Source organism: Schistocerca gregaria, chromosome 2 (genome assembly GCF_023897955.1).
Source record: "Schistocerca gregaria isolate iqSchGreg1 chromosome 2, iqSchGreg1.2, whole genome shotgun sequence".
NCBI classification, from domain to species: domain Eukaryota; kingdom Metazoa; phylum Arthropoda; class Insecta; order Orthoptera; family Acrididae; genus Schistocerca; species Schistocerca gregaria.
Window position 1 is genome coordinate 191,091,236 of NC_064921.1, and position 269,881 is coordinate 191,361,116.

Below are 269,881 nucleotides of genomic sequence, written 5' to 3' on the forward strand. Positions count from 1 at the left end.
CTGAGTTCGAGTATCGGTCCGGCACGCAGTTTTAATCTGCCACGAAGTTTCACATCAGCTCACACACCGCTATAGAGCAAAAATTTCGTACTGGTATTTATACATTATATCACGGTACTGATGTTTGACCTGCTGTCTAGGTACCGCAACACGTCATTTTTTAGTTTCTAACTCTTCGTTCATGCACGCTTGACTCAAACAAGTGGAGGATACTATCCACTTGTACTATAACGTTTGTGTTTTATATCGAAGGCACAATTTATAGCCTATGTAAGTATATTACCAATTGTCTGTTGTTGTTATTGTGGTCTTCAATCTGTAGTCTGAAGATTTACACGCTACTCTATCCCGTGTAAGCCTCTTCATCTCCTAATAAATACTATAGCCTATATATGGTTGAAGCTGCTTACTGTATTCATCCCTTGGTCTCCCTTTACAGTTTTCACCCCCCACACTTTCCTCCATTATGAAACTGATGATTTCTTCATGTCTCTGGATGTTTCCTACGATCCCTTTTCTAGTTGAGGTGTGTCATAAATAACACTTTCCCCAATCTGATTCAGTACCTCCTCATTATTCACTCGATCTCTACATCTTTTCTTCCTTATTCTTCTGTAGTTCAGTTTCAAAAGCTTCTATTCTCTTCTTGTCTGAACTGATTATGATCCACGTTCTACATCAGTACGAGGCTACACGATAGGCAAATATCTCCAAAAGAGACTTCCTGACATTTAAATTTGTAATACATGTTAACAAAGTCCTCTTCTTCGCAAACTAGTGAACCCCTGATACTGTATGCAATCGGGTTACCGTGTATAAAACAGTTATTTTAGAAGTGAGATAGTGTGTGAAAAGCCGGTCATAGTGGCCGAGCGGTTCTGGGCGATGCAGTCTGGAGCCGCGCGACCGCTACGGTCGCAGGTTCGAATCCTGCCTCGGGCATGGATGTGAGTGATGTCCTTAGGTTAGTTAGGTTTAAGTAGTTCTAAAATCTAGGGGACTGATGACCACAGCAGTTAAGTCCCATAGTGGTCACAGCCAAGTGTGTGAAATATTTGACGTTAGCCATGTAAGCGAGAAGTAGTGTAGAAAAGTTTTGAAACTATGTGTAGAGGTTTTTCGAAGAGGCTAGTGTGGTCTCATTACTAAGCAATGGCTGAGTACTGCGTAAGAAATTTGCGCGTTTTAAGCATAAGCTAGTTTTTCACGGATGTGAGTTTACGATGTCGTATCTCCTGCACTATGTATCGTCCAATGATAAAATTTTGAAGGTAGATTTAGTGGTATAAGTGAACAGTGTCTGCAAAATGTGTTGCGAGTAGAGGTAGTAGTAAAAAAAAGTAGTAAACTAAACGTTTAAATGGCTCTGAGCACTATGGGACTTAACATCCTTGGTCATCAGTCCCCTAGAACTTAGAACTACTTAAACCTAACTAACCTAAGGACATCACACAACACCCAGTCATCACGAGGCAGAGAAATCCGTGACCCGCCGGGAATCGAACCCGGGAACAACTTAAACGTCCTGACCGGTGCAGCTGTTTTACTGCACCAACAGCGAAAATGTCGTAAGCGATAAATAGTTTTCTTTCATCATTTTGTGGATGATATCAGTGAGAAAAAGTTGTAATAGGCTTTGAAATTATGTATAAAAATCATTGGAAATCGGTAAGCGCTCTTATTCTCAAATACTGGATGAATATAATCTGGATGCCTTGAATTCTGCTGTCTCAAGTCACGTACACAGTTTCAAACTGTAATATTTTGTCCTGCTTTGTTAAACCTTTAACATAAGATTATACCTCTTAATGAGTGTATTATGACACAAGTTTAAATTTTGAATTTTGGCAAAGTAAATATTTGAAATTATATGGAAGCTGAAGGTGGAGTGGTGGAGTAAGGAATGGAAAGGGAAGAGATTACTGGTGTCAGCTGAATAGGGACACTAAGCCGAATCAGCAGAAACGAGTGAAACTATGTACGGGACCGGGATTCTAGCCCGGGATCCCCTGCATACTAGTCAGGTGCGTCAACCTTCGCCATCCTGGACATAGTGTGACCGCAACTGCACGGATTATCATGGCACGCCTCACGACCGACCCACATGCCCACCGAAAGCCAACTATCCGCAGTGCTGTCCATTTCCTCCATGCTCACTAGTCAGAGATTCCCGCATTAGGTAGAACTTACTTGTGCATACTCACTGAAGAAGGTAGATCCATCACCCATATAGGCTAATCAGTTATATAAAAGACTGAAAATCATATTTTTGTTACGCCTTGAAGCCTTGAGGAAACCTCCAACTGTAATCAGATAAGCATGCCCCGGGTTAGTCGTTTAGCAATATAAAAGTTTTCGTACTACAGCTAGTCTGTATTTTACAGCATCGTATACTATGTGCCCGTAGAGGAGTAGTTCAGAGACGATGACTGCTTGTATCGCCATCACAATTCACCCAGACATGAAGCGATGTTTTCGAGGCAACTGTTGGTGTACAATAACATTCCTGAAACGGACTGGCCTGCCCGAAGTCTGGATCTGTACCCAATGAAACACCTTTGGGATTAGTCGTTTTTGTTTAGACACCAGGGTCGGTCCAACACGAGAGATTCCGGCTACTGAGGAAGAGTGGACTGCCATTTCTCCACGGAAATTCAGGCACCTGAACGAGATTACCCCCAACAGAGTTCCAGCCGTCGTAACGGTGAAGGATAGACACAATCCATATTAATATCCACTAATAGGTGTCCGGATACTTCAGACCAGGTAGTGTATACGTCATTCCAAATAATAATACAACGGACTTGAAATTTCAGTGGCAATGGTTTCACTGGGTAGCATTTATCGTCAGAATTATGACAAGTGCTTTCTTTCGTTTTGCTCAAAGAACTTCATGCAGCCGAAAAGAAAGTTCTTTGACCGTCTCTACACATCAAGTTCAGTCTGGTGTAACAGTTTATGAAAGCCAGAGATGGAGAACATGTCAAGTACCTCTGTGAGTGAAAGTCAAACAAGGTGTGTTTACTGGACATGACATTCAAAAAATGAAATGATAATTAAATCAAGACCCTAAGCTGTCGACAGGTGTTGATATACATCAACGGCGGAATTCCAATCTTGGATATCCTGCTCACATGGCAGGCGCTCTATCCATCTTCTTTTTTTTATTTTTATTTTTATTTTGTTCGGTAATGTTCGTTACCTTTGGTCTGGGTGTACGTCATGGGACATACGTACAAGTTGATCATTGATTCCTTTACTCAGGTGTTTTTTATTACAGAGGAACCATCAGAGCCACCGAGGACACAGAGCATAGCGCGACTACAGGGATTTATCCCTTGCATGCGACCCGTGAGACTCACATTCCCAACTTGATGTCCACACACTACATTCGTAATGCCCCTGCCCATTACACTCATTACTCGTGGCAGACAATCTACTCTTACGGGACTCAGAAAGTTGGGAATGTGGGTCTCACGGGGAGCGTGCAAGGGATTAATTCCTGCAATCGCACTATCCTATGTGCCCTCAGTGGCTCAGATGGTTGCCAGCACGGTAGCTCACCGTGTTCGGTCAGAGGGTTAACTGCCCTCTGTAACAAAAAACTGAGTCAACGGCTCAACACTGCACTTGAACCGGTATCATGGGAAATCCGCACCAAACAAAAGCAATGAACAGTATCGAACAAAACGAGAACAAAAAAAATGGGTAGAGCGTCTGTCATGTAAGCAGGAGATCCCCCGTTCGAGTCGCGGTCAGGGGACACATTTTCAACTGTCGCCATTGATGTATATCAACGCCCGCCGACAACGTAGGGTCTTCATTTAATTATCATTTCATTCTAAGAGACCTGCATGGTCACCGATGGTATCTGTTCTTCCGGACGAGTGCTCAGGCAGCAAATACGACCCACATTAATTGTGTATTGTAGCCAATATACTGGAAGTGTTCAAAAAGTTAGACTCTTTTGATGAGCCTGAAGCTTCAATTTAAAAGAACAGTCGCCTTGATTTTTTTTTTGCGTGAAAATTTGCGTAATGTCAATGAGGAGCAATATTAGAGTTTGGATAAAGCCAAAAAAGTTATTTAAAAAATGGAATCACGAGTACTGAACAATATCACGTTACTGTTCGTCACTTCACCAAGACGGATAAGAGGCAATTTGTCGGAGAAACAGCTATATAAAATGCACAAGTGGGACAGGGGTGGGCAAAGAGACTGACTTGTGAGCAATCAGGCAGCAGCCCAGAGTCTATTGTACAGTTCTGCACTGAGCGCTCGGAGGTAGGGTTGGTTTTGTGGCTGGGGCACGCGCAGAAAGAGAGTAATAGGTCGCCTGATGGGTAGCATGTACTATGCCTGACCGCCAGAGAGCTGCGGAGTGTCTGGCAGTGCGCACATCCTACGGGGCAGCTCTGGAACAGCCTACTGCACGTCACAGGAAAAAATTGAAATCAGATGTGGATTCAGTGCCTAAACAATCGTCGGATTACCTATTACCCAACAGAAACATTTTTTCGTTGTGTTATGGAATAACAACACTCCAGTCCCTTTGCATTTTACGTACGCCGCATCAATAGTTATTTTTTCTTCCTGTATGGTGTTTTGTTAAAACTTGTGTGAAAGTAGCCACAGACGTTTGTAAGGATTGTCAGCAGTAAGGACGTTCCAATAGCAAATTCGATACCATACCTGGTATCGATACCAACAGTTACAATTGTATCAACTCCTCGATAACATCAGAAAAAAATTGTCAATAAAGAAAGTATCGCAAAGTGTCGATTGCTTCTCTTTATAGGTTCACACTCTTCTTTAACGTGGAATTTCTTATTTAGAATACAGGGTAAAATATGGAAGACATCCAATGGTAGCATGAACCAGCTTGACTATAAAATCAAATACAAACACAAGCAATAAATTGTATCCAATAGTTGTGTAAACCAATTTGACTATAAAATCAAATACAAACGTAAGCAGTAAATTGTAATATTCCAAATACAAACAAATAACAAGCCTTCATATACATTTCATGCTCCACACACTTGCCATTAGCGCAAATAAAACTATTTTCTTAGTGAAAAGTTATGTTCAACTGAATTATTCAATTTTGATACGCTTCTTAAGAACATCTCTTCTCTACTTATTTACTAGAAACCCAATTTCCTTGTATGCTGCTATTCCTACCATTTTTCTAGGTGATTAGATTTCAGAGTGCTTAATAGGTAGGCTATGTACAAAGTTATCCCTGACTAACTGGACTAGCCCCTCTCTTAACCACGGTATACCGTAGGACTCTGGAACATAAACATGTGCCCAGTAGCAGCACGAAAACACAAGCCACACCCTTCTAAGATAAGCCTAGCAGCGCCCTCCAGGAACAGTGTACCAGTATCCTCTCCGCGCCAGCAGCTGGAATGACTGACCTGAGGAAGTTTCCACCCTGAAGCACAGGTTTCAGACTCTTGAGACAATGATGTAACAAAAATCATCTCTAATTACAAAACGTTATCGAGCAGAGTGCACGCACGAATTTGGATTCCTCCTAGTCGTTATAGTGTCACCAAAAATCGAAGTGGTGGGCTGTGCTGTACCTTGGCGTGCAGTGCCCCCTGCGACTTTTACTCTAGTGTACGTGTGTACCGATGCACGCATATTATCTCGCCCCCCCCCCCCTCCCCTCTCCCGCCCCTCCCCATAGCACTGCGCATCTGTCTCGAATCATCACAGGGTCTGCGGCTGGCTGCGCTAGGGCCAGCCACAGCCCACCAGTCTTAGCGCGAGCGCACGCACGCACGCACACACACGCACACACACGCACAATTTTTGTTTAATAGAACTTGTGTCTTAGTTGTTGACGACAGTTCGAGGAAACAGACGTTATTAATATTCCATCACCCTGATACAGGTTCTCTATGACAAGAAATGTACAGTTAGCTTTTGTCCGTCTTCTGACCTACATTTTAAACGAGTAACGGTGGCCAGCCAGAGGCATTACGGTAGTGTGCTTCACGCAGCCACGGTCACATGTCTCTGCAAGGAGCGCTAATTGGGTTTCCCCCTAGTTGATTAAACGCATCTTTTATTACCCGCCAAGCACATAAAAAAGTTAGTTTATAAACAAGCGCCTTACCTTCATTCCGTATCATCCTAGAATCTCTCATTAAGGTCTTCACCCACTCATACTGTAGCGAAATCCTGTCCAGTGTTATGTTTATGAATTATTTAATCACTTGACCCTCAGGACTGACGCACGACTTGCAGGAAATATTTTTTCATTACAGCTTAGAGTTGGTTAACATTTTATTTTAGTTAGCGTTACACCACTGTAATGTAAGCTACAACAGTAATATGACTATTTCTTCCACTTACGAAGAAACGAGACTATGTAATGTGATCACCGCGACGTTTACATCAAGTGGAAGGGTGAGGCAAAGACGCCGTTTTACCGCCACAGCACTTCGGAGATGGAGGCCTCCAATTAGCCTAGTGCGACATTTTTTTTTATCGATATGCATTAACACAGGGATTATAACACGAATAATTCCGTCAACAGTACCTCCAGCGTAAAAAACAGCTACTTTCGTGGAAAATATCCCCTTCAACATGGCATCTGCTACTTTTCCTGATGATTTGTAATCAATAGCGTAATACTGCTCATCACGTTTTTGATATCGTTTATCTTCGTTGATGAGTGGGAAGAACGATTGTAGATAAAAATTTCCGTATTACTCTAATTCATCGGATTTTTTCGCAATTAGCTTATTACCAGTAACGTCCAACATATCTCGTCCTCTGTCTACATGTAATAAAAACAATTGAACATATGAACTTTAGAGGATTCTTTTTCGCACACACCTGCCATTCTTCACACCATATAAAAATTGTCAGCCTATATTCTTCTACAGTCATGCAACGACGACACTTTACCACACACAACAGTGCCATCAGCAAATCAATCGCAGACTGTTGCTCTCTATTTATCAGACAAATCATAGAGAAAAAGTGCACTCCTATGACATTTACCTCGGACACTCCTGGTGATACCACTGTCTTTGAGGTAGTGAAGATATTTTGGACGACACAAATGTCTTTGAAGGCAACTGCAGTGAAATATTTTCAGACACACAACTGTAAAATAGTGATGGAAACAGTTTTTCATTTGCTCTTAGAGGGAGTATCGAATGCGTTTTGGTTACACAGTTCATTTCAGACCAATAAAATGACAATAATGATTTCATTACCAATGTTGCCAACTGCTTCAAATAATCATAACAGACCTGTAGGCTGACTGACACAGAGACATTCCCCGCAACATTTAACTTCCAAAAGCAAAAAATCTGCCTCCCGTGTTTGTTATGTTTGTTCTTCAAAATCAAAGAAAGAGACGTGTTATGAGTGCGAAAGTGCTGTGTGGTGTTGTGTATGGTACCCCGTTTTAATATATTTCATACGAAAATGCAGTATAAATCTACGTAGAAAGTTATATTCTATTTAAATACGATATTCAGCACTGATCATAACTCTACCTACGTAAATGTATGACTTTTTTAATTTCACGAAAACAATTTATGTATAGTAGTATAATTTGTCCATGTTCTACCAGACAGGATTTTGTTGACAGTTGCATATTAAAGAAGACAAAACGGGCTTAAAATGGTTTTAACGTTGTATTTATATGTTCGATATTACTCCAGGATACAAATTTTTGAACAAGGCTAAAATTACCTGGTTTTTGCGGACATGCGTAGGTACTGGACCGTTACCGAGAGCGTTAAAGAAAGATGGTGACATTAACTTTTTCAAAACAAATCATACATTTACCAATGCGATGTACTCTCCATACGACATACTCTGACGCAGCTGTAATGTGCAAGGGCTGTACAACATGCCCTTAAGATTTGCGATACATTAGTTACTCTCATCGATCACTGAATCAGTTACATGTAGCATTAGCTCGTTGTCCATCACATCTCATGACCTCCCGAGTTGTTCCGACAAACGTTGGCAGTTATTGGAAATTTCGTTTTTCCACTGTGTATGTAGCGTCATCCTAAAAAAATACTGCTCATAGTGTCTCTGATGCAACATGCAGTGTCAACAGAAACCGTCGGCGTGTTTCCTCATTACGAACAAAATGCTTTTTTAAGCTTTAAGATGTCCACTCGGTATTCATTTAATCGATGTGTTTCAACAGGAGTGCTGTACGTTAGGTCAGTGGAACGTATGGAACGTATGGAATCACCTGATTCCATGATCTGCAGATGCAGCAGGAGCAATAAGAAAGCGATAATCTGGACAGGAATCTGGAAAATTTGTCTTCTTAAGTTGTGCCTTGTATCTGACTGACTATCTATAGAACCCTACTCCGTTACCATTTGTGGTTCTGGTTTTTCCCTATTTGTGCGACGCCTAACGTTTATTAAACCAATAGCTGATAGCCAGTGGTATCAGGAAACTAGTTGTCAGGTTGAGACATAGGAACTGAGTGATATGAGTCCTGTGTGTGCGGTCTGTTATCCACCATTATATTCTCATTAAACTTGACGTGTGTGTAGATGAACCATATAAGAAACTATTCCCTGCAGAGTCAAACACACAGGAATGGCTTGTTTGTTCATCTCACACGCTGTATTAATAATATGGATTTATATTTACTAAATATTGCGTCGGTTCTTACAGGAACACAGACAAATTAAAAACGTAAATACAAAGTATTTATGTTCCACAATAATATTTATTTAATAGTCCGTTATGAACCAGCTTTTGGCTCCCTAGGCCATCGTCAGATAACATAATACCAAACAGATAGTCCATACAATGTCAGCGAGAGTTCACGGCTGTTCAAAGATTGTTTTTCAACAGTATGTGGCATTTTACGACAATATCAGTATAAAAACACCAGTTTAATGTAACACCCAAGGAGATTCTGAAGAAACAAGTCTTATGTTACAGTACATTGAAATGTTAAAAATATATGAATATATACCTATACAGTTTGATAAAATTGAAATTTAGCCCCCCTCTCCTATTGAAAGGAAAAAAATCAGTCAAAAGTAAAAGCTTGCATGAAATTCATGGCACTTCCAACAGAGTACTAAAAGCTTATTCCCAACTGAAAGGAAGGATTCTCAGCCACATATGTAGCAGCTCACTGAAACAGGGCATTTTTCTCGATAGACTGAAGTACGCTGTTGTTAAACCATTGGCCAAATACGGGGTAGAACTAATGCCAGTAATTACCGCCCAATCTCATTGCTGACAGCTTTATCCAATATTCTCGGAAAATTAATATATTGAAGAGTAGATTCACATATTTCTAAAAATGGTGTTCTAACAAAATGTCAGTTTGGATTTCAGAAACGCTTTTCAACAGAAAACTATATATTGTGGTATGAGTGGGACAGTGCACAAATCGTTTCAATCGTATTTAACTGGAAGGATGCAGGAGATTGAAATCTGCAAAAATTAGACGAGTCCTCTGCTTGGGGAGGTATCAAGAATGATGTTCCACAGGGTCCAGTCTTGGGTCCTTTATTGTATATATTAATCACTTGCCACTCTGTATTCATGAATATGCATAGCTAGAATTTTTCCTGAGGATACAAGTATAGTAATCACACCCAATAAACAAAAATCAGCTGAGGAAATTGTAAATATGGTCTTTCAGAAAATTATTAAGTGGTTTTCTGCAAACAGACTCTAACTAAATTTTGAGAAAACAGTACATACAGTTCTGCTCAGTAAATGGCATAACACTATTGATAAATATATACTTTCAACAGAAGTCTGTAGCTAAGGCAGAATATTCCAAATTTTATTATGTACTCGTTGATGAGAAATTGAATTGGAAGAAACATATAGAAGATTTGCTGAAATGTTTAGGTTCAGATACTTATGCTATTAAGGTTGTTGCAAATTTTGGTAATAAATATATCAGTAAATTGGCCTACTACGCCTATTTTCATTCACTGCTTTCATATGGAATCTTTCATTGGGTAATTCCTCATTAAGAGAAAAAGTATTCATTGCACAAAAGTGTGTAATCAGAATAACAGCTGGAGCCCAACCAAGATCATCTTGCTGACATTTATTTAAGAAATGCAGTATATTCACAGTACCTTCACAATACATACATTCACTTATGAAATTTGTTATTAATGATTCATCCCAATTCAAAAATAATAGCAAAGCACATAACTATAATACTAGAAGAAAAAATGATCTTCACTATCGCGGTTAAATATGATTTTGGCACAGAAAGTAGCTAATTATTGCTGCCACAAAATTCTTTAATCATCTACAAATAGCATTAAAATTCTGACAGACAGCCAACCTGGACCGAAATGAAAATAATTTCTGAATGACAACTGAGTAGATTAATTTTTAGATATGAAGTAGTAATTGTAAAAAAATACGATATAAAGAAAACTTATGTTAAACTGACACATTCCACATCATTATGAAATGTCGTGTTCGTGAGCTAAATATAAGTGTAATGTAATGTAACCCAAATATATTGTACAAGTGAGTAATGGTTCAGACCAATTACTTACGTGGACAGACTGGTAAATGTGACGAACACGTCGAAAAAGTGGGGCAAAGGAGAGAAAGGAGTCTGGGGAATGTGGATGTGGAACAGTAATTACAAGTCTATTATTTAGAGATGAGAGATGCATTAACTGCCTGCTGGTACTTTAGTAAGGATGTGTAATAGCACTCCGTTTAGTCATAAAGGACCAGATCAAGATTCCTTCATTGGTGTTTATTAATGACTAGAATTTTGAGCAATGTTACTTTTCTGCCTTTTAATAGCATATAAATCACATTTATTCATAGCATGTTCAGCAAAGATGGAATCTTTCCTTTTCAGTCTCCAACTCGTTTTATACTCAGTCAGTCTAGTAGTTACAGCCCTACCTGATTGACCTACATGTAAATTCCCACACAGATTACAGGAAATCCTATAAATTCCACTCGTTTCTAAAGGTTGGCTCTTCTCATTACTACTGAACAGAATGTGTGCGATAATATTCCTAGTGTAAAAAGACTGGAGCATATTTCCTGGAGTTTAGTTCCCTAGTAAGTATCTGTGAAGTCCTGTCTACATATAACATGGAGATCCATTTGTTATCAGTGTGATTTAGTGCCATCTGAGAAGAACAAATGATTACTGATGTCCACTGTTTTTTCTTCTTACTGAGCGTGTTGTTAGTAAGGTTGAGACTATAACCATTGCTGTATGCCGTTTGTTTAATATTTTCCAATCACTTCCCAAATATGGTTTGCTTTGTGGTGTAGATAGTAGGTGGTGCACCGTGGAGCTGCATATTTGAGTGGGATGTTGGGAACTGGCAGGTATTACTGTGCCTGTAAAAGATACTCTCCTGCACTTCTGAAATAAATGCTGTTGCTTACTAATGTCAATGGTGAGGTCCACAAAGTCGATAAAGTTTCCTCCCAACTCCACTGTTAACTTAATTTTACTGTTGTGTGAATTCAGATTTTGAAAAACAGTTGTATAATTTTCTACAGTACTTGTCCACAAGCACTATACACCATCCACATAGCTAGTCCACTATTGTACTTAAGAACTTTAGTTTTTATCTAAAAATTTTTGTTCAAAATTATCCACAAACATTTCAACTTACAAGGACCTAAAAGTGACCCACTGCTAACCTATCTTACTGACTGAAAAGGGTATGTTTAAATTGAAAATAGTTTTGGTTTTATCATGCCTCAGTTGGTATCCTGTGTGTCTACTGAATTTGTTCTGATTTTATGTAACAATTCTGTTAAATTTTTCATTGCCTCTTCAGCAGGAATATAGAGAACTAACATCAGATCACTCTAGCTTTGCACTAGGTTAAATGAGTACAACTTTTTCACTAATCCAAGTCATGTACACAGTTTTTCACTAATCCAAGTGAATTAGGTACTCCAGATTCTCATTAAAATTTAGTTTTTGTTTTAATTAGTGAATCTAACCCTTTGGCTGTTTACAGAGAGTTGCTGAAACCGATGGCACAACAGGTCTTATTGAAATATCTTGTTTGTGAACCTTAGGTAACTTGCACAATCTGGGAGCTATTGTATTCATGATTGTGAGGTATTTGGTATCAAATATGGATTTGCAGTTTTGAATAATCTTCTTCACTTCTACGGCATATTACATTTTTGGATCGTTGGGTAAGTGAGGGAATTCTACAGGATTGAGGAATGTAAACACTATTTCAACATATTCTGACTTGTTAAGCAACAGTAAACTAATTCCCTTATCACTCTTGGTTGCAATCTCATCTTGAGAAGACAGTTTTTTGTTTAATTGTGGACAACACGTTTTGCTTCCTACAACCAATGTTGAATGTATTTGTACTTACAGCATTTAGTTCATGAGCTACCACAAGTTCTGTTGATACATCATCCAACACAGAACATTTGAGATCTACTTTCAATATATCTAGCTGTTTTTTTTAATAATGGATTTTGAAATATATTTAATTATCTGGTTTTAAATTTGTTTTTCTCCAGTAGACAAATTCACATTTGATAAGTTAATGACACATTCTGCAAACTGTTGACATTTAGTGGATGTTGGTTTTCGTTTCAGTTGAGATAACTGTTCGACTCTGGCTCTCTGGCGGAAGTACATCAAGTATAATATGGCAAGTAAAGCTTCTTGGACTGCTTTATCAAATACATCGAATTTACAATGGTGCAGGACTGATGTAATTGCCATGTGAACAACTTTCAAATGTTAACTCAAATTATCATGTACCACAAAAATATTCTGCTGGAAATTGAGAACAGGCATCTGAATTTGCTGTCGCTGCTGCTGTTGGTCATCAACCAAGATACAGAGAATGAATGCCAAGCCCTATCTCAGAATTCTGGATACTCAGAGTGTGGGGATGGGCATTTTGTTTACATAGGGTGATTACATTTGGCTAATGCAAGTGGCCAGTTTGATTACGTGTAAGAACAATGGGCCCATTGAGGTAAAACTCTCCTAGCCCCGCTACTATGGTCAAACAGCTCCAAATAAGCCACATATTTCTGTAGTCAGTGCTAAGCGACACTTGAGATGGTGTAAAGAGCGACGCTACTGAGCAGTGCATGACTGAAAATAAGTGATGAGTTACATTATATCCTACAACAATCTGATGGAAGGATTTGGGTTTGACTAATGCCTGGAGAATGTTACCTGAAAATGTAGTACCAACAGTGAATTACATTATAGGGGTGTTTTTCGTGATTAAGATGCACAGATGCACTCCCTTTAATGTACTTAAAGAAAAATTATACAAACACATTTTACAGGAATGAGAACTGAGTGCAGTAGAGAAACAGTTCAGAGATGGTGATTGTATTAGCATTAAAATGAACCATTTGATAAAGCAGTGTCTGTGAGGGAATGGTTTGTGGACAACATATCTGAAATGGACTAGCCTCCCACCTGACTTCAGTGAAACACCTTTGGGATGAGTTAGAACGTCAACGTCTCTCCAGTGGCCAGTGACCTACTTCACTTCCTTCTCTGGTTTCGGCTCTTGGCGAAGAATGGATTACCATTCCTCCCCAGACATTAATACCTTGTTAAATGTGACCCCAACACAGTTCAAGTCGTCATAAAGACGAAAAATGATCACATACGATATCCGTGTCCAAAAATAGACATCTATGTACTTTTGATCATACAGTGTATAGCTGAATGTGTAAGAAGTGTTATTCTGTAAACTGAGTATATATAAGGTACTTCATTTCTCCCTGTATACCAGTATCTGATAACAACTTAAGTTCTATAATAACCCATACTACACATTCAACCATAGTTCCATGCCAAATCAGTTAGATGGGATGCTTCATTATGTCTTAGATTAATGTGTTCATTCTTTTGTCAGTTTTTTTCTTGCTGTACTCTGTTCAGCACAATAACTCATCATTCCATATTCTGACCATCTTCCTTACACTCACCACACCATACCATGCCATAGTTCTCATTTCTATATTATAGATATAGTTGAATAATTTAAGGAATTCATAAAACTCAAGTGGGAGTAATAAAGTGGAAAACCAAGAAAGACCTGTTCGTGTTAAGAAGGGTATAAGAGAAGGTTGCAGTAAGTGGCCATTGTTGTTCAACTTATACTTCCAAGAAGTGATTACGAAGTCCAAAGAAACACATCTCACTGGATAGGTCAGAAAACGGTATAGCCCTTGCAATCGCATATGAGATAGTGAGGAAGAGCTGTTGGAAGGAATGGTAAGTATACTTGGCATGGAATGGGGTTTAAGAGTAACAGAGTGAAGACAGATGCGACTGTGAGGAGTAGAAAGGGGAATATCGATGTGTTTAATATTAAAATTGGAAACGACACACTAGTGGAAGAAGTGAAAGAATTCTCCTATCTAGAAAGCGAGATCAGGCAGAATAGTTAAAGCAAGGAAAATATCAGGAATATGTTGACATGGATGAAGAAAACTTTTTTGATTAAAAGTGGTTTATTGGTATCAGATACTCATGTGGAAATGAAGAAGCTTCTGAAAGTGTACATGAGGAGCTCAGCATAGTTTGAATGTGAAACATGGACCAATGGAAAACTGGAGACTTAGAAAATGGAAGTAATCGCAATTGGGTACTTTCAAAGAGTGCTCTAAATTAAATAGACAGATAAATCATGAAATGAAGGAATACTAACAAGAACAGAAGAGGAAAATGCTCTACAGAATATCCTTCCTACAAGAAGGGAAGGAACAGTGGGACATTGTCAGGTAGGCTGTTCCAGTGCTTCGCCAAAGGGTGTGGGCACTGCTGGGTGCTCCTCAATTCGTGTAAGAGTAGGCACAGCTACTATATACTATCCTCCCAAGACGCCCTATTGCACGCATACTGCGCATGCGCTGGCCACGTGGCCAACGCTGCCTGTGTGTGCTAGGACGGTAGAGAACTGTAACATAGTCTCTGGACCGGCTGTCTGACTGCCCGTGTGTCAGACTTTTGTCCATCCCTGACCTCCTGGCAGCCAGGCAATCAATGGTAGATTGCACGAGCTCGAACAGCCTGTTGTAAGACATGCAAGTACAATGAACTCGGTACTGCAAGGAGAAGTAGGAGGGTAAATAGTAGGAGCAGACATAGTTTGGAATACGCAAAACAGACTATGGATGTTAAGGGAGATAATGATGTGTATATCGAATTCTCACCTCAAGATAAGAAAAAAGTAGAGGACAGCATCAAAACAGTCGAAAGAGCACTGACTTTAGAAGTAATCTTGTTTTTCTAATCACTTATTTTCTTATTTCCGGTCACTCATAATACGCTTCCAATCCTGTGCACTCTAAACGCACAGTTACAGACATTTATTTCTTCCTGGTAATATGGTTAGCGATTTTGACACTGAATTCGAATACGGAAGGAACATAAATGAAACGGTGGCCCAGATATCCTGGTTTTGGTGTGCATAATTTCCTTAAATCAAATCAGGCAAATGATGGGAAGAGCAACTGTAATCTTCGTTCTTACCCAGTCTGTGCTTGCGTTCGACTTCTAACAATTTCAAAACTGACTGGCTCTCACTTAATTCTTTCTTAATCTCAAGTAAATGTCAAAACGAAATTTCCATAATAATTTCTTTCTCTTGTCAGTGAAATTGTGCCTTTAGTGTCTTCTTACTAATGTGAAAAAAATTCCATTATTTTTCTTTTAATAAACGATTCTTTTAAAATTCAAATGTCATACATTTCCATCAACACATTTTCTTTGCTCTTCTCGTTTCATTCTTAACTAATTGTTTCGCTAATTAGTCCCTCGATCACAGCAAACAGGGAGTTATATACTCTTACAATTCAGTAAAATTACCCAGTCGTTAAATTTTACGTTAGGAATATCTTATTGAGCTTTTACTCTATTTTGAATTTTTGTCTCATTGAAGGTCAAAACCATTATTCGACTGCTAGCTTCAAACAGTTGGCATGTCAAACTGCATTCTCCACATGTTCTGTTATCGTTTTTTTACATTACAAATTATTCGTACTTTATAACTGAATTCTACTTCGCTCATACCTTAAGATTCCTTCTACCATTCTAGCCAGTCATCAGTTCTCACTAAATCGAAAACAAAGGAAAACGTAATAGACTTTTCTCAATATTGCGTCCTATCGTTTACTGCAACCCTCGAATTCTATCTCGTGGTTATAATCGTCCATAATCTTTTCACTTGCTCATTTTTTTCTTATTTCAATCGGCCTGTCACACTGATAGTGATTTCTTTGTGTGTAGTGAAAATCTGATGCTAACATTATCCAGTATTTTTAACAGCTGTTAAATGAAGTTCTTCCGTCTTTCTCAGTTATTACTCTAATTCTACGGGTATTTTGCCAGTTTCTAATGTCTTGTATTTGAGCTTCAACCTTTCATCTTGCTATTGCAGAAACATTAGATCTATATAGCAACGTTCTCATGCTCTTCTAGAAAATTCAAAACCACAACATACATTTTACACGCCAGCATCTCTCTGTTTTTACAGCTTACCATAAAGACAAGAAGAGAACAGAATTTTTTGAAATTTAGTGTTAAAGAAGTGTGCTGAATACTGCATCAGTAGATAGGATAACTAACAGAAATGTGCTGGATCGCATAGGAGAGAAAAGTGACTTATTGCAAGAAATGATGTAAAAAGAGACAGACTTGTAGGGTACATCCTAAGACATCACACAACAGTTTATTTCGTAATAAAGGGATATTTGGGCAATAAAACTTGTGTACAGAAACTATGATTTGGACGTAGTCATGAGATTCAAACTGATCTAGGTTGTATCTATGCAGCTATGAATAGTATTTCACAGGATAACATGGAGAGCTGTATAAAAATAGTCTTTGGCTTGAAGACTACAGTATCACGTAATTGCACAATTTCTCCTAATTGTGTGCAATTCCACCATCTCTCTCGTGTCTAAACGTAACTACTTGTGTAAATGTAGTAATAGAAGTGGGCTTTGTTCAATATTTTGACGTAAAATGTAATTTATGATAACTTTTTCATGTTTGATATAAAAGGTTGTCATTTGCATGGTTGTCGTATATCTACAATTTTATTCTGTCACTTTTGTTTATTTGTATGCAAACTATTCATCTAACACTACATTACATGAAAATAACAGTTCAAATAAATATTTTTGTAATAATTTCTCTATGTACAAAGCTTCCATATTAGGCCGATACAACTTTTTCTACTTATCTGATGAGTGAAATAACATTTTCAACAAGTTTGTAGGTTTTTGAAGCACAGTGTGATAACAATTATTACCCCATCTATGTACATTTTATTTAACATTTCTTATAAAACATTTGTGTTATTTAAAATTAAGGTTTCATTTTCTTACATTTGGCAAAACGTCATATTTTTCATCATTTGACGAAAAATAACGTTATTATTATTATTTTTATAATATTGGTAACTGCTATAACTAGGTATGTTCCCTAAAATAAATTGAAACTTAGTAAATTATATAAGTTTCTCGCAAGACGTTTGATATCTGTACACTGAAGCCAAAATAACAGAATTGACTTGCGATTAAATTACCATTAAAATTACCGGAATAAGAATACATAAATATCATCCTGGAAAGATATTTCCTATTGTAAGAAATTTAGTTTCAGAATCAAACGAGTATCCCACTCAAATTTTAGAATGTGCCACATGCTGCCTCACAAGTTAATTAGTTCTTGGTCTCAGTGTAAGAAAGATATGGTTGTCTGGTATCAACCGTAATTATCATTTTTGTGAACCAACCAAAGTTGTCAATAGTGTTAAATCATACCTTGTTGGGAGATAAGTATATAGAAAATAAAATGTTGAGTGAATCAAGATAATGGGAACAGTGGTTTATTTATGAAGGAGGTTAAACAAGAAAATCTGCACCGTTTACAAAAAGCAGTCATCCTCTTAGACAACACCATAAGACAATTCCGAGAAGGTAAGTATGTTTGGATACTATTTTATCCTTTGGATACATCTATTTGTTTCTGCAGGCAATGTGCATTCATTTGCAAGAAACTACAAATACCACAACTCTGTTATGTGAGAGAGCACTTGAAAGCTACCAAAATTCGAAATTAATCGTCAACTTCACAGTAACTACCATTTTATACAAAGGCAGTTAGCAAAATGACTGATAGAAGATGTAGTACCATTTCTCCCTAATCCTAAACAATTATTTTAATCTGTACACCATGGTTTTATTTTTCTCCTTTTGTCATACCCCGTCTTTCTGTTATTGCTTCGATCATATCTTCCTTAAGATGTTTCTTTACGTGTCTAGTGAAACTACATAACATCAATTACCTTAATTCTCTTTTACATTTTCTGCATAAACCTCACTAAAATGCCATATTGATAAATGGGCATTGAGAGGACGCAAGAATGCCACATTATTGTCCTGGCCACAATCTTTCCTTCGGATATGTGTGTGTCTGCATTTTACAGGATAATGTGTAAACCCGATGGTAGCATTTAGCTTGCTCCTATTTGGCAGCGAAATGGATCTGATCTTAAATGTCTATCCAACGGTCCAGTTATCACTACAGCTGACATATTTATCACGAGGGAATTCAGCAACTGTGTTGACATTAAATTTTTTTGTATAGATTATTTTTCCATCTCTGTTGCACATTTTTAAAGGGCATGACTAGTTTCGATCAAATTCGATTATCTTCAGATATATGTACATTCACAAGCAAGCTGTTGTGTCTATATAGGAGCTATATATCAGTATTCTCATGTGTAGTTCTCGTATAGACACCATGAGTAACTCACACAACTACATAGATCTCAAGACGGTAGAGTGTAATCGAAAATAATTGGAGCGTTTGGGTTTTTGGTGAAAGTAGCTATAGCAGATTAGCAATGGAGCTGCGACTGAAAATGATTCCTACCACACCACTCACCTGAGGATCTGTCCCAGGTGACACACTTTGTGTCCTCTGCAGATGTTTTATGATCTAATAAATAATTGGTTTACAAATGAAAGTTGGGGTAATATGGCGAAATATATATACAGAAATGAATATACAGAAACGATACATAAATTTTGAGGTAGCCCTGTCAAAAGTATTCATATATTGTTACACAAGGAATATAGCCACTGTGCGAACATACTTGCTATAGGACAAAGCCATTATGAGTATGAAGACCAGCCCCCAGAGAGAGCACAGAAATGAAATAGCAGTTTCACTATAGCCAGAGGAAGTAACCATGAGTCACGCTAACAGCCACAGGGGTCCGCCAAAGCAGCTTACTGCAATACATGCTGGTCTGAAGCGTTAGTACCTTGCTGTACAGACGTAGCACTAACGCAGTCGCAACCATCACAGTTGCGGAGCGCTTCAGGAACATCTCGAGTAGTTCCCGGATGACTAAACCAATGCATTTCCCAGGCCAATGGGAAGCACTAGCCGTTAAATGGCGGTAATTTCCGTACACTGAACTTCTCGATGTTGACTCCTCTAGAAATTGCAATGGAATGAGGCTGAAGAGCTGCTCTGCAGGTTATTCAAAGGCTCTCTCGATGAGCTAAAGTGCATCTCCGCGGTACGCGAAAAGGTCCTCACAGCCAATCTATCAGGGGTGAGAGGAGGAACCGTCCCTGCTGTTCTGGCCGCCTGGAGTTATAGAGTTCCACCCCTCACTTTGGGTACCCTGAACTGGCAAGAATTCTCAGAAGGCGAGAGAACGATCTGGAATAACAGCCAGAGCAGGAAGCTAGATTTCGCCACCTTGGGCGTTTTCTATATTAATGAAATGGGGAATGCTAAAATTACACTGCCACCTCCAACCAATTGTCTTCTATATAGACAATACGTCGATATTTTATGTGGAGTTGGGAAAATTAATTTAGCGATATTATTTCAACGATCAAGTTTAATGAATTGTTAACTAATTATTCAACTGGTCTTAATACGGTATCAGTTTATTCGGAATTTTATATGGAGTTAGAATCTGTGATCAGAATTAAAGGAATAATTTTATTTCCGTCTCTTTCTTTGTTGAGAGGCCTGGTCTGGACAGAAGCTGTGCCCTTGCCATATGCTTGACAAAGTTACTGCATTACATAATCATACCGAACAAAATGTGCAACTGAGACGGAAAAATAACGATATATATAAAAATTATAATAACCAATTATCATTGGCATGTCGAATGGCTTCTAAGAGGTGGGCATTGTGAAGGAAGTTTGTAATTCATTCCAGGACACTGTCGCACAATCTGGTATCTGCACTTCCTCTCTTCCTCCCTTCGCAGAGTAGATTACAGCACTGAAAACTTTTTACACTGCCATGATTCGAGCTGTATATCTTTGCGCCATGTGGTACACCCGTCGCATTCATATAGCAGGTTAGCAATCCCACCTTCTGAAACAAAAGTATTAAATTCCTGTTGAATTCTGTTTTTTGCAGTGCTAAAATTAGCAGAACTTTTATTCTGAAATGTTTAGACCTGTTATCATTGTCATGTTGTTGTTGCTGTCTTCAGTCCTGAGACTGGTTTGATGCAGCTCTCCATGGTACTCTATCCTGTGCAAGCTTCATCTCCCAGTACCTACTGCAACCTACATCCTTCTGAATCTGCTTAGTGTATTCATCTCTTGGTCTCCCTCTACGATTTTTACCCTCCACGCTGCCCTCCAATGCTAAATTTGTGATCCCTTGATGCCTCAAAACATGTCCTACCAACCGATCCCTTCTTCTAGTCAAGTTGTGCCACAAACTCCTCTTCTCCCCAATTCTATTCCATACCTCCTCATTAGTTATATGATCTACCCATCTAATCTTCAGCATTCTTCTGTAGCACCACATTTCGAAAGCTTCTATTCTCTTTTTGTCCAAACTATTTATCGTCCATGTTTCACTACCATACATGGCTACACTCCATACAAATACTTTCGGAAACGACTTCCTGATACATAAAACTATATTCGATGTTAACAAATTTCTCTTCTTCAGAAACGCTATCCTTGCCATTGCGTCTACATTTTATATCCTCTCTACTTCGACCATCATCAGTTATTTTACTGCCTAAATAGCAAAACTCCTTTACTACTTTAAGTGTCTCATTTCCTAATCTAATTCCCTCAGCGTCACCCGATTTAATTTGACTACATACCATTATCCTCGTTTTGCTTTTGTTGATGTTCATCTTATATCCTCCTTTCAAGACACTGTCCATTCCGTTCAACAGCTCGTCCAAGTCCTTTGCGTCTCTGACAGTATTACAACGTCATCGGCGAACCTCAAAGTTTTTACTTCTTCTCCAAGAATTTTAATACCTACTCCAAATTTTTCTTTTGTTTCCTTTAGTGCTTGCTCAATATACAGATTGAATAACATCGGGGAGAGGCTACAACCCTGTCTCACTCCTTTCCCAACAACTACTTCCCTTTCATGCCCCTCGACTCTTATGACTCCCATCTGCTTTCTGTACAAATTGTAAATAGCCTTTCGCTCCCTGTATTTTACTCCTGCCACCTTTGGAATTTGAAAGAGAGTATTCCAGTCAACATTGTCAAAAGCTTTCTCTAAGTCTACAAATGCTAGGAACGTAGGTTTGCCTTTTCTTAATCTTTCTTCTAAGATAAGTCGTAAGGTCAGTTTTGCCTCACGTGTTCCAACATTTCTACGGAATCCAAGCTGATCCTCCCCGAGGTCCGCATCTACCAGTTTTTCCATTCGTCTGTAAAGAATTCGCGTTAGTATTTTGAAGCTGTGACTTATTAAACTGATAGTTCGGTAATTTTCACATCTGTCAGCACCTGCTTTCTTTGGGATTGGAATTATTATATTCTTCTTGAAGTCTGAGGGTATTTCGCCTGTCTCATACATCTTGCTTACCAGCTGGTAGAGTTTTGTCGTGATTGGCTCTCCCAAGGCCGTCAGGAGTTCTAATGGAATGTTGTCTACTCCGGGGGCCTTGTTTCGACTCAGGTCTTTCAGTGCTCTGTCAAACTCTTCACGCAGTATCGTATCTCCCATTTCGTCTTCATCTACATCCTCTTCCATTTCCATAATATTGTCCTCAAGTACATCGCCCTTGTATAAACTTTCTATATACCTTCCACCTTTCTGCCTTCCCTTCTTTGCTTAGAACTGGGTTGCCATCTGAGCTCTTGATATTAATACACGTGGTTCTCTTCTCTCCAAAGGTCTCTTTAATTTTCCTGTAGGCAGTATCTATCTTACCCCTAGTGAGATAAGCTTCTACATCCTTACATTTGTCCTCTAGCCATCCCTGCTTAACCATTTTGCACTTCCTGTCGATCTCATTTTTGAGACGTTTGTATTCCTTTTTGCCTGCTTCATTTACCGCATTTTTATATTTTCTCCTTTCATCAATTAAATTCAATATTTCTTCTGTTACCCAAGGATTTCTAGCAGCCCTCGTTACCTACTTTATCCTCTGCTGCCTTCACTACTTCATCCCTCAGAGCTACCCATTCGTCTTCTACTGTATTTCTTTCCCCTATTCCTGTCAATTGTTCCCTTACGCTCTCCCTGAAACTCTGTACAACCTTTGGTTCTTTCAGTTTATCCAGGCCCCATCTCCTTAATTTCCCAACTTTTTGCAGTTTCTTCAGTTTTAATCGACAGGTCATAACCAATAGATTGTGGTCAAAGTCCACATCTGCCCCTGGAAATGTCTTACAACTTAAAACCTGGTTCCTAAATCTCTGTCTTACCATTATATAATCTATCTGATACCTTTTAGTATCTCCAGGATTCTTCCATGTATACAACCTTCTTTCATGATCCTTAAACCAAGTGTTAGCTATGATTAAGTTGTACTCTGTGCAAAATTCTAGTAGGCGGCTTTCTCTTTCATTTCTTAGCCGCACTCCATATTCGCCTACTATGTTTCCTTGTCTCCCTTTTCCTACACTCGAATTCCAGTCACCAATGACTATTAAATTTTCGTCTCCCTTCACTATCTGAATAATTTCTTTTATTTCATCATACATTTCTTCAATTTCTTCGTCATCTGCAGAGCTAGTTGGCATATAAACTTGTACTACTGTAGTAGGCGTGGGCTTCGTATCTATCTTGGCCACAATAATGCGTTCACTATGCTGTTTGTAGTAGCTTACCCGCATTCCTATTTTCCTATTCATTATTAAACCTACTCCTGCATTACCCCTATTTGATTTTGTGTTTATAACCCTGTAGTCACCTGACCAAAAGTCTTGTTCCTCCTGCCACCGAACTTCACTAATTTCCACTATATCTAACATTAACCTATCGATATCCCTTTTTAAATTTCCTAACCTATCTGCCCGATTAAGGGATCTGACATTCCACGCTCCGATCCGTAGAACGCCAGTTTTCTTTCTCCTGTTAACGATGTCCCCTTGAGTAGTCCCCGCTCGGAGATCCGAATGGGGGACTATTTTACCTCCGGAATATTTTACCCAAGAGGACGCCATCATCATTTAATCATACAGTAAAGCTGCATGTCCTCGGGAAAAATTCCGGCTGTAGTTTCCCCTTGCTTTCAGCCGTTCGCAGTACCAGCACAGCAAGGCCGTTTTGTTTAATGTTGCAAGGCCAGATCAGTCAATCATCCAGACTGTTGCCCTTGCAGCTACTGAAAAGGCTGCTGCCCCTCTTCAGGAACCACACGTTTGTCTGGCCTCTCAACAGATACCCCTCCGTTGTGGTTGCACCTACGGTACGGCCATCTGTATCGCTGAGGCACGCAAGCCTCCCCACCAACGGCAAGGTCCATGGTTCATGGGGGGAGGGGGGGGATCATTTTCATGTCACCCTGTAATTCAGAAAATATGCGCTGTTTATTGTGTACTTCTCATATCTTATCAGAAACTACATTCACAATACACAGTCTCACTGTAAAACACCGCTAAAAACTGGAGATACTTAATGTGACTGACGTAATAAAATTTCCACCCTTTTTTCGGATGTAGAGAAAGAAGGAGGAATTGCATGCTCCTCTGTTAATAGCTATCTGCTCTCTGCAGAATGATAAAAGACCAAAGTTAGGTTTAAGCATTAAAGCAGAACTCATTACTGGATCATATATGTGCCTCTCGGAACACTACAGCAATTCATACAAAAAATGTTAAAAGAAGTCTTGCATAGCATCACCCTCCCCCCTCCACACAACATGGGGCAGTAGTACGCAGACAATTAATTATTTTCTGACCTACATATCATACATTGAAATCATACCTTATATGTAATCCAGAAATAATCAAATTAAAAAAATCCATATCAACGATACAAAGACATATTTATTTCGAACTTACGATTATATAAAATGTGATTTCGGAAATGAGATGTAATGCTAATTAAAATCCTGAATACATCCTGTTAAGTTTAATTATTAATAAAGCAGTAGTCATTTTTGAAGTTTGCTGCAGAAATGGCTGTACTGCAGTCTGCATGAATCCACCCAGAACATAGGATCCATCGATACCACAGTTCATCACAACGAAATTCTCACATCTCCAGTGAGATGTGTCTGGAACAAACTGGAGACTGGTTCATGAGAATCAGCATCATCTAATTCATCATCCTGACACAGATCAGCTTCGTTATCAGTTTCACCTGACAAACTGCTATGTTTCTTCTTATTTTGATGTTTACATTTTGAAAAGTTCCTTTTCTGCTGCTGGTTTATCAGAACATTCCTTATTGTCCTTCCTCACTTTCGCTTCTTCCAAGTCCTTTTCCTTGGACTGGACGTTAGATTTTTTAAATGTTGTTTAGACCTTGATTTGCTTAACTCTAATCGTTCGTTGTCATGTCAGGTGTTAGAGAAATGTCTAGACATTTGTCTCCGCTGCAACAAGGTTCATTGCCTGCGTATCTTCTTTCAACCGCCTGAATCTCCGTAGGTGATTCATTCATTGAAATAAAGACCTCCACTGGAAACACATACGGATTGATCCTCTTTTTAAAGCCAGAAATAGTTTTATTAATTCCAGCGATCTTGATGTACGCAGCATCAAACAAAACATGGACGTCTGCTTTGCAGACCTTTTGACATGTATGAATTCTCATAAACAGAGAAAATTCAATATTTTTTAAAACAGTCTTTATTTGTCTCTAGAAGGAAGCATGAAATGGCTGCAATCGATGGGGAGCATGCGATGGCAAGGGGACCACCATAATGCTAATTTCTTTGCAGAAATTGTAGCTCATAAGGGACCTGTGGCAGAAATGAGAATTCATAGTCAGACGGGTTGGATTTGCAAGTGAAGGTTGGGTCTGTTCTGCGAAATCTCAGCAATCTTAGACACGATACATCAGAGATCCGCCCGAACTCTGAACAACAATAAATGCTTCCGTCAGGTCCTCCACGTATTAATGCGATCGACATTCCCACGTCGGGAAAAATAAATATGGGGGTATAAACATGCATATAGCAATTAGACAGTTGTGTTTCGCCATTTTCCAAATTTGTAGCAGTTTGTAATTGTTTCTGTCATTTCGAATTGGTGACTGATGGAGGTTTCTGCACTGTCGACATTGTAAATCTCCAATGGTGTAAACATATACTTCCCCGTATCTGTCATAATGTGATCACAATACAGTTTTATCACTTGTTTATTAAATGCAATAATTCTGTTCAAATTTCTTGGCTCAGGTTTCCGCACGCTTAGATTTAGAAACCTTCTAAAAATTTAGTTTCAGAGTTGAAACCACGTTTCAAATAGTTTCCTTCAGTAAATTTGTAAGAAAATCACCTTACTTAAACTCACATCATAAAACAGGTTCGTCAGTATCAGCAAATGAGCAACAAGTACTTTTTCCTGTTGTTCACTAAACACTTTTTGTACACATCTTTACACTACCTGTAACGCGCACTTTCAACCTTTTCCGAACTTTAGCTCCATGAATAGCAAACTGTTGTCCAGCTTCTCTAATTATGTTCCTGTTCCTAACGGCATCCATAACTGCAGCAAATGTTCTTTCTGTGCAGTAAACTCCACAAGTTTTTCGGGTGTAATTCTGAACCATCCGCAAATAAATTGTTTCCCTTACCAAAAAGATCGTAAATTTCAGATATTGGTTATCTTAAAAACTACCGTGAAAATCAAACAGTTGTCAATTACGTGAGGGATAATGGTACACCGCACGAAGCAGCAGTCGCGACTTCCGTGTCATTACCCCGTGTTGTGCCATTTTCTTTTATTCAGTTTCACACTGAATGGAAACGTACACTTGTCAGTCTGGAACCGCGCGACCGCTACGGTCACAGGTTCGAGTCCTGCCTCGTGCGTGGATGTGTGTGATGTCCTTACATTTGTTAGGTTTAAGTAGTTCTAAGTTCTAGGGGACTGAAGAGCTCAGACGTAAAGTCCTACAGAGTCCCATAGTACACTGATCAGCCAGAACATTACGGCCACTGACCTACTATTGGTATAAACATGTCCAGGCGATAGCAGGACAACATGGCGAGGAATGACTGCTAGTCAGATACACGCATGGTGCATGTAGTATCAGCGAGCGTGTTGTCTGTGTGTAGAATGGGGAAGACTTGCGGTCCATTAGAGTTTGACCGAGGGTAGACTAAGATGGCCCGTAGGTTCGGCGTGATCATTTCGGAAACTTCACGGCTTGTCTGGTGTTCGAGGAGTGATGTGGTGAGTGCCTTCAACACATAGCGAAACCAAGGTGAAACCACTTCCGGATGTGGGATTAAGTGGCCACCTCTCAGTACGGATGTCGGATGTCGTAGGCTGCGTAGACTGGTAAAACAGGACGGTGGCAGAACTAACATCACACTTAAATGCAGGGCAGAGAACAAGTGTGTCTGAACACATAGTGCACCGAACGATCCTAACGATGGGCCTCCGCAGCCGACGCCCCACGCATGCGCCAATGTTAACACCACGACATTGGCAAGTACGACTGAAATGAGCACGTGACCATCGGCACAGTGGCAGAGCGTTGCATGGTCTGATGAATCCCGGTACATTCATCATCATTCCGATGGGAGGGCGCGAACCCGTTGTCTCGCTACCTGTACTGCGGGATGGAGACAAGCTGGCTGCGGCTCCTTTATACTCTGGGGAATATTCACGTGGGCATCCTTGGATCCAGTGGAGCTCGTGCGAGACAACAGGACGGCCAAGGAGTATCATACACTGGTTGCAGACCATGTACATCCCTTCACGAGGATCATGTTTCCTTACAGTTTTCAACTTGATAATGCGCCATGTCACAAGGCTAAGAGTGTGATGGAGTGGTTCGAAAAACACAGCAGTGAGTTCCAGTTGACGTGCTCTCACTGAAACACGCCAGATCTGAACCAGATTGAACGCTTCTGGACCGTGATTGGACGTGGCATCAGAGCTCCTCGACCCCCTCCCCGGGATTTACGGGAATTAGGTGACTTGTGTGTGCAGATGTGACGTCAACTCCCTCCAGCAACCTACAAAGGCCTCTTTGTTTCCATCCCTCATGTCACGACGCTTTGCCGCTGTTTTCAGTGCCAAAAGGTGGACATACCGGCTATTAGGTAGGTGCTCATAATGTTCTGGCGACCAGTGTACAACCAAGCAAAGGAAGCATTTTGTAGCCCACAGTTCATAGAATATTATTAGGTACTTTGGCTGCGCAAGGGTAATACGTACTAAGAAAGGCCCATGCTTCAATATTTATTTTTCATATTTACACTACCGGCCATTAAAATTGCTACACCAAGAAGAAATGCAGATAATAAACGGGTATTCATTGGACAAATATAATATACTAGAACTGACATGTGATTACATTTTCACGCAACTTGGGTGCATACAACTTGAGAAATCAGTACCCAGAACAACCATCTCTGGCCCTCATAACGGCCTTGATGCGCCTGGGCATGAGTCAAACAGAGCTTGGATGGCGCGTACAGGTACAGCTGCCCATGCAGTTTCAAAACAAAACTACAGTTCATCAAGAGTAGTGACTGGCGTATTGTGACGAGCCAGTTGCTCGGCCACCATTACCCAGATGTTTACAATTGGTGAGAGGTGTGGAGAATGCGCAGGCCAGGGCAGCAGTAGAACATTTTCTGTATCCAGAAAGGCCCGTACAGGAGCTGCAACATGCGGTCTTGCATTATTGTACATTATTCTGCTGAAATGTAGGGTTTCGCAGGGATCGAATGAACGGTAGAGCGACGAGTCGTAACACATCTGAAATGTAACGTCCACTGTTCGAAGTGTCGTCAATGCGAACAAGAGGTGAACGAGAAGTGTAACCAATGGCACCTCATACCATCACGCCGGGTGATACGCCAGTATGGCAATGACGAATACACGCTACCATTGTGCGTTCACCGCGATGTCACCAAACACGGATGCGACCATCATGATGCTGTAAACAGAACCTGGATTCATCCGAAAAAATGACGTTTTGCCATTCGTGCACCCAGGTTCGTCGTTGAGTACACCATCGCAGGCGCTCCTGTCTGTGATGCAGCGTCAAGGGTAACCGCAGCCATGGTCTCCAAGCTGAAAGTCCATGCTGCTGCAAACGTCGTCGAACTGTTCGTGCAGATGGTTGTTGTCTTGCAAACGTCTCCGTCTGTTGACTCAGGGATCGAGACGTGGCTGCACGATCCGTTACAGCCATGCCGATAAGATGACTGTCATCTCGACTGCTAGAGACACGAGGCCGTTGGGAACCTGCACGGCGTTCAGTATTACCCTCCTGAACCTACTGGTTCCATATTCTGCTAACAGTCATTGGACCTCGACCAACGCGAGCAGCAATGTCGCGATACGATAAACCACAATCGCGATAGGCTACGATACGACCTTTATCACAGTCGGAAACGTGATGGCACGCATTTCTCCTCCTTACACGAGGCATCACAACAACGTTTCACCAGGCAACGCCGGTCAACTGCTGTTTGTGTATGAGAAATCGGTTGAAAACTTTCCTCATGTCAGCACATTGTAGGTGTCGCCACCGGCGCAACCTTGTGTGAATGCTCTGAAAAGCTAATTATTTTCATATTACAGCATCTTCTTTCTGTCGGTCAGTAGCACGCCCGACATATTTGTAGCAGTGCTATAGAAAATTTGTAACCTAATGAATACACACGGGAAATTATGGCCGTGCGATCGTATTGGCTCAGCCATTCGCGACAGCAAATGTTGTGTTCTCTGATGGTTTTTTTTTCGAAATGATTTTATAAATTTACAGTAGAAGACAGCACCAGTTAAGAGACAGGTAGCGAGACGTCCGTACATTGTTGTCATGCGAAATGGGTCCAGTTTCCGAGTGACAGTGGCTCGCATGTCGAGAAATTCGTAGCCCGACCTATACTCGGTCGCGTTTTTTTACCACGTAGTTATGGTCTCCAAAGTGTTAACGCCTGTATCCAGTGTTACAGTTCGCTGTTCCTGTAGGGTGGGCTATTCTCGTCCAGACGACTGCGATCCATCAGACGTGTACGCAACGCCTGCTCGCATTACAAAGTGCTCTCAGCTTACCTGTTAGCGGTCAAGGCGCCGCTTCTTTCGGCCGTATCCGGTGTCTGCCGCAGGAGCCATCACACCATACTGCCGTGTTCCGTCACACTCACAAGGGATCGCTAACAAAGGCAGAGCGGCCGTCTTCTTCTCCTGTTTCCTTCCACTGGAGGAAGCCGACACGTAAGAGGCACTGGTCGCATTAATAACACGAACGATACCCCAGAAAAGGAAAGTCAGCCTCTAAGCCACGGATTACACACAAATACGTACACTGAAACATGCTCTGTACAATTTCCCACTTCTGCAGAAATTTTCGACCCTAGGAATCATTTGTAACGCTATCTGAGCCCAATTTTAAAAGTATAGGAACATAATGAGGGATATGTAAACTTATTTTTTGCAACGAAAAAGTAGAGAACATAACTGAACGTCTGAGTTAATTCTGTGACCCTACTTGTAATAAATTCATAATCTGACTTCTGGGATGTATAGATATCCCACCTAGTAAGCAAACTACGTGCAATATGGATACGTGGGTGATCTGAAATCCTAAGGCACAGTAGTCACGTGGTATATAAGGTGGGGGGGGGGGGATGGCGGGAGGGGGTACTGGCAGCACTGAATCTCATGAATTGCCTCTAATCTTAAAAGCATACAACGAAATTTCAGAAGTGTTCCGCCGACTGAAGTTTTGAAAAATATGTATACCGATTATAATAGTGGCTCACTTTGACTGACATTCCTGCTCAAGGCAGTGTACAAAGTGTTGCAGCTCGATACAGGTTGCAAAGTGCGCATATAATCGTGAAAATACGAGAGGCGTTCAATAAGTAATACGACACTTTGTTCTGCCAGTTTCGGTTGAAAATATGCGGTTGTTGGAGGACATGGTGGAATATTGGCGCTTCAACTCCTATGGTTACCTAAAGTTCCGACAGGTGGCGGCGCTGTACGTGGCCTTGAAAATGACATCTGCAACGGAGGTGCACACCAAGCAGAGAGCTGGCGTTGAGTTTCTTTTGGTGGAGAAGCAGAACATTGCCGATATTAACAGGCCCTTATAGAGTGTCTACGGAGACGTAGCAGTGAAAAAAAGGACGGTGATTCGTCGGGTGAGGCATCGATCATCATCGCACGACGTCGTACAGACCGGTTCGACCTCCCGCGATTCCGGCCAACTGCACACAGCTGTGACTCCTGCAATGTTGGAGCGTGCGGACACTCTCAATCGAGGTGATCGGCGGATCACAATCAAACACTTCGCTGTACAACTGAACGTCTCGGTTGGTAGTGCTTACACACTGGTCCAACGGTTGGTGAAGGCCCTACTCAAAGGTACGTGACCGCTGCGTTCCTCGCCGCCTAACAGAAGATGGGGCCTCACACAAGTGCGCGGTACAGAGAAGAGCCTCAGAAAATTTCATTCGATTATCCATCCTACAGCCAGGATCTCGCGCCTTCCGACTTCCATCTACACTAGTGGCCATTAAAATTGCTACACGAAGAAGAAATGGAGATGAGAAACGGGTATTCATCGGACAGATATATTATACATGTGATTACATTTTCACGCAATTTGGGTGCATAGATCCTGAGAAATCAGTACCCAGAAAAACAATCTCTGGCCGTAATAACGGTCTTAATACGCTTCGGCATTGAGTCAAACAGAGCTTGGATGGCGTGTAAGGGTACAGCTGCCCATGCAGCTTCAGAGCGATAACACGGTTTATCACGAGTAGTGACTGGCGTATTGTAACGAGCCATTTGCTCGGCAACCTTTGACCAGACTTTTCAATTGCTGAGAGATCTGGAGAATGTGCTGCCCAGGGCAGCAGTCGAACACTTTCTGTATCCAGAAAGGCCCGTACAAGACCTGCGTCCGCAGCTCGAGGTCGTGCGGTAGCGTTCTCGCTTGCCGCGCCCGGGTTCCCGGGTTCGATTCCCGGCGGGGCCAGGGATTTTCTCTGCCTCGTGATGATTGTGTGTTGTGTGATGTCCATAGGTTAGTTATGTTTAAGTAGTTCTACGTTATAGGGGACTGATGACCATATATGTTAAGTCCCATAGCGCTCAGAGCCATTTGAACCATTTTGAACAGGACCTGCAACATGCGGTCGCGCATTAGCCTGCTGAAATGTAGGGTTTCGCAGGGATCGAATGAAGGGTAGAGCCACGGGTCGTAACACATCTGAAATGTAAAGACCACTGTTCAAAATGCCGTCAATGCGAACAAGAGGTGACCGAGACGTGTAACCAATGGAACCCCATACCATCACGCCGGGTGATACGCCAGTATGGCGATGACGAATACACGCTTCCAATGTGCGTTCACCGCGATGTCGCCAAATGCGGATGCGACCATCATGATGCTGTAAACAGAACCTGGATTCATCCGAAAAAATGACGTTTTGCCATTCGTGCACCCAGGTTCGTCATTGAGTGCACCATCACAGGCGCTCCTGTCTGTGATGCAGCGTCAAGGGTAACCGCAGCCATGGGCTCCGAGCTGATAGTCCATGCTGCTACAAACGTCGTCGAACTGTTCGTGCAGATGGTTGTTTCACTAGGCAACGCCGGTGAACTGCTGTTCGTGTATGAGAAATCGGTTGGAAACTTTCCTCATGTCAGCACGTTGTAGGTGTCGCCACCGGCGCCAACCTTGTGTGAATGCTCTGAAAAGCTAATCATTTGCATATCACAGCATCTTCTTCCTGTCGATTAAATTTCGCGTCTGTAGCACGTCATCTTCGTGGTGTAGCAATTTTAATGGCCAGTAGTGTATTTGGAACAATGTAGGATGCACTCTGCGGGAAGCACTACATGTGTGATGGGGAGGTTGTTGATACGGCAAGACTTCGGCTCCTACGTCGGCCAGTAGAGTGGTGCTGTACTTGCATACAAGCCCTCCCAGTAAGGTGGTGTAACCCCGTCGCAGTGAAGAGAGATCATGTTGATAAATAGGGGTTTGTAGCCAAAGGAGTGAGGAATAACCTGATGTATTGGAGTTCTGAATAAAACCAACCTGATTTCAGAAAAAAATTGTAGTAGTAGTAATTGAACGCCCCTCGTAAGAGGATCTTTAAGCCTGATGTTAGCTGTGGCACAGGGATAGGAATAAGCCTCATAAACTTTGATTCAAGGGATAATTATTTCATATAAAAAACAGTTATTGCTACATAAAGCAACAGTCGTCCGTGTGTGAAACGTGTGGTATAATGGATCACCACAAAAGAAAGAATTCAGCAAACAAGAATTCCATATGCATTAGAAACTGCCAGAGACGTAAGAGGTCCCATACTGCGAGTAGCGTAGCCGTACTAGGCAAGGTCCTGGTAGAGGTGGTTTGCCATTGCCTTTCTCCAGCCGTAATGGGGATGAATGATGATGATGATGATGCTGGCGACACAACAACACCCAGTCATCTCGAGGCAGGAAATCGAACCCGGGACCCCGTGCGCGGGAAACGAGAGCGCTACCGCAAGACCACGAGCTGCGGACGTACTACTAGACGATATGTGTTGAACTTAGCTGCCCTAGTATTCGGATGGACTAATAGAGTCTCAATTCTGCAACAGATGCCTCGAAAATTGGCCTCTTACCAAACAAAGTACGTCAATATAGAACATAGGTAAATCCTCATTAAAAACCTAGAACTGCTGCAGATAATGTTACTCCGAGTTGCGCGCTTTGAGCCAGAATCTCACCGTAGACTTGTAACACGTTAGTCTGAGAATGATGAACTGAAAACTACTTCAAAGCAACTTAAAAAATTTCTCATCCGTAGCAGTGCCACTACAACAGGAAGGCGACGACGCGAGAACCCACTCAAGACCAGACTGCCTTTGTGCCGTTTAAACGGCCAGTTGATCGCGAAACATGAAGTCGCGCTCGCTTCTCGTTGGCTAGCACAACAACTCGTCAAGATGTTTCACTTGAGATATCCTTTCAAAGATTGCCAAAGACTTATACTTTTAGCCGTCTATTGCTTGCTACAGAAACATCTGCGATTTAGAACACGTGGAAGAAAGAACAGATCTGGAACTTGCCATTGTGGCAGACAGCATTCACGTGGTATGAGTGTAAATAGGAATATATCCTGCACATTCAACACACGCTTCTGACAAAAGGGAAATACATCTACGGCTAACATTTCATTGATTTTGCACTTCGTAAATGCATGAGCACGATGTCACGAAAATAAATAAAAAATCAAATTACAAAATTAAATAACAAAATGTAATGGTGAGGAGAAACGAAAGGACCACATGGAATAGGAGTGAAATATAGGAGAAAAAGACTGAAGATATACACTTTGACATTCGCAGACAAGATGTCGGAATCGTCAAAGGAGGCTACCAATAAAACCACTCAGCCCCAGACACGCAACTAAAGCAGTATTGAAGATCTCCACAGAGAACAAACAGTATGAAGAACAACAGTACACCTCCTAGATACAAGACATCATAACGAGGAGAAATTCAGAAGAAAGAGAGCTTTAAACGCCTAGGACAATGGAAAGAAACTGATTTCTCAGCAAAAGAATCTATGGGAACACTAAACAGTAAGATGAAATTAGCATATAAACTCACCTACAACAGTTACAAGAAAAAGAATCTTTCGACCAATGACAGATCAAAATATTAATAATGATCCCACCTAAAGCCTTCAAGTCATAACAAAGTCGGAATGTATAAGAACGGGTTTACTTAAGAGGCTAGAATCCGCGGAATGAAAGAGTCTCAGGAGGAAGATATTGCGAATTCAAAAAAAAAAAAAAAAAAAAAAAAACAGGAGATGATTATACAGATTTATAGATATGATCTGATCTCAGGAAAAGAAGAACTATATTTTTTTTCTAAACATTCATCGAAATTACCGTGGGAGATTAACACATCAGATACTGCCGTTTATTGTGAGCAAGAGAACCAAACGTTGGCGAAAGAAACAGATACAAAGGGGTTTGTAAGAAATGTGGATTCAATATGAAAACAACTTTTCTCATTTGGTGAAATGAAATAATAATCTGAATAAGTTTTATAATGTGAAAAATTAGGCTATAGATTTTTAAAGAACGTAATACCTACTAATGACAGGCACATAACAAAGAAAGTATTTCATTGCTTTTAATGTTAGAATAAACTACTTCATAACTAAATATCTGCGGCAATATAAAAGTTTGTGCTAACGCTGACAGAAAATTTGTTTTGTTTTTTTAACATAGGACGAAGTTTCATTCAATCAGGACCTTCTGGAAGAGAAAGAAAGAATAAAGATCTTCTCCCTAATTGGTGACCTTTTGATCCAAATAATGCCAAAATGAGTTGTTTTGGATGTAATGTATACAAAAACCAGCATATGAAGCAGATCTGTTGGGATGACGTTGCCCTCCTATAGTCTCTCCTAAAGCTACAGTGCCCAAAAAACTCTGAAATTGCAAACAGATATTGAATCTTCCAGTCTTATTGTTCCATCTTGGTACTTGTACATATTGTACATTACCCGCCCTCCCCTAAACCTTACCCATATTTTTCTCAGAATTCCGAACATCTTGCACCGTTTGACATTATCGAACGCTTTTTTGAGGTCGACAAATCCTATGAACAAGGATCATCCCTGTCAACTCACCTAGGCCTCCCTGATCAGCCATCACGGATTTGGACAAAATTTTATTTGAACATTCGCACACGTCCTCCATGAACACTGGTAAAGTTTGACGTTCGTCGAAGCAACACTGGCCGAGGTGCAGTCACTTCTTTCACTCTATACGTGATTTGGCGCAGAGCGAGCGTGAATTTCTGTCGACTTTGAGCTGTTATATCTAGGGCAATATTTTGTTGAAACAAATGAAATTGTATGCGTTGTCTTAACAATAATAATGGATAGAACTTTACGAGCCGTATTCAGCAAGAAAAATGTAGACAAGTTGGGCACCACTCCATAAGCAGTCGTGTGTGGTATGGTGCTAACGGCTACCTGTGCGTGGGAGGGTAATTCCCTAGTCCAGCGGCTGCCAGTCCCCGACAAGTAGTACGGGAAAACAGAGTGTTGCAGGGAGTCCATCACGCGATTTTCCCTTGTCGACTGCAATGTTGAAGAGAGTGGGCCTATCCTCACGTTCCCATGCAGCCCATCATCAAACCAAGTGACATTCGAATGCCCCACATATCTGGGTGTTGCATGATTCGATCAGACAGCCAAAAGAACACCCACAATTACGCCCCTTTCAATCTCTGCCAAGTACTGATAACGCTGTCTCGCGCAGTGTGTTCTTCACAGTGATCTCTCAACATCTGACGCTGTTCACGATCCTCATACGCCCTCTCAGATACGGCAACAGTAATAAACACGAACAACATTACTTCATCCTGGTCGCCGCTCAGCCTGTCACAGATAATTGCAACTCCAACCAGCTACGTAGGATACATTTACAACGTTATGCTGTCATCGCACCATGTCTTCTGAGTGATTCATCTTTTTGTCAGACAATGTATAAAAGCAAACATTTGACTTCGGAACCAAAGACAACACACTCTTAGATTAAACAAAACGAAAGGAAAAGCAGTGCCGTCGAAGACTTAAGGCCTTTTTAATCATTTTGACTGTAGCCCGTTGCATTGCTCCGATTGTTCCAGCCAAATTCCTGCGATCTGGGAGTGGAATAGAAGGGCTTCTGTGAATATTAGGAAGAGGGTTATCGTTTCCTGCATTTGCCTTACCAACTGAAATTTCCAGAAACCTTTTTCCGAACGTGGGGTCTGGAGCTATTTTAATTTATTTTTGGGACAATATCTCCCATACAAAATATTAAGCTTTGGTACGTGTTCAAGAGTGTCCGTTTGAAGAATAAAGTCAATGAGTTGCTCGACTAGTACGAGGAGGAGACATAGTTTTAAATATCACCTCTAAGAAGTCAAGGTGTGACAATGAAACTTCGGAATGATATTAGTCCTCCTCTACATGCCCTTGAATGCGCTTTGTTCAGTGATCACTAATCTACTTGTTTCAACTGCTTACTTTGGTTCTTCGTCTCAATGTCTGTTGGGAACATGACAGCTGTTTGATGTCATCCCCCACAGTGATGGCGTCTTCTAGTAGGACAGCTGGCCATTTCGCAAAGACAGAATCGCGCTACAGTTATTTGAAGAGCTTGATAGTGAACTCACGTTCATGTCTAGGCCAACAAATTCTCTTGATCTGAACCTAATGAAACACATTTGACATGCTACAGGTGACAGATTCCCCTCCCCCCCCCCCCTCTCTCTCCCGCAAACCAGCGGTGTGTACTTTACCGGAACTGCGTGATGTGGGTGGGGACATGTGGTACCACATACCTCCAGAAACCTACCAAGAATCTGTCGAATCTCTACCAAGCAGAATCGCTGTTGTACTGATTTCTAATGATGAACCAATACGCTATTATTTAGGTAGTCATAATTTTTTGGTTCATCAGTGTAGGACACAAACCGGAATTTCCATTGTTTGATTATACTTTATAGTTTGCTGATTAAATGAGTTCAAATGTCAGAAGAAGATAAGAGCATATTTAGGTTGCAATGCCAATTCCAGGTAAAATTTGACTGTGAACTTCCTTCCCTTTTCCATCCTACACCCTGCCCAACCCCATATCTCCCCTACACCCTCCCCTCCCTCTCTCCTCTCATCCTGCTTCCCTACCCTATCTCTTCCTCCTACCGCTCCACCATTCCTAATTTGTGTCCCTTCCTCACCCCTCCTCCCTTTCCCCATCATGTCCCTATTCTTGGAAACAGGCAAGTCAGAGAATTTCTAAGCCAATCGTGTTACTCATATTTAGCTCTCTCAATAAAAGCATAAAAATGAAACAGACAAACAGACAACTTCGCAAGCTAAGAGCGGGTGGGGAGTAACATGATTCTCGTCCACTGGTGTAGGCAGTGTCGCAATGTCTGTATGTAATTGAATACTTTTACGGTAATTGTCCGCTATGAAAGCTAGAAAACGCATATACTTTATTGTCTGCACAGACCCATGCATTCACACATGCACACTCATACAAAGTAAGCCGTTTCTCAAAAGCTATCACAAAAAAATGGTTCAAATGGCTCTGAGCACTATGGGACTTAACAGCTGAGGTCAGCAGTCCCCTAGAACTTAGAACTACTTAAACCTAACTATCCTAAGGACGTCACACACATCCATGCCCGAGGCAGGATTCGAACCTGCGACCGTAGCGGTCGCGCGGTTCCAGACTGAAGCGCCTAGAACCGCTCGGCCACCATGGCCGGCAGCTATCACATGATATAATCTAGGCTAATGTGCTCATGCATGAAGAAGGTGAAATATTCTGCCTCCTACACAGATTCAGACGGGCATACTATACATAGATAAAACGAAAAACGATGATATATGAAGGTCAATATATTATGGAATCTAAAATTGTAGAATTATCACAAGTCGCGTGTAACTTTGTCTTTATTTAACATTTTTACATTTTATATATTTACAATTTTAACTCCTTAAGGTCACTTTCCCCCGCACGCAAATGATTGTGCTTGCTATATTATACAAATTTTTCTTTCATTTTCATAACCCATTTTCTACATCTGAAACCAGTATGTAGCAGTTACATTTTCGTGATCATAATATGTTAATAACATATACGTTGCATATTGGGTTACTACTACCGTTACATCTTTTCTATATGCAAAACGTAAAGGTTACAATTTCATTACATTATACTGTATTATCATCACATCTAGCTAATAATTTTAGTAACCATCTCTTCCACATGTACAATATGTGGATTAGAATTTCAGTACATTACATTCACAACCAGTATGTTGCAGTTTCATTTTCGTCCACAACCACATCTACAATCAGTATTGTATTACTAAATCAAATTTAAATCGCCTCCTGTTGCGCATACTGTTGCCAGCTATCCATGTCTTGTCAAAAACAAGCTCATTCTATAGTGCTCACTTCATCATCGAATATGAAACTCTAGTAACAACGAGTCTTTACTATCGTCTACTAATTTCATGAAATATTTAATTTTCCGCAAATTCTCATACTGCAGTGCGGGTATGGAAATATAACTAAACAGAAAAAGTATAGACCAACACACACTCTGATGTATTACTCAGGGTTATGTAATACTTATAACACTTACAAATGAGAGAAAATCTCAGAAACCACTGAAAAAATTAAATGGTTCAGTAAGTTCATTATCTGAATCAACATTGATAAAGGCGCAGATTTTCAACGTCTTCTATGACAGATGTGATTAAATCAAATAGAACAGAGAATAAAAACAATAGTATCAGCTATACCAGACAGTGATCACTGTTATAGATGTCACTGTTTCGGTAACACACCAATGAGAACATTAGGTTCTAACACCGCCATCATCGGAGGTGCCACCCACGAGCTGCAAGAGTTTCGTTTAATGGCATTTAGTCGTCCTCCTTGGGCTCTTCAACTCCAACAAACTACTGCACCCCCTCCTTTGGGCTCCTATTGTAGCCGGCTGGACAGCAAATTGCTGCATCAAACAGAGGAAAGCCGCTGATCAGCTTCAATGCATGAAACAGTCTCGATGTTGCGACTAGTTTAGAATATGAAGAATGGAATTGTACACGTTTTCAGTGGAGGACATTACGTTCTTTTTTCCCCAAAATGCATCAAACACTTAACTAAATACACAATTACAATAAAAAATGATCTGTACATTAACGTTATAATTTTGTATTTCTGCCTTTAAAAGTTCATGTAGGATCATAGATCAGCTTTCTCACTGATGTAGTGTTCCCCTTATTTTCTGGAGATTGTATACTATTCCACATATAACAGGTGTCTGCTCATCGTGTGAGGTATCACATGCAGTTATGTGCCAGGATGAGGTAGGGTAGTTGAGTCCAATAACAGTCTGCTCGTTTGGCCGAAGTGCCACCTTCTTGTTGTGCAGTGCCTCCAATTGCTGTTTTTTGTGTCTGCATGCTTTTCCCATAGAGGTGATCCCAGATTTCCTCTGTCTCGCACAAACTCCTTGAGCAGATATAACGCTCATGAATCTATTATCTGCATGTGAGTAAGAGATTGCACCAGCAAAAATTAACCCTTTGTATTAAAGATCAGCAGGTTCATAGTCTGAGTGTCCTCTCAGAGTAAGTTTTCTCCTCTCTGACGTTGTTACCATTAGCAGCAAGCCTACTGACTCAGTAAGTAACATATCGACAATGACACTAAACCCAAGGCGTCGGAATGCTGCAGATGTCGCAGCACTCATGTGTGGTCTAGCATTATCACACTGAAGAAGAGGGTTCCCATGTGTGGAAGAACTGTTCGAATCCGTTTTTCGATTACAGCACGTTGTTTCTCGCACACCAAAATAGTTACGTTACAAATTACACTGCTACACACTACAATCCGGAGCCGTCTACCGGCAGACGGTTGCAACTTGCGTCAGCGAAGCAGGGAAGTCGACCAAGTAATATGCATGACGTGAAATATCTCAACCAATATTTAGAACAGAATAAAAAATCAATTCAGAGGCATTTCTTCTCAGCATGCCCTCATAGTTCTGTTGTTTTGCCTTCCTTGAACATAGGCAACAACTTGGATAAAATTCACTGTCGTGATGTAGAGGTAGCTGAAAGTTTTTATCTTTTGACATTCTCTCAGACAGGCCTCAGATCTTTGATTATTCACTGGAGACATATAATGCCAAAGTGTTGATATAGTGGTTCTAAGAGGCACTGTAGTGCAGCTGTAAATTAATTTACTTGGTATGGACAAAAGATCGACTGTAATGGAGCAAAGAACTATACAACAGATAAAGTTAATTCATTGGACAATCATTTGAATATATCTAATAAACTTGTTCACGTTGTTCTCCAGAGTTGTCACCGCAAGTTGCTGCTATTTCTAGTAGATTTTCATGGTATTTTGTGTTGAGAGACCACAAAAAAGAGTCACCTCTGTTACATCGAAAAGTACCCGCCCAAGCTTTTGTGCATAGTGACCAAACCGTTTTATTTGTTTTGAAGATCGGGATCTTCTTTGAGGTAATAAAGCATTTCATTACGTCGACAATGCTACACTATGCATGAGTTGTAACGTCAGGAATTATGGGGAAAAACTGGACATGATTCATTTTATACCTAGAAAACTGGGAAAGAAGTTTGTTCTTCCATGTCAACAAAGATTTGAATCTGAGTGGGATGATGGAAAGTGCATGGAATGCCACATGGTTCCGGTCTGGACTCATTGCTTTTCTGAAAGATTTAGAAAATAGGTTAGTCAACGACTTTTGCATGTGGCTTACAAAAATAAGCTTGGCGCTTAACTATAACAAAGCAAAGTGCATACAATTTTTGGCATGAGGTTCTTCCAGAAGCAGACATTAACTGTCACATGTCATGAAATAATCAACGATGTCAACCATACGGAATTGTTAAGAGTGGCAATAGATGAAAGCTCACATGGAAGTAAAGGATTCAGGATCATGTGCAGAAACAATACCCTATTGTCTTTACTCCAAAAAGCCTGTTATCCGTTGTACTGAAAAGCGAAAGCTGATTTACTTTGCTCTTCCTTCTAACAATTTCAATCGATGTCTACGTAATTACCTTCAGTTTTTGATGATAGCTTGTCAGTATTTTAAGACTAAAACTGTAGTAAGACTTCGTATTGGTTTTGAAATTTGAATAAAAGATTGGAAATTGTGAAATCAACGTCTACTTGTGAACCCTACTTCCTACCACTTCTCCCATGACTAGGTGACCATTCTTTAACAATTTGCTCACGAATACACAAAGTAGTTGTTGGTAGTATTGTGTGTAGTGGACAAACTGTGAGGGAAATGATACGTTGTATGCAAATGTGTTGATTGTGGCGTTGAGTAGGTAGTACTCAATGTTTATTTCAGAGCTCAAATTAGTTACAAATGCACATTAGTTTCATGTTGGTTTGAAATCTGAATAAAAGTTTGTTAATTGTCAAATCAACTCCCATTCATGAATCCTGTTTCCAACAACTTTTCCCATGAACAGGCGATCCTTATTTAACAAATATAATCGCTAATACCCTGAGTTATTCCTTCACTGTGTTGGTGTTTCCGTTTGCTCTGTGGCCAAATTATGAGTAGAATGGTACATAGCATGCAAATGTGGTAATTATGAAGTCGAGTGGGTAGGATTAACACGTTGATTCCAATGCTCACATCAGTTATTAAAAAAGATTAATTTCAGTTATAAAGGTTTTAATGTCTCGTAGACAAAAAGGTCATCATAGGTGCAAAGCTAACTCAAATGAATGTGATCATAGTCTTGATAAAGTAACAATCAGGGCATTTGTCCATAGAGATTTAGGAACCCATGTAATTGGTAAGACTGCGTTGGGATTTGCTGTTTTTAAATGCCAGGCTAGAGTTTAAATCATTGTACTGCCTATCTTGTGGTCCCGTGAATTTCTTTACTTCTCTATACCCTAAAATCACTATCTACAACAAAAAAATAAATAAAACAACACAGGAATTCTACAATTTTGCTGAAGAAACTTTCTGACAAGACACTAACGGAAGTATCTATCCCTTACTAGTGTAACAATTTTTTTGGAGATGAATTTTCTAGGAAGCACAGTTTCTCATCACAACTCTAGAAGTTTTGTTCCCCTTCGAGCTATTGACCAATATCAAGTAAAGCTCAAGCCAGGCTGAGAACAATGGACTATTAGACAATAAAGCCTGAATGGCACGATTGAATGGAGTGCATGAGGCCCTGTGGCACTCCTTCAAAGAAACGTTCGAGCCCCCGTAGGAATCTGAACATCCTCAAAGAGATCGATACCAGATGGAAATTCCATTGTTCAATGGTCTGGCTGTCTGGTAACAATGAGGACAGCAGCTGAGACCACATAAATAGTGAATATTCGTATTTTACGTATATAATGTCCTTCTTGTCTACAAGACATTAAAGCCTTTTCAATTTAAACTAATCTGGATTTGCAATTGATTTGAGCTCTGGAAAACAGGTGCTCGCTACCCACTCGCTACCACAATTAGCATACTATGCAGGTATCATTTCACTTATAAAAACCGACAACGTTTACTATGTTGGTTGGGAAGACAGACTGAGTGGTTCCCAAGAACTAATCCATTTCTGGAAAAACACGGCTTTGGGCGCTAGAGAGCGTCGAAGTCTGAGATGGGTGCGCGCTCCACATTACGTCAGTAAACGCAACAAGGGTAGCACATCTTGCTGCTTACATTACAGAGATGCTTTGGACTGCGTAAATTCTACGTCAATGCAGAGCCTACATCAGCGGTGCTGAGCCATATGCACATGAGCCAGTATATGCAGTTAGTTCGGGTTCCCGGATTCGATTCCCGGCGGGGTCAGGGATTTTCTCTGCCTCGTGATGGCTAGGTGTTGTATGACGTCCTTAGGTTACCTAGGTTTAAGTAGTTCTAAGTTCTAGGGGACTGATGACCATAGATGTTAAGTCCCATAGTGCTCAGAGCCATTTTTTGAACCATGCAGTTAGTTGTCTTTGAATGTTACATATGTGCCATACACCATACCCTTCAAACTACCTCACAGAAAATAATCGAGAGGTATCAGATCCGGTGACGGTGGTCCACCGGTACAAATTTATGGACTCGGATATGCGTTGCAGCCACATGTCCATCTGAAAAATATATCTACGAAACGTGAGGTAGATTGGTCCTGTTAATCTGAAAGTAGATATAGTCCAATGATATGGTCATCAATTATCCCAACCCAGATGTCAATACTCACACTGTGTTGGTGATTTTGAATTACCTGCGTACACGGTGTTCGGTCCGCCCAAACATGCATGTTGTGCAAGTTTTACGTGCCGCCTCTAGTAAACGTACAGTCATCCATGTATTGCACCAAGCTCCGGAATAGTGGCTGGAGAATGCACTGTCATAAATACCACTGTGCAGATTGTACCTATTGTGGGATCCGCAGCTCGTGGTCAAGTGGCTAGCGTTGCTGCCTCTGGATCACGGAGTCCCCCCGGCTGGGTCGGGGATTTTCTCCGCCCGGGCACTGGGTGTTGGTGTTGTCCTCATCATCTCATCATCATTTGGGAAGTGCCGTGATTGGAAATGGAGAGATTTGGAACGTGTACGGGCGCTGATGACCACGATGTTGAGCGTCCCACAACCCAAAATCATAGTCACCACCACCACCCATCGTGATTAGCCTTCCTCCAGCAATGTCTGTACTTTCTGCAGTTGATATGGATGGAGGCACTTTTAATCGTGTGCAGCGCCTATGCCACGTGTCGAGTGCTGGTGGCTGGGTCCTCTTCGAACAGTGTCAGCACGACCTCCGTAACTTATTGGAGAGTACTGGACCACGGGGATCAAAAGGGAGGAGTGATTGATTGAGCCTGGGTCACACATTACTGAAACTTTTATTAAATTTTATATCAGCCTACTTCAGCATGTTACAGCTGACTTAGAAGCACTCACAACTCAAAGAAATATGACTTTAAAAACAAGCCAAAATTACTTAAGTCTTCACCTACATGAATCACTTAAGAAACAGTTCAGCAAATTACCTCTTATCAAGACAGCTCCAGCCAAAATTTCTTTCAGTTGTTTAAACAGGCTTACTAGTAACAGTGAATTCCGAAACCACAACAGCAGAGAAACTGAAGGCTGACACGTAACGTAACAGTGAAAAATTCTTATCTCAACAAAGAATTTAAGTCGTTGAGGAAAATAAACTTTTGTCAAGGGAGGCCGGCAAATGTGGTTTACTTGTAAAAGATTAAACCAGGCAATACACACATACAACGATAACTACCAAAGGAAATTCTTGATAATATAGTTCTCTTTGGCATGTAATTACGCAAACATAACGAACAAAACCGCCTAGAAACTGTTTCAGCTATCATAAGGAGAACTATCTTTCAACAAGTCCAACGAACGTTAGAAAATGCTATTCTAATAGATACAGATATTATACGGCATAGAAAACGTTAACTTCCCTTGTCCATTGCGTGCAGCACAGGACTCCCTCCCCTTCCCTCATGTAGCAGGTACACTATTGGCCATTAAAATTGCCACACCAAGAAAAAATTCAGATGATAAACGGGTATTCATTGGACAAATATATTATACTACAACTGACATGTGATTACATGTTCACGTAATTTGGTTGCATAGACCCTGAGAAATCAGTACCCAGAATAACCACCTCTGGTGGTAATAACGGCCTTGATACGCTTGGGCATTGAGTCAAACAGAGCTTGGATGGCGTGTACAGGTACAGCTTCCCATGCAGCTTCAACATGGTACCACAGTTCATCAAGAATAGTGACTGGTGTATTGTGACGAGCCAGTTGCTCCGCCACAATTGACCAGTCGTTTTCAATCGGTGGGAGATCTGGAGAATGTGCTGGCCATGGCAGCAGTCGAACATTTGCTGTATCCAGAAAGGCCCGTACAGCACCTGCAACATGCGGTCGTGCATTATCCTGCTGAAATGTAGGGTTTCACAGGGATCGAATGAAGGAAAGAGCCACGGGTCGTAACACATCTGAAATGTAACGTGCACTGCTCAAAGTGCCGTCAATGCGAACAAGAGGTGACCGAGACGCGTAACCAATGGCACCCCATACCATCACGCCGGGTGATACGCCAGTATGGCGATGACGAATACACGCTTCCAATGTGCGTTCACTGTGATGTCGCCAAACACGGATGCGACCATCACGATGCTGTAAACAGAACCTGGATTCATCCGAAAAAATGACATTTTGCCATTCGTGCACCCAGGTTCGTCGTTGAGTACACCACCGCACGCGCTCCTGTCTGTGATGCAGCGTCAAGGGTAACCGCAGTCATGGTCTCCGAGCTGATAGTCCATGCTGCTGCAAACATCGTCGAACTGTTCGTGTAGATGGTTATTGACTTGTAATGTCCCCATCTGTTGACTCAGTGATCGAGACGTGGCTGCACGATCCGTTACACTCATGCGGATAAGATGCCTGTCATCTCGACTGTTAGTGATACGAGGCCGTTGGGATGCAGCACGGCGTTCCGCATTACCCTCCTGAACCCACCGATTCCATATTCTGCTAACAGTCATTGGATCTCGACCAACGCGAGCAGCAATCTCGCGATACGATAAACCGCAATCGTGATATGCTACAATCCGACCTTTAACAAAGTCGGAAACGTGATGGTACGCATTTCATATCCTTACACGAGGTATCACAACAACGTTTCACCAGGCAACGCCGGTCAACTGCTGTTTGTGTATGAGAAACCGGTTGGAAACTTTCCTCATGTCAGCGCGTTGTAGGTGTCGCCACCGGCGCCAACCTTGTGTGAATGCTCTGAAAAGCTAATCATTTGCATATCACAGCATCTTCTTCCTGTCGGTTAAATTTCGCGCCTGTAGCATGTTATCTTCGAGGTGTAGCAATTTTAATGACCAGTAGTGTATATAACAGATCGATTCTTGCAAACGATACATGTAAAGGGACTCGAACCTGCAACTGACTGTAATTAATAGCTGGAATCACTGTTCTTAACATCACGGCAATTCACACTTCTTCCTTTCACTACAACTGCTGGCCAATGTAAATGAACACTGCGGATTCAGAAAACAGCAAGCAGCGGAGCCAGCGCCCAAATAAATCCTCTTTGTGCTTTAATATTGGAAGACAGACTGTCAGTGGACTCAATAAAGCTCACTGCATCCAAGAAACGGAACTCAGAAAATATGACATTATCTTTTAGCACGAAGATCAAGTGGAGTACAGGCTCGCTACGCACACCACAAACGCACACTCTTCCATCGTACAGGCCAAGCTGGAATACAGGTGACCCATATACAATCTTTTAGAGCATAAATTTAAGGGCTCACGCCACGCCTGCTGTGGACATCTGCTTACGAGGAAAGTCGTCAGAACTGTCCTCTTCCTCGTCCCGTTCCGTGCCAGCCCTACCAATTCCCTCCTTGCTGGCCCATAGGTAAACACACTTCCTGACAGCGATCTCGTAAATCGCAGACTCCGGAAAGTATTGCCATCTTAGGTCGTACGTTGGAACAGTGCTAACAATGGCACTTATTCCCCGACCTTATGTCGGCGATCAGCCGAAGCAACCCACTTAAGCTTTAGCACCCAGCTTAATCCGAGTCAAGTGAGCTTCTAGCTTCTTACTCGTTTCTACAGGGTGTTTCAAAAATGACCGGTATATTTGAAACGGCAATAAAAACTGAACGAGCAGCGATAGAAATACACCGTTTGTTGCAATATGCTTGGGAGAACAGTACATTTTCAGGCGGACAAACTTTCGAAATTATAGTAGTTACAATTTTCAACAACAGATGGCGCTGCAAGTGATGTGAAAGATATAGAAGACAACGCAGTCTGTGGGTGCGCCATTCTGTACGTCGTCTTTCTGCTGTAAGCGTGTGCTGTTCACAACGTGCAACTGTGCTGTGGACAACATGGTTTATTCCTTAGAACAGAGGATTTTTCTGGTGTTGGAATTCCACCACCTAGAACACAGTGTTGTTGCATCAAGACGAAGTTTTCAACGGAGGTTTAATGTAACCAAAGGACCGAAAAGCGATACAATAAAGGATCTGTTTGAAAAATTTCAACGGACTGGGAACGTGACGGATGAACGTGCTGGAAAGGTAGGGCGACCGCGTACGGCAACCACAGAAGGCAACGCGCAGCTAGTGCAGCAGGTGATCCAACAGCGGCCTCGGGTTTCCGTTCGCCGTATTGCAGCTGCGGTCCAAATTTCGCCAACGTCCACGTATCGTCTCATGCGCCAGAGTTTACACCTCTATCCATACAAAATTCAAACGCGGCAACCCCTCATCGCCGCTACCATTCCTGCACGAGAGACATTCGCTAACGATATAGTGCACAGGATTGATGACGGCGATATGCATGTGGGCAGCATTTGGTTTACTGACGAAGCTTATTTTTACCTGGACGGCTTCGTCAATAAACAGAACTGGCGCATATGGGGAACCGAAAAGCCCCATGTTGCAGTCCGATCGTCCCTGCATCCTCAAAAAGTACTGGTCTGGGCCGCCATTTCTTCCAAAGGAGTCATTGGCCCATTTTTCAGATCCGAAACGATTACTGCATCACGCTATCTGGACATTCTTCGTGAATTTGTGGCGGTACAAACTGCCTTAGACGACACTGCGAACACCTCGTGGTTTATGCAAGATGGTGCCCGGCCACATCGCACGGCCGACGTCTTTAATTTCCTGAATGAATATTTCGATGATCGTGTGATTGCTTTGGGCTATCCGAAACATACAGGAGGTGGCGTGGATTGGCCTCCCTATTCGCCAGACATGAACCCCTGTGACTTCTTTCTGTAGGGATACTTGAAAGACCAGGTGTACCGCCAGAATCCAGAAACATTTGAACAGCTGAAGCAGTACATCTCATCTGCATGTGAAGCCATTCCGCCAGACACGTTGTCAAAGGTTTCGGGTAATTTCATTCAGAGACTACGCCATATTATTGCTACGCACGGTGGATATGTGGAAAATATCGTACTATAGAGTTTCCCAGACCGCAGCGCCATCTGTTGTTGACAATTGTAACTACTGTAATTTCGAAAGTTTGTCTGCCTGAAAATGTACTGTTGTCCTAAGCATATAGCAACAAACGGTGGATTTCTATCGCTGCTCGTTTAGTTTTTATTGCCGTTTCAAATATACCGGTCATTTTTGAAACACCCTGTAAGTCACTTAACAGCACTCAAATGGAAATAAGGAATTTCCTTATTTGAAAGGGACCTCTTTACATCTGGGTAATAATTTTCTGCTAACCCCCTCAAAGCTTTAGTGACGCCTTGAAAGTTCTCAATGTAGACTTCGTCCTCATGTCGGTAGGAACTTAGCTGGCGTTCTTCATTACATCCCTCCTGTGAACCTCTCGAATGTTTTTCGTGCTTAATCTCCAGTGCGCAAGCACCTGATGCGTTATCAGCCTCTTAAATGTTGGTCTTGGCTAATCTCCACTAAGCATTCACCTGATGTGTATCCTTGCCTTCAGGCAAAAAATCCTCTTTTGACCATAAATTGCCAGCTGATACCCGAGAACTGACTCAGCCGATATCTGTTTATGAATCTCGTGGCGAGCAGTGTTAAAAGTCATGGTCAACCAGAGAAGCGAACGGTCCCAGCCACCCTGGTCCTTATTGTGATAAACGATAAGGGCTGACTTTAGATTCTGATTAATGGGTTCGGCATAGGCGGGATTCGCATAATACGGTAATAATGAGCATATGGCCTTAGTGGCCGGGAGACCCGTCGCGGGGCGGTTCGGTCGCTGCTCCACAAGTTCTTTAACGCCACTACGGCGACTTGCGAGTGAATGAGGATGAAATGATGATGAAAGACACACAAAAACCAGTCATCTCGAGCAGAGAAAATCCCTGACCCCGCCGGAAATCGAATCCGGGACCCCGTACGCGGGAAGCGAGAACCCTACCGCAAGACCACGAGCCGCGTGACGGCATAATACGGTGTTATTTGTTGCATTCTCATCCCTAAGCAAAACTGCTTGAAGTTATTTGCAGTGAATGTGCTTGCATCATCGGCCACTACCGACCATGGTGGTCCAGAGGTTTCCGATAATTCTACTCAACTTCTGGACTACTACTTGCTCTGTTGCTCTCCTGGTGCGCGGCAACCATACGAACGTAGCGAACGCATCGACACAAACTAATATGTATTTCTTGCCTGCCTTTAATCTTAGAAATTGGCCCACAAAATCTACATACCTACGATGGCAGGGCCTGTCGACAGGTTTAGAAGCTGAGTACCCTGTCTTCCTGCTCTGAGCAGGTTTGCTAGTCGCACAAACTTCACAATTTGCCAGCTTCTTGCGAATTTCGCTATCCATTTTGGGCTACACAAAAAGTTGTCGGATTTTTTCAAGTCTCTTGTAAACACCAAAATGGCCTCCCAGAGGAGACTCGTGGAAATACCGAAATAACTCTGGGATAGGTCCATCGGGTACGACTATCTTACGCTCTCCATGCCCACAATGCTTCTCCAACTCTCCAGCTGATCTTTTAAATATATATAGCTGTATCACATGACCTTTCTGAAGCGTTTGCTTAATGTCGTAAATGCATTGGCCACGGACTTGAAACTTCCTAAAATCCCAGAAATAAAAACATGGTCATGATGGAAGCAACACACATCCTGTGATCACCTCCTCCCGTTAGTAGGTTCTCAGTTCGAGTACCGTCATTCTGTTATCCCCTAGTATTACGTGTGTGAAACTTCAATGTCAGGTTCCTTGTTGTCCATCCAGCAATGCGCCCTGTTTTGCAGGGTCTGGGCAACATCCAGTTGAAGGCTTGATTATCAGTTTCTAAAATAAACGTTCTATGTTCAAGATAATATCTGAACGTTTCCAGTCCAAACAATACAGCAACAGCTTCTAATTGATAAGTGGAATATTTCTTCTCCAACTCACTTAAGCCTCTAGAGGCATAGGTAACTGCGTCTATCGCCTCCTTTCACTTGCAATAGAACCGCTCCTTTCCCTTGGCTGACATGTCGGTTTGTAGAATAAACTCATCATTGAAATATGAAATTAGGCATGGCTAGCACTTGAAATGACTGCAATATTTGTTTTAGTAGCTAAAATGCAGCTTCCTGAGATGGTTCCCAGCTGTTTTTACATTCCAGAATGAGATTTTCACTCTGCAGCGGAGTGTGCGCTGATATGAAACTTCGTGGCAGATTAAAACTGTGTGCTGGACCGAGACTTGAACTGCTCTCCTGCTTCTGTAGAATTTGGAAGGTAGGAGACGAGATACTGGTATAAGTAAGGCTGTGAGGATAGGCGGTGAGTCGTGCTTGGGTAGCTCAATGGTAGATCACTTGCCCGCGGAAGGCAAAGGTCCCGAGTTCGAGTCTCGGTCCGGCACACAGTTTTAGTATGCCAGGAAGTTTCAATTTGCATTGTTTATGGTGTAACTACATGAACAGTGCCGCCTTTTCAACAAACCGTTCGATAAATGTTCTATAAAAAAAAATCGCAATGAAAACTAATTTGGCAACTTCTTTAACATTATGTGGTTTTCGGAATTGGTTAATAATGTCTATTCTATCAGGATAGAAGCAGTTTCCGTCCCCATAGACTATATGTCCTGAAAATTTCATTAAGGTGCAGATAAAGACAACTTTTTCTGGGTTTACTGAGAGACGTGCCTTTCATAACCGTTCAGATCTTTCCTTTAGGTGCAACAGATGTTCCTGAATAGAACCACTGTACATTATTAAGTCACATAAATCGTGCTAAACAAATGTAAACTTTATATTGGAAAATATTGTATCCACTTACTGGGACAAAACTGGAGCAGCTTTTGCTAGCCCGAAAGGAACTCAGTTAAATTCAAATAAATTCCAATCCGCAGAAAATATGGTGACTGACTTCGAACACTCCTATAAAGGTATTTGGTTATGAGCCTGACTAAAGTCTAAGGTAGTAAACACACACCCTCTTTTACACCAACTGAAACGAGTGTGTAAGTACGGCAGTGGCACTGATCTGAATACAACTGTCTTATTCATACTCACAATAGTGCACTACTGCGCGAAACTCGCCACTGAAATAGAGTACCAGGAATATCGGTGCCGCATATGGTGATTTAGATGGTCGAAGAACACTTAACATTCTCCTTACCTTTTCCCATACCTTCAATCTGAGTGGAGATAACCTGTATGGGGCCTTCTTAATCGGAACTTGATCTGTCAATTTAGTACCATATTTAAAAGTAAGATAAACCCCCACTTTCTTAGAGAGGAAATCAGGAAATTCAGCCCAAAGGGACTCAATCTTACTTCTCATAAATGTATCAAAGTGAGCTATTTGATTATCTAATACATCTGATACCCCTTCACTGTCTACCCTTTACTGAGGTTTCACTACACCCACCGTCATCAAGTTTTCTTGCCAGTGATGAGAAAGCCTGAACAACGGTTGTGTCTGGAACCACGCGACCGCTACGGTCGCAGGTTCGAATCCTCCCTCAGGCATGGGTGTGTGTGATCTCCCCAGGTTAGTTAGGTTTGAGTAGTTCTAAGTTCTAGGGGATTGATGACCTCAGAAGTTAAGTCCATAGTGCTCAGAGACTGAACAACGGTTGTGGCTTGCTTTTGAAATAAAAGCTTTGTACCGCCCAAGCGGGAATAAAACACATCTTGCCAATGAAATCCGCTCCCAGAATACAACTAGTGGCCCAATTCCCCACAACGTTGATATTAATCTTCCAAGAAAAGTCGCACAGCGTCAGCTTAACTCACATACTCCCTAGTTTTGTCTACAGTCATATACTGCACCTTTTCCATCACCAACTCTCCCCGTTTACAAATTCCCTGATGTTTCAAAAATCAGTTAGATCAACAGCCGAAATGGTACCATCTAAATCTAATAACGATCAAACAGGTTCGCTATTCGATGCAGCGCAGACAAAAGGTAATTGCGTATTTCATCCACCCTTAACAGCGCTAATCGGTCTGTCCTGTCCTTCACGTAATAATTGCTATTGCATAGATTCCTTCTTTATGTGACCTGTCTTTTGGTATACCAATACCTGAGTTTCGAGACATCCTTTTTCGGCTGCCCTCGCTTCCCATTACTTCCTGGTTGTATCCCTCCGTGGAACCTTTTCCCTTCCATCTGTTTATTATTTTCCCCCGCTAAATTACTCATCGCGTGGCTCTCTTTGCGTTAAGCGAAAGCTCCCTTGACTGAAATTGTCTTATTACTTCATCCAACTGCGCGAATGTCCTTGATACCTGACAAAATGTTGCTCTTTGCCTACTTTCAGAATTAAATCCTTCCAGTAAGTGGGTTATTACTTGTACTTCCGTATAATGCAATACTAACGCCGCTACACTGATTTTAATTCGTCCAACATACTCCACTGGCGGTTACCTGCGGCCTTGCTCCCTTTCATATTGATAATAAACTATTTACTGTAATGCTCGACCTGGAATGAGCCCAGATACCCTGACCCAACATAACTGCCACATATCCTTTTGCTGAATAGCTTGCAAAATTACATCCTGGAGCTTGCGTTTCACCCTCATCACGGTTAACTTCAACCCTTTAAATCAGACATTTTCATAGTGCGAGCTCATCTTGAAACTCTAAAGTAAAACACAAAAAGTCCATTATAAGATCCACTGGATCTAATGACGTGTTAGCAGACTGACTCGAAGTTTCATGTAACGGGTTCAGTAACTTAGTAAACGTGGTACACAGAATCTTTCGCCTCTTATCATCATTGCCGGCCGCGATGGTCTCGCGGTTAAGGCGCACAGTCCGGAACCGCGTGACTGCTATGGTCGCAGGTTCGAATCCCGCCTCGGGCATGGATATGTGTGATGCCCTTAGGTTAGTTGGGTTTAAGTAGTTCTAAGTTCTAGGGGACTGATGACCACAGATGTTAAGTCCCATAGTGCTCAGAGCCATTTTTTTTTCTTATCATCATTGTGGGCCGTCATATTACTTTCAGTGTCCGACGCCATTAATCTATTATCGGTGTTTTGAAACCACTCCCGAATGATATTATTATAAGCCATTAACTTCTCAGCCAGTTGGTTATCCACACCGACCATGTCATTCATTCTATCAAGATAATGATCAAAGCGCGTCTGCAATCTACGTAAATGACTAGGGGTACAATTACCAGCGTCCTGGCTAATTTCTAGGATCTCTACGAACGAATCACAAATAGCAGCTGACGCCAAGCTTACCTCACTGGGGTCGGTCAGTTTACGTAACACCAGTAGGTGACTATGCTGGCGTTCTTGTTCAGTCAATTGTCAGTTGCTGTATTGTGCCCTTGAGTCAGCGGCGTACAAGACGTTCATTCAGGTCAGTATTACAGAAGTATTGGCAGCTGAACTGTCATAAACTGTTTCAAAGCCCAGGATTGGAACACAAGTTATATCTACTGAACATTCTCATGCAAATGAATGGAAACGAAGGCACTGCAGTAGAAAAATTACGACGCTTATTGAAGTTGACGTAAACAGCTTCGTAAATCGCTAGTACCTAGCTCCTGTAGACTGCATGTTATGCGACAGTCCTTTTCAGATGCTTTATTTCTCAGCACAGTTACCCATATACTGTTCAATATTTCAAATCGGTCAGCATCGCTTAAGATACTTCCGTCAACAATCGAAGAATGTCACTTTTTACAAGTGGAGTCGGAGGTGGAGAAACGCTAACATAATCGTACCAGTCTTGTGAACTGACTACATCAGACTGAGATCAAGAAGTGAAACTAGAACTATTTTCCCGTGTTTTTAACGTATTCACCACTTCCTCTAATTTCCTTATTGGGTGATTCCAGTTTTGCTTTTTTACTTTGAAAAAATGATTTAATTTATGCTTGCGAAGTTTCTTTTTGAGCTCTTGGCTCAATGATAGTTCCTCAAAAGAAGAAATGAACGTGTGAGATGTTCGATGTTGAAAAGTTGTGGTAATTTAAAGCTAAAATAATCATAAATGCTGTGTATTAAGGAAAAAGAATGAAAGTAGACTAAGTAAGGTGACTTTCTAGAATATGTGTTATCTAATGCGTAACCTGAAAAGTGAGAAATTACGTAGAATGAAATGTTTAAAAATTCTACAGACTGACTTTGTTAATCCTCGAGAACAGGGGAGCCTACACTTTTTGTTTTTGCCACTGCGAACCATATGACATTTCTAGAATTTTCGGTATACCGCTAAAGTCCGCTATAGGTCGTTCACTTTACAACGAACCCTGAGGTGGGGGAAATGGGAGGGTGGGTGCGAAAGCTTCTGTGATGATGGACGCAGGGATCGCGACACCTACTAAAGTAATACTTTTTGCCATCTTGCTCTTTGCTGACAACACGAGCAGTTTTTGCATCGTCTCGATCAACCACTATGTGTAGTAGAAATGTAACACACACAAGGTAGAAAGTTTCGTGAAACCACTTTTTTTACAGAGTCGTTCATGCTCACATGTGATACCGACTTGCGTCAAATAATATGAAACTAAATTAAGGCGGTTCTGATACAAATATTCAATGAATAAGAGATGATTAACATTCAAAATATATATTAAACTTTTAGTTCAATAATGGGTCAAGCTGCTGAAAACCATTCTGGGGTGTAATTAGCAGTCTTCGAAAGGGAGGTAAGAAGGAAATGACAAGTATTTTGGACAGGTCAGGATAACTGCTGGTGAATCCTGTGGATGCCTTGGGCAGATGGAGGGAATATTTTGAAGAGTTGCTCAATGTAGGTAAAAATACGATCAGTAATGTTTCAGATTTCGAGGTAGAATGGGATAGGAATGATGATGGAAATAGGATCACATTTGAGGAAGTGGAGAAAATGGTCAATAGATTGCAGTGCAATAAAGCAGCTGGGGAGGATGAAATTAAGTCAGAACACATCAAATACAGTGGAATGGCAGGTCTTAAATGGCTACACAGGATAATTGAAATGGCCTGGGTCTTAAATGGCTACACAGGATAATTGAAATGGCCTGGGAGTCGGGACAGGTTCCATCAGACTGGACAAAAGCAGTAATCACACCAATCTTTAAACATGGAAACAGAAAAGACACCCTCCCACTTCCCCCACCTCAGGGTTCGTTGTAAAGTGAACGACCTATAGCGGACTTCAGCGGTATACCGAAAATTCTAGAAATGTCATATGGTTCGCAGTGGCAAAAACAACTACAGAGGTATCTCTTTAATCAGCGTTGTGGGTAAAATCTTCTCAGGTATTGTTGAAAGGAAAGTGCGAGTATTAGTTGAGGACCAATTGGATGAAAATCAGTGTGGGTTTAGGCCTCTTAGAGGTTGTCAGGACCAGATCTTTAGCTTACGGCAAATAATGGAGAAGTTTTATGAGTGGAACAGGGAATTGTATCTATGCTTTATAGATCTAGAAAAGGCATATGACCGGGTTCCTAGGAGAAAGTTATTGTCTATTCTACGAGATTATGGAATAGGAGGCAAACTTTTGCAAGCAATTAAAGGTCTTTACATGGATAGTCAGGCAGCAGTTAGAGTTGACGGTAAATTGAGTTCATAGTTCAGAGTGGTTTCAGGGGTAAGACAAGGCTGCTACCTGTCTCCACTATTGTTCATATTATTTATGGATCATATGTTGACAACAATAGACTGGCTGGGTGAGATTAAGATATATGAACACAAAATAAGCAGTCTTGCATATGCGGATGACTTAGTTGTGATGGCAGATTCGATTGAAAGTTTGCAAAGTAAAATTTCAGAGCTAGATCAGAAATGTAAGGACTATGGTATGAAGATTAGCATCTCCAAAACGAAAGTAATGTCAGTGGGAAAGAAATATAAACGGATTGAGTGCCAAATAGGAGGAACAAAGTTAGAACAGGTAGACGGTTTCAAGTACTTAGGATGCATATTCTCACAGGATGGCAACATAGTGAAAGAACTGGAAGCAAGGTGTAGTAAAGCCAATGCAGTGAGCGCTCAGCTACGATCTACTCTCTTCTGCAAAAAGGAAGTCAGTACCAAGACTAAGTTATCTGTGCACCGTTCAATCTTTCGACCAACTTTGTTGTATGGGAGCGAAAGCTGGGTGGGTTCAGGTTACCTTATCAACAAGGTTGAGGTTACGGATATGAAAGTAGCTAGGATGATTGCAGGTACTAGTAGATGGGAACAATGGCAGGAGGGTGTCCACAATGAGGAAATCAAAGAAAAACAGGGAATGAACTCTATAGATGTAGCAGTCAGGGCGAACAGGCTTAGATGGTGGGGTCATGTTACACGCATGGGAGAAGCAAGGTTACCCAAGAGACTCATGGGTTCAGCAGTAGAGGGTAGGAGGAGTCGGGGCAGACCAAGGAGAAGGTACCTGGATTCGGTTAAGAATGAGTTTGAAGTAATAGGTTTAACATCAGAAGAGGCACCAATGTTAGCACTGAATAGGGGAACATGGAGGAATTTTATAAGGGGGCTATGCTCCAGACTGAACGCTCAAAGGCATAATCAGTCTTAAATGATGATGATGATGATTAATTCAGAAATAATACAAAGCAGTTGTGCAAAGCGTAATAAACTGAACATCGAGTGTAGTAAATTAGAGTCCAAAAATCAAAAAATTTCGTGAAAATCAAACTCCAACACTAAATCAGGCTTCAGAATCAGCAATTAGACAGGTTTTTGATCTAGATTCTGATGAAAGAGCATCTACACGTTTCAGGTGGAAGCGTGTTGCTGTTAATCTTTAAGAAGAGCTTGAAAGTCTGGCTCAACTGACATCAGCTTCACTCCCAAGTCTTCTTCAACGCTAATTCTGTTTCTGGATTTATTTTAATTTACAACAACTCAGAAAACCCACTTTCACACCTGTAACTAGTAGCATACGGCACCAGAAATCGGATTATTTGTTTCATAAGAAAGGAGTGTTTTCTTTTTGAAAGCATCTTCCACTGAATTATTGCAAGTCACGTAGATGAAAGTGTCTTTCGTGATTACTTCTGGTACATTTTCCTGAAAATCGATTTATATCCACTCATATTTTGTCTAACCTTCGGAAAAACACTTTCCGTAATAATTTTAAGGACCTCTATATATACAGGGTGTTACAAGAAGGTACGGCCAAACTTTCAGGAAACAGTCCTCACACACAAATAAAGAAAAGATGTTATGTGAACATGTGCCCGGAAACGCTTAATTTTACATGTTAGAGCTCATTTTAGCTTCGTCAGTATGTACTGTACTTCCTCGATTCACCGCCAGTTGGCCCAATTGAAGGAAGGTAATGTTGACTTCGGTGCTTGTGTTGACAAGCGACTCATTGCTCTACAGTACTAGCATCAAGCGCATCAGTACGTAGCATCAACAGGTTAGTGTTCATCATGAACGTGGTTTTGCAGTCAGTGCAATGTTTACAAATGCGGAGTTGGCAGATGCCCATTTGATGTATGGATTAGCACGGGGCAATAGCCGTGGAGCGGTACGTGTGTATCGAGACAGATTTCCAGAACGGTGTCCCGACAGGAAGACGTTCGAAGCAATTGATCGGCGTCTTAGGGAGCACGGAGCATTCCAGCCTATGACTTGAGACTGGGCAAGACCTAGAACGACGAGGACACCTGCAATGGACGAGGCAATTCTTCGTGCAGCTGACGATAACCCTAATGTCAGCGTCAGAGCAGTTGCTGCTGTACAAGGTAACGTTGACCACGTCACTGTATGGAGAGTGCTACGGGAGAACCAGCTGTTTCCGTACCATGTACAGCGTGTGCAGACACTATCAGCAGCTGATTGGCCTCCACGGGTACACTTCTGCGAATGGTTCATACAACAATGTGTCAATCCTCATTTCAGTGCAAATGTTCTCTTTACGAATAAGGCTTCATTCCAACGTGATCAAATTGTAAATTTTCACAATCAACATTTGTGGGATGACGAGAATCCTCACGCAATTGTGCAATCGCGTCATTAACACAGATTTTCTGTGAACGTTTGGGCAGGCATTGTTGGTGATGTCTTGATTGGGCCCTATGTTCTTCCACCTACACTCAATGGAGCACATTATCGTGATTTCATACGGGACACTCTAACTGTGCTGCTAGAACATATGCCTTTACAAATACGACACAACATGTGGTTCATGCACGATGGAGCTCCTGCACATTTCAGACGAAGTGTTCGTACGCTTCACAACAACAGATTCGGTGACCGATGGATTGGTAGAGGCGGACCAATTCCATGGCCTCCACGCTCTCCTGACCTCAACCCTCTTGACTTTCATTTATGGGGGCATTTGAAAGCTCTTGTCTACGCAACCCCGGTACCAAATGTAGAGACGCTTCGTGCTCGTATTGTGAACGGCTGTAATACAATACGCCATTCTCCAGGGCTGCATCAGCGCATCAGGAATTCCATGCGACGGAGGGTGGATGCATGTATCCTCGCTAACGGAGGACATTTTGAACATTTCCTGTAACAAAGTGTTTAAAGTCACGCTGGTACGTTCTGTAGCTGTGATTTTCCATTCAACGATTAATGTGATTTGAAGAGAAGTAATAAAATGAGCTCTAACATGGAAAGTAAGCATTTACGGACACATGCCCACATTAAGTATTTTCTTTCTTTGTGTGTGAGGAATGTTTCCTGAAAGTTTGGCCGTACCTTTTTGTAACACCCTGTATAATAATGTCTCGAACTTAAATTTCTATGGGAACTAGTTCTTTGTCTTCCAAAAATGATGTAAGTGTAGGTCTTGCGAAAAAGTTCATTTTCAGTATTTGTGAACTTTCTTTTGAAAGACGATATTTTGCTATCTGCTGAGAAAGCTATTGTGCCTCCTCCTTGTAGACCCATTTTCAAAATATGAAGCCTGTCAAAGGTACCGAGAAACATAAAAACCTCGGACCTCAGTTCAAATATTCCGTTTCAAATCTTTCCGCGAGAGAGAGCCATCTTACTTCGTTATGTAAAAATTTTAAATTTACCTCCCATATCTTCACACAATAGCGTGAACAGCCGTGAGTTTTTAAGAGCACTTGCCTTATGAAGTTTAAGGCCTTTCAGAATCTGTCAAAAAATTTCGAGTAAATACCTCGTAGCCAATCCTTCTCGGCGTATTACACAGTGAATCAGGTGCAACGGTCTTCACTTTTGCAGCAAGTCCTGTTACGTGACCATACATTGCTTTCGCCCCGTCTGTATAAACACCAACACATTTTTGCCGAGGAATACCTACTTTAAACAAATAAAGGTCCATCATAATGAAAACGTTTTCTGATGCAGCATTTGAAGCAAGTGGTTTGAAAATAATAACTCTTCTTTTATATCTATATGATAATCAAAACGTACAAAAACGAGTAATTGCACCATATTTGGGACGTCTGCACTATAGTATATTTGAAGGGCAAAATAAGTGCACTCTTGCAGTTGTTACAACAATGTTTCTTCAGTATTGGAAGATTTGTATTCATTTTACCTTATGGTTGGTTAATGGAACTTTTCGTATCTCTTTGGCAACTTTTTTCACCAAAACTGTTTGTACTACGTCTCTAGCCACGGGCAGTAAGAGAGACACACCAATTGTGGGAGGTTATCCTTCCTTTGCAATTCTAAAACCAGCCAGGTATGATGTTGTTATCAACTTACCTATTACTATCAGTGTTTATAAAATTTGTCATGCATTTGGAGGGTTTTTTTTAAATAAAACCTAGATTTCCTTTTAAAAAAGTCAATAGGTTTACCAACTAACACAGAGTGTCTAGGGCCTTGATAACGTTTTAACAAAGAAGGCTTCACGCTTTGATTTGAAAGCGTCTCTTAGCATATAATGCACTGGGGAATTCGGTTATCACTATTTTCTGTTCCATTGTTTATTGTAATATCAAATCTTAAGTTGCATTCGTCGTACTTGTAATTAGGCATTTTAAGATTTTTAACTGCTTTCTTGGAAGTAGAGGGAGCTTCCTGGCTTAAAAATCGCCTCATGCGTGACTTAAACACAATGACGTGTAAGACACACAATCAAGTTAATATTCACATCACAATTATAATAGTCAAGAATCTTCTCGATGAAAAGTGGCACGAAAACTTTCGTATAGCCACCGACAAAATTTTATCAAAATATCGCCGACGTCAGAGCAAGATGAATCATTCCAGCGCAATCAACGATGAGGGAGGTGTGGGAAGGGTAAATCAGACCTTCTGTATTCTGCCACAGTCTGAAACAAACATTCTGCGGTAACTCCATTTTTTAAACATTTTACAGATGCTACTTTTATCAGTCAGTTTCCTACTGTCAAATAAAGCAACGTAAGCGAGTTACTTTACCTATAGCAGAACGTGTTTTGTTTACTTGTACTCGAACCACCTGAAATGTCCTTGGGCACCACCAGTGGACAAATGTTTACCACTGTCTGGGAACCCCTGTTCCAGAAGATACACCCGTTGAAAGAAAGCACGTCAGTGCAATATTTTATTCATTACAACAAGATAACTCTAAACGTTAAGGGTATTAGTACGGCAGTCAGATTATTTTGTTCACTGATTAGCTACGTCGGTTAAATTGAAGAGTGTGGCTGGGGGTGGCGAGTTAAGTTTCTATGAATGACACTTATATTTTGAAATTTTTTGGCTTTAAATTAAAAAGTCTTTTTGCCGTACCACTGCTCACATGTAACTCGCTGTTTTTTTTTAGTTTTTTTTTTTTTGTATCAAAAGCTTCGCTATCTATGGCAAAATAGTAGACATACAAATATGATCCCCATTTCTTTTCACTCATGCAGCAGTGATCCAAGCAACTGAACCGGTCATATGTAACCTTTCAGCTTCTTACTTGGTACACTAAGGGCAAATGCATTCGCGTAATGTGACTATATCATACAGCTTCTCCAAAAACGTTTCGAGACAAAGCCCCTAGTACAGCTAAGAATTCGTCGATGGAATTCTGAAGTTTTCGTGTCTCTTGACTCGTGCTTTCCAATATACACGATCTGATACTAAATGGCACTGCACTAACCATTAAGCATTAATTGCTTGACCTTGAGCTGTTTGATTAATTCAATTTCATTTCATATTCACAGCTACAGTTAAGTACCAGACATGAACATGAACAAAGCGCTAGCGTGTTTGTTATTTCCTTGCGTAATTTCCATGACTCAAGTGGTCAGATTGCAACGCGAGCTGCAAGTGTCAACACATTTCCCCACGTAACATTCCACTGAACAAGCTATTGATTTTTTGCAGAAAAACAAGTTCGCCACGCTAAGTTTGCGTGATTTTGCCGTATTCAACAGTTTTCAGTTTCCGTCAGCGTGTTGCAAATTGTTGCCGTTTTCCGGATGAACACAGTTTGAAAATTCTCCCAAAATTGCCTATTTTAAAGCATAAATTGTAGGTGTGGAATATCAGGGAAGGATCGGAAGCCCTGTAGGTCTGTTACAGAAATGAAATATGAATCAAAAGTAAAATTATACAGGGTGCTACAAAAAGGTACGGCCAAACATTCAGGAAACATTCCTCATACACAAAGAAAGAAAATATGTTATGTGGACATGTTAGAGCTCATTTTATTACTTCTCTTCAAATCACATTAATCATGGAAAGGAAACACACAGCAACAGAACGTACCAGCGTGACTTCAAACACTTTGTTACAGGAAATGTTCAAAATGTCCTCCATTAGCGAGGATACATGCATCCACCCTCCGTCGCATGGAATCCCTGATGCGCTGATGCAGCCCTGAAGAATGGCGTATTGTATTACAGCCGTCCACAATACGAGCACAAAGAGTCTCTACATTTGGTACCGGGGTTGCGTAGACATGAGCTTTCAAATGCCCCCATAAACGAAAGTCAAGAGGGTTGAGGTCAGGAGAGCGTGGAGGCCATGGAATTGGTCCGCCTCTACCAATCCATCGGTCACCGAATCTGTTGTTGAGAAGCGTACGAACACTTCGTCTGAAATGTGCAGGAGCTCCATCGTGCATGAACCACATGTTGTGTCGTACTTGTAAAGGCACATGTTCTAGCAGCACAGGTAGAGTATCCCGTATGAAATCATGGCGGTGAATCGAGGAAGTACAGTACATACCGACGAAACTAAAATGAGCTCTAACATGGAAATTAAGCGTTTCCGGACACATGTTCACATAACGTCTTTTCTTTATTTGTGTGTGACGAATGTTTCTTGAAAGTTTGGCCATACCTTTTTCTAACACCCTGTATATTTAAGTACTCCTAACTACAAGTTGTCTTCTCTCTGGCTTCCGCCTTCCCCCATACAGCACATCATGGTAATTACATCCCGATAATTGCGTAATGACACGTTTTCCGTTCGTTACAGTATATGTAACGTCGCATATCCAGTCTTAAAGTGTTGTGCCCCATTGAGTTTTCTGAAACATTGCCCTTATTTTTAATGTCGTTAAAAGGCCATGTGAAACTGACTATTTATGGTTTATTTAAGTAGTAACCACCTAATCTTGAAACTGAATGGACAGTACAAAAGTTACATTTATTGTCAGGTAAGGTTAGCATGATTAAGTTAACTCAATTATTTAATAGCTTTTCACTCTTCCAAGATATGCATAAAAAACTTACCGTGAAATATCACGACCGATGAACGGGCCAAACAACATAATCTGTCACGTTAAGTACTGCAACTCCCTTGTTGCTATCAGTGTGACAAAATGTGTTATTTGTCGTCTAACCCTCAAGTAAACGAACTGACGCTCGGTGATTGGTCAGTAACACTAGGACACAGCCACTCTGTATTTTATGTCATTGGATATAGGTGCAACTTAAGTATTAGAAATACTGCGTTCACAGAAATTTTGTTATGAAAGTGAGTCGGACGATTTCGAGACACGTCATCCCATAAGAGCTAAACTGAATAGCTGGACGAAAAACATATCACGGAATTGACGTTTATCTACTCTGTATATCAATAAAAACTCTGTACCCAGTTTCCAGAGATGGAAGAGGGGCACAGATGCCTCCTCTTAGCTCCCCTTACGGACGTCTATGGGTATACTGTTGTTATACCATTACAGATTAAACTCTGAGGTGATCTGAAGTCTACAGTATCAAAGGCGTTCAAGTTTTTGGAAATCACTGTTATATTTAAACCATGTTTTCTTTATTTCAATTGTTAGTGATCTCCGACGCCATAGTTCTTCTCTGTAGATATCGATAGAATACAGAATAAGGTGTCACAATTAAGTTAACCTTCGACCTCAGTGGACAGTCAGGTACGTAGGATGCAGGAGGGAGAATTTTGTCCCCACGGTCACAAGGGACGTAAGAGGGGAATGTTATCTGTCTGCCATAGAATCATGACACTTTTGGGTGCATGTACGTATATAATAAGCGGCCATGGTATAAATTACACACGGGAGCAACAAGGTTATGTGAAAGCATATCAGAGTTGTTCGTTTTCAAACACGTTCAATACGCTATTTATTTTTCAGTTAACACACACTGCACGAGTTCGTCAAGCTACTATAACACTACCAGTGTTAGATAACTGAAGTTGACAATAGTCAAAACACACACACACACACACACACACAGACAGAGAGAGAGAGAGAGAGAGAGAGAGAGAGAGAGAGAGAGAGAGAGAGGGAGGGAGGGAGGGAGAGAGAGAGAGAGTTGCCAGCAATAACAAGTAGAGAACCGCTCAGCTTAGTGTTGCAATTCACGGGCATCATGGTACTTCTCACTGCTGCCAAACTTTGCAGTCTAACACTCACTGCAATCATTGTAAATGTTCAACAGGCAAAATTTAATCTCATGTTCATTACAACTACTAACTGCCATATTTTAAAGTGAATGATTTTAAACATTCATAAAAAGCTTCATGACTCCGACAGGGGGATTTGAAACACCCCTTCCCCCCCCCCCCCCATCTCCACCCCGTCCCCCTCCCGTATCCACGCCCCTGCAGTTCGTTCTAATGCTCTTCTTTGCGACTCAGAAATTAGCGCACTGCTTCTCAGACAAGCCTGATCCTTCACATCCCACACATTCTGAAAAATATTAGTAACATAGTAATATAAATATGGTAAGTAATCAGAACTTGTTTTTCTACCACAGTAATGTACACCGCCATTCAATCACTCGAGATCGCTGTGCTGCCATAGTGGTTCAGAACACTGGGCGATCAAGAATAAAAGGGTGGAGCGATTGATTGAGCTTTGGTCACATTTTACATCAATATTTATTGAAACTTTCATGAAATGTAATATTAACCCAGTTCAACATACCAATGCCAACTTACATGGAATCACAGATCAAGGAAATATGAATTTAAGAAGAAACCAAATTTACTTAAATCTCTTAAGCCTTCACTTATATAAATCATTTAAGAAAACAGTTTAGTAAATATCCTCTCATCCCGATAGCTTTAGCGAAAATACCTTTTAATTATTTAAATAGGTTTGACAGTAATTCAGAAAAAGGAATATTAGAAAAAAGGGTGGAACGTAACAACAGTCAAAAATTCTTATCTGAAGAAAGTATTTATCTTTTAATTCGTAACAAACTGACAACTAATACCGAATCGTGCGGTATAAACCACAAAGTTCTTGAAGAAAATGTACTTTAGTTAAGACAGGCCGGCAATTGCGGCATGTATGTGGAAGATTTAATTGAAAACCAGGCAATATAAATATGCAGCCATAACCACCAAAGGAAACACTTGATCATGTGATTGTCTTCGGCACGCTACTACTAGGGAATGAAGCTGAGTAGAGACTTTACAGCACTTATAAGGAAGAGTATCTTTCAACACGTCCAACTAACATTAGAAAATGCTGTTGTAATAGACACAATACCTGTATGTTAATATAAAACATAAAGAACATTAGCTTCCCTTGTTCACTGCGTGCTGCTCTGACGTCACTCTTCTTTCCACATGTGACAGGCATTTACAACACCGAATTTTTCAGATAATAAAAGTAAAGAGGATAAATCCTGCAACAGACTAATTAAAAGCCAGCAGTCATTGATCTTATCATGAAGGGAATTCAACACTTCTTCCTTTCACTACAACTGCTGGCCAGCATAAATATCAGTACACGTCCCAGTAAATGATAATCACGTGAGTGCAACTTGGATTCAGAAAATAGCAAGCAGAAATTTCAGCGTCCAGAGGAACACTATGTGCGCTTTAACACTGGAACACAGACTGTCGGTGGACTCAATGCAGCTCACTGCCATCCAAGACGGAACTAATCAAACATGACAGTATCATTTAGCACGGAGAGCAAGCACAGCGCAGGCTTAATTATTTATCTATTGTTTATTTAGCCTGACCAAATTAGGACCTTAAGGCCCTCCCTTACATCCGACCAGGCGGTGGTCTCTAGAATGCGTTCATTCCTGTGATTCTAAAGTTGGTCACTAGATGGGAACACTGACCAGGAAATAGCACGTGTTCCCAGTTACATTATCCTCCAAATGCAACACTCTCTCTTACTATATGCTCAACTCAATTTGACACCGCTATAAGTCAAAACTGGTAAAATATGCTGCTTATAAACGTTTCATTTCAGAAATGTCAGAAGATTAGCTTGGAAACCTATTTTATAGTTTACCAAAACACTTCATTTCATAATTACCCTTCTGCGTCTTTCACATTGTGTCCATATTCTGTTACTCTAAACACAAAAACTATTCAACTGGTTATAAGATTTCAACGGAGATTTTGTTTTAAATCTGCTGATTGCACATTATGTCATTCCCACTACGATTAATTTTGAGGCTTTCTTTCAAACTTGCACGGTTCAATACTACCGTTTGTTACTGAAGTTTATGTGCACTAGAGGTAAATTGTATAAAAAATGAAGATTTCCCAGATATGCTCTATAAAAACGTATTCCTTTTCACACTTTCTTTATTTCAGCGCCGGCCGGGGTGGCCGAGCGGTTCTAGGCGCTACAGTCTGGAACCGCGCGATTGCTCCGGTCGCAGGTTCGAATCGTGCCTCGGGCACGGATGTGTGTGATGTCCTTAGGTTAGTTAGGTTTAAGTAGTTCTAAGTTCTAGGGGATTGATGACCTCAGAAGTTAAGTCCCATAGTGCTCAGAGCCATTTGAACCATTTTTTATTTCAGCTGAAAACAGCTTTTACCAACCTCCTCTTTCACCATTACCTTTTTCTAACTATCCTGATGAAGTCAAACAGAAGCTGTAACGTTACGCCACCACCTTTCAAGTTTGTGGCTGTGACCTGTGGCCAAGCAAACAGAACGGCACAAAGTTGTCACCACGTTCTGAGGCAAGAAAATGCAGACAGGCCACGCTGACATAACGGAAGTCTCTGTCCCGGCCAAAGAGCATTACTAGTTACCACGTGTCCAGCCCCATTAATGCTGGCAGATCTGAAACACTGTTCACACACAAAATAGTACAGGGGCCAGGCTGTTGCAGTGGTGACCTGGATCGTATCACGTCCTAGCCTGGCACTGCACCACTTGTGGGGCCCAGCTATGAAGTATTTTGGTATCGTCTGCAGGAAGCTCCGAGAGATGCTCCATGACAGTCGTCCAGCCTACTCCTAGCTGCAAGACTGTGAGATGTGCTGATCCTGATGCTGACAGGAGCTACACTGGTGCCTTCTAGCTGGGTACCATCTGCAGACTGACATCGACTGACTTCTGGGCACACAGCAGCTGTCCTCAGTTCGTATGTCCTCAGTTCGTACCTGCAGTTGAATTGCTCCCGAAAAATCAGCAGTCTGGACTGTACGCATGCACTCTACTACCGCACACTTGCTTCCTCGTGCTGCTGATGCAGTATCCCAAGTTGGGGTCTTTGGTTGGTCGCCACGCTCTGATGCTGTCTGCAGTGGGAGCGCCTCCAGCTTTTAGCTAGCCACCCATTTGCACCAAAAGGTTTGGCCAATGTACTACAAACAGAGCTGCTGTTGCTACGTGCCTGCCACCTGCCTAGGCTGACTCAGCACTATAATCGCTTAGGGGCTCACATTTCATCGTCCGCGATGTCGCATGCTCGGCTTTAAGACTTCATGAGCCAGCCACCTCCTGAAACTGTGTGCTAAATACATTCCACCGTCCATGGTCGTAGCCATGAGTAAGTCACCAGTGCATGAGCGGAGCTTTTAGAAGGGACAGATACGGGGTGTTCAAAAAGTCTCTCCGCAGTGCCGTACGATTGTTAGCCGCGAGTGCCGTATGATTGTTCGCCTGCCTGGGTTACTTCCCTTCAAGTGGACTCTCCCAACATTCGACTGTTTCGTTTATCTCAACCAGAGTCAGGAGTATCATTGGTGTGTATCTTTACGTGTTGACGTGAACGTTTAATTTTAGTTCCTTTGTTCGTTTGTTTCGTTTTTGTCACTGTTAAAATGCTAACCATTGAAGAACGTGTGTTTTTGGTCGAAAGAGTGTTCAAAGCTAGCGGTAAATACACCAGTTGGTCAAACATTTAATTCAGTTTTCCCGGAGACACCACTCTCACATGACACTGTGCGAGATTTGATTAACAAATTTTGAAGTACGGGTTCAGTGACAGATGCACCCAGAAGTGGTCGTCTTAGCGTTTTGTATGAGGATAAACTACTCGATATTTCCGTTAAATGTCCATAAGCCCGAACAAGCCAGTAAGAAAACTCGCCCAGGGAATCGATGTTAGTGTCGTAACGGCCCACACAGCTATAAGGAAAAAATTAGAACTTTTCCCATACAAAGTGACAGTCGTGCAAGAAGTGAAAAATACTGATCTGCATTATTGTCAATGGTTCAGAAATTTCGTTCAACAAAATGGAAGGGATATTCTTAATGAAACGTTTCTCACTGATGATGCGTGGTTTCATTTATACGGGTACATGAACTGGCAAAATTCTCGTATGTGGAGTACTGCAAATCCATTGTGTATTCATGAGAAACCACTTCATTCTGTGAAAATAGAAGTTTGGATTGCAGTTTCTAGACGTCGAATTGTGAGTCCCATATTTTTCAACGAACCAATAAACGCCCAACGATACTGTAGTGGCATTCTGTACCCATTCATAGGAGAACTTGTGTTAAGTGAAATACTGAACGGTTATTTTCAACAAGGTGGTGCAACCACGCATACAGCTCGTGTTTCACTGTCACTAATTGCTGAATTTTTTATTTTTTGATGATCGCAAAATTTCACAAGGACTTTAGCCTCCATGATCGCCTGACCTAACACCTTCTGACTTTTTCTTCTGGGGTGCAGCGAAAGCAACCGATATAAAAACTGTCTAAAATCCATCGATGAGTTAAAAAATGCAATATCCACTTTCACTGCTTCTGTTACAGATGAATTGAATTGTGTATTCAACAACGGGGGGGGGGGGGGGGGGGTTGCACTTACTTTTGTATGTAAAAATGAATGAATATCCAATAAATTAATAACTTGTATTTCACTGAGCTTCGTTTCGGTACAGTCATTGCGGCATATGGCACGTGCGGCTAACAATCATACGGCACTGCGGAGAGTGTTCTTGAACACCCCTTAGAATAGCAGTGGAGAAGTTATTGTTGGAATTCAAGTACCTATTTAGTCCTCGTAGCCAATTACCACCAAGCCCAGTGATGCACCACAGGACCCTAATTGAGAGTCAATCACCCATATACTGTAAGCTGTATAGGATGTCCCATCACCTACAACTGTTAATGGAGGAAATCATTAATCAGCAATTATACAATGGCATTATTAGCCTGTGGAGTGCGCCTTTGACGATTAGAGACCGGATTATGTTGTTGTTGCTATTGTGGTCTTCAGGCCTGTGACTGGTTTGATGCAGCTCTCCATGCTACCCTATCCTGTGCAAGCTACTTCATCTCCCAGTACCTAGTGCAGCCTACATCCTTCTGAATCTGCTTTGTGTATTCATCTTTTGGTCTCCCTCTACGATTTTTACCCTCCACGTTGCCCTCCAGTACTAAATTGGTCATCCCTCGATGCCTCAGAACATGTCCTACCAACCGATCCCTTCTTCTCCCCAATCCTATTCAATACTTCCTCATTAGTTATGTGATCTACACAACTAATCTTCAGCATTCTTCTGTAGCACCACATTTCGAAAGCTTCTATTCTCTTCTTGTCTAAACTATTTATCGTCCATGTTTCACTTCCATACATGGCTACACTCCATAAAAATACTTTCAGAAATGACTTCCTGACACTTAAATCTATACTCGATGTTAACAAATTTCTCTTCTTCATAAATGCTTTTCTTGCCATTGCCAGTCTAGATTTTATACCCTCTCTACCTCGACCATCATCAGTTGTTTTGCTCCCCAAATAGCAAAACTCCTTTACTACTTTAAGTGTCTCATTTCCTAATCTAATTTCCTCAGCATCACCCGACTTAATTCGACTACATTCCATCATCCTCGTTTTGCTTTTGTTGATGTTCATCTTGTACCCTCCTTTCAAGACACTGTCCTCTCCGTTAAACTGCTCTTCCAGGTCCTTTGCTGTCTCGGACAGAGTTATAATGTCATCCGAGAACCTCAAAGTTTTTATTTCTTCTCCATGCATTTTAATACCTACTTTTTCTTTTGTTTCCTTTACTACTTGCTCAATATACAGATTGAATAACATCAGAAAGTGGCTACAACCCTGTCTCACTCCCTTCCCAACCACTACTTCTCTTTCATGTCCCTCGACTCTAATAACTTCCATCTGGTTTCTGTACAAATAGTAAATAGCCTTTCACTCCCTGTATTTTACCCCTGCCACCTTCAGAATTTGAAAGAGAGTATTCCAGTCAACATTGTCAAAAGCTTTCTCTAAGTCTACAAATGCTAGGAACGTAGGTTTGCCTTTCCTTAATCTTTCTTCTCACGTAAGTCGTAGGGTCAGTATTGCCTGACGAGTTCCAACATTTCTACGGAATCCAAACTTATCTCCCCCGAGGTCTGCATCTACCAGTTTTTCCATTCGTCTGTAAAGAATTCGCGTTAGTATTTTGCAGCTGTGACTTATTAAACTGATAGTTCGGTAATTTTCACATCTGTCAACACCTGCTTTCTTTGGGATTGGAATTATTATATTCTTCTTGAAGTCTGGGGGTATTTTGCCTGTCTCATACATCTTGTTCACCAGATGGTAGAGTTTTGTCAGGACTGGCTCTCCCAAGGCTGTCAGTAGTTCTAATGGAATGCTTTCTACTCCCGCGCCCTTGTTTCGACTTAGGTCTTTCAGTGCTCTGTAAAACTCTTCACTCATTATCGTATCTCACATTTCATCTTCATCTACATCCTCTTCCATTTCCATAATGTTGTCCTCAAGAACATCACCCCTGTATAGACCCTCTATATACACCGTCCACCTTTCTGCTTTCACTTCTCTGCTTAGAACTGGGTTATTCATGCAAGTGGTTCTCTTTTCTCAAAAGGTCTCTTTAATTTTCCTGTAGCCAGTATCTATCTTACCCCTAGTGAGATAAACCTCTACATCCTTACATTTGTCCTCTAGCCATCCCTGCTTAGCCATTTTGCACTTCCTGTCGATCTCATTTTTGAGAGTTTGTATTCCTTTTTGCCTGCTTCATTTACTGCATTTTTATATTTTCTCCTTTCATCAATTACATTTAGTATCTCTTCTGTTACCCAAGGATTTCTACTAGCCCTCGTCTTTTTACCTACTTGATCCTCTGATGCCTTCAATATTTCATCCCTCAAAGCTACCCATTCGTCTTCTACTGTATTTCTTTCTCCCATTCCTGTCAATTGTTGCCTTATGCTCTCCCTGAAACTCTGTACAACCTCTGGTTCCTTCAGTTTATCCAGGTCCCATCTCCTTAGATTCCTACCTTTTTGCAGTTTTTTCAGTTTTAATCTACAGTTCATAACCAATAGATTCTGGTCAGAGTCCACATCTGCCCCTGGAAAAGTCTTACAATTTAAAACCTGGTTCCTAAATCTCTGTCTTACCATTACGTAATCTATCTGAAACCTTCTAGTATCTCCAGGGTTCTTCCATGTATACAACCCTCTTTCATGATTCTTGAACCAAGTGTTAGCTATGATTAAGTTATGCTCTGGGCAAAATTCTACCAGGTGGCTTCCTCTTTCATTTCTTAGCCCCAATCCATATTCTCCTACTGCGTTTACTTCTCTCCCTTTTCCTACTGTTGAATTCCAGTCACCCATGACTATTAAATTTTCGTCTCCTTTCACTACCTGAATAATTTCTTTTATCTCATCATACATTTCATCAATTTCTTCATCATCTGCAGAGCTAGTTGGCATATAAACTTGTACTACTGTAGCAGGCGTGGGCTTCGTGTCTATCTTGGCCACAATAATGCTTCACTATGCTGTTTGTAGTATCTTACCTGCACTCCTATTTTTTATTCATTATTAAACCTACTCCTGCATTCCCCCTATTTGATTTTGTGTTTATAACCCTGTATTCACCTGACCAAAAGTCTTGTTCCTCCTGCCACCGAACGTCACTAATTCCCGCCATATCTAACATTAACCTATCGATATCCCTTTTTAAATTTCCTAACCTACCTGCCCGATTGAGGGATCTGACATTCCACGCTCCGATCCGTAGAACGCCAGTTTTCTTTCTCCTGTTAACGACATCCCCTTGAGTAGTCCCCGCTCGGAGATCCGAATGGGGGACTATTTTACCTCCGGAATATTTTACCCAAGAGGCTGCCATCATCATTTAATCATACAGTAAAGCTGCATGCCGTCGGGAAAAATGACGGCTGTAGTTTCCCCTTGCTTTCAGCCGTTCGCAGTACCACAACAGCAAGGCCGTTTTGGTTAGTGTTACATGGCCAGATCAGTCAACCATCCAGACTGTTGCCCCTGCAACTACTGAAAAGGCTGCTGTCCCTCTTCGGGAACCACACGTTTGTCTGGCCTCTCGACAGACACCCCTCCGTTGTGGTTGCACCTACGGCACGGCTATCTGTATCGTTGAGGCACGCAAGCCTCCCCACCCGCGGCAAGGTCCATTGTTCATGGGGGTAGGGGCCGGATTATATGCATCATAAAAACTTTAAAATACGCATGCAAAAATGCATGAAAAATTCTTAAATATGAATGAACAGTGTCTGAATACTCAAGATCAAATAATAAAAAAACATGCAGATACTGCGTGCATTACATCTTAAAGTCGAACCTGCGCATATCAGTTACGAGGAAAAGTTCCGGTCATGCGAAAATACGGTACATTTAGAACACTATCATTTCTGAATACTTCCAGGTGGAGGTTAGGAAGGGGGTCTTCCTGGGATTCTTTCCTAAAAATTTGCATATTGGGGACGTTTACCGTGTTTCAAAAATTGTTCCTTCTTTGCCGTTGTTGATAACAAGCGAATGCGATATGAGTGAGTCGCAGCGAAACAATCGATGTGCACAGTACAACTTCGCGATATATCGCACACACAGGGGCTCGCTCAAAACTCCGTATTATTTAAAAAAACTGCATAAAATCATTAATTTTTTGATCAGCATTAACTTTTAATTAATACTATTGGACTAAATCATCATTTACAATTTATTTACATTATCTATTATTGTAAACATAAACGACCAAGTACTGTTCCAAATGTGCGGTAGTAAGATTGTGTCTTCGATCACTCAAAAAAAATTTATAAGCAGAAAAGGACCAATCCACATCAGCTGAAGTAACTGGGCATTATTTGAATTTTGGTGCTATGTTGGCACTTATTGTTTCTGGTAAAAGCTCACCCATACCATTAATAAAACTATCAATTTGGCACAAGGGTTCAAAGCCTGGGGTATTGCTTAAAATGGTTTCAAACTTTTCTTTAAGTTTTCTAGGGAATACCTCCAGCAATGAGGAGTTCAGTAGGATAATGTTATTCATTAACTGAACAGATTCATTCAACGTCAAACCTTGAGTTTCAATCTTTTTAATACTTGCAGGTATATGGTAAAAATGAGTTCTAATCACAGAAATATCTTTTTTAATACCGGAATCATTAAAAGCTTCCTTGCTGGCAAACTGCCCAAGTCCCTGCACTATCGAAGTCATTTAGTACCCCTCTAATGGCCTCCAAATGTTCATTGTAAAACAAGACAGCTTTGACCCACGTAACCCAACGAGTTACCACTGGTTCAGGAGGTAAATGCACATTGGTAGTTTTTGTTTGTAGGTCTTGATGCGAACAGGATCCTTCAGAAACACTTACTTTGTGGATAAAATCAGTTTATTTGCATTCGCAAAAGAGGGACGAACTTCTTCAGCAAGGCGATGTACTCCATGATCAAAATTAGGGTAAAATACTCGGAGGACTTTTCCTGCTTTGATCAAATAGGGAGCAGCATATGAAATAAACACAAACACGCTTTCATCTGCACAAGATTCTGAAAATATTTTTCTAATACCCTCACTCACAGGTCTGGCGATCGTAGAATGATGTACTTTTTCTTGTTCTTTGCAGGCCGCTAAATAGAAAGAAAAAGGCTCTTTTTTAAAAGCACCAACAATTAAATTTGTAATGTAGCGGCCACAAGTGTCTGCGTATTTCTTTTAGAACATTTGCGTAAATTTTCGGTATTTAATTTTTATGCACTGTTAATTTATCCGGTATATTTTGATTTAAACAATATTTGCGCAGGAAGTCTTTCAGGATAGGGTTTGTAAGTTTGTGAAGAGGAATATTGCTTACAATGAATGCTTCACATAGACCCAAGTTAAACCAAATTTTTTGGTTACTTTTGGACAAGTCCCTGCTGCTGCAGCTTTTTGTTGTCAGAAGTTATTGACGTAAACCTTTCTTCTGCATACCTGCGACGTGAAGACTTGTCTTGACGTGCTGGTCTCATTGAAACTTTTTTTTTTCTTTTTTTTTCACGAAACATTTTTCTCGCAAACTCGACAATATAATATAATTCCGTTATATGTAAATGTTCCAGGATGGTCAGGTATCCACAAAATGACATTTCTTTTTTCGGGCGGCAAGATGCACAACACGTTACACACTACACGTCGTTAAAACGTGCAACTGTGTACAAGTAAAAGCGACTAAGCTTGCGTCATTTAATTGTTGCCGACGCGTACGGTATGCCGGCGGACGGCATTAATCGGGGCCGCGGGCGCAGAAGCATTGACTCTGCCTGTTCCTGTTCCTCTTCTGTAATGATTTCGCTAGGCGGTGGCCTTCCAGTTAAGCGACTGCACGCAGTTCTAGGTCGCGGTTAATCTGTGAGCCATCAATACTAGATCGAGCTAGAGACCGCCCGTCTAAATTTTTAAAATATTGTAAACATAGAGAGAAAATATGCATCGTCACTATGTTTTCGTTAAAATGTGCAATGACTGGTAAAAAGGAGGCAAATATGCAAATGTATATACAACATTCAAATGCATATAATCCGGTCTCTAGCGATAATACTGAAGAAAAGTTCAGATGGTATGAAGAAATTTAGATTCTGTCGTGACTACAGATACCTCAATGCACATATGATTACAAACGAGTATCTCATCGAATGTAATGGAAACTCTCAATAACTTGGGACAATGTAGGTATTTTCCACTATAGATAGAATAAATGGCTGTTGTCAGCTGGAAATAGTACCAGAGGACCGGCCAAAAACTGCATTTACAGTTCCTTGGGGTCCTTACCTGTATCAACAAAAGTTGTTTGGTTTGAAAAATGCTCCAACCTCATTTCAATGTGTGTTGAATGGTGTTTTGAAGGGGTTGAAGTTGAGACAATGTATATTGTATCTAGACAATATTATTGTTTTTATAAAGGATATGAAGGACCATGACATCAGTTGGGGGAAGTTTTTAAGAGAAAGCATTCAGTGCACCTAACTCTTAGCAGAGAGAAGTGTCATTTTGCAAGAAGTGAATTACTTGGGACATGTAAATAGCCAAGATGGAGTAAGGACAGGCTCCAGATTAGTGAATGGTGTATAGAGTTTCCTATCACCGAACACAAACAAGAAAGTACAGTCGTTTTTTGATTTAGCAAATTAACGTAGGAAATTTGTAATGGGATTTGCAGTTAAAGCACGACCTCTTACACACTTGTCAGAGAAAGGTGTGGAGTTCCATTGGACACAAAACTGTCAAGGAGTATTTGAGAAACTGAAAGAATTACCAGTGACTACTTTCATGTTTGTCTTCTCTTATAACAACAAGAATTCCTTTTCTCATATGACGCTATCAGTCATGTGGTAGGATATTTTTAAGTCAAGAAGTGCAAGGTATACAACATCACATCAATTGAACCAAGCAGAATGGAGCTATTCTACCATCAAAAAGAACATATGAAGTTTGACGCAATTATGCTGATATTTATATGGGAAAAAATCAAAGATACTGACAGATCACACTGCGTTGAAGTTGTTACTGGGATTAAACGATCCATCAAATAGACTAACACAATGGTTGTTAACACTGAGCCAGTTTGAAGGAGTTCACATACCCAGTAATAAACACGGTAATGCAGATGGATGTAGCAGAAAAATTAGTGTAGTACTGTTAGTAGATCATAGTACTGTAGAATGGCAAACTGCTCACACTGATTGCAAACTATTTTCAGCACAACCATCCTTTGCCATTCACGATGGTACATTGTGTAGGACAATATGGTTTACACACTGTATCACACTGCGTAAAGAACTATTGAAACAAACACATGATCACATGTTAGATGGCCGTGGAGGGGGTAAAACGACAGATCAAAGAGCAGGCGAATATTACTGGTGAAGAATGCATAGACGTGACATAGAGAAGTATGCCAAAAAGTCATCAGTGTGTGCCACTACAGAGGTTTCAGAAGCTACAGAACATTTTGAAATCATCAGAATGGGTATTGTAGGTCTTTCAGCCTGGCACTCTGACCATTTTAGGACATGTATAATGTTATATTGAGATGCTCACTATTCCAAACTAGCAGACAGACTTGCTAACATCACTACAATGGCAATTGTGACTGAAATGGGCACATGACCATCAGCACTGGACATTGGCGCAGTGGCAGAGCATAGCATGGTCTTATGAATCCGAATACGTTCTTCAACATACCAATGGGAGGGCGCAAATCCGTCGTCTTCCAGGGGAACAGCTCCTTGACACACGTACTGCGAGACGGAGACAAGCTGGCAGCGGCTCCATTATGCTCTGGGGAAAATTCATATGACGACCATGTTTCCTAACAGACATAGCATTTTTCAAAAAGATAATATGCCATGTCACAAGGCCAAGAATGTGAGTAAGATCTGAACCCGATCAAACACACCAGAAAAGTGATTGAACGTGGCATCAGAGCTCATTGCCCACCTCCCCCCACTCCACGGAATTTATAGGGTGTGCAGATGTGGTGCCAACTCCCTTCAACAACCTAACTAAACCCTCGTTGCTTCCACGCCACGTAGCATCGCCGCTGTTATCTGTGCCAAAGGCGTATGTACCGCCTATTAGGTAGAAGGTCATTATGTTCTGGCTGATCACTGTAATTGGATACTGAAGTTTGGAGTTCTCAGAATGATAATCAAGAGTCAGGGCACCAATTTTATGTTGGAACTGATGAAGCAGTTACGCCATTTGTCATGTTTCACAAACTGTGAACAGGTCCATTACATTCACAGGCTAACAAAAGTACAGAGTGTGTACAGCGAACGATAGGGAAGCTGCAAAGCTGCTAAGTCACTACGCGAATAGCGATCATAAAGATTGGGATACTTTCTTGCAGCACGTGGTAGAGGGTAATAGTTCAAAAAGTGGTGAGGCCACAGGCCTATCGCCGTATAAGATAGTACATGGTCGAAAAATATCTATGCTATTTCAAGCAATCAAACCAATGGGGGGGGGGGGGGGGGGGGGGACGGTGAACCAGTACGAAATTTCGCCAAAACACTTAAAGAAGTGTGTAAGTGGACACAAATGGCTAATATCAAAGTGCATGAGCATCAAGAAAGAGTGGGACAATACAATGCTGAACTACTGGAGTGTTGTGTAGGTCAGTGGCGGATGCTGTCACGCCCATATACACACACACAAAAAAGTTCGTTTCCTGGTAACAGTTTCAGGTTATTGAGATGAAATCGCCAATGAATGTGAAACTGCAGCTACCAGCACATATGAGCATCGTATATAACAGGTGTATTCGTCCTTGCGGGGATACAGAAGACTCGTTGCCATCAGTAATGGCGTACTCTCTCAAAAGAAAAGAAAGGGGCAACAGGTTCAAATGGCTATGAGCACTATGAGACTTAACTTCTGAGGTCATCAGTCCCCTATAACTTAGAACTACTTAAACCTAGCTAACCTAAAGACATCACACACATCCATGCCCGAGGCAGGATTCGAACCTGCGGCCGTAGTGATCGCGTGGTTTCAGACTGTGGCGCCTAGAACCGCTCGGCCACCTCGGCCGGCGAAGGGGCAAGAGGTATATGGGGAAATGTGTAATACCTAAACAACTAGACCCCAATATTAATTTAAATTAATGTTTTCTTTTCCTCATTTGTAATAAGAAATTTGCACACTATTGCAGAAGACGGCAAAGTAGGCTTCTAATATTATCTTTGTAGCAATGTCCGGAGAATATTCATTTTTTTTAACAACTTTTGGTTCAGTCTCGTGTGAGAGTTCTTATGTTTTAGATCTCACGCAAAAAGTACGTTTAATATTTACTCGTGTGTCAACAATGCACATGAGCATGTGCATTTAGACACAGAGAAATCTGAAAATTTAAAAGACATAAAAACAATTAAAATAAGTCATTTCTGACGTTAAAGAAAGTATTGATGTTTTTAATGAAGAGATAGGTTCAATAAGCGACAATCAAGAACACCTAGAAAGTGAATTAAAGAAAATCATGGACACATGCTCATGAATCTTCCGCATCTGTGCAAGGACGAATACACCTGACTTACAGGATGGTCAAATGTGTTGGTAGCTGCAGTTTGCCATTCACTGGCGATTTCATCTCGATAGTCAATAGTAAAAGCAACAAATACATACTTTCAGAGTTATCATAGATGCAAGAATATTTTTATTTATTACGCCAATATTCTTTTACAAGCACGACTTTTGCCTGCACTCATAAGAAGAGGTAGTAATTTCTTCCATTCTGCAAGCCATCTTAAAATTTATATATGTTTTAATAATCAAGATTGAATGGATGGACTGTATCCTCGGCAACCACAGAAAATTAAAGGTAATTTAATAATGTCAGCGTAACTTAACACTGACTTATATTAAATATGTTATATATGTGTAATAATTGACCAACTGACATTTTCCTAAGCACCAAGTTTGCTGCAAAATACGGTTTGTGTGACTTCAGTATTGCTACGTTGCATTATATTCTCCTTACATTGCGAGGAAGACCGTTCATGGCACCAATTTAGTTTCAATAAGAATTCATGCTTTCATTCCAGTACTGCAAGTAGTAATTATTTCTCTTTACCTAAATTTTATGCCGATTCTTACTTTTTGTGTTAGCTGTTGGGTTGCCTCCCAGCACGGTTATTCCAAAATCAATGAACTAACACAATTGGCGACCGATTTTCTAGGACAACGTCATAGCTAAACAAGAACAGACCTTTTCTAGCGAATGTTAAATGAACATACGAAAAAATTATTGTCATTATTATGTAAGAGGCAAACTAATTTTTGTCTATTTTCTTATTTCATTGATACGTGTGCAACAACGAGAAGCAGAGAATAAAAAGGATCAATATATCCACCAATGGGAACGTAAGTGAGCTTGACTACGCAGAGAAGGTAGGAAATTTGCGCAATAGCTTGCATGATTACGCTTAGTAGCGCCTCTCTTGTCATAGTTAGCTTTCCTTCCTTTTTCCTCACCGTTTCCCTAGTAGAAAATTTATTAATCGAAAGGACTCAAAAATCCTACCAAACTTTGACTCATCAGTGTATTGTAAATTATTACGAAAATTTCAAGCATTTGTGTCGTAATATTTTCCGACCATTTTACATGAATTTATCGAAAGACGATTTCACAACAGACTGCATGTTTTAGATGCAAGATTTGATTACATCAAAATTTTTCTACTGATTTTTATTAACTTTTTTGGTAATTGCTAGCACGATCAAAATGGCTGACCAAAAATTATCCATTGTTGAACATAATACAGAAGGTGCCATCGGCCAAGATGGCGGTGAAATGAAAACTAAGCGCCAACCGCGCAGCTAGCAGAAAACCGACATGAATCAGTGTCACAGATGTAACAAATGACAGCACAGATACACAGACAAACTATGACGATATCACGATGACTATCGATGAGACTGTTTCATGCATCTCCCGAAGCAATATATCGCTGCTGAATGAAGAAGAGGAACGTGGAACTTACGTTTAAGTAATTCTAAGTTCTGGGAGACTTATGACCTCAGATGTTAAGTCCCATAGTGCTCAGAGCCATTTGAACCATCTGAACGGACACCGATTATCGCCAATCGCTATATAACCCCCCCCCCCCCCCCCACACCCATGAACCATGGAACTTGGCGTTGGTGGGGAGGCTTGCGTGCCTCAGCGATACAGATGGCCGTACCGTAGGCGCAACCACAACGGAGGGGTATCTGTTGAGAGGCCAGACAACCGTGTGGTTCCTGAAGAGGGGCAGCAGCCTTCTAAGTAGTTGCAGGGGCAACAGTCTGGATGATTGACTGATTTGGCCTTGTAACACTAACCAAAACGGCCTTGTTGTACTGGTACTGCGAACGGCAGAAAGCAAGGGGAAACTACAGCCGTCATTTTTCCTGAGGACATGCAGCTTTACTGTATGGTTAAATGATGATGGCGTCCTCTTGGGTAAAATATTCCGAAGGTAAAATAGTCCCCCATTCGGATCTCCGGGTGGGGACTACTCAAGAGGACGTCGTTATCAGGAAAAGAAAACTGGCGCTCTGCGGATCGGAGCGTGAAATGTCAGATCCCTTAATCTGGGAGGTAGGTTAGAAAACTTAAAAAGGGAAATGGATAGGTTAAAGTTAGATATAGTGGGAACTAGTGACGTTCGGTGGCAGGAAGAACAAGACTTTTGGTCAGGTGAATACAGGGTTATAAACACAAAATCAAATAGGGGTAATGCAGGAGTAGGTTTAATAATGAATAAAGGAATAGGAGTGCGCGTAAGCTACTACGAACAGCATAAAGAACGCATTGTTGTGGCCAAGATAGACACGAAGCCCACGCCTACTACTGTAGTACAAGTTTATATGCCAACTAGCTCTGCAGATGATGAAGAAACTGATGAAATGTATGATGAGATAAAAGAAATTATCCAGTTAGTGAAGGGAGACGAAAATTTAAAAGTTATGGCTGACTGGAATTCGGGAGTAGGAAAAGGAAGAGAAGGAAACATAGTAGGAGAATATGGATTGGGGGAAAGAAATGAAAGAGGAAGCCGTCTGGTAGAATTTTGCGCAGAGCATAACTTAATCATAGTTAACACTTGGTTCAAGACTCATAAAAGAAGGTTGTACACGTGGAAGAATCCTGGAAATACTAGAAGGTATCAGATAGATTATATAGTGGTAAGACAGAGATTTAGGAACCAGGTTTTAAATTGTAAGACATTTCCAGGGGCAGGTGTGGACTCTGACCACAATCTATTGGTTATGAGCTGTAGATTAAAACTGAAGAAACTGCAAAAAGGTGGGAATTTAAGGAGATGGGATTTGGACAAACTGATTAAACCAAATGTTGTACCGAGTTTCACGGAGAGGATAAGGGAACAATTGTCACAAATGGGGGAAAGAAATACAGTAGAAGAAGAATGGGTAGCTCTGAGGGATGAAGTAGTGAAGGCAGCAGAGGATCATGTAGGAAAAAAGACGAGGGCTAGTAGAAATCCTTGGGTAACAGAAGAGATACTAAATGTAATTGATGAAAGGAGAAAATATAAAAATGCAGTAAATGAAGCAGGCAAAAAGGAATACAAACTCTCAAAAATGAGATCGACAGGAAATGCAAAATGGCCAAGCAGGAATGGCTAGAGGACAAATGTAAGGATGTAGAGGTTTATCTCACTAGGGGTAAGATAGATACTGCCTACAGGAAAATTAAAGAGACCTTTTGAGAAAAGAGAACCACTCATCACTAGGGGTAAGATAGATACTGCCTACAGGAAAATTAAAGAGACCTTTTGAGAAAAGAGAACCACTCATATGAATATCAAGAGCTCAGATGGAAACCCAGTTCTAAGCAAAGAAGGGAAAGCAGAAAGGTGGGAGGAGTATATAGAGGGTCTATACAAGGGCGACGTACTTGTGGACAATATTCTGGAAACAGAAGAGAATGTAGATGAAGACAAAATGGGAGATACAATACTGCGTGAAGAGTTTGACAGAGCACTGAAAGACCTGAGTCGAAACAAGGCCCCAGGAGTAGACAACATTCCATTAGAACTACTGACGACCTTGGGAGAGCCAGTCCTAACAAAACTCTACCATCTGGTGAGCAACACTTCAAGAAGAATATAATAATTCCAAACCCAAAGAAAACAAGTGTTGACAGATGTGAAAATTACCAAACTAGAAGCCGACTTCGGGTAAGATCAGTTTGGATTCTGTAGAAATATTGGAACACGTGAGACAATACTGATCCTACGACTTATCTTAGAAGCTCGATTACGGAAAAGCAAACCTACGTTTTTAGCATTTGTAGACTTAGAGAAAGCTTTTGACAATGTTGACTGGAATACTCTCTTTCAAATTCTAAAGGTGGCAGGGGTAAAATACAGGGAGCGAAAGGATATTTACAATTTGTACAGAAGCCAAATGGCAGTTATAAGAGTCGAGGGACATGAAAGGGAAGCAGGAGTTGGGAAGGGAGTGAGACATGGTTGTAGCCTCTCCCGGATGTTATTCAATCTGTATATTGAGCAAGCAGTAAAGAAAACTAAAGAAAAATTCGGGGTAGGTATTAAAATCCATGGAGAAGAAATAAAAATTTTGAGGTTCGCCGATGACATTGTCACTCTGTCAGAGACAGTAAAGGACTTGGAAGAGCAGTTTAACGGAATGGACAGTGTCTTGAAAGGAGGATATAAGATGAACATCAACAAAAGCAAAACGAGGATAATGGAATGTTGTCGAATTAAGTCGGGTGGTGCTGGGGAATTAGATTAGGAAATGAGACATTTAAAGTAGTAAAGGAGTTTTGCTATTTGGGGAGCAAAATAACTGATGATGGTCGAAGTAGAGAGGATATAAAATGTGGACTGGCAATGGCAAGAAAAGCGTTTCTGAAGAAGAGAAATTTGTTAACATCGAGTATAGATTTGAGTGTCAGGAACTCGTTTCTGAAAGTATTTGTATGGAGTGCAGCCATGTATGGAAGTGAAACATGGACGATAAATAGTTTGGACAAGAAGAGAATAGAAGCTTTCGGAATGTGGTGCTACAGAAGAATGCTGAAGATTAGATGGATAGATCACATAACTAATGAGGAGGTATTGAATAGAATTGGGGAGGAGTTTGTGACACAACTTGACAAGAAGAAGGGACCGGTTGGTAGGACATGTTCTGAGGCATCAAGGGATAACAAATTTAGCATTGGAGGGCCGTGTGGAGGGTAAAAATCGTAGAGGGAGACCAAGAGATGAATACACTAAGCAGATTCAGAAGGACGTAGGTTGCAGTAAGTACTGGGAGATGAAGAAGCTTCCACAGGATAGAGTAGCATAGAGAGCTGCATCAAACCAGTCTCAGGGCTGAAGACCACAACAACAACAACAACTATATTAACATGCAAAGTACAGCAGAGTCCCGCTAATGCCAACCACGGTAATCCGAACATTCGGTTAATCCGAACGTTTTGTTAATCCGAACATGAAAAAAGACTAAGTACGGAAAACTGTGCGGTAAACTGCTGTACATACACACATTTTTTAAATTTACATTGTACAGTAAACATGTATTAGAAAAATTGGCAAGGAAACATTAGGTTTAAATAACGCAAAACAATGAAAGAAATGCTGCCAAACTTAAAAATACAGCGGACATTTTATCCCTACTTTTTAGATGACAAAAACTCAGTCATTGTTTATTGGCGTAATGAAGACAGTCTGTTATATAACGCATAGTTGCGCCATATTCTCATAAACATCACATCAGCAGGTGTAGCAATGGGCTATTAGTCCTAATAACGTAGCTCGAGGTCAAGGGTTCCTGCTGCGTCACTGTGTAGCACCAGCTCCCCTTTGTCGCTTTCAGGCTCATTCTCACTTTCGTCACAGCAGTCCACTTCTTCCTGATCTTGAGTCACAGTAGCAACTAAATCATGATCATTAAGGTTCTCCAGACATGCCCCATCCATTGCCATCGACTCATTTACGTCTCCTTCGCTAGCTTCTTCTCATCCAGGGACTGTCTCATTTGTAGTAGAGTTTCCTCTTCATTTTCAACAAGGTTGTCCTGAAGTTCAAGAGATTTCCATAGTTTTCTCCACGATTTTCTCAGAGTAATTTCTGAAATATTCTGCCATGCCTCAGCGGCCCAATAAACAACATCCTTCATGTTAGTCTTTTTTATTTTGTCCACTAAAGGAATGCTATCATGTTGGATCAGCATTCTTAAAAATTGTTTTCAGTAAATCAGTTTTAATATTTGCAGTACACCCTGGACCATCGACTGTAGAAGTGTAGTAACATTCTGCGGCAAAAATTTCGCCTAATTTCTCCATCACATAATTCTTTGGTGCTGGGGTGAGATGGCGCGTTATCAGTCAAAAGAATTGCTCGAGGAGACAAATGATTTTCCTTAGGAAACCGTCGAACAGACGGAACAAACTGGCCATGAAACCATTCTTTGAACAGCTTACCATCCATCCATGCTTTTTTCTGCTTGCGATAATATACGGGCTGGGCCTTCATGTTGAATTTTTAAAAGCTCTGGGGCCAGCAGATTTGCCGATCAGCATTAAAGGCAGCTTGTGATTTCCAGCAGCGTTGTTGCACGCTAATAAAGTCACACGATCTTTGTACATTTTAAAACCAGGAGCATGGTCTTCTGCTTTTGATTCCAGGCTTTTTGTTGGCAGAGCCCTAAAACTAAGACCAGTCTGGTCAGCGTTATAAATTTGTTGGGGAGAATACTTATCCCTCTCTTACCATTTTTCAAACACACCCAAGTATTTCTTCGCTGCATCACAGTCAGAAGAAAGCTCCTCTCCAGTAATTGTTAGCTGACGAATTCCATGACTTTTCTGAATCCCTTCAGCCAACCTGTACTCGCACTAAAAAACTCATCACCATTCATTAACTTGTTCAGGTAAACAGATTTCTCCTGAACTAGTGCTCCACTCAAAGGAGTTCCCCTTCCTCTTTCTTGCGTAAACCAAACGAAAAGAGCTTCATCCACTTTATCGTACTGGGACTGTTTCTAAGTCTGCCGAATTTCGAGTGTTTTTCCCGAAGACATTGCACAGGACAATTCACTTGGTTCTTCTCCCAATCACAAATGGTTGCTTTACCAACACCCAGTTCTGTTGCCAGTTTAGATACATTCTCACCATTGTCTATCCGCTTCAGAGCATTCAGTTTTTCTTTGAAAGTTAACGTTGTATGTTTCCGTTTACTAATGACGAAAATACGTACACCAATACGCCTGAACGAATACAATACAACTGTTACTCGTGACAGCGATCGACAAGTAACATAAGCAAGCGCTTTGCGAGCCAATTGGCAGTGCACTGACCTCAGGCACTACAAAGGTCTCAACAATGCACAACAACAAGGGCAGGGAGTGAGAGTGGGCCATTGTTCCCACACTTTTTCCCATTTGTTACCGTGCTGTACCTACCAGGGTTGTGATATGTACGAGAATTCTCGTAAGCATACGAGAATTTCGTCATTTGTACGATGTACGAGGCAAAAGTGAATATCGTACACGAACATACGAGAATTTTGCCTAAAACTTTTTTTTTTTTTAGCGTTTAGTCCGATCGATAACTGGAGTCGTTACAGACGGCTTACTCCATCCTATCCTAACTTAGTCTACAGACATCAAAGAAACATAAATGCCCGCGAGGGAACTCGAACCTTAGTAGTTGCGGGCTCGTGGCTCGTGACACCACACCAAGTCGTGTGGCTATGGAGGCGGGTCCAAATTTTTTACCAAATATACATTATACACATTTGTTTGGAAAATAATCAATTCATGTGTTATATTTTAAAAATGATTAGAAACTGTTACGAATCCATGCAGTCTCTGTTAAGCAACAAATTTCGGGCAGTAGAGAGAGAGCGCCAAACTACCGACATGACAAAACGATTAAAGTTGAGAATGAGGCTTAATTCAAAGCCTGGCCCTGGAAAATAAATTACATAAGCTAACAATAACGAATCACTTTGCTTTGCATGACATATTTAACTCAGTCTGAATTATTAAGTTTCAGAAATAGAGCGGCCGACGAATCTCAAAGCACTAAATGGAACTTTAATTGAATATTATTGGAAAGCAATTAACAGTAGACCTAATTACCCTACAATACCGTGGAACTGTTAAAAGTACAAACTAAAGACATTTCATCAGACGGTATTGTTTCGTCTTCAACAAACGATACTCTTATCAATGCGTATTTCGCGTATAGTCATTACGAGTACGTTTAGCTGAATTCATTTACCGTGTAGTTTCTTTTTGCAAGTGTTTCGGATTACCGTGTGTTACTGTTGAGTGGGGAAATAGGAAGTGACAGTGCATATGACAACACAAGCACGAAACTTCCGTGCACGCCGGAGAAAAAACGTCTAAAAAGAGGTGAAATCTCGAAGACAGAACGGCCTGTCCATCGACAACAAAAATTTCGTGATGAGTGGCTACATATGCACAGGTTTACGTAATTGGCTGGTGAGCGATAGTGATCCGCTCAGGGCGCGATGCACATATTGCAATACCTATATGGTTTCCGAAATCCAGAATATTAAAAACCATTCCAGAAGTAAGAAGCACCTAAACATGGTGCAGTCTGCTACCGTGCGACAGCCTTCAGTTGCTCAATTTGTCACAAACGCACAACCAGTTAAGAGGAAGGTTGCTAAAGCTGAAATCAAATTATCGGCATTCTTAGCAGAACATAATGTGGCATTTTTAGCTGCTGACCATTTATCCGGTTTGTTAAAAGATATTTTTCCAGACTCGGATATTGCAAGGGCAATGACTCTTAAACGGCACAAAGCACGTGCCATTGTTTCTAATGTTATTGGGACGTCACACAAAGAAGTGTTGGCGAAAAAACTAACCAAATTTAGCATGATGACGGACGAGTCCACCGATATCGGAACTGTGAAAAATTCCTACGTGGCGATCTGCTTTTATGACAAAGATTCTGGTGAGTAATAATAAGAGCTAGTTTTGAAATAATAACCAAATTAATTCTAAAATAAATTTTCCTGTTAAGTTACCACTTTATATCACCTCTCCTTTTACAGGTTGTATTGAAAGTAAGTTTTGGGAACTATATAAAGTTTATGAAGATGGAGACTTCAATGTTGAGAAAGCTTCTACTGCAGAAAATCCCTACAATGGTGTAGTAAAAACGTTTCAACAGCATAACATTCCATTTGCCAATATTATTGGCTTTGGAGCAGATGGTTGCAGTACTATGATGGGAGTTCGTAATTCTGTAGCAAGCAAATTCCGAGATAGCTGCCCGGGAATTTTTGTAATGAAGTGTGTTTGTCATTCGGTGCATATATGGGCAAGCGAGACGTGCAAGAGCCTTCCAAGAGCTTGTGAGGACCTCGCGAGGAATATTTATGGTTTTTTCAAACTCAGTACGAAGGGGCAGGCAGAGTTCAAGGAATTTCAGGTATTGTAGCATTTTATATCTCATAGACTTTATTTTACGTCCGATCGTGTGGAAATAGGCTAAACATGATGTTTTATTCCAGGTATTTTTAAACTTGGAACCACACAAATTACTACATCCTTCACAGACACGTTGGCTGTCAATGATCGTGCTTGTTAGGACAGTGCTGGAAAACTGGGATGCTCTAATGCTGCTTTTTAACCAAAAATGGCTTTCTGAGCGAGTGCTAAGTGCTGAACAAGTTTTTAACTAATCAAAATATCCACAGGTGTACTGCCGGTCTACAGTGTCCAACAGGCACAATATTTCGGCGATCAAACATGTCGCCATCATCAGGTGAACTGACGGACTGAGCTCCTGTGAACGCGCCGGCACGGAGATCCGTACGCTATGGCTGCTCAGGGGGAACTGGGTTCGGTCGCGGCGGCGGCCGATTTAAATACCCTCCGCCCGCGGCGCGCTTCCTCCGCCGTCCGCACCCCGCGCCAGGGTAGCGCGGTGGAACAGATTGCGACGGCGTCTGAGATGACGTCGGTGTGATGGCTCTGTCCGCCGTGGTCGTCACAACTATGCGTTTGCTCGATTTACTCTTGATTAACCCAGTCGCTGGTTCCCAAGCCTTGCTAAGATTATAGCCACAGTCACGGTTTATGAGGTCGTCATTGGTGCGAATTTCGATGGCCTCTCTAACAACGCTGTCCCAGTATCTCGACGTCTGTACCAGAACCCTCGTGCGGTCATACTCCATAGCGTGATTTTCCGACAAACAATGTTCAGCGACCGCCGACTTGCTCGGATACATCAGTCGAGTGTGCCTCTGGTGTTCACGGCATCGATCCTCGACGGTACGCATCGTCTGACCAATATACGACTTGCCACATTGACACGGAATCTGGTACACGCCGGCCTTCCTCAAACCGAGGTCATCTTTGGCGCTCCCCACCAGTGCACGAGTTTTATTCGGAGGACAAAACACAGTTCCGACCCGGTGTTTCTTCAGAATACAAGCGATTTTCCCCGAGAGTGCGCCTGTGTATGGAATAAATGCAGTGCCTACCTCCTCCCTCGTGACTTCATCCATCTCAATAGGTTGTGATGCAGTGGTTGGGCGGAGAGCACGTTGGATCTGCCACTCTGAGTACCCATTTTTTCGAAATACAGTTCTCAGATTTTCCAATTCCTGGGGTAGACTCTCTGTGTCAGAGATAGTGCGCGCCCTATGTACTAGAGTTTTAAGTACCCCATTCCTCTGTGAAGGGTGGTGGCAGCTGTCTGTGTGCAAATACAGATCAGTGTGTGTTGTCTTTCGATACACCCCATGACCTAGGGTGCCGTCAGCCCTTCTCCTGATCAAGATGTCAAGGAAAGACGTTCACAGGAGCTCAGTCCGTCAGTTCACCTGATGATGGCGACATATTTGATCTCCGAAATATTGTGCCCGTTGGACACTATAGACCGGCAGTACACCCGTGGATATTTTGATTATCAAATATGCCGGGAGAAACTCAAGAATCACAATTTTTTAACTGTTTACATGACTCCTTTGCAAAAATGTATTATATGTTCTTAGAGTCTATTCTACCAAAATTTACAACTTTCAACGAGTATTTCCAGTCTAGAGCAATAGTAATTGTTGACCTTCATGACAAGATTAGAGCTCTCTATACAGAAATACTTCTGTATTTCATGAAACGCACTTATGTCATGGGAAAAAAAATCTCAGTGATGTTAACCCAAAAAATGCAGCTCATTATCTGGAAGATTCACAATTGTATTTGGGTGTGAAAATTCTGAAGAACGTTGGCACATCAGAGATAAAGAATCACCCACATCTTGTCAAGGATTTTTATCATCGATGCAGGAACTTTCTTGTGGTGAGTACACCTCGTTTGACTGAAATCATATATAATTTGTGTTTTATTGTTTTCTATAAATCTGTGTGTTTATGTGTTGCATACCTAAAGAGAGTTATTAATTCTCAAATATTACAGACAGCTTCGTGCCAGATCAAATTACGGTATGATATGGAAGATAAAGTGCAGTCCAAACTAGCGGCACTCAAACCTACAAATGCCCTGTCACAAAGTTTCCGAGATACACCTTCTGTTGCCACGTATAATTCCTCCCTCAGATCTCGATTTAGCTCAAACTACAGATGACCAGAGGAGGCGTCTCCCTCTGGTTTTGGCTTGTCTCCCTGACTCACAACAAAAGGAACTATCACCGGATAAAATGTGGAATATATTAAATAACGAATCTGAAGAATTTAAGGAAGTGAGCGTTTTCGCTCTCTCAATTTTGAGTTTACCTCATTCAAATGCAGACTGCGAAAGAGTTTTTTTCTAAGGTATGTAAAGCAATGAAGCTAATAACTAGTTAATAATATGATTTCATACTTGTCAGGTTATTGAAGTTTCATGTTCAACTTCAGGTAAACCTCATGAAAACCAAAATTAGGAACAGACTCCAAACCAGTACACTGAATGGAGCACTTCTTGTCTCTGAATGCATTAAAGAACGACCAGGAAACAGCGGAACATGTGTAACTTTTGAGCCAACACACGAAATGTACGAGAAAATGACGTCGGACACTCTTTATAAAACGAAACAGGAAGAAGAAGACGTAGACATCGAATTTGTTTCATAATTAAAAATTCTTGTTCATAGTTTTGTTCATTTGCAAATACGGTTTTTTAAAGCTGTATATATAATAAAAAATTTCAAAACGTACGAGAATTTTTACTAAAATACGAGAATTTCATGAGTTTGGTACGAGAAACGCGCTGTCTGGATATCACAACCCTGGTACCTACTTACCTGCTTGGTATACTTCATTCTAGAAACTCACCACCGTAATTCCGGCTAATCCGAACAAACCGGTAATCCTAACAAGTTCCGGTCCCAGTTACTTCGGATTAACGAGACTCTACTGTACAGCTTACAATAATGTTAATAGTACCAGCAATGCGCTGTTACAGCAATTGCTGAAAACTATGAACTCGAAATTCAATACAGTTACTCAACAGCTTAGTAGCTTGAACACAAAATGTAGCGGTTTGTCAAAGGTCTTTCAGAATTCAAAACAGAACAAAAAGAGGTGTTGGAAGATTTCCAGAACAGTGTCACACAAAAATTGAATGATCTGACAGAAAATTTACACACAGAGATATCTGAAAATTTAAAAGAATTGATTGTTGTTTTTGGGCAAGGAGACCAGACAGCAAGGTCATCGGTCTCATCGGATTAGGGAAGGACGGGGAAGGAAGTCGGCCGTGCCCTTTGAAAAGAACCATCCCGGCATTTGCCTGGAGCGATTTAGGGAAATCACGGAAAACCTAAATCAGGATGGCCGGACGTTGGATTGAACCGTCGTCCTCCCGAATGCCAGTCCAGTGTCTAACCACTGCGTCACTTCGCTCGGTAAAAAGAATTGAACTAAATAATTAAATAGGAGGTAATTTCTGACGTTAACGGAAGTATTGATGTTTCGAACGAAAAGTTGGGTTCAGTTAGTGACAATGAAGAACACGTAGCAAGTGAGTTAAAGAAAATCACGGACACGAATAGTATAAGAGCAAATTGAAACCAAATGTGTAATACAATAAAGAAAGTGAACACAACTGTCAACAAGTGATATAGGTACAATGAAGTAGAGGCAGTAGAGGAGCTAACATTAAAAGTAGAAAGCTTGGAATTAGAGTCTGAATGTGCCAAAAGAGAAAGAACTCAGATAAGGAAAAATTTAGACGGTGTAGCCAAAAGAGCAGAAGCAGATACCTTAGATCATAGTAATACATTAGCGCAGAAGGCAGTATCTAAATGCAAACTGTATGTAGACGTGGTAGAAAAGGTCATGAAGGAAAGGGAAACTGAATCATCAAATGAAGTAGGTCAGGTTGCTAACATTCGGCTACCTGTTCCAAGACGGATGTGCGTAATAGTTACCCACATCTTGTCTCAAGCCCGATAGTGAGCGCAAGTGGAGATCATAAAATTCGTAATTTACACTCCTGGAAATTGAAATAAGAACACCGTGAATTCATTGTCCCAGGAAGGGGAAACTTTATTGACACATTCCTGGGGTCAGATACGTCACATGATCACACTGACAGAACCACAGGCACATAGACACAGGCAACAGAGCATGCATAATGTCGGCACTAGTACAGTGTATATCCACCTTTCGCAGCAATGCAGGCTACTATTCTCCCATGGAGACGATCGTAGAGATGCTGGATGTAGTACTGTGGAACGGCTTGCCATGCCATTTCCACCTGGGGCCTCAGTTGGACCAGCGTTCGTGCTGGACGTGCAGACCGCGTGAGACGACGCTTCATCCAGTCCCAAACATGCTCAATGGGGGACAGATCCGGAGATCTTGCTGGCCAGGGTAGTTGACTTACACCTTCTAGAGCACGTTGGGTGGCACGGGATACATGTGGACGTGCATTGTCCTGTTGGAACAACAAGTTCCCTTGCCGGTCTAGGAATGGTAGAACGGTGGTTTCGATGACGGTTTGGATGTACCGTGCACTATTCAGCGTCCCCTCGACGATCACCAGAGGTGTACGGCCAGTGTAGGAGATCGCTCCCCACACCATGATGCCGGGTGTTGGCCCTGTGTGCCTCGGTCGTATGCAGTCCTGATTGTGGCGCTCACCTGCACGGCGCCAAACACGCATACGACCACCATTGGCACCAAGGCAGAAGCGACTCTCATCGCTGAAGACGACACGTCTCCATTCGTCTCTCCATTCACGCCTGTCGCGACACAACTGGAGGCGGGCTGCACGATGTTGGGGCGTGAGCGGAAGACGGCCTAACGGTGTGCGGGACCGTAGTCCAGCTTCATGGAGACGGTTGCGAATGGTCCTCGCCAATACCCCAGGAGCAACAGTGTCCCTAATTTGCTGGGAAGTGGCGGTGCGGTCCCCTACGGCACTGCGTAGGATCCTACGGTCTTGGCGTGCATCCGTGCGTCGCTGCTGTCCGGTCCCAGGTCGACGGGCACGTGCACCTTCCGCCGACCACTGGCGACATCATCGATGTACTGTGGAGACCTCACGCACCACGTGTTGAGCAATTCGGCGGTACGTCCACCCGGCCTCCCGCATGCCCACTATACGCCCTCGCTCAAAGTCCGTCAACTGCACATACGGTTCACGTCCACGCTGTCGCGGCATGCTACCAGTGTTAAAGACTGCGATGGAGCTCCGTATGCCACGGCAAACTGGCTGACACTGACGGCGGCGGTGCACAAATGCTGCGCAGCTAGCGCCAATCCTGGTGTGTCCGCTGTGCCGTGCGTGTGATCATTGCTTGTACAGCCCTCTCGCAGTGTCCGGAGCAAGTATGGTGGGTCTGACACACCGGTGTCAATGTGTTCTTTTTTCCATTTCCAGGAGTGTACATACAGCAGTACCTATAACACATGCACAATTGCGACACGGCGCTCCGCATACTTGTAACGACACACCGATGTCAGATAATGCCACATGTTTTAACATCCATCTTCGCTGATGAACAGTTGCTTGGATATAGGCTGTTTCCCACGTATTCGAAAGATGGAAAACAGATCAACACGGTAGTTTTTATCAGTGTGTTCCGGAACGTATTTCCGCTTAACTGGAAAAAGGCTCAAAAGATAAGATTTGTTGTTGGTTACACCCTATGTGACGTTTTTCTTTGGGCCACTGAAATGGCAGAACGTTGTCACAGTTATGAGCAATTTGAACGTGCTTTCATAGACAAGTACTGGTCGATGGCCGTTCAAGAAAGATTAAGACGTTAAGTCTTTCACCCGGCTCCATTTAATAGCAAGCATTGAAGCTTGTGGGGCTATTTCGAACAGTATTTAAATAAGACCAGATACTAGACCAATACCATATCACAGGTGGAGGTATTGAAGATATTAAGGGAAAAATTAGTAACCATATCAGAACACGACATTGAGTACTTTTTGTTAGTTTTGGATTCCATTGACCTGATTTATGAAGAGGCGCCATGGCAACATAAGCAGCAGATAAACAAACATCTCGACCCGTCTCTGGAAACCAGCCTGTAAATAATAATGTTGCTATAGGACAAGCATGGCAACCATTTCCGACACAGTACATACAAGGAGGAATTGAATATGCTAATGAAAATGGGAAAAACAAAAGATTTAAGCGAGGTTATCAGAACAACAGGAACAATAAGAACGGACAAGCGAGCTACCATGTCGGTACTTGTACGAAGAGCAGGTACAGGCAGTTACAAAGCCAACGATAATCGATATGGAAGAACACTTAATTCTAAACACAGGTGCAACGACTAACTTAATATCAACTGAATTTTTCCAATAGTTAAAAAAAAAGAGATAAATTTCCAAGTTTCCAGTGCAAAATTGTGGAATACAGACGGCCACTGGAAACAAATCAAAGGTAGTGAAGTTACAAGAACTTATTCCATTGAAAATACGACACCTTACTGTCAAATGTAATTTCATCATCATTGACAAATTAATAGTAAATCTTTTGATTGGGATGGACACATTTAGAACTTATAAGACGCAAATGGACATAGGAAGTAGTCAACGCTACTTCAGTGTAAAGGAACAGGTATTTTCTGTCGACTTAATAAAAACATCAGACAAGACGGTCAAGCAGAAGGAGGAATCTGATGTGACAGTTCAGTTTGTATTTCCTACTGTATTATTTGTAAACACTCATTATAAAAAACAAGTGTCAGAATCAGATGTAAACTGTGAAATTGTAGAGCAAAAGGTGAGTCCAGCACCTTAAATGAACAGGAGCAACAGGAACTTAACAGATCTGTTATTGCAATATGCACATGCATTTAGAAAACAACCCGGAGTTATCAAGAATTATCGGTACAAAATGGATATTTATCCACATGAAACTTTTTGTGTATCATGATATTCCATTCCTGGGACGAAAAAAGTGGCAATTGTTAATGAAAATATGCTTAGTTACACCGCTATGGAGAACATATTCTGTCTGTGCACGGACGCCTTCTCTCAGGGTCTGGGGCACGTCTGTTCCAGATGAGAGAGGAAATTACTGAACGCGGTGAACATAATAGAATACTAGCGTTAAGGAAGCACGTTTAGATATAAGAGATTTTACTTGCCTTTTGATATAGAAAGTAGCAGGTAAGTGAAACTGAGAGGGGTATTAAACGATACAGTGCTTCGCTTGACACGAAGAGCGGCGAAGCAGAGCAGAACTTGCGACACACACTGTGACGTACAGTAATCGCAACGGCGAGCTACGTCAGCAAGCGAGGTGACAGCAACGACTCGCGCGCATGTGTATGTAAACACGGCCGCAGGACGTTTAATTATTAGACAGCTTACATTATAAACGACTCCCAGCTAACGCAGCTCGCCCACACAGATATTTATAAGAATTATATACATATAGGAAGAAAGAAGGAATACTTACTTTACCTTACTTTACATGTGGCAAGGCCTTATCGACCATACGCTTGCTCTGTGAGCCTGTTCCGCTTCTGTCTGTCCAGTGCGCTGTTTGTCCAGTTGCTATTGCTGTGCATCCTAGTTGTGTCCTCCCGAATGTTATCCCGCCATCTGATTCTGGGCCTTCCTCTTCCTCTCGTTCCATCTATTGTTCTGCTGAACGCCATTCCAGGTAGTTACTCTCTGTCATTCTTGCTATATGGCCCGCCCAGTTCAACCTTCTTCTCTTGAGCACTTCGACGATGTTACGGTGTTTGTACAGCCCTCTTATTTCTTAATTTCTTCTTATTCTCCATTCCATGTTAGTTTCATCGTATACAGGTCCAAAAATTTTCCTTAGTAGAATGAAGGAATAACTATATTATAAATATAAACTTAAGGTGGACTGCATGTAATATATATACAGGGTGTACCAAAAAAGGATGACGCAAACTTACACAGTTGAATGTACACAATAATAGAAGCACAAATGTCAAGTAAGCATGGGTTCTGAAACGGATACTTAAAGAGCTATGAGATATTCTTGATCTTCAATATTGTCAAACAAATCTCTTCTACTGCAAGCTCTTTGCTTTCCATATTTTTGGGAGTGGTAGTATGGACCAAAACAAGAAAAAAAGTCCAGTAAACATGTGCTCTAAAACGCATACCTTGAAAGTTATGAGCACTTGTTCATTAGAAGAGTTGTGTTCCAAAGTACCGAAGATAAACAGGTGCTCATAGTTGTTAGGGTATGCATTTTAGAGCACATGCTTACTGGACATTTTTTTCTTGTTTTGGTCCATACTAATTCTTCCCAAAATATGGAAATCACAGAATTGCAGTAGAAGAGATTTGTTTCACAATATTGAAAATCAAGAGTATCTCATAGCTCTTAAGGTATGCGTTTTAGAGCCCATGTTTACTTGACATTTGTGCTTTCAGCCGTGTAAGTTTGCGCCATCCTTTTTGATACACCCTGTATATTCAATGTTGAACTAAGGAAATGTACAAGAGACTACGAGTAACATCTACATAACGTTAACCTACTATATACAAATATGCACAGGCGTTTACAGAAAGGGAACTACAGGACGTATAACATACATTTAAGGATATGTACGATGACAGCTAAGATGGAAGCAGGATACAGAGATGAGGAGCACAAGTATCTCACGCTTTATAGAATTTTGTAGATACTTTTCTTTACAGGGTAAAGGTAAGTGAAGCTGATGATGTACTGGGCCGTACAGGCGAATAAAATGGCTGCATACTGAAGTAAAGAAATGACTGAATCAATGGCCACTGAGCTACTACACATTTAGTTTTAAGTTTTTTCTTTTCGGCGACCAGGCATCGATACGGCGTAAAAGAGGAAATGATAAGCTTCGAGACTACCATACAAGTTTAACGGATGATGATTAGAGGTCCCATACTCCGAGGAGCATAGGGAACGATGCAGGAGACCCATACCGCCGACTAGGCAGTGGCCTAGAGAAGGTGATTTGCCATTGCCTTCCTCCGACCGTAATGGGAATGAATGATGATGAATACGACACAACACCCAGTCATCTCGAGGCAGGGAAAATCCCTGACCCCGCCAGGAATCGAGCCCGGGACCCCGTGCATGGGAAGAGAGAACGCTACCGCAAGATCACGAGATGCGGAATGTTTAACGGGGCGCACCTCAATCAAAAAAAATTTGTTGTAAGAAAACAGCACATGCAGTAGCAGTCCGGTAAGTGGCGTTAATGATACAGGTTTGATGCTACCGAACAAGAAAGGGCCGACCTACACACAGGGTACAGTCCCTGCTTTAGAAACTACCAACACCCATTTTCCTCTTTACAGTACGTGTATATGGATATGTACGTGATCATTATAAACAGGATTATTATTTCTACACGTCGAATGACAACAAAGTTTGTGGCAATTAAACACATGTCATGATTACTTACGTTACACGTCGTCTGAAGTAAACAATGTCTATTTCATGTAGTAGGAACATAACAAGAATCTACCGTGAACAATGCTGATTGAGAGTCTTTTTGTAACACAATATATGAGTTACACGTCCTTTCCTTAGTAATCCGATGGGCCTGAAGTCAAATAGATTCCTTCCTTCATTCCTAGAGGCGATGCTAGATGTAGTTGGATAAGCAGCGCGTAGTGTATTTGAAGTAGATGCCGATGCTTTTCCACCTGCTCCATAAATAAATAACAAGCTCCCGCGAATAATGTGAAAGGAATTATGTACAGGGTGCGTTCCGAAAGTAATGCAATTATTTTTTTTAAGTAATTTATTGAACAGATTTGCACAAACACTTAAAATTCTTCAAAGTACTGTCCTTGGGCCTCTACACATTTTTTTCCAGCGACTCTGCCATGACCGGTACGCGCCCTGGAAGGCGTCTTCTGGGACCTCTCGCAAGGTCTTCGTCACGGCGGATTGGATCTCGTCTATGGACGAAAAACGGGTTCCTTTCAGGGCTGACTTAATCCTAGGAAACAAAAAGAAGTCAGCTGGGGCGAGGTCAGGACTATAGGGGGGGGGGGGGGGGGGGGCAGCGTTGGCACCTGGTGTTTGGCCAGGAACTCGCGGACTCGTAGCGCGTTGTGGCAAGGCGCGTTGTCGTGATGGAGTTGCCAGGTAGCGGAGATGTCCTTTCTCGTCCTGACGACAATTTTGCGGAGTCTTTCCAGCACATCCACGTAGTAGGCAGCGTTAACTGTCTGTCCTTGAGGAACAAACTCCTTATGGACCACTCCTTTGCTGTCGAAAAAGACAATGAGCATTGTTTTCACTTTTGATTTGCTCATTCTTGCCTTTTTGGGCTTGGGGGACTGATCAGTGTGCCACTCAGAGCTTTGGCGTTTTGTTTCTGGGTCGTATTCAAAAACCCAGGTTTCATCACCAGTGATGACGTTGTCCAAATAATCAGGTTCAATTTCAACACGTTGCAAAAGTTCACTTGAAATTTCCGCTCGGTTGGTCTTTCCGTGAAACGGTCGGCGCGCAGAGGTTTACAATAACAGACGTCCTGCCGCTTCCACAGCTCGGAGAGCACTGAAACCGGTTTCGCGGCAAAGCTTAGCGTCCCCCCCACCTACTCCATGTGGCCCGCTCCCACTCCGACTACTAGGAGCGGCGCGGGAAATTCAATTGCATTACTTTCGAAACGTACCCTGTATAATGTTTCTTATTTCCTGATTTGTGATATCCAAACAAACTGATATGAATTTGGCCACCTATGGACCGCTTACAACTTAAAACTTATGGTGTTTCTTTTTCTTCGTTTCTTCGCAGTACTTCTTCATTTTCTCTCCAACTGCTCGTCTCTGTTCATCCGTCCACACCCTCTTTGGTCGAGGTTTTGGCTCATCTTCTTCATAGTTTGCGTTTTTTATCGGTAGCCTGAAGTGATTCCTGTCACGTATTATTTCTTCTGTAACACCTATTTTGTTGGCATCTTTCTTTACTGCTTCTATCCATCCTACCGTTTTTCAGCTTACTAACGTAACTAAAAAATTTTCTTAGTAATCCGTGTTTCTTCCATTCTTTTTAAATGTCCATAAAATTTTAGCCGTCGTTCCTCATTGTATCTTTTCTGTATTTTTGTATAAATCTTCATTTCTCCTTTTAATCCACCTGTTTTACATAGTTTTTCTCAGGACCTAGAATATTTCTTAATATTTTTCTCGCTCTTTTTTCTAGGTCTCTTAATTCGCATTTCTTATTCAGTGTTAGGCACTCTGAGCCATATGTTGCTTGTGTCCTAATAACTGAATTATAAAGTCTAATCTTCGCCCGTATGGATATTGATTTCTTATTGTGATTGTTTTGTGTTAATTTATATGCAAATTATAACTTTTTTATTCTTGCTTTATCTGTTGTATTATCCAGTCCATTGGCTTGGATCCACTCCCCCAGGTATTTGAATTTATCAATTATTTTAATTTTTCCATACTTTGTTTTCATTAATTTTTCTGTATTATGCTTGTGTTCTATATACTCGGTTTTTTCATAGGATATTTTTAGCCCAGTCTTTTCAGCAATCTCGTGTAACAGATCAAGTATAACTATTGCGTGTGTTCGGTTTTCAGTTATCGATGCAGATGTGCAGAGCCTACACATTTCATTTCAAATTTGTTCTTTCCTTGGCCCATGCTTATACCCCTTGTGCCTCTGTTTTTTTACTGTGCTTTTCCATGTTATTAGTATTTTATCTAAAACAAAGTTAAAGAGAATTGGGGACAGGCCATCTTCTTGTAGAACTCCTGTTTATATATGTATATAAGGATGATCGATGTAATTGAGGTTAGGCATATTTATTCTATAACATTAATTTAAGTGAATCTATTACTTACAAACTAAATTGATACGACTGTTCATGAAAATAATCAAAATGAAATTCAATATGAATTATGTGTGAGTGGAATTTCAGTAATAATATGTAACATAATTATGAATATATTAAAATTGCAACTACGTAAATAACAATTTCTTTAAATAGTAACAGCATACGAAAGCAGACGTTGCATTGTATTTTTCTTACGTTTCGAGGAAGACTGTTCATGGCACCAATTTAGTTTCAACAAGAATTCTTGCTTTAATTCTAGTACTGTAAGTAATAATTATCTCTCATTACGTGAATTACTCTTACTCTTTGTGTTAGCTGTTGGGCTTCCTCCCAGCAAAGTTATCGAAAATCAACCACCAGAACTAACACAGATAGCAAACACATTCGTACAAACAGCAGACACAATCTGTAAGCTTTAAGATCATCAAAGAAGTACAAGTATATTAAGATTTTTTAAAAAAATGTCGTGTGACGAGGGCCTGCCGTCGGGTAGACCGTTCGCCCGGTGCAAGTCTTTCGATTTGACGCCACTTTTTTTTTTTTTTTTTAAATCTCATAGTGTTCTGCATTGTACGTTGACTTTGTTCGTGGCGGACGTCCTATGACACTCATTCTGGTTGTTCGTTGATCCGTTCACTCAGTTTTTTTTTTTTATTGCAGTGTATAGCTAAACCCTCTGACCGAACACGCTGAGCTACCGTGCCGGCTCACTTGGGCGACTTGCGCGTCTATGGGGATGAAATGATGACTGGGACAACACAACACCCCGTCCCTGAGCGGAGAAAATCTCCGACCCAGCCGGCAATCGAACCCGGGCCCTGAGGATTGACATTCCGTCGCGCTGACCACTCAGTTACCGGGAGCGGACTATATTAAGATGTTATTGTTGCTTCGCGTTTTTATGGTGTCATTATAATTCAAGAGTTTTTATGACAAAAAACGTCAGATGATGGGAACATAGTTTTCTGTTATTATTTTGTGCAGAATATAGTTATAGGAATTATTTGCAGACGGGCTTGGAGAGGGGAAGAGGGAATGATGATAGAAGAGGGAAAGATTACAGCTTCCTTCCCCCAGCTAACGCTACCAGTAAGACTGACCATGGGGTGCCTAACGCTTCTAGCAGTGCCGCACCACTACAGCATACAGGTGGAGAGTCATTACAGGATTGATCCATTTGAGGGAGGGATATTTTTCTCCAGGCATGAAGAGATCATCCTAGTCACCCATCAGTTGAAGTAAAAATTAATTTATAATGCATGGGAAACGAGAAACGAGATATGGGAATCAGAAGAAGTGTTATCAGAACTTCACCTCGAGGGGAGTATCAGGTAAGCAACAGGGAAAGTACCAAATACTCTACCTGTCCTACGAATGTCTCTGTGCTGAGCCAAGCACACTCCACCATCCAGGACCAACCTGTGCCACTGGGCGCTAGCGCAGCAATATTGCGCTTCTACTGCTGTACTGACTGTAATGGATAAATGGGCTATTGTTTTTACACAGCTTCTATGACTTTCCAACGGCTGTCCACTATGCGTCAAGTATTTGCTGTCGTGGTAACCATCCTGCATCATCATTGCTAACTTCAGTGAGATCACTAAACAAACACTCAGGCTATCCTGAATGTTTTGCAGTAGAACCAGCGTATATATTCATAAGGTTACTAACCTTGGTGCCTTGTTTCTGAAGGATTGTTGTTACAGCTTTTGTTTAAACTGAGTCAACATCTTTTTTAAAACCTATTAATTATGGAGAACATAGTAGTTCATCATTGCTCCATTCCATAATTTCATTAATGGTATTCAAATGCCACCTTGTTCTCAGAGGCGTAGATATTGGGGAGGGGGTGGGGAGAACGAGGGGCTCCAAACATGCCTCCCCCCTTCAACAGCTTGACTGTTTCTTTCTTTAAAAAAGAGTTAAAAGTCTCTCACGTTAAAATATGGTAATTGTTGCTATAAAGAATATGATATTAAATTTTACCTGTTGACCACTTACAAGGACAGCCTGCAAAGTTTGGCTGCAGAGGGACGTGGCAAAATATATATATATATATATATATATCCACACTGGCCGCGCCGCTTAGCAACGAACAACTTCCGCGCTGTGTCGGTACATCAAAGAAAATGGTTCGTCCGCGACTCGGTTTGGACGGCATTCCAACGTTCCTGAAGCGCGCGCGTGCGTACTGGAACATTGCCGCGCAGCTACTAGTACTATGCTCCATTCAGTTCTGCGCTTCTCTACGCCGGCAGCAGTAGTAAAAATAAGTCGACCCGACGTGTACCAATAACAAGTACGGGGCCGAAGATCAACTTATAAATCGACCATTTAAGCCGCGTTCATACCGGACGCGCTGCGCTGCACAGCGGCTTAAATTTTCGATCTTCGGCCCCTACTAGCTATCGATACACTTTGTGTCGACTTCTAATGTTTACGACTGCTGGCAGTTTCAGTGATCTAACAGCTGCGGCTTTATAGTAACGCGGCGCGCCCATGTTGTGTGTCACGTGAAAAATAGGTAGTGTAACGAGTGTGTTTGAACATGAATAACTCTATGTTTTCACACAACCTGGTTACTTCCGTGTGTAATTTATACCACAGCTGCTGATTATCTGCACGCACGCATGCTCGAGGTTGCGTCATTTTTTAGCAAACAAAGTCTCTTGCCAAAGCTGCTGACCGAGCGGGGTGGCGCATAGGTTAGCACACTGGACTCGCAGTTCGGAAGACGACAGTTCAAATCCGAGTCCGACCATCCAGATTTAGGTTTTACGTGATTTCTCTAAATCGCTCCAGGCAAATGCCGGGATGGTTCGTTTCAAAGGGCTTTGGCGATTTGCTTCCTCATCCTTCCCCCAATCTGAGCTTGTGCTCCGTCTCTAACGACCTCGATGTCGACGGGACGTTAAATCCAATCTTCCTTCCTCCCTTCGACGTGGCGACAAAGTTCCCCTTCCTGCTTTCTAGCCCCTCACACTCCACTGAGGTCTAAACTTCGCGGCAGTGAGGAAGAAGTTAATCATCTTTGGCTGGCACACAAGGTATTAAAGAACTACGAAACCGTTACAGCATTTGACGACCTCTGGAAACACTTGACCAACAAATATTCAAACTCTTTTAGCATAAAGACATAAAAGTGTATAGCTCCTAAAAGATTTTATAACAGAGGGTTTTTAAGAATGCGAGAAAAATGAATTTTTGCATTATAATGTACACTACCGGCCATTAAAATTGCTACACCAAGAAGAAATGCAGATAATAAACGGGTATTCATTGGACAAAAATATTATACTAGAACTGACATGTGATTGCATTTCACGCAGTTTGGGTGCATAGATCCTACGAAATCAGTACCCAGAACAACCACCTCTGGCCGTAATAGCGGCCTTGATACGCCTGGGCATTCAGTCAAACAGAGCTTGGATGGCGTGTACAGGTACAGCTGCCCATGCAGCTTCAACACGATACCACAGTTCATCAAGAGTAGTGACTGGCGTATTGTGACGAGCCAGCTGCTCGGCCACCATTGACCAGTTGGTGAGAGATCTGGAGAACGTGCTGGTCAGGGCAGCAGTCGAACATTATTTGTATCAGAAAGGCCGGACAGGACCTGCAACAAGCGGTCGTGCATTATCCTGCTGAAATGCAGGGTTTCGCAGGGGTCAGTGCGAACAAGAGGTGACCGAGACGTGTAACCAATGGCACCCCATACCATCACGCCGGGTGATACGCCAGTATGGTGATGACGAATACACGCTTCCAATGTGCGTTCACCGAGATGTCCCCAAACACAGATGCGACCATCATGTTGCTGTAAACACAACCTGGATTCATTCGAAAAAAAATTACGTTTTGCCATTCGTGCACCCAGATTCGTCGTTGAGTACACCATCGCAGGCGCTCTTGTCTGTGATGCAGCGTCAAGGGTAACCGCAGCCGTGGTGTCCGAGCTGATAGTCCTTGCTGCTGCTAACGTCGCCGAACTGTTCGTGCAGGTGGCTGTTGTCTTTCAAACGTCCGCATCTGTTGACTCAGGGATCGAGACGTGGCTGCACGATCCGTTACAGCCATGCGGATAAGATGCCTGTCATGTCGACTGCTAGTGATACGAGGCCATTGGGATCCAGCACGGCGTCCCGTATTACCCTCCTGAACCCACCGATTCCATATTCTGCTAATACTCATTGGATCTCGACCAACGCGAGCAGCAATGACGTGATACGATAAACCACAATAGGCTACCATACGACCTTCATCAAAGTCGGAAACGTGATGGTACGCATTCCTCCTTCTTACACGAGGCATCACAACAACGTTTCACCAGGCAACGCCGGTCAACTGCTGTTTGTGTATGAGATCTCGGTTGGAAACTTTCGTCATGTCAGCACGTTGTAGGTGTCGCCACCGGCGCCAACCTTGTGTGAATGCTCTGAAAAGCTAATCATATGTATATCACAGTATCTTCTTCCTGTCGGTTACATTTCGCCTCTTCAGCAATTCATCTTCGTGGCGTAGCAATTTCAGTGGCCAGTAGTGTAGTAGCTACACTGTAAGACAAAAGAATGCACCATGAACGAATTGTCTGAATGGGACGCAAATCGGTAAGTGTGTAGTGCGGGTCCAACTGCTTCTTAAATCGTCAAAATCCCGAACCGGTTGGATAGCTCCAAATGTTTTCAGTTAAGGAGAGATTCGGTGACCTTGCTGGCCGAGGTAGGGTTAGTAGGACCCCTTTCGTTGTTATCCGCGGTACGCTTACAGCACAGCGGTATCTCGACAATATTTTACGCCCCGTTTCGTTGCCTTTCATGGCAAGCCATCCTGAGCTTACTCGTACATTTCAGAAAGATAATGTCCGCCCGCACACTGCGAGAGTTTCTCCTGCTTGTCTTCGTGCTTACCAAACCCTTCCTGGTACGTCATTTTTTTTGTGCCGGAGTGTACCTTAATTTATTTAGATCATTGACTTAAGTTCAGTTGAAATGGCTGTAACGGATACTTATTTTTTGTGGGTCTGAGACTGGCTGTATGAGTGGTGACCAAAAGGCGTTTTAAATTTTTTAAAAAAAGCACCAACTTCTATCGATACCTATACAGGCTGTTGTTGTTGTGGTCTTCAGTCCTGAGACTGGTTTGATGCAGCTCTCCATGCTACTCTATCCTGTGCAAGCTTCTTCATCTCCCAGTACCTACTGCAACCTACATCCTTCTGAATCTGCTTCGTGTATTCATCTCTTGGTCTCCCTCTATGAATTTTACCCTCCACACGGCCCTCTAATACTAAATTGGTCATCCCTTGATGCCTCAGAACATGTCCTACCAACCGATCTCTTCTTCTGGCCAAGTTGTGCCACAAACTTCTCTTCTCCCCAATCCTATTCAATTGTGTTACTTTAATTGTGCGAACCTTACATAATAACAAATGAAACTTTTGTATCATCCATCTTATATTAAGATTAGGAGGTTATCATTTAAATTAACCGTAAACAGTTTTTTAGTGGTCTTTTAAATGCTTCAAAAATAAGGGTGATGATCGAGAAGACAGACCCGTTGCAGAAAACAAGCACTTCAAGAGCGTAAATTTGACTTCATAAACCAAAACTGTGTTTGAGAGAAGTTATGGAAGTACATGAAGACACTAGATAAGAGCTGGAAATTCCGATGCTACAAAACTTTCAGGACTGGTTTTGAGAGAGCAACTGAAATTTGTCATCAGCTGGACATCTCAATATTGGCTCCCCGAGTGGTTAAGATACAAAAGAAAGGATCAAATTACTGGATGCCTGACCGTTGTTTGTAGAACATAAGAAAGAGCTGACTGGATTTTCTTCACTGTTTCGACGTCAACCAGTGAAGTAAACTTAAACAGTGAAGAACGAGAAGCTTTGAAGGTCGTAATTGAATTCTACATTGAAGATACGGAATGTGGAGTTGAAGATGTTCTTGTTAAATTACATTTATGGAGAAGGACATCCGTGAAAGAAGATTCCAGATCTTCATATGCTATGGAAGCACTGCAGTTACGCAACAAAGACATGCATCCAAATAGGAATAGTCTTCTGAACATATTGACCACATTTCTCTCCACTTTAAAGAGAACCAGGACAGACCAGCGATGTCCAACAGAACAGGCAAGTTTTGGAGTTTATTACATCACAACACGTCATATAACACTTATTAGATTATCATTTATTAATATTTACAAGCTCTAAAAATAAATCATGTATTGTTCTCTATCATTTGTATTAAGGTGATAATTGTGCTTTATCCTTTCAGAGAAGACTAAATGTACCATATAGCCCTCTTGTCTATTCATCTGCCAATATCTGTTGTACCACTGGAGGCTATAGACAACCTCGCAAAGGAAAAGAAACTAGATGTCATTATAAGGAAAATGCTTATTATTTGTTGGCATCTTTGTTTTATTTTAATTATTTAAAGCCATGATATATTCATTTATTCATCTGATGAATGAATGGACGTCCTCAATGCTTCTCAAAATGCTACTTCTACATATTTAGTCTCAAATCTTTCAGATACACTAATCTTCAAGCTGACTAATGACTTGCCCCTTTACTCTACTGCGTGGCATGTTTTGCGAAGTGCTTTCTTTGCATATCATCTATGCTCAGAAAGAAAGCATTTTAAGTGACTTGGGGATTAATATGCAGTCATAGATGATAAATACTCGTGATTTACTTCAACGCCAGTACTCGACGAAATTTTTCTGGCACAGTGCTTTCATCTCTGTTCATTTGTATATGTTATTGTTGTTGTGGTCCAGTCCTGAGACTGGTTTGATGCAGCTCTCCATGCTACTCTATCCTGTGCAAGCTTCATCTCCCAGTATCTACTGCAGCCTACATCCTTCTGAATCTGCTTAGTGTATTCATCTCTTGGTCTCCCTCTACGATTTTTACCCTCCACCCTGCCCTCCAGTACTAAATTGGTGATCCCTTGATGACTCAGAACATGTCCTACCAACCGATCCCTTCTTCTTGTCAAGTTGTGCCACAAACTCCTCTTCTCCCCAATACTATTCAGTACCTCCTCATTAGTTATGTGATCTACCTGTCTAATCCTCAGCAGTCTTTTGTAGCACCACATTTCGAAAGCTTATATTCGCACCTTGTCCGAACTATTTATCGTCCATGTTTCACTTCCATACATGGCTACACTCCATACAAATACTTTCAGAAACGACTTCCTGAGACTTAAATCTATACTCGATGTTAACAAATTTCTCTTCTTCAGAAACGCTTTCCTTGCCATTGCCAGTCTACATTTTGTATCCTCTCTACTTTGACCATCATCAATTATTTTGCTCACCAAATAGCAAAACTCCTTTCCTACTTTAAGTGTCTCATTTCTTAATCTAATTCCCTCAGCACTACCCGACTTAATTCGACTACATTCCATTATCCTCGTTTTGCTTTTGTTGATGTTCATCTTATATCCTCCTTTCAAGACACTGTCCATTCCATTCAACTGCTCTTCCAAGTCCTTTGCTGTCTCTGACAGAATTACAATGTCATCGGCGAAACTCAAAGTTTTTATTTCTTCTCCATGGATTTTAATACCTACTCCGAACTTTTCTTTTGATTCCTTTACTGCTTGCTCAATTTACAGATTGAATAGCATCGGGGAGAGGCTACAATCTTGTCTCACTTCCTTCCCAACCACTGCTTCCCTTTCATGTCCCTCGACTCTTTTAACTGCCATCTGGTTTCTGTACAAATTGTAAATAGCCTTTCGCTCCCTGTATTTTACCCCTGCCACCTTCAGAATTTGAAAGAGAGTATTCCAGTAAACATTGTCAAAAGCTTTCTCGAAGTCTACAAATGCTAGAAACGTAGGTTTTCCTTTCCTTAATCTTTCTTATAAGATAAGTCGTAGAGTCAGTATTGCCTCACGTGTTCCAACATTTCTACGGAATCCAAACTGATCTTCCTCGAGGTCGACTTCTACCAGTAGAGAATTCGCGTAAGTATTTTGCAGCTGTGACTTATTAAACTGAACACTTGAATTTTGTCACATGGCCGAGCCCTTCTGAACAACCGCCGAACGAAAAGTGCACAACGCTTGTAGCTTATGGAGTGCCACGTGGCCCATTCAGACGGCGCGGGTTTTCGAGCGTGGTCTTCCCTGCCAAGCAATCAGTAACAAAACGTATCCTGTCACCGGCCTTCCGTGGATTGTGTGGGCCACGTGCCTCAACCTGCTGAAAAGTTGAACTTACAAACAAGATTGGTCGCCGCGTATTACCTTTGGTCGATGTCGGCGCCGTTTGGTTGTATGAAATTGAGCTCAAGTGTATTGAACTTTTGGCTCGCCAGGAATTTTTTTCACGTCCGAGTCGTAGGTTACGGACGTTCTATAAACTTCGCTATTGACATGTTTGAAGGAGACTGCGTTCTTTAATTGTACAAATATTTTCTATTCATTACTGACTAGCAGGCATAAGTTCTGTGTTTTTTATGTTGACATTTCAATGACAGTAGTCTTTTTTTTATGTCCTCTCTGTGATTCTTGGTAGCCAACATTATTGTTATTGTTTTGAATATTAAGTATTTTTGGCGGCCCTATTTTGTTTCCTAAAACCTCTGTTGTTCCTTATTTGTGAAAGTCTTTATCTGGATTTAAAATCATAAGCACCATAGAACTGAGATTGATAGGGTATTTCAGTTATGGCATTTACAACTGGCTAGTGTGAGAATTAAGGCCGACATATTTCTAAGTCGTTCTGTTCTGTATTTTCTTTTAATAGCCGTGTTTTGAGACCATTGTATGTTTCATGTTGTACTGTATGGTTAACTGGGATGGGGGCTCTTGATTTTGATCTGTCATTTACGATTTTATGTTATTAATAAAAAAAATTCCCGAATGTTGTTGCACACTTCTCAACCCAGTGCCACCAAGCCTGCCACCATAGTATCAGAATTTTCAGCTGATGTAACTGTGGTCCAGTTCTAAACTTTGAAACAGTTTGTGGTTGTTCAGCTGCTGATCTGTATGAATATCTTGTACTTCAACAGACCTGTACCCCATCCACAGAAGACCAAATTATCTACACCCCTGCTTGTCCCTTTATCTCATTAAAATTCAATGAAATTTTTCTTCAAGGCCATAGGTGATAATTTTTATGAATATCTTGAATGTTGCAGATAGGAAGTCTATAGTTATTTATATGTTAACGTCTGTTTTCTTACTGAGAATGACAACTGTTGTATTTCTCCCTGTTGGAGGAAATGTCTTCTTTCAAAACGAAAATAATTTTACGAATTTCTTTTGTATAACTTTCACCACAGGCCTTTCCTCTGTCATATCTCGAATGGCTTAGGACATCTTATCCAGCATTACTGCCTGAATGCCATTACGTTCATTATCAGCTCTCTGCGCTATTCTACTTATATGTTGAACTATACAAACACTAAAAGATGTCTTGAAATATTTGGACCATCTGTCTTCTTTTATGATAAAATGTCACTTCCTGTTTTGTTTTCTTCATACTGTTTTTGTTTTCAGTTATTTCAGACAACAAATTTTCATGACTACTCAAATATTTTTAAACACTTTTCGAAATGATTTTGCTTTATTTAACAAATAATGTTTTTATTATTGTTTGCTTGAAACTCTCGTCTTCTATTTAACAGCTGCCTCATTCTACTAAAGAATTTTTTTCTTTTGCTGTTTGCATAGCTACCTTTGCCAACTAACTGCCATTTTCGTCTGTATCTGAATGACTTACATTTTCTAAGATGGTAACCTTGTTGCTTGATTTAGTCTTGTTATCTCCCTATTCTTGAATAACTTCTCCCAATCTGCCAACCGAACTTCCCGCCTGATAAGTCAGATTCTTTCTAGTTTTGTGTTATATTTTTACTCTACATATCATAAGTCTACCATAGTCAGTTTCACCTTTAGTTATAAGCGATTTTTGGAGTTTTATGCAGCTTAAGAGAAAAGTGCAAATTCATAGGGTCCTCTTTTCATATGCTCTTCGTCACAGAGATAAAAAAAGAGGTGACTTGCTTGTAAATAATTTATACAGAATACTGCAACAGTCAACTAGCGACAAGTGGGACAGTTCTTACACAGAGACACAAGGAAGTTGAATATTTTGCATTTAGTCGAAACATAAAGCAGTATTTCCGAGATCAGTCTTCGATTATCCTGCCCTGTTTTGTAGAGCATCATAAAACTTCTTAGATCTTCGCTTACGGGCAATCTTCTCTGCTACTGCTGTTCGCTCTTTTAATGTTAAGTCTTAGCAGGTGCAGCAGGTGTTTACGTTAGGTCTTCCGAAAGCAAGTGAAAAGTTTTCGGGAAAAACCATAGTATAGTATTTCAGTGGCCGGTTAAGATGCTTAGTAATAAAACGTCGGTGTATCCTTTTCGCGGGTAGCTTGGAATGTAGGTAGTGTATAGTACGGCTGCCATAATGAGTTTCCTTGATAGGGAGTGATGGAATGTGATTTCTAATTTTGACAGCTTCCTCTGGTGGTATAGCATTAACGCTCCTAGATCTCCCAATTCCATCTTTCGACGTCTGCCTACTACACACCAATATGTGAAGCCTTTTAACGCTCTCGTCAATTACTACATAAACACTTAGAAAAGCTTTTCTACATACTTCAAATATACTGTCTCCAGCCACGGCAAAGTAGCTAAAAGACTTTTTAGCCCTGCACTCCATCTCATTTCTTGGGTAGCGTCTTTCTACATGAATCCTTGCAGGAAAATAGCCTGATCATTCTTGCATTCCATGTTCAGAAAAATGTGTTAAGCAATAGGTCTGTTGTCATTTGCAATAATACTAAAACAGTGATTTCACACTTGTAGTCTTCTCTTGGCACCTTTTTCGGAACTGCTTTGCATCTATTATTTACATGCTCCTCTCCATGAATTTTAGCTTTCTTTTAATTATTTCTTCGTTATTCTGAAGAATGTTTCACTCTTTTCTTCGCATAACTATTGGTACAAGCCTCTTCGTCATTTTCACAAGAATACTAACATCAACAATACCAATTTCTTCTACACAGTTGTCACATTATTGTGGAGCCAGTAGCTGAGAAGAAAAACAGCCAGAGTCTTGGACTTTGGGTGTTTCTGCGCCCAGTTCTAATTCCCCATCTCAGTTTGCGTGTAAGGAAGGATGACTTTGTTTTCGCGCACAGTCTAGAGAAGCTATCAAAAGTGGAGTTAGAGGCTTTAGCAATCAACAGCTCAGTTAGTAGTGAAGAAGTAATAAATTAAAAGCGTCAATCCCTGATGCAAAAATGAACAGTAAAAGTAGGAAGCGACGAACTTTTTTGCCTTTCGTCGTTTTGTAGGACGTGTGAAAGAGAAAAGGTTTCGTCAAGGTTTGAAATTATATGTATTCTCGTTCTCAGATACTGAATGAACAAAATCTGGATATTCGCGCTTCGTGGTCTGTGTTTGTTTTTCACCCCCATCCCTTTGATATTTAGCTGGCTCTCGTCGCCACAGCGATTCTTTCCAGACAGTAAATGATACGTTTACTATGCTTGGTTGAAATTGGTCCAATGATTTCGGAGGAGATGTTAAACATACATACATTTTTATAATGTGTATAACTATCTTTTTTCGTGATCTGATGAAATAAAACCAATATTAGCCTAAAGTGCCCAAAGCTACACTCAAGTTCCCTGCGAAAATCCTCTGAAAATTTGTCAAAAGTTTTCGAGATTAGCGTGTTCACTCAGACAGACAGGCAGACAAGAAAATTTTAGCAAAATTTTAAATTACATTTTTTTCCTAATCCGGATTTGACGATATAAAGCCTGTACGTTGACCCAAGCTACGTTGAAGTTATCAGAGAAAATCTCAAATAAATACGTACAGTAGTTATGGAGATTGACGTGTTCAAAGTCAGACACACACAGACGCGATGGTTTCATGTTTTATCATTAGTATAGATAGCAGCTACGAAAGGTTTGTTTTGGCAATGTTTACTCACAAGCATTCTATTAATTTCTTTCATTTGGAAAACAGAAACTAGCTTACATTTCTCCTTCCTTCCTTTCATACCCAAATTTTCAACTTCAACATCACAAAGAAATGGCTTGGATGCCCTGTTTGTAAAACACAAGCAACAGACTTTGGCATATCACACATCGTATAGCGGATAAACTTAGCCAGGTCTTGGGAAGCCACGAATTTTATTTGTATAAAGGCTGAAGAACTATCGAATGACTGCTGTTTTTACTCGGAAATTATTTAAGAAATCCAAAATGTTTATGAGTGTAACCCGTGATTGAAGGATCCGAGTTTAACGTCTATAGATTCGACGTTCACAATTGCAGAAACAGATGGAGCTATACCTCTATGCAGAAACATGTGGTAATAAAGATTTCAAATTGACAGGTAACTCGTGAAACTGTACGAGCATGAGGATTCTTGGAACGTTCACTCCACAGGAGCTTGCGTTTGTTTGATAAAGACAAACATAATAAGACCAAACTTCACAATCTGACGTCAGCTAAACTAGTTACGGGTATAAAAGTGTCTGTCGTCCAAGAGTATCGAATATGAATACAGACGGATCGTATACAGGGTCAGTGCCGTGAGGAAGATCACTTGTTCGATGCGAATTCAGTTTATCAGGGCGCCGAGCGGTTATCGCAAAGGTATTGCGATCTGTTGCTGCCGACAACCCTTCGGATGTACAGCTATCCGGGCTATAAAAATCGAAGAAAGGTTCGTAAAATAGTGAATAGGTTCATTATATTACGTTTTTCAAGCACGAAATTTGTTTGGGTGAAACATCAACTCACGGTAAAACAGGAGGATTGCTTTTGTGGCTTATCGAATTTAATGGGCACTGGTAAACAATGTATCGTGTAAATCATCCGAGCATATTTAAGCACTATGTCAAATAAGCATTACAAGGGACGTAACTGAGAATGTATGATATATTTTTGGTATCTGCAGCGTATTAGCTATTGTTTGCCGCTATTCCTAATAATTCTTTATATGATAACTAATAAAATGTCATGTTCCTATCAAAAATTCTAAGCCAACGAAGAATGATTTCAATGCTTTCGAAGTTTTCTCGACTTTGAATATGCAAGAATGCAACATTGCAGCAGCATGTGTTATCGATATGGCAACCGTTAATTCGGGATCGAGAGGTCAAGAAAAGTGAAGATCAATGGTGCACTGTGTTTGTAAATAAGCATTGTATTTTATAACAACAGCGGGAAACATGGATACGGCAGGACCGATTACTGCAAGTGAAAATACAAATGAAAAGCAAGGAAGGTATGTGCTATGCGTTTGTTGATAAACAGGTGTTTATTTAAAGACGTAATAAATGCATAATGTATGCTTTGTGTTGCATTGACCTGTTTGGTGATGTCAGTGTCTTACTGCTAGAGATATATTATAAACTATTCCGTGATATTCGTACGTTCTCAAATAAAAGGAGTGTGGTTAGCGTCATGACAAGTAACCTACAAAGAAGCTCCGCTATGTTGCCATCGAGTTTCGATTACTCAAAAGAAGTTTTAAACAGTAAAGCATTTTTGACGCAAATCTGAGTCCTATGATTCAGAACCAAACGTGGAATTTCAGTTGTTTAGCAGTACTTTTCTCGGTATAACAATCTTTCCGTACAAGATACCTATATAGCTTTGCTTGTACTATGTTTTGCAGTCACTTCCTGTTTCGTCTTCACTGTAAGTGCATCAGCCTGTACCTACAGGTAGTGCGGCATGTATGAAACATTGTGTTTTTTGGAACGTAGTCTTCAGTTCACACGACTGCGTGACAGTGTTACAGAGACTATAAGCATCAAAGTAAAGTGTCTTGGACAGCATTTGAAAAAAGTCATGTGAATTCTGATACAATGAGAACAAAGATTTTCCGATTATTTTGAGTTTGAAAGTAAAATATTTTGTTTCATAAATGTTGTTCCCACAGATAATGTGTGCATTTTCAAAGTGTCTCCATTATTGTTGACATGTCCTTGTTAGTAGGGCCTATTTGAGCCTTTTGAAAATGAAATAAGTTTTCAGCTGTCTACTGCTGTTTTTGTACTACGTTTGTAAGCTTTTAGTGTATGACAATTATTTATTTGATGTTTGGTGTTCAGGCACTGCATATTTAACTATTGTGGCAACTTTGTGACTAATTGAAACAAATTTTATGAAGTTCTGTACCTGTTAGAGCATTTGGTTGTGTGTTCATAAGACAGTATCAACTCACAGTAGCTGCAGCTTATGAGGTGTCCTAAATGCAATAAGCATACTTGCAGTGAGTTTTATTTATTTTGTTGGCTCTACAATCCAACAGAGGAACCTTCTTGGTAGTTAAATTATCTCTCTTCTATGCTCATTTGGAGTGTTTGAGCTGACTGTCTCAATTTTCAACTTATTTCCTCCTCTTTCCTCATCTGTTGTTCTTTCCCAGGCTTGAAGCCTCCTATTGTCAAATTATTCCCACACACGATCAGTTGTGAAAGTATAGATAAAATAATCATGAAGAATAAATTACCAAACTTCTTTCACATTTTCTTTTTGTTTGCTAATTAAAAAATAGTTTGAACGAAAGTCAAAGCTTAATCTTTGGAAATACTATTGTAGTGCAAGAACTAATATCTGATAATTAGTGTACTTAAAATAGTAGCATAGCCTACAATACATAAAATTATTTGTTCATTCATTGTATTCAGACAGAAAATAAATACAAAACTAATGGAAAATGGTTGATGGAGTACCATAAAATGAGGTGACTTGAGTCACTTTTTTCCAATTTTTTTTTAATGGACGAAGGGAGTAAAACCTATGTAAAGAAAGTAAAACTAACAAAAAAAAAATCCTTGATGCCTACTGATTGCTTCATGTTACTTGAAAATTTTCAAAACATCATCTCATTATTCCCCTCCCCCCACGCACACACACACAAAATCAAAGAGCCTATAAAACTGTTACATACTTAAGAGGTGAGATTGATACCACTTTTGAAACTGTGGAAAAACATAGGCTGTAAAACACAGTGTATCAATTTCAACCCATTCTGCAATCTGCTTGTTACTTTAGGAGCTACATTGTATTATACATTTCATATTTTATGGAGTGAGATTGATAACATAAAACATTTTCACAGTAAAATGCAGACTATATATTTCTGTACAAATCAAGGTTGTTTAGCACAAAGTTAGACCTATAATGCAGAATATCTCAATAATTGATTTTCAGTTAAGTACAAAATTAAATTAGTCATGTAACAAATTACTCACATTTCAGTTATATAGACAAATCATGGTTTTTTGCATCAACTTTACCTTTGAACCAATACCATATCCTATTTCCTGAACTTTCAGAGCCTTTGGTTGTGGTAAAGCTGCTAATAGGCTATATAAAAAAAGTAAACAAGGAATATCATCATTACCTTTTTAAATACATTCTTAGAAGAGTCTGTAGACTTTAATCCTAACACTTAATAATCATTTCCCTTCTTTTCTTGAATAATTGCTGCATATTGGAAGTTTACAGTCTTCCTCATACCAGACAACACTTTAACGAGTTCTTATTTCCCACATCCAATTCGTTAGCAGTTGCCTGAACATAGTCTTCCTCCGCTTCATCAGCAACTTCATTCTCTACGTCTGAATTCATATCTGCAGGCAGGTCTTCATCATCTGCCGAAACGGTTTGGGGCTGCGACACTTCCTCCAGATACGACATGTAATCTTCAATTTTTCTGTTGCACTTTGTTTATTTGACCCTAACATTGCAGCTTTAAGAAATTGACAAGTGAACCATTCACATTATTTACACCAGGGGAAGTCCAGGCAGCTTTTGTAGAACCTTGTCAGGGTAGATTGGAGATATTCCAGTGGACTTAAGGTCATTGACAGTATCCTTCTTGAGTAATTTTATATCATTGTCCATCATATTCAGTGCAGAAGGTAACAAAGATGGAAGTTCTGGCTTGAGGTCACCACAAAGTTTTTGTTAAAATTTTCCTCCAGATGACCTTCATTGGACAAAAGAATGAAATGTTCACTGGCTGGCACAAATGTGTTGAATTTGGTGGCAAACACACAAAAGCAATATCATTTTCCTCACACTTCATCAGTAAAATGACTGGCTGAATTGTCTCCCATAAGAACTTTCCTGCTATTCAGTCTTCTTGCACGAGGAAGAAAAACCTGCATGAATCAAACCAGTCATGGCTAGTTTTGTTAAATCTCAATCCACCTGAACAGCAAGATGTGTTACAACATGGTTCTCCTTTGAGACCATCCTCTGTCCAAGTGTCCTGTATATGTTCACTCTAGTAGATAATGTAAGGGGGCAGGAGGGTACCAGAAGCATTTCCACACACCTTTATATCAATGGTGATTTAGAGTGATTCATCACAGACTGGGAAATTCCATGGTGACCCATTTTGCATTTTGAAATCAGTGTTTTATTGTGTTAAATGAGTAATTATGTAAATTATGTATTTAACTTATCAGCTGTAGAGCCTTCTTTGATTTTGATAATTTTAGAGCCGTTTCCTTCTATCGTCCAAACATACCATAATAAATTCACAATTTCTAGCTCTTCAGTTTTATAGGCTTTGGTGAAACCTCTACCATTTTGACATGAGTTACATTCATTCTGCAAACAAAGCTCAGTTTGTAACTGGCATATGATGGTTGATGCAAATGTGTTGCTGTCAGCTGGAATATTATCATGCTTCTTATGAAGGCTGCTGATAGAATTTATGAAATTTTCATGATATCTTACAAAATACTTTATGAGACAATTTGCTGCTTAATTGAATATGTGGTGGGCATACTTCTCCAAACTTAAATTTCCCAATTTGAACGTCAGGGTGTTCCTGTTTGAATGCCTCTTATGTTTCCATGATGGACATGACTAAGTGATGAATATGAAGTGCCTTTTTCTCATTATTTTCTCTAATAACTATTGTGTCCTTCCTGCCCGATGACTGTTGTGATGGCAGTGGAAACTAGTTACCGAGTCTCTAGTTTCAGAACAAAGACCTCTGTTTTGTGGATTACTCCCATGACTTGGTCTTTCAGAGTTTCCACCTGACGAATTTCCACTCAAGTCACTGAACAATTTATGAACAACTATGACTTGCAGGAGTGCCGTGACTATGTTGGCCGATGAGGCTTTGTATTGTCGTGGAGCAGAATGACCCCACCGGTGAGATTGCCTGATTTTTTGATTGCTCGGCGAAGGGTGGTCGAGGTTTGTGAGTAGCTCTGGGCCTTCACTGTTGTACATGCGGAACTGGTTAATATTGCAGCCTGGGGAGTTTTATGAGGCAGCCATTCACTGCCTTGTGTCACAGTGGGGCAAGTGGCTCAACAGCCAGGGTCAATACTTCTAACATACAAGTACTGGTTTCTGTAATTTTGCCTTCGGCTGGTTTCTTTTTGAATACCTCATATAGTTACACATTCACATAAAAAATAAATTATTGAGCTAGGTAAAGTTAGCTCTTAACATCTCTCATGATATAAAAAGTGACTCGTATTACATGAAAGTTCATGCTGTTGTATTATATTATTTACCCTAACCTATAATTTCGCTACTTGTCCACTTCCGTAGTGCAGTGGTAGCGTTACCGCCTACCACGCAAGGGGGCCCGGGTTCGGTTCTCAGCAGGGGACTGGGTGTTGTGTGTCCTTCATCAACATTGACACTGAAAAGTCTTGCAACACGGTGGCGGAACCCTGAAGGGGTTGAAATTAGTTGAAATGAAGGAACAAAATCTACCATAATTCACACTGTAATCGTATGAGAAACATATGGCCTCATAAAAAGGCTAAAAATTATGGAGGGAAAGCAATGAAAGCAATAATGGGCACAACCCATTGTTGCCATACAGTAAAAAGTCCAGCCTTTTCAGACAATATATAAAAAGTTCCAAATTTTAAACTTTTAAAAATTGTAAGTGTGTCCTTCTTTACGTGGAACATCCCCTCTGGAGATTTTGTATTTCAACATTACAGTAGTTCCTTTTTTCCAGTCTCATCCAACATGTTAGTCTCATTGTAAATGGAGACATTGCATTGCTGAATACCAACAATTGTGGTTTTTAAATTTGTTTAATATTCCTTCTCTGGCTTTCCAGATAGCTCAGCCCTCTTTTTTGTAATACAGGACCCCACTCTCTGACCCAGTGCACTTTCGTTGCATTCCAGGAAGGAGTAGGCCCTAGCAACATTAAGCATGTTAGTGACAAATTGAACAATATTCCTACCTTCTCTGTCCTGATAACTTTTAACAAATAGACTTATAGCTAAGGGAGTGTTTGCATAACCCCAGTCACTGCAGGTCGTAACTGCTTTGATAATTTCGGTTCCTTGAGCAGAAGTTAAAGCTGCTTGCCCACCAGTAGAGCAGCCGTGCTTCCCATGATATTATGCAGTATTCCAAAAGAAATATTGAATTCTTTAGATGCTTTGTTTAGTGACTTTTATCCTCTACTACTTGTGACAGTGCCTGATTCAATCTATCTTCAGTATAATTTCTGTTTGTTCTTCAGCCAGCCTTTTTCTTATAATCTTATCCCGTCCGGGACTGAACACTGAAACCAAAGTAACACAGTGGAATAGAAATAGGGTAACTTAAAGAGTATCTAACATTACTTTTACCTGTTTTATAAAACTACGATATGAAGGATTGAAAAAATGGAAGAAAAATAGAGTTAAATATCAGTCAAGGGATATCAATCTCACCCCAGGGTAAAGTTATGCAATTCAGATGGCGATTTTCAGTAATACCAACAGTGAAAGATAATTTCCTGGTATTGGCCATGGATTAAAATGTGTTGAAGGATGGTGGTTATCAATCACACCCCTTGAAATCAGTTTCACTCTATTTTTTGGTATTATGGAAAATATTGGACCTACCAATACCACGCATCTCCTTTGACCATTCTATCATCAAAATAGCAGACATAAACCACTAATTGAAACCTGATATGTATAAAATATGCGCCATTATAAGAACTATAGTTAACTTCATGACCACATTTGTTTGCTATGACAGCTCACACCGTACCTGTCACCTTTCACCTTAATATAAACCTCTAGTTATACTACAGATCAGTACAGCATTCAACTAAGATTTCATATTCATGTTCGTTGGCTTCAGCAACTCACAAACATATCCAAAAACTCACATGTTGCTGCAGATCTGTGTGTGACCACAAACTACATACCAAAAAATGACATAGAAGTGAAATACATATTGCTGGTCTTCTATTCTACATCAGTATGTCATCTACCAGTCCATTGCTACATGATTAGACAAGGCAGCATTCAGTATTGATGTTGTCTTGGTCTTCAGTCCGAAAACTGGTTTGTGATCCAACTCTCCATGCTGCTCTGCCATGCGCAAGCCTTTTCGTCTTTGAGTACTGCTCCAACCTACATCCATTTGAACCTGCTTAGTGTATTTGTCTCCTGGTCAACATATCCATTTTTACCTCCCCACTCCCCATACACACTTCCCTCCAATAATGAATTAATAATTAATGGATTTCTCAGAATGAATCCTACACCACTCCCTTCTTTTAATCAAATTATGCCACAAATTTCTTGTCTTCCTGATTCTATTCAGCACTACTTCTTTGGTTATGCAGTCTGCCGATCTAGTCTTCAGCATTCTTCTGTAGCATCACATTTCAAAAGCTTCTATTCCCTTCTTGTCCGAACTGCTTATCATCCTTGTTTCACTTTGGTACAAGGCTAGCTTTCCCTAATTTGCTTAATACTGATTTTCGACTGAGTTCTTGTTAATCATTTTCCTAAGCTGATATGTATCTTTCCTCTAGTTATACAAGCATCTGTAGACTTACATTTGTCCCCAAGCCATTCCAGCTTTAGCCATTTTGCACTTTTTGAGAAACTCTTTTTTAGACCTTTTGTATTTCCTTTCGCCTGCTTCATTTTCTGCAGTTTTACATTTTCTTCTTTTTGATTCCCTACTGTTCTCTCTGTAAAAGCTACCCCTTCATCTTTTAGTGTCTTCCTTTCCTCTGTTTCAGTCATTCGTTGGCTAAAGCTTCCTTTCAGACAGTCAATAACCTCTTGTGTATTTCAACTTATCCAGGTCCCAGTTCGTAAATTTCGTACCTTTTTGCAGTATCTTCAGTTTTAATCTATAGTTCATATGTACTAAAATCCACATCTGCCTCTGGAAATGTTGTACAGTTTAAAATCTGGTTCCAAAATCTCTGTCTTACCATTATATAATCAGTCTGAAATCTTCCAGTGCCTCCAGGTCTCCTTCACATATACGGCCTTCTTTTATGTATCTTAAACCAAGTGTTAATGATGATTAAATGATGCAGGTAGCTTCCTGCATAATTCTGCCAGGCAAGCTCCTCTTTTATTCCTTTCCCACAGCCCTAGTTTTACTATTTTTCCTTCTCTTCCTTTTCCTGCTGACGAATTCCGGTATTTTGTCACAATTAAAATTAACAGTTTTGTAGTGGGAATGGTCATGGTTAGGAGCCATAGGATAGGGAAGTGGGCGCAGAAGGAGCATGGGGTCCGACCAGGATATTGCAGAGATTGGGAGGATGATGAAAAGCTATTGTAGGTTTGGTGGGCAAAATTTCAGACAGAATGGACCTCATTTTTGTGCCTGATTTTAGAAAGACATAGTCTTGTTGAAGTAGAGCAAAATGTACTAAGTAAGGAGGTGTACCCTTAAGTTCTTTTTTGGAGGGTGCAGTGATACCAAGATTGTTTGTAATGGCTTGAGAAATCTGCTTTTGAACTAAGCTGATGGTATAATAATGTCTAGTGATGATTGAAGTAAAAATGGTGCTGTATTACTGTAAAACAGTTTGCTGTTTGCTGAATGCCAGGGCTGTATGGGAGGGAACTTTGGAAAGGATGACAAAGTGTAATTACTGTTAACTTGTAGGTTTAACTTTCAAGTGGGCATCCCTTTGTAGAAAGTGTGCCTACCACCAATAACATTCTCTTGTACCATTGTGTTGTTGCTTTGCAGTTGAGAGCACATACCTATTACTCCATTATTGCTTCAGCTAACCCAGTACTAAGTTGTTCAGTCATACATACAAATGAGCAGCAATAATGTAAAATAAACTGCATCCTAGGTAAGAAAAAAGTACGATGTGTGCAAGAAAATGACCCAGTTATCGAACCAGTGGCACATCCCACAGTCAGATGTTGTATATAAGATAGTTAGCAATCTAATAAGCAGATGGCTCTGATCTGACGCAACTACACTGTTTAATGTTTCTAGTGTGCTATTGCTGTGGGGAAAGGCTTGTACACGGCATCAGAATGATATAATTAAAGTTTGTTATTATTTTTAATCATATAATGATTTGGCTGATTATAATGTAAATAATTCATTGTTGTTTAATTAAAGTAAGATTAAACTGTCATTTTGTTCATTCATGTTTACCTTGATAACATGAAGACAGCTAGTCTTAAAATGTGCCACACACCTGCACGTGTTACAAAAATCAGTGTGCCTGCTTAGGGGTTATTGTGAGTAGCTGAGGTCAAGAAGGAAAGGTTTTGGAATAGGACCATGTGAAATTTAATTGGGAGAATGTACTTAGAGGTTGCAAACATTTCAACAAGTCTACCTCACTGTGGGTCCATATGACGATATCATCAATCTATGTAAACTAAACCAGGGGCTGAAGGCTTATGGATCCCAGGAAATCCCCCTCCAAGCATCCAGTGAAAAGACTGACATAGGAAGGAGCCATTCTGGTTCGCATGGCCATACCCCTGGTCTGTTTATAAGCCTGTATGTCAAAGGGTAAGCAATTTTTCATAAGTATAAAGTTGATTAAAGCGAGCAAGAATAGCATCATAGGTTTGGAATCAGGTGGTTGTCCGTTGAGGTAATATTCAGCAGCAGATAGATCATGTACATGGGGAATGTCGGTATAGAGATAGGTGGCTTCAATGGTGAGAATCAATGTGTGACGTGGTAGTGGGACATGCACGGATTTCAGATTGTCTAGGAAATAGTTTCTGTCTTTAATATAGGATTGGGGGGGGGGATAACTATTCCTTTTCTCTGCTTTTTTAGTTTGTATATCATTTATTTTATGACTTGTTTATTTTTCCCTTCCAGCCTCCCCCCTCCACTCCACCTGTCTACCACAGGCAATGCAGTTAGCTTTCTGTTCTTATTAACACTTGCACAGTGTTTTCTCAGTAACCTCTGTCTTGCTTATCACCGTGTCATCCACCTTTAAGCTCTCAGGTTTTCGAAACTCGTCTGATGCAGTGCCCAACAATCGCTCTTTCATTCTCATCCTGTTTGGCTAGTATTCTGTGATCCAGGGTTTTTGGTGACTCCTTCATAACTTTCCCCATTCCTTAAGCCTTGCTAACCCTGTTCCTTCATTTCTCTTTCTTTCCCTTCGACTTATCTTGCAATCGATGAAAGAGCCACTGACTCCGAAAGCTTTCATATTTCCATAACTTTTAAATGTGTTTTCTCCTGCCATATCTTAAAGAATAGATTCATTATCTGTCCAGTTATATTTTCAAAAACTGATTATTTTTGTTGATAAATTAAGGGTCTTACATTCCATACCCCTACCAGTAGAATGCTGTTTTGTATTTCCTGATGATGACATCCTCCTGAGTAGTCACCGCCTGGAGATCTGAGTGGGAGACTATTTTTACCTCTGGAATAATTTACCCAAGAGCATTCCCTTATTTTTAACCAAATAGCAGAACTGCATACCCATGGGAAAAGTAACTGCTGTAATTTCCTGATGCTTTCAGCCATTCATAGCACCAGCACAGTTGGTGTTACAAGCCCAGATCAGTTAATAATTCAGATTGTTGTCCCTCCTCTCATGATTCATGGGGACCAGCATTGATCAGACCAATAAAACCACATAGATGATTCTGGGTGAAGCATTAAAAGTTGTTGAAACATGTCATTCAAAGAAGAAGATATACTGTGTGTGAAACATTTGGGTCATTAGAGTTGCTCATCTGGAAATTTTATTACATGCACAGAAAATATCTGTTTCTGTTGGAACTGATTTTAATTCTCTCTCTCACTAATTCAGTAACTTTATATAGCTGCCGTGCCTGCCATAACATCACTGCTGCCCAATAAGGCAACTGTTTTATTTTGTTTATTTTATTTTATTATTTTCTTGTTTCATTTTTTTTAGGTACGGACAGTGAAGTACATATTTCAAAATCATTTCCCAGTTCATCTGCTCATTTTTGAAAATCATGTTGAGAATATCTGAATGCACCTCCTGTGAAAACACTTGTGTGAAACGAAAGACTTGTGTATGTAATTAGGAAAGGAAGATATGAATCATCAGGTGATGCATCAGCAAGGGTAATATTATAATATTTATCAGCTCTTCTGATGTTCTTTTTTCTCTTTTCCCCCTGTTGCTTTGCTTTCTTATTGCCTAAAAGAGGAACTGTTCATCACAGATAAAAAGGAAGTTAAGCTGTTGGCAGTTATTAGTTATATTTCATTTACCAGAATTTCAAAACCTTTGAAGAAATCGAAATGAGTTGCGAAGTTCTCTCTCTCTGACACCCTTTCTCAGTTTCTTCAAATGATTAATCTTTTTTGATAACTTTCATTTATACTTATGGATTAAGGACTAATCATTCACATTCTGGTTTATTGTTTTATAGTATGTCTTTCAGTGAATTTTTATTATGTGTTTTATCTTTTCTTCTACATTGCCTATGCAGTTGTTGAGTTTGAATGCAGTTTTCTGAGTCACTGTTAGAAAAAAGAATTGACAGATCTCTTTTCTTCCTTTGATGTGACACTTTGAGAAATGGAAACTCCAGTAGGCATTTACATAGGTCTAATCTATGCAATAACCGTGACATATTGACTAACTTTACAAGTTAATGGATATCTCCTCTTGCAACGAATCAGTATGTTTTTCTCTGGTGTCTTCTTCAAATCTGAAATGGAAAAATGCACACCACGTGTCTGTCGGTTTATTTGGTTAATCATAAGTACCAATTTGTAACTGACATGTTTTAAATAATCATCTTGTTTCACATTTATGATGACTGTTGTCCTTTTTTATGATATGAGAACAGAAATATATAACATTCCAACAGGCTTTCAGAACTCGTAACTTCACTTGTGGTGAGAGGATGGTTCTTCTTATTTTCACTGGGATTTCTTTAATGAACTTTGCCAAGTACTTCTCAGTGTTTTGTAGCATATGAACGTAGATATATAACTTCAGCTGGTTACCTTTCCATGCCGATCTTACTAATGGTCTTTTGTTAAGATGTTGCTAATGTGCCACTAGAATCTCAATTTTTACTGGTGAAACCAATGTTGCTGACCTTTAAAAATACGTAGTATCTGTTTCTGCCTCATAGTATTATGGAGATGGATGAGTATATCTTTTTACTTTAGTTTTTTGTACTGAAGAAACACAGGATTAATGAACAACATGATTCCACCTCATTATATCCTTCTGGAGGTTGGGCATAGAGCATAGGATACTTTTATGAGGGGCTTCCATCCAACTTGTCTAAGAGAGTGCATATGGAAAACCCAAAGGATTTAGCTGGCTGTGGCCATCAGGGTAGCCACACAGTTAGAAGAGGTAGATGTGGCAACAGGAATGCGAGAAAAATTAGGCATATGTTGTATAGATAAATTCAAATTCTAAAGGTGGCAGGGGTAAAATACAGGGAGCGAAAGGCTATTTACAATTTGTACAGAAACCAGATGGCAGTTATAAGAGTCGAGGGGCATGAAAGGGAAGCAGTGGTTGGGAAGGGAGTAAGACAGGGTTGTAGCCTCTCCCTGATGTTATTCAATCTGTATATTGAGCAGGCAATAAAGGAAACAAAAGATAATTTCGGAGTAGGTATTAAAATCCATGGAGAAGAAATAAAAACTTTGAAGTTCGCCGATGACATTGTCATTCTGTCAGAGACAGCAAGGGACTTGGAAGAGCAGTTGAATGGAATCGACAATGTCTTGAGAGGAGTATATAAGATGAACATCAACAAAAGCAAAACGAGGATAATGGAATGTAGTCGAATTAAGTCGGGTGATGCTGAGGGAATTAGATTAGGAAATGAGACACTTAAAGTAGTAAAGGAGTTTTGCTATTTGGGGAGCAAAATAACTGATGATGGTCAAAGTAGAGAGGATATAAAATGTAGACTGTCATGGCATGGAAAGCGTTTCTGAAGAAGAGAAATTTGTTAACATCGAATATAGATTTAAATGTCAGGAAATCTTTTGTGAAAGTATTTGTGTGGAGTGTAGCCATGTATGGAAGTGAAACATGGACGATAAATAGTTTGGACAAGAAGAGAATAGAAGCTTTCGAAATGTGGTGCTACAGAAGAATGCTGAAGATTAGATGGGTAGATCACATAACTAAGAAGTATTGAATAGGATTGGGGAGAAGAGAAGTTTGTGGCACAACTTGACAAGAAAAAGGGATCGGTTGGTAGGACATGTTCTGAGGCATCAAGGGATCACCAATTTAATATTGGAGGGTAAAATTCGCAGTGGGAGACCAAGAGATGAATACACTAAGCAGATTCAAAAGGATGTAGGTTGCAGTAGGTACTGGGAGATGAAGCAACTTGCACAGGATAGAGTAGCATGGAGAGCTGCATCAAACCAGTCCCGGGACTGAAGACCACAACAACAACAACATAAAATGTTTGAGAAATGGGCTCATACGCCACATTTGGAAGGCATATCAGCAGTCTCAGTGCAACAGGTTTGGTGTGGATGTGCACCATGAACAAGACTGTAGAAATAAAAAGCAGAGTGGACAAGTACATAATAAACAGTTATTAAACCCTGAACAGGAGCACCAAATCCTGCAAAAGGCATTCACTGTAAATTTCGCTGTCCCGTTGGCAGAGGCAAAGTGTTGCTTCGTTGGTGTGATAAATGGTAAAGAGCATAAGTTATTGTTTGACACAGGGACCTGCATATCTGCGTCTAGTCTTGACTTCTTGGGTAATAGTAGATGAACTCTCCATGTTATAGGTTATATGGAGTAGGAAATAATGAGGTGGCATCTCTAGGTTTGCCGATGCTCAGTTTTTGTGTTGGTGTGAAATGTTTCAGAGAGAATATGCAAGTTTTTTCCCATGTAGGTGAAGGTTAATGCACAATCTTAGGGTTAGATTTCTTAACTGAACATCAGGCAAAAAATAGTCTTTCACAGCAGACTGTCAAACTCAGTGTAATGTTCCAACTGCAAGAGACTGCTACTGATGACATTCTCTTGCAAGATTCTCCTGTCATGAGGATAGAACCAATTAAACTGCATAGAAAGTCAGAAGACTCAGTTTGTGCCATAAACTGCCACAGGGTGAACATGGATACAGACATAACGACTAATTTTTTGTGTGTGGTAGAGCCATTGGTAGACAGTGTCAGACTGTTTTGTACATAGAAGCATTGTACGTATACAGCAAGTTGAGAAAAACATACGGTTCGTATTGGTATGGATACTTTCGGCACCAATAAAGTGGTTTTGACAAAAGTTAGTTAGTTGCCAATTTGGATGTTGTGGATGAGAATGATTTAGACAGGTCAAGTGTGTACCTCAGCCATAAGAAAACTGCCAGTAGAGCTGCATTATGCCAAGAAGGTCAGGATTTGTAGGAAGAAAGCAGAATAGCCATGGAGAAGCTGTTAACAAAGTTTCCAGATTTAAGTAATCCTTGTAGGCGAATCCTTGATAACAAAGCTTGGACCATGTGTCATGGTGCGGGCTGCACTATTAGAGGAATTTTTAAATGGAAGCTCATGACCACTTGTTATCAGAACATGGAGGACACAGAACAACAGATCATAATGCAGCCAAATAGTATTGGTGATGAATGTGGAGACAGGATGTTGATCAATATGTGAAGAATCATTTGCCATGTGCAAACTTGCATCATTAGTAAGTACCATTTCAAATATTACCACAGACATCCAAGCCATTTGAGATACTTGGGATGGACATCTTGGGTCTTTTTAGGCGGTGGGTAACAGCTACGTTTTGACTATCACAGATCATTTTTCAAATTATGTCACGGTGATTGCCATTCCAGATCAGCAAGTGAGTACAGAAACACAGGCAGTGGTGAACAACTGATTATTGAAGTTTGGTTGCCCAACATGATAATTACAGATCATGGCACCAATTTCATGTCACAGCAAATGAGACAGCAGTGTCACTTGTTACATATATGGAAACAAAGAACTAGTAGTGTTTTGCACACACAAGCTAATGGGAGGACTAAATATGTTCACTGAACCATCGTATAGATGAAACTTCCTGGAAGATTAAACCTGTATGCCGGTCCGAGACTCGAACTCGGGACCTTTGCCTTTTGCGGGCAAATGCTCTACCACCTGAGCTACCAAAGCATGAGTCACGACCCATCCTCATAACTTCAATTCTGCCGGTACCTCGTCTCCTACCTTCCAAACTTCCCAGAAGCTCTTCTGCGAACCTTGCAGAACTAGCACTCCTGAAAGAAAGGATATTGGGGAGACATGGCTTAGCCACAGCCCGGGGGAAGTTTCCAGTATGAGATTTTCACCTTGCAATGGAGTGTGCGCTGATATGAAACTTCCTGGCAGATTAAAGGAAGGTAGGAGACAAGGTGTTGGCAGAATTGAAGCTGTGAGGACAGGTTGTGAGTCGTGCTTGGGTAGCTCAGATGGTAGAGCACTTGCCCACGAAAGGCAAAGGTCCCGAGTTCGAGTATCAGTCTGGTACACAGTTTTAATCTGCCAGGAAGTTTCATATCAGCACACACTCTGCTGCAGGGTGAAAATCTCATTCTGGAAACATACAGATATTGAGCTATTGAATTAGTAATGACCAAAATACTAGATTGTTTACCTGCCCTATCTCTTGGCTGTGTATAATGAAAAATGCATAATAGCTTTGGGCCCTTGCCATACAAGGTGATGCTCAGGGGAAAGACGACACCACTTTTTGATGTTGTTAAATATTAGGTGGGAAAAAATAAGAAACCTATGCAGAATTTTGCTAGAAATTAAATGATGTATGGAAGCGAGTGCAGAAGGCAAACACGTGGGCACTCGTGTCAAGTTAAAATGGGACAGTGTACTAGTAAATTGCCTGAATATAGGGTTGGCAAATTGATGTTGTTAACTAGCCCCTATACATCAAAGGGTAAAACGAAGAAATTTATTATGGGATATCAAGGGCCATATCTGTGGAAATCACATCACTAGTGAACATTAAGTTGCAATTACCAATGCACACAAGCATTGTCCACCTAAAAGGGTGCTCCAAACTATGTACCAAATATAATTGCATGGGCTTCCGTGGCCAGAGTCAGTCGACATAAAAGTTTTCTGGGTTTGGTACTGCATCATAATGTAAGAACTACTGCTGCTGGAGAAAATGTACCAAATGTATCAGCACTACAACCTGGGAAGAAGGTAGGGAGCAAGATGCACAAATTTGAGTACAGGCCATATGTGTGTTACCTTATGCACAGAAGTCACAAAATAAATTGTTAGGCTTTGTGTGAATTGGGTGTGTGATTGATTATGTAGGAAATGTGGAAGCCATTTGGAACGTTGTGGTAGATTATGTTGTGTTAATATAGTTTTCCTTTTTTACTTGGGTTATTATGTTCTGTTAATTAAATATGGAGAGATTCCTGTTTTCACTTTAATGTATTTTGTTGAGATATGCAGGTAGGGAGTGTAATGCGTAGATAGTACATAGGTATTTTAGCTTAATGCTATGAGTTGTGTTGTTGTTGGTGTGTGACAATGGACCCTGGGCATCTGGTCTTTTAAAGAGGGAGGTGATGTGGGTTCCTTTTCCCCAGATGGCGTTACCATTGAGGATGATCATGATACATGCCATAATTCTAGTGGCACTACACCTCTTCAGTGGGGAAGTGGTAGGCATGTTGGAGAATCTGAATGTGAAGGACAAGTGCTGGTCTTCATGTAGGATGATGTCATCGTAACCAAGCACCATTGGCCGCTGAGATTTACCTGCAACATCTGGAAAAGAAGAAACAAAGTATGGAGGCTGGAGGAGACACTCGCCAAATTATATCTTGAGGCTGAAAGAGAGGCAATATTAGAGGGAGTGTGAGGACAGTTCCGGAGATTGTGTCTCCCTTATGAATAGCTTCAGGAACAATTACACCAAGTAATAGATTAGGTGCCACAAACATTACTGTGTCACAAGAGGGGATAATCCAGGCTGATACAAAAGCATGTGAGGTACAATTATTTTTAAGGAAAGCAGATGCAGTAAGATGCCGAAGGGATATCCTGGCATCAGATTCTTGCTTCCAAAAGGGCTGGGGTGCTCTGGATTTACTTGTTGTTCAAACCTGAAGTAGTTATGAATTGTTAAGGACAGGTCAACCTAAGAGATGAAGATGCTACAGTTACGAGGTAGTGAGTTACTGATTAATGATGCAATCTGTGACATAGAAGGAACAGCTTTTTGTCTGCCAGTCACTGCTGTGGGACCAATGTAGTGTTGTAATGGCCAGATAAGCCATTGGAAGTACATCCAACTGAGAGCCTAGTGTACCTAAACATCACCATGAAACCTAACCTTCTACATTCAATGGGCAAACTTATAACTACCCTAAAAAGAGAGTATACCATAATGAGCAACAAATTAGAGACATGACAGTGAGTGTCTCGGATTCTAGTACCACTGTGTTCTGACTACTTTTTGTGTAACCTGTATCTACTTTAAACAGAAAACTGTCTGATCAGTTGGGTTCCCAGTTCATCAGTTATCAGTAGACTGGGTTAGTATTAGAAAATACTATATAAGTTAATAAGCAGCCAACTTATTTAGAGTAGAAAGAGAAGCAGAGAATTTTGTACATACAGGGTGTCCATAATTAAAATTCCAGCTTGTGAACACTGTAGAAAGAGAACCAAAGCTTAGAACTGCATCAAATTTTAACAGTGTATTATTGATATAGGGGGAGAAAAGTCACGCAACAAAAAAAAAAGTATCAGAATTTGACCAGTAGATGGCACTGTAAGCATCAGAAATTGCACACCAATGGACACACAGTTGTTCCTCAGTTTGTGTCTGAGATGCCCAACATGACCGTCTCCACAGAGAATCGCATGTTGCTGATATAGCTCGTTTACAAGAACAGTGACTGTGCACCAGTAGCCCTACAGAAGTTCTGATACTCAACCGTATGAAAAGGCATTGTTCCAAAGTTTGCTAATTATTTGGAGAAAATGATTACAAAATTCGAAAAGAGGTTCGTTTGAAGTGCAGTGTGGTGGAGGGAGGAAAGGAAAATCACCCATGTTCGGATGTTGCTTCCTGCTAATCTGCTAGCCTTGGAATTTCTTACTCGCAAATACGTGGACAACAAATGGCCCTGGAGCATTCTGTGGAAAGACATAGCCCATTTCCATCTCTGAGGACATGTCTGTATGTAGAATTACAGAAAATGGCCATCAGAAAATCTGCATGTACATCAGCTGGTACCACCTCATTCACCAAAGATGACTGTGGCACAGGCTGATGGCATTGTTTATTGAAGGGCTGTGTTTTTCCTAGTAGATGAGTCCTGCGGGTCCTGTTACCTCTACAGTCACTGCTAAATGCTATGGGGGTCTTTCGTACACCTTCATTCAAATCCTCCAGCAGTGTAGATGTGTGGGTAGGATCATCTGTATGCAAGATGGCACTCCTGTACACATTGCACAGCCAGTGAAGTGGCTTCTGTAGAGCCATTTTGGAAATGCTAGGATTATCACCTGTTGTTTCCTTATAGCTTGGCCATTCACATAACCTGTTCGTAATCTGTGGACTTCTGGCTGTGAGGTTATCTGGAAGATGTTGCTTTCAGTAGCTGAATTATGAGCATAGTGGTATTGAAGGCACGCATTTGGCAATACATTCCAATTTGTTGCAGAACATCCTGTTTCTAGATTTCAGCTTGCGGTAAAAAATGGTGGACATCATCTTCAGCATATCTTGTGCCAGTTTCACTACAACTAAAATCAGTGTAATGTTGCTTGGCCTTAGGACAATTATAAGCCAATTTTTCTCATCCGATGTGTTACAACCTTGCTGTGGTGGATGGGCGTATCTAACAGTGCTACAACTGTCGACTGCCAGGTTTGTGCAGTCATAACACTGAACATGGCGCAATGCGCAACTGAAACCAAACTGTCGTATTGTGATTTTTTAATTTGCGGACACCCTGTATGTCATGAAACATTATGTAAGACTATTTTTTTTAGTGATGTAAACGGGGTCACAGTCTGGAGGACCTGATCCCTCAAATTGGAAAGAAGTGTTGCACCACAGCTTTGCCCAGTGTAATGAACAGTCCCTGCATTGATTCATCAAACCAACATCATGAGGAAGGAAATGCAAATCATTCAGTAACTATGTGTCATGGCTTGAGCGCTTATCTACTATGCAAGACAATGTATTCAGTACATTGCCATTGGAGAAGATGTCGGGTAACATCTCGAAAAGGCACATTTGTGACAATTTCAGCACCGACAGGGCTTCTAGAGGAGCTGACAAGACAGGAACGCAAGGGCAAATGATGTCACAATTTTCAAATGACCTGAAAGTTCTAGTTTTTTATGGTAGGGACTGGGAGTACTGTTCTTTCTGAAACATTAGCAAGTACGGCCCACATATACACCTACTAATTTAGACTCTCATCATGTCAGTGGTATTCAGCTGTGCCCAATGTGTTCAGTTACGCAGTCTATGCCAGCCACTAGTTGTGAGAAGTAGTCCACACACAGTCCAAGATGAAGTAGCCATCTGCCACTGTCAGACTTGGCTGTCAGTAGCTGCAGACATGGCTTGGGCAGAGTCAGAATCATCTTGGCACCTCCACACTGTCGAGCCAACTGCTGGGTGACTACCTCCTGCTGATGGGTGTCTCCCTGGCAGGCCACATGCTAAAGTCCGTGCATCTCGCTGCAAAGCCACCACCACATGAGTGGGCACACTGTCGATGTGCATTGCCGTGAGCAGACATACATTGTTGCTGTTCACCTCCCACAGCGGGCACACGCCATGGCCATCAGCCATGCTGGAGGCTGCAGTTTGACCCCATTTGCCCCAGTGTGCTTTCTGCCAAGCTACAGAGGTGCTATAGACTCCAGCTGTATGTAGTCCTAATGTGTCTGTCATTGAGAAAAACATATTGTTGATTTTAGCCGATGAACAGAAAATGGTTTCAATGTTATTTTTCTCCAAAATACTGGTAATCTTGGTCATGGGTGGTCCAGCGTACAGTAGGAACAGCAGACATTGTGTCTTCTTCCAAGTCTTCTTCCTTCTTCGTCTTGTTCAGTTGGAGAGTGCATCTTATCTGTGTCTCCCATTAGCTGGTCCTGGAGAAGATGCTGCAACTCAGTGGTTAGAGTTCCTTGTCGTATATGATTCGTGATCTACACACCAAGGAGGTGAGTACGGATTTCCATCATGCTGGATGATGGTAGCTACTGCTGTTCTAATACCGGCCCATGTGCATCTTTCTTTCTGTAAACAGAATGTCCCAACGTTCCACCAGTTTTCTTATTTATCAGGATGTCGAGGAAAAGTAGGTGCCCGCTTTCTTCTGCCTCCATTGTGGTAGCCGCAGAATGACACCTTGACTTATATAAGAACCTGAGAAAATTTCATCATTGAGTTTTGCCGAGAAAGCTTGCATTCCCATATGTGTTTTTGTATTTGATGATGGTTGTAAGATGAAAGGGAAGTGAAGTATGATACCTGGTATGATGTGCAATGAAAATCTGAGAAAAAAGGGAAATTAAGCTTATCATCAACATTCATTAAGGTGATTAAAATTATCAGGATGTATCTTCTAACTTCATAAGTTAGTGTACAAGGCAGATCCACTCATCCAGCATTGCAGCCCTGCCTTGCCTTCTGAGGCTGTTCACATAGAACACAACTATGTACCTTGTTGGTGTATGCATGTATCTGCAACTAACTCTAGCGTAAATGAATGTAATACCATTTAAATACATGCATTTAAATACACAGAAAGACCTGTTATTGTTTGATTTTCGGATCGACAATCCATCAGGGAAATCAGTCATAACTGTCAAGTATACCTTCTGTGTAACTGTATATGCCTCGTAAGCTTGACAGATAAAATGATAACAAAACAAAAGATATTACTTCATTATTTGTAACATCTCTACCACTTCTGAACAGAGAAATGACCAACGACTCATTCCACATGTATTTGTTTCTGTAATGAGTTGTATAAGCTAATGTTTGACTATTGTACACACAGTTATCAAGATTCATTGTAAGTAACTATGTTGTGAAAACTATTAGTAATAAGAATTTTTGTCAGGTAAATTAAACCAGTGTAGAAGATGAAGAGTTTTTTTCAGATAGCAGGGGACAGCAGGGGCCTCAACTCGCATGTCCTTTTGAGTAGAGAAACAGTAAACCCATGAACCATATAGAGCTGTGAAAGCTGACACACAGTGATATGCTAATTGTGGTTCACTGACAAACTGTTTAATAGGTTGGAATTGTGGAGTGTGAAAAGTCTACAATTACAGTAGAAATTGGAAATGGTGAAATAAGTATAAAACCTTATGGCTGCTGGCTTTTCATATTCATGAAGTTATATACTTACCACAAAACTTATGTAGATGGTATAGCTTATCATGTGAGTGTTTTTTTCCTTACAATTTGCTAATTGTTTTTATCTTCCTGTTTTATTGTTCAGTATCCTCACAATAAATTACTCTAGTTCGTAGTAAATAGAATATAAAAAGAGCTGAACCACTCTATATCCCATCATCTGTATTATGTGGTAGCTTCATTCCATAAATTACTTTAGCTTGTAGTAAATAGCATATAATAAGAGTTGAACAACTCTGTTTCACATCTTAAGTAGCCTATTATATTATGAGAAGGAAAGTTGCCACACACCATATAGCGGAGATGCGCGTGCTCCCCCCCCCCCCCCCCCCACCCCCCATACACACGCGCACAAAACTGCAGTCTCAGGCAACTGTGTGTGTGTGTGTGTGTGTTGTGCCTGTCTGCAACTCAGCATCTTCGCTACATGGTGAGTGGCAACTTTCCTTCTCATAATACTGTTACATTCCATCCTGGATTTTCCTTTGTTTGATTTTTGCCTCAGTATTATTTAATAGCTTCATTCCATTGCCTGCATTCAAGTTCTTAGTTCTTATATGTTTTGTGACTTCATCAATTTTTTTCAGTTGTCTTCTCCTTCGATATGCAAGCCAGAATTCTCTTGATGAAAGCTCTCAAAAACATATACCATACCCAGGAAGCAAGGAGAAGCCACCCTACAGGAACCACAATCACACACAGAGAGCATTTGATGTAATGAACGTTATGAGAAAGTAAGATGAACTATGTTTTCATTTCTACCGTATTAAGTCTACGTGTGTTGTTTTCGTGTGATTTTTAATTATTATAATCTTTAAGAAACATAATAGAAAACTTTTTTTGATGTCATGTTTCACAGGTATCAGGCAATGAAAGGCTGAAATAGTAAAACTTTATCTTGTAAAATTTATTAATATTTCTTCAATTCAGTAACTCTTTTGATATGCTGAAAATCTTTTTGCACTTTGTATTTCACATAACCGTACAGAGTTAAGTAGCTTGTGTGTGTGTGTGTTTGTGTGTGGGCGTGCTCGTGTGGGTGTGCTGTGGGTCAGTCCATGTCAGTTGATAAAAAAGACAATTTCTTACCTGCCACCTCAGTTTTGAATGAAGCTTGACATACTTGTTCTTCCTACAGAGATAAATAATCGCACAACATTTTAGCATTTTTATTGCACTCTAGTTTTCATTTTATGGCATTTCAAAGTTCGAAGATGTTGACATTTTTAACTCTGATGACGATATGAAATTTGTTAAAAATGACAAAACTTCAAGATGCCATAAAATGAAAGTGGAGACAAATAAAATGCTGAAATTGTTAATAGTTAATTGTTTGTGTAGGGAAAACAGGTGAGCTATGTTTCATTCAAATTTGAGATGGTATGTGAGATGTCTTGGTGTGATTACATAATCTTTCCTGGCATTACGACTGATGATATCTTCTCGGGTATGGAGCCTGATAATGTAAACATCTTGACACAATATTTCAATACTGGTGAGAAACTCTATGATGAAACAACTAAGTTATGTCATCATGTGCTGACATTGACATATTTTTTATTTAACAATACATGTTTTGAGCAAACTGATGGAGTGTATCTATGGGGAGTCCCATTTTCCCATAGTCACCAAAGTATTTATGGAAGAATTTGAAGATATGACACTCAGAACTTTGTTTTTAAACCCACCTGTTTTTGGAGATACATTGATGATATTTTTATGGTTTGGCCTCATGGGACTGGTACTTTGAATCATTTTTTTTAGATCATGTTAATTGGCACTATTCTAGTATCATAGTTACAATGTAAATTGGAAAGATTAGCAAACTTCTTTTTCTTGATGTTTCGGTTCACAGAAATAATGATAGGACTTGGGCATAGTGCAAATCAAAAACATATGCGTAATGATTGTTGTCTTCATGCGACCAGCTGTCTTCCACCATACCTATGGTCGAGGGTCTTAGGGAGTTCAGTAAAGAGAGCATATGCCATTTCTGATGCAGAAAGCTTGATACTGGGATTGAACCGTCTTAAAAGTTATTTCTAAGCGAAATGGCCATACTGGCTAACAAATACATCATGCTCTTCAGTTGGGACCACTGGTGAAACCATTAGAGGATACTTGTGAATCTGTTGCTTTTTACCTTCTGCTGGGAGTATATTCTCAATAATTTGAAGCATTTTAAACAGACTTAACATCAAAAGTGTATTTATGCCACCGGCTAAGATTAGAGTCCTTCTTAGATCTGTGAAAGATTATTTGGGACTGAAGGGAATTGGAGTATTTAAAATTCCTTGTCATTGTGGGATGGGATGTATTGCCCAAGCTATTATCCGTACTATTCAGGACCAGTATGTTAACACCATTATCACAATTGTTTGTTTCAGCCAGAGAAATCCACAGTGGCAGGTTACTGTCTTAATGAAGGACATAAGGTGATGTATAATGAGACGCAAATGATCCCTCCTGCTACCTGCTATTGGCAGTGTGTCCTAAAGACACCTATTGAGATTTGATTATTAGATAGTATTATTAATAGAGATAAGGGTTTCCAGTTAATGAAGATAAGGAGTGCAATTTCATTTGATATTAAACCAGAAAAGTCTGCATTTTGACCAGTGGATTCTTTTATTTAGTGTTCTGCTAATGATATCTTTTTGTTTATTTCTTCCACTGTTGCATTCCAAGTTCACTTGCACTTGGAAGCAGCATTGCTCTTGCTCATGCACATGCAGTAGGCTGGCTGTGGTGTATAAAGGAGCTGCCAATTCTGTTGAAAACTCAGTTCCAGCGAGATTATATATCACCAGATGATGGTGGCCAATTGGTCCGTTGAAATATTGTCGAAATGATTACATTATCCTGCTGCATATGTAAGAAAAGTGTCATGAGATGGTTTGGTTCACGCGACATGGAATGGCCCTGGTAAAAAGTGATGGTCATTTACTTGGCCTCTGGTGACTACCACTTTTATCACAAACTAATTAATGTGTTATAAAACATACCTATTTCATGTGTCACTTTACCCATTCTGTACCTCTTCTTCCACCTATGGTCTGCAATGTACTACAACAATTGTAGTTAGGATTGGATACTCATGATAACACTACACAATGGTGATCATAAAATACAGTTCCCTTATGTGACTGAGACATAAAAAGACACACTAATTGGTTCTAAAGCAGTATTTTGACCTTTTCTACTGGTTAAACAATAGATTCCCAAAGGTAAAGTGTAATAAATATGTAGATAGAGCACTGTTGCTTCAGAGGCAGTATATGATATGGTACCTAAACTCTCTGTCAGGATAGACACTGAATTATATGTGTAAGCTACAATCTCTTTAAAGGTGTATCATGATTCCTTACTAATGCACACTAATCCCTGTAGACTCACAGAGTGGAGAATGTGCACCTAGTTTACATTGCCATTTATGTAATTATGTGTGCTCATCAGTTCCTCACCAATGTAGATGCAACAGACAGCTAACAAATGACAAAAAGTGTATAAATATATCTTTCTAATCTACATATGTATCTGATACCAGGCTACACAGTGTTTAGAAACTAACATCGATTTCCTTGTTTTATTTTGTGCCAGACTAGTAATTTGTATCATTTTACAGGCAGAATTTACTTTGTGATGTGACATTGGTAGCTGACAGTGTTGAAATTCATGCACACAAGATGGTTCTTGCGGCTTGTAGCCCATACTTCTATGCAATGTTTAATTCCTTTGAAGAGAGTCGACAAGAACGAATAACACTTCAAGGTGTGGATCCAGCAGCCCTTCAACTACTGGTTGATTATGTATACTGTGCTGAAGTCCATGTCACAGAGGAAAATGTGCAGGTATTATAGCAATTATTTGCTTTGTACTGTACTACATAGGTTTGAAAGATATTTCAGGCCACAGATACTAAGATTAATAATCATCCCTGCATCCCAACAAACCACTATGGCCACACAAATACAGATTTATGATTTTCTGTGGTGAAATTTCTGAACTTTTATAACTCGGTATTTTCATACTGAGTCATAGACGCAATAATGGCTGGTTACACAAAATGAGGCAGCAGTCGATAGGGTGCTCTGACTTGCATAGAAAACTTCATTCTATGGATCAGTTAACCTTCACATTTCTGTGACTGACTATTGAACAGTGTTTTGTTGAGTTTATATTTGTTCTTGGAAATAAGTCCGATAAGAGTTTTTCATATAACCGTAGTCCTAGTGAAGGCTAAGTTTGAAGTAGAAATTGTTGGTATACTTGTAGGTACGTTTTTGAAATAATGGACCTTTATATTCTCCCTTGAAACTCGTAAACCACTTGAATCCCTGAGCTGCACAGATGATTTACCAGTTATCTTCCATATAGGATAAACAGGTCCAGGATTGTTAATTGTAAAAATAACACACTGGCAGTATTTGTATATATCTTCCAGTTTATTCTTTCCTGAGGCAGTGGATAAATTCAGAATTTTTCACAAACATCGATTCCACTTTTACTGATAAATTCAAATCCACATGAAATACATCAATTGTCAGAGCCGTAACTGTACCAAGCTCACAGTCACAACTGTGTTCACTTATATAGCATCTCAACAATACATGCTACTTACAGTATTGTTATAATTACTATTTCATGTAGTGTACAATGGAGAAAAACCATGTACAAAATTACAGTATGTATCCCCTTTTACATTCCCGGAACTAATGTTTTCCTGCCGTTTACGAGATTTTTTTACCATTCCCGTCAAATTTCTTTTGTCCACAATGTTAATTTGCACCTGATTTTGCATCAACATATTTATAATTTTCCCGTGATTTACACATTACGAAAAAATATTCATGGGGGGAAAAAATGTTGTTGGCGTGATATTGGACATCCAGTAGTGTTCACAAATATTACTTGGTTAAGTTTCTTGACATCAGGGCACTCTACTCAGCAGGTTTGAACTGGTAAACATATATAAGTTGGAGCAATTTGTGCTGTATCTCCCACCACTGGCAAGCTCTAGTTCGCGTGGTGGCTGATGGGAGTAACTAGGTTCGTGATTGTTTGATCATCATGACATCTTTGTCGAACCATATTTAGCGTGCTTCAGCGTTTGACCACTTGTAGTGCTAGTTGACACTGTCATTCACTTTGCATTGCTGAAATGTTTAAAGTAAAAACACAGTGCTGGTTATGTATTTTTTTCATGCTGAGCAGAACGTGTTTCGAGAATTTATTCTCATTCTCAAGTGCAGTATTTACATATGTATTTTTTTGTGATGGTACACAAACAAACAATGTGAGTGACAGTTTGCGTGCATTTAGTTTTCCACATAACTGAGAAGGCACAATACCTGATAACCTCAAAAAGACGACTACAGTGCAAAAGACACAGATTAACACATATTCAAATACCACACAAAATACTTATGTACATATCTGCACTTGACAGTGTGAAAAGATTCTCGAAACACATCATGCAAAACATGGAAAAAATGTACGTATCTAGTGCAGTAAAAACATCGATTATGATGTATAAAATTGAGTGATTTTTACTACATAATAACCCTTTATTAGATAATAAACAAGTCCCTGACAAGTCTTCTGATGCCTGTTATGTACACATATCACACATAAAGTGTGAAAATGTAAGGGGGTATCGTATATGTAACTTTTACAGCTTAAAACATTATTTTCCAGATTTTACGTTTTCCTACATTTTTGAAGGATGTAAAAGTGGTGTTTCACTGTATTTATACATGACAATAGTACATTCAGCATAAAGTATATAAACATTTTGCATAAATAGTTTCACAAAAGACAGTGTCTTCTTTGTCTGAATCTTTTGGGACGAATATCTTTAACAACTAGTATTGTATTACGTAAGTTTTCACCAAAAATAAATTAATATACCACATGCCTCCAATAATGGTAACTCCAATCCTAAATGTCCATTGTTTTATACAAAATACACTGTTCCAACTTAGACTGAAGACTAGTAATTAAAACTTGGTTACATTTCAAACAAATGATTTTTGTCAGTTAATAATTTTGTATTGAGTCTGATTATTACTTTTTGTGACATTTTATTTAGAAGTATACTAAAAAGATTAGTTGTACACTACTGTTTGTAAATACATCATACACTTGATGTTGTTGATCTGAATGCACTTGTAAGCTACTTTTTAAGTTGCATAGGCCATTAATTTACTTTCAAATTTTTTTTAAAATTTTTTTTATTAGTATCTGAATGTTGTTCTTGTATTAGAAGGAATGAAGGTAAAAACTTGCCTTATAGTTGAGGCTTTGAGTGGTTTACAGATCCATAGGTAAGATTAAAACCTTGTGAAGTGTTTGTGTGCTCTGTTTCAGGTAGCATACCGGTGGTCATACTGTGTGATTGGAATAAATAGTTTCGTTGTGGTTACTGTTCTTAATGTCAGTTGGGAACATTCTCAGGGTGTGTACACTCGTGACAGCTGGGATATTGATGGAAAATCCATAAATTTTTTAGAATTTTGGGAATTTTTTGTTATGTTAGTTTCATTTAAACTTTTGTAATTTTTACTGACAAGAACTGAGACTCTAACAAAGAACTGATATTCTAACAATGGATATTCTACTTTAGCCTGCTACCACAGAATAATACTGCAGCAATAAAACATAAATAAGATAATAACACCAGAATGAAACTTAAGTTGCAAAGAAAAGTCCCGTTTACAACAACGTAACACAGTGCACACACAAGCATTTGCCGACAGCTAAGTGTGCCAAAGGCTCTAAGACAAAAACTGTGCAATACTTTGTAACAACAGACTGCTTGCAGTGACTGTGACATCACAACTTTTTACATTTCTAACAGATCATGAGAAAATGTTGCAAATGATTGTTTGAGAAGAGTTACTTCCAACGTAAATTTCCTTTTATGCAAGATGTATTATGCTACATGTGAGAAAGTGTGGTGAATTTATTAAATTACTGAGCATTTGACTCTCATTCAAAACTTAAAACATTGAGGACCAGCCGCTCAGAAAAATTTTGTGTCCAGAAAACCAGCCATTAATGCCATTGTTAAAAATTTTATGGACATTTGTGTTTGATGTGTTTCGAAAGGTGACACATGCTAAAAAGGACCAAGCTTCAATGTTAGTTTTTCATGTTTATTTTAGTTCTTTCATAGATTACAAATCATACAATAACAATCTCAAAAAGTATAATTATCTTTAAAAATTAAAATAAAATAAAATAAAAATGTGAAATGAGTTCTTGAGTAATTTCACATGTAATTGGCTATTATGTGGACGAGTTGAAGTGCTCGACAGAACATGTATTCAGCCAGGTAACCCACCAAAAGTTTGGTGCACAGCATTGAAATTTATAATCGTGCTTGTCAGAAATATTCAGCAGCTGCAATTCAATAAAAAAATAAAAACAGCAAAAAAAATTTTAAAGACCATTATTCTATGTGATAGCTCAGCTTTTCTTACAGCTGTACTGTTTGTATATTAATTTAAAACTTTAACTTTTTGTATTTGTGTGTTCATGCTACTTAACAGTGCTGTTGCTATTGGCTGATTATATCATGTGTCCTATGCTCTAAATATCTGCTGTCATTGGCTGTCAAGATCATGTGGTGTGAGCTATGATTGGCTGACAAAGGCACAACGCAATCTCGATTTCAGTACTTCGGAAGCTACCATGATGTATTTGGGGAATTCATTTTTATACTTTCGGAATATGAAAATATACAGTGTACATGTTGCTGCTCATTGAAGATCTTTCCAGGGTCCTGCTTCCTAAAGTGCCAAGAACTTCTACGCTGGTGAATGAAACCTTTACTGTTAAAAGAATTGATAAGTTTTACAGCTCTGATGAGAAGTATATTGTCATTTAACATGGAAAAATGTACTTTCACCTGTGGTATAGTGTATTTTCACATTCGAAAAAGCGTATTTTTAACCAGGAAAAAGCCAGGAATTTGTTTTTCTTGTCTGCATAGACATTCAGTTTTTCCGTATTGTCACTGAAATTTAGCTACATTCAGCACCTGTATCTCTTCACAACTAATAAAGGAACTGATACTAACGTGTGCTCCACTTAGTCACAGCTAGTCAAACATCTTGTTGAACTTTTAATGTGGTCTTTATTTGTGTAGTGCAGATTCTGTTTTGCTATTAGACTGACGTTAAAGCATTAAGCGAAGAAGTGTATCTCCTTGTATCTTCCTTTTATGTATTATTTTAATATTTGTAAGTGTGGTATATTATTTGAATTTTGAAGATCGGTTGTTACTATTAGCAAATGATTACAGGTTTTACTGCCAGCAGCAAATTTACTTCAGCTGACGTATGTGCGAGATGCTTGCTGTGACTTCTTGCAAGCACAACTTCATCCAACCAACTGCTTGGGAATCAGAGCTTTTGCTGACCTCCATGGCTGTCTGGAGTTACTAAGCCATGCTGAAACATATATTGAGCAACACTTTCCGTAAGTTAAAAAAAAAAAATACTTAAAGTTATTTTACATGGTGAGTTAGAAGTGAGTTGGAAGTCATCCAGGGAAAGCCATCTGAGTTGTGTATAGGGGGCTGCAAAATGACAGCCCTCCACACCTCTTAGAGTAAAGGGGAATGCAACATGTGATCCCCCACGCGCGCTCGCGCGCGCCCACACACACACACACACCCTGCCCCTTGAGCAGCATCTGCAAGTGGATTCTGTTCCCCAGATATGAGCGGCTGACAGTAAGCGTAGGAGGCAGTGGGATACCATTGTATAAACCTACCCAAAAGATAGCTATGATGGAGGAAACTCTAAAGGGAGTTATGGTACTGATCAGGAATTTCTGAACCCAGAATTTAACTGGGGAAATGACACAAGATGTATCAAGCAAGATCTTCCTGGTTGCAAGCAAGCCTAGAATAATACCATTCCTAGAATAGCCAGACCTCTTCAAGAGTGAGTAAGCTGAAGAACTAAAGAAGGAAACAAAGAAAAGTTAAATTAGTGTGCTTCAAGTGGGAGTCAATTATAATTTCTGTTCTAGCAGAGGTGAAGCAGCAAGAAGGAATGGAGTTGCAGTACTAATATTGTACATGCTGAATTAGTCTGTAAAGTAATGCACACATGATGATGTCTGTGACAGATTATAATCATTGAATGCCAGTCGTAAATCAGCTGATGTGTTTATTATTCAAACATAATTTCCAGCTTCAAGCCTTGGTGAAGAAGAGGGAACCTAGAATGTTTACATATTAACAGTCTTCTGGAGGTAACTATATATAATGGCAATGTAGTGACTGTGGTTGACTTCAGTGTTGCAACGAAAGAAAATAAACCTGGAGAAGTTTGGTGTGGCAGAACGGGATTTCTCAGGTGCAAGATATCAGTTCTAGTGTGATCAAAATCAGATGTTAATTACCAACACAATCTTCAAAGTTCCAAAAAGTAGACAGTTTCTTTGGACCTTACCATATAGATTCCAGATTGACAAAATATTATCCAAGCAACATTACAGAAAGCAATTCCAGTCATGCCACAGTCAGCCAGGCCAATCTGTGAAGAGTAATCATTTTCTAGCTGCAGATAAGGTGGAATCAAGTGCAAGAAAAGCAGGAAACCAGTTTAGATTCAAGAGAGGACATAGGATTTGGCGAAATCAAAGAAAACTTGTAGGCAGAAGGAAAACCCTTGAGACTGGAATAATGATAATGCCTTAGACCGAAACCATCCAAAGTATGGAATAATGAAGTTTGCAGATCAGATCATAGAGATGAGATAACTGTAGCCTAGAAAACTGCAGATAAGAGAAAGTAGACCTTACTATAACCAGAAAGAAACTTAGAAATGGTAATAATGTAGAAAAATATAAGAGAGAAAAATTTGTAGTACTAGCAACTGTACAGTAGCAAAGGAAAAGTAGTTCAGTTATATAGTGGAGAAAATTGAATTGGTGCAGCATATGTTAAAGTACAATCAAACAAGAGCAGGGCTAAGAACTGAAAAGAACAAAAATGGCAATAAAGGGTGTCCCACGTTACTCTGCCATATCATACATTTCCACAGTGAAACAAAATGTGAAAAATGCAATTGGCGTGGGATCTACCCGTCAGGGGCTTTTTACAATAGGCAGGAATGTACAATCTGTAAATGTAAACAAACATCACTTTCAAAACAAAGTTACATATGTTTTTTTCTACACAAGTGAAAACCAGAGGATTAATTAGTGACAACACACTTGTTTTCATTGTTCTAAACCTCATACCTTTTGAAATATGTAGATTTTAAAGGAGGCAATGCTGCCACAGTTTCTGCCATAATGCACAGAACAAGGATTACTGTGACTAGAAGCAAAGTACTGCCCTTTTTATACCTACTTGTGTCCGGAGACGCAGTTGGAACATATCCAAGCCTGTCCGGCACGTCCTGATCTACTGCCGAGGCAGCTAACTTTGGTGAACGTGGAGCTATGGCATCACTTAGTGGGTATCCTGGAATTTCTGGAGTTGTAATACTAGACTACAGCGAAGAGGAGGAGTGGTGGGGGCCTACCAAGGCCACAGGTTCGTCTAGTGCAATAGAGGATGACTAATGAACTGTTGAAAGACACCCTGGAAATTCGTGCAGGCACATGTCCCGGCTTGCATTTGAGGACAGTGAAAGTCATTTGCTTGTCCTCGTTCTCGTAGCATCACCTTCTGAACCACATTTTTCTTGTTTCTTCTCTCTGGATACGTAGTATGACGCCATCTTGTGAAATACAGTACTTCATACAGCCTATGAATCTTTTCAAATCTCCAGTGAATGCAGTTCTCATTAAAACACTTACACACAGACATTTCAATTTTCTTTTTTGCAATAACTGTAAGCCTAAACATTTAACCTATAAAATTGGATGCCTCCTTAACCACAAGCCAATTTTCTAGGATGGCCTTCGGCTGTGCATCTGAGGTATGACTTTTGAGGTTTTTACTTACAGAGGCTCTAACATGTATACCACAGAGGTTGGTACCGACACTGCCTAAAATAATAATAACTAGTAGCACATCTTACACCATTAGGCATAAACACACATTCTCAGTAGGCATAAATTGTGTTAACAACTGCTCCAAATTAGGTTTGTAATACCACCTCCTCTAGTACAATGACAGCTGCTGATGCATTTATTTTGTTTCCATAAAATGCCCTTGCAAGTTTGTTGATTCAAGCGTCGCTACTCGCATAATGTCACTACATCGGAAACTGTGGAACTGTTTCAATCATTTTAAGTCTAAGTGTTCCAGAAGATATAAGATACAGAGCAGTGAAACTAATTCTGCCATCACTAATTGTACCTGAAGGTTTTATTTCTGTAGAAAAAAATGTGTGTGCCATTTAAAAAATGTAAATTTGTGATTTTCTATGTTATGTTTGTGTACATTTATGAATTGTGCATTTCTGCTCATTGTGTGAGCCCCTGACATAGGTGCATCCCTGGTCAATTGAATTTTTCACAGTTTGATTCATTTTGGAAATATATGAGGTGACAACGTTAGGTGGAACACCCTGTATAATGACAGATAATGAAGAAACATGAGAGTCACTTGAAAGAACAGGTAGAAAATTGGTTTAATGATAAAGAAATCACAAATAAAAATGATACGTGTTGTAGAAAATCTCAGAGGTAAATATTGATGAAGTGGGACTCCACTATCACTGAAAATGAAATTGAATAAGCAGTGTAAGTTATCACACAGCAGTAAAATTCCTAAAAATAATAAGACTAAAAAATTTCATGGAAGGTGAAAACTCCTTGTTAATATAAATGTAGACTGCAAAGAAAAAGCCAAAAATTTTTAGACACTTCTGTACATATGAAAGAAATATCAGTTCTTACATGCATGTCTGAAAGTACACACACTGTTGACAACCCACAGCTGTAAGAAATATTTTCAAAATTAATTCAGTGACTGTGAACTCCTTGTCATTGGCTGTGTTAGGATAGTTCTACTACCCGGTAATGACATAAAATCTATGCCAGACCGGACTGAAACCCAGATTTCTAGCTTTATCATGTGCATTTGCTTGAACCCTTTGGTTATCCATGCGTGCTATCTGGACTGACGCAAACTTTCACACGTCACAGTCTACATACTTATACTGTAATCCACTAAATTTATCACATAATGCTCACAATATTACTTGGATTCCCACAACAGGGAGGAATGGAGATCAGTGTTGTTACCGTCATGTGCCCATCAAGGCTTGTAATGCTTACATGCATATTTCAAAGAATGGAAGGTCGCGACTGCTGACAATAAGTAGGAGATGCAGATTTGAGTCTCGATCCAGCAAAAATTTTCATATGTCACTATTGGATAGTATGTAATACAGCTGATATTGAGGGATTCACAGTCAGCAGATTAATTTCACAAATTATCGGCTCACCTCTCAATCGACAAAAGAACTAATAAAGTACTTTTTGTGACATGGGTGATATTGGAGAGGGAAGTGGAATACCTTTGTAATTTTTATAGATTGTCAAAAGAAAATTGGCAAAGGAAATTGAAAACTAATGTTTTATTCTGTCGAAAAAGTGGTAGTCAGCTGGACAGATTGACAGTGGTATTGCTTTAGTGGCAGAGTTGTGAAAGAATGTGAACAGAATGACAAAAATATTGCTGGTTACATTAAAAACATATAAATTAAATGTAGATTTTATTGAAACCTTTATTTGATTGAGATCAAAATGTAGAAAACAATGATCACTGTTTTCTACATTGCAATCTGGGTCAAATAATGGTGATAACCATTTTCTGCATTGCAATCTTGGCCAAAGAAAGTTTTTTTTTAAATCTACAACCTTTCAAGGTTACAGATCACTGTCTCCATTCTGACTATGTCAGGTAATTTCTATTTAACTTAAAGGTAAACACTAATAAAAACAAAATAGCTGTTAGCAGTAGGCAAGAGTAGTTGGCAAATCACTGCAAACAAAGCACTCGCACATCCAAAATTGCACAGGTAAATATATTTGCTATTTAAGGTGCATCACTTCTAAAGATTACAAAAGCGCTCCAGAAATTAGCCCACTGCAAATATGCATTTCAGGTTACCGAGTCTCATATCAAGCAAATAGATGAACATTAAGACAAGGAACATGTTCGCTAAGCTTTTTGTCTGGAGTGTGCTGGTGTATGGAAGTGAGAACTGGACAGTGAGGTTTATAAAAATATCGGCAGCCAGAAACATTAGAAAAGTAACTATGACGGGTTCACAGGAATGGAGGAAAAAATCAAAAACATCCTAAAAGAAATAAATGAAGAAGGGCAACTTCTCAGGGACATTATTACAAGAAAGACAAATTGTGATAATGAAATTTTAAGCACTGTTCTTGTGCTTGCAAAAAATAATAATGAATATGTCAATATGTTTCTAACTTAGATATAATTTGTATGTATGATGAGTGGGGGTCAGTAAGTATCTACACTCAATTTCTATAATTTATTACAGCAAGAGTCTACAATTTTTATTGATACCATTTTTCAACATAGGCACCCTCCTTTTTAATTGCGCAAGCATTTTGATACCCTCTGGAAAAAAAGTGGACCAAACAGATGGCACAACAGGATTGATATAATATGTTTGGGGATTAAACAAAACAAAGAATTTTGTTCTTACAAGGTGCGGAATGACTTTAATTTCCCCTTCGATTCATCTTGTTTTATTATACAAAAGCTATTCATTCCATTTTATGTGCTATAAAAGTAACATTGTTATATTTTCTAACATTTCTTGATATGGGAAGTACAAATAAATACGTATAGATAAAATTCACAATAGAGTTGTTAATAAATGCCTGAAACAGATGATAAGAAAATGGATTGAGATGGATCATACCGTATGACCAGGATATCACATAGGTGAAAGTTGACAGGACACTATTGTGGATGGTGTGAGGAGTATATTGGATAATGGCAGGTTTCATTTGAGAACTGACTTATTGTTTCTCATCTTATTGAGGCCAGCTAAATTCTTCGTGTTTAGGGTCCTGGGAGATTTTACTGTGCAAGTCCTCATAAATTTATTTCTCATTTTGCCAGTTGAAAGAAACTGTGTTTCCTGATTTTGTTACTTTCTTTTCATGCATGTGTAACTTTACTTTTGGATAGTAGAACATGTTTGTATCTCTTTTCAATGCTAGTTTAATTTTAGTGACCATTTTGCCATGAATGTGTCTAGTATGTGATAATCTGCATCCTCATACGCATTGCTTCAGTAGGGAAGTAAGTGTTACATTAGTAGCAGAATAAATTATCTGTGCATTGGCTGCATGGATATTTGAACTATTTTACTGGCAGTTTTCACATCAGTAGGAATAATGTTACAACAGGAGGGCTTACTCCTATACCTACGGTAAAAATTCCACTGCCTTTTGGTATTGTGTCACTAATAGCGAATGAAATGCACATTGTAAACTGTGTTATGCTTTGAGGTCCTAAATGTACAGACACACCATCTATCACATGGTTGTGTAAAGTTTAATAGTTCAGGTTTGATTGGCCCTGCTTTTCATGGGTCTGAGCCACTGCATTGATTTCCTGCCTATGTTGCAAGGCATGGAGGAGAACTTTTGTGTAATTAAGGTAGGAGAGAGGTTCTGGTGAAAATAGAGCTGTGAGGGAGGGTGAGTCGAGCATGGATAAGTGAAGCAGTAAGAACATTACAAATGAACAGCAGGGTTCTCGATCTGCACTCAGTTTTAATCCAGATTTGTCTGCCATGGTTTTTAAAGCTGAAATACAAACATAAATTATGTATGTTTTCTGTTATTGTGAAAATAATTTGCCTTCATTTTGAAAGAGAGATAGATTGCCTAAGAAACATAATTGTTATATTTGTTTCAGGGAAGTAGTAGAGTGTGAAGAATTTCTAACTCTTTCTCCTCAACAAGTGGCAAAACTGATTTGCAGTGACAGACTTACAGTTCCTTCAGAAGAAAAGGTTTGTCTCAGTTGTATATTCATACTTAATGAACTACTGTTTGCATGCCTAGTCAGCAGTTGTTTCTTGAGTTGTAGTACATTTGTGATTATGAGGTTTATATTAAGTTGAAGTTCAGCATTGAGTACTGTAGTATATGATGTTGTAGATGAGAATAATTTAGTCATGAGAGAATATTTCATAAGATTTAAAGGGTAATAAAGTGCATATTCCCCTAGGATTGCAGTTTTTACTTCTTTAGGTGTTCGTACACGACCTCTGTAAGACCACCTGAGGAAGGCAATTACAGGATGTGGGATCATAGTAGTGTGCTGGGTAATGAATCAAGGTTTCTGGAAATATTTGTTGCATCAATCCCTTAATACACTTCCTGTGCTCATTGAAATACCATGCTGCTGGAACCATGCAACCAACTTGTCACAAGGTGGTAATTCTTCTGGAGAACCTGAAATTCTTAGGGAATTACATTTTACCTGAAAAAACTGGGGAAATCTCAAACTAGTCCCATTAGTAAAATCTGAGGGAATACTGCAGTTTTAACCTAGCATTGAAATTGAATTGCATTGATTTTTATAAATGACAAATTTTAAAATACTTTATATTTCAAAGTGTGTTTTATGAATATCATTTCATAGTTATTGATGTTCAGAAAAACATTTGAAGTATTGCTCGTGCTGCTGCCCCCCCCCCCCCCCCCCATGCTCGCCATTAACTAAGGTTAAACACTAATCCCTCCTCAAATCAGAATGGCCCCGTGACATTAAAATTACCCACAACAGATAGTATGTGCACTGTGATCGTAATTTTCCATAGCAGCATGGCAGCATAATATGTACATACAGTTCTCTGTGGATGTCATTACATGATTTGTTACATTGGACCAGTTTTATGTTGTGTTCACATGGCATCAAAGACTTTTCTTCTAAACGTTTGCACCTGTGACATAATGAAATGCAGTGGAGCAAAATCACTGCAAAATAGCTCTTGTGAAGACAAAATCTTCATTTTCCTAAAATAATATAGCTTAGCCCAAACACACAATGTTTACTGCACTGATGGGAACTAAAAACTGTATAAACCTTGTGTCTAAAACCATTAAAAAGTCGCCTAAGAGCATTACCATGTAAAGAAAAATTTTCCTTCTCTCTAAAAAAAAAAAAAAACAGATATGAAAGGGTTAAGATGATAAACTTATTATATACTTCCATTCTTATTGAACAAAATACAATGTAATTTATGTGATGATGCATTTATACTGTGGTCTAACTTTGACAGCCACATACTGTTACACAAGAATATGAACAGTAGTATTTGAACTAACTCAGATGGGTATGGTCTTCACTGCAAACATTCTCACACCACTTGAGAGTCACCCTCAGCCTGATAGTTTGAACACAGCTATATGTGCAGATAGCCAGATATCAGTTTGCACATCGGAGTTCTGTAAGAAATGGAGGAACAGAGGAAGCCACAAGATGGGAGAGCCACCTACGGAAGAGTAACCCAGGCTAATGGAAGGCGAATGAACTGCAACAGACAGACTGCAGCCAAGACAACAGGCGAGGACAATCAACCTAGATGAACAGGTGCTACGTCTCCACGACAATAAGACAAGGTCAGAGGTAGAGACAAGGTAGAGAGACAATTATGAGACATGAACAAAAAGAATAAGTGGGTACAAGCAAGTGAGTTATCAAGCAGTCCTAGTACAGCAAAGGTGGATCCAAAAGTATCAAGTGCGAGCACTGACCTGATTGGCTGTGTGTTTGGTGCCTGCCTCTATACAGGCAACATGGACCATTACTGGTTGCTGTATTCACGTGGCAAGACTGTGGCACTCTTGCTACGTGGTCACAGTGCACACTAACAGTTATCTAAGTCCATCTCCTCTGGCGGGCATTTGACCTCTGCGGCATCCAATACCAGAAACACCACAGTGTTGTGTTAGGCATTTTCCTGCTGGAGCCTGTATGCGCATGTCTTCCTATGACCTTTGAACAGATGCTGCCACCCTGCAGTTTAAAATAGACTGCAAACCATGATGCAACTTAATATTTTTAGTTTAACAGTTGTTAGAGATGAAAGAAGTGCAAATTAACGGAGAAAAATGTAAGATCAACTGGGAACTGAATTCCTGGGCTTCAGAGCTATAGTCTGATACTTATCCACTTCACAATTAGATCACTCTTATTTGCTATTGGAACTAATAGGAGGACGTGCTGAAAAGTAATACCTCCAAATTTTTCCTGTGAGAACTCTTAGAGCTTTTTAAATAAAACAAACATTAACATTCTACATCTTTATTCTTCTTGTGTACATATTTGCAGCCCTCTGCCACTGGAGGGCTCTGAATTGCATTGTTAACATTGCTGTGTGTGACGTAACTATGTCTGTGTGTCAGAAACAGCGTGCTGTAATCTAGTTTCAAATTGAGAGAGTTCATCCACACGTGGAGCACCCACTCCTTCAGCATGGCAATGCCAGACCACACACGAATGCTGTGACATCTGCAGCAGTTCAACACCTTGGGTTCAGCGTTGTTGATCATCCTCCTTCAGTCCTGACTTTGCTCCATTCGATTTTCATCTGTTCCCAAAACTTAAAGAAAACCTTGCAGGACTTCATTTCTATAGTGATGAAGTGGTGTAAGCAGATGTGAGGTTATGCCTCCATCAACAAAGTCAGCCATTCTACAGCGATGGTCTTAACAAACAGGTCTTTCATTTGGAGAAATGTGTTAGTTGCCAGGATGATTATTTTGAGAAAGAAATATGTAGACATGAAGAATGAAGATGTAAAATGTTAATAACATTTGCTTTATTTGGAAAGCTTTTAAGTTTTTTCACATAAAAAATTTGGATACATTGCTTTTCAGCATGCTCTTGTATTTGTGTTGCAAAAGTTCAGTTTGTAATGAGATTGGAAGAGCTCTAGGACCTGGACCAAAAAAATATGGGATAAGGCAGTTTGAAAAAAGTTACTGGAAGGGATCAAGTTGTGAAGTAAGAGGGAATGGGAGACAACAGGACAGCAATCTTCCTTGAGTATCTTGTTTCATGCTCTGAAATCGGATCCCATTCAAAATCATGTCTACTCTTGCCTGGCCCTATTGATATTCTGTTGTTTAGTGATATCTTCCATTCAATTCTTTCTAATGTGAATGATACCCTATAGTCACATGCAAACTGCCCCCATTCCCTGTCCTGCACGTACTGCTTTTTTGTGACATCTATGTTTTTTAAAAACTGTATTGTTCTGACGTCACATAGAAGCCGTATCAGCTGCCCTACCAAAATCAAAGGCAACTGCCAAAACGTGTCCTTCCATCTACATCGACGTCATTAATTTGAAAATCGCACTTACCTTTGCATGTTAGAGCGTACAAGTCACTACTTTCAAACAATGTCTTTCCTCTTTCACTCTCAAATAGTATGAAGGAAAAAAGAATGCCGAAATCCTTCTGTGGAATCTCTTGATTTCTCTTATGTTGTTGCAATGGTCATTGCCCCCTGTGTGAAAAGGAGGCAACAATATATTTTGACATTCAGAGGAAAAAGTTTGTGACTGAAATTTGACGAAAATATTTAGCTACAGTGCAAAATGCCTATGTTTTAATTATGGTCATCCCAACATTCTTATCACATACATGACATTCTCTCCCCTCTTTTGTAATAAAGTAAAATAAAATTAACTGCCCTTTTTCAAACTTTTTCAGGGTCCTCTGACAACTGTAATAGGTAAGGATCCCTTATTGCACAACTGTGCATAGTATAAGTAATTTCTTACAGGGGAATCTCCACATCGCACCCTCCCTCAGATTTAGTGGTAAGATGGCTCAGTGAATAGCCCATTGAAAACTGAACACAGATCAAGCATGAAAACAGGAATAAGGGGTACTGAACTTTGAAAAAAAGAAGCAAAATAGAAATAGTGTATGGTTTAAGCTCAAGAAGATGTGCAACATTGAGCGAGTTTGAGTATCCATGGCATCCTGGTTATGTGATCATGGTTTTGGACTGTGATGGGGGTGACCTGTGTTCAAATCTCCCTTGTGCCGCCCCCCCCCCCCCCATCTCCCCCTGCCACAGACTTATGAACTTTCCGTCATTGACGTGTCTGTTTGCTGTTTTCATATTTGTGTATGTTGTGATGTAACATCCGTTTGCACTGTGAGGTGTAAGGAACGGACTTCCAGACGTACATACATTCTATTTATTCTCCACAAGAACCACATGTTATTACTCTTGTACTCGGTTTCATAAGTTTTGATTCTTGAATTCCTTAGTTGTTGTTTTCAATTCTGTGGGAGGTCTATGCTGCATCTCACCTGCTTTCACTATTCATCACGTTTACTTGTGACGGTAATATATTCGTATCAAATGACATATTCTATAAGCAATGTATAGTATTACAATTGCCAAGACTACGAGAGAGCATGTCAGAGACTGGATGGAAAGTCCATAATTCTTTTTTTGTGGGAGGGGGGATATGGGACACGAGAGAGATTTGAACACAGTTTGCACTCCAACACTGTTACCACACTACCATGATGGTGTGGTTCTTGCAATTCACTTGATGCTGCACATCTTGAGCTTGGATCGTTCACTGTTTCTCTTTTTCTTTTTCTTCATTGGTACATCTTCTTCCTATTTTCTTCTTTCCTTACTGTGCTACCTACAATTCAACTAACATCTCGAGTGCTGCCCTCCTCATATTTTGTTGCAACTTTCATCTAGTGCTTATTCTTTCTTGGATTCTGACAGTTTATCCCTCCTATGCTCTGCAATCCCTTTTTATTTGCTAAAAACTTTGACACTCTCGTGTACCCCTGGTGGTTCATGCTAGATCTTCCCATTGGGCAGCATGGCTCATACTAGAAGCTCTCCTCATACAAGGTGTACCCCAGGTGGCTCAAGCTCAGCTCTGCCAATAATGCTACCTGCAATACAATAATGTGTGCTGTATTATCTATCAGCCAACTGCAACGGACAACTCTGAATACAATTTTGTGTGACCCTTCAATGCAGAGCTTTTTGAACAAATAAGATATCTCATAATTGTGATCAATTTTGTAATATTATTTTATGTGATCTCTTATTGCTTTAAAAATAAAAGTCCAATATATGAAAATAGTAGCTCAGGGCATTTGAATACAACCCCTCCTCCATTGTGTGAAACAAAATTCACAGTGCCAGCATAAATGTGTTAATGTTGTTTTTCACCCATTTTCTTTATTCACATAGTTTTTATGATTCTGTTTCACCCCTTCTTCCCCTCCCCCTCCCCTCCCCGCCCTTCCCAGCCCCTTTCCCTACGTTTCACCACAATTTTGGTTATTTCATACGCTTCTTTTATCACTTCCTTCCATCCAAAATCAAATAGGGGTAATGCAGGAGTCGGTATAATAATAAATAGGAAAATAGGAATGTGGGTAAGCTACTACAAACAGCATAGTGAACGCATTATTGTGGCCAAGATAGATACGAAGCCCACACCTACTACAGTAGTACAAGTTGATATGCCAACTAGCTCTGCAGATGACAAAGAAATTGAAGAAATGTATGATGAAATAAAAGAAATTATTCAGATAGTGAAGGGAGACGAAAATTTAATAGTCATGGGTGACGGAATTCAAGTGTAGGAAAAGGGAGAGAAGGAAACATAGTAGGTGAATATGGATTGGGGCTAAGAAATGAAAGAGGATGCTGCCTGGTAGAATTTTGCACAGAGCATAACTTAATCATAGCTAACACTTGGTTTAAGAATCATGAAAGAAGGTTGTATACATGGAAGAACCCTGGAAATACTAGAAGGTATCAGATAGATTATATAATGGTAAGGCAAAGATTTAGGAACCAGGTTTTAAACTGTAAGACATTTCTAGGGGCAGATGTGGACTTTGACCACAATCTATTGGTTATGGACTGTAGATTAAAACTGAAGAAACTGCAAAACGGTGGGAATTTAAGGAGATGGGACCTGGATAAACTGAAAGAACCAGAGGTTGTACAGAGTTTCAGGGAGAGCATAAGGGAACAATTGACAGGAATGGGGGAAAGAAATACAGTAGAAGAAGAATGGGTAGCTTTGAGGGATGAAGTAGTGAAGGCAGCACAGGATCAAGCAGGTAAAAAGACAAGGGCTAGTAGAAATCCTTGGGAAACAGAAGAAATATTGAATTTAATTGATGAAAGGAGAAAATATAAAAATGCGGTAAATGAAGCAGGCAAAAAGGAATACAAACGTCTCAAAAATGAGATCGACAGGAAGTGCAAAATGGCTAAGCAGGGATGGCTAGATGACAAATGTAAGGATGTAGACGCTTTTCTTACTAGGGGTAAGATAGGTACTGCCTACAGGAAAATTAAAGAGACCTTTGGAGATAAGAGAACCACTTGTATGAACATCAAGAGCTCAAATGGCAACCCAGTTCTAAGCAAAGAAGGGAAAGCAGAAAGGTGGAAGGAGTATATAGAGGGTCTATACAATGGTGATTTACTTGAGGACAATATTAGGGAAATGGAAGAGGATGTAGATGAAGATGAAGTGGGAGATATGATATTGCGTGAAGAGTTTGACAGAGCACTGAAAGACCTGAGTCGAAACAAGGCCCCCCGGAGTAGACAACATTCCATTGGAACTACTGACGGCCTTGGGAGAGCCAGTCCTGACAAAACTCTACCATCTGGTGAGCAAGATGTATGAAACAGGCAAAATACCCTCACACTTCAAGAAGAATATAATAATTCCAATTCAAGAAAGCAGGTGTTGACAGATGTGAAAATTACCGAACAATCAGTTTAATTAGCCACAGTTGCAAAATACTAACACGAATTCTTTACAGACGAATGGAAAAAGTAGTAGAAGCCGACCTCGGGGAAGATCAGTTTGGATTCCGTAGAAACACTGGAAAACGTGAGGCAATACTGACCCTACGACTTATCTTAGAAGAAAGATTAAGGAAAGGCAAACCTATGTTTCTAGCATTTGTGGACTTAGAGAAAGCTTTTGATAATTTTGACTGGAATACTCTCTTTCAAATTCTAAAGGTGGCAGGGGTAAAATACAGGGACGGAAAGGCTATTTACAATTTATAAAGAAACCAGATGGCAGTTATAAGAGTCGAGGGGTATGAAAGGGAAGCAGTGGTCGGGAAGGGAGTAAGACTGGGTTGTAGCCTCTCCCTGATGTTATTTAATCTGTATATTGAGCAAGCAGTGAAGGAAACAAAAGAAAAATTCGGGGTAGGTATTAAAATCCACGGAGAAGAAATAAAAACTTTGAGATTTGCCGATGACATTGTAATTCTGTCAGAGACAGCAAAGGACTTGGAAGAGCAGTTGAATGGAATGGACAGTGTCTTGAAAGGAGGATATAAGATGAACATCAACAAAAGCAAAACGAGGATAAAGGAATGTAGTCGAATTAAGTCTGGTGATGCTGAGGGAAGTAGATTAGGAAATGAGACACTTAAAGTAGTAAAGGAGTTTTGCTATTTGGGGAGCAAAATAAATGATGATGGTTGAAGTAGAGAGGATATAAAATGTAGACTGGCGATGGCAAGGAAGGCGTTTCTGAAGAAGAGAGATTTGTTAACATCGAGTATAGATTTAAGTGTCAGGAAGTCATTTCTGAAAGTATTTGTATGGAGTGTAGCCATGTATGGAAGTGAAACATGGACGATAAATAGTTTGGACAAGAAGAGAATAAAAGCTTTCGAAATGTGGTGCTACAGTAGAATGCTGAAGATTAGATGGGTAGATCACATAACTAATGAGGAAGTATTGAATAGGATTGGGGAGAAGAGAAGTTTGTGGCACAACTTGACCAGAAGAAGGGATCGGTTGGTAGGACATGTTCTGAGGCTTCAAGGGATCACCAATTTGGTGTTGGAGGGCTGCGTGGAGGGTAAAAATCGTAGAGGGAGACCAAGAGATGAATACACTAAGCAGATTCAGAAGGATGTAGGTTGCAGTAGGTACTGGGAGATGAAGAAGCTAGCTCAGGATAGAGTAGCATGGAGAGCTGCATCAAACCAGTCTCAGGACTGAAGACCGCAACAACACAACAACCATCTTGTATTCTGCCTCTTGTTTCCAATGCCTCAATTTGTTCACTTCTTTTTCTTTCTGCATTGTGTGGTTTATTGAATATGTTATACAATTTAGTTCGTTTTCACTAGTTTAGTATGTAATTTCTTCTCTTGATGATTTACTGAGAGAGTTGGCACAGTCTTCAAGGCACTGATAGTTCAAACCCCATTCCAGCCTCCCACATTTAAGTTTTCTGTGGTTCAGGAGTAAATTAAAACATTTTTTAATAAAAATCCACTGCCAATTTGGGAGCCCAACCTCATCCAAATCTGTTTTCTGTTACATCTTCAATGGCCTTGTGAACCAGGTAGTCAACTCTGATATCCTTGACATGGATGACCCAACTTTTACACCCTAAAAGTATGTTCATTATTATCATCATCTAATATTCTTTGCTTTGCTCTTGCTCCTTTAACTGTGCATATATTTTACCTCATAGGATAACCACCATCTCTTTTCCACAATCCGGCACTTTCTCCTTGTGTGCCTTTTCTTTCCCAGTTTGGCCTGTCTCGTACTAGTTCCCCAAATTACTCGCCGTCGAGGTTTTGTTGTCACACTAACTTGGCCACCTCATTTAAAAAGTTGAGGCTTCATGTAGGTTTAACACCGTTGCTTCTTTATCTGTTGCATCATAAAGTGAATTTCGTGGATAAAAATCCAGTATTTGTATTTGTGTTATTGATGTCTGTTAATTACACATAGTCTTATATTCTCCATTTTTCCATGTGATATTTTATAAAGAGTTCAACATAATACTTCTTTTGCAGGTGTTTGAATGTGTAGTGGCATGGGTACACCATGATCTTGAGTCAAGGCGTGCACATTTGGCAGAATTAATGGAACATGTGCGTCTTCCACTCTTGTCACAGGAGTACCTTGTTCAAAGAGTTGAAGAGGAACCTCTGCTGAAAGCAAATCTTCAGTGTCAGTAAATTCTACATTTCTGTTTCTACTGTAAAAGATGCATTAATTTATAATTTAGCAAGAAAAAAGTTGTTGGTATTTACTGAAATTTACTTTCACATTAATCTGGTCTTCCATAATTTGGTTTCTTACAACATCTAAAGTTTGGAGTATATTTTTGTGATAACTTTGTGGTTGCTTGAAATATTTATTTTGCAGATAATTATCAGCTGAGTAAGCATAAATAACGACCAGGATTTTTTAAATTAATTTCCTGTGTAATATACAGTCAGCTTTAAAGTAGTTAGATTGGTTTGGAGAAAGATTGTTTGATAAAAAAAAAAGAAAAAAGGGGGGGGGGATTACAAGAGCGTTAAACTTTGGACACCTGTGAGAGAACCTTACAGTTTCATTGGCAGCAATGCAACATTAATGTATTTACATTGTGGCTGCCAAAATGCTTGTGGTCCTATTGCCCAGAGAGAAAATTTGAATATACTGGATAAATAATATGACAGAAGATTTGCCATTATGCTTATACTGATGGAGAGAATAATTCAAATACACTAATACAGACTGTGTGTACTTTGTTGGGTAAAATTTTTGAAGACATATTTCAGCCTCAACTCACATTAGTAATATAATTTCCAGTTTTGTCTTATTACCAAGTCATCATCATTCAAACTGCTAAAAAATAAAAAAATAAAACACAAATGTAGTGGCTATCAAAATGCTGAAAAAGCAACTCATAAATCAAACTCATGTCAATTAACAACTGCACATACGTGAAATGATAGCTGTTGCATGACCTGAGTCTGAACTATAAAATAAAAAAATCAGATACACAACTTTCATGGTATTAGGAAAGCGTAATGAATTTCTTAGTAGACTGTTCTGGTTCATCTGTAGCACAGTGCCTATGTTGTTCCTGTGCGGGTATGCCTAATTTCATGTGAGCCATACAACAATAGAAGTTAAAGGATGTATAAACTGTACTACATGAACAGAAGGGACTGAAAGTGAATGTGACATGCACATTAGAATTTTAGAACAGTAAATGTTTAAAAAAAAAAGAAAAAAGAAAGAAAGAGTTCTATTTCCGTGAAGTCTGAAAAAGAGGAGGTAGTTACTGGTGAAAGGAAAGCTGTGACAGTGATTCGTGAGTCATACTTGGGTAGCTCAGTCCATAAGAACAGTGCCTCCCGGAAGTTTGAATGACTTTTTTGTCAGTTTGTATTTTCAATGGAGCTTCATTTGGCTATTTCTGTCAGTTTGATTATGGGATCCACAGATTTAATCAAGCAGAGGTATACAGTCTTTAAAATACAGTATTAATTTCCAGGTGTTGGATTCAAATTTTTACATAAAGATGCCCTTCTGACTCCCACAGGTTCTTGAAACTACCCCCAGGTAAGGTTGCATCTATCAAAAAGGGCATTGTCGCATTTCTGTCCATCCAGCTCGTATCTTTGTCTCCAGTGATGTCTACTGTGACAAGGACATTAATTTAACACTGCAACTGTTAGCCACATAAACCTTGCCATTTTTATGGTTTTCAATTTCTTTTATTAAGAAGACTAGTGATACCAAACTTTTTTGAAATTGTGATACTACTACTACTCCTAATTACGTATTTCCAGCTTCTTTGAATTTTTTCTGCGTATATTTTTAATCAGTTTTAGGTTTTGCAAAAAATTTAAAAGTGTACTTTAAATCAATACAATTACAATCCTAGACCTAACAATACACTCAATAATTAAAAATGTGAATCTTAAAACTGTAATTATAAACTGTCACACCTTTCTCCACGTAGAATAATTTTTCCATGTGCAGCATGTTTTAATATAAGGTTCTTTGCACATGGAAATTTTGCACTTGTATGTCGCATCTTTTCTTGCATTTATTTATTTATTTTTCTCCTGAACGTACTTTTCACATCCTCTGTATTCTGGTTTTTACCTGGAGGTGTAATTTTTTCCTGTAGGTTCTTTGCACATGGAAATTTTGCACTTGTATGTCGCATCTTTTCTTGCATTTATTTATTTATTTTTCTCCTGAACGTACTTTTCACATCCTCTGTATTCTGGTTTTTACCTGGAGGTGTAATTTTTTCCTGTAGATGGCCTGCTGAGTTGTGCCCTGTGGAACTCCGTCTGGCAGAATCTTCACATTTTAGCTCTTTTGCTCACAGTTCCTTGATGAATTTAAGCAGAGGCATCTTTTAGGTCTTTATTTTACTATAGAGATTGCATGCTTTTACCATACATGTAAGGAAACAATGAAATACAATTTGTTCCATCATTTCGCTGTTCTGAACCTATAAAAAATTAAAATAATTTTTCATGGTCCAGAAAATTAAGGAAGATCAGAAAAGAAAGCAAACAATTGCTTCAAAAAACATTGCATGAAATTAAAACAAAAAATACTCACTTGTTGTTTAATACTGTTCTTTTTGAACAGTGTCATCTGCCCCTGGTAGCTGAGTGGTCAGCGCAACAGAATGTCAATCCTAAGGGCCTGGGTTTGATTCCTGGCTGGGTCAGAGATTTTCTCTGCTCAGGGTCTGGTTGTTGTGTTGTCCTAATCATCATCATTTCATCCCCATCAATGCACAAGTCACCAAAATGACGTCAAATCGAAAGACTTGCACCCAGCGAACAGTCTACCTGACGGGAGGCCCTAGTCAATGACATTTATTTATTTATTTTGCACAGTGCCGCGATCATCACTTGAATTGTTAGTATATGTCATTACCACTAACATATTCAACAAAATCTGGATCCATTTCGCACAAAATTTCTTCGTCCTTAAAAAAAAGAAGAGAAGCTATGTGTTTTGTGTCTTTATGTACTGAACAAGCAACTGCCGCTCTCCAAAAGCTTGATTTCATACAAGAAGTGCAATCTATCAGTTGCTTTAGGAACTAGATTTCTACCATCTATCAGCTGTTTTAGAAACTAGATGTTCCTCGCAATACAATGATGACAGATCAAGCCTGTCAATGTACATGATTACGTATTTAAAGGTGGGAGAAGTCTTATACCATCAAATTATCAGATCAGCAGTGCACCAAAATTTTCGGATCCTGTCAGTTGAAAAGATTGACAATTAAAGTGTTAAAGTTTTGTAATTTGTGTATGATAGTCATATGTTTGAATTTTATCAGTGTGATGATTTCAAAAGTGTGCAATGACACTATCATAGAGCTTTACTCGGAGTGGCATTTTTGTGTCAGTTCCTTTTTGAAAGTGCTTCATTTTTTTAGGTATGTTGGTCATATCAACTGCATGAAGCTGTAATGAATAGTATTTGGGTTTTTTGACATTATAGCTGAAATTAGGACTTCAGGAGTTTTATGCCACAGATTGCCCTTACTTTTCATTTGGTTTGTGATGTAGGTAATGTTTTTTCCTCAATATTAAAGCTGTTACTATACGTGCTATCATTCTTTCTGTATGTTGAATGTTCTCTGATAGCCCTATTTTGAACATCGCACACACTTGAGTAGTATTCTAGGCTATATCACATTAACATTTTGTAAGCAGTTTCCTTTGTGACTGATAGAATTTTCCCAATACCCTACCAGTGAATAATAATGTGTCATCTGCTTTACTTATGACTGAGCCTATGTGATCATTCCATGTCATTTCTCTACAGACTGTTACACCGAAGTATTTGTATAAATTGACTGATTCCAGTTGTGACTCATTGGTAATGTATTTGTAGGGTACTATTTGTATGTGTGTGTGAAGTGCACAATTTTATATTTATGAGCAATTAAAGCAGTTTGCCAGTCATTGCAACATTTTGAAATCTCATCAAGATGTGGCTGAATATTTGTGCAGCTTTTTGCAGACAGCACTATGTAGATCACTGCATTATCTGCAAAATGTCTGAAGTGACTTTTATTATTATCTGCCCGAGATCCTTGATAAACAGCCTGAATTGTATGGGTCCCAGCAGACTCCCCAGGGGCACATCTGAAGTTACTTCTGCCAATAACTCTCCATTTGAAATAACCTGCTGTGTCCTCTTAACCAATAAATCCACAACCCAGTCACAAATTTCATTTAATACTCTATATGATCATACTTTCATTAGTAAGTGTTGGTTTGGTACCGAGTAAGAAAATTTTTGGAAATCAAGAAATACTGCATCTACTTCACTGCCTTGATTCATGGCATTCAGGATGTCATCCAAGAAAAGTGTGAACTGGGCTAAACATACATTACATATGTTTTTGGGATTCATGTTGGATGGCATGGAGAAAGTCATTTTGCTCAAGATACCTCATTTTGTGTGAGCTCAGAATATGTTTTATGATTCTGTAACAAATTAATGTCAGTGATAGTAGAAAGCACTTTTGTGATCACTGCTGCTACAGTTCTTGTAGAATGTTGTGACCTATGTGGTTTTCCAACTACTGAGCACAATTTTTTGTTTGAGGAATATACAGTATATTATGGTTAAAAGAGGGGCAAAGTCACTGTGTCACAGTGACACTGACTTTAATATCTTATCTTCTCACTGGTGCAAGAATTACTTTGTGCAGGACTTCTGGATTTACCTTTGTAAAGGAACATTTGGAAATGGAATTCAGCACCTCTGCCTTCATTTTGCTATCCTCAGTTTCAGCTCCTGTGTCCTCCAAGATGATCTGGACACTGACTTTGCTGCGATTGATAGTCATTGCATATGAGCAGAATTTTTGTGGGTTTTCATTGCATTTTTGACAGTCAAATGTGTTTCTCTCTCTACAGCCGTGTGCTTTGTTTTACACCTACTGTCCAACAGTCACAGTTTTCTTTAGAACCTTATTTCCATAGAGGGCCTCTCCCATGAAGAACTACCGTGAGAGGTGGCCAGTGATTAAGCCCTCTGGACTTGCATTCATGAGGATGAAAGTTCAAATCCACATCTGGCCATGCAGATTTATGTTTTCCATGATTTTACTAAATCACTCCAGGCAGATTCGGGTATGGTTTTTTTGAAAGGGCATGGACAATTTCCTTCCCCATACTTTGAAAAACATTCCAAGCTTATGCTTCATCTCTAATGGTTTCAATGTCGAAATGATGTTAAACCCTAATCTTCTGTCTTCCATGGTGGACTGTTCCGTTAGGTACATGTGTATACTGTGCTTGGTACATATGTATACTGTGCTTGGTCAGGTATTCTAGACTTCAACCACATATCCTCTACATGTTCCGGTCCAGAGCTAAATGTTCCAAGTTCCTTGTACAGTCATGCTTCTTTATCTAGTTTACTGAATTTGTAAATCATTCTATTTATTTTAGTATCCCATTGTACTATGGTGAACCTTGTTCCTACAGCTGCCTCATAGTCACTGATTCCAGTTTCAGTGGAGACATCCTCAAAGATGTCATGTCTATTTTCTGTATATTAAATCCAATATATTTCCACCACGAGTTGGCTGCCAGTATTAAATCTGGAGGTGAGCCTTCTGGTTGCTACACAGCTCCAGTTATAAGTTTATGTGTTCCACTGATACTGAGTCTTGTTCAAACAAGGTCATAGACAGCTTCAATTTTTATTTCAGTGAATTTGCTTTTTTTGCCTTTAGTGACAAATACTGTACATCATCTCCATTTCCAATTAGCCTTTCCTTCTGATATACACTTAGATTTATACAAAAAATCTCATTGCTGCTTCATACTCAGCCACTTAGTTGTGAATGCTTCACCAACTGTCACTAGGATTTTAATTTTCTTGCTTGTTAGGGGCATTTATTTGTCTCTTACACTAATACTTCAGGGTCTTCTGCAGCTTACATAACTGGGTGTTTCAAAATGCTTATTGAAGTTTTTAAAGCTTTTAACATTTATTACATTCATCTTGTAATTATAAATAATACGTCAAATGAAAGAGCATCTCAGACAGTTTTATTTTTATACCTTTGTGCATGCTCATGCACTGTTTTCTGTGTCTTCTATTGGAAAGCATTTCTAGCAAAGGTGGTCACTATGCAATGTGTCTCAGACCCATTAGGACTGCTTGTGTGAAGTTGCAAACTGCAATGCTGTCTCATGGTAAATTGTGGCATTATGATCTGTAAAGTTTTATCAAAGCCATGTTAAAGGGTCAGCATACTTCAGCAGGTGAGCTGGCCATGAATATAACTATACATGCCTGTTACTCACCAGAATATGGTGGTGAAGGAGTGAGTCAGCATAAAGTTTTGTGTTTGTAGGTGAGAATTCGTGGAATTCGGCCCAAATACTGAGAGGCAGGTTCCTGGTCACTTCTCCATAACAGCCTAGCTCACAAAGTGAATATGGTTCAAGAGTTTTTGGCCAGCAAATGGATCACAGTTCTTGGGTCACTTGCTTTATTAGCCGGGTTTTGCCCCTACTGACTTCTGGTTCTTCCCTAAATTGAAGTGGACAATGAAAGGACATGATTACAAAACAGTTAAGGACATCCAGGAATATTGTACTGCAGTACTAAATGTAGCCCCAAAAAAAGGACTACAGTAACTGTTTCAAAATATTCTTAAAACAATTTCAGCTATGTATCGATTTAGGGGGAGACTATTTTGAGTAAATATAGTGATTTTACATAATTCATGACTTTCATATTTCATAGCTATAGTCCTAATGGAAATGGGATACACTGTGTGCTGATCTGGAAGCTTTTTGTGTTTGACAGTTTGCAATGACTGGATCTGTTGTTACAGTGCAATATGCATTCCATATTATGTTCCATTGTAATCTTCCAAGTGATGATAACATCCATAGATGGTATCATCAGCTAGGAGACAACCCCTGTGTTTTCAGAGGGAAAAAATACGGGATGACGAAGAGTGACTGAAGAATGTGTTGAACAAGAGAGAGATTCTTTCATGCATAGCCCCAAGAAATCAGTTCTGAAGGCTAGTCATGAATTCCAGTAACATCTTTGTTGAGACTTTTAAGGAGATGCTTATGACTATAGCCTTATCGTTAGCAGTTGTTAGAAACTCTAAAGCCTACAGACTACTTCACAAACAAAATTTTACTCTATGATGAAGATTTTCCAGATCATGTCATCTTCAGTGATGAATTGACTTTTCACCTTAGTGGAAATGTGAACACACACAGTGTGCATGTCTGGGACTCAGAGAATCCCCTTAAGATGGTACAATTGCAATGAAACTCCCCTAAATTGAATATTTTTTGTACCACATCCCAGCAGAAAATTTGGGCCTTTTTTTCCACTTAAGCAACTGTAACTGGTGCTACTATTCTTGATGTGTTACAACTATGGCTCTTTCTTCAACTGGAAGAAGCTGAGCCACAGAACTTTATTTGGCGGCAAGATGGTGCCCTGCCTCAGTGTCATAACCCAGTAAGCGATTGGCTAACGTAACCGACTGCTAGAGTGGCTGCAAGGAGTCAGATGACAGAGCTTGTTTCGCACGGCCTCCATGTTCACCTAATATGATGCCATGTGATATTTGTCTATGGAGGTTCATAAAGGATAATATGTATGTGCCTCTGCCACCATCTGATCTACCCAACTTAACAAACAGGATTGAGGGAGTTGTTGCAGCAATTGCTCCAGACACACTGATCAGTGTTTGTGAAAAACTTGCTTATTGACTTGATGTGGGCCATGTGATAAATGGTGCTCACATTGAAGACCTGTAAGAAAAACTGTTTGAGTTGCTGTTTCAGTTTATGTATTATATGTAATTGTAAGTTGAATGCGGTAAGTGCTACAAGGCCATAAAAATCCTGGTATTAATGATGGATGGAGAGTATGCCTAATCTAAGAATACTTGTGTGCACCCTGGAATTTCAGACCTCCCTCCTCTTCTCGCACCAAATTACTCTGTGGCTGACCTAAGAATAGTTTGAGTTATTCTCAATGTAGTTACTATCTTTTCAATTTTCTTGTCGTATTTGTGTAAGTGCCATTGTGCCAGCAATGATATCTCGGTCTTGCATGAAAAAGCTTCTTCCATGCCTACATGCCATGTATTTTGAATACAAATGGTAGTGATTGCTGGTGACACTAATTGGTCTGTAATGTTCTTCTCTATTAAGTTCATTAATCATCACAAGCTCTGTAATTGAAGTTAATGAGTGAACCTTTTGATATTTCTTTTATCACTGTGTTTGAAATATATACAAAGTATAACATATCCATAAGCCTTATGAGGTACTTTGCTTGCAGGTAAAGATTTTTTAATTGAAGCATTAAAATTCCATCTACTTAAAGGTGAACAGAAGTTGTTGTTCAAAAGTCCAAGAACGAAACCCAGACAGCCAGTTGGTCTTCCAAAGGTAAGATTCCTTGCATAGTACTGAAAGGCTAACATCCTTAATAGTTGTCAGTATTCTTATCTGTCTATCATTGTTGTAATTTGAATATGGCTCCATATGAATCAGACCTTATCTTGAATTACTCATTGCCAATGGATTATCATTTACACGAACCAACACTCAAATGAAGTTGTATACACTGTGTGCAAAATGTAAGGACTAACATATATTTTTGAGTGGCTTCTTAAATGTCATCTGTTATTTAAATTGTATAGTTTGGGCCATTTATCAGCATCATTGTTCTCAGTGGGAACCTGGAAGAATGATTTTCTTTTAAGAATGCTCAATTTGCACAGTTTAATTGGGATCTGGCTGTATATTTTGGAACTTAAATTGAGATTTTATCTGCCCCCCACCCCTCTCTCCTTGGAAGGGTTAGTCTTCATTCACATAAGCTCTTCTTTTGATTGACCTTGTCTGTAGAAAATTAATATGGTATTTGTAGGCCCACTTTGAAACACTTTGTTTTACATTATTACACATTTACAGAGGACAGATCAGCTGCACAGTTATGCATAAAGATTAAGTTTCCAAAACAGTTAACTAGTAAATCGAGGACAACAAGTTTGTTAAAGCTTATGAGAACATCACATTGCTGCCACATTTTTATAAAGGTGGGAGCCCCTCCACGCTCGCACAAGCATGGTGACCAACTCCAAAAAGATCTACTGTCACTTCTGCATTGTTAGTAATTAGAATCGAGGAGATTGCAGGAGCAAGGAACTGCGATGTTATCCATTCATCTGGGTGAGGTTACCCATTAACACAGGTGCATCTGGGTGATAGAAGTGGTGGATAAAGCTTGACAGAATCAAGCTTGAAAGAAGAGCAGTTTTTAAGGCCAGACGGAAAAAAGTGCCTAGGGACAAAAAACCCTGAGACAGTGTCAGGTTGGGTAGTAAGGGCAGTAGTGGTTTCTTGCTATCTGCAACAGATCGTGCAAGGTAAGGTTATGTTAGTGGTTGGGTATCATGCATCAGTACCATAGAAACAACGCCAGATTGTCATAGAATGATCAGTCCTGTTGAGGAGGTGAGCGCTGCTGCTGCTGGCGCCGGCGTCGTCTCCTAGGTCAGGTGCTGTTGCTGCTCCTCCTATGTTGCTGCGTGTTCTGGTTGCTGCAGCTGGGCTCGTATGGATTCTCCTGGTCCTGCTGCAGTGGCTTCATCCCTGCAACAAGAAAATTGGTGCAGCAACACCAACATTGCCATTATGCCCTATGCTGTGCCTTGTCGTCAGTGACAGCACAGCTTCATCAGACTGGTTGCTGAACAGCGGCAGCCCACCGCCAGTCGGCTCCGTCCTCCTCTACGCATGGCGCAGCTCTGCCGTATCTGAGCCTCAAGCAACTCTGCTTGTTCGATGAGCTCACTGCTTGAGCTTCAGAGACGTGCGCGCCGCTTGCTCACGCTTGCGTGATTAGGACTGCATCTTTGGCTTCTCGGCCCCTTGGGGGGGCCGCCCTTGTGGCAGTCGACATCACCGCCGATGGTGCTGAGGCGGCGGTTGTCTTCTTTGTACCCCTCACCTACGGTGCTTCTGGGGCAGCCGCTGGGCAGACATGCGAACGTCTTTCTGCGACGTTGCAGGAGTGTTCACAGGTTTGGCAGCACAGAGGCCTTGGGCGAAGACTGCATGCAGTTGCCTCAAGGCCTCTTCTTTCTCTGCAGCCACCGCGCCTGCAAAGACAGCCCTCTCTACCGCCATGACGGCTTTAAGGGCTGCAGTGGCCTCCTTCACGGTGGTGCTGAGTTTGAGGCCGCAGTTCTTCTCGGGGGCATGAGCTGCATCCTGACTGCCCGTTTCTGGACGGTCGGCCCCACCCCTGGCAGGTGGAGCTGCTACTGCATCATCCCTAAGCTGCGCCGGGCTGGTCTGCGTGCTACGTCATTTCCGACGTCGTCTTCTCTTCTTCCGCTGCGCCGGCGCAGCCATGGCCGCCTCGCCGCCTTTGGCACAATTGCGGCTTGAGAAAGCTGGGGAACTACACCAGCTGGCGATGTGCGGGCTGCCACACCGGAGGCAAGTCGCGCAGAACGTTACTGCCACGGTCGCAGGCACAGCTGTCGTGCTCGCCTGAGCACTTAACGGACCGCGCCGCGTTGTGGTAATACTTTGCGACATGGCCCTCGCCTTGACACCTGAAGCACTGGGGCTGGGGGCCATAGCGGTCGGGAGAGCCTCTGTCGTAACGGGGAAGCCCAGCAACTTCCACAAGTCGAAGATGTTGCCCCCTCCAGCGGCCGTTTACACAACCATGGCATAGAGCGGCGCTCTCTTGTTGGTCCGGTTGTGCAACCTTGCGGTTGCATTACCAAACCCGGCCCACAGCAACCCTTCCCCGATTGCTGCCTCGTCACAGCACCAAGGTAACCCCCTGAGGAGTGCCTTGGTCATCTTCATCCTTCCTACAGAAGGTACTTTCTCACATGCCGGCAGCGCCTCGATAATGTGGTCAGCCACTGCAACCTTGATCACCCTGTGGTCGGCCACGTTTGCAGCTTGAACGCAGATCAGCAAGTCTGTATCGACAGACTCATAGACCACCTCGTTCTACGTGCAATTCGTCATAGTGTTGAACAGTGCTTTCCACCAACGTTTGCACTTGACGTACAAAGGGGGGACAGGTCGCGACTCATTTTCTCGGGAATTCCTTGCTTGGTCGGCAGACTCGGTGAGTTGCACAACCGAAGGACCCTTTGGAGCACCAGGTTTCCTCTGCGCGTACTTCTTTCCCATGCTGCGGGGCGCAGAACACGAAAATCTGCAGGCGTTGTGAAAACAACACACAACAATTTGCTTCCCGTGGCACCCGCAGCACATAGACCTCTTCACAAGCTCTCAACAGCCAAGTAAGCATAGTGCGCAATGCCAGCGTTGCGCTCACCTATCAGGCCGAACTACATTGCTGCCACAAATTCAGACTTTCACAATATTTAGAGTGAAAAGGAAATTTCCGTTGCAACAGGAGCTCTCATTTCAGATGAGACACTGTGAATAGTGCTGTGTAAGGCATAGAAAAATTTTAAAGTGCAGCAATGAACGGAAACATGAAACTATTAAAATCATATTTAAAATGTATGTTACACCCTAGTGTACATTTCATGTGTTTCAGAATGAGAAAGACCATTATTGATTGCAAGATACCACTGGAACTAGTTTAGGGGAACAAAGTGTTTGCATCAAGGCAGACCAACAGTTCCCATACCAAAAGAATAATATCAGGGCTTCACAGCAAACATGCTCTGCGAGCAGGTCTGCAAGCAGTGAGTACTAACCCTTCCTTCCCCTTTCCATTGTCACAGGGGATACAGTGGGGAGACGTGTAGATTTGTGTGAATGAGGAAATTGAGCCTGGCATAAATGTGTGGAGAAATCTATATACTGTCTTTATACTCCTTGTCAATTAAAATATCAATTACCTCAAGTTCCAAATCAGTGCACATTGAGGATTGGTAGCTTTTTCATTTTTCCGTTTGGTTACTCTGTGAATCGTGACATTTTTCCCCAACTGTACACACACAAACTAATAAATTGCATGACAAATATATAGATTTTTTTTCACTTTCTCCAACACTGCTAAGAATGTTGCAGCTGTGAGCCTGTGATATCTACATTTTCATAGATTTCTAAAGAATAGGTGACACACACTGCAAATATATTGCAAGCTGGCCCTGAATGTCATCTGACATAATGAGTGGGACATATGATTGCCATGTTTAATAATAGTATCATGCCAAATCATTCTAATTGGAGAGGACATAAATATTCAGCTGCAGCTACCAAGTATTCTTTTATTAAATCATGATCCATGAAAGGGCACAAGGACTTTCATAAAAGTAGTGCAGTTTTGTAGCTCATCCAAACAGCACATTCACTTGATTTTTCTTCCTCTTCTTCTCCCCCATCAGATGGCTTCCTTTTAAGTTTTAAAACCTCTTGCAAATGCTTGTATCCTTTGTATTTTTCCATTTCCGTATTGTTTGACTTGCCAAGTCATTTAGTACAGTTGTAAATTGAACTTCCTGAAAGTGTTCAACATTGTATGAGACACTAAACATTTTGCAAAGCTATCTTCTACAAGAAGAAATGATAAGATTCCTCCCACTGCAGATTGAAATATGAAGACATTGTTGTTGTTACAGAATGCCGACTAACCATTGCTGCCATTAGGTGGCACCGCTATCAAAACTGACCCTCCCCTGTTTCAAAGTTAACACTGCTCTTGTGTTGTTGGGGCTATATGATGTGTGTTAATTTCCCTCACTCCACACCATTCCACAAATGGTCTATTTCCAAACAGGAGCCTGAGCAGGCACAAGTGTTCATTCTCAAAATCAGCGAGTTGTTAAGCCTTGAATTACATTGTCAAGTTCCATTTCCCATATGCATGCTATGCAACAGAACTGATAGCTTTAGAAGATAGCAATCAAAGCCTGACCACTTAAAGGGCTATTAATGCTTTAGAGACTTTAAAATTCCATGAAGTATAGTTCGATTAAAATTACTTTGTGACTGACGTTTCAGTGAGTTGAGTATGGGAGCCAGCCGTGAGCGAGTAGCACTTTTTCGAGTGCCATATGTTTGCTGTGTTGCCTGTTTTATAGGCAGCACTTTGTGGAGCATAGCTGGTTACATGTTGGGAACACTGTCCCCTGCAACAGCAGTAATTTTAATTGGAGTATAATATCTGTGATTGTGAATGTCCAGTTTGTTGGACATGGGGACTTCATTGTTACCAGTTGTTGATAAAGGCATAAGCTGTGTAATCATGGACCAGGGGAAAATAATGGGTTTAATTGGTCACATTATTCACTACATTTTCTGAATATTGAAAATATCTGCAGAGCTGTGTGGAGAACATTTTTTCACACAATCGGCATAAATTTGGTGCGGCTTCACTACCCCCGCCCCCTGTCTCTCCCTATCTCATACATTAGTTGTCATTTCTTGGGGTTTTGGAAAGATCTTTAAAAATATAGTGAAATCTAGTAAGTGTGGAAATAGGTTGTTTCCACTACTAACTAAGAAACACCAAACATACAGATCCTGGCACCCCTGCCAACTTGGCTCCCCAAGCGAACACTAGTGTCGCTTTGGCCATAAACCAGCTGTCATTATGTTCTATCATGAGTCCAGCTTTTGTGCTGAATGTCTTGTGAAAGCTGAAATGTGATACATGCACTACAGAATGTGTTAAGATGAATACAGCTGAAAGTTAAAAGCGTATTCAGGATCTGTTTCAGATTGAACATATTTGTGCAAACTATATTTCTGTCTCTTGCAATAAAACATGTCACTTCGAACTTACAGTACTAAGGTGTTGAACTCTTATTTTAAATACTGCTTTTTTTCAACCAGGTTTTACTGGTTGTGGGAGGGCAAGCACCCAAAGCTATTCGAAGTGTAGAGTGCTATGATTTTAAAGAAGAACGCTGGTATCAAGTTGCTGAAATGCCTACACGCCGCTGCAGGTAATACACTTCACTAATGACATATATGGCCTCATTTTTCATTCAGATATTGTACACAGTTAGATAAAATTAACTAGTGCTTGGATAAAAGAGAGATAATTTTTTCGTGTTCACTGCATAAACACATTTTAATATATACATATGACAAATTGCTGTGGTTATGCACCTTGACACTTACTGTATTTCTTTCCTCCTTTTAATCATTTTTTAGTGTTCGTTCTTTGAAGATTGGTTTCTCATTACAAAGATTATTACATAAATTGTACTTGTTTTCCAACATGACTTTGTACACTTGTTCTTTAATTTTATCTCAATATTCAGACTTGCTCATTGTCAGCACTACAAATTCTCTCTCTCTCTCTCTCTCTCTCTCTCTCTCTCGCTCTCTCCCCCCCCTTCTACTCCTCCTCCTCCTCCTCCTCCTCCTCCTCCACCTCCAGATTGAAATATGAAGACATTTGTTCAACACCTCCTCCCCCATTTGTACAGTGTGGTGCCATTACTTTTTCCCCTCATATAGATAATTTTACAGTACATTGGTCAGTCAGAATGTTATGACCTACTATTGATATAAAGCCATCCATGCAATAATAGCATCACCTGACAAGGACTGACAGCTAGTCAGACACACACATATGGTGCATATAGTAACAGTGATTGCGCTGTCCGTGTGTAGAATGGGGAAGGTGCGCTATCTATCTGAGTTTGACTGAGGGCAGATCGTGATGTCCCAGAAGCTTGGCACAAGCATTTCAGAAACTGCACAACTTGTTGGATGTTAGAGGAGTGCTATGGTGAGTGTCTTCAACACGTAGCGAAACCAAGGTGAAACGGCGTCCATACGTTGTGGGGTTGGCGGCTTCCCTCATTGCAGATGTTGCGCATCATTGGCTGGTCAGACTGGTAAAATCAGGACAGATGGCGAACTGTGGCAGAACTACCATCAGACTTTAATGCTGGGCAAAATACAAATGTGTCTGAATATGCAGTGCCCCAAAAACTTCTAATGGTGGGCCCCTTCAGCCGACGACTCATGCATGTTCCTATGCCAAAAGCACGACATCAGCAACTGCGACTAAAAAGGGCATGTGACTATTGGCACTGGACATTGGTGCAGTACCAGAGTATTGCATGGTTTGATGAATCCTTCTTCATGCCAATGGTAGGGCGCATATTCGTTGTCTTCCAGGGGAACAGCTCCTTGACACCTGTACTGCGGAGACAAGCTGGTGACTCGTTCAACACCTTAACAGCCAAAGGCCAAGATTATCATATACTGGTTGCAGACTATGTACACTGTGTCATGACAATCATGTTTCCTGATGGCATTTTTCTGCAAGGTAGTATCAAGGTAGTATGTTATGTCAAGAGTGTGATTTCATGGTCCCCCAACTCGCCAGATCTGAACCCGATTGATCACACCTGGGATGTGATTAAATATTGGCTTCAGAGCTCATTGCTAGAGGTGGAACTTAGGGAGGTGGTGGGTGACTGGAGAGGTAAGGTATGCGAGCTGTTTCTGCACGAGATTTGGAGGGTAATTTTTGTCTCTGAAAGCCTTAGTGAGCCCTTAACATATTTCAATAGGGACTGCTTGTCATCACTACAGATGCGACAGCCACTGGTGCTAGGCTGTATGGAATTACTTATTGGTATGGAGTGGGTGGAAGCTGTCAAAGTGGAGATATTGCTGGTTGTTTGTAGGTTTGATGTAGACGGAGGTACTGCTGTACCCATCTTTGAGGTGGATGTCAACATCAAGGAAGGTGACTTGTTGGGTTGGGGAGGATCAGTTGAAGCGAATGGGGGAGAAGATGTTGAGGTTCTGGAGGAATGTGTATAGGGTGTCCACATCCTCGAACCAAATCAGAAGAAGTCTTCAATGAATTTGAACCAAGTGACAGGTTTGGGATACTGGGTGGTTAGGAAGGATTCCTCTAGATGACCAATGAATAGGTTGGCATAGGATGGTGCCGATCTGGTGACCATTGCCATACCGCAGATTTGTTTGTAAGTGATGCCTTCGAGGAGATGTAATTTGGGGTGATGACATGGAGACCAGGAAGATTGTAGGTTTGGAATTGTCTGGCCACTGGGAAAGGTAGTGTTCAGTAAAGACAAAGTCATTTGCATTAGTGATATTAGTGTAAAAGGAGGTGGCATCAGCACCATATGGTAAAGGAAAAGGAACTGTGAGGAGTTGGTGGAGGAAATGTTTGGCATATTTTATATAGGAAGGTAGGTTGCAGGTAATAGGCTGAAGGTGTTGGTCTACAAGAGCAGATATTGCCTCAGTGAGGGCACAGTAACTAGCCACTGTGGGGCATCTTGGGTGTTTGGGCTTATGAAATTTAGGAAGCATGTAGAAGGTAGGAGTGCTGGGAGTGATAGGTGTGATAGAGAGAGAGAGAGAGAGGAGAGAGGAGAGAGAGAGAGAGAGAGAGAGGAGGAGGAGGGAGGGAGGGAGAGGGAGAGACTCTGGGGAGAGGTTGTGGGGTGGGCCTGAGAATTTGAGGAGAGACTGGAGATCCTGCTGGATTTCTGGAATGGGATCACTGTGGGTGGCAGGTTTTGTAGGTGGGTAAATCTGGTAGCTGGCAGAGTCCTTCCACCAGATAATCCTTGTGGTTCTAAACAACAGTGGTGGACCCCTTGTCAGCAGATAGGGCTATAAGCTTTTCTGAATTGTGCAGGAGAGAACTTTCCCTGCAATATATCCTATGTTCCTCTAACCCTCTTGGCCTCAAGCTTCGTTACTCATTGTCTACTCATTATCCTCTTTGCATCTATCCCCCTTCCCTGTTCACATTCCAGCATTGCACAGGTACACAGCCTTCTATTCCACCAAAGCACCCAAAGTCTTTTTACTTCTTTCCTTTTCTGCTCCCCACCTCCCTCTGTCCTCTGTCTAACCTCCCAGCTGCACCTGGCTACCTAACACCATCTGCTCTCATCCCTGTATGTTACCACAAGCAGCACTTTGCCATCCCCAACCCCTACTCTGCTATCTCTCCCCCTCCCAGCCTCCTCTTTACTGCCACAATCCAGATTGTTTCTCCCATCATCCGCAGTTGCTCGCAATCTGTCCCCAGCAGCCCAAGACAGTAGTCGCATGTTTTCCTTTGTTTGATTTTGCCTAATGGCTTTTCTTCCATCCCGTAACCCAGTGCTGTTTTCCTTTGGTACTATTTTTTTATGCATTACTATACTCAGTGTCTGTCCTTTTATTTATCTTCTTTTCTGTGTTTACTTGTCACAATCTGAACCGCACTGCATGCTCTTACTTATGTGCCGCACTCTATCAACCATCTTGTCCGTGCAGAATGCATGGCCACAAGACCATGCTGATTGTTGATGCAGCCTCTCATGTCCCACATTACTCCAACCAATATCTTAATCCTATAACTTCAAATGATCACTCTTTCTGTGTAATTCTCACATATTTTTGCATGTTATTTTCTGTACCTTTCTTGTCCTCCCCTTTCTCCTCTCTTATTCCAGATCGCAATACTAACCTCACCAAATCTAGTCATATCTGCTGTCTGCCTTCTCCATACAATCTGCCCAAAAACCTGTAACCCCTATTGTATCTTTTTATTTATTTTTATCTTTGATCTCATTGTGATTTCATGTTGATTTCAGTTCTTTTTTAAATTTCATTATTGGCCAACTCTGTTTCCTCATACTTCATCAGTTCTGTCATTTTTGTGATTTTTCCCATGTATTTTTGTGCTTTTTTGTGAATTTTTCGCACATATTTCTACGTTTCTTACATTTTTTTATGCATTTTTATCCTCCACCATGGATCCTTGCTCCTTCCGTCTGCGCCAATACAGAAAAGTTTCCTTATCCCTAGCCAGAAGCCAGTCTCTCATACTGTTCCTGTATTGTTTTGTAGCTCATGGAATCCCCTCAAATGACCATCTCTGCCTGCATCCCTCCTTCCATAGTGACCTCCATCTGTTTAGATCCCACCAAGTCCTTAACCCTCACCAACATAGTCCTGCAAAACCATGTGAAACAGACCCAAACTTGAAACTTCCTGGTAGATCAAAACTGTGTGCCGAACCGAGACTCGAACTCGGGACCTTCGCCTTTCGCAGGCAACTGCTCTACCAACTGAACTACCCAAGCACGACTCACGACCCGTCTTCACAGAAGCTCTTCTGTGAACCTTGCAGAACTAGCACTCCTGAAAGAAAGGATATTGCGAAGACATGGCTTAGCCATAGCCGGGGGTTTGTTTCTTGAATGAGATTTTCACTCTGCAGCGGGGTGTGCACTGATATGAAACTTCCTGGCAGATCAAAACAGCGTGCCATACTGAGACTTGAACTCAGGACCTTTGCCTTTCATGGGCAAGTGCTCTACCAACTGAGCTACCCAAGCACAACTCACGACCCTACCTCACAACAAACTCAGATAGATAGCGCACCTTCCCCATTCTACACAAGGACAGCGCACTCACTGTTACTATATGCACCACATGTGTGTGTCTGACTATCTGTCAGTCCTTGTCAGGTGACACCATTATTGCCTGGATGGGTTTATATCAATAGTAGGTCATAACATTCTGACTGACCATGGTACTGTAAAACTTGTGAGGACGGGTCGTGAGCTGTGCTTGGATAGCTCAGTTGGTAGAGCACTTGCCCATGAAAGGCAAAGGTCCCGAGTTCAAGTCTCGGTCCGGCATACAGTTTTGATCTGCCAGGAAGTTTCATATAGGCACATACTCCACTGCAGAGTGAAAATATCATTCTGGAGATCCAAACTTCCTTGTAATAACTCCTACCAATCTGTAAAATTCTCCTGCTGTGCAAGCCCAAATTCGTGGCTCTCATCTCCCACATTGAAACTCTTGCCCTTCAGGAACTAGAGCAGCATGCACAATTTTACCTCAGAAATCTCTCACCTTGGACTGCTATCCACCACTTGTAAAACAGCCTCCAGACCTCCTTCACATCCCCTTATGGCTGACAAACCCTGCCTCGAGACTATTACTTTTACCCCACCCTCAAAATCTTGCTCCTACCACCATACAGAATCCAGAACCAAAACAGACCAGAAACACAGTCATGAACCTTTCCTCCAAAAGCATTAGCTCCACAGAAGCATCAGTCCTTTCCAAAGGCCTTACCTTTTTTGCCCCACCCCCAAATTCAATTGTGAATCATGCTGGACTTGATATAGTCTTTCTCTCCTTCTCCCAGTACTGACAGTAGAAATAAATTTTCATCACCACCCCTACAAATCAGACTCAACCAAAGACCAATGTAGAACCCTGCCTGACTCACTTCATTCCTCCATGTAACTGTGATCCAGCCCCACTACCCCCATATCACTCCTTGTTAACATTCCAGAATTTCTTGACCTTGAACCTTGCCTCACCATCATTCTTCAAATTCATTACCATACAAACTAACCTTACATCCACTCAAAGAACTGCAGTCCACCACCTAAGAAGTGATCCCAACCTTATAATACTACTTGCTGACAAAGGGTCCACCACTGTTGTTTTGAATCACAAGGGTTACCTGGGGGAAGAACTCCACAAGCTGTCAGATTCATCCACCTACAAAACCTGCCACAGTGACCCCATTCCAGAAATCCAGTAGTATCTCCTGTCTCTCCTCTAATCCTTAGGCCCATCTCAGAACCTCTCCCTGGGTCTCTCTCTCTCTCTCTTCTCAGTCCTATCATTCCCCCCACTCTTACCTTCCACATACTTCCTGAAGTCCATAACCCCAACTACCTAAGGTACCCCATAATGGCCAGTTATTGTGCCCTCACTGAGAGAATCTGTGCTCTTCTAGTCCAACTACTTCAGCCTATTACCTGCAACCAACCTTCCTTTATGAAAGATACCAATCATTTCCTCCACCGACTCTCCACAGTTCCTGTTCTTTATCACACTGTTTCCTGCTTGTCATTTTTCATGCCACCTCCCTCTACACTAACATCCATAATGACCATTGCATTGCCACTATTGAACATTACCCTTCCCACCTGCTGACCAACCTTCCTGGTCCTCACCCATAATTACTTACCCTTTGAAGGTATCACCTACAAACAAATCCGTTGTACAGCAATGGTCACCAGCTTGGCACCATCTTATGCCAACCTATTCATTGGTCATTTAGAGGAATCCTTCCCAAACACCCGATACCTCAAACTTGTCGCTTAGTTCAGATTCATTGATGACATCATCTGATCTGGACTGAGATGAGGACACCCTATCCACATTTCTCCAGAACCTCAACATCATCTCCCCCATTTGCTTCATGTGATCCTCCTCAATCCAACAAGCCACCTTCCTCGATGTTGACCTCCACCTCAAAGATGGGTACATCAGTACCTACATCCATATCAAACCTACCAACCACCAGCAATACCTCCAGTTTGACAGCTTCCACCCACTTCATACCAAGAAGCCCCTTCCATACAGTCTAGCTATCCATGGCTATCGCATCTGTAGTGATGATGAATGTTCCCTCTTGAAATATACCAAGGGTCTCATTGAAGCTTTCACAGACCAAAACTACCCTTCCAACCTTGTACAGCAACAGATATAATGTGCTTATCTCTCTAGTCACCCACCATCTACTGAAGTCCCAGTGTCCAACCACAGAGGAGCATTCATGTCATGACTCAGTACCACACAGGATTGGGACAACTGAATCATGTTCTTCACCAGGGTTTCGACTTCCTCTCATCGTAACCTGAAATGAGGAATGTCCTATACATTATCCTTCCCAGCCCTTCCACAGTGGTATTTTGCCACCCACTGAACTTAGACAGTCCTTGTCTATCCCCTCGTCCACAATAGCCCTGTAATAGACCTATATGCCAGACTTATTCCATACATCCTCCTACCACTACCTACTCCTGTCCCGTCACAAGCATCATGTATACCATTGAAGGAACCAGTTGTGTAATCTAGAAGCTAAGCTACAACCACTGTGCTGCATTATATTTTGGCATGACAATCAACAAGCTGTCTGTCCACGTGAATGGCCACAGACAAACTGTGGCCAAGAAGCAGGTGGCCCATCTTGTTCTTCATTTCAGTGACTGCTTCACAGCCTGTGCCATCCGTATTCTTCCTATTAACACTAGCTTTTCTCAGTTGTGTAGGTGGACTCTCCCTGCAATATATCGCACATTCCAATAACCCTCCTGTCCTTAGCCTTCATTAGTCATTGTCCTTTACACACCTATACCCTTCCCTGTTTGCATTCCAGCACAATGCAGCTACACAACCTCTATTCTACCAATGCATCCACAGTCTTTTTATTTCTCTGCTTTTCTGCCCCCCCCCCCCCCCCTCCTTGTTCTCTGTCTACTCTCCTGACTGCACCTAGTTGCCATGTCCCCTCAGCACTTCATCGCTGTTTATTCCCACAAGCAGCACTTTACCATCCCCCACCCCTACCCTGCTATCCCTTCCCCTCCCAGCCTCCTCCTTACCCCCACCACCCAGATTACTTTTCCAATCATGTGCAATTGCACACTATCTTACCCCAGCAGCCAGAGATAGTAGTAATGTGTATGTGTGTTGCATTGGGTGAATGTGTGTGTGTGTGTTTTTTGTCTAGTTCAGAATAAGTTTTTTTGACCGAAAGCTTACTGGATTATCAACATTGTTTTTTTTTAAAAAAAAAACTGGTTTAAGATAGTGCTTTAACCTATAGTTTCTTTGTACAGAAAGTAATAACTGATATTTATTATACATGACAGAGAGATTACAGTAAGTATTTACAACTTTTCTATAAAAACAAATTTTAATTAAAAGTCGATTACTGTACTGCTCTGTTAAATAAATTTGAGACTCAAAATTTTAGAAAAGTTCACTATACATAAATAACTTTTTGTATGCCAGTTGTGAAGTAAGATAAGCACCACTGATTTGAGACGATAATTAAGAAAATTTTACCAAGAATTTGGCATAGTGTAATTGGAATCTTAATATTTAGGAGTAGCAAAGATATCTGATGATATCGATGGTGTGGAATATGTCATACTATATCAACAGCTGATGGTTTAGCTGAAATTTTCTTCTGAGCTCTCTGGTACATTCCAGAAATGGTAACTTGTTCCATGGATTGAACTCTTTTTAATGTTTTCTTATGTTTAGATTGATAACTTCAGAAGTATTGTATTGTGGGCCACTCAGTGAATTTCACAATACAAAAGTGTGTAAGGTTTCTGAAGCCTCAAGCCAAGAGATGTGAGTTGTAAGTGTTTCTTTTTTATCACTCTCAGTTTCTGGTGCCTTCTGTGAGTTCAAAATAAAGTACCTTGTAATATCACATCGTTAGACAGTTGTTTTGTATAGCAAAATTTCTGTCAGTGTTGATCTATTTGTCAACTTGTTGGCCTAAAACGCACTCAGTTCATTGGTCAATGCAGAGTTCATCACTTGATCAATTTCAGAGTGATCAGTCGTTGAGTCATCATCATTTACATTACTTTTCATCAGGGCTTAGTTAGGTAGACAGTAGTTATTGACGAGGTTGTGCACAGAACAGTTCTGATACTGTTTGAAGGTGTCTGACAGTGCTAGGAACCACTTTGTCCTAAGAATACAGGAAAGAGTCTGTGCTTGCTTCACAATTGTGTTTGCTGGATTATCACGGTCTTAGTGTTTGTCAGGGCAGTGGACCTCTAGACAAACAAGAATGTTAGAACCTTCCCCATTCTTTTCAAAATCTGTAAATTTAACCATCGTGCTATGTATGATCATTTATTACTAGTTACAGTCCTCCAATCAAAAGAGTGTTGCCTTTTGTTGACCAACAGTTGATACCTATCAACTGCAATTTAGGTTCTCATATCCAGGACACAAACCAGATTCTTTGTTACCTCTCAACCATCCTCACAACATTATCTTCTTGATCCCTACTTATTGCTGTTGACACTATCTCCCTGTGCATCAATATCTCCAATGCCCCACAGCCTTACAGCCACTGAACATTGTTTCTCCCTAATGTCTTGCCAAATCCAAATTTGCCATCTCATTTCTTGCTCACCTGACCAAGTATATCCTTACTCACAACTTCTTCGAGGTTAAGATCTTCAAAAACAAATCGTCAGCATGACCATGGAGAGAAACATGGCACTTTCATATGCCAGCCTGCTTAAGGGCAAAATAGTTGAAACCTTCTTTAGCTATCCAGGATTCTAAACCTTGTTGGGTTTAGGTTCATCAGTTATACCTTCATGATTTGGATCAAAGCCAAGACGCTCTGTCCTCATTTCTCCACAGCCTCAACACTTCTCCTATCCACTTGGTCTGATCCTTGTAAATCTAGTGTGCACCCCCCCCCCCCCCCCCCCCACTAAAACACCAGTAATGGTACCTCATTTTTAATAGTTTCCATCCCTTCTGCACTAACGAGTTTCTCCCATAGAGTTTAGCCACTTACAAATGGTGCATTTGCAGTGACAAGCAATCCTTGACCAGTGTGCTGAGGCACTTTCATATGCTTCACAGAAAGACCACATTATCCTTGAAATCTAGTCTGCAAACAGATCTCCTGCACCATATCCACGTAGGCCACTAACCTTCAGTCACTCCTGTGAACTGCCTGCAAAGGAGCACCCTGCTAATCTCTCTGTTTCACCCCAGACTGGAACAGCTTAACCATGTATTTCACCAAAGCTTTGACTGTCTGTTATCATGTCCAGAAATGAGGTACATTCCATCCACAATCCTTCCCTCTCTCCAAAGTGGTTGTAATGTTGCAAATCTTAATGGGTTATAAACCAGCTGGTGGACACAGACAGATAAAGAATTGAACTGTCAATGATGAACCACTACAATTAGTGATCTGTACCAACCTAATAAAATTTAAAGATTTTCATTGTGCTAGTCTTGACCGTTTGGCAGTGTAAAATTACTATCCCTTTCACCAGTACAGTATACGTAACAAGCTAATGGAATAACACAGTCCGACAAAGATGTACCTTCAGAATTCCAAGATACTATTAGCTAAGCTTGCTGTTAAGTTTTTCTGCAGTAAGTTACTTGTCATACTATAACATAATAAAACTAGGAGAAAAATCTCGCAACTGTTTTGCTGTAGTCTTAAACAATACACCCATTACTCAAACTTCAATGGTACTTTAAATTAAGCACGTAATTTGTTAATTTGATTACATTGCTTCTATTCTCAAGTGTAAATAATCAGTTGTTCATAGCATATTGGAACAAATCTCAGATTCTGAAATGTTGTGTACAGTATTGCTAGGCTTTCTGCGAAATGCAGTGCAGAAAAATACTATATCGCTGGCTGTAACCCATCTCATACAAACAATTAACACTACAAAATTGCTAGTAACCTGATGAAAAGTCCTAATTTTGATCTTGTGCACAAGAGCAAGTAGATTCACCTGTAAAGTTACTTACTATATTTTCCCTTTAGTAACACTTTGAAAAATTATGAGCTGTTCCCCTCCTTTTGTTCCAAGCTCAACATTCCTTGTAAATAAAACTCAGCTATCAGCCAGTTAGCAATATAGTATCAGCACTCTTGGTAATTCTTTGCTCATAAGCCAACTAAATATTTTTTCATGTTTTCATTTTTAGTTTATATCTTTTTTGATTTTGTTTTTAATACTTGCCAATAAACTTGCTAAAATTATACCCATGATTAATAAAAATTCTTTATTATATTGTGCATGTTATTTGACTTTAGTTTCTTTCTGTGTATGATTATCTTTGATTGCTGTTTAGATATCTATTTGTTGAGACAGTATCTGAAAGAGAGCTCATTCTTGAATACTAAATCGTTTAACAAATATTATTTCTTTTAATGTTTTTATTTCTTTCTTATGTCTTTTTTCCTTTTATGAGGGCTATTCAGAAAGTAGGGAACATTTCCACCTGACACTGCTAGGTGTGTGCTGATCGTGTATATTTTGGTATATGCATGCTAGGAAGCTCAGTTGGCATCCATCTGCAACAACGGGAACGTCTCTGCGCATCTGGTTTTTTCGATATTCAAATTTGAAATGTGCAGTGCCATCGAAAATCCCGCCAGTTGTGAGATATGGCCTGTGATACGTTTTTGCTGGCAAAAAACCTAAAACCTATAGAAATTTATCGTGAACTGTGTGAAGTGTACCCAACAATGTAATGAATGAATGATCCATCTGGAAATGGTGTATTCGGTTTAAAAATGGTGGAACCAACGTTCATGATGAAGAGAAGAATGGATGCCCAACCTCACACGGCAAATAGCACAAAAGAACTCCTCAATTCATTCAAATGAGAAATTTTCCCTCATCTGCCCTTCAGCCCCGATCTTGCACCAAGCAACTTTCACTTTTTTCCCAAGATGAAGAACAGGCTTGCAGCGCTGCGCTTTGATGACGACGCGGAACTCCAGGTGGGCGTGACTCATTGGCTGAAGTCTCAGGCGGCAGAATTTATGATGAAGGTCTTTCAGAGCTTGTCCACCACTATGTCAGCTGCTCTTTCAGATGTATATAATAAAATGTATTTCTTGTACTTAGTTTTTCTTTAATGCCAAAATGTTCCCTAAATTTCTGAATAGCCCTCATACTACAGATTGAGAAAATGATAATGAAATATTTATTTATTTTGGAAGTTAAATAACATGCTGGAACTCTAGTTACTGTTTTTAAATGTTCACATTCAGTGTAGTTTAGAGAAAATAGTCACATACAGATAGTGCACTGCTACTTACAGATATCCATGTTTCTCCAAACCTATTATTCAGCTGACGTATTAATCAGGAAGGAGGAACAAATAAAAAATAAACACAATTTCCTCACACCCACTTGAGTCCTGAATGAAACTGGATTAATCAAAGCTGATCTTCTTCTGGCTTTAACGTGTACTCTACAACAGTTCTCCCCAGTCTTTACCTTTAGATGGACACTCACCGCAAATATTTTGTATGTGGATACCTACACTATCCATCACATGGGCTAATGGTTTGTTTAAGTACAGTAAAACCCCACTTTTACACTTTTCAAGGGACTTCAGAAAAATGGTGTAAAACGTGGGAAAATGTAAAATGAGGGAAATAATGTTTTTAGCTGTAAAAGTTACGCGCTAGATACCCCCTTGCACTTTATGTATGATATATGTACATAATAGGCATCAAAAGCCTTTTCAGTGACTTGTTTATAATCTGATGAGGGTTTGTTATCTAATAAAAACCGCTAATGTAACTGGAACTGATAACTGTCAGGGAAGTAGGAAATTTTACTCAATTTCATATGTCATAATTGATGTTTTTGAAAGCCTGCAGCTGCTACAAAATATACATGTAAATACTGCACTTGACAGTCAGAATAAATTCTCGAAACACGTTTTGTTCAGCATGAATAAAATACGTAACTGGTATGTTTAAACTAAAAACATTTGAACAACACAAAGTGAATAACAGTGTCAACTAGTGCTCCAAGTGGCCATATGCTGAAACATGCTAAATATGCTTGAAGGTCTTTCGGGCATGCAGCGGGGTTGACTGGTTGTTGTAGAACGAATTTTCGACGGCATAATTTGCTATATCATCAGGTTACTCCTGTTGACTGATATCCTAGGCCGGCGGGTGGTGTGGTATATGTACTTGTCGCCTCTCCCCTCCACTGACTCTGCGTGTGGACCGAGGGATGTGCAGTCCGTGGTGGTGGGGGTAGCTTGCGCTGACGAGATGACTGATGGGCGTTAGTACGCATGCCGCCTTCGGTGGGTGTGGTGGCCCGTTTCCGCTGCTCCTACAGAACTTTTATTCCTGGATTCCACGCCTGGCTGAGTTGAAATCCGTTGTCCTTGTTAATAAGGTTCTCATGCAGCTGGATTTCAATTGCTTCCTTGTATAGACTGTCCCAAAAGTGGGATGTGTTGTGCAGGACTTCTGTGTTCTCGTATTTCATACAATGATTTGTCTCGAGGCAATGTTCTGTGATTGCAGATTTTGTAGGCTGTTGGAGATCTGTGTACCGTTTGTGTTCCGTACACCTTTCCTCGATCGTGCGATTGGTTTGCCCCACATATACTTTCCCACACTTGCACGGTATGAAATAAACTCCAGATTTCCGGAGTCCTAAATCATTCTTCACTGTCCCTACAAGGGACTTGATCTTTGGCGGCGGGTGGTAATCGCATTTGATGTTATGACATTCTAGAATATCCTGCCAATTTTTCCAGATACGTTGCCTGCTTATGGTATGTAGGCTGTCGCTTTCGGTGGATCATCATCAGGTGTCGGCTATGGTGTGGTCCTCTGCTGAAGGCGCGTCGAATTTGGCTGTCAATATAGCCGTTCTTCTGGAATACATCCTTGAGGTGGGCTAGTTCTGGTTTTAAGCTATCTCCGTCGGAGATCACACGAGCTCTGTGAACCAATGTATTTATTACTCCTTCCCTTTGTGACAGGTGATGACAGCTGGAGGCGTGAAGGTACAGATCCGTGTGGGTTGTCTTCTGGTAGACACTGTGTCCCAGTGTTCCATCAGGCTTTTTCTGTACCAGAACATCCAAGAATGATAGCTGCCCATTTTTCTCCACCTCCATGGTGAACTGAATTTGGGGGGGGTGGATAGAGTTCAGATGTTGTAAGAACAGCTGGAGCTTCTCTTCCCCGTGAGGCCAAATGATGAATGTGTCGTCAACATACCTGTAGAAGACTGTTGCTTTTAGTTGTGCTGATTCTAACGCTTTCTCCTCAAATTATTCCATGTACATGTTGGCCACCAGAGGTGAGAGAAGGCTACCCATAGGTACGCCGTCTGTCTGTTCATAGTAATGTCCGCCAAAAAGAAAATATGTTGACTTGAGCACAAAGTTAAATACTTTTGTGAATGTGGGCCCAAATTTCTTCTCAATAAGATCCAGCATCAAGAAACTTAACCACGTAATATTTTTAAACACTACTGTACTGCCAACATCATACCAGCATCTTTTTTTTCTCCACTAATATTGTTTCATAATGTGTAAATCGCCAGAAAATTATAAATGTGTTGACGCAAAATCAGGTGAAAATTAACATTGTGAGCATAGGAAATATGAAGGGACCAGTAAAAAATGTCATAAACAGCATGAAAATGTTGATTCCAAGGATGTAAAAGCAGTTTTGTACTGTATAATGTTACTCAATAATCAGATTTAGACCTCGTATTTAGACTGTGTTTGCTAGTGGCTAACAATGTGTTATGACGAAGCCAAATAATTCCAGTATATATTATCTAATACCTGCATAACAAATCCAACGCAGTGGAATATCATGACTGCTATATACCATAATCGCCAATAAATCGAAACAGTTCCACCTATGAGAGCATTCACACCAAGACACTAGCTTCAGAAACTAAGCCAACACCAAATAACTGCCTTTCAAAATTTTCACACTAACACAAGTGGCTTTTGATAAAACCACGTTTCGTCAAAATGATCTAACGTGAATTCCTACCATTTATAATTAACTTCCTCACACAAGTTGCCCTGCGAAACCTTGGTAAAATTTCACTATCTTCTTTATGTGTGGTGACTGAACCATGGATATCACCAGTAAGTTATGCTCAAGTTGAACTTCCTGAAACAGTATCTTTACAGCCTGATTCGGTACAGGGTGAGATGTATTCGTGGAACTCTTCGTACTCATCTCTGTCCAGAACAGCACTGCCATTACAACCATATAAAATCCTGTTAAAACCATTAACACAAATAAATCAGTAACATTAAGCCACTTTTAACAACATACAGATTATTAAATTCAATCGCATAGATATGCAATACAGGCCCACTCCAGCTGTCTGCACTGCACGTTTGCCCCTCGTAGCATGTTAATGCAAGCGTCCCTCACTCCACCAGACACGGCAGCTTCTCACTCCCTCCCCCCCCCCCCCCCCCCCCCCTCTCTCTCTCTCTCTCTCTCTCTCTCTCTCTCTCTCTCTCTCTCTCTCTCTCTCTCTCTCTCTCTCTCTGCAGCAAATTACACACAACATGTATAACTTCATGGTACATTATGCTATCGTATTACCCAAGGCTCTAATTCTGTCTAATGCGTTAAGGTGACACATGACATGTAACATACTGTGCAGTATTATTTTGGCACATTACGTGGTATTCCACTGCCCACCTAATGTATAAAATATCTTAACCCAGTCCCAACTGTTTGTCACATGGTTAATATCCTGTGCTACTCCCAGGTGCAACACCTGTCTCTTACATTCAAACCCAAACATCCTAAAGAATTTATCTACTATATGAGCGTGCAAATGGAAGGTAGTACATAACATGAAATGAAACTTATGCTCAGTTGGTTCACCAATTTGACATTTCTCTTCCTTGAAGTTTCTGGTCTTGTTCATTGATCGCTTCAGCAGATTTCACCAGCTGTTTTGCATGAACAGGCCTTCTCATATAGAGACGGGTGGCGATCCGTTCGCAAGAGTACACAGCGTTTGCTGACAGATTTCCATTTTCACATTTTTTGGTAGTAGTTGTTGTTGGATGCCAGATTGATTTTTATGTTCAAAATAACTATTTTCTAATCTGACATCTTGAAACAGAGACAAAAAGGGATAACATAAGCAGAGTATTGAATGTATTTGTTGCTTATGTAAGCACTGAAGTCTTGTCCGCAGAAATTCTTATCATAATGTTCATATTAATGTGGATGGGATGGGGCAGAAAATAGCACAATACTATCTCTTCGACACTGTTGACTGAGGCGAAATGAATTGCTGATTCACGCTATTGTTTTCCTTTTAATAATGATTATTATTGTTATTGGTGTTGTAATGTTTTACAGACACAATATCAGAAATAATGTCTATCAAATTTTATTTTGCTTCTACATTACTAGATCCACAACAATACTGAATGAAGTGTAGAACAGTACAAAGTCTCATAACTATAGAATACATTAATATCCAGTCTCATAGGTGAGCATACAATAAACTAGTAAACATAAGTGAGGCCAAGGGGCTGGCAGTCCAGGCATATATTGGACTGTTGTGCACATGGCACAGTGCTTGCTGCCCCATCCATCTAGATTGTCAGATGACCTCTCTAGGCTGGCCATGGTGGCATTTGTGCTACTCATTGTTTGAGTTGGTACACTTACACTATAGAGTTACAACAGTTGCTATAAAAACATATTGGATTATTCACAATTTTTACAATGCAGTAGTGCAATGCTATTCCAAAGTTACTTCCTTGACTATTTTATTAATAGTAACTCTACTGTGTGTATGAGACATAACACTTGAATTTTATACGTCAGTAATACAAGATGTATTCGATACATAAAGAAGAGTCATATAACACTGCATACACAGTGTTTTGAAGCTTTGTCTGTTCAGTCACACATTTGCTCATGAGCCCCAGGAGTGGCACGGAGGATCTCTCTGTAGGTATTCCTTAGCATTTGTTTTGTGGGAATTCATCACTCATTGTGTTACAAACATCCAGATGCCAGTGCACATGTGCTCCATTCTGCTGGGAGCAGGTGTGGACGTTGATGTCTTATCAGAATGAACAAAAAATTTACTGAAATACCAAGTCATGAATGACCAGTGACAACTGTCTCTGCAAGGGTAAAAGGTTCAATAATTTCATCCTCCATTAAGGCACACCAAATGTTGATCTGTGGGCTGTCTCATTGATGCTCTGTGGTCTCATGATGATGTTCATTACCCTAAATTCACACATTGTGTCTGTTGACATTTCCCCTGAGGTGAATTGTTGCCTCATCGGAAAATGTAGTCTTAGTCAAGAAGTTGTTCAGTGTGCTGAAGAGCATGTTCAGCAAACATTGTGCATTGGTTTTGTTATCAGGTTTCACCTCGTGTAACAATTGCACTTTGTTTGCATAAGGTGTGAGGCAGTTGTGTAGTAAATCATAGGTAGTTGGTTTTGGGACACCAAGCTCACATTATGCCATACGAGTGGAGTTCTTAATGCGTCTTGCAAACATATCTGAAATGTGAATAACAGCCTCCTATGATGTTGTTGATGTTGCATCACCATGTCTCTAGGAAAACTACTTTGCTTGCCTCAGTTCTCTTGGCATCAGGAAGGTGTCTGTGCTACTCCTCACAAAAACACCATTAAATTTGCAATAATGGACTCTAGTTCTGCATACCACCACATCATTTGTGCTTTAGTATTCATTGGGATTTTCAGTTAGTTGAAAATCTTTCTCTGTCATCAGTTGTCAGCACATGAAGTAAAAAAAGTGAATAAAAATAAAATTTAATTTGGTATAGCATTATAAATAATAAATTCCTCAGCTAATCCACGATCCAAAACATAACAGAATTGTCTAGGTTGTTTATTATGTTTAGTATAAGAGTTTCACATTACGGCGTGTTGGACACACTGTACTTTTGTTTCTAATACAGTGCCAGAATGTCATGCGTGGAATACAATTAGGGGAATGGCTAAAGATAGCAGCACATGAACTGGTCAAGCCATTGAGTACTAGACAGACACACAAACAAAACTGAACTTGTAGCTAAGCTTTTGGCAGTGTTGATACTTTGAGTTCACAGACAAACAAATGTAGGAGGAGGAAATTGCCAGTAAGTGTAGCTGTCTAGTGCTCAATGCCTCGACTGTATGTTGTGTGTGATTACCTTTACATGTTGCACTATTTGCTCTTATTACTAGTTTAACTAATGCCTCCATTCTTGTGTGTACTTGTCACAAAGCTTTTGTACATTTTTTCGTACATGAATATTTGCAACTGAAGAAGCATTCAACTCATCGAGCTCTGTGGTTCCTGGGAATCAGCAGGAAATATTTCAATGAGTGTATGTAGGAAATACTTATAAATATTTGAGTATGATCTGACCAACTTTTACGTGTTGATTCATCTCGTAATAACAGGGTTTCTGCAGTGTGCAACAGACACCAAATGAACGAGGTATTTCATCATAAAGTACACATGATATCTGTTGTATGAAAGAAGATCATTGACACGTAAATAATTGAAGTAAAAATTAATTTAAGTTTGGGTGATGAACTGAGAACTTTAAAGGCAAAGGGCACCAGAAAATCTGTACAGTTGATATTATGTACCACATCATAATTGTAAGATGACAGAATTGTCTGGGCAGCCATCACATTGTGACATACAAAGTAACACATAGAAAATCTTACATACCTTTTTTCCTACTTCTTTCAGGGCAGGGCTTTCAATGATTGGCGGCCGTGTTTACACAGTTGGAGGTTTTAATGGCTCGTTAAGAGTTCGTACTGTGGATGTTTATGATGCATCATTGGATGAATGGTTCACATGTCCAAGTATGGAAGCTCGACGCTCTACCCTAGGAGTAGCAGTTTTGCACAATTGTATCTATGCTGTAAGTTTCAAATACTGTTGAGCATTTTTTGCTGCTTATTTTATTGTAAAATGTTTATTTTATTGCGGGTAACAACCACAGACATTTACACATCGAACTTTTTAATAATATAATCAAAATCATACAAAGGGGTAAGCATATTATTATTATTATTATTATTATTATTATTTCTTTCCTTTCTCAGACATTATGTCTGGTTAAAAATGGAAAGTGCCGAGGACTTTGATCAAGTGTGACTTCCTTTTAATTGTACGGTATATGTTGCATTGCATTTAGGAACTTTCAGGTAATTGAACATGTATCAATAATTACAGATTTCTGTAGTCGTATATATACGTTTGGATGTAGCTGTATTGCGTTGATGTACTGGTGGATATTGTGTGGTATGACTCCTGTAGTTGATAATATAATTGGTATAATGTCAACTTTATCCTGATGCCACATGTCCTTGACTTCCTCAGCAGTTGGATGTATTTTTCAATTTTTTCTCCTGTTTTCTCCTGTATATTTGTTGTATTGGGTATGGATATTTCTATTAGTTGTCTTAATTTCTTATTTTTATTGGTGAGTATGATGTCAGGTTTGTTATGTGGTGTTGTTGTGGTGCATACTTGTGTGTGGGAATGTGTTGTTTTATTAGTTTATGTTGTATGGCAAGTTGTTGATGTATTATTTTTGCTACATTGTCATGTCTTCTGGTGTATTCTGTATTTGGTAGTATTGTACACCTATTTGTGAAGTGATCTACTGTTTCTATTTGTTGTTTGCAAAGTCTGCATTTATCTGTTGTGGTATTGGGATCTTTAATGATATGCTTTTTGTAATATCTGGTAATTATTGTTTGATCCTGTATTGCAATCATGAATCCTTCTGTCTCACTGTATGTATTGCCTTTTCTTAGCCATGTGTTGGATGAGTCTTGATCGATGTGTGGTTCTGTTAGATGATACGGTGGCTTGCCATGTAGTGTTTTCTTTTTCCAATTTACTTTCTTCGTATCTGTTGATTTTATGTGATCTAAAGGGTTGTAGAAGTGGTTATGAAATTGTAACAGTGTAGCCGATGTATTTATATGAGTGATTGTTTAGTGTAGTTCGCTAGTTTCTGCTCGTTCTATAAAAAAATTTCTTCAGTTGTCTACCTGTCCATAATGTAGGTTTTTTATGTCGATAGATCCCCTTCCTCCTTCCTTTCTGCTTAATATGAATCTTTCTGTTCCTGAATGTATGTGATGTATTCTATGTTTGTGGCATTGTGATCGTGTAAGTGTATTGAGTGCTTCCAGGTCTGTGTTACTCCATTTCACTACTCCAAATGAGTAGGTCAATATTGGTATAGCATAAGTATTTATAGCTTTTGTCTTGTTTCTTGCTGTCAATTCTGTTTTCAGTATTTTTGTTCGTCTTTGTCTATATTTTTCTTTTAGTTCTTTAATATTTGTATTATCTATTCCTTTTTTTGTCTGTATCCTAGATATTTATAGGCCTCTGTTTTTTCCATCACTTCTATGCAGTCGCTATCCAATATGTAATCTTATTGTTTAGTGTGTTTTCCCTTGACTATGCTATTTTTCTAACATTTGTCTGTTCCAAAAGCCATATGTATATCATTGCTGAATACTTCTGTTATCTTTAGTAATTGGTTGAGTCGTTGATTTGTTGCTGCCAGTAGTTTTAGATCATCCATGTATAGCAAATGTGTGATTTTGTGTTGGTGTGTTCCAGTAATATTATATCCATAATTTGTATTATTTAGCATGTTGGATAGTGGGTTCAGAGCAAGGCAGAACCAGAAAGGACTTAATGAGTCTCCTTGGTATATTCCACGCTTAATCTGTATTGGCTGTGATGTGATATTATTTGAATTTGTTTGGATATTACCATATTTACTCGAATCTAAGCAGCACTCAAATCTAAGCTGCACCTGAAAAATGAGACTCAAAATCAAGGAAAAAATAATTTTCCCGAATCTAAGGCACACCTGAAATTTGAGACTCGAAATTCAAGGGGAGAGAAAAGTTTTAGGCCACACCTCCAAATCGAAACAGTGTTGGTCCATTGTAATATGAGACACAATTTAGGTCGAATGAATGATTATACGGCTACAGTAGTTTGGTTCGAGTCGTAAGCTTAGCAGTTACACTATACCAGGTAGCCATTGCTATGCGTCAGGCACTCCGTCCATATTTATACAGGTACCCTTCCTTTTTTACGTGCTTCATCTGATTTAAATTTATTGCTTATTTTTCTTTGATATGATAAGTGCCGTTCTCTTTGTTATAGCTGTTTATGTCACTCTAAGCTAAAAATGTATTACTATACTGTGTCATGCATTGTTTGTTGGATTCTGTGTTTACGGCCTGTTGCCGCTCGCGGCATGGCTTGCTTTAGTGCACGCTACCGCTGCTTACAATTTTTAAAAAAAGAGAGAGAGAGAGGAATCATCTCATTAGCAAAACAATGGCAAGAGACTGCTATTTGTTGTTACTTACACTGCTGCTTTCTTTGATAATGATCAACAAGAACCAAATAATAGAATTCGTATGATAGAAGATGTTCTGAACGAGAGTTTGGCAAAAATTTTTCTCCGCTTGAAAATCTTTGCAGACGCCACTTTAGTGCATTACATTCTGCACAGAAATTAGAGTCGTCTTAGATTTAAAAATCGAGTCAATTGCCGTGCTTCATTTCTGACTGTATCACTATTAGGCACAAGAATAATACGAATATAAACATGATGTGATATGTATATTGTTGCGCGTTTGCTGTTGTCTCACTCTAATTTTGTAGTTTATTAGGCAGACAGGTTTTAAATGAGATAGCAGCAAACACGAAAGAATACATGGCAAAATGTTTATATTCGTATTATTCTTATGGTGAAGAGAATATTGCATGTGATTCACAATTCATAAAAGTTCCTCTTAGCAACCATCTCTTCTCACAGGTAAGAAAAAATTCGGAACATAAGAGTTGGCCATATTGACAAACATCCCAAACAGTCTTGCCAGTCGCATTTTCATAGTACATTGAAATGCTGCTAAATTCGAAGATGAACAATATTTAATTTGTATTTACTTCGTTGGATTATGTATGAAAATGCAGTGGTCGAAACTCGGGGCAGAGAAAAAAGCTAGTCTTCCACCTTTTTTTAAATACTGGCGCAGGGGTTTTGACGCCAGTATTTATTTTTGTGCCTGCAAAGCTTTCAGAACTTCTGCTTACTTTGCACTCGATTCTAAGCCGCAGGCAGTTTTTTGGATTACAAAGCCAGAAAAAAAGTGCGGCTTAGATTCGAGTAAATATGGTAAGTGTGGTTTTCCAATTTTTCATTACTATGTTTAGGAACTGTATCAATTTAGGCTCTACTTTGTATATTTCCAATATTTGTAGTAACCAGGAGTGGGGTACACTATCAAAAGCTTTTTGGTAATCAATGTATGCGTAGTGTAGCGATCAAACAGTTTTAGCTTGATATGTCACCTCTGCATCTATTACCAGTTGCTCTTTACATCCTCGTTCTCCTTTGCAGAAGCCTTTTTGTACTTCATTTATAATTTTGTTCTGTGTTGTATGTGTCATTAATTTCTGTGTAATGACTGAAGTTAATATTTTGTATATTGTTGGTAGGCATGTTATGGGGCGATATTTTGCTGGGTTTGCTGTGTCTGCTTGATCTTTAGGTTTCAGATAAGTTATTCCTTGTGTAAGGTATCAGGGACTTTGTATTGGTCTGCATTGTAACTGTTAAATAATTTAGTTAGATGTGAATGTGTTGAGGTGAACTTCTTTAGCCAGAAATTTGCTATTTTACCTTTTCCAGGGGCTTTCCAATTGTGCGTGGAATTAATTGCTCGGGTGACTTCATGTTGAAAACTTATCTCTTCAGGCATTTGTGGTATCATCTTGTATGTGTCTGTTTCTGCTTGTATCCACCGTGCATGTCTGTTATGTTGTACCGGGTTTGACCATATGTTGCTCCAGGAGTGTTTCATGTCTGTTATATTTGGTGGATTGTCTATTTTAATGTGTGTGTTATCTATTGTCTGGTAAAATTTCTTTTGGTTTGTGTTGAATGTTTGTTTTTATCTCCTTCTATTTTCACTTTTTTTTTTGTATCTTCTTAGTCGTTTGGCCAATGCTTTTAATTTCTGCTTCTTTTCATCTAATTGCTCTATCACTTCTTGTTGTGAGATTTTACCTAACGTTTTTTCATTTTTTGTCTGATATTTCACTTCTTATAAATTGTGTTAGCTGTCTGATGTCTTTTCCCAGTTTTTCTATTCTGATCTGTAGCCTGTGTTGCCATGCTGGTTTTGTGGGTTTCTTCTGTGTGTTGGTTGGTTCTGATCTCTGCGTAGTGTGTATGTTTAGTGTAGTGAGTGCTCCTATATAAAGCAGTAGTTGTAATTTTTCCATAGTTGTATTTTCATTTATTTTGTTGTGTATGATTGTGTTGATAGTTGTTATTGTTGTTTCGACTTGTGGGTTATTTGGTGGTCTATGCAAGAATGGTCTAATGTCTGTATTTGTGTCTTTGTATTCTATATATGTCAGCTGAAATTTTTCTTCTATATCTAACATTTGTGTCACTTCGTGTTCTATTTGTGCTTGTTCTGGTGGCTGTCTTAAGATTTCGTTTTCTTCTGATTGTTTAATTGATGCGTGTTGTTCTTTGTTTGTTTGCTCTGGGATGTTTGTGTTCATTACTGTATTTTCTTCTTCTTCTCATTGCACATTATTTTGTTCCAGTATTTGTTGCACTTGTTGTATGATATTTTCTAATTTTGGCTGGGGTATCCTGTTATTTTTGATTATTACACGGATCTGATCAGCTAGTCATTGTGGTATTAAAAATTTTAATTCTGGTTATCTGATAATAAATGTTTTGTATATTTGTGATCCGTATCCAGTTGTGTTGGTTCCTAAGTTTGTTGCTTGGTAATAACAGAACATGAGGTGTCGGTTAACTTCATCTGACCATCTCATCCTCTGTCTTTGTTTTCCTTCTAGAATGCTCGCAGGAAGCAAATCCTGCAAAACACCTCTATTTTGTATTTAAATCATTTTCCGTGTGGCTAGCAGTGTCGTTACCATTGTGGACGGGCGTAGGGTTCAAGCGTCGTCCCCGACCATGACAGCGCTTGTCCGAGGCTTCATTAGTTCTGCCCTGAACCAATTAATCACACTAAAGGGGGGGGGGGGGGGGTAGCCTTATTAGTGGTTTGTTCTTTTCGTCGCCTTTTACGACTGGCAGAACATACTGGAGGCCTATACTTTTCTGGGCGTCCACGGGATTTATTATTATTATTATTATTATTATTATTGATTCAACTGTGAGTTCTCGGTGAAACATTGTGTATTGCAAAAACTATACGAAACACTTCTTTCCAAAGATGGCACCAAACAAATGTGAGCACATGTAAACTTCTTTAATGTGTCGCTTCTCGACGTAAACTCTAAAGATTATCTGTGTGGATTATTTTAATTATGAAATAGTTACATCTGTATTGTAAAACCTTACTACATTCATTAGGATAACATTTTCTCTGCCTGTTACTAAACTTTCTCTTGAATAGGGCTTCGTGCACTGGAATCACAATTTTGGTTATGAAATTGGGTTTTGTGTAATCTATTTATGAATGATGGCCACTGGTGATGAAAAACTGCTTTGAGCTTCACTCTTGTGTAGAAGTTATGGTATTATCTAAAAGGAGTGGACAATTGAACAGAGGGCAAAACACTTATCAAGGAAGTTCATCAGTGCATGTATCTCAAGTGTCAGTGAACGTTTTTTCATCAAGATAAGTGTTTTGCGATCATTGCAACATGGTAACCAGGCTTTGAAGTAGTGAAGACAGGAGAGGCAGCACTCTGCATCCCATTGGGCAGCAACAGATGGTGGACAAGAGTTGCCAGCTTCATAAACGGTTGACCATGCTCCTGTTGTACTGTTGTGAGATTTAAGTGCCCTCCTTCAATACCTATATAATTAGATGGACTGTGATACACTGGCACTTCATGGCAAGATGCAAAAGGAGTAGCACATCTGAAATGTCACTCCCATACTGCAATCTTATGTGGCCAGAAACAGATTTTATTGCATTGATATCCCACAGAAATCTTCAAAGACACATAATTGAAACTAAGTCCATAGTAAATAAATGAAAACACAAATCTGATTATTAATTTCTAGTAAAATCAGTTTTGCACTCTTTCCTTCTCTGTGTAAGTCTTCTACATTTATTACATATTTGTGCTTTTGGTCCAAATAATATTTAGCACAGCAAGGATCTGGCCTCTTCTGTGGTGCTCTTTGAGACCCAGTTTGTCCTATGTAGCATGGCTGACACTCTTGGCATATCATCGTACAAACCCCACTTTTCGTGATGGAAGGTTGAAAGTGACTTTTGTCATGTGGTAACTGAAAATTTAGTAGGATGCAGTAAACTTGGAATACATCCTTAGAATGCAGCATCTTCATTGCTCCAAAGAGGACCACTGAAAGTCTGTCAAAATGTCAGATTTTGTTTCTATTTGACTGTCTAAAATGATACAACTAAATGCACAAACGGATTTTATTCAAATTGAAGCTTACCACAAAAGTGTACACAATTACAATATTGCTTTCCATTTTTCGGCTTAATGCCAACCCTTCCAGGTTTTAGAAATTTGTAAGATAAATTATTATAATTATATAGCAAGATAAAAGTGTAGTGTTAAGTGATGATCAAAACTCTTAAGTGGTAAACAATATTTGTGTGTCATTAATGTGTGGTGAAGCTTGAAGGACCAACATGATATTTATCAGGAGTAATATTTTACAAAGACTGCAAAACACTTATATTGTGTCCATTGTATATTTCATATGGGGAATCATGAGAATATCATCTGAGAGATGAGGGTAGCTACAGAGGCCTAATGACTTGGACAAAAATATGGAAGCACTCCAAGAAATGTATGCTTGAAAGTAGATGCAGATGGATGCTAGCAAAGCCTGCAGGTTTCACTGTTTTATTTGACCACAAACAGCCCCTGTGCAATGTCTTCGATAAATTCCAAGCATTAGTCACGCTCAGAAAGTGTTCTGTGTAGTTGTTAGTGAATATCAGAGCTAAAAAAATTCAAATGTAGGCAAACTGTTGGTGCCCGTGTGCTGTGGATGCATCTGTAACTGTGGTAGCCGAAGTGTTCAGTGTTTCAAGAGACACCATGTCAAAGATTTATACTGCATACAGGGAAAGTAGAAAAACACCATCCGCTAAGTTACAATTGCAAACAAAAGTATGTGTTGAGTGATCCTGCAGATGTTCATTGAAGAGGACTATGATGGAAAATAAGAGGACGGCAGCTGCAAAAGTCACTACGGGACTGAATCTTGCACACGTGAACCTGCCAGCACCAAAACAATGTGAAGCGAGCTCCTTATGCAGGGAGTTGTAGGGTGAGGAATTCCAAAACCACTCATCAGTGATGCAAGTACCTGTAATGAGAAAACACAGTGCCGAAGCCATAAATCAATAACTATGGAGCAGTGCAAGAGAGTCATTTGGTTTTATGAGTCTTTTTTTCACACTGTTTCCAACTTCCGGCCGAGACCGAGCCATCCCAAGCCTACTATGCAGACAGCTTGCTACCAAGAGTGAAACATGGAAGTTTAGTGATGATTTGGGCAGCCATATTTAGTGATGATTCGGGCAGCCATATCATGGTATTGCAAGGGGCCATGAATACTCTGCAAGGGTCACATTACTTCCAAGGATTATGTGACTAATTTTGGCGGATCTGTTGCATCCCATGGTACAATGTTTGTTCCACAATGGCGATACTGTGCTCCATGATGCCAGCTCGCATCATCCGAGAGAATGGTTTTGTGCTCATAAGGATAAATTGTTGCATCTCCACTGACCATCACATTCACCAGATCTCAATATTATTGGGTGTTTGTGCTCAACTTTGCAGAGCAGAGTGCGAAGAATGGTAGAAGATTCATGTGAAAACCATACAGTACCTATATTTATGCATTCTGAGATTACTGGAAGCTGTTTTAATTATGAATTTTTTGATTACAAACCGGTTTTTACATCACACTAGACATGGTAATGTTTTTTTATTTTTTTATTTTCCATAGTTTTGTCCAGCCCCTGTATTTATAGTCTCTCCATGCAGTAATTGTGTCAGTTTGTTGCATATTAGAGTTGGAGCTCAAGATTTCACTGTGACTTGCGTCTAATGTCAGCCATTTTCTGTGTGTGCCCAGTCTTTTGTTGGCATTAATCTATTAGCCAATATTTTCAAAAATTTGAAGTGTTTCTCAACTTTTGCAGCTGACTTGCGTGACTTTTGGGAACATCTGATTAAAATTTCAATCAGTTTTTAAATGTAATTTTTTAGACTATTTCATTTTCTTAAACTGTGTTGCCCATTAGACTCGGTTGAGTTTCTAAATGTGATAAAAACTCCATTTCTATATGTGTCTTTTAAGATGTTCGGAAATGGGTAATTCCACACCAAGTGGCTGAGTGGTCTGCACCTGACCATCTCTAATCTGAATGAAATACTGCATATATGTGCCTTATAAAATAAAACTATGTTGTGCAAAATTTGAGCTCAAAGTATAAAAATCCCAAGGTTTTACAAGGCTTTCGGCAGGTGCAAAATGCCCATGAGCTTCATAACAGTTTCAGCGTAATTTAAGACAGTTTAAAATACAAGATAGTAGAAACTTGAAGAGATATTTGGACTACATGCATAACTTTTTGTCTTCAATGTATTTGCTTACATACTTGAACTGATTTTTTTTTACAGGTTGGAGGTTTTGATGGGTCTACCGGTTTGAATTCAGCAGAAATGTATGATCCTAGAAACCGTGAATGGAGAATGATCGCACCAATGTCCACAAGACGGAGCAGTGTCGGTGTTGGCGTCGTTAATGGGTTTTTGTATGCAGTGAGTAATTACTCATTATTACTTTTGCATTTCTCGGGCTTGGCACCTACATAAAAATATCCATGAGAATTGATGTTAAGTTCAGAACAAAATTGAATACTCTAGTTCATTGTAGTTTCATTTATTTCAATATTAATTTTTCTTCCTTGTAAATGATCTTCAAAATATTTCAAGATTAATGTTTTCTCAAGACCTGTACCTCAAACTATTTCAAGTATTGTCTCATTCACTGGTTACAATAATTATAAGATTTTGGATGGTAAATTAAGCAACACTCATTGATTTATAAAGTTTGTAGTTACATTTTGCCTTATTGCCATTATTTTGCTGTTATAAAACAGTTGTGAAATAGTTATTTTATGTTTGTTCCTGAAGCCAACATAGGACTAAACAGAAATATTCATATTGTCCCAGAATAAGTAACTTAGTAAGTATAGTAGTTCATAAAGTCTCTGGTTGAATGTTATCATAATGCCATTGTTGAACTGCTGCTGAAAATTTTATGAAATAGTTATTGTTCAATTGTTCCTTAAGCTGACACAGGACTAAACAGAAGTAAATATGTCTCATAGTAACAAAATTAAATGAAATATTCTCATTTATATAAATTGAATGTAGAAGGGGGGAGGGGGAGACAAGAAAGGGAAGGAACTAATGATATCCACTGCATTAGGACTTTATGTGGAATCGACGGTGACGTGTGAAAATGTGTGTCCGGCTGGGATTCAAACCAAGGATCTGCTGTTTACTAGGCAGTTACGTTAACCACTGCACCATCCAACCACAGTGTTCATCGCAGATGTGCGGACTATCTTTGCATGCTCCCTAGCCAATCCACATTCCCACCCAGCGCCACCTATCTGCAGTCTCTGTCCTCATTGGCCATGTTTGCTAATTTTATATTCCCTTGGAGTTCGAAAGTAAATGTGCATCGGCACAAAAGGTTGCGGACTCATTGCTCATTGAGGCAAATCAGTTATATATGAAAGTGTGGCGTCTATTCTTTCAAACATGTCTGAATGAACAGACACCATGCATACATGTAATATGTGCTAATCCAGGAAAATTATGTGACATGCTCTCAGTTCTCAGAAGAAATATTATCATTAAAGTGGCTACACCACACACTCATATATAATTGATTCACCTCGATAGGCAATGAATCCACAACTTACATTGTGGATACACATTTGCATTTGACCCTCAGCAGTACTCTAAAATTAACAAGCATGGAGGAAATGGATGGGGACTGCGGATAGGTGGAATTAGATGGGAATGTGGGCCAGCCAGGGAGCATGCTGAGATAATGCACACATTTGTGTAAACACTGTGTCCAGGTGGTGCAGTGTTAACACAGCTGCCTAATAAGCAGGAGATCCCGGATTTGAGCCCCATGCTGGCTCACTTTTTGGGCATCACTGCTGATTCCGCATACAGTTCCAATGCAGCTGATATAGTTATTTCTTTCCCTTCCTTCCCTTCCTCCCCCTCCCTACACCATCACATTATATGATATGTATCACAGCTGCAGATTCTGCATGGTGCTGCTCTTTTGGACATGTGCAAAAGAACAGACACCTAGAATTCACATGTAAAATATTCTCATTTAAGGGGACATTGTACGTGAAATTCATTGGAATTTGACATTTTCTGTTTTCTACTCCTTAATTTACGTTGGACATTACTGAACATTTTGATATATAATACATTAAAATCAGACAGTTGTGAGACATTCAAATAAGATTTTGAATGTTAACATGCGACTGCCAAATTTCGCGCCTACACACATACTGCCACAGTTGAGGAGTCATATCTTGGGAACTTCACAGTCGAGAAGGCTGTGAATTGCTTTGTTTTGTGCCTACTGGTACATCTTAGAAGTTGGCATTACAAATAAACAAATCAGTCCTTTGTTTCTGATACTAGTTTTCGTTGAAAGTATTGTGATCATCAGTTATTTTTGTCGTAACCTAACTTCTATAGAATTGTCCACCTCCGTAGCGTAGCAGTAGCACTACCATCTACCACGCTAGGGACCCAGGCTCGATCCCCAGCAGCGGACTGGGTGTTTTGTGTCCTTCATCACCATTTTCATCATCATTGACACTCAAGTCACAGATGTGGCGTCAACTAAAGAGGGCTCCCCCGCATGGGGTCTCCTGGCCAACAATGCAATATGGTCATTTCATTTTTTCTATTGCATTTTATATGTAAATAAAACGACTAAGTGTAAAAGCAACTGTGACAATTTAGAGAAGATGGAAAGAGCTGTGTGGAGCACTTCCTTTCATCAAATATCAAGCCATGTCATGCTTTGTGTCCACCTCAACCAAACACTTGGTGTAAATATCAGTAAGCTGAATTTTCTGGCACCCTGTATGAATTTACACACAAAAATTATCTTCCTTTGGCAATCAAATGTATTTACAGAGATTTGGCAATTCCTGAGCTACTAAAGAAATGTTTATGTGGGAAGACCCAGAATGTGAATGAGTCCTTCAATAATGTTGTGTGGTACCATGTGCCTGAAAATGTATTTGTTGGCCTTGTGACTCTAAAGATAGCAGTGTCTGATGCTGTAAGAACTTTTAATGGTGGGAACTATGAAAGTCTTAATGGTTCTGGAGAAATTATGGGTACGATTTGGACAGAACACAGCTAGAGGACTGCGGGAACTGGATGAGCTTCTTGTATGTGAAGCAGAGTTAGCTGCTCAGCAAATGACAAAAGAAGCATGAAAGAAAAGGAGGAGGCAAGCACTGGGCTGTTGTGACAATGAAGAAGACACAGACTGTGGGCCAGGGCAACCCTAGTGCATAAAAGACACAGAAATGTATGTCTGTATAAGAATTTGTAATAAAAAAGTTTTAAACTTCAATATCTCTTAACTACATTTGTTTTTATAATAAATGACCCGTTTTCTAAAAAAGTACTGATTCTAGAGACATGAAATTTTTGCAGAATGGCAAGTGTGAGATTCAACACATATGGAACTAGAATAATTAAAATATCCTGAATTGCTTTGTTTTTATGTTCATTTATTTACAAAATTCTGTCAAAAAATTGAGTGTTTGAAAAAAAATAGCATACCCGACAATACAATTTTAGTAATAATTTTAGTTCATTGTATCTAGGAAGGTGCATTCAATAATTATGGAAAATTGTAAGTTGGTGTCTTAAAAAGATTCCAAGAGAATAGGTCACAAAATTCGATAATTTAACATTGGTGGCATAGGACATATAATGTCCCCTTAATTATCCTTTGTTCCTTCCTCCTACTGTAGCATTTCAGCCCCCATAATAATTACATATTCATCTTGCTTTACATACTCAATTACCTTGTTCATTACCCTCAGACACACCTGTCTATCTCATTTATCTTCCCACTTGTAATGAAACCTACTCAGTTGTACTATTTTCTGCTGCTTTGATATCACCCTATATTTGTCTGACTGAAATAATCATGTTCTTACCATTCCACTTCAGTGACCCAATGTACATGTCAAATCAGGTGTTCCCTTTCCAGATGATTTTCTATCTTCTCTGTAGTAACATGTGGGGTTAATCAGAAAAATGTGAGCTCTGTTAATTGCTTACAGTTTTGCAAACTCAGTCTGATGAAAGAATAGATGAAATGCTACTGTTGGAATATTAAAGATTTTAATCTGACTTTGTATGATTGCTTAACTGTTGCTTCCTTCCCTGCACTGAGATAAGTAATCTTTTACCTAAAAAAAGTCACCCTTTCACAATGATCATGGCAGAGTTGGACATCTTGTCAGATTTGTTGCTGTACTGCAGGTATTTCTGTAGAAACTTGTTGTATGAATATATTGTGACAGGTGGAATGCTCACAGACAGAAATAGTTTGTGTGGATTTTAATATAATTCATCTCTATTCTTCAACACAAATTAGATTTGTGGTGGCCTCTCCAGAATGGGAGCCACCAGTCAACAGTGCCAAACTTTCAGTGGAAATTGCTACACATTGTAAAATATTTAAACTGGAAAAGGATTAAAAAGATATAGAACTTCACTTACTCCAGCCCAAAGAAATTTAAAACGAAGTGACAAAAGGCAGCTGACAAAGTAACTATCTTGCTTGCGTAAGAAATAAACAAAATGATTAGAATGTCAAATGCACTTAGGGGAAAGCTACACAGAGAGAGAATGAAAGTTATAAACCAGTCGTAAGACCTCCAGATATTCATTGCAAGGATCGGCATAGACAAGAGCAATTATCAGCTTAGCGATAGCACATATGTAGCCAGCTGGTTATGGAACTGACCATGGATGCATACCTCAACTTTGGTGTCCAGCAGTACCATGTTCTTGTAACAGAACTGGATTGAACTCTGAAAATCTGACTTCATGGTTACGAAGGTCAGAGTGTGCTCTTGTCCAACATGTGATAGATTTCTTGGCCAGTGTTCATGTTAACCCTTTAATGATGGGTGCTGATAGTTGTGGGGTGACTTTGTGCAAGGGAGGTGTGGCTGGTCCACCAAGCTGATCCACCAAGCCCCTTCAACAGGTGGTTTGATTTTGTCAGTTATTACCATTCTAACTGCTGACTATTCACAATTTGCTAGTTTTTTGCATTTTGTGTTGGTGACATTTAATATTTGTATTATATGTACATTCATCATTGGGAGTGCTCTATTATAATGTTACACACAGTTTTTTTTTATTCCTTCATTGGTGGTGCAGTAATATAGAGGGAAGAGTGAGGAGTGAAAAGACACTCAGTTTTGTTACATGATACATAGAAAAAAGGGAAATACACACAGTGTTTATCTGCAGGCTTTAGAGAAAATTCTTGTTTGCTTTCCTACAGACAACACATGTTCCATATTTTGGCAGATGTTCAGGAAGATGACGTCCAGCAGTCAGTTTTTGTGGGACACCAATTCGGTTGCAAGCACCACTGGAACTTCTTTTGTAGACTTTGTGTTTTTCCAGTATTTCCTGAATGAACACCAACTGGAAATTCATGAATGGCAGCTTTCCAGATAGTTTATACACACAAATTACATTGAAAAAGTTAATTGGAAGAAAATTTTTCAATACTATTTGGTGCTTATCCTGACATTTTCCACAGTTTTCGTGATCATGTCACTTTGGTCACTGCTTCTCATTGAGTTCTTATATCACACAGCCAACAGAAAAATGCGGGGCCTGTGTACCACTAATGTATGCCCTTCTGCAAGTATGGCTCAATACAAGTTGTGAAATTATGTTTGGTGATATCTGTGTCCCTGCCACAGTAAATGGTAACCTCCAAAATATAATCTGTTTCACTATAACAAATCAAAAACATTTTTATTCTAAAACAATTTCACTTTGTTCGGGTATACTGCTTTATTTTTAGTCTCCCTTTCAACAAAAGGAGTGATTCATCCATGCAAAGGTTTTCAAATGGCTATAAATGTCATTTGAAAACACTACAAAAGTGATCCAAAATGGGACAAAGTTAGTTTGAACAGTAGTCTATTATTTTTACAGTACAGTAAAAATTGTAAAATAGACAAAAATCTGTCTTATGAAAGAAGTTGTGAAAAAATCGGGCTTTCCAGAAGTGGATGTTTTGACCAGTACTCCATTAATCCAATAATGACAGTATATTTTGTTCTTGTCATAATTTGAGACATAGCTGTAACAAATAGCAGTTTTTTTGGTGTTCATGCTTTCTTTGATCTGTCAGTCAGATGTTCAGAACTTGGACTTAAATATGTATTTGTTTCATTACAAATATGTGCCACATTTTCTTGACTTACGAACAGGGAAAAAAGCTAGAGAATTCCTTGTAACAACTGTACTTTTTACTCCAGAATATGTGACCGACAACTAGGATTTTCATGGTGTTTGATTGTTATTTGGCCATAACAATTTCTGTTTTATGCACAGAGACATGGTACCTTCTTCATTGTCCTCCTCATCTTCTGACGACTCATCAAATTTTAATGGATCTGGTGCTGTTGAAGACCCCGAAAAAACCACTGTGCCTGAAGTTGTCAGTGTATTTGAAGCCATCAGTTGGCTTGCAGAAGTTGTTGTACCAAAGCGCGTGGTCATGATAATAAATCATTGTCAGATTCACTGTCACTCCTTGTAGCAGGCTTATTTAGATTATTTTATTCTGTTGTACATCTACTAGTAATAATCATTTATAGCTCTGAAAACATTGATGATGTTGGTTTGTATTTTTTATCTCCCCCCCCCCCCCTCTCTCTCTCTCTCTCTCTCTCTCTCTCTCTCTCTCTCTCACCATAAATCTAAGTGAGCAGACTTACTATAAAATAAACATCAAAATAGGTGAGAATAGGGTGTAGAAAAATTTCCACTACCAGTCACAATAAAAGGTTATTTATTTGTCACACAACTGGTTTCGAGCTTGCACCCATCTTCTGGTGTTTATACATTCATGTACATGTGTATATGCTGGAGATCACTGTTTAAATACAAAAAAATTATTTGCTGGTGACTAAACAGATAGAAGTGGGACAATTGCAAGTGGCAAGGCAGCATTTGTCAAAAATATATCTGTACTTACATACAGCTGAAGTATCATTATTATAACTACACTGTGGTGACCATTTTTCCACTTAGTTACACACCTTTTATCATTTTCACGTCCACATTTCACTTTTATAAAGTTTAGCTGCATGTCTCACTATTACAATGCACACTTGTGAAATACACTGTGTTTACGTACAAACATGTTTGCTGTGGTCAAATAACTTGGAAGTAGCAGTTGTAAAGATGTTGCTCATACAGAAACATGTAGTTTATGGTCAAAGAACTTAGCCACAGGATGTGCAAGGGTGATTCACATACAGAAACTTGAATACCTGTTATAGACTGCGAAGTTTTTTCCATATGATTGAGCTCCTTGGAAATTCTCTCTCATAGTGTGAATAGTGAGAAATCATGCATAAAAAAGGTAACAAAAGTCATCTCAAAAAGAGATATGGGCTCCAGAATTGTTGGCATACTCATAATTCTTAATCTCAATCCAGCATGCCATCTTCCTAGATGTTGACCTCCTCCTCTCTGATTACTCAATCCACACCTCTGTCCTCATTAAACCCACAAACCACCAACAGTACCTGCATTTTGACCGCTGTCATCGCATTCACACCAAAAAATCTGTCCCTTATAGCCTGGCCATCTGGGGACGGCATATCTACAGTGACAAGAACTCTCTTCCTCAGTATTCTGAGGTTCTCCCCAAGGTGTTCACAAACAGGCCCTATCCCCCAGACCTAGTCCGGATACATGTCTTCCATGCCATTTTCGCACATACCCCCAACCCTTGCACCAGTCCCAAAAACTGGCCACAAAGGAATGTCCCAGTACCATCCCAGACTGGAACATCTGATCCACATCCTTTGCCAGAGCTTTGATTACGTATCATCGTGCCCTGAAATAAAGGACATCCTACCCAATATCCTCCCCACCCCTCCTAAAGTGGTGGGAAGGCCAACCCACCCTCGACATCATCTTGGTCCATCCCTATGCCACTCCCAATCCCAACCCCTTGCCACAAGCCCTGTGGACGGCCCACGCGCAAGACATACCCAATTGAGTCCATTTTTAACTGTTTGTCCAAGTCCTTTGCTGTCTCTGACAGAATTACATTGTCATCGGAAAACTAGAGTTTTTATTCTCCCTGTATTCCAATTCCTATTCCAAATTTTTCTTTGGTTTCCTGTACTACTTTCTCAGTGTACAGATTGAATAACACCGTGAATAGGCTACATCCCTGTCTCACTCCCTTCTCAAGCACTGCTTCCCTTTCAAGCCCCTTAACTATTATAACTGCTGTCTGGTTTCCATACAAGTTGTAGATAGACTTTCGTTCCCTGTATTTTATCCCTGCTACCTTCAGAATTTCAAAGAGCATATTCCAGTAAGCAATATCAAAAGCTTTCTCTAAGTTTACAAATGCTATAAATGTAGGTTTGGTTTCGTTAACCTATCTTCTAAGAAAAGTTGTAGGGTCAGTAGTGCCTCATGTATTCCTACATTTTTCCGGAATCCAAACTGATCTTCCCCGATGTTGGTTCTACCAGTTTTTCCATTCTTCTGTAAAGAATTTGTGTTAGTATTGTGCATCTATGACTTAATAAACTGATAGTTTGGAAACATTCACACTTGGCAGCACCTGCTTTCTTTGGAATTATAATTATTACAGTATACTTGAAGTCTGAAGGTATTTCGCCTGTATGCATCATGCAGACCAGATATGAGAGTTTTGTCAGCACTGGCTCTCCCAAGACTCTCAGTGGCTATGGTGGAATGCTGTCTACTCCTGGGGCCTCGTTTCAGCTTAGGTCTTTCAGATCTCTGTCAAATTCTTCTTGCTGTATGGTATCCTCCCATTTCATATTCATCTGTCCCCTATTCCATTTATATGATACTGCCTTCAAATTCATCTCTCTTTTATAGACCCTCATATACTCTTGCCATCTTTCAGCTTTCCCTTCTTTGCTAAGAAGTGGTTTTTGTCTGAGCTGTTCATGTTCATGCAGCTGCTTCTCCTTTCTCTAAAGGTCTTTTTAATTTTCCTGCCAATATCTGTCTTTCCCCCAGTGAAATATACTTCCAAATCCTTACATTTGCCCATTTTACACCTCTTCAGAATCTCATTTTTTAGATGTTGGTATTCCCTTTTGCCTGCTTCATTTGCTACATTTTTATATTTTCTCCTTTTGCCAGTTAAACTCAAAATCTCCTGTTTTATCAAAGGATTTCTACTAGGCCTTGTCTTTTTGCCTATTTGATTCTCTGCTGCCTTCACTATTTCCTCCCTCTGAGCTAGACATAAATAATACATCATTGTCAGAGTCCACATCTGCTCCTATAAATGTCTTACAATTTTAAATCTAGTTCCAAAATTGATTTTATAATCAATTTGAAACCTTCTGGTGTCTCCAGGCCTATTCCACGTATACAACCCTCTTTTCTGATTCTTAAACCACATGCTAGTGATGATTAAATATGCAAAATTCTGCCAAGTGGTTTCCTCTTTCTTTCCCCCACCTCCACTGACTACCTTTTGAAAGTACGATAGACAACTTGAAGGCATCCCCCTATCCTTTATACCCGCAATAACATTGAATTAAGCAATGAACCTTTCACTGACTGGGAACTACTTCAGACTACCAACTTGTCACACAGCTTCCGGCTCAGGTTCAGCTTATAATCAGATGATTATATTGTATCCCTTGGCCAAGTGGTGTGCCAAGAGCGTGATTGCTGTGCATGTGTTTGAAAACAACTGTTTATTTATTGAACATGAACTAAAGCTTAGTACAACTTTGGAGGACAAAGGTCCACACATGAGTATAACTGAAATGTCCTTCTGTAACAAAGCATAGCGGTGGCACTATGACGAAGCTCATGATCGTCAGAAGTGTCAGTGAGCTCAGGGAGCAGGCCTTCTGAAGTGGCTGCCAGATGGCAGAGGCTGTGAACCTGGCAAAGGCTTAGGATGGCACGACAGATGTATAGCAGCAGCTGTGCCTGGTGTTCTGGTCTGAAGCATAGGCTCGAAGACAGCTGCAGCAACCTAAGTACCTGCCAATGGAGGAGCAGCTGCTTGCAACCCAGATGTTGTGGTGGGTGCAGGAGGCTTGGTGGTAAACAGCTCAGCATCTCTTCTGTTCACAAACAACTTGCAGGGACTATGCCTGGCCTGTGAAGCATATCTGCATATGTGGTGGCTGAATATGCACTGGCCCAACCCTGCCTTTGTCACTTGAAGAAGAGGATCCATCCATCTCAGAGAAGTGCAGCATCCAGTGGAGCAGGTACCAAGTAGCTACCAGAACAGAATGGAATAAGACAATCAGGCAGTGAGGAGAAGGCATGGGAAGAGGCTGAGATGGCAGCAAGGTGAACATGAAGGCACAGTCCAGGCCTGGAAGAACACACAATAGGATTGGCAGAGGCTGTGGGGATGGCTGGCTGGACACGGATGGGTGCAGAGGAAGTGGCTGTGAGTGCATTGGCAGCGATTGCTGGGAACCACATTATGAGTCCATATGTGACAGGACCAGCAATGACTGCAGAGGAGGTTGCATGGTCAGCACAGGTGCAACCAGGAACAGCTGTGGTAGGGCCAGCAGTGACTGCGGAGCAGGCCACATAATTGGCTGCGGAGGAAGTAGGGGCTAGTGGAGGCTGTGGAGGAAGTAGTGGCAAGAGCAGTGGCAGTGACTGCTGAGAATAGCAATGCATGGGCCGGCCGTGACAGGGCTGGTGACAACTATGGGGGAGGCCACATGATTAGGTGCAGAGGCGCCCGCAACGAGGGAGATGATGGGCTGGCTGTGATAGGGCTGGCAAGTGAGCAAACATCGGTGATGTCAGGGTTGCTGATGACAGGAGGGGCAGTTGTGATAGGGCTGATGATGAAAGGATCAGCTTGTGTTGCTATCGTGCAAGTGCTGTGCCGGTGTGAGAGGGATGTTTGGCATAGAACTCTGTGGACAAGAATGGTGTGGCACACAGCATGACAAAATTGCAGCAGACATGATGGCAGGTGGTCCAGCTTGCAAACACAAAAATTTCTGGATGCACTGTTTGAATGCTATGGAAAAACTGAGGAACCTGAGTGAGTCAAATGGCACTCTGCAACAGTTTCAGCTTTTATGACCCCTGAATTGGAGGGATGGAGGCAACAACAGCTCTGATGACTGACAATACACTGCAACTGAATGAGAACCTGAATGAATTTGGAAACATGAGGAATTCGTAGACCAGTAATATCAAGAAAAAGAAAGTACCTTAGAACAACATCTGAATGGATTGACCAAATTACACAGAAGAAAGAGCACTGCCAAGAAACAGCATCTACTGAGAAACACGAACATGACTTTCAAGAAATGCCTACCAGAATTGAGACAAACAAACAACTGAACACAGGTACTAAATCCAAGAAGCGAACAGCTGATGTCAGGTGCATAGCGGACACCCTTGCGATGTAATAAGGCATGAACAGCCCTGATCTAGTACCTGGTTGGACACACTCACCCAATAGTGAGATGCATATGCAGACTGCCACAACACAAGCAAGATTGATGCAGTTGAAAAACAATTATTGAGAGGACTGAAACATGGGTCCAGCGAAAAGAATGAAAAGACATCGAGGAACACTGAAACATGTCAAGATGCAACTTTCTCATCATTGTCCAGGAACTGTTATTCATGGGAAGAGAGCCCAGGGGAATGTGACATGGCATGGTAGCATCAGGCTTGGTGTGGTAGAGGGGAGGTAGCCGAGCGGCAGACGAGAACAGGAGCTGGTATTGCAGCCAGTGAACCGGAGCAAATGCAGGAGTGCATGAATCTTGAGCAAGCACTGCACTGAGAAATCACATGATAAGTGTCACACTTATCACTTGTCACAAAAAATTGTCCTTGCCACCAATTGGGCGGTTAGTCTGGAGCCCGGAGCTGAACTGTCTGTGAAGGAGTTGAGTGACGACCTAAGTATCCATCAGTGAAGGAATACAGGTACCGGGCCATAACATGGAACCACGTGAATACAAATAGGTGCCTGGGATGGTAGGGCTGTTTACCATGACCTGCACTCCATGTATATCGGCACGGCAGTGGCAGCTGCAGGAAGCTTGTTGGTAAACAACTCAGCAATTCTTTTGTTGATAAACAATCCATGGGGGATATGCCTGGCCCCTGAAGCATATCCACACTTGTGGTGACAGAATATCCAGGTTCCCAGCCCTGCATATCCAACATGTGATTGTGACCTACAGACTACACTTACCTAGGATCTAAAACAGTATTTGGCTAGAAGGTGTTTCCCATTCACATTGGAGAGAGTTTCATCATTGCAATTGTTAAACCAGACAAAAGCCCAACATCTTTTGACATCTACCAACCAATTAACCTCACCAGTGTGCTCTGCAAATTGCTTGAAAGGATGGTAGCCCAACAAACTAGTGAGTTCTCAGATCATCGGAGCTTTTGTTCCCCTATGAATGTGGCTTCTAGGAGTGACAACCAACCATCTGGTTATGTTGGAAACAGCGGTCCAATAGCTATCTTCTACATGCTGACATGTGGCATACATCACCTCTTGGCGCAATCACATTTTAATTATCCTCTATGACTGAGACATTCAAGACTCCCTGTTGATTTGACTGTATTGGGTCAGAGTTGGTACACCGCTCAGCTTCTCATGGGTCCAACAAAGAGACATCCTTCAGAGCTCTGTGATGAATGTTACACTCTCCCTTATTGCCATCAGTGGGTTAATGACATCCATAGGACCAGTCTATACCCCCGAGCTGTATGTCGACAGCATTTACATTTGGTATACCTTCCACCAGGCCTAGGCAACTGCACCATCACAATATATCTGTTTGCTAATGAAATTCATCATAAACAATCTATCACAATTTGAGAAGAATGGTGATGTCTGTACCCACAACACTAGAACAAAAAGTACATATATTACTTACTAGTAAAGCTGGCTGTGTCTCAGGAAGCAGTTAAAGAAGCAGCAGCAAATATTTTTGATCATCTGCCCAATAATGTAAAGTGTCTGCCAGGTACGAAAGCAGGTTTTAAATCCAACCTAAAGTTGTTTCTCCTGGACAATTCTTTCTGTTCCATGGATGAATTTTTTTAAATTATTAACTGGTAGCCTTTATATGCATCTGCTTGAGTAGGACTAAAAATATGTTCATTAATGTTAACACTAATCATGTATACAGTCATGTAAATTAACTCATCATTATTTTATTCAAGGGAGTTAAGAAGGAAATACAAGTATTTTGGACAGGCCAGGAAAACTGCTGATGAATCCTGTTGATGCCTTGGGCAGATGGAGGGAATATTATGAAGAGTTGCTCAAAGTAGGTGAAAATATAATCAGTAATGTTTTAGATTTCGATGTACAATGGGATAGGAATGATGATGGAAATAGGATCACATTTGAGTAAGTGGAGAAAATGACCAATAGATTGCATTGCAATAAAGCAGCTGGGGTGGATGAAATTAAGTCGGAACTCATCAAATACAGTGGAATGTCAAGTCTTAAATGGCTACACAGGATAATTGAAATGGTGTGGGAGTCGGGCCAGGTTCCATCAGACTGGACGAAAGCAGTAATCACACCAATTTTTAAACATGGAAACAGAAAAGATTGTAGAGGTTGGTAAAAGGTGCCAACTTTTAACCTAGCTCGGTTGTTGAGTGTAACCTCCACCCATAATAATTCACAGGAACGATCCACTTCTACTTCACTACAGGATAAACTACTACTAACAGCGATAAACAAGCCACCACCAGTTGCATGCAATCTGTCCTTGCTGAACACCGTCTGTGCCTTTGTAAAAATTTCAGCAGAATTTATCTCTGGCTTCAGCCAGCTTTCTGTACCTATAACGATTTCAGCTTCGGTGCTTTCCATCAGCACTTGAAGTTCCGGTACTTTACCAATGCAGCTTCGACAGTTTACAATTACAATATCGATTGCTGCTTGGCTCCCGCATGTCCTGACTTTGCCCCGCACCCTTTGAGGCTGCTGCCCTTTCTGTACTTGCCCGAGGCCATGTAACCTAAAAAACCGCCCAGTCCACGCCACACAACTCCTGCTACCCATGTAGCCGCTTGCTGCGTGTAGTGGACTCCTGACCTATCCAGCGGAACCCGAAACCCCACCACCCTAAGGCGCAAGTCAAGGAATCTGCAGCCCACATGGTATCAGAACCATCTCAGCCTCTGATTCAGACCCTCCACTCGGCTCTGTACCAAAGGTCCACAGTCAGTCCTGCCAATGATGCTGCAGATGGTGAGCTCTGCTTTCATCCCGCTAGCGTGACTGGCAGTCTTCACCAAATCAGATAGCCGTCGGAAGCCAGAGAGGATTTCCTCCGATCCATAGCGACACACATCATTGGTGCTGACATGAGCGACCACCTGCAGATGGGTGCACCCTGTACCCTTCATGGCATCCGGAAGGGCCCTTTCCACATCTGGAATGACTCCCCCCGGTATGCACACGGAGTGCACTTTGGTTTTCTTTCCCTCTCTTGCTGCCATAGCCAGCTTGTTTGGCTCTTGGCCATCATCACCAGAGAACCCGGAAGGATGTCTCATGTGGTGGCACACAGTTGCTGTCATCATAACGTCCTCTTCTTCTTCTGTCTCTGATAAATTGCGATCTGTTGAATATGGCTCGAACTTGGGTTTCTCGCCACGTAAATGGCTGCTCTGTCATGGCCTGATGGGAACCACTCTGTTGTCCATAATGTGTGCTATCACAAGTTCCAATACCCATCGCTTCCACCAGAATAACGTCATGTAGAAGAAGGTGTAATTAGATGAATGACAAATGCTAACTTCACTTAACATGAGTTTATTCAGCACTGGTACATAAAAGAGTGCGGAGTGAACTGCCTCCGGCCAGAACACTTATAGTGTATATACAGGTACAGAACATTCCGGTACAATGATTCTTGACATTTGTGGATACTTCAAGAATGTACTTGAACCTAGTATAGAAATTAAAATTGTACAGTGCAGGTGAGTTTTGAACTCACGACCCTCCGCGCAACAGTTTGTATATAACTACTACATCACGGTGCTACTCAGCTTCTTCTGTGACAATAGCTCTTCAGGTATGAATTTAAGGGCCCATGTTTACCGAACTTTTCTTACTTCGAATAATCATTCCTGTTATGTCCCAGAATATTGACCATCCCTTCTGTGACACCCTATAGATATAGTAAATTACTAAAGAAATTAAATTCATTGCGTACAAATTATAAGAAAGGACTGGAAAGAACTTTGAGTGCATTGAAAAGCAGAGCTGGTCCTGATAAGCTACTGGAGCTAACACTTTGATGCCTTGAACTGCTTGAAAGGACCAGAAAATTTTAGCACTATTTAAGTAAAAATCTGTGTACTTCTTCTTTTTAAAATTTGATATAAACAAATAAATATTCTACAGATATAACCACAATTATAGGTGTAACCATTAGCAAAAGTACATCTTACGAGCGAGCATCCATCCTCAGAAAGTTCCAATAATCTTGAGGCTAGTGTATCCTCAGGTAATCCAGTAAATTTTCTTACATCAATCTTCTTCTCTTTGTATAGCACTCCTTCAGCCATCCGCAGTTGCTGTTTCCCTTGCATGAGGGTGAAGCCAGCCCAAGAGCCAAATAACAGATGGTGTCCGTATCTGCCATAGTTGTACATCTTAGATTTGACACTGCCAGCTGTCAGTATATGCACCATATTATTGTCCAATATTATTGATAGTCTAGGGGATGGTGTAGGGAAAGTAGACGCCACAGAAACAGTTCTGAGACTGCACTTGGTAACAAAAATGAGTTTTAAGAAAAATCAAGACCCATTCATAGGATTTGTCAACAACAATGTAAAATGGTGCAAGATATTCAAAATTCTCAGAAAAATATGTGAAAATTGTGTAGGGAAAGATGGTATGTATAAGAACCAAGAAGGAGCACTGAGAGTGGAAGACCTACAACGAAGTGTTCTTATTAAAAAGAGTGTAAGACAGATGCAGCCTTACTCCTCTGTTGTTCATTCTAAACAGTGAAGAAGCATGACAGAAATAAAAGATAGTCTCTGGAGTGGGAGTAAAATTCCTGGTGATAGGACATCAATGATAAGATTCGTTGATGACATTGCCATCTTATGTGAAAGTGAGGAAGAGTTGCAGGACAGACTAAATGGAATGAGCAGACTTCTGAAGAGAGAATACAGATTGATAATAAACTGAGGAAGGAAGAAAGTAATGAGAAGTAACAGAAATGAGATTAATGATAAAGTTAACATCAAAACTGGGAGCTAAGAAGCGATGAAATGAAGGAATTATACCTTGAAAGCAAAATAATGTGTGACATGTGAACCAAGGAGGGCAGAGAAAGCAGACTAGCACAAGCAAAGGATGCATTCCTGACCAAAAGAAGTCTACTAGTGTCAAACATCGGCCTTAATTTGAGGAAAATTATTGTTCAGAATTTGAACCATGGATTGTGGGGGAACTAGAGAAGACCATACTCAAAGCTTTTGAAATATAGTGCTGTAGAAAGATGCTGAAAATGGGGTAGACCGACAAGATAAGACTGGCATAGGTAGAAATATTTGGAAAACATTATCAAGAAGAGGGACACAATTATGGAACATAATGGTAGAAATTCCCTGATACTAGAGGGAGCTGTATAGGGTAAAAGCTGTATGTTGAGACATAGGTAAGAAAACAGCCAACTATTAATTGAGAACGTGGGTTGTAAGTGCTACTCGGAGATGGAGATGTTGGCACAGGAGAAGAAGTCGTGGCTGGCTGCATCCAATGCATCAGAGGACTGATGATGCTCAATTGAAACCCATAACTCTACTTGCAAGAACAAGTACATGAACATTTATGCACAGTCTCTATTTTTGGGACAAATCCTTGATAAAAGGCTGGCATGGCTGCCCCCCATATCCATCTTCTTAAAGACTAGTTGCTTACCGACACATCTTGGGGTACAGCTCATACTATTCTCCCCCATGTCTTGTGATGACTGGACTATGATTGCCAAGTTCATACGTCCATGGCACCCTTGACTTCCAAGTGAAGTGTGGATCTAATCTCTTCAGTTCCAGTGATACCAACTCTCCCTCACATATACAGTCACTGTCTGACAATTTCTTAATCATTTGACTTAACAAATTCTTTTTTCATTCAGAAGGTGTTCACTTCCTGACAAGCATCCTAAGGTAAGTTTACCTGTTGGAATGTGCTGTGTTCCCCTACACTGTGTGTGTGTGTGTGTGTGTGTGTGTGTGTGTGTGTGTGTGTGTGTGTGGTTTGGGGGGGGGGGGGGGGGATGTCAACTTGGCTGTAACATTGTGATCTGCCAGTGTGATGTGGTCTAAGTTACCTTTGATTGTTCATCTTCCAATACAGTCACCTTTTGGTTTTGTTCTCATGATCCGGCTACTGTATACAGTGATGATGCGCAAACTTATTCCTCTTGACTTCATATCCAGGAAGGTTGATGCTGTAAGAAAGTGTCCCACTACTTCCAACTACTGAATGCCGAACACTTCTTCAACGATAATCTTCTGTATTGTTCCCACTATTTACATCAATTGTGGAAACATATCCTGTTGTGTATGACTTCGTACACAACTGTAAGGAGAAGAGGTCTACAGAGTGGTGTGGCAACAGTCATTGTAGGGAAGCAGGACAGGAGCAGAAATGATTAGCAAGTAAGTTAACACAGAAAACAGAAAACTTACTTATTTTTGTCTAAGTGTATGGAGACTAATTGTAAATAATGTAGCAAGAAACAGAGTCCAGCTCATCAGTGTCAACAGTGAATAGTCTCTCTGTACTGAAGCACAAACAGTGTTGTGGGAGCTGCAACTAGACGGCATCTGCACAGTGTGACATAACGAAGTGGCTATGATTGTGAGTGGGCCGTGTGTGTTTGCTGCTGGTCATACTATATCGTGATGACATAGTACACTCGTAGCCTAGAGCCACTGGAGGTGTGGCTCAACAGGTATGCATCATTGGGTCAACCAGAACCCACGTGACTGCTGTTGGTGTCTAATGGAAACTTAAAATTCCATTACCAAGTAGTCTGTCTCACGTCCAGCAGGTGCTACTGCACTCACTACACGGCACCTTGCCCCTACTATGTTAATTCACTGCACATGTACTGTCTGCACAGATGACAGATCGGGGTGTACATGGTGGATTGTTCCTTCTAAATAAAATTTGTATAAGAGACACTGCCATCTTTGCCAGCAGGAGAATCCTCACTAGAACACAGGCCATTCTCATGAATAACTGTTTTACACTACAGATTCCCCCATTGAGACAAAAGACATCATGCAAAACTCCTTTAGCTCTGAAGCTGGCACACCATTTTTTATAACATGAGCAGGCGTGCGAAGTGCTTTGTGTACTTGTCAGAAGTAGCTGTTTTATTGTTTGTTGCCAAAGTAAACATGTATGAGCAATATCACAGTTTAATTTTAGTTTAATTAAACAATGATAAAATAAACTTACATTGTATGACCTAAATCACTGTTTAATTAAGCAACAATAAAAAAACTTTCACTTTTTCAGTCTGTTGCCACATATAAGTGTTACCCCATGGTAATAATACACTCAAAGCACTAAACAGCCCAGATCCCAGCCTTGCTTCAGATTGCAGGCGATTACTTATCCCATTACTAATTATCTTGCGGGCAACTTCCTCATTGTGGGTTTGTGTGGCTAGCTCAGAATCTGGGTCTTTTCTTGCACAGATCATAATTTTTTTTTCTCATCTAGCTCACTGGGGCAATTTCATCTCAAATCATACAGGTCAAGGGTTAATGTGTCACATCACAATTTCAAAGTTTGCTGAAAAGAATATATGTTTAAGTTGCACTTGATACCTTTCCAAAACTGCAATATTTTGATTGTCTGATGATTTGTTACCATACTACAGACACCTCTAAATGAGAGTATTTGTGAAAAATGTCATAACGGATAGGAAAATTAAAAAAATTGTCATAAAGAAAGGGAAAGTGATAGAGATCTGAATTTATTTTCAATAAATACTTTGTTCCCAATGCTATGAGATGTGATTAATACATACACACTTCTGAGCTCTTTTTTTTTCTTTTTTTTAGTGAATTATGAAAATTTGTAAATTTTTGCAAATTTCAAAATAATGTTTTGAAAATATGAATAGTCAAAGGACATTAACTGCCTTGAAAAATGATGACGTGGAAGGACTGCTTACTGTCAGCTATAACATTGATGTATGTAATTCTTAAACTGTCAAAATATTTGCACTTAAAGATGAAAGAATCTGAATTTTTTGCGTATTTAGATATTCATCATCATCATCATCATCATCATCATTTAAGACTGATTATGCCTTTCAGCATTCAGTCTGGAGCATAGCCCCCTTATAAAATTCCTCCGCGATCCCCTATTCAGTGCTAACATTGGTGCCTCTTCTGATGTTAAACCTATTACTTCAAAATCATTCTTAACCGAATCCAGGTACCTTCTCCTTGGTCTGCCCCGACTCCTCTTACCCCGTACTGCTGAACCCATGAGTCTCTTGGGTAACATTGCTTCTCCCATGTGTGTAACATGACCCCACCATCTAAGCCTGTTCGTCCTGACTGCTACATCTATAGAGTTCATTCCCAGTTTTTCTTTGATTTCCTCATTGTGGACACCCTCCTGCCATTGTTCCCATCTACTAGTACCTGCAATTATCCTAGCTACTTTCATATCCGTAACCTCAACCTTGTTGATAAGGTAACCTGAATCCACCCAGCTTTCACTCCCATACAACAAAGTTGGTCAAAAGATTGAATGGTGCACAGATAACTTAGTCTTGGTACTGACTTCCTTCTTGCAGAAGAGAGTAGATCGTAGCTGAGCGCTCACTGCATTAGCTTTGCTACACCTCGCTTCCAGTTCTTTCACTATGTTGCCATCCTGTGAGAATATGCATCCTAAGTACTTGAAATATTTCTCCAAAACCCCCATCTTAAATGTTCTAAAAATTTCATGGTACTTTAGTTGCTCATTGTACTTGGGACTTTACAATCAGAGTAGGCAACACTTGTCTGTACAAAATGTGAGAATTTTTTTAGGTAGATATATGTTTAAGACCTTTACTCTCAAGGTCAAAAAATCATGGACACTTAAATATTTAAATTGATCACTGATTTTATGTAAATGTCATGCAAAACTGGTGGTTCTGAATCAAGATGATTACTTTACAACAATATAAGTGAGTGGGAAAACAATTTGTAATTTTGTTTGAAAGAATTTTATATATAAAAAGAAAATGAGATATAGAATATTTGTACCCATTTTTCTTTTTATGATATTATTCACAAATTATTACTGTCTTCTGTCATGATTTTACTTCTTCATGACGTTTCATAAATTAAAATTGCCTATGATGTAACAATCAACACTGCACTGTTGGAAAGAGTTCATTTGTTTTTTTCATCTGCTTCTCATTGAGCTTGTGTAGCCGAGCTGAATCTGCACACAGACAAGGATGATCCAACAAGAGCAGTACTTGGGAAATGGGAACTGCACACTGATCTTTCGATGATGGCCATTTGAAAGCATTAGCAGGACAATGATGTGTCATAAAGAAGATAATTATATCTTCCAGCTCATTAGAGACACTTATTATCTGTGCCACTCACCACTGATTGTCATACACACAAGAAATGAAGTGGTCTGCCGCAAAGTCTTCTAATGTATGCTGTGGTCTCTGCATTTCACACACACAGTAACAGGCTACATTTCGTGGAGAACCATTCTTGCTATGTATGTGACACTCCGGGATGACTTGATTGAATTTCAGCCACAGGCTTCATAGCAGACCCACTCTTGTTTCTGTTTTAAATGGATCTCCCTTAACGTATTTTCATCTACAATTAAGAGGTTCATGTTTGTTACTAACGTTGATATGGTGTGTACAAATTCAGTAGCATCTCTTATAGCATCAACTGCTTCATGCTGGAGATTAAATTTTGTTGCAAGATCTTTACATAGGACTCCTACCACATCAGATACACTTTTTCCAAGACCTGTTGCTGAAAATATCCATTTTTTGTCTTAATTTTGTGTACTACAGTGTTGACAAAGCTCATAAAGCTGAAAGCAGTTATTAAAATGAGAGGCTGCACCCTCAGTCACATACACATGTTTAGGAAATGCATGGCCTCTAGGTGCTATGTCATCAATTAGCATGCTGACAATATAGCATGCTTGTGCACTGTCATAAAAGAGATCTTCACTGACAATAGCAAAACAGTGTGATGTTCCAAGGAAGAGAGCAATACCTGTAAATATTGATATATGTGATGTGTGCCAGTGGTAGGTTTCAATTTCATTCTACAAAGCAACAGACTAGTTCTCAGTATTATGGGACTGAATGCTATGGCCTGTCTCTCAAATCCTCCAGTTATATTGGTGAGCTATTGTTTTCATGACCCAATACCTAACCTCTTAATAAACTTCTTTGGGTCTACTGTCTTGTTCACCGACTCTCCTCCCTCCCACAATGCATAGGTTATATAATTGTCAGTATCCTGAAGGTGTAATGCTTCAACAGTCATCACTTTAGCACCAGGACGTGTAACACAGTCCTGCAACCAACATTTATCTTGTGGCTCTCAACATATATACAAAAGCATCAGATCCATCTCTGTACTTCTTTCCTGTGACACAGCTTATGGCAAAACAAACAAGTTTCAAATTAGTGCAGGAAATACATGTGCACATTTCCTTCGCTGGCTGGCATTTTACCCATTTTGGTTGTAAGGAGTAGAATTTTGTCAGACCAATTTTTAAATTTGGATTCTCCTTTTTCATTAGGAGGTATATTTCTCTTATTGATCTTGCAAAATGTCTTTTTACTTTTTTAACTTTTTCACCATTTTCAGTAACAGAGATGACATCAGCCTGGTTAGGACTTTACCTGCTGCAATCTTTGTCATCATTTATGTAATATTCCAGAACAAAATTAAGCATATCATCTTGTAACAGATGCCCACAGTAAGAATCTGGCCATGCCCAAATACCTTTCTCTTTCTGTACTTTACAAGCTTTTGAAATCAAATAATGTGAGGAAGTGGGTATATATTTCTGTATGTTCTGCTTAAAGTAGCTACCTGGTATCAGTGTCAGTAGCTGTACCTTCTCAGTATAAATGGCTGCTGAGATAGCTGTATTTAGATTTTGAAACCAAACATCACATTTTGTGCACATATCACTGTCTTCAGTTTCTGCACCAAGTGCGTCTACATTATACATTTCACAAAATTTTGATGATGTGGCTTGTGTAAAACTTGTTTCAATTTCTTCCACTTTTCTTTTTAAATGCTGATTTCTTCTTGTGCTTCTTACCTTCACTGGTTGTTTAAGGGGGGATATAGGAGGGGCTATAGCAGAAAAGCTAACATTCAACGCATCAACAACTTCACACCCAGGAATATAAACATCCACACTGTCTTCTTCATTTTCACATTGGGTGATGGTGATTGTTCAGGTGGGTTGTAACCAAATTTCTTCTTGTAGTGAGTCTAGGAATCCTTGCACAATAAAAACCAAGATTTTTCTTAAACACGCATGACACATTTCCAACACCTGTGAAGTATTTTTCAGTTTTCTTAAACACCATCTTTTTGAATCTTTGTGTATAGTTCACACACCTTGCTCTTTCTCTACTGTGTTTCCTCACTGACATTGTATTTAACAAAAAGCTCAAACCAGACACAAAACAAAGTGCAGAATGATTTATATGCAAGTTCTCGCTGATTTGTTATGAAAAGAAGAGTGCTGGAAACAGTATTGCCATCATGTATATTTTACAATAGAAATTCAGTGATGCGAAATATACAGAATGTTGAAAATTTTTTAACACTTTACACAGAAAAATATTGTCCACTGTGTTTGCACTGACCACTAACATATTAACCAAACAGCTTTTCAACAGTTTATAATTACATCAGTTGTATTTGTTAATATGACAGGAAAGAAAGGGTTCTGAGACTTTACAAATAAAAATAATAATAATAAAAAAATATCTTAAGTGGAAAAATTAACTTACAGTTTGTATTTACATCGTATATTTGTAAGTTAAAGGAAACCCATAAGTTTGTGAGTCTCAACTAAATTTCAACGCTTTAACAGGGAGCTTTAATGGAAAACACTTGTCAGGTTTCAAGTACTTTTAGTTTATTAGTTATATATTTTTGTTCTCTACTGTTTTAAGAATTATTTACAAAATATACATATTTCCGAGGGCCATACTATTTACAGAAATTAAGATAAGACAAAAATACTTTATTTCTTAACACTTATGGTGTAGAGGCCTAATATATATTTTTTCCAGTAAAATTCATGGCCATGAATTGACATGACCTGTATGATTTGAGATGAAATCACCCACTGTATATTTTCTGAGTAGTGACACAACACAAGCATAAAAGAAGGTTATAACTAGGCAAGCTTTCGGAGCCAGTGCCTCCTTCTTCAGACAGATGGGTTGAAGAGGAAGGAAGAGGGGTGAAGGAGAAAGACTGGAGAGGTCTAGGAGAATGGATGGATTTCAGAAAACTCACCCAGAACTGTGGGTCAAGGGAGGCTCACCGGATGGATTGAGAAGGAAAGATTGATTGTTGGTGTCTGCACCAGATGAGGTTTGAAAACCTGAGAGCTTAAAGGTGGAAGACAGGATAATATGGAAGACAGAGATTACTGCTAAAACACTGTGTGTGACTTCAAAAGAGTGAAAAAACTGAGTGTATTGTATGTAACAGGGGTGGGAGGGGGACAGTGAAAGATGAAAGAGATTAACCTAAATTAAGGCCATGTGGGTGGTGAGAACCAAGTACATGTTGTAGCACTTGTTCTCACCTGTGGAGTTATGAGAAACTGATGTCTGGGGGAAGAATCCAGATAGCACAAGTGGTGAAACAGGCATCAAGGCACGATTGTCATGTTGTAGAGCATGCATGTATTAATCAGCTACTTTGACAAGGCCATGTCTTCCTAGAATCATGCCCGGAAATGAGACTCATTCCGTCTGAGATTTTGCCCACCACATCTCGAATACCTTTTTGTCACCCTCCCAGTCTCTGCAGTATTCTTGTCAGACCCTATGCTCCTTCTACACCTGTCTCGCTATTCTATGGCTCCTATTCCTGTGACCATCCCAGCCACAAAACTTGCCCTATGCACCCTCCTACCACCACCTATACCAGCCCTGTAATTGGCAGAACATATACTATCAAAGGAAGAGCCACCTGTGAGACGACACATCATACGCCAGCTGTTATATAAACACTGTTTGGTTTTGCCTGTCTACCACTTAATTATCAGTTAGGATGAATGGGCATAGGAAGAGGGAGTATACAGGCTACACACAATATCCTGTTGCAGAGCATGCTCTACAACATAATAATCATTACCTCAATGCCTGTTTCTCCACACACACCATCTGCATTTTGCTCCCAGACTAGTTTCTCAGAACTCAGCAGGTGGGAACTAACACTACAACATGTCCTTGGTTCTCGCCATCCAACTTGCTTTAATTTACATTAGTTTCTTCCATTTCAGCATTTCTTCACAGTAACTACTCCTTTCTTCACTCCATTTTAGTTTTCTACATCTTTTATTTTCATACCTGTCTATTTTTTGCTGTCTCCCTCCCACCTCTGTTACGTTCAATGCACTCAGCTTTTCACTCTTATTAAGTCATACATGATGTTTTAGCAGTATTCTCTGTCTTGTATATTAACCTGTCTTCAACCTTTAAGCTCTTCCAAATCTCATCCGGTGCAGCTCCCAACAATAGACCTCTCCAATCCTTTTCCTTCAACCCTTCTCCCTGAAGAAGGAGCCACTGGCTCCAAAAGCTTGCCTAATTATAACCTCCTTTTATTTGTGTGTTCTTCCGCCACTAGGTGAGTAGAGTTTTTGCCTATCCAGTTACATTATATTGTCAAAAATTGACCGAATTCATTGTTATATTAGCTCACTGTTTATTTTGTAATACTGCTGCTTTTGTGGATGTGTGACAACACAACTTATCACAGTGTTAGCTGAAGCAGTAGTGAAGGAAGAGATACAGGCTTGCAATTTTAAAACAACAATGGAAAGATACAAGACAAGGCAATTTGTGACTGGTGCATTTTGTACACAGGTACAACCGCTCGAAGGTTAACACGCTCTTTGCAATTAAATTTAAATCTGGTATCATATTACAATTTGTTATCTGTTTGATTTCCCCTAATAAATATATGGAATGTTTTCATTTGGTATTGAAGAGTTAGCGTTGAAGATGTCTCGTAGTTAGTAAGTGTGCGATGGTGTTCATGCTTGATCATTACACACTCTATACCATTAATTGTGCTTTAAGCTTTTAAGAACGTAGGATGTGTGTTCTTCTTTTAAATTAAAATACATTGTTAAGTAACAGCAGTGGTTTAACATTAGTAGTATACTTAATTTCGTCTTTAACCATCCATATGAAAGATTTGTACATTTGTTTGCTCCTGAAATATTTCAATACCCCTTTGACAAAGTGACCAATTGACATCCAACACATCTTCTCCAAACTTAATAGTTGAGTTCAACCCTTTGTGTTGGCAGATATTGTGCAACCATTCTTTCTTTCGGATGGAAGTGTCCCCTGCTCATTCCTCACCAAAAATGGTTGAGATTACCCCTCTGTGGATCCCCCTAACCGAAGGACTAGCCCCCTCTATGTGGTATACCTATCTGCAGGTTCACTTCAGATGTAGGACAGCCTCTGTAGGTCTGCCTACCCATTTCAACTCAGCTCACGTAAAGTGGGATACATTTCACCATGTAAAATTTGTCTGCACAGTATGTAAGTTTCATTTCTCACATTCTAACAGGAAAGGGTTCCTTCACTTCTTGTGTGTCAGTTTTAAAGCATAACAAACCATACTCTCTATACAAAATTGCTTTTACCCACATGTTCATTGCTGTACCTGCCCCCCCCCCCCCCCTACCCCCAGCGTTTGATCCACCACATACAGTTCAATTTATCACTAAAAATACCACATGGCATTTTACAAAGCAAAGACTGAAACTGTGCCATTTTTATCCTTTGAAGACTCAACAGATTTTATATGATGACAAAATGTGCCAGGGTTGTTGAGCTAACTCTATTTTCTTCTCACCATTGTCACTTACTTTATAAAACACATGTATCGTAATATATATCCAGGTGATTATCACTTATGTCCTCTCACAGTGATCAAACTTTACTGTTACTTAAATTTAACCTAGTTTCCTTGTGTGCTACTCCCGTTTTGTGTGTAGTTAATTCTCTGTATTAGAAACTGATAAAGTGATCTTGTTATTGCATCTTTGCTATCAATTAAATGATTTCTCGCTAGATGGCACTGCTATCTTCCGCTCATTACACTCATGTTAGCATATCATATTTCAGAGTGTTCCACGGCATGCACGGGCTTTCCCCCATTATCTTGTCCCACAACATATGACATGCCTAACATGCAACATACTGGCATTGTACACAACACATGTGTCTTGCAAAAATTATGTCCATTTGTCCAAGTCATATCGTTACACACATGTTGCTCTCCTCAGCCATCCTGGGACAACACAGTGTGATAGAAACAAATGTAAAAGAGAAACGTGTGAATATGGACAGTGTGAAAGATAGAATTGGTACTCCAGGCAAAAGATAGAAATGGTACTCCTGGCAAAGAAGGAAGAAAGGAAAGAAAAGAATAGGCTTGTTAATGAGAAAAAAGAAAGAAGATAGTCCTGAAAGACAGAATCCCTTACCAGCCGCCACCCCAAGGAATTTCCAGTTCTTGTAAAGTTCTTCATTGTGAAGTGGGAGGGAGAAGGTGTTTGGCATTCCCTACTGGATGGACTTGCCACAACTTCACCATCACAAATCCCAAAAATTGACCTTAGCAAATGTCTGCTGTAAGTGTGGAGAGTAAGAACAGCACCACATGAAAAAGAAAGAAATTAATAAATCGTCAATCATCATTGTTACAAATCTATTGTATAGTATCTCTGTCAGCTACTCATAAAGAGTCTTCCTTATAAAACCAATAGAAAACCCTACCGTTTTGTATGGTTCCTCTTAAAAAATATAAAATTGCAGTTATACATAATGGTATACATAGATAACCTATGAATGCATCTTTTTCTGTAAGGAACATACTACATATTAAAAATACTTAAAAAACGATAATTCCAGTTATTCACAGAGCAACTTTTAGTGCTAAATTCTTGCTTTCACATAAAAGGATGCAATTTACTTATTAAATAAGGTAGAACAGGATATAGAATAGTCTAATAGGGAAAATGGCTTTGGAGAAACGAAATAAGCATTACCAAAGTTGTTAACTCAGACTTCCAACAGGCATAGTTCCACCAAATTTGTAAAATGGGTAAAGTGTCCTTGCAGCATGTATGTCTTAACCATATCAACATTGTGTAGTCCACTTTTGAGACCTGTATGTGGGTCAACCAAGAACAGTGCCTTAGGATGCTGTATTCCCACCATCTTAAAAGGTCCACAATACTGTGGAAAGAACTTATTTGTCTCTTTCTTTATGTTGGAGCTATAATGGATGTCTTTCACTAAAACTAAATCAACTGTGCTAAGAAAGGGTACATCTGTGGTATTTTGTTAAACCTGAGTAGACTACTCTGGGCTGATTCGTGTAACTTACCTATTATCGTATTGTCTGTTGCTGCTGTCTCTTGTTCCTTTGAAGGATGTCATCTAAACAATTTTAGTAATGGCTCTCCCATAATTCTCATGCATTGCCTCTACTGGTGATAACCCATTGGACATATGGGGTAACTCACTCAGTACATCCTGGAATCTACATCAGTACTCCACAACCCATTCTACGGCATATGGTGGAAGGTGGGTATCACTGCTAGTCATTTCCTTTCCTGTTCTACCCACAAATAGAACCAGGGAAAAATGACTGTCTATATGTGTCTGCATGAGTCCTAATTTCTCGTATCTTATCTTCATGGTGCTAACACACATTTTATGTTGGTACCAACTTAATTGTTCTGCAGTCGGCCTCAAATGGCAATCCTCTAAATTTTCTCAATAGTGTTCCTTGAAAAGAACATTGCTTTCCCACCAGGGATTCCCATTCGAGTTCCCAAAGCATCTCCGTAACACTTCCATATTGTTCAAACACGTCAGTAACAAATCTAGCAGCCTGCCTCTGAATTGCTTCGATGTCTTCCTTTATCAGACCTGGTATGGATCCATAACACTTGAACAATATTCTAGAACAGCTCCAACTAACATCCTATATTCAGTCTCCTTTGCATATGAACCACACTTTTCTATAATTCGCTCTATAAGCAGAAGTCAACCATTCACCTTTCCTAGCACAGTCCTCACATGCCTGTTCCATTTCACATCGCTTTGCAGGAATATGCCCAGATATTTCAATGACATGACTGTGTCAAGCCGGACACTACTAATGCTGTATCCAAACATATGGGTTTTGGCCCTATTCATCCACATTAACTCACATTTTTCTACATTTAGGGCTAGTTACCATTTATCACACCAACTAGAAATTTTTCCTAAGTCATCTTGTATCCTCCTACAATCGCTCAACTTTGACACCTCACTGTACATGACACCACCACCACCATCAAATAGCAGCAGATTGCTGTCTATCCTTCCCACTGAATAATTTATGTATATAGAAAATAATAACAGTCCTATATAACACTTCCCTGGGGCGTTCCTGATGATACCCTTGTCTCTGATGAATACTGTTGACAAAAGAACACAGATGAAAATTGAAATGGAAGGTGGGGTTATAAGTAGAAGTAAAATGAGAAATACATATAATGAACACAATAATGTGGACAAAATATGGTGATAAAACAAAAGAAATTAAATTAAATTAACACGCAATATTAATTAAAAACACATGAAGAAATATTTCAAGTGCAGAAAGAATTATAGGAAGAAAAATGAGAGCAAATAAAGAACTTGCTTTATGATTAAAATAGTGTGACAAAGGAATGTAAATAAGAACTTACATTTAAATACATTAGGTAAACAAAAATGATGACCAAAGTTATTTTGATAAAGATTTTAAAATAAAATAAAAAAATACTGCACAAGGCGAGATTCGAACCCACATCCTCCTTCATATTAAGCTTTTACCCTATCCATTATACCACACAACCAAATTATGCAACCCAGCTTTTTTAACGCTATTGTGTGTCACTCGAGATTCTGCATTATTTATTTAATTTTTTTCAATTACTTGCAAATGAGAGCTACCAGTCTGAATGGCTGCAGTGTAAGATACCTGGGACCTTAACCTACATCATCATATAGATAGTTTGAAAAAGTCGATCCCACCACTGGGGGCCTCTCATCAAAAATAATAAATTTGGTAGAAATTGGGTCCTTTAGATGTATGGCCTACAGTTACTGTGAGAAAAGCAGTAAAGTGTTTTTCCATTGTGCTTAACAATCATTCATTCTCCTGTTATGTTTAAAATCATGTTTGAGCCAACTGTTGTGTACAACAATTTGTTCTCCTTCAGGTTGGTGGCTATGATGGTGCTTCAAGACAATGTTTAAGCTCTGTTGAATGCTATAATCCTGAAATAGATTCATGGTCACCAGTCGCAGAGATGTCTGCACGGAGAAGTGGTGCAGGTGAGAATACAGCACTATCCCTTTTTGTAATTTTTGAACTTAACAAGTAGCTATTGTAGTAGCCTGAAATTCAAGGTAGAGACTATTTAATTTAAATGTATCGTGACCCTCTATCATTCACAAAAATAAATGACAGTGCAAAGTGAAGACATGACAAGAAATGTCTAGGGCAATGGCAATAGTAAAAATCCGATAGAAAAAAAAAAAAGGATATAGAACTATTGAAACCATGTTGTTACAATTATAGGAAAAGTTCTCAACAGAATGGACAGAAAAGTTATGATGCGGGTCAAAAACTAGTCACAACTAGTACATGGAAGAGAAGAGCACGTAGGATTCAAACACAAAACAGAGTTAAAGAAGGGTGCACAACAGTGAACTTAGTTTCTGTGATTTGTTCATTCCTGATTTTTTTAAAGTCGTTGTTGAAGCAACGATTCAGTGTATTAAAATATATATTTATGCTGTTATTGTAGGTGTTGGAGTTCTGGATGGAATTTTGTATGCTGTTGGAGGACATGATGGCCCATTAGTACGTAAAAGTGTTGAGGCCTACAACCCAGAAACACAGAGATGGACACCAGTTGCTGATATGGCGTTATGCAGAAGAAATGCAGGTATGATATCATATAGCTACTGAAAAGAAGATATCCAGGAAAGAAATGCTTAAAAGTAATCAAATAACTACTCTCGCAATACATATTAAGTGAAACCTGACTGTATTATAACAAGGAAATTGCAGCTAGTTACATAGACCAAAATGAAAATTCCCTCAAGGAATTTATAAAATTTTACCTTCAGGAGAAGAAATATTTTGTAATGCCAAGAGAGATATATATATATAACGGTACGTGATATTATCTTAGTCTTATTCTAGATGGAGAGAGGGATGGGTTCAGGAAGGTCAAAAAAGAAGTGCAGGTCACTCAGAAACCAAGAAGAGACAGATACCTTTTGTGAGGATGAGGAGAAACCAGGATCTGCTCTTTCATTGTAAATTTCCTCAACCTAACCCTCTCTCCTCCCCGGCGAAACAACCAATAGTTCTAAAGGTTAGGGGACAGTGTTTTACTTTTGTATGTGTGTATTCTGTCTCATAATTTTACAATTAATTACTTAGTACAACAAAATTTGTGTCCTCAGACAGTGTATATGCTTATTGGTGCCTGTCGAAAAATACATGGACAGTATGGAAAGCTGTGTATACAATCATGGTGGGGGGGAATTGTATATGTTGTTCATTATTCATCAGTCACATTGTTTCTCTTACCAAGCTCATACTTCACCTGTCTTTCAACAACTTCTTTGCCTCTGTACTTCCGCCTCGACTGACATCTCTGCCCTTACTCTTTGCCTAAATATGTCTGCTTGTGTCTGTGTATGTGCGGATGGATATGTGTGCGTGTGTGTGTGTGTGCGCGAGTGTACACCTGTCCTTTTTTTCCCCCTAAGGGAAGTCTTTCCGCTCCGGGGATTGGAATGACTCCTTACCCTCTCCCTTAAAACCCACATCCTTTCGTCTTTCCCTCTCCTTCCTGAAGAAGCAAATTCTGTGTGTGTGTTTGTGTGTTTTATTCATTGTGCCTATCTACCGGCGCTTTCCCGCTTGGCAAGTCTTTGAATCTTTGTTTTTAAGATATTTTTCCCATGTGGAAGTTTCAAATTCCATCATTTTTTCACTTACTATTGGCTCCATTTGTGCTATAGGTACACTTTTCTTCATAAGTAAGAGAGATTCTTTGATGAATTTCACACAGCATACAAACCATACTTACAGTTGTATGAAACTCTAGAATTTTCCAGATCTATTAAAAACTGCGGTAAAAATTCAGATAATTAACAATAGAATTTGAGTTTTTCTAAACATGAAATCTGAAACATAACATCTCATTCATTTTTTCATAAATTACAGAAATTCTAGAGTTTCATGCACCTGTAAGTATGGTTTCTATGCTGTGCAAAGTTCATGGAAGAATCTCTCTTACTTATGAAGAAAAGTTTACCTATAGCAACAAATGCAACCAATAGTATGTGAAAAAATGATGAAATTTCACATGCAAATAAAATTTATAGTGTTAAGTTTTTCAATTTCCACTGCTACCAGTGTGAATTTTGAGTCCTTCCTGGTCATGCTGACAGTGTTTTATGAATTTAATTGTAAAAGTATACACAGTGAAAATTAAAATGTCTTGTGGTGCCTCTCCTGTCTCAAGGTCTCTTGCTAACTAGGCAGGTGCACTAACCACAGTGCAACCATGGCATGGTGGTTTTGCGCAACTGCATAGACTATACTTGCAAGCCTCTCTCCTCAATCCACATTCCCAGTGCCACTGTGCCAGGTGGGTGTGGTGGTTAGCGCATCTTACCTATTGAGCAGGAGACCCATGTTCGAATACTGGCGTTGGTACAAATTTTTGTTTGTCACATCAATCTGCACATATACATCACAGATTTTGGAGACTTGGAAAGGTCTCTGAAACCATATAGTTTCATTTGATTAAAGCACCTATGCCTGGGCTACAGGCAGGACCCTGTTTTGTATGATGCTTAGGTGCTACTGCAATAGAATTAGAGTGCTTCTGCAATGCTGCTTGAGTTCAGGGGGAATACCAAGTGGGCTGAGGCATGAATGGGAAATTTGGATTAAGGAAGGAGACATGCTAGGTTATCCATGCAGTTATGCAAAGCAACTGTGCCAGGGTGCCTTAGCGTGAGCAGGAAGACCAGGTTTTAATCAAGTCTTTGATACAAATTTTCATTCATCAGTTCAGTCTGCAAGTATACATCACTGTTACCATTTTAGAAAACTTACCAACATTAACTATATAATGAAAATTGTGGAGCACTTTGTGTTAGCTGTACATGTTTTTGAAAATGTCATTATAGTTCTGAAAGAGGTATGAAATAAAGAACTCTGTTTGAATGTGACTGTGGAGGAATTTTTTAATCAAGTTTTTCATAATAGCTTATTTAGGGAAACTACGAGAATGAATTGGAAAGATTGCACTGAAGTATGTTGTGATATAAATAAAAACAAAAGTACATTCAAAATCAAATGACCTCACACATCTGAAGCCTGACTGCACTGGTACTTCTGAAATTTGTGTAAGGAAACTAGCTAGTCTTCAAACGTTGTTGAATTCATTGTAAGGCCATCAATATTTTGTGGGGGGAAAATGGTACGCCAGTGACAAGTCAGTAATGTTTGCTCAGTATTTACAATATCATGTTTCATCTACAACTACGTGAAAATTCCTCAAGCCCTTGTACGGTGCATGGCGGAGTGTACCCTGTACTACTATTAGTCACTTCCTTTCCTGTTCGAATTGCAAGTAGAGTGAGGGAAAAACAACAGTTTCTGTGCTTCTGTATGAGCCCTAATTTCTCATATCTAATCTTTTTGGTCCTTACGTTCGACAGTCACCTTCAAATACTGGTTCTCAAAATTTTCTCAATAGTGTTCTTGAAAATAGCATTGCCTTCCCTCCAGGTATTCCCATTTGGGCTCCTGAAGTATCTCCACACACTTACACATTGTTCGAACCTACTAGGAACAAATCTAGTGGCACACCTCTGAATTTCTTCGACGTCTTCCTTCAATCTGAGCTGGTACAGATCCCAAACAATAGAATAGTACTCAAGAATAGGTTGCGCCAGTGTCCTATACATGGTCTGCTTCATAGGTCAACCTTTCTTTCCTTAAATTTATTCCAATTAACTGAACTCATTCTTTCTCCTTCTCTACCACAGTTCTCACATGCTCGGTCCATTGCACATCACTTTGCAGGATTATGCCCAGATATTAAACGACATGACTGTGTCCATCAGGACACTAGTAATACTGTATCTGAACATTACAGGTTTTTTTTCTTTCTACTCATTAACTTACATTTTTCTACATTTAGTTGCCATTCATCACATCAACTAGAAATTTGGTTGAAGTCATCTTATATCTTCCTACAGTCACTCAACTCTTACATCTTTCATACAACACAGCATCATCATATGACTGCAGATTGCTGCCCACCATGTCTGCCAAATGATTTATGTATATAGAGAACAACAACGGCCCTATCACCCTTCTCTGAGACACTCCTGATAATATCATTGTCTCTGATGAACTCTTACTGTCGAGGACAACATACTGGTTCTATTACTTAAGAAGTCTTTGAGCCACTCACATATCTGTGAACTTATTCCATATGCTCGTACCTTCATTAACAGCCTGCAATGGAGCACTGTGTCAAATGCCATTTGGAAATGTAGAAATATGGCATCTGTCTGTTGCCCTTCATGAGAAAAGGGCAAGCTGAGTTTCACACAAGCAATGCTTTCTAAAACCACAGTAAATCATGGACTTAAGCTTCTAAGTCTCAAGAAAGTTTATGATATTCGAACTGAGAATATCTTCAAGGATTCTACAGCAAACCAAAATTAAGGATATAGATCTGTAATTTTGCAGGCCCTTTCTTCTACGCATCGTATATACTGGAGTCACCTGCACTTTTCTCAAGTCTCTTGGCACTTTGTGCTGGGTGAGAGTTTCATGCTAAATGCAGGCTGTGTAAGGGGCTAATGCCATAGAGTACTCTTTGTAAACTCCAATTGGGATTCCATCCGGATCTGGGGATTTATTTGGTTTCAAATCTTTCAGTTGTTTCTTTATGCCAGGGGTGCTCATTACTATGTCACCCATATGGGAATCTGTTCAATGGTCAGATGACAGTATGTATGTATGATTCTCCTGTGTGAACGGTTTCTTGAATGGGAAATTTAAAACTTCGTCTTTCTTTTTGCTATCTTCAGCTGTCACATCAGACTGGTCGACAAGGGACAGAATGGAAGCCTGAGACCTGTTTAGCATTTCCTCTAATGGGTCATTTCATCACAATTGCTCTAGAGGTTCACACATGATCGTCATGATTTTGATGAAATTTTGTAAGAACATTCACATGTATTTTCAATAAACAGTGGTAAAGTTTTACGTTCATCGTTTTTGTAGTTGTGGAGATATATTCAACCCAGTAGTGCAGCTTTTAACAATCTACCCCAAAGTTTCCACCAACTTTGAGACATAATATCTCCACTAGTATTTTCTTGAAAGAAAGAAAACTAGCCCATCGTGTTCATCTTTTTATTATCTCTTAAGTGACACAATTTAAAAAAAGAAGGGGGGATTTAAGAGCAATGTTCATATGGATAATTTGAAGTAAAGTAGGCCAAGAAAAGAGCCTCTTGAGAAAATGTGAAGTTTGCTTCTTATATCCCCAGCAGTAATAGCAGGGTAGACTTAAAACTTTATGTATAACAACTTCCCAGCATACTGTGTTAGAATATAAAATTTCATTTGCCTACTAGTTTCCAATAGTTTACCTAGAGGGGAAAAGTTGATGATTTTTGTGAAAATGTCAAAATTGGTTATTTTTACCCACTTTTACAAAAAGGTATTTTCTCCAAACATTTTCATTAGAAATATTATGTTCCAAACCACCTAATAATTTAGATTTGTGTTTGAAATGCTAAAAACAGTGGCAAGGTGGGGGTGCAGTGAAAATTTGCCCATATTATGCTGCTACTCAAATGACACTTCTTTTATTTTGTTTTACAGTTGTTTAGTACATTCTGAGGAAGGTAATATCAAAAGTTCAGAATAGAAAGTGAGTTGGAGTTAGAAGAATTATAAAAAGGGAGCGGCATGTCTTTTGTCGCATCTCATCATAGCATAATTAAGCAAATGTTTATGTTATAAAAACTACAGAATAAACTAATTATATACTTGAAAATTTAACTGTGCATTACCAAGACACCAGGGCTCATTGTACACCAGGTTTTTACACCACTGTCACATTGTGTAAATTTTGTTGAATTTCAGAATAGTTTACCTGACATGTTTTGGGAAAGGATTTGTGTTAAATGAGAATTTTGAGTGTGATTTTTTATTTTGCAATGCTGTTGATATGCTAGTTTAATTCCAGTTTAAAGGATAGCATTTTGTATTCGCAAACTTTGCTGTTCATGTGCAATATAAGAGTACTGGTGAAAAATTATATAAATGTGTTGCTAAAGTTCATGATAGCTTAACCGTGGTTGGTTTCTTCTAAAGTGAGAAAACATGTATTCCTACCGCCATAGAGGCCATTTCCAGTAGCTGTGCAACTGCAGCCATGAGTGGGTTTCCTTATCACAGGATCCCAAGCCGAATGAGGGTTTCTTCATACCGTATTCCAAGGTTGGGTTCCTTCCCACAGGATGTGATGTGTGATAAGGTTTTTGTTTTCGAGGATCCCAAGCCTGATGGTACATTTCTTTGAATGTTCCACACCAAAGCTAGAAGAGGTGTCTTACAGGGCTCTTAGCTTATGTTTTCTCCAAACCGCTCGATTTATTTAGATGTTTCATTAATTTGCTGTTGAATGTCATTGATGGATCAGGAATTACTGTAATAATGTGAAGTTCTGGAAGACAGCACTTTTCATCCCTAATTGGTTAATGAAATAAATCTTCTGGGCAGTGTGATTGCTTAAAGCTTCATTCTGCTCAATGGAAATGTCACAGAGATTTCCATTGCACCATTGTTTTACATAAATGCATGCAGTGTATTGTTCTGGCTGAAGTTTTGATGATAATATACTTGCTTCACTGTTGTCACTAACTTCAGCCAGAAAAGATGATGAATCATTTGAAACACTGATGATAATTATTGTTTCATTAGTTGGAAAAAGAATGATGATTTTTCTCTAGCCCCTGCTAAAGTATGCCCATGTTTTAAATCTTTCTTCTTGTGACCTTATTTTGTTCAGTTTCTTCTTTGCTGGTGAAAGAAAAATTAATTCTGTTAATGACCTCAGTGCATAATATGCCTGTAGGCATAAGAATCTCCCAATTAACTGACTGTTGAAAGCTTGCTCTCACTGTTAATCACTTTGGCGTACCTCAGATCCCATTGCAGTGTTACTTTCCATAACACAGCAAAAAATTCCATTCTGCCATCATTCCAAAGTCTCTTTTATCATAACACAAATGGATTTTTTTTTTTTTTTTAATTTTTGTATCGGGCACTGGGGCCATCACTGAAATAATTTATGAGATATAGAGTAGAAAAGGCTATTTACAATTTGACAGGCACATTGAAAAAGACTGCTAAAATATTCAAACTTTCAGACAAACTCCTTCAGGTAAAGTACAAAACTCATAAACAAGCACAACTCACACACACATGACCGCTGCTTCCTGACTGTATTGGCTCGACTGTGAATGTGTCTGACAGGCATGACTTGCAATGTGCTGGTTTCGTTGGAAGGCATAAGGAGGCAGCATGGGCAGGGATGGGGAGGGTTAGCAGGGTGGGGGATGATGCTCTGCTGCCCACAGGAGAGTGCAAGGATGCATTGGGGACAGGATAGTGCTACTAGGTGCAGTGTTGGTTGTTGTCCAGGGTGGTGGGGAGGAGGAAAGAGAGTAGAAAAGGGGAAAGGATTAGGTGCATTGGCAGTGTAGAAGGTTTGTGTAGTGCTGGAATGGGAGCAGGGAAGGGGATAGGTAGATGGAGGATAGGGACTAGCAAAGTTTGAGGCCAGGGGGCTTACAGGAATGAAGTATGTGTTGCAGGAAGAGTTCCCAACTATGCAATTCAGAAAAGCTGATGTTGGTGGGAAGAATCTAGGTGGTACAGGCAGTGAAGCACATTGTGTTAGGTAGTATGTTCAGCAACAAGAGTGGTCCAGCTGTCTTTCAGCCACAGTTTGGTGGTGGCCATTCATGCAAATAGAGAGCTTGTTAGTTGTCATGCACACATATAAAGCAGCCCAGTGGTTGCATCATAGCTTTTTAGATCAAATGGCTGCTTTCACAGGTAGCCCTACCTAGATGCCCGTGACAAGATTTAAGTAGTCAGAATACCACTGTGACAGGGATGGGGAGAATATTCCTCATCTCAGGGAACAAAAAGTGGTGGTCGAAACCCTGGAGGAGAATATGATTCAGTTGCTCAAGTCCTGGGTGTTATTGAGTCATGAGACGAGTACTCCTTTGTGTTCAGACTGTGAATATGTCGGAGGTGATAGGTCACTGGAGAATCAACACATGGGAGGTCTGTTTCTGGACAGGGTTGAGAGGATACTTTTGGCCTGTAAAGACATATTTGAAGAGGGATTGTTTGTCACTACAGTCTCTACAATTCATATAAAAAATAAATCATTTTTGAAGATTTTTCTGTCTGGGACTCTGTTGCCCTCTGCTATTGGGTCCAATATTTCAGCATAAGACTTGATAATCATCTGAAATTAATGAGAAATACTACCAACAGTGAAAAGAAACAAGACTGTTCTTATTACTAAAGAACTGTTTGCTGTAGCATGTAAGTGAATGACTGTCTTCTGATGGATACTTGGCAGTTTTCACCAAAATTGATTGGTTCTTTAGCAATGTATGGACAGTTAACTTCAAATGTCTTAATGTCTTCTTAGGCTGACCACACATCAAAAGAGAGAGGTGTGGTGAGGTGGGAGTTTTTACCCTCTAGCAAAGGACAAGACCTCTTTGTACAACTGCTCATCCACAGTCAAAGAATTTGCTGATGATAAATATCTCATTGTAAGAATACAGTTCATGGGAAATAAACAGTCTTGCACAAATATGCCATGACAAATAGTTACTTGTTAATGCAAGTAGTTTCATTTCTTATGTGTTGGCATAATATTCTTCAACTATAGGCTTTTATGGAAAATACATTTAACTGTCAAGTAATGTGTGCCAAACCCCCAAGCTGTTATGTCAAATAGATTTTTTAAGGGCACAGGTATTCTGCTTTGTGACTGCTTTTTGAGCAACTTCTGAAAATGTTGTGAAGTCTGACAGTTTTTTGGTCTCTTGGAGAAAAACTGAGTTTGATGGTGAAAGTTTGGTGTTAAGAATAAATTGCATGACTGCCTGTATCATTCCTACCACACTGCATACTGAACTTCTGCTGTACTGTAATTGGATACTCATAAAACCAAATCACTGGTGTTGTTGTCTTCATCCTGAGACTGGTTTGATGCAGCTCTCCATGCTACTCTATCCTGTGCAAGCTTTATCATCTCCCAGTACCTACTGTAACCTACATCCTTCTGAATCTGGTTAGTGTATTCATCTCTTGGTCTCCCTCTACGATTTTTACCCTCCACACTGCCCTCCAATGCTGAATTTGTGATCTCTTGATGCCTCAAAACATGTCCTACCAACCGATCCCTTCTTCTAGTCAAGTTGTGTCACAAACTTCTCTTCTCCCCAATCCTATTCAATACCTCCTCATTAGTTACGTGATCTACCCATCTAATCTTCAGCATTCTTCTGTAGCACCACATTTCGAAAGCTTCTATTCTCTTCTTGTCCAAACTAGTTATCTTCCATGTTTCACTTCCATACATGACTACACTCCAAACAAATACTTTCAGAAACGACTTCCTGATACATAAATCTATATTCGATGTTAACAAATTTCTCTTCTTCAGAAACACTTTCCTTGCCATTGCCAGTCTACATTTTATATCCTCTCTACTTCGACCATCATCAGTTATTTTACTTCCTAAATAGCAAAACTCCTTTACTACTTTAAGTGTCTCATTTCCTAATCTAATTCCCTCAGCATCACCCGATTTAATTTGACTACATTCCATTATCCTCGTTTTGCTTTTGTTGATGTTCATCTTATATCCTCTTTTCAAGACACTGTCCATTGCGTTCAACTGCTCTTCCAAGTCCTTTGCCATCTCTGACAGAATTACAATGTCATCGGCAAACCTCAAAGTTTTTACTTCTTCTCCATGAATTTTAATACCTACTTCAAATTTTTCTTTTGTTTCCTTTACTGCTTGCTCAATATACAGATTGAATAACATTGGGGAGAGGCTACAACCCTGTCTCACTTCTTTCCCAACCACTGCTTCCCTTTCATGCCCCTCGACTCTAATGACTGCCATCTGGTTTCTGTACAAATTGTAAATAGCCTTTCGCTCCCTGTATTTTACCCCTGCCACCTTCAGAATTTGAAAGAGAGTATGCCAGTCAAACCAAATCACTATGGTTGCGTATTTCATATTACTGAAAGTAGCCAACTTCAGTAGCACTAGCACTAATATTTTGACTGATTGCTTGCAGAACTATGGGATATTGTGAGATGTACTCGATTTGTCTTACCCTTAAACCACTTGGATCAGTTGCTTGACTAATCATATGCCTTTTTTTAAAACATCTCATACTGTCAGGCTTTCCCTTTGCTACCCCATCTTTTTACAAGTGCTCACTGTTCACATTGTGATTGTTTGGGGGGGGGGGGGGGGGGTCAATAACTGACCATTTTGTGCTGATCAAGGGTAAGAATCATATCTAACCATGTACCAAATTGATAATTTACAGGTGTGGTCTCTTTGAATGGTCTGCTGTACGTCGTGGGTGGAGATGATGGTTCATCAAACTTGGCATCTGTTGAAGTCTATAACCCAAAAACGGATTCGTGGTCAATGCTCCCATCCTCAATGAGTATTGGGCGCAGTTACGCTGGTGTGGCAATCATTGACAAGCCCATGTGAAGACCAGCCTCAGCCCACTGGCTGCTGGTGCTGCTTCCGCCTTGGACCTCAGGCCATGCATCTCCTGACAGGCGGCTGGTCCGCGTGCTGCTGCGTAGGAACTGTGGCCACAGTGAGGGTAGTTGCTCATCAGAGTGATATAACATGAGGGCTGCAGGACAGCACCTGTATGTTACTATGAGAAGTGAATTGGTCTGTGATGTTCTTACCGTCTATTCTGACATTCTGTGATCCTGCATAAACAGCTGTGTGTGTTCTATTTGGTTTTGAATCTCCATAATGTTGTAAACAGTAAGGCCATTTGCACTTAACAAGAGTTCCTATGCAGTTGTAAGTTATCTAATAAAATGAAAGTCCTGTGTTGTTACAGTCCCATCTTTCTTTCCAGGGTAAAAAATAATTATTGCTGGTATATTGGCATTTGTTGTGGTCTTAAACCAACACTTTCATTTACATTTTGATAGTTTGTTCTTTTATTATATTTCTGTTTTAAGTAGTTGTCATAGAGTGGTGGAAAAATGTTCCCATTTAGAGAAACTTTTCTCCCTTGAAGTACAAATTATCAGAGCTATCCCTGTGAACCTAGGCTAAGCAGTTGCAGCAGGAGTGAAATGAAGTTCACATAACACTCTTCAAGATCATCTATAGTAGTGATTAGCATTAAAATATCTTAGTCTTTTTTTACTAAAATAGTTTTCTACATTCCATTGTAAATTGGGTAAAATTGTAAGCTGAATGTCGAGAATGGGATTACAGTGTACAAAAGACTGAGTATATAATAAATGTGAGAAACAGTGTCATTGCTGTGTGAGGCATAGAACACTATCTTTTTCCAAAGTTGTAACTTTATAGTGTTTAAAAACACACCAGCTATTTTTAAAACTGTGGCCACATTGGAATAATCAGTGGATTTTGCAGAGCTGCCCAAACATTTATTTGTAATTTTTTTCTTTATATGTTTTCACAATTTTACTACTTTATTTATAGTAAATGCTTTGCAAAGCTTTATAATTAACATTAATAGATTGCTTTACTCTTGAAATTTAAAAACCAGTAGTTAGTGGGTCTAAATTGTAATAGATAGATTGGGAATAGTTAAAATGAAAATGTATTAATCAGAAAAAGGAATCGCCTTCAGGAATTGTTGTCAAATATGGTATGTTTAGTGTTGAAATTCAGTGTGTATAGCATGTTTCCTGTTGCTGGTCAGCATTGGTCTTGTTTTGTACTCTGCTTTTATTCAAATTTGTACTTTTAATTTTATTTTATATTTTTACAAATATTTTGTTTATTTTGATTAATATTGATGAAATAGTGATTGCCTTAATTTGAGCTTGGTTTGCTTAGTTGAGGTTTAGCACTACATCATTGTAGCACATGTCTGTGGCCATTTATGTAGACATAATGTTTGTAACAAGACTGTATAAAATTTAAAGTCTCCAATTCCAACCCATTCCTCAGTACTGAGGTAAAAGCAATCATCACAACACATCAAATAAGTGTTTATATGTCTTGTATTCTGTTAACTCAGACAATGACCAATACAATAAGGAATAATATTAAGTTTATAGTCTTTGTAAAGGACATATTACAACTAAGAATGTGTGAGACATCGCATTTACAGGAATCACAACATTTTGAATTAAGTTAATGAAAACTCATTCACACCATTTTCTTTCACTACCAGACAAACTAGTTATTGTCAGGTGAATCTTGGGCAAGTCATGTTAGTGTAGTAGTTTACTGGTACATTTTTTACTAGACTTAGAAAGATGTTGTGAATTATTTTTCCCAGTGGTGGATGTGTCTTTCCTATCTGTCTCATAAAGAATCAGTTTATTTAGTTCCCAGATGCTGTTATTAATATTCATTTTATTATGCCCTATAATTTATTTTGTTTTAAAAGAATATTACACAGGAAGGAATGTAGCAGTGTCATGCATGTGATGCATTTAATAAAAGTGCTTCAGTGTGATTGTTAAATCATTCTAATATGTTATTTGCAATGTTCTTAAAGTATAGATCATTAACTTGGGGATCAAAATAAAAAATCAACTTATTACTAAATGAATCATACAGTCACCAGCCCATACAAAGAGAACTTAAAAATTTGTTGTTGTATGAGATACTTAAATATTGCAGTTATACTTCTGCCATAAAATGAAATAATCAAACACATTTCATTGTTGTACTTGGAGACAAGTGCATAATAAATGGTAAAGCGTAACAATATTAAATGTTGTAATATGCTGCGCTTAAACTACTTCAGAAGTGAAATTAGCTGTATGTGTTAGAATGTAGAAATGTAGCTCTCACTGTTTCCATTAACTTTGTGTAATGACATAAAAATGTGATACATTTGACACATTTTAAAAATTCCTGAAATTAGAATATAGCTAGAATGTATTTTTTGATGTGCTCTTCTTTGCTTTGTTATCTGCCTGTACCTGTATAGTTAATTATGAAACAGCTCCCTTGGCTAGAAGACTGCCACTACCATCTTTTTTAAAACAACTGGTGATATATTTTGGTGGATTAGTGTGCTAGATGATAGATTATACCTATTTTAAATTAAACGACAATTGCTTATTATTGCCAGTGGATTTTGTAACATTTGATGTGAAATAAAGAAACTGGAGCTTTTCACAATGTATTATATTTTTGTAATTCATGTGGTTCCAGAAAACTGCGGGCAAACAAATGATTGCATTTTCAGAATTTTGTATGATCATGAGGAAGCACATAGAGATGTGAATGATGTAAAATTAAATCATGACTTTTTTAACACACACAGCACGGTGCCCGTACGCCATATGGGCACGGACGCCCTGACGTTGACAACGGCACCCGTATACCGTATGGGCGGGCTTTTATTTGGCATTGTAAGAGCGTTTAGCGCGCCTCCGAAGCAGTTTTGTCAAGTAATGTGGAGGTAGTTCATTCTTCTTCCGCAAGAGGCTAGCACTTATCGGCTATCTCACACTGGGAGCAGTTGTGAGCACTACAAAGATGAAGTTATCTGCAGCTCATTCACAGGTGTTTACGATCGCGAAAATGCCGTGCATCAAGTTGATGGAGGCTGAGATCTTAGATATTCTTTATGGAGAAGCAGGATCTGAAATTGACGATTCTGACAAAGAGGATTCTTACTCTCCAGACAAAAGTACAAGTGATGATTCAGGTATGTATGTGTGTCAAATGTTTATAAAGTGAAGAGTTTATTACCGAATTTTGTATTGTCAGTAGGGTTCATTACTTCACTTGCATTTAATACTTTTTAGTACTAATGTTTGAATTTTTTTCTATGCAGACAGTGGTACAGACCATCAGTCACCATCTGTGGTACCTAGTTGTGTGTGCCCCACTGAGCAAAAAGAGCAAGATTGGTCGGAACTAGATGATCAGCTAGTACTGCCGGATTTCTAGGAAGTAGTCTGCGTAACAGGACATTTTTCAGATGCCACTGAGGAAATTCAATATTATAGTTATTTCTGTGATGATGAGATTATTTGGCACATCAAAAGTTAAACGAATCGGTATGCTGGTAACGTTATTACAGCAATGAAACTCAAAGGTAGCCTGAAAATAAACCATGTTTGGCATAAGTGGTCTGCAGTAAAATTGCAAGAGATTTACTGTTTTTCAGTATTCGTTTGCATATGTGTATCATCAAATTGCCGAAAATCAGTGATTATTGGTCAACAGACTCATTTTTGTAGACAGGATTTGCGGGTACATTTTTGAGTCATGATAAATTTTATGCTATATTGTGGATGTTACACTTGAATGACAATGCTACGTTCATTAGCAGAGGTGAAGAAAAGGACGACCCACTTCACAAAGTTAGGTATTTTTTTTTATTTCTTTGTGAATAAAAGCAAAAGTAGTTTTCATCCAGGCATGATTCTGATAGTAGATGAGGCAATGTGTGTCTTTGTGGTAGAATAGGCTTCAGAGTGTACACGAAAAACAAACCCAATAGAAATGGAATAAAATTGTATGCTCTGTGCGATTCATCAAATGGTTATATGCTAAACTGTGATGTATATACAGGTTCTGCAGGGAATGTTCACAGTAGTATCCAGGGCCTTTTACAAAGGTTGTGTTCGCAGTACTTTGGCAAAGGACATTGCATTTATATGGATAGGTACTACACTTCTGGACATGTGGGAAAATAAAACTCTTGAAGTGGGAACTGTAATGAAAAACAGAAAAAGGTTTGCCACGAATATTCAAAACACTAAAACTAAAAAAAGATCAGATAGTTTTTCAAAGGAAACAACATCTCTTGGCAGTGAAGTGGAAGTCAAAATGACGTGTTTTTTGTCTTTCCACAAAGCATAAGTCTACCAGCACTAGTATTCAAGTGAGGGCCGAAGGTGGAATTGCAGAAATTGTAAAGCCAGATGTTATTATTGATTACAATAAGAATAAAGCTGAGGTTGGCAGAGCAGATCAGTTCTTCAGCTATTATCTGTTTGCCCAAAAAACTACGAAGTGGTGTAATACGCTGTTTTTCCACTTGTTTATCATGTCGACTGTCCACAGTTTTATTTTATATAAAGAGAAAACTAGGAAGAATGTATCCCTAGTAGACTTTATTCACAAAGTGGGGAAGAAATTGGCTGAAAAGGGCAGAAATACTTTTCAGAGGGCATTTGCAAGGCACTTTGCAGAGAAGGTCCCCTCCAGTGCCAATCAAGGTGAATACTGCTAGGTATTGCAAAGTATGTTCAGACATGGAAGAAAGAGACGGGTAAGTGCATCAGGACAGAAGGTCCTACAAGGTGCAAGGACTGTGTGTGTGTTTATGTGTTTTGTTCATGTGCCTGTCTGCCGGCACTTTCCCGCTTGGTAAGTCTTGGAATCTTTGTTATATTGGATACAGTAATAATGGCATTATTCAAGAGAGAGATCATGTAAAACTTTTTTATCTACGATGTAAATAAAATAGCAAGAAACTTCCACATGGGAAAAATATATTAAAAACAAAGATTCCAAGACTTACCAAGCGGGAAAGCGCCGGCAGACAGGCACAATGAACAAAACACACACACACAGAATTACTAGCTTTCGCAACCGATGGTTGCTTCTTCAGGAAGGAGAGGGAAAGACGAAAGGATGTGGGTTTTAAGGGAGAGGGTAAGGAGTCATTCCAATCCCGGGAGCGGAAAGACTTCCCTTGGGGGAAAAAAAAGGACAGGTGTACACTCGCGCGCGCACACACACACACACACACACACACACACACATACACATATCCATCCGCACATACACAGACACAAGCAGACATATTTAAAGGCAAAGAGTAAGGGCAGAGATGTCAGTCGAGGCGGAAGTACAGAGGCAAAGAAGTTGTTGAAAGACAGGTGAGGTATGAGCGGCGGCAACTTGAAATTAGCGGAGGTTGAGGCCTGGCGGATATCGAGAAGAGAGGATATACTGAAGGGCGAGTTCCCATCTCCGGAGTTCGGATAGGTTGGTGTTGGTGGGAAGTATCCAGATAACTCGGACGGCGTAACACTGTGCCAAGATGTGCTGGCCGTGCACCAAGGCATGTTTAGCCACAGGGTGATCCTCATTACCAACAAACACTGTCTGCCTGTGTCCATTCATGCGAATGGACAGTTTGTTGCTGGTCATTCCCACATAGAAAGCGTCACAGTGCAGGCAGGTCAGTTGGTAAATCACGTGGGTGCTTTCACACGTGGCTCTCCCTTTGATCGTGTACACCTTCCGGGTTACAGGACTGGAGTAGGAGGTGGTGGGAGGGTGCATAGGACAGGTTTTACACTGGGGGCGGTTGCAAGGGTAGGAGCCAGAGGGTAGGGAAGGTGGTTTGGGGATTTCGTAGGGATGAACCAAGAGGTTACGAAGGTTAGGTGGACGGCGGAAAGACACTCTTGGTGGAGTGGGGAGGATTTCATGAAGGATGGATCTCATTTCGGGGCAGGATTTTAGGAAGTCGTATCCCTGTTGGAGAGCCACATTCAAGGTCTGATCCAATCCCGGGAAGTATTCTGTCACAAGTGGGGCACTTTTGGGGTTCTTCTGTGAGAGGTTCTGGGTTTGAGGGGATGAGGAAGTGGCTCTGGTTATCTGCTTCTGTACCAGGTCGGGAGGGTAGTTGCGGGATGCGAAAGCTGTTTTCAGGTTGTTGGTGTAATGGTCCAGGGATTCAGGACTGGAGCGTGTCAGCTTTCAGACAACTCTACATACAAAGTTTGCCAAGGTAATCCCATTACTGATGTCCAGGCGGAGCTTCAAGGAATCCTCAGAACCTTAGGCCCCCTACAAAACCTTTCACCTGACTCCATCAAACTCCTGACCCCACCGACACCTCGCACTCCTACCTTCTACCTACTTCATAAAATTCACAAACCCAAACATCCTGGCCACCCCATTGTAGCTGGTTACTAAGCCCCCACAGAACGTATCTGGAGACAACATAACTACCTAACCTGTGCACCCATTGTTGTTCACCAACCTATGTTCAACACAGGATCAACATAGCTCATCTCAAACCAACACTTTTTCGACTTTTTTCACACCTTTATCTCTCCTTTTTAAATTTCTATTTACTTTCACTTTAACCTCATATTACCCTTTCCACCTTCTAATACCATGTCAACCTCACAACATCCCTACAACGACCCCATTAAATTTTATTTACACTCCCTCCGCAAACATGCCTTCACCCTAGCCACATTACGCTCCCATATTTTATTTACTCAGGCTTGTCTGACATTTGGATTACTCCCAAAGGCCTCACACTTAAAAGTTCCCATCTCTGGCTGCAATCCTTCTTTCCATCAGTCCTTATACCAGTTCCAAACGGCACAATCCATAGCCCTCACCCGCCTAATCCTTCACTTATACATCGACTCGGCCAATGAACACACCCGTCAACTCCTATCCCAAATCAAAGTCCTCAATCTTTCCTCTCCCACATCCACACCGGCTGTACATAGCATCCTCCTACAGGCCAACCACGAATTAGAACAGCATGCCACCCTCCACCTCAAAAAACTATTCAATCTCCTGGTTTCCCACCTCCGGAAAGGCAACTCACTCACCCTCCACAACCTTTCCAACAAACCTCAACCTCCTCTCATTGCACACAGACCCAGTCTCTCCCATCTACTCAATCTCCCACTACCAGCTCCACTCCCCCCAACACCTCAAAATTCTAGTCAACACAATCTGGAACCACAACACCCCAATTCAGTAGTTAACCTTTCCTCCAAACCCCTCTCCCAATCCGAAACCACTGTCCTATCCAAAGGCCTCACCTTCAGCCCCACTCCCAGGTTCAACCAAACTGCCCTTGTCAAAGATTTACTGTCCTACACTCGTAGTCTCTGCTGGAAATATCACTTTGCCACGAAGAAAAATAATCCTGATCTCACTCCTAATGATCCAACTCCCCAAGACACTATCCAAATTGAACCCTGCCTGCAACAGTTCCATCCTCCATCACAAGGGGACCCACCTCCTCTTCCTCAAAATCACCCTCTCCAAACCTTCCAGGAATTTCTCACTTCCAGCCTTGCCTCTCAATCTTTCTTGAAAAACCTTAATCCTACTCCCAACATCACCACAGCCGAAGCCCAGGCTATCTGTGATCTGAAAGCTGACCGATCCATCATCATTCTTCCGGCTGACAAGGGTTCCACGACTGTAGTACTTGATCGTCGGGAGTATGTGGCTGAGGGACTGCGTCAGCTTTCAGACAACTCTACATACAAAGTTTGCCAAGGTAATCCCATTCCTGATGTCCAGGCGGAGCTTCAAGGAATCCTCAGAACCTTAGGCCCCCTACAAAACCTTTCACCTGACTCCATCAAACTCCTGACCCCACCGACACCTCGCACTCCTACCTTCTACCTACTTCCTAAAATTCACAAACCCAAACATCCTGGCCGCCCCATTGTAGCTGGTTACCAAGCCCCCACAGAACGTATCTCTGCCTATGTAGATCAACACCTTCAACCCATTACATGCAGTCTCCCATCCTTCATCAGAGACACCAACCACTTTCTGGAACGCCTGGAATCCGTACCCAGTCTGTTACCCCCGGAAACCATCCTTGTAACCATTGATGCCACTACCCTATACACGAATATCCCGCACGTCCAGGGCCTCGCTGCAATGGAGCACTTCCTTTCACGCCGATCACCTGCCACCCTACCTAAAACCTCTTTCCTCGTCACCTTGGCCAGCTTCATCGTGACCCACAACTTCATCACTTTTGAAGGCCAGACATACCAACAATTAAAGGGAACAGCCATGGGTACCAGGATGGCCCCTTCATATGCCAACCTATTTATGGGTCGCTTAGAGGAAGCCTTCTTGGTTACCCAAGCCTGCCAACCCAAAGTTTGGTACAGATTTATTGATGACATCTTCATGATCGGGACTCACAGTGAAGAACAACTCCAGAATTTCCTCTCCAACCTCAACTCCTTTGGTTCCATCAGATTCACCTGGTCCTACTCCAAATCCCATGCCACTTTCCTAGACGTTGACCTCCATCTGTCCAATGGCCAGCTTCACACATCCGTCCACATCAAACCCACCAACAAGCAACAGTACCTCCATTATGACAGCTGCCACCCATTCCATATCAAACGGTCCCTTCCCTACAGCCTAGGCCTTCGTGGCAAATGAATCTGCTCCAGTCCTGAATCCCTGGACCATTACACCAACAACCTGAAAACAGCTTTCGCATCCCGCAACTACCCTCCCGACCTGGTACAGAAGCAGATAACCAGAGCCACTTCCTCATCCCCTCAAACCCAGAACTTCTCACAGAAGAATCCCAAAAGTGCCCCACTTGTGACAGAATACTTCCCGGGACTGGATCAGACCTTGAATGTGGCTCTCCAGCAGGGATACGACTTCCTAAAATCCTGCCCCGAAATGAGATCCATCCTTCATGAAATCCTCCCCACTCCACCAAGAGTGTCTTTCCGCCGTCCACCTAACCTTCGTAACCTCTTGGTTCATCCCTACGAAATCCCCAAACCACCTTCCCTACCCTCTGGCTCCTACCCTTGCAACCGCCCCCAGTGTAAAACCTGTCCTATGCACCCTCCCACCACCTCCTACTCCAGTCCTGTAACCCGGAAGGTGTACACGATCAAAGGGAGAGCCACGTGTGAAAGCACCCACGTGATTTACCAACTGACCTGCCTGCACTGTGACGCTTTCTATGTGGGAATGACCAGCAACAAACTGTCCATTCGCATGAATGGACACAGGCAGACAGTGTTTGTTAGTAATGAGGATCACCCTGTGGCTAAACATGCCTTGGTGCACGGCCAGCACATCTTGGCACAGTGTTACGCCGTCTGAGTTATCTGGATACTTCCCACCAACACCGACCTATCCGAACTCCGGAGATGGGAACTCGCCCTTCAGTATATCCTCTCTTCTCGATATCCGCCAGGCCTCAACCTCCGCTAATTTCAAGTTGCCGCCGCTCATACCTCACCTGTCTTTCAACAACTTCTTTGCCTCTGTACTTCCGCCTCGACTGACATCTCTGCCCTTACTCTTTGCCTTTAAATATGTCTGCTTGTGTCTGTGTATGTGCGGATGGATATGTGTGTGTGTGTGTGTGTGTGTGTGTGTGTGTGTGTGTGTGTGTGTGTGTGTGTGTGTGTGTGTGTGTGCGCGAGTGTACACCTGTCCTTTTTTTCCCCCTAAGGGAAGTCTTTCCGCTCCCGGGATTGGAATGACTCCTTACCCTCTCCCTTAAAACCCACATCCTTTCGTCTTTCCCTCTCCTTCCTGAAGAAGCAACCATCGGTTGCGAAAGCTAGTAATTCTGTGTGTGTGTTTTGTTCATTGTGCCTGTCTGCCGGCGCTTTCCCGCTTGGTAGGTCGTGGAATCTTTGTTTTTAATATATTTTTTATCTACGACATTTTTGTGTTTTCGTTTTTCAATTATAACACCCATTTGCATTTTATATTGTAAAATAAACTCACATTTATGTAAAGCTCTTACTTTTTCCTTTTAGATGATGCGAGAACCATATTCTTATCGTTTTTCTGTTCTTTGCAATCTAATTTCAAACATACACTTAATATGCCAGTTCATAACCATAAAGAGGGCAGTGTTGATAGTGTTAATCAATAATTTTCCTGTTGTTGTTGTTGTTGTTGTTGTTGTCTTCAGTCCTGAGACTGGTTTGATGCAGCTCTCCATGCTACTCTATCCTGTGGCAAGCTTCTTCATCTCTCAGTACCTACTGCAACCTACATCCTTCTGAATCTGCTTAGTGTATTCATCTCTCGGTCTCCCTCTAAGATTTTTACCCTCTGCGGTGCCCTCCAATGCTAAATTTGTGATCCCTTGATGCCTCAAAACATGTCCTAGCAACTGATCCCTTCTAGTCAAGTTGTGCCACAAACTTCTCTTCTCCCCAATCCTATTCAATACCTCCTCATTAGTTACGTGATCTATCCACCTTATTTTCAGCATTCTTCTGTAGCACCACATTTCGAAAGCTTCTATTCTCTTCTTGCCCAAACTAGTTATCGTCCATGTTTCACTTCCATACATGGCTACATCCAAACAAATACTTCCAGAAACAACTTCCTGATACATAAATCTATATTCGATGTTAACAAATTTCTCTTCTTCAGAAACGCTTTCCTTGCCATTGCCAGTCTACATTTTATACCCTCTCTACTTCGACCATCATCAGTTATTTTACGTCCTAAATAGCAAAACTCCTTTACTACTTTAAGTGTCTCATTTCCTAATCTAATTAGGTAGAGTTTTGTCATGACTGGCTCTCCCAAGGCCGTCAGTAGTTCTAATGGAATGTTGTCTACTCCGGGGGCCTTGTTTCGACTCAGGTCGTTCAGTGCTTTGTCAAACTCTTCACGCAGTATCTTATCTCCCATTTGGTCTTCATCTACATCCTCTTCCATTTCCATAATATTGTCCTAAGTACATCGCCCTTGTATAAACCTTCTATATACTCCTTCCACCTTTCTGCCTTCCCTTCTTTGCTTAGAACTGGGTTGCCATCTGAGCTCTTGATATTCATACACGTGGTTCTCTTTTCTCCAAAGGTCTCTTTAATTTTCCTGGAGGCAGTATCTATCTTACCCCTAGTGAGATAAGCTTCTATTTCCTTACATTTGTCCTCTAGCCATCCCTGCTTAGCCATTTTGCACTTCCTGTCGATCTCATTTTTGAGACTTTTGTATTCCTTTTTGCCTGCTTCATTTACTGCATTTTTATACTTTCTCCTTTCATCAATTAAATTCAATATTTCTTTTGTTACCCAAGGATTTCTAGCAGCCCTCGTCTTTTTACCTACTTTGTCCTCTGCTGCCTTCACTACTTCATCCCTTAAAGCTGCCTATTCTTCGTCTACTGTGTTACTTTCCCCAATTCCTGTCAATTGTTCCTTTATGCCCTCCTTGAAACTCTGTACAACCTCTGGTTCTTCCAGCTTATCCAGATCCCATGTCCTTAAATTCCCACCTTTTTGAAGTTTCTTCAGTTTTAACGTACAATAGATTGTGGTCAGAGTCCACATCTGCCCCTGGAAATGTCCTCCAATTTAAAACCTGCTTCCAAAATCGCTGTCTTACCATTATATAATCTATCTGATACCTTTTAGTAGCTCCAGGATTCTTCCATGCATACAACCTTCTTTCATGATTCTTGAACCAAGTGTTAGCTATGATTAAGTTATGCTCTGTGCAAAATTCTACCAGACGGCTTCCTCTTTCATTTCTTAGCCCCAATCCATAATCACCTACTATGTTTCCTTCTCTCCCTTTTCCTACTGACGAATTCCAGTCACTCATGACTATTAAATTTTCGTCTCCCTTCACTACCTGAATAATTTCTTTTATCTCATCATACATTTCATCAATTTCTTCATCATCTGCATAGCTAGTTGGCATATAAACTTGTACTACTGTAGTAGGTATGGGCTTTGTGTCTATCTTGGCCACAATAATGCGTTCACTATGCTGTTTGTAGTAGCTTACCCGCACTCCTATCTTTTTTTTATTCATTATTAAACCTACTCCTGCATTACCCCTATTTGATTTTGTATTTATAATCCTGTATTCACCTGACCAAAAGTCTTGTTCCTCCTGCCACCGAACTTCACTAATTCCCACTATAACTAACTTTAACCTACCCATTTCCTTTTTTAAATTTTCTACCCTACCTGCCAGATTAAGGGATCAGACATTCCACACTCCGATCCGTAGAACGCCAGTTTTCTTTCTCCTGATAACGATGTCCTCCTGAGTGGTCCCCACCCGGAGATCCGAATGGGGGACTATTTTACCTCCGGAATATTTTACCCAAGAGGACGTCATCATCATTTAATCATACAGTAAAGCTGCATGTCCTCGGGAAAAATTACGGCTTTAGTTTCCCCTTGCTTTCAACTGTTCGCAGTACCAGCACAGCAAGGCCGTTTTGGTTAATGTTGCAAGGCCAGATCAGTCAATCATCCAGACTGTTGCCCCTGCAACTACTGAAAAGGCTGCTGCCCCTCTTCAGGAATCACATGTTTGTCTGGCCTCTCAACAGATACCCCTCCATTGTGGTTGCACCTACGTTACGGCCATCTGTATCGCTTAGGCACGCAAGCCTCCCCACCAGTGGCAAGGTCCATGGTTCATGGGGGGGATAATTTTCCTAGTGGATGCAAAAATGCACCAAGAGGCAGAAGTGAGTAAAATAAACAACAAAACGTTTGAAAAATTTTGCAGCAATCGGAGTGACTGATAAAATAGTTCAAGCAACATAATCATAATTAGCAGCATTCCTATTGGCTCCAGTGTAAATAAATGCTGGTTTATAAACTAAAAATCTATTTCATATTGGATAAACACAGTCTGCAACATATACTCTATTTCCTGAATCTCTCTTAGGAAACTTACACTTCAGTGATTAATTATTTTTACTCTAAATTTGATCATTACAGTATATCACTATGATCAATCGGTGAACATATTGTTTTTGAGTCAGTAATTTGTGAGGCATTGGCTGTTGTCTTATTGAAATAGTGTTCGCCCCCAAAGTGCTTAACAACATTCTGGTGGACTAAAGCAGTATCCATGCCATTCCAGTGATTTTTGGTGTTTTCGCTAAGACTTTTTTGGGGTGCGTTCGTTTGAAAGATAGAACTGCATGCTAAATGTAGATACAGTACAAACGACTGCTAGAAAACGAAAATATTGCTATGCGGGGACCTGAAGGAAATCATATGTAACATCTCTCTTCAAAGTTTTAGAAATGAAAAATATGAACTTGTTGTTGTTGTGGTCTTCAGTCCTGAGACTGGTTTGATGCAGCTCTCCATGCTACTCTATCCTGAGCTAGCTTCTTCATCTCCCAGTACCTACTGCAACCTACATCCTTCTGAATCTGCTTAGTGTATTCATCTCTTGGTCTCCCTCTACGATTTTTACCCTCCACGCTGCCCTCCAGTACTAATTGGTAATCCCTTGATGCCTCAGAACATGTCCTACCCACCGATCCCTTCTTCTAGTCAAGTTGTGCCACAAACTCCTCTCCTTCCCAATACTATTCAATACCTCCATATTAGTTATGTGATCTACCCATCTAATCTTCAGCATTCTTCTGTAGCACCACATTTCGAAAGCTTCTATTCTCTTCTTTTCCAAGCTATTTATCGTCCATGTTTCACTTCCACATATGGCTACATTCCATACAAATACTTTCAAAAACGTCTTCCTGACACTTAAATCAATACTCAATGTTAACAAATGTCTCTTCTTCAGAAACGCCTTCCTTGCCATTGCCAGTCTACATTTTATATCCTCTCTACTTCGACCATCATCAGTTATTTTGCTCCCCAAATAGCAAAACTCCTTTACTACTTTAAGTGTCTCATTTCCTAATCTAATTCCCTCAGCATCACCCGACTTAATTCGACTACATTCCATTATCCTCGTTTTGCTTTTGTTGATGTTCATCTTTTACCCTCCTTTCAAGACACTGTCCATTTCGTTCAACTGCTCTTCCAAGTCCTTTGCTGTCTCTGACAGAATTACAATGTCATCAGCGAACCTCAAAGTTTTTATTCCTTTTCCATGGATTTTAATGCCTACTCCGAACTTTTCTTTTGTTTCCTTTTCTGCTTGCTCAATACACAGATTGAATAGCATCGGGGAGAGGCTACAACCCTGCCTCACTCCCTTCCCTTCCCTTTCATGTCCCTCAACTCGTATAAGTGCCATCTGCTTTCTATATAAATTGTAAATAGCCTTTCGCTCGCTGTATTTTACCCCTGCCACCTTCAGAATTTGAAAGAGAGTATTCCAGTCAATATTGTCAAAAGCTTTCTTTAAGTCTACAAATGCTAGAAACGTAGATTTGCCTTTCCTTGATCTTTCTTCTTAGATAAGTCGTAGGATCACGTGTTCCAATATTTCTACGGAATCCAAACTGATCTTCTCCGAGGTCGGCTTTTACTAGTTTTTCCATTCGTCTTTAAAGAATTTGCATTAGTATTTTGCAGCTGTGAATTATTAAACTTATAGTTCGGTAACTTTCACATCTGTCAACACCTGCTTTCTTTGGGATTGGAATTATTATATTCTTCTTGAAGTCTGAGGGTATTTCGCCTGTCTCGTACGTTTTGCTCACCAGATGGTAGAGTTTTGTCAGGACTGGCTCTCCCAAGGCCGTCAGTAGTTCTGATGGAATGTTGTCTATTCCTGGGGCCTTGTTTCGACTCAGGTCTTTCAGTGCTCTGTCAAACTCTTCACGCAGTATTATATCTCCCATTTCATCTTCATCTACATCCTCTTCCATTTCCATTATATTGTCCTCAAGCACATCCACCTTGTATAGACCCTCTATATATTCCTTCCACCTTTCTGCTTTCCGCTCTTTGCTTAGAACTGGGTTTCCATCTGAGCTCTTGATATTCATACAAGTGGTTGTCTTTTCTCCAAAGGTCTCTCTAATTTTCCAGTAGGCAGTATCTATCTTACCCCTCGTGAGATAAGCCTCTACCTCTAGCCATTCCTGCTTAGCCATTTTGCACTTCCTGTCAATCTCATTTTTGAGACGTTTGTATTCGGTTTTGCCTGCTTCATTTACTGCATTTTTTGTATTTTCTCCTTTCATCAATTAAATTCAATATCTCTTCTGTTACCCAAGGATTTTTACTAGCCCTCGTCTTTTTACCTACTTGATCCTCTAAACTTATGGTATCAGAACATGAAGATTGAAAAGGAATGAGAAATTCCAGCAGATGTGGCACACATACCCGAAAAATACATGTAAATCGCTGAAAGAGGAGAGATTCCTAGAATGATACTCTTTGATGTCATACCATTGTAGGACCTATAAACAAGAGGGTGGGTGGCTATGTAGACATAAATTTGTCCGAAGTCACAGATACTAATGAATTTTGTGTTGATCACCTCTTTGGATGCAAGCAAATGCCGGTATGGTTCCTTTGAAGAAGCCACAAACTATTTTCTTTCCTGATCTGAGTTTTTTGCTCCATCTTTGATAATATTTTAGTAACTGTTGATATGGTCTCTCTTTTCGATTTGTTACAGTTAATTAAGGTTTAACATCTGTTGCTTATACTTAATTTTTATTCGACGGTCAGTTCAGAGAGCAGACATGTGGAGTCACAAAGAAGAACCTTTTGTCACATATTCTTGCCAATATTTTTGTGAAAAATTTTGAGGTATAAACTCCCCAAACATACTCACTTCACCATGGGGGTGGAAAAGGGTGGCTGTCTTCCCTTCCTTGATGTTTTGCTAAGTAGAGTTGGGAATGCCATTTATAGGAAGCCAGTTTACATTGATTTGTATCTTCAGGCTGGTAATTGTCACAATTTGACTCAACTCTATGGGGTACTTCTTAGAACATAAGTCTGCAGCTGTTTTGCATTAAGCAAGTAGTATTTCAAACTGGTTTGATCATATTTTGAACTCGATGTGAGGCGTGTCTAAGATTAGAACTTTCTAGGTTTGCGTAAGTCTATTGTCTATCAATCCCCTTCAGTTTTGACATGCCATACATCTGTTAGACCCTTAGCATTCTGGGACACTGTTGTGTAGAACATAAGCATCATGTACATTTACAGCAGATGAGCACAACTGTGACTGCAGAACATGTGGCACTGTTCACCATATGTGACATAAGAACACAGAAATTGTAGCACATACTTTTAGTTATTGGGATTGTGTTATGAAGGAATCAGTTGAGATGACAGTAGCAAGTGATGTTATAAACAGGTGAAGAGTTTTGCCTAAATTCTCTTTAAAATCTTGCTCTCTTCCTGTTCAAACATGAAAGGCATAGATCCCTACTTTTTCACTTGTTGTTGGTTAATGTTTCATTGTATGTAACTACTGACATTGGTCATCTCCAGTTGTGAAGTGAAGTGCTGGTAGTTGTTAACTGCGTGTGTTCTCTTTCTAGATACACTGTTTTTGTTTTGTTTCTGCACAGCCCTGTCCACCAAAGTTTTACATTGACATGTATGGCGACCTATCTCTGCATTTGTTTTTTGAGAATCACAGTGTTTTCACTTATGGAAATAGCAGTTTTCGAGGACGTTACCCACCTGCATTTCCTAAAGCTATTACAACAACTTAAATTTTGCCTATGTTGGCATGACACTGATAGCATCCAACTGATGAAGCTTTCCAACTTGTTGCAGCTAATAGAATCTAATTACAATTTGATAATAATTTAAAAATTAGTTTTAAAGTAATAGTAATCACACTCGGCTATATGTTGTTGATCTGCCACACCAACTGGAAGGCAGAGAATGTGGTACGTATAATGTGCTATTTAACTGTGGTAACTATTCTGCTCTTGTTTTTGCCTGAATTGCCAAATGAGATATAAAGGTTGTTAAGTAATAATCTTGCAAGAAAAATAATAAATATGATATTATTTTGAGACACATACTTACATTGCAAAATTACAACATAAACAAAAGGAAATTGCAAAAGAAAATGATCATGAACACTTTTTATTAAATTCTGATGGTCATTGCCACAGGAACAATAGTGGTGGAACATTTCAGAGAGAATTTGGAGAAGGTTGTGGATAAATTTCCTAGTTATGTTTTAGTATTAGGGAGAAATACTCTTATCAATTGAAATGAACCAGCCCAAGGAGGTGCAATCCTGATTTATCTCAAGTTAATATAATGTTTTTGTACATGTAACAGTTGACAGAAAATACTTATCTTCATTTTTTGGTGAACTCTGTTTTTGCAGTGGCTATAAAAGAATTGAGAGTATCTGGTCCGCCAAATTTGCTGCAGCTTCCAGTGCTCTTCACCATGTAGCTAACAAATGGGTACACTAAGAGATATTTTAAGTAATCAGATTGACACAAAATTTCGATTGTACAATTTCATATTTATTGCTTCGACTAGTACAGATTTTACACACAAAAACTGTTATAAAGATGACTCCCCCATGGTTAATTCACCACTACTTGTATATCGTTTCAATAACTGCAGGTGACATCATCCATTATTACAGACAGAAAATTTGAGGATTACAGTCAAAGTAATATTGGCATTCACAAACTGAAAGTAGAGTATTAAACAATAATTCACTTTCTTTATGTTTGAATAAGAAGTATCACAAGATTCTTTTGTTAGTACCAAAATTTACAAATTTTGTTTTTCAAAATCACATTTGTTCCTAACATGTATGTAAATTCTTTACATAAATGAAAAAAAAAGCTAGTTTCACTTCTTGTGAAAAGTATTCTTGAACTAAAAAATTAGAACTGCTTATAATTTATGTTTGAGCATTGACTAGTAGCAGTCAAACCAGAACAGATATGTTTTTGAACTAGATAAAATTGAAATGAAATTAATGACAAAATATGAAGCAGTATGATAAGGTAAGTTTTTTAGTGACCATATAAATGAAATAAGAATGTTACAAAATTTATGGAAGTCTGTAAATGTGGGAGCCTGACTCCTGAGCTAACTCATAACAATCTTATATCGGTATGTTTCACAGTTGTAGACTTGGAGACTCAATTGATTAGGGCAGGCAGTAGGCAAGAGAATCATGTGAAACTGTTTTAAATGCCTTATCTGAAAATTACCTTGAGCAGTTAATTAAAGAACTTGTTCATGAGTGTAACATATCAGATATCCTGGTTACAAACAGGTGCTCAACATAAACAAACATAACCTATGAGGCACATGTAGGCAAAAAGACCCTTTACTGTATGACTACATGATTCCAGAACAGTCAGTGGAAGCTCTCACATCCATTAAATTTCTGGTAGAATGTGTTTGTAGTGATTTAAAGTGGAATGACCACATTAAACTAATCACAGGAAAGACAGGTGCCAGACTGATCCATTCTAAGAATGCTTATGAAGTGTAATCCATCCATTAAGGAGGGAGATTGGATGTTGCTCATCAGTCTTTGGTCTGTACTACATAGGACTGACAGAGGAAGTAGAAAAAATTCAAAAAATAACAGGCTGCTTTACAGTGGTTCATCTAGTAAGTACAAAAGGTCACCAGCTCTGTGTTAAACAAACACTATAGGAGAGGTATTTTTCATCATGATGTGGTTTCCTGTTGAAATTCTAAGCATGTTCATTCCTAGAAGAGTCATCCTATATGTTGCTTCATCTTACATTTATTTTATGATAAACCCATAGAAACAAAGATATAGAGAATAGTAAGCCAGGCCCCCATAATACTGCTATCACATGCATCAAAATAGTTCAAGTGATAAGTCTAGAAAGAAATTGTGAGTGTGAATTACCTATTAAGGTTTTTGCAGTGAAGTAAGGACCTGTTAAACAGTCTCCAACAGTCCCACAGGAAACATTCAGATTCCACTGCCTTTGGTGTTCATCTTACCTTAGTCAGTGTAGCTTCTCATTGGCCAGATAAAGCATATTTCTTACATTCAGATTTCCCCGTTTTCTAAAGGTTGCTCCATCAGTAAAAATTCTTTCAAGAAAGAACCTGTTATCTTGATGTATGCGAACTGTGTGTCAAAATTAAATGTATGTTCTGAAATGTGATGGCTATTCTGTGGTGAAGTAACATATGATATAGATGGAAGCTGTTAGCATGCAAAATAGTAACAAGTCTGGACTAACTCATCTCAGAGTGAATAACAGTTTTTCTGTGCTAGCATGTGGACCATTAGTTAGGGTTGCTTACACATCTATTTCATTTGATATCCTCGTTACAGTTTTGCTTCTTCTCTCTGTATAGCACTCAAGTGCCCTATCAGTGGCAATATTTTTGCACATTCACTCAATTGTCATTCTTGTTGCGCACCATCCATCACAATATCCCTACCAAGTGGGGTAGTGGAGTGGTTTAGACACTGGACTTGCAGTCGGAAGGACATCAGTTCAAGAACATCCAGCCATTCTGATTTGTGTTTTCTGTGATTTCCCTAAATCACTTCACACAAATGGTGGGGTGTTTCCTCTAAAAGGGCATGGCTGCTTTCCTTCTCCATCCTTCCATAGTCCAACCTCGTATTCCATCTCTAATCACCTCATTATTGATGGTACGTTAAATTCTAATTTCCTCCTCCTACTACATCTTTCTGCATACAACTCAATAGTTCTCTTCAGGTTACCACAATAGTTTCCATAAAGAATACCTAATTTCTCAAGGCTTGTGGAAGAAAAAAATTAATCAAAATAACCAAAGCTCCGTACGCTTGGATAACACCCAATGGAAAGCTGCTATGTTCCATGATGGTTCCTCCTGGGAAAGCTCTCAAAGCTTGGTGTAATAGATTCTGTCAGAATGTGATGCACAGATACTGTACATGAGAAACACTGCATAATGCAGAGCCTCCTGGAGAAGGAGTAAATCATGTGTCAGAGGAGAGTGGCCTATCTGGATGCATGTTAAGAGTACTTCCTCCCACTGCAGTGGCCTGAAGGAGGCACATGACAACAGTGTTGTTGATTTCACCAGCCACAAGTTGTTCCTCAACTGTAACCATCCTTTTAGTCACACAGATGCATGAACTTTTGCCTCAACAGTGAGGTAACTGCGTGTACAGAGCCAGCACGTCTAGAAATCATGTTTTCCAAGCAGGCATTCTTAGCTGTGTCATCTGCTGCTTTGTTACCCTGAATGTCTACGTGCCCTGGTACCTAGAAAAATGACCCCACCTGACCCTGTAAGTGGAAAAGGATGTTGTGGATCAGCTGAAGATGTTTTTGTGCTGGATACAAGTGAAGGATAGCTTGAAGAGTACTCAGGAAGTTGGTGCAGATGAGGAATTTGGTAGCAGGAAGACACTGCATCTGGTTCAGTGCTGCCAAGATCTCATATAATCGGGATCTTACACTGTAGATATATGCACCAGGTATGTGAATCTTGAGAACATATTCTGGAAATAACACAGCGCAGCCAATGGAATTATCCTGGTTAGATCCATCAGTGTAACATAGTCACAGTGCTCAGATAAAATTCTTTTTATACACTGATAAATCTAAAACAATTCTGTGACTCATTAACCAGGTCACCGAATGATTCCAGCTTCAATGAAGTGCACAAATAAGGCTCTCATTAAGAACTGCTAAGTCAAGTTATATGTGAATCCTGAATGATTTTGTTGCCTACAGCCTATTTCTGATCAATTGTTCCATTGGATGGTGGTGCAGAATGCTGGAGATCATGAGATGGAGAGTAGGCTGCATATATTGCACACATGAGGATCTGCCACCAGATGAAGAGTGATGATTCACCAATCTCAACACTTTTCACATGAATTGTTTATAAATGAATCATTGTCATCATCAAAACAAATGCCATACACTATTTCAATTAGACATCCTTCTAAAAGCTCTACAATTTCTTCCTCAGATAGGACTGTACATGAATAACTATCCATTTCGTGCCTACTAACTTGAACTTTATAATTACAACCCTTCTCTCAACACAGTTCCTTCAGTTTGACACCAAGTTAACATAGACTTCCCTAGGTGGCAGTACTATGCAGCATTGATGCCTGCTATAGTCAGATTTGAGAATGGAGCATGTGAGAACTACAAAAAATTGTGTTGAATGAGACTCGACATTGCAACAAAAACAGAATTCGTAATGTCGAGCATCACTTGCCATTGGAGTGGAAAGGTTTAAACCTTTGGCCTTAATACTATTCATATGTGGTAACTATGTCAGCTGTTCATCATGTAAGACCAAGAAACTCTTTTAACTTTTAAAATTGGAAACAGTGTCTCTCATTTCAAGAACTGGCAAGTTCATAGGACAATAAGAACAATGAAAATTAACACAAACACATTTCCCTGAGGAAAATTTAAAATCTGCTGTGAGCCCACTCCTCCAACCATCAAACTGTTAGTTTGACTTACAATCATCATTGCAGGGTTGGAGGAGGAGAAAAATATGCAGAGTCGTCCTTAGACAACCAACATCGAACAGGATGTACGAGGATCTACTGGAAAGTGATGCCTCAGAATCTTTTTGTGAAAACTTGTAAAGCTTTTTAAATAAAATGGGCGTTATCAACATCCTACATCCGTATTCTTCATGTTTACATGTTTGCAGCCTTCTGCTACTAGAGGGCTCCAAATAGTAGCTTGTAACATGGCAGTGTGTAATATAAATATGACAGTGCATGAAAAACAAATGGCTCCGTTTCCGTGTTATGAAAAACAGTGTGCTATAATTGAATTTCAAATCTGAAGAGTCTGTCCACACATGGAGCACTCTCTTTCAGCATGACAATGCCAAACCACACATTACTGTTGCAACAGCTGCAAATTTTCCAATGCCTCGAGTTCACTTTCATTGACTATCAGACCCGACTTGTGCCCACCTGATTTTCATCTCTTTTGAGAATTTATAAAAAACACCTTCAAGGACTTCACTTTGATGCTGATGAAGTGGTACATACAGATGTGAGGTTGTGGCTCTTTCAACCAAGTCAAATATTCTACAGTGATGGTATCAGCAAACTGGTCTTCCAGGATTTTTGTAGGCGCTTCGGTATTTGGCATGTTTGCTCTCCCCCCTTCCATCCACAATCAAATGGGGAAGCTGAGCGCATGGTGCGCACATTTAAGATGCAGATGAAAAAGTATGTGCACGAATTTCCTGCGGAGGAGGCATTGACGTTTTTCCTGACGGCCTATCGGACCACACCAATGGGAGAACGCAGCCCCGCAGAGCTCCTCCTTGGGCGCCAACCTAGGACTCTGCTGCACCTCCTCTGGCCTGGTCCTCGCCAGTCTTCACAAAACGGAGTACCTGGTTTTCCACTGGGTATGTCAGTCTGGGCACGTGGGTTTGGTCGCAATCCACGTTGAATACCACCAGTGGTCCTGTGCCGAAATGGCCGTCGGCTCTATACCTTGCAGGCGGGGGACCGGGTGGTACGTCGTCACCAAAATCAGCTACGTCCACGTGTGGGCACCCGCCCTCCGACCTCTTGGACACTGGCTTCCCCATTGCCGGCACCCGTGTTGGTTTCTCAGGGGACATTACCACCTCTCCCCGCTGTGACTCTGCCGCACTGCAATGCTTCTCAGCCTTGGCAGCCTCTAGTAGCTCCAGCACCGGCATCGCCATCGTCAGCGATGTCCCAGCGAGAGCAGGCCCCCCTCGCAGGCCTGGTTTCTCAGGGGGCTGGTTCACCTGTGGTCGTCCCTTCCCCATCGTCCCCGCCACTGGGTCTTGCCCCTCCCGGGGTGGAACAGGATCCGGAGTTCAACAGCTTGTTGCCCATTCTGTCCCGGGCTCCGGTAGTGGGACAACGGGGGCCTCTTCGTGTGGGTCACTTCCAGCCGTATTCGAAGGTTCCGGCTCGAGTGTTGGCAGTTCCCCTCGACTCTGGTCTTCCAATGGATGTGGAGGTCATCACTCCTGCCCGACGCTCCACCTTCCGATGCAGTGGATCACAGTGGCTTTACCCCCCGAAGGAGGAGGAGTGCAGTAGCCACCAGAAAGATTGCGGGCATCGCACATCGGCACGGCGCGTCACAGACGGTAGTTGCCGCAAGTAGTCCCGTCCACCAGAGGGCACTCGAGAATTCGGACGCAATCTCTGCCGGCGTAACAACAACTGAAGCAGCATGGGCCAGGGGCCAGTCAGTTAACATCGGGCATGCCTAAGACACAGTCCCAGTCTACGCTAAGTGAAGTGCGACGTAAACGTGAACAGTGTTAGTACAGCTTTACTTCTTCTTCTTTGGGGTAGATACTCAAATGAGTGAAAACATATGATGTGGTTGCCAAACAAGCATATTAAATTAAATATTGGCAAAAAATTTAACAGAATTAGACAAATTGTGGATTCGTACACATTATACCATGATTAACATGCTGAGTACTGCATGCTTAGTGGTGGATATTTCACTACCAGGCAAGCAGGCACACATGATCAGGCAAGAGTGAGACTTTCCCATAGCTGCGGGCTAGCACACAGTGTCATGAGCAAGGTCCTGCTGTGGCTGGTGGTGGCCTTGTGATAGCTGACTGACATTGTGCAAGTAGTATTGTCCAAAAAATGCTGGACAACAATTAACTATTGTATGTACATACTGTGATATGGGGTTCATTCTGAGATCATGATTCAAAAAGTATAACTTAACTTCATCCAGAAACAGAAGGCAAAAATTTTATAAAATTCATAGAGATCCCACTTTTTCTAAGACTGTTTCCTAGGAGTATAGTAATTTTGGTAATGCTTTATGCCACAACAAGCAGGAATACAAATAACCTTTCTCCAGTTCACTGACAAGTCAAGTAAAGTGGTGGCTGGCCAGTAATTATGCACATTATGAACCAGTTGTAAGGGAGATGAAACTTCTGGAATTAGTTAAAGCTCCGATCGTCCCTTGTTTATTCTGTTAACATTTTACAATTAACTTAATTGTTCCCTTCCAACTGCCACCACATCACACAGATCCAAATCCCATAAGACTGACATGCAATATTGCTAGAAATAAGATACACCACCATAATATGTCAAATATCTTGTTCTTGGAGCTAAGACAGAAGAAAAAAGGAAAAAGAAGAAAAAAAAAACTAAAACATCTCTTGACACTGGTGATTTCACTCATACAAAATTTGAAAAGTTGAAAAATGCAGAATATGATTTTAAAAAACATATGATGACTGCTGAAAAAGAAATTCTCCAGTTGATGATGAAAGTGATGTTATAACATCAGTCATCATGAATTTGAGTGATCAGTCATCATCATCATCAGATGATGAATTGACAGACACCATTGAGTAAAGGTAGAACAGTCACTGTGGAAGGTATTTCTGTGTATATTACCAGCAAAGACTTGCAAGAAGATAGTTATACTGTATGTCCTGTTTTTCTTTCTGCAGTGAAGCAACAAGCTCCTGTAGCTCTGGCACCAACCAGGCCAACATTATACACGGCATTGGTTTGCAGATGTGTAGGCTGTGACAACACTTCACTTGTAAGAATACTGGAGTGCATTCTCTTACTATCTCTCCATCATGTTTCTCATGCATGAACAAGATGGTGCTGCTGCCATGGCTAAGTCTTCAGTTCACTTTGCAGGGTAACATATATTCATATTCTAGTGTACACAGTGTGTGGAAGTTGCAATATTGAGACTTTTGTGGACACTTGTTGATGCATTGCCTATTGGCTTACTTCTCTGTATCTTCACTCAACATTTTTTTTTCTGATTTTTGTCAGTACAGTTGGCTCCCATTGTCACAAATTCAGCCTGGAGTCCACCACCGGCAATGGAGGATGGGTATTTTACTATAACACTGGCAAAAGTCAGAATAATCAGTAAGCAAATGCCAACTAAAGATTGTGAGATGGAACCCAGCAGTCAGTACATCATGTAGAAGTTACTTCATCAAATGTCATACATTACAGAAATCATCAAAACTAATAGATTTCTGCTGCATCCTGTTACTAGTGCGTGTGAGTGTGCTGAGTGTGGTGTCACCGTGCATGTGTGTCTGAATTGGCTGCCAACTGTATCAGTGCAGGCTGGCCGATGAAGGTCGTCAGTAGGAGATGTGCACGTGCAGTGCTCTTTGACACTCAGTCTGCCAGAGATTTGCAAATATGTATATGCATGGAGCAGTGCTGACTGACACTCTGTGCTCATCCAGTTGTACTGTTCACAGAAGTTCTTATGTAGCTCATTATGTGTGGACTCCCAAGAGGCTTAATTTTGTTATTGTTCAGAGGTTTATGAATAAAGCTATATTTGTGTTACTTGGATCGGCTTTGTGCATTACTTTGTTACTACAATATGCATTTCTAGCTTTCTGACCTCACAATGAAGGTCCTTAGCTAACCAGCAGAAGCCCTTATGATGAAATCGTGCTTCAAAATATTGCACAACATCGTCATATGGGCTTCAGTTGGTTATGAATATGTACATCAATGAAAATGGCTTTATTAGGTTTTGCATTTATTTTGCTGTCTATTTTACCAAGAATGGCCACTATGGCTACCATGAAAAGACTTGTGGTATCTTAAACAGTTCTGTAAATGTACGAGATGAACAACTTAACATAAATGTTGACTTCCACACACATAGTGATGGATGTTTCACCACCAGGCCAGTGAGCACATGGCACCAGGCATGAGGCTCTACTGTGGCTGCTGGTGACTGCATATCAGTCAGCATGTTAATTACCATGTAGACCAGTAATAATTTTTATTAGTCATCTGAGAAATTTGTTATTTTTAATTACTTGCAAAAATAATTTTTTACTCTCCAAAAGAAGCATTGGATTATATAATAGTAATGAAATTGTAAGGGAACATGTGACAGGAAATCAAAGGTCTTTAAAACCTCTTACACAAAACTTCAAAATTATTGGGTGCCACAAATGTAGATTGTATTGTATGGTGTGAGGGGGAGTTAGGGTGTGGGGAGCTGGCTGTTGGAGTAGGTAGATGCACTAACTGAAAGCAAGATGAAGGCACATACACTTGCTGTTACCACACAAAATAAGAGCTAATGAGTCTCCTGTGATCCTTGAACACCACTAAATAAGCTTCTAGCCTCCAATCTGAAGCTTTATAGGAATATTTAATGTGCCTATGGTGGATGTATGTGTAGTCCATGACCAAATTAACAAGTCACCTGCAACCATCGTCAACTTGTCGTATATGACTGTTTTAGTGGTGGTAAGTTTCTATGGGACCAAGCTGCTGAGGTCATTGGTCCTTAGGCGTACACACTACTTAATCTAACTTAAACTAACTTCCACTACGGACAACACACACATCCATGCCCGAGGGAGGACTCAAACCTCCGATGCGGGGAGCTGCAAGGCACCCTACACCACACGGCTACCCTGTTCACCGGCAGTTTCAGCCCAACATATGTTACATTCCACTTGCTTCATGAAAGTTACATAACAGCATTCATTTTTCATTGTGTTGATAAATTAAATCCTGTGATAATTATCTCTGCATTCTTATAAATATTAAACAGATACAACTATATGAGCTAGCAGCTAATATATTTACCTGGGAGAAGTGTTGGGCCATTTTTGGTAGATTTTTTAGTAATTGCATGTTGTTCATTTTAATTTATCTAAGTAAAATCAGTGTAGTAGTAGTAGCAGTTGTTGTTGTTGTTGTTCCGATCTGCAGTCAGAAGACCGTTTTGATGCAACTCTTCAGTGTAGTGTATCCTGTGCAAACCTTTTTATCTCTGCATAACTTATGCAACCTACACCCATTTGGATTGGACTGCTTAGTACAATCAAGCGTTTGTCTCTCTCTACAATTTTTACCCCACCTTTCCCCCACACACACACTCCTCCACCACAAAATTGATGTTTCCATGATGCCTCAGGATGTGTCCCATCAACCAGGTTGTTTGAGTTGTTCCACAAATTTATTTTTTCACAAGTTCAGTTCATTACCACCTCAATAGTTCTTTGATATATCAATCTGATCTTTTTATTCTTTGGTTGCACCATGTTCCAAAAGCTTCTATTTCCTTCTTGCTGAACTATTTATCACCTGTATTTCACTTCTGTACTAGGCTATACACCACACAAATATCTTTAAAAGTACTTTCCAACACTTAAATTTATTTTTGATGTTAATAAATTGCTGTTTTTCAGAAATTATTTTCTTGCTATTGCCAATCTGCATTATATACCTCTCGTCTTTGGCTGCAATCAGTTATTTTGCCACTCAAATAGCAAATCTAATTTACTACATTTAGGGTCTTATTTCCTGAACTTATTTCCTCAATATCACTCAATTTAATGCTGCTTCTACATCTATGTTTGGTAAATCATTTACAGTGACTGAACAGTTTCAACATCAAAGTCACATGTGGCATGTCTAAAAAGATGCAAAAAATCACTACATCTAAAATTAGATTCCATTGCCTGTGCTTTACTTTTGTCGATATATTATAACCTCTTCTGAAGACACCATAAATTCTGTTCAACTGCCCTCCAGATTCTTTGGTATCTCTGACAGAATTACAATTTCATAAGCAAACTTTAATTCCCTTTCCACATTTCTTCCTTGATTTTATTTAACACTTGCTCAGTGTGGAGATTGAATAACATCAAGAATAGAATATAACTCTGTTCCATTCTCTTCTTAATCATTACTTCACTTAGATGTCCTTTGGAATGTTACCGTAACAAGAAGACTAACAAACATTTTTTGTGTTCCTCTTTGCATCAGTCAAAAATAAAAATGAGCCAACAGCAGAGATATTTGCTTATATGAATACAGAGATAATTATCATAGGATTTCATTTTTCAACACATTGAAAAATGAACACTGTTATGCTACTTTCATGGAGCTAGTGGAATGTGAAGTTCGTTGGACCAAAACTGTCCTACATGATGAGTTGGAGTTGGTGGATACACTAACTGAAAGCAAGATGAAGACACATACATATCACTTGCTGTTACCACACAAAATGAGAGCTAATGAGGCTCCTGTGGTCCTGGAACACCACAAAATAAGCCTCCAATCTGAAGCTTTAGAGAAATATTTCACATGCCTATGATGGATGTATGTGCAGTACATCACCAAATCGAGTCACCTACAATGATTGTCAGCTCAAATGTAGTCAATAATAATTTTATTGTTATTAGTCCATTACAGTGACAGGCAATGGTCACACAAACAATATAATACATTTTTTCAGGATAAATTTCAGTCATTAGTTGCAAATTATTATGCTTTACCAGTTTTGACAGATTAATTTGTAATTTTCAGAAGCTTAGTTTAGCAGATATCAATATCTTCAGCATAGAAGGATAATGCCGTGGTATCTTCATACCATGGCATTGTCCGTTTATGATGAAGATATTGATATCTACTAAACTAAACTTCTGAAGGTGACAAATTGATTTATTGAAACTCATAAACCATAATAAGATTTATTTGTAACTGATGACTGAAATTTGTCTTGACAAAATACTACAGTTGCTGAAAAGATAACATAATACTGTTCATAATTTAAAAGAAATGGTGGGCTTTGTGATGTAGAAATGATGAGCAACTAACCAGTCATGCAATGTTTGTTTTAATGTGTGTTCTGATAAATATTGTACTTTTGTGGAAGCTTATTTAGTAATTTGTGCCCCGTGAGTTCATAGGTGTTTAACTTTGACAGTCTGTAGTATGGAGTATAAATGCATCTATTGCCTCTTATGTTGTAACAGTGTATATTTTCTGGTTTTTGCTTCCATTAACTTCTTTCTTGAACAAAATATATATAAGTTTATTACTATCATGATTTTCTGTTCTCAAATCTAAGTTTTACAGAAACCAGCAATTACTTTAATTGCTTTATTCTGCCTTATTAAGATGCCATACACAACACTAAAATTATCACATAAAATAATGTCGTATGATATAACACTTTGAAAAATGAAAAAAATACAATGTTCTAACATATGTTGCAGGTACACAATAAATAAGTCATCTTAAAAAATAAATTACTCTTGATAGCTTGCCACTGATAAACTACATGAGTTGACACCAAGATAATGAATTGTCTACTCTTTTAGGCTAAAAACCATCTGCTGTCTTTTGTTTTCATTCAGCAAGAAGTCATTTGCTTTGAACCAATAGGATACTTGATCAGTCGTCTTTACAACACAAGTTTTAAGACTATTAAAATCATTACTACTGGAAGAAAAGCAGTATCATGTGCGCATAGCACTGTCCTGGATTCAATAAAGGGTGCCAGGTCATTAGACATTATTAGAAACAAGAAAGTGCATAGTACAAATCCTGTAGTACACATACCTTAACTTATTCTATATTGGAGACTAACACTGAAGTGCCAAAGGAACTGGTATAACATGTGTATTCAAATAGAGACATATGTAAACAGGCAGAATATGGCACTGTGGTTGGCAATACCTACATATGAGAAAAAGTGTTTGGTACAGTTGTTAGACTGGTTACTGCTTCCACAATGTCAGGTTATCAAGATTTAAGTGAGTTTTAACGTGATGTGATAGTCGGTCCATGAGCTATGGGACACAGCAACTCCGAGTTAGTGATGTAGTGGGGATTTTCCCATATGACAATTTCATGAACGAACCATAAATACCAGGAATCTGGTAAAATATCAAATCTCTGACATCACTGTGGCTGGAAAATGATGCAGCAAGAAAAGGACCAATGATGACTGAAGAGAATTGTTCAGCATGACAGAAGTGCAACCCTTCCACAAATTGCTGCAGATTTCAATGCTGGACCATTAAGTGTAAGCATGTGAACCATTCAATGAAACACCATTGATATAGGCTTTCAGAGCCAAAGGCCCGTGTACCTTTGACAACTCATGACACAAAGCTTTATTCCTTGTATGGGCCCGTCAATTGGGCTTTTGGTGACTGGAAACATGTTGCCTGGTTGGACGAGTCTCCTTTCAAATTGTATCAAGTTAATGGACATGTGTGGGTATGGAGAGAATCTCATGAATACATGGGCCCTGCATGTCAGCAGGGGACTGTTCATGCTGGAGGCTCTCTAATGGTGTGGGGTGTGTGCAGTTGGGACCCCTGATACATCTAGATATGACACTGACAGGTGATATGTACATAAACAACCTTCCTGATCATCTGCATCCATTCATGTCCACTGTGCATTCCAGCAGACTTGGGCAATTACAGCAGGACAATGCACTTCCACACATCCAGAATTGCTACAGAGTGACTCCAGGAACACTTTTCTGAGTGTAAACACTTCCACTGGCCACCAATCTCCCCAGACATGAGCATTATTGATCATGTCTGGGATGCCTTACAGTGTGCTGTTCAGAAGAGATCTCCTCCTCCTTGTACTCTTACATATTTATGGACTGCCCTGCAGGATTTATGATGCACTACTTCAGACATTAATCGAATCCATGCTATGTCATGTTGCAGCACTTATGTATGCTCATGGGAGCCCTACACAGTGCAGATGTACCAGTTTCTTTATCTCTTCAGTGTATTTGCCAAGACAGACAATTTGCTTGCAGTTGTGTTGATAAGGATAAGGTTGATAGGTTATAGCTGCCACCTGTTTTTTCTCGAAGTTGTGTATACCCTACACAGTCGAAAGCTTTGCTTAGATCACAAAAGTGAATTGCATGAAGTCTTTGTCCTCAAACATTCAAAGTATGTATTTGACTACAGATTCTATAACATCACCTGTTGACAATTTTTTTTCCTAAAGTCATATTGTGATTTTATAATTATGCCTAGATTTTGAAAGTAATCACATAACTGTTGGCAAATAATACATTCAAATACTTTAGAAAAAGCTGGTATGCATCTACACTGTCTATTTCAGCTGCTTTGCTACTCTTGAAACAAATCTATGTGAGACAGCGTAGAAGTTGTTGATTATCTACAAAAAATGTTTGAAAGAAACTCTGATGAACGATATCAGGTCTGATAATAGTATTTCCTACTTCTTCAACTAATTTAACAGAAAAATTATTTAATTTTGTGTACAGATTTTTTTTTGTTTCTTGCATTTTTGGCAACACTATTTATTATTGTTCCTGCAGATTTGCACTTATTGATGAAATTCGCAATACTGCTGCAGTTGTGTGCTTCTTTGACTTCCATAGTGGATTTTTAATACTCATTCCAACATGCAACATAGGCTAATTTTACATGGTCAATCTTCAGACTATTAAATATATTGTATATAATATAACATGATTTTTCAAACAATGGAAACTCCTAGTTGGAATATCAACAGTATTAGGAAAAGAATAGATTGTCACTCACTGTATCACCAGGACAGATTTACCAATGTGTGTTTTCTTTTTTGAAGAAGGCCTTTCACTGTGCCTGTCTGCAAATCACTGGGTAATCTTTTTGGTGAGCAACTTGATTTTTCAAATTTGTTACTTGTTCAGTATGTCATGAATTTTGTTTGTTTGGAATCTTGGTTTTGAAGCCTTTTTTAATTACTTTGTGGGTAACTTGCCATTCAGATTGTATCAAAAATGCTTTAAAAATCCATTAAATTTACATCTTCTGACAAATCTTTACCTAAACTGTAATGTGTGTCAGCATAACATTGACAAACCAGTCTTTCTCAGCAAGAGTCTTACAAAGCTTGATAATTTAATAATCAGTGACAGGTCTGGTGATGACAACTTTTGGTATGGATTTAGTTACATTATTCTTATTAACAGGGAATCTGAAACTTTCTGGCAGATTAAAACTCTGTGCCAGACCGAGACACAAACTTGGGCTTTTGCCTTTAGCTCAAGTGGTCTGCTGACTGAGCTATTCATGCATGACTCACAGTCCTTCCTCACAGTAGCTGTGAAGACTTGTTGTGAATCATGCATGGGTAGCTCAATGGTAGAGCTCTTGCCCCCAAAAGGCAAAAGTCCTGAGGCCAAGTCTCAGTCTGGCACACAGTTTTAATCTGCCAGAAAGTTTCATACCAGCACACACTCTGCTTCAGAGTAAAAATTTCATTCTGGAAGCAGGGAATGTCAAGACAGGCTTGATCTCTAATGGACCTATTATTGATAGTGTAAATTGCATTGTCTTAGTAGATTTTTCAGCTGTGTGACACTACATTTAGCCATTGTTATGTCAAAATCAGCATTCTGATTTCTGCCGATTGCAGCATCATAATGCAACTATCTAGTCTCCCTAAATTTATCTAGGAACATGTCCAGTTATTCCAAAAATATGATGATGATACCCTTATGTGATCTGTACAAGGATATTATTACTAATTTAAAACTTTCAGTAACTACACCACCAGCCTCAAAGTTAAAAAAATTAGTTTCAATTTAATGACAGAGCAACTGAGTGACTGGTTAATATAGATTACCACACCACCCCCTTTATACAAATTTCTGCGGTAGTTGTTGGCTATATTATAGTTATCAAAGTTAACAGCTGTGAGTTCACTCTCGGGAGCCATATGTTCACTCAAACAAAAAATAGTCAAAATTTGTTCACAATAAATCAACATTTACTTTTTGAGCATTCAGATCGCAATTTTTTAGATCAAAACTGTTATTCCTTTTAGATTAACATTTTGTCAGTGGGCTATAAATTGCTGCCTTTGACTAAAAAGTCATATAGTCAGAGAGGAGGCACCATTTTCCACTTACCCACAACACTCTCTTCCCTCCTTTTGAAAGTACTGTTGCTGCTGT

The 269,881-nt window shown here is 40.0% G+C and overlaps 1 protein-coding gene and 1 non-coding gene across 7 annotated transcripts; both read left to right on the forward strand.

Moving 5' to 3' along the window:
- Nucleotides 1-110,557: 110,557 nt before the first annotated feature.
- LOC126336657 (ring canal kelch homolog) lies at nt 110,558-239,860 on the forward strand. 6 transcript variants are annotated; one of them, XM_050000593.1, is made up of 14 exons: nt 111,324-111,343; nt 121,811-121,986; nt 132,883-133,029; nt 135,921-136,146; nt 140,604-140,779; nt 147,177-147,273; nt 156,137-156,293; nt 164,451-164,560; nt 169,961-170,073; nt 188,244-188,421; nt 197,226-197,366; nt 226,525-226,639; nt 227,116-227,256; nt 237,035-239,860. In XM_050000593.1, the coding sequence occupies exons 2-14, from the start codon at nt 121,958-121,960 to the stop codon at nt 237,205-237,207; spliced, it is 1,803 nt and encodes a 600-aa protein (XP_049856550.1). In that variant the 5' UTR covers nt 111,324-111,343; nt 121,811-121,957; the 3' UTR covers nt 237,208-239,860. The 6 variants fall into 6 exon arrangements, with proteins under 6 accessions (XP_049856548.1, XP_049856550.1, XP_049856552.1 ...); XM_050000595.1 differs by having other exon boundaries at nt 111,325-111,343; nt 121,811-121,969; XM_050000594.1 differs by lacking the exon at nt 111,324-111,343 and adding an exon at nt 111,820-111,907.
- Nucleotides 174,695-174,769, forward strand: Trnas-uga (transfer RNA serine (anticodon UGA)). Its single transcript has one exon. It is a non-coding gene; the product is annotated as a tRNA-Ser (tRNA).
- Nucleotides 239,861-269,881: the final 30,021 nt, after the last annotated feature.

What these genes read in the sequence shown, in the direction of transcription:
- LOC126336657 (XM_050000591.1), top strand. Translation starts at nt 111,231, where the DNA reads ATGCGAATTCAGTTTATCAGGGCGCCGAGCGGTTATCGCAAAGGTATT. An exon ending in TATATTGAGCAACACTTTCC is followed by an intron (nt 140,780 to 147,176) that starts GTAAGTTAAAAA and finishes TATTTGTTTCAG; the next exon opens with GGAAGTAGTAGAGTGTGAAG. An exon ending in ATGCCTACACGCCGCTGCAG is followed by an intron (nt 170,074 to 188,243) that starts GTAATACACTTC and finishes TACTTCTTTCAG; the next exon opens with GGCAGGGCTTTCAATGATTG.